General features: G+C 40.1%; 3 protein-coding genes and 1 long non-coding RNA gene across 13 annotated transcripts; 2 read left to right on the top strand and 2 right to left on the bottom strand.

Annotated features, from left to right (window-relative positions):
- Positions 1-9,563: 9,563 nt before the first annotated feature.
- mnat1 (MNAT1 component of CDK activating kinase) lies at positions 9,564-134,167 on the top strand. Of its 4 annotated transcripts, XM_069916282.1 has the most exons (9): positions 9,564-9,731; positions 39,265-39,417; positions 40,533-40,606; positions 42,773-42,876; positions 46,996-47,136; positions 49,049-49,174; positions 74,894-75,015; positions 86,676-86,819; positions 133,600-133,671. In XM_069916282.1, exons 1-8 carry the CDS (start codon positions 9,643-9,645, stop codon positions 86,785-86,787), a joined length of 921 nt encoding a protein of 306 aa, XP_069772383.1. In that variant the 5' UTR covers positions 9,564-9,642; the 3' UTR covers positions 86,788-86,819; positions 133,600-133,671. The 4 variants fall into 4 exon arrangements, with proteins under 4 accessions (XP_069772383.1, XP_069772382.1, XP_069772384.1 ...); XM_069916281.1 differs by lacking the exon at positions 86,676-86,819 and having other exon boundaries at positions 9,566-9,731; positions 133,600-134,167; XM_069916283.1 differs by lacking the exons at positions 74,894-75,015; positions 86,676-86,819 and having other exon boundaries at positions 9,566-9,731; positions 133,600-134,167.
- LOC138753371 (uncharacterized) lies at positions 113,540-117,301 on the bottom strand. The gene is made up of 2 exons (XR_011351140.1): positions 116,956-117,301; positions 113,540-115,666 (listed from the first exon to the last, which is right to left on the bottom strand). It is a non-coding gene; the product is annotated as an uncharacterized lncRNA (long non-coding RNA).
- Positions 134,168-141,114: 6,947 nt separating the features above from the next.
- trmt5 (tRNA methyltransferase 5) lies at positions 141,115-153,418 on the bottom strand. 2 transcript variants are annotated; one of them, XM_069916279.1, is made up of 5 exons: positions 153,330-153,418; positions 144,566-145,209; positions 144,117-144,241; positions 142,235-142,886; positions 141,115-141,278 (listed from the first exon to the last, which is right to left on the bottom strand). In XM_069916279.1, exons 1-5 carry the CDS (start codon positions 153,332-153,334, stop codon positions 141,208-141,210), a joined length of 1,497 nt encoding a protein of 498 aa, XP_069772380.1. In that variant the 5' UTR covers positions 153,335-153,418; the 3' UTR covers positions 141,115-141,207. The 2 variants fall into 2 exon arrangements, with proteins under 2 accessions (XP_069772380.1, XP_069772381.1); XM_069916280.1 differs by having other exon boundaries at positions 142,323-142,886.
- A 115-nt stretch (positions 153,419-153,533) lies between these two features.
- On the top strand, positions 153,534-233,066 carry slc38a6 (solute carrier family 38 member 6). 6 transcript variants are annotated; one of them, XM_069916273.1, is made up of 17 exons: positions 153,535-153,623; positions 177,633-177,763; positions 180,513-180,586; positions 180,875-180,927; positions 182,491-182,530; positions 209,298-209,376; positions 209,890-209,975; positions 213,428-213,486; positions 222,247-222,309; positions 223,363-223,413; positions 224,218-224,297; positions 225,658-225,758; positions 225,853-225,977; positions 227,183-227,327; positions 228,111-228,205; positions 229,371-229,475; positions 230,464-230,546. In XM_069916273.1, the coding sequence occupies exons 1-16, from the start codon at positions 153,570-153,572 to the stop codon at positions 229,431-229,433; spliced, it is 1,299 nt and encodes a 432-aa protein (XP_069772374.1). In that variant the 5' UTR covers positions 153,535-153,569; the 3' UTR covers positions 229,434-229,475; positions 230,464-230,546. The 6 variants fall into 6 exon arrangements, with proteins under 6 accessions (XP_069772375.1, XP_069772374.1, XP_069772373.1 ...); XM_069916272.1 differs by lacking the exon at positions 229,371-229,475 and having other exon boundaries at positions 230,464-233,066; XM_069916274.1 differs by lacking the exons at positions 177,633-177,763; positions 229,371-229,475 and having other exon boundaries at positions 153,534-153,623; positions 230,464-233,066.
- Positions 233,067-251,598: the final 18,532 nt, after the last annotated feature.

The following is a 251,598-nucleotide window of genomic DNA, read 5'->3' as shown; positions in this document are numbered from 1 at the left end:
TTCCATTCCCGTTTTTCCCATTTCTGCCATTTCTTCCATTTTCAGAACAACCACATTTTTCTTTAGGAGACAATGGTGGACTACGTCTTTGTCCTCTTATATCTGGCAATGAATCAGCAAAAATCATTGCTTCATGATCATTCTCAAAAAACTGAGATTGATAGTCTCCATAAAACACCTTCAACACTGCTGGATAGCGAAAAGTAGACTTATAACCTTTACTCCACAAAACTTCTTTAACTGAATTAAATCGACGTCGACGTTGAATGACCTCTTGACTCAAATCAGGATAAAAAAATCTCGGCTATTCTGAATCAATAACGGAGTTTGTTGTCGTCTCGCATTTTGCACTGCTAGTTGAAGTATTGCTTTTCTATCCAAATAATTCAAGCATCAAATTATTACAGGTCTCGATGGCTGACCAGGTAAAGGTGTTCTTCTTGAAGCTCTATGAGCTCTTTCCAATACCAAGTCTCCAGAAAAAAATTCTTGCCCTAGTACTTGTGGGATCCAGTCTTTAAAAAAACGAAGAGGATCTTGTCCTTCCATACCTTCTGGCAAACCAATGATTTTCACATTATTCCTTCTGCTTTGATTCTCCAAGTAGTCTATTTTCCTCCCTAACTCCTTCTCTCATTCTCGCAATTCTATAACTGATTTTTCAACCTTCAACACTTTTTCTGTGTTAGAAACCACTTGCTGTTTACATTCCAAAAAAGCAGACTGAAACTTTAAAAAATCTTCACAAGATGCTTCCATACATGTTTTAACTGTATTCAATTCTGAACTTATAGTAGCATTCATTTGGGCCATCTCATTCAGTAAGGGTTGAATGACAGCGTTTAACTGCATACATTGTAGCTCAGAAAAGCTCAGCTCTGCTTCTCTGACGTAGTGGCAGAACCAGGTAACTGCAGCTCCTGCTGCAACTCAACAAAAGGCATTTTAGCGATTTTACTGCGGGTTTGGACTCCCAGCGATGGCACCCCGACTTCCTCAGGGGGTTGCCGCTGTTCTCCCCCTGCAGCTCGTTGTTTTTTCGCAAAATCATGGAGGAAATTGAAATCTTCAGGTTGGAATGCTGCCTGAAGCATTTCAAACAATGGAGTTGTCTTCCTGCATGCTCCCTCCGTTAAAATCGAAAGGCTTCCAGAATCAGGATCCACTTCTTGGGAACATGCACCTTCTTCCAGAGAATGGGTAATTCCAGTGCCATCCTTCACTTGGTGAATAGTAGACATTTTTTTTCAGCTCCCACAGGCAGTCTTTGTAGTTTAGGAACTGAAGAAATTAAACCTGAGGCTGTAGCAAGTTGTTTAGGCTCCAAATCTTCAGTACATCGAAAATGTAACTTCTTCTGCACTTGAGGTTCAATCTTTATACCATTAATGGCCATAATAGTTCCTTAATACTTTCAACTAAAATTTAAGAAGTTTAAACTTGAAAACAAAGGGTTAAAAAACCGGTACTTAAAAGTCCGGCCAGAGAGGTCGAGATTACACGTCTAGACTCTACGCCATCTTGCCACGCCCCCTCCAAGGTCATGGTGACACAGGAAGTCCAGACCCAACAATACCGGAGCACAAAATTTACAAAATTTCCTCCCATTCAAATGACAGATGTACTACACAATGTTGTTGAATACTTGTGGAATGTGAATGAGATGCAAGGAATATGCAATAATTGGAAAGAATCATCTTTATGTTGTACTCTTGAACATTCCTTGAGTCGATGAAGCTTTCAGTAGAGTCGATGTCGATCAGACATTTAGTGGAATGTCCATTTACATTCACAGTCACTATGGAGTTGCTGAACTGGTGAGGTCTGTCTTGAACAAGAACCATCGACGCGAGGACCCTGGAGACTCCATACTCCTCACTCAAGTGGCCCCCACAGCCCTGGTTGCCATGCATGTGACCCCATGGCATGGCAAGATGGCTGCTCTCCTTCCTCGTCCTCTGATGATGATGCCATTTGAATTTGGCTCACGGCTAGATGGCTGCCGAGTCTTTTCACGTTCTTTCCTCACTGGAACTTCCACCCTCCATTGGCATGTAGTACAGCAAATGGGCTCAGGGTGAATTCAGGTTAGTGGCTTGGGGCTGGAATCGGATCTGGGAGCAGTGCATGCTGTGGACTTCCCTGGGCTTCCCCTTGTGTGGCAAACCCTCGCCCAATGCCATTTCTTGCCACAGCTGGAACACACTGAGTCCTGGACGTGAAATGGGATCGAGGATGCTGGATCTTGCTGCAAAAAAGTACTCCCTGGCACAAGAATCGGCAGCTGTTAGGCCTGGGGTAGCGGGAGCACTGGTTATTGGAAGGGGTCATCTTGGTGAGTGAGCTCACTGGCTTCAAGGTCATCGTTCTAGATCTTGGCCTGTTCCAACGATTTGGCCAGTTCAACGTGTCTAGCCAGGTCCTTTTTACCTGACTCGAGTAGTTACTGCCTCATGTACCTCAAGTGGACCCCCACAACTCGAGTGTCCAAAATCTGTTCTTCCTCACGAACATGGCCCGGAGCCACTATGAACCTGCATTTCTTGGCAAGCGTCCACAGATCCAGCAGGTAGTCATCAATGGTCTCTCCTGGCCATTGGCGATGTAGAGCAAGTCAGTGCCTCACTAGGACCTCGTTTTGTGACTTCAGGTACCTAGCCTTCAACTCCTCAATGGCAGCATCATACATAGTGCAGTCCCTGATGACTTCATACCCTTTCGTTCCTACCCTAAAAATGGGTCTGTGGACCTCCGGAGTTTATTAGTGTGGAAGACGTCTCTGGTCGCATTCAGGTAGACTTGAAAGCAGTCTAGCCAGCAATGTGAACTCCTCAGCCTCGTTGGGGGTCAGAGGGTCTATCAGCAGCATTGCAGGCTTGAGTAGCGCTTCGATTGTTTAAGGAATAAGCTACTTCAATATGAATTGCTCTCATAATTAAATAAGTAAAAATAGTTTCTTATCGCTTTTCAACTCTTCTTCCTCGTTTTACTTGCAAAGGACCAAAATAATAAACTCCTATGTATGTAAATGGTGGTTCATCAGGCAAAACTCTGTCTTGTGGTAAATCTGCCATTTTTTGCTGTCCAGGTTTAGCATAAGACAGAGTTTCACTTGTGACAGCTGAAAACATAGTTATGTTTTTGGGAGATAAATTTGGAAATTTTTGTTAGAGTAGGTCACATACAAACACTTTAAAACAGATCTTATTTGAAATTCTGGAGCTCTGCTAATGCGTGACATATCGGCCCCACAGCCTTTGCAAGAGCTTTGGATAGTGCTCAAGAGACTTCACAAATGGATTGTTGTTTACAAAAAGGCAACAGATGAAAGAGCTTGTTGGAACTGGCTTCTGTCTGGAAGAGAACTTGCTGTTCTAAGAGGGTCATGTGGTTTTTCAAGCAGAGAGAGACAGAGAGACACACACACAGAGATTACTTCTACAGTGTTACAGCCAGCAACAGCAACTGGGACTGGAATAGGACAAGCTGGCAAGCTTGTGGAAAGTCCCATTTGGAAGATGGGCTGTGAGTTCTTAATTCAGCCTGGTCAAAGCCCCTTTGGGTCATGCAAGAGGAGAGTACTGGCTGTCTAATGTTTCACTTGGAATAAGTGAAACAAGGAGGAACTCTGTGGTGACCTGAAAGAAATGGGTTATCATATGGAGAACCCTGAGGGGGCAAGTTTTGTCAGCAAGACACTGAAGTGGCTGATTAAAAAGGAACAACAAATCTCTCTCTGAAAACCGACAAGAACCTTCCTGAGCTGTAACCATTTACCTTCAAGCACCAAAGCCTGGTGAACTTTATAAATGTTCCATTCTGTGCACAGTACAAGAATTGCCTGCAACCCGTGTGTCACATTTGTGGCCCGAAATGTGAAGTTAATAAAACATTAAACACAAGTTTTATCAGGTAAACTTCTCAGTGGCTTTATTCTCCCGTTTCCTTTGTTCTCTTGCTTGTGCTCTTATCTCTCTCTCATACCACGTGACTTCCGGTATATCTCATACATATTCATTATCATGACATCCCTCCTTTAATCAGAAATAAACTTTACCTTCACTTACCAATATCTCTCGGAAACATACAAACATCGTAACTAATGGTAATACTATAACTCAACTACATAAAGTTTACTTCCTACAGCACTCATACATGCACTTTATGATATAAGATTAAAATACTGTCCCAAAGTTCTTATTAAAACTATGGCACAAAGTCTTCGTATCGTTTGGGCACTTTCCAGTTTCGTTTCGGCCTGCCTGCGATATTGTCGTCGCTTCTCGGTTGTTCACTCTCAGCGTCGGAAATACTGCTCGCCACGGCTTTGGGTGTTTCTGGCGCTCTAGTCACTTCATCAGGAGTGCTGGTAACTGCCTCTGGAACATCATCAGGTCTCTCAGTTTCAGCATCTCGTATTGGCCTTTCAACCTCTTCGCTCGATGTATCTCTGTACTGGTACCTTTTTACACCTGATACATTTCTCTTATACAGGACTCCAGTCGGAGACTTGACTGTCACCATACTGCCACTTCTGGATACGACAATATAGGGTTGATGGTAATAAGGTGTGTCTAGCTTACCACCAGTTTCATGCCTCACTAGAACATTATCTCCTGGCATGATGTCTGAATACTTGGCTCCACATTTCGAATCTGTGTACAGCTTTGCTGCACCTTTCTTTTCAGCATCGTGGTCCCTCATCTCCTGGTCATCTCGGATTTCCTTTATTTCTGGCATTTTTGTGCGGATTTTTCTCCCAAAAAATGCTTCTGCAGGACTTTTTCCAGTGGTTGCATGAGGCGTTGCTCGATAGACAGCCACATAAGACAGCAATGCTTCTTGCCAATTTTGTCTTTCTGCGTGTGCAATCCTCAATCGTTTTTCAATGGACTGATTTTGTCTCTCTACTTCTCCGTTGGCTTGCGGCCATTTCGGAGTTACTTTATGATGGTGGATACCTGTGGTTCTCATGTATTCCGCAAATGTCTCTGAAATGAATTGTGGACCATTGTCAGAGTATAATGTAACAGGTAATCCATATCTTGCGAATATCTCTGCTAATACTTGTATTGTTTTTTCAGTGGTTGTGGACTTCAACACCACGTACTCATAGTATCTGCTGTAGTAATCTATCACTACCATAATTGATTCACCCGTCGGTAAATGTCCAAGAAAATCAACAGCTACATTGATCCATGGTCCTGTCGGGAGTTGCGTACTCCGGATCGGTTCTGGCGGATTACTCCTACTTGTGATTTGACATCCGTGACAAGTTTTAACAAATTTCTCTGCGTCCTTATCATAACTTGGCCACCATACCTTGGTCCTGAGGTTTTGCTTGGTACTAACAATACCTAGGTGTCCTTCATGCGCTAAGGATACGATCTTCGGTCTCAATGTTTGCGGAATCACCAACCTGCAACCTCTCAATACACACTGTCCGATGCAACAAAGTTCGTCTCTAATGGGAATGTAAGCCTTGTGAGTACACTTGTCCCATTGTCCACTCTGTATGCATTCTCTTACTTCCTTGAGTTCTGGATCACGTTCGGATTCTCTCTCGACTTCCTTCGTAGTCACAGCTTTCAGTGTCTCCTGAATAGCTACGAAGCGTACAAAGCTCTCTGTTTCTGTTCCCAATTCTGACTTGGATTGTGGACCACCATCCTTCACCAATCTGGACAGCGGATCAGCAATGTTTGCTTTCCCTGCAACGTGGATTACTTTATATTTGTAGGGTTGTAGTCTGAGTACCCATCTCTCTATTCTGGCACATGGTTTGGATCTAGGTGCATAGATCACCTCTAATGGCTTATGATCTGTGATGAGTTCAAATTCAATGCCGTATAAATATGCATGGAACCTCTCACAGGCCCATACAAGTCCGAGTGCTTCTTTCTCTGTCTGAGAGTATCTTCTTTCCACATCTGATAACGATCTGCTGGCATAGGCAATGATTCTTGGTCCTCCATCATGCATCTGGACCAACACAGCTCCTAAACCAACCGGGCTGGCATCCGCTATGACTTTGGTTGATGCCAGCGGATCGTAATATCCAAGAGTTTTTTCATCTGTCAGGCTTTGCTTCAGCGCTGTGAACGCTTTCTTCTGCTCAGATCCAAAATGAAATGGTACACCTTTCCTGGTTAGTTTCCTTAGTGGTTCTGCCACTGTAGCGAAATTAGGAATGAACTTTGCACAAAAATTGACCAATCCCAGGAAACTCCTCACCTCTGTTGCGTTCTGAGGTGCATGTGCCTCTGCAATAGCTTTCACCTTGGCCTCTGCAGGGTTTAGTCCTTTCTGTGTAAATCTGTGTCCCATGAAGTCCATTTCTGACACACCGAACTGGCACTTGTTTCCATTTACGGTAAGGCCTGCCTCCTGTAGTCTAGATAGTACACGCCTCAACCGTTTGTCATGCTCTTCCTTCGTTGGTGCATGGACTATGATGTCGTCAGAAATGTTGGCAACTCCAGGAATGCCTTGAATCACTCGATGGATTTCATACTGGTAGATCTCCGAAGCTGCATTAATTCCAAATGATAGTCTCTTGTAACGATACAATCCACAGTGAGTCACAAATGTTGTCACATCTCGGGAACCTGGATCCAGCTCTAATTGATGATAGCCCCATTTCAGATCAATTTTTGAGAATACCTTGCTGGTAGTTAGTTCTTGAAGTATTTCCTCCACTGTTGGTATAGGGTGTCGTTCTCTAATCATAGCTTCATTGGCCATTCTCATGTCAACACATAGTCTTATGTCACCCTTTGGTTTGGGCACAATCACTACTTGGCTGACCCATTGTGTTGAATGTTCCACCGGTTCAATAATGTCTTGTTCGATCAATTCTTTAATTTTGGCTTCGACTTTCCCACGAAGTCCAAATGGAGTTCGGCGCATTGGTTGTGCCTTGGGTTTGACCGTTTCATCTACCGCTAGCTTCAATTGTCGACCTTTCAGCTTTCCTACTCCTTGGAAGACTGCGGGGAATTCTTGCTTCATATCCTCGTATGACTGAATTGAATTGACACAGGCTCCAATATGAAGTATTGCCAGGTCTTGCGCTGTGCTTCTACTCAGCAATGGTTCTCCCCTCTCTTCTATGACCATAAACTCTGCTTCGGTGTACTTATCTCCAGCTTCAACAGTTGCAGTAAAACATCCAATGGTCTGCAATGGCTTTGTTGCTGTGTATGGATACAGTTTCTTGGAACACATCTTTGAGGTACAGATGATCATTTTCCTTTTCAACTTCTCCCATAAATGTCGAACAATCACATTACTGTCACTGCCTGAGTCTACAATGACCTGAACTGTCACTCCACCAATGATCACTGGGACCTTCTCATGACGTACTTCATTCAACGTAAGTTGGTAACAACTCTGTTCCTCCTGGGTATCATCATCGTCACCGTCTATCTGGCGAATGATATCTTTCTTTCCAGGATACTTTCCTTTCCCCCAGGCTTTGCCTTTGGAAGTTGTACTCTTCCTCTTCTGGTCTGCATTGGACTTGCTTTTGCACTTCTTTGCAAAGTGGTCCTTGCCTCCACACTTTCTGCAAACTTTGCCTTTGGACGGGCAATATGGGTCTTTTCCAAAGTGACCTCGGTTTCCACATCGATAACACTCCACGTCCTGTGTCGGCGTATATCTTGGCTGGTTATGGCGATGTGAGAGCCTCTTAATTTGCTGGCTTGAGTTGTCTTTCAGGGTCATGGTATGAAATTGCCCTTCAACAGCCTCTAATGCAGCAGCAATGGTTAAAGCATCGGTGAGTTCCAACTCACTCCCTCTTTCCAGTAGACGTCTTCTGAGTTTATCTGATCTGCAGTGCTGTATGACTTGATCCAATAATTGGTTGTCCAAATCAGCTGGCATGTAATTGCATCAAACAGCTAGCTGGCGTAGTCTCGTCACGTACTGAGCAATTGTCTGGCCATCTTCTTGTCTCGTTCTCCGAAACAAATGGCGTTGAAATGTAGCATTCGGTGTCACTACATAGTGTGCATTTAATGCATTAACCGCTTTCCGGTACTCATCCTTTCTTCCAGTATTCAAAAGTGTCCTAAATGTTTCCTGAACTGCAGGTCCAGCCGTGAAAAGAAGTAACGCCCTCCTCTGCGGTTTTTGTTCAACTGTACCGGTATCTAGAAATAGGCCACGACTGTCGGCGTAGGATTCAAATTCTTCCAGCCATGCCTTCCACTTCACACTTACAGTGCTTGCATCACCCGTTGGGTCAAAATGAGCAATTCCACTATGTGTTAGAAAGTCACTGTCTGCACCAGCCATGACAAAATATTCCAGCCCCAAAAGTACTAAGTCAAAGAGAAAATTCTTATCACCTTGAAGTTGTCTGTAATCCTCTGTAATCTTGTTTAGTCTTTAATTTTCTTCAAGCTTCTTTCATCCTCATCGCCAATGTCACATTTGTGGCCCGAAATGTGAAGTTAATAAAACATTAAACACAAGTTTTATCAGGTAAACTTCTCAGTGGCTTTATTCTCCCGTTTCCTTTGTTCTCCTGCTTGTGCTCTTATCTCGCTCTCTCATACCACGTGACTTCCGGTATATCTCATACATATTCATTATCATGACATCGTGAACTTGGAGGAATGAGAAGTGAGACTGGACTATGAACCAAATAACTTTTCTGAACTTACACACATACATTACATTCACGTGTGCTTAGAATTAGAAGGGGGTTAATTTAGGTTAGTTAAGTCAGTAGTGATAAGTTAAAGTGTGATTCTGTTTTCATGTTTAAAGATAATTAAAAGCAACTTTTGTTTAAGTAACCATTTGTCTTGGTGAATGTCTATTGCTGCTGGGTTTGTAGGTCCTCTGGGCTCATAACACACCTGATGACTGGAGGGAGAACAAACACTTTTATTAGCTTATAACTACGGGTAGGGTTTCACAGTAGTCTTCAGAAGGGTTCTAGTTCGGGCCGGACGGGAACCAGGGTTATATGTGAGCAGATGGGGGCCAGCCAGCCCCAACCCTGCACTGACCATTTTTATGCAGGAACGCAACTTGACCAGCGGAGCCCCTCCACTTTCTCTTTGTTTACTGGGGGTGCATCAGATGCAAACAAGCAATAGATGGAAATAAACATTAAAAAAATGTGGATACCTGGATGACAATATACGACCTATTGAAGCAAAATCAACGTTTGTTCCAATGGACCTGCCAATCTTTCCATTTCGATCAATTGGACAGCTGCACCAAATGTTAGAATATAGATTTTAATTAAAGCATTCAAAGCACATCAAGACTGCATAAACATTTTGCGAGCAAATACAGATGCATAAGATTTTTGTATTTGTTCAGGTGGTGGTGACTAAAGCTGAATAAACAGCAAGGAAACAATCCGATTTAAATTTAATTGAGGGAAAAGATAAATACAAAACTGGCATGCCTTAATTTCAATCTAAACGGCGCTCGGTCAACACCTGAGCCCGGGAACGGTGACAGCAGTCCCTCCCTCCAGGTCGCGTCACTCGCTTTCCTTGGGGGGGCGGTCCTTCTGCTTAACCTTCCGCCTGTTGCCGGACTGTTTGCGCCGTCCTGAGAGTTGCCGTCGGAGGGGTTTGGCCGCTGCACCGCATCTCAGGGACTTGGCCGAGGATGGATGACCAGAGCTGTCCTCGGTGCAAAACCACCAAGTATCGCAACCCTTCACTCAAGTTGATGGTGAACGTGTGCGGACACACGCTGTGAGTGAACTCCGATGTTTCTGCTGCCCGACCTGCTGAGTTTCTGCTGCACCGACTATTGTTGGTGCAGAGAGGATGTGGAACGGGGGGGGGGACACGGGTCTTCGTGGGCTTTTTATCTCTCTCGAGCCGACGTGCCAATGTCGGTGAAAATGCCTGACTTTGATTTCTTCAGGCAGGTTCTGCTTCGTCTGAAGACCCATTCGAGATGGATGAACAAATCCAAAACCTGACCTACTTAAATGCTTTCAGCACTTTCTGGGGTTGTTTTTTTTGGTTCGGATTTCCACTTGCCACAAGCTTTGATGACCATTATTGTCATTTATTTTAAAATGCAGGGAATTCATCAAGCGGTTTGGTTGAGTGGGAATTCAGCCACTCTGTGGACCAGGAACCAACGTTCTGCCAATGCCATTTTTATGAGCGTTCCATGCTCAATTACTTGCCCTACTGACCTGAACGATTAATTACTTCTATCCTAGTTACTGGATCAGATTTGGTGTGGGCAACCGTGACAGAAAAAAAGCCAGACAAGCTTGAAGAAAAGTGTCAGTGCCACCTCTTTTGAAAACCAAATCAAAAACATTATTATGTCACAGAGAGACTGAATTTGTGCCCGTTTCTAGAAGATCAATCGTGCTATTCCCAATCTACTGTTCTCTGACTTTAGCTCTGCAAATTATGTTCTCTGAACTAGTACAATTCTTCAATTTCCTTTTCAAGTCACTGATCATATTTTCACCATCCTGTCTTCAGTGAAATTATAGCTGCTGTTGTTTTCTCTAAAATGTGTTTTTCTTCACGTCCACCCTGTTTTAATTTTGCCTAAAATTAAATGGTCTTTTCACCATTCATTGATTGGAACAACTTCCCTCTTGCCACCTTATTTGACTCAGTTATGATCGAAGATGTCTCAATCAAATTTCCTTTCAACAAAAACCTACCCAGTTTCTCCAGTGCAACCCTATAGCTGAAATGTACCATCCTTGGAAACATTGAAGACGCACTTGGAGAAAGTTTCATCCCTTCTTAAAGATAAGCAAGCAGATCAACTACAATGCAAGTGTGTTTAATACAGATTAAATGAAATTTAACAGGTTTTGTATTTTTTTAACACTCTTTGCCTCATTTGCTGCTTTCAGAACTCTGCATTTATACAAATCCTGTTGTACAATTCTGGTCTTTATTCAATTCCTGTTTTTAAATCTTCAGTCTTTATACACTTTTTAACATTGGATGTTTTATTATAATAGATTAATATCTTTAAACTGATCACTCTTCCTATTGAGATTGTTTCTCGATGGAATAATATGTCATTTGTAGAATTATTTCTTGAAATGTTTAGACCGTAAGATGTAGGAACAGAAGTAGACCATCTGGCCCAGTGCATTTGCTCCACTATTCCATCATGAGCTGATCCATTCTCCCACTCTGCCTCAGCCTTCTCTCCATAACCCTTGATATCCTGACAGTTTGGATACCCATCATTTTCTGCCTTAAATGCACCCAACAACTTGGTCTCCTCAGCCACAAGTGGTTGCATCCAGAGGTTCACCATTCTCTGGCTAAAGAAATTCCTCTGTATCTCGGTTTTAAATGGGCGCCCTTCAATCTTGAAGTTGTGCTCTCTTGTCCTAGACCCCTACCATGGGAAACAACTTTGCCACATCTACTCTGCCCAGGCCTTTCAACATTTGAAATGTGTCCATGAGGTTCACCCTAATTTTTCTGAACTCCAAGGAGTACAGTCCAAGAGCTGTCAAACACTCACCATATGCTAGTCCCTTCATTCTAGGAATCATTCTTGTAATCTTCTCTAAATCCTCTCCAATGCCAGCATGTCCTTTCCAAAATAAGGAGCCCAAAACTATACCCTGTACTCCAAGTGAGGCCTCATCAGTGCCTTATAAAGCTCAAAATCACATCCTGGTCTTGTATCATATTCCTCTAGATATGAATGCCAGCATTGCAATTGCCTTCTTCAGCACCAACTCACCCTGGAGGTTAACCTTTTGGGTATCCTGTACAAGGACCACCCCCCCCCCCCCCCACCCAAGTCTTTGGAACTCCAAATTTTGAATTTTCTCCCCATCCAAATAATAGTCTGTTCTTTTATTCCTTCTACCAAAGTGCATGCCATTTCTTTGCCCATTTTCCTTATCGAAGGCTCTCTGTTGCCCCTCTATTTCCTCAAACTACCTGTTCCTCAAACTACCTGTTCCTCCACCTCTCTTTGTATCATCTGTAAACTTAGCCACAGAGCAACAATACATATCAGTAACATCCAACATAAAAAGAAGTGACCCCATTCTAGTATCTTTCCTGTAATTCGATGGGCTGTCACCTTGTTGAGCAGCCTTATGTGTGGCACCTTGTCAAAGGCCTTTTGAAAATCCAAATATGCAACATTCGCTGAATCTTCTTTGACTAGACTGCTTGTAGTTTTCTCAAAAATTGCAGAAGGTTTGCCAGGCAAGATTTGCCCTTGAGGAAACCATGCTGACTTTGGCCTATCTTGTCATGTACCTCCAGGCACTTTGTTACCCCCATCCTTGTAGTAGGGGCAGCACAGTTAGCGTAGCAGTTAGCACAATGCTGTTACCGCGTCAGAGATCGGGACTGGGGTTTGAATCCCGCGCTGTCTGTAAGGAGTTTGTGCATTCTCCCTGTCTTCGAGGGTTGTCTGCGTGGATTTCCTCCGGGTGCTCTAGTTTCCTCTCACTGTTCAAAGCCTATCGAAGGTTGTTGGCCAATTGGGTATAATTGGGCAGCATGGGCTCGTGGGACAAAAGGGCTTCTACCATGCTGGATGTCTAAATTAAAACAAAAAAAAGTAAAAATTATGCATTTAAAATTTAAAACTTTCCAATCACTGATGTTAGGCTAACAGATCTATAATTTTCTTTCTGTTATCTCCCTCCCTTGTTAAATGGCGGAGAGACCTTTGCAATTTTCCAGTCTCTCAAAACCATGCCAGAATCTATAAGACATAGGAGTGGAAATAGGCCATTCAGCCCATTGAGCCTGCTGTGCCATTTAATCATGAGTTGATCTATTTTCCCACTCAGTCCTGCTGCACGGCCTTCTCTCCCCATAACCTCTGATGCCCTGGCTGATCAAGAACCTATCAATCTTTGCCTTAAATACACCCAATGACCGGGCCTCTAAAACCACCTGTGGCAACAAATTCCACAGATTTACCACCCTCTGGCTGAATAAATTCCTCTGCATTTCAGTTCTAAGGAGACGCCCTTTAATCATGAAATTGTGCCCTTTTGTCCTCGACTCTCCTACCATGGGAAACCACCTTTTTACATCAACTTTGCCAACGCCTCTCAACATTTGAAATGTTTCATTGAGATACCCCTCATCTCCTAAATTCCATTGAGTACAGGCCAAGAGCTATCAAATGCTCTTCAAATAATTTTTGTTCTTGGAACCTCTTCTGAACCCTCTCCAGCATCAGCACATCCTTTCTTAAACGAGGAGCCTAAAGGTGCTCACGATACTCCCAAGTGATGTCTCACCATTGCCTTGATGACCCTCAATTTCACATCCCTACTCTTACATTCCATTCCTTTTGAAATGAATGAATGTCAGTATTGCATTTGTCTTCTTTATCACTGACTCAACATGCAAGTTTACCTTTAGGCTATCCTGAAAAAAGTGTGCCCATTTATCTTTTTTCTACCAAAGTGAATGACCATACACTTTTCAACCTTGTATTTCATTTGAAACTTCTCTGCTCATTCTCCTAATCTGTCTACGTACTTCTGCAGACACCCTGTTTCCTCAATGCTACTTACTCCTCCACCTACCTTCATATCTTTTGCAGACTTGGTCACAAAGCCATTCATTTCATAATCCAAATCATGAATCTACAACATAACAAGAAGTAGACCCAACACCTACACTTGTGAAACACCACTAGAAACTGGCAGCCAATGAGAATACCATCACTATATTACTTCTTGCCTATCAGCTAATGCTCTATCTATGTTGGTATGTTTCCTGTCATACCATGGGCTCTTGTTAAGTAGCTTCATGTGCAGCACTTTATTAAAGGCTTTCAGAAAATCTAAATACATAACATCCACTGCATCTCCTTCATGCCGCTTCTTGTCACTTCAAACAATTCCAATATGTTTGATAAGCAAGGTTTTAATTGAAGGAAACCATGCTGGCTTTTGCCTATCTTGTTATCCTTCACAATTGACTCTAATATCTTCCCAACCATTGACGTCAGGCTAACTGGTCTATAATTTTCTTTCTGATTCCTAAAAGATCATTACCAATGCCTCCACAATCTCTACTGCTTCTTCTTTCAGAACCCGAGGGTGCAATCCATCTGGTCTGAGAGATATATCCACCCTTAGACCATTCAGGTTTCTGAGCACATTCTCCCTTGAAATAGTAACTGCACTCACTTCCCTGATATCCTTTGACATCTGGCATTCTGCTCATGTCTTCCACAGTGAAAGATGTCTCCCATTATTATTTGTCCAGCATCATTTCCTAATGATCCTATATTTACTCTCTCCTCTCTATTACTCACACACTTGAAGAAACATTTTGTATCCTATTTGATATTGATTGCCTGCCTACTTTCTTATTATTTTATGAGAATTTTAGTTACCTTCTGCATGTTTTTAAATATTTCCCCATACTTTCTTCTCACTAATTTTTGCATCCTTGTATGCCCTCTATTTTGCTTTTATGTTGACTTTGACTTCCCTTGCCAGCCACTTGTGACATTTTTCCATTCTAATATTTCCTCTGTTTGTATTTATCCTGCACATTCCTCATTTCCTGCAGAAGATCCGTCCATTGCTGCTCTGCTGTCTTCCCTACTGGTGCCCCCTTCTAATCTACTTTGGCCATTTACATTCTCTTTGTTTACATCCCATTTCTGCTTCCTCACCACCACCTTTCCCCTTTTCCCCATTTCCATTTCTCCGTTTTCTTTTTTTGAATGCACTGTATGACAACACTTCTAAAACATAAAATATTTCCACCATTCCCACATCTAAAATTCCCTTAACCCCAAATGTCCCCGTCTCCCCCCCCCCCTCCCCCCTGCTCTGAGTTGCCCTTTGTCGGGCAACCACAACTCCCCTCTCCATTTTGATTGCGAACCTGCTCGCAAGCGTCAACTGATTTCGCAGTGACTGTTATTCTCTCCCACCCAACCCCCTCCAGAAAAGACTTTTATCTTTACATATAACAAAGCTCACCCTCTTTTTTTCCCTCCCTTACTTCCATACTTCTCTTTTCTTTCCCTCCTTTAGTTCTTACTTGTACATTATTTTTTCTTCTTTATATGTAGTTTTTTGTCATTCTTTGTTCTTGTTTCATCTCTTCATCTCTCTTTCTGTCTTGCAGGCTTTCTGCAAATTCTCGTGCTTTCTCCGGATCCGAGAACTGTCTGTTTTGCTGCCCCGGGATAACTATTTTAAGTACCGCTGGATATCTTAACATAAATTTATAGCCTTTCGAATTTGCTGCGATAAACTCCTTCCTCTTCTTCAGGAGCTCAAAACTTATGTCTGGGTAGAAATTTTTTTTTGACCTTTGTATTCCAGTGGTTTTTTGTCTTCTCTCATTTTTTTCATTGCCTTCTCCAATATATTTTCTCTTGTCATATATCTCAGGAATTTTACTAAAACGGATCTTGGTTTTGTTGTGATTGTGGTTTCTGGGCTAATGTTCTGTGTGCCCTTTCTATTTCCATTCCTTCCTGTATTTCTGTCATTCCCAGGATCTTTAGGATCCATTCTTTTATAAATTCTTTCATATCTTTGCCTTCTTCATCTTTCTTAAGGCCCACTATCTTTATATTGTTTCGCCTACTATAGTCTTCCATTATATCCATCTTCTGAGCTAACAACTCCTGTGTTACTTTAACTTTTTTATCACTTTCTTCCAAATTTCATTTTAAGTCGTTCACTTCCATTTCTACCGCCATTACACGTTCTTCCACATTTTCTAATCTTTTCCCTACATCTGTTATGACCAGCTCTATTCTACTCACTTTTTCTTAGGTACTTTTCATTTTTCTTGTTATTTCACTAAATTCTAGTATCAGCCATTCTCTTAATGCTTTCATATGTTCTTGAGAAATTATTTTATCTATGTACTGTCCATTCATTTTACCTCCTATTCCTCTGTGCAGAGCTTGGTGTTCTCCTTCTTCTTCCTCTGTCCGCTCTTGGGTTTGTGTCTTCTATTTCTCTTCCTTGTATCTGTGTCTCTTTTGACTTTTGTTGAGCTGCTTTTCTCAGTTTGTTGGGTATTTTTTTTCCATGGTGTCTTGATGTTGGTCCTCTTCTTCTGGGTTGGTTATCTGTTGTGTCTCTAGTTTCCTTTTTGTTTCATTCTCACCTGTCCTGTTCCTGTTATTTTCTTTATCTTCCATCTGGGAGCCCTGTTGTCGGGTCTCTCTCAGCTGATCGTGCTGTGGAGTTTCACTCCACAGCTGATCCCCCCTCCTGTCAGTGTTGTCTTTGTCATGCGCGGTTGTGCACCTCTGTTTGGCTCCGTGAGCCATCTTTGCAGTCCTGCGTTCGATGGATTGCGATGCTGCGGGGTTTCCACTGGCCTCAGGGAGTGGGCTTCTCTTTCCATGGCGGGTCCCTGCTTCTTTGTACAGGTAAGGCCTTCACCTTTCTCTTCTGGCATATTTCTTTCTTCTTTTCTTCCCTTTGTTTTTGGCTTTTCTTTCTTAGGTGCCATTTTCTCCACACCTTTATTTTTTATTTGTTGTGATTTGTGTGTCTGGGGCTTTGTTTTTTTTTTCCTCCTTTTCTGGAATGGGCTGGTATTCTACTACCGGCCACTACTCCATCGAGTAACTCCTCCCGGCCACTGTAATTCTCTACTCCACTGAAATACTGACAGATTTGACTTTAGTTTCTCCTTGTTAAATATCAAATTGATCTCGATTGTATTGTGATCACTGTCTCCTAATGGTTTCTTTAAGCTCTCTAATCACCTCTGGTGCATTACACAGTACCCAGTCCAGTGGGATCATCAACAAGCTGCTTTAAAAAGCCATCTCGTAGCCATTCTACAAATGATCTTTAAGGAAATCCAGTCCAAACTTGATTTTTGCAATCTACTATCAAGTTAAAATCCCCCTTAGCTCTTCTGACATCCCTTTTCTATTTGCTGTTGTAATTTGTTATCCACATCCCAGTTACTGTTTGGAGGTCTGTATATTACTGCCAATTGTCCTTTAACCCTTGCAATTTCTTAACTCGACTCACAATTATTCTCTATCTTCTCTTCCAGTATCACCTCTTTCTAATAATTTGAATTTGTTCCTTACCATGACACGCCCTTTTGATTGCTTTATTGAAAACTGCTTTCTTAATTAATACTCTGTCCATTGGTTTTACCATTTTTAATAGATGTGTAAGCGACTCCCACTGGTGTGTTTTTATTCCTTCAACTTTTGTCTCCATCAATATTGATTCTGCCTACTGATGATTTGCGTTAAGGTCCTTTCTTCCCACTTTTTATTCAATTTATTTTGAGAACCTGGTGTTTGGATCACTGTTAGTTAGTTTGTTCTTAATATTAGTCAAAATATAACTATGTCTGTCAGAAGTAAAACACGAAAGTCTGCAGATACTGTGGTTGAAGTAAAAACACAATGCTGGAGAAAGTCAGAAGGTCAAATGGTTTACTTTTTATAGCAAAGATAAAGATATATAATCAACGTTTTGAGCTTGAGCCCTGCACGAAAGGCTCAAGCCCGAAACGTCAGTTATGTATCTTTATCTTTGCAATATTAAGCACATAGCTGGAGAAACTCAGCAGGTCAAACATTGTATTTTTACTATGTCTGTCAACTCATTTATATCTATTTGTATAATTAATTTATCTATTTGAAATATTTTGTGTATTCATATAAATTTAATTTTAACGTTTTATCATTATTCATTTTTCAACATTATCAATGACTGTTCATGTACCACTCGATGAAATAGCGTTTCTCTGGACAACTGTATACACACAATACACAGTATGTAATACACAGTATATAATACACAACATATAATGTGTGTGTATGTGTACACATATATATATATTTCAGTAATTTATGGGATTTTGGAAAATAGCGTTTAAAATACCTGCTTGTTTTCTGAATGCTTGTTCGATTCAACTGCAAATTACATCTATAGCAGAGTTATTTTTGGATATTTATTTCGACTAAATACCTAAATGGAGTTAGCAAGGACACCGCAGGCTCATATTTAACTCTCCTTGACCAGAAGGGTCTGGTGCCAGCATCAAGACCGTAAACAAAGATGGGGGAAAGTGTGGAGGCCTGTGTGCTAGGATAAGATTATCTAGCATCTTTCTCGCTAATGTTCAGCCTTTGATGAACAAGCTGGATAAATTTAACGATTTGTGCCCTCACGCAAAGAAGGGTTATGGATTGCAATGCTATGTTTTTAATGGAGCCATGGCTAAACAGTGATGTACCTAACAACATGGTGGAACTGGAAGGGTGCACAGTCAACAGGGCTGACATAGTGGCAGTAGTGATGGGTAAAATTAGAGGGGGTGGATTATGCATCAATGTGAAGCAATCATGTGACGGTACACTGTCAAATATATTTGGAATTATGGACACTTTTGAATTTGTATGTGCCTAACATTAATGATGAGAAGCATTTCTTAATTTACCAGAAGCACATGAGAATTTTTTAATAGGAGGAGATTTTAATTTTTGTTTGGATCATTTTTAGAAAGATCTACTTGAGGAGTGACAAGAGCTAAAGCACCAAAAACTACATTGGTATTAAGGAGAGATTTGAACTTAGTAGATGTGTGGAGGAGAATTCATCCTAGAAAAAAGGATTACTCTTTTTATTCAAGGAGACATGACTTACTCTAGAATTGATTATTTTAAAATTTCAGCGCAGATACAAGGTAGAATTTTAGAAGCAGAGAAAAAGCAAGAATTTTGTCTGATCATTCGCCTTTATACATGACAATTGCAACTTATAAAGAGAAATTGGTTTATACATTGTTAATTAAAAAAAATGGATTTTTGTGATTTTTATAAGACATATTCACCTATTTTGATACAAACTTGAACTCTGTGAATGATAAGTTTGAAATATGGGATGCTCTGAAAGCATATTTGAGAGGCAAATTATGTTTTACTTCTAAAATTAAAAAGGAGTATATGAAAGAGATTAATTAGACAAGAGAAATAATGGCCTTGGAAAAGAATCTTTAAAAGGGAAGTTCTGACGATAAACATAGGACAACTAATTAACAAAAAAACTTCATTAAAATACGTTACAAATGTACAGAACAGAAAAAGCAATGACAAGATCTAAACAGATATTCTTTTTTTTTGGCTTGGCTTCACAGACGAAGATTTATGGAGGGGGTAAAAGTCCACGTCAGCTGCAGGCTTGATTGTGGCTGACAAGTCCGATCCGGGACAGGCAGACACGGTTGCAGGGGAAAATTGGTTGGTTGGGGTTGGGTGTTGGGTTTTTCCTCCTTTGTCTTTTGTCAGTGAGGTGGGCTCTCCGGTCTTCTTCAAAGGAGGTTGCTGCCCGCCGAACTGTGAGGCGCCAAGATGCACGGTTTGAGGCGATATCAGCCCACTGGCGGTGGTCAATGTGGCAGGCACCAAGAGATTTCTTTAGGTAGTCCTTGTACCTCTTCTTTGGTGCACCTCTGTCACGGTGGCCAGTGGAGAGCTCACCATATAACACGATCTTGGGAAGGCGATGGTCCTCCATTCTGGAGATGTGACCCACCCAGCGCAGCTGGATCTTCAGCAGCATGGACTTGATGCTGTCGGCCTCTGCCATCTCGCGTACTTCAATGTTAGGGATGAAGTCGCTCCAATGAATGTTGAGGATGGAGTGGAGACAACGCTGGTGGAAGCGTTCTAGGAGCCGTAGGTGATGCCGGTAGAGGACCCATGATTCGGAGCCGAACAGGAGTGTGGGTATGACAACGGCTCTGTATACGCTTATCTTTGTGAGGTTTTTCAGTTGGTTGTTTTTCCAGACTCTTGTGTAGTCTTCCAAAGGCACTATTTGCCTTGGTGAGTCTGTTGTCTATCTCGTTGTCGATCCTTGCATCTGATGAAATGGTGCAGCCGAGATAGGTAAACTGGTTGACCGTTTTGAGTTTTGTGTGCCCGATGGAGATGTGGGGGGGCTGGTAGTCATGGTGGGGAGCTGGCTGATGGAGGACCTTCGTTTTCTTCAGGCTGACTTCCAGGCCAAACATTTTGGCAGTTTCCGCAAAACAGGACGTCAAGCGCTGAAGAGCTGGCTCTGAATGGGCAACTAAAGCGGCATCGTCTGCAAAGAGTAGTTCACGGACAAGTTTCTCTTGTGTCTTGGTGTGAGCTTGCAGGCGCCTCAGATTGAAGAGACTGCCATCCTTGCGGTACCAGATGTAAACAGCGTCTTCATTGTTGAGGTCTTTCATGGCTTGGTTCAGCATCATGCTGAAGAAGATTGAAAAGAGGGTTGGTGCGAGAACTTGGGACAAAAGTGAAATTATGCCCCTTACACAAGGAGATTGAAATCATTGTCAAAGAAATAGTCAATTTAAGTAATCAAAAGATGGGATTAAATATTTAGGGATACATGGAGATAATAACTATTTGCCATTACTTAAAAAGGTTGGAAGATATGAAAAAATGGGTGATTTTACCAGAGATGGGAGTTGGATTTAAATATTACAATTGATGGGCAAAGATGGTCAGATCTCTCTCGAGATTGCATGACAAATTCAATTAATGTATGGTATAAATTAGTTCAATATAATTTTTTTTTACACAAACAATACCTAAGACCACAAAAATTGAACAGAATGAAATCAGATTTTTTTACATCAATGTTTTAGGTGTGGTGAGGAGATCGGAACTTTCTTGCATTCAACTTGGTCATATCCCAAGTAAGACCTTTTTGGGTGGACTTAGGGAATTTTTTAGAACATGTTACAGGCAATGTATTTCACAAAACCCAGATTTGTTTATATTTGGGGAATATAGAAGGAACAAGACTCAAGTTGAAATGATCAATACACCAAACAAAATTTGGTAAATCCCCACCCCACCACACTTTCCCCCCTCCCCTCTCAACCTCCCTGGTACATTTACAATTTAATCTTTAATCACAATTCATACATAAAGAATTTTCAAAAACCAACAAAAAAATGAATAAGCATTATTCTGAATAATTCAGTCCTGCAAAATTGTCAAAAAGATTTAGTCCGCATTGGACACAGTAGCAACAACTGTTTTTCTAATTCTTCATTCCACCTGCACTTGTGGATGATCTTGCACAAACTCTTTTGCTTGTACAAAACTCGAAAATAACTTGTTTTGACCTCCAGGCAAGAAAATCTTCAAGGTTGCAGGATGATACAACACAAATTAATATCCTTTTTCCTCAGAGTCTTCTCAACTGGATTAAATTTTCTTGTTTTTAATAAATCTGCACTTGTATCAGGGTAAAACAAAACTTTACACCCTTCATACTCAAGCGGGTCTTTCCATGCTCTTACCCCTTCTGCCACAAGTGTTAAGATCTCTCTATCTTGATATCAAAGGTATTTAATTAGCACAGAACATGGTTTCTGATTTGCAAGTGGTTTTCCTCAAAGGGCTCTGTGAGCTCTTTCATTCTCAATAGGGTGTTCAAAATTCTCTGCTCCCAACACTTCAGGAATTCATTTTTTAAAGAAGCCAGTTGGATCTTGCTCCTCCACTCTTTCTTTGACCCACTATTTTAATATTTCTTCTTCTGAAATTTTTCAGTATATCTACTTTCGGCTGAAGCTTTTGATTTTCCATAGTTAATACAATAAGTAATGTCTTCCACTGTTGTCACTCTATCATCAACATGCTGCATTTCTTCATTTTCCCATCTAACTTATCTAATTTTCTCTTCATTTCATTCCCTGCATCCAAGTTTCTGTTTATTTCCCCTTTCATTTCCCCTTTCATTCCTTTTAAAAATCTTAACTTCTTTCAGTACCTCCTCTTCATGTTGCTAGTCTTCCTCTTCTTCATCATCTTCTTCATTGCTAATCCTTTGCGAGCTTGACTTTTCTTCCTCTGATGGTGTCACTAAAGGCCCCAGCTTTTCGTGCATGTGCAATTCACTTCTGGGTTCTTCCCCGACACCATCCCTCTGTCGCTGTGGGAGAGCGACGTTGGCACATGTACCTTCCACAGCTTCACTCATCCAGGGAGCACCTCAAGCGCTAGCTCCCTGATTCAAGCTTGCTCTAGGCCTCAGATCTCTTCTGGTCTTCTCTTCGTATCAGGCTCCGGGTAGAGCTGCAGCAGTTTTTTTCTTTCTTTGGAGGCATTTTCAAAATGTTATTACAGTGTTTAAATGTACTTCAAGGTTCAATTAGTTTAAAGCATTACTTATTTAGTACTTTTTTTATTAGTTTATCAGGAGGGTGAGGTTCCTATGTCCTAACCTTATGGCATCACGTGATGTTCCCTGGGTCTGTGATGATTGGTGCTGCTCTCCAACGGCAACATTCCCTGTAGATGCACTCAATAGTGGGGAGGGTTTTCCCTGTGATGTCCTGGGCTGTGTCCACTATCTTTTGGAGGGCTTTGCGGTCAGGTGTTCCCATACCAAACCATGATGCAGCCGGTCAGCACACTTTCCACCACACTTCTGTAGAAATTTGCCAGGGTAGGGAGTATAATTATTGGGGGTGGAGTGGAAATTTGAAAAATATATTTTAAAAAATTAAATAGAAAGGCCAGCTTTTTTTTTATTGTCATTTAACTGTTTGCCCAAAATAACACTGCCTTGGGTGTTATTTTGGGTAAACAATTGTATGAGGGCACAATGTTTATGAAGTTAACATTTCTTCTCAGAGATGCTGTTCATCACTGGGGCTAGTGGTCTTGTGCAGCAATATTTTTGCAGGGCTGTTTTATTGTATGATGATCCTGCCCACTAATGCAAAGGATGTGAGATTGTAGCTCTGTGATGCTACAAGAGTAGAGTTTTACTGAGTGGTCAGTCCGAATGTTTTCAGCCCTCTGTCAATTCATCTTTCACCTGGACTTAAGGCAACTGACAGCAATTAATTCCATGATTCTTGATTTTCAGATTGTCTGTTTTCCCTCATTATGAAAAGCAAGTGACACCATTTAGAAAGCAGAAGAAACAATTTTGGATTGTGGACTTCAGTTAGTGTGATGACTGTGTCATCATTTTGGTTGTATGGAAGATTGAAGGAGATTCAAACTAGAGGACATGGTTTAAGATTGAAGGGGGAAAATTATAAGGGGAACATGAGGGGAAATTTATTTATGCAGAGGGTGGTGGGGATGTGGAATGAGCTTCCGGCAGACATGGTCGAGGCGGGATCATTGGTTACATTTAATGAAAGACTGGATCGTTACATGGATAGGTGGGGACTAGAGGGGTATGGACCGGGTGCTGGTCAGTGGGACTAGGAGAGTGGGGATTTGCTACAGCATGGACTAGTAGGGCTGAACTGGCCTGTTCTGTGCTGTAAGTGGTTATATGGAAGATAGAACGAAGGTGGTTGAAGTCAAACTTTTCTTTTGGTTTTAACAATTTCACATTAGAATACAGCAAGTCTACAATATTTCACATTTCTACTGTTAAACAATGCTTTACTGCCCTCTAAAATGTTCTCCCATCTCTTGTCTGGCTACTTTTCTGCCTTTCTCTTTGAACATAGTTCAATTTCATTTTAGACCTTTGTTTTAAACCCTAAATTGTAATAAAATTAGAAACCTGTGATTTGAATCTTATCATTGAACTTCAGTTGAATATCTTTGAATTTTAATGGTTTATTCACTCTCAAGTTAGTGAACTAATTATTTCCTGTTGTTTGAATGCATTATAATATTTTGTAACCCCACAGCCTTTGCACCAGCTATTAGGTGCAATTTGGTTGCATGATGGAATACCCTTCACGTAATAGAAAGGTGAAACTACAACAACATGCATGAAATTTGAAACCATCAGGGAAAAGCTTTATATTGATTGGCAACCTGAACATTCTTTCCCTCCATAGACTTTGGCTTCAATAGGTTGCCATCTACCAAATAAATTGCACTTACTTATCTAGTCTACTTAAACAGCACTTTGCAAACCCATGACCTCAAATGATGACGTTAAAAAGACAAGGGCAGCCAGACTTACAGAAACACTGCCACCTGCAGGCTACCTTCTATTTGGATTTGGAAATTAATAATATTTTTAATTTGTTGCTGGTTATAAATTATGGAATTCCCTTGGCTTTAGCATTATGGAATTACCATCACTTGAAAAACTGCAGTAATTTAGGGAGATAGTTTATCCCCACCTTCTCAAGAGCAATTGACCATCATCAAGAATGGGTTTAGCCGTGCCAACATGTTAAGTACAAAACAAACGAACATGAGGATAAACCTTGATACTTATCTTTGCCAGATGCAACAGTCCATGATGGCATTGTTGGAAGTGAACATTTTGTAATCTTTGTGGAGGTAAGATGCTACCTATAATGAACTGTAATTGTACAAATGTCATACAGGCAGAACCAGCATCATAACAGGGCATATGAGATAAAATAGAACCTGAGCAGCAGCAAAAAAGTTCACTGTCCTAAACTTTAACCTCATGAATGGCCTCAATGTGCTGTTCATAACAATCAAGCCAGTGGATCACCCTTGATTCATTGAGGACATGCTAGGAGCAACATCTAAAAATGCCAAACTGGCAAAGTGCAATGTGGGATGACCTTTCTAGTTGTCTCGAGGGATCAAGGATGATTTACCTCCACTTTGGTTTTATAGATTCTAAGGTGACTGAATAGGTTAATAAAGCAACTGCAGATTCTTTTACAAATAGGACAGGAGGTGATTGAAAGGAAGTGTATACTTTGTTTATGCAGGCCAGTATACATATGATGCATGAATACAAGGTTCTCAATACTACCTTGAATTTTCCTTCTCTGCTGAGCTCTCATGGACCAACTTCTAAGGGTCAGTGGAGATATTGCCATTTTCCAAGAGGGGTTTTGGTCATATTCTTGAACTTTTAATTCTTCTTCTCTGGAATTTTCTTCCTGTGGCAAAGCTCAGAATAACATTGAAAATACTGTTTAGCAGCATGTTTAGCATAGCCGATGGGACAATGTTTTATTGGATGGAATCATAACTTGTAAGAGGGATGTGGTTGTTGGAAATTAGTCCAGGGGAGAGACATTGCTGAAGGATTTCAGGGACAACCATCTTCATCTGCTTTGTTATTGAGCTTCCTTCTATCATAAATTCAACAGTGAGATGTTGGTGGAAGATTGTAAAATGTTAAATTCCATATGCAACACATTGCAACCAAGACAGATAAGGACAGCAGTAACATAAAAAAGCACCATGTTTCCTTCCAAGTTGCATACTATCTTGTCTTGGAAATATATTACCATTGCTTGTCACTGATCTTAATGCTTGAATATAGTAGCTGAAAACTTTGTGGATGCATTCTCATTGGATGGAGTTCAAGAAGGCCACTCACCATAAGAGAGTTGTATAGCACAAGAAGTGGCCTTTAGTCTACTGAGCCCATGCAAACCATCAAGCAATGATATTTTCAAAAGTAAAACCTGAAAATATGCAGACAATTTTCTATACCTTGATGAAGGGCTCAGATCCAAAATGTCGGTCATTTATTTTTATCTTTGCTATCTATATAAAGGACACTGTTTGACCTGCTAAGCATCTCCAGCTTTGTATTTTTACAAGGACATATTTGCATTCACCAGCAACAATGATAAGTCACATTACAGAGAAGAGGTGGAAAATCTTGTGAAATGGTCTGAGAGTAACAACCTGTGTTTCAACATGGACAAGATGAAGGAGATGATCGTGGACGTAAGGAGGACCAGGAACAACCACCTTCACTACACATCAACAATGCTAGTGGAGAACATAAAGATTCTTGGAGTTCACTTAACTAGTGACCTATCATGGGCACACAACATCTCTCCCTTTTCAGGAAGGCGCAACAGTGACTGCACTTCCTGAGAAGACCAAATCGGGCAAGGCTACCAGTCACCATGACATCAACCTTCTCTAAGAGCTCTAACGAGAGCGTCCGGGCTGGCTGCATCACAGTGTGGTACAGTTGCTGCAGGGAAAAGCAATCCACAGGACCATAACAGTGGCAAAGCGGATCACTGGAGTCTTGCACCCCCCCGCCCCACCCCAAACATCGATGTGATATACCAGGATTGTTGTCTGAAGAGGGCATGCAAAATCATTGAGGACCCCCTTCTACCTTGCACATAGCATCTTTCAGCTGCACTTGTCAGGGAAGAGATACAGGAGGATCAGAGCCAGCACCACCAGGCTGAGGAACAACTTCTTCCCACGGGCAGTGAGAATGCTGAACATCCAAAGGAACTGCTCATACTAAACATCAGAGAGTCTCATTTGCACAAAACTATTTTTATTTATTTTTATAGATATAATACTTAGATATGTATTATTTGTCTGTATGTGCATTATATCTGGTTGTGTGTCTGCATGTTTTGCACTGAGGACTGGAGAATGCTGTTTCATTGGTTGTACTTGTACAATCAGATGACAATAAACTTGACTAGGGGCAATTTACAGTGCCCAATTAGTTTACTAATCCTCATTGGGATGAGGGAAGAAAATTGAGCACACAAGGGAAAGCCACACAGTCGCAGGGAATATGTACAAAATCCACGGAGACAGCCCTAGAGGTTGAGGTTGAACTAAGGTTACTGGATCTGTGAGTTAGCAGGTTCACAAGGTTGTGCTACTGTGCTGTATCACCACCACTACAAGGGTATTTAGAAATGGGTAATAAATGCTAATTTTGATAACATCCAAAAATTGAATTAAATACATTTTACAGTCCTAATGCATGTTCCTAGGACACCGAGGACTTGATTTAAAAAAAAAAACAAAATTCAGTTCAATTTAGGAATGTATTTTTAGTGTGCATCTGCATGGAAACTACTTCATCAAAAACATTTTCTTTCAGGTAGTTACAATCACGTTGTATTTTACCCTGATTATGAGAATGCTCCTTACTCTTCCAGCTCTTTTCACGATCGTCACAATACTGACCAGATTATTCTGCCAATGAATTAAAGTTTAAAGTTCAGATTTATTGTCAGAGTATGTGCGTGCCATCACATACAGCCCTGAGATTCTTTTTTTCATGTGGGTCAAGCTGAATTTCTGCTCATCATTAGTGCAAAAAAACTATACTCAAGAAAAGAGCTTAATATAAAAGAAAGAAATGTAAACAAACAACAATACTGAAAATAAATATTCAATGATAAATGATGTGCAAAAAAAGTCCTTAAATGAGTCTCTGAGTTTATAGTTGAGTAGTCTGATGGTGGAGGGGTAGTAACTGTTTCTGAACCTTGTAGTATGAGTCTCATGGCACCTATACATCTTTCCTGATGGCAACAGTGAGAACAGAGCATGTCCTGGGTAGTGTGAATCCTTGATGATTGCTGCTGCTTTCCGATGGCAGCATTTCATGTAGGTTTTCTTGATGATGGGGAGAGTTTTGCCTGTGATTTGCTGGGCTGTGTCTACTACCTTTTTCAGGGTTTTCTGCTCAGAGGTATTGGTGCTCCTATACCAGGGTGTGAAGCGGCCAGTCAGCACACTTTACCACTCTACGGCTATAGAAATTTGTCAGGGTTTTCAATGTCATATCAAACCTCCTCACACTCCAAGCATTGTCATGTGTTCTTCATGATGACATTTGTGTGTTTGGTCCAGAATAGGTGTAGATGACATGTTCCAGCTTCTAATATTTCACAATCTCAAAACATCATCTTCCAAGCGAAGTAAGCCTCGATATTCCGAATTGTATCTTATTCATCCAAATAGATCAAACTTCATAATTGCAGCTGTAAATAGCTTTAATTTTTTCATTGATAAAAGCGAATAAACATTTTCATAGCTTCGCACTTCATAACGATGAGTAAAACAAAGCATATTGTAAATGATAACAACTTCAAACAAATATAAATGAATTAAAATGATAATAAATGATTAATGATGAATAATAATGATAAACTCAAAAAGTTTCTCGAGTGATCTTACTCTCCTTCCATGGTTCTTCCAAGAATGAGGTCATCTACTTGGATATTTATTATAACATATGCTGTCATGGTAACTCTACAAAAACAATTAATCCTTAAAGGGAAAGTCATAGAACAACCATAAATCATAAACACAAGGTTTTAACCTCTACAATAGGTCCTCTGAGATGGTGACTGCCAGGAATTTAAATTTGCTTAAATATCTCTGATCTCTTAATGATCACTACATCGTACACGTCTGGTTTTCCCCTTCTAAAATCCCCAATCAGCTCCTTGATTTTGGTGATATTGAGTTGTGGTTAGTCTACCATTTAGCCAAGTTTTCAATCTTCCTCCTGCATGCTGACTCCTCTCTCCTTTTTATACAACCCATGACCATGATATTATCAGCAAATTTGTAGATGGTGTTATTATTGTACCAAGCCCACAGTCATAGGTGTACAGCGAGTGAAACAAGGGGCTAAGAATGCAGCCTCGTCGTGCTCGGCTACTGAAGAAGATTGTGGAGGAGATGTTCTTACCAATCCTCCATAAGAGCATTTTGAAAGCTATCATTAAAGCAATTTAAAAGAAAAAAAATTCTACATGGTTAAAATTTGTTGTCAGCACAGAGATTTATTGGTTTAAGATAAAACAATTTTGGGGATTTTATAAATTGATCTAAAGCTGAAAAGATTCAATCCCATCAACTTGATTTTGAGCTTGAAGCTGATATAAACTCTAGAAAATCCATTCGTTGAAACCTAATTATGAAATATTTTATTTCAACTGTGGCAGTGAGCTCTATTTTGTCGTGACTTGCACCAAACCGTTTGAGAGAGAGTTCCTGAATTATCCTGTTAGAAAGACTTTTTTTGTTTTTAACATTCCCAAGAATTGCATTTAATTTCAGTTTGACAAGTTAATGTGCCAGCTGCTCCATTAACTGAGAAAATACCCCGGTATTAAGTTGCAGAAACATCAACTAGTTTTGGATGGTAATTTAGCTGTTTCTAGAAACTGGTTCTAGCAAGCTGAGGACCTCCAGCACCATGGTGTCACATGACTCAGTGTATTTATATAGGTGGTGGAATACAATACAGGTGTGTTTAATCCTTTGACTGTTGGCAAACAGAGGGAGAGTTTGTAGATAATTAGCAATGACTTGTGTGGGTTATTCTGACTAATTCTGTTCTACTGCAAATAGGATCTCGGCAGAAAAACTCCATGAGTTCAGCATTCTTTAATTTTAAGTTTGCCCAGAAACTTTATTTGAGATCAATTTGTATTGATTGATGTGTTGAAGTTGTATTCTTTTTCTAATTTGGTTTAAGACTTTATATTTTAATATTTATGCAAGAAAAATGTATATTATAATTCAGTTTTTGCTGACTGCTGGAGTGTTTTTATTCTTTTCAAAATTGAAAATTGTCATTCCCTATTTATAAATCTTACTTAGATTCAGATTGATCTTGTAACTTGCCAGACATCTAAAGATATGGCCTTACTTACTGCAAACCTCGTTCTGCCCTAATTTGTTCAACAATGATGTATCAAAGTGTTTTAATTACTTGACTTGTCTTAACCATTTACAGAGCGGAAACAGGCCATGTTGGCCTTTCGAGTCCGGAATTTAGTTAAATCAGAAATGAAAAGGTAGAATCAATAATGTTGACAAGAAATTAGTAGTGAGATGGATTATCTATCTGGCTCATTAATATCGTTCAGTGAAGGAGATCTTCATTCTTACCCATTCTCCTCTAAATTTGGTTTCAAACCTTCAAGTTTGAATGACCCATACTACCCTCTGAAGTTGCTTGGTAAGCCACTCAATTTATGGACAATTAGGGATTGTTATGAGCCCAAAGGACCCCAAAACCCAGCAGCAATAGATATTCACCAAGACAAATGGTTACTTAAACAAAAGTTGCTTTTAATTATCTTTAAAGATGAAAACAGAATCACACTTTAACTTATCACTATTGACTTATCTAACCTAACCTTCTAATTTTAAGCACACGTATATGTAATGTGTGTAAGTTCAGAAAAGTTATTTGGTTCACAGTCCAATCTCACTTCTCATTCCTCCAAGTTCACTGGTTGCAGGCAATTCTTATACTGTGCACAGAATGAAACATTTATAAAGTTCACCAGGCTTTGGTGCTTGAAAGGTAAATGGTTACTGCTCAGGAAGGTTCTTGTTGATTTTCAGAGAGAGATTTGTTGTACACTGGACACCCAGCCACTTCAGTGTCTCTCGGGGTTCTCCATATGATCACCTCTTTCTTTCAGGTCACCACAGAGTTCCTTTTTGTTTCCCTTATTTCAAGTGAAACATTCGACAGCCAGTCCTCTCCTCTTGCATGAACCACAAGGGCTGAACTAAGAACTCACAACCCATCTTCTCTCTCTCTCTCTCTCTCTCTCTCTCTCTCTCTCTTTCTCTCTCTCTCTCTCTCTCTCTCTCTCTCTCAGAGAAAGCATGTGATTCTGTCTGCTTGGAAAACCACATAACCCTCCTAGAACAGTGAGCTCCCTTCAGACCATCTGCAGCTCTGATAATCTCTTTAATCTGTTGCCTTTTTGTGAACAACAATCCATTAGTGAAGTCTCTTGAGCACTCTCCAAAGCTCTTGCAAAGGCTGTGGGGCCGATAACGTTAGCAGACCTCCAGTATTTCAATAAGATCTGTTTTAAAGTGTTTGTATGTGACCTACACTAACAAACCTTTTCCAATTTATCTCCCCAAGACATATCTATATACTCTGTCACAGGGATGAACAATACATTCTTGGCCTTGGCAGTGATGTTTGTATCTTGTAAATTTTGTTAAACTTGAGGTTTTGTTTCATGGATACCAAGAAAGCTTTATTTGCAGTTGATTGTTGGTTCTCCAGAGGAATTTTGTTAAAACCTTACAGCATCAAGTGATAATAGCTTGATTTAGTTATTATTACTGAACAATAGAGGGACTTTTTTTAAAAAAAAGCATTGTTCAGTTTTATACTTTTGTCTAATATCAGTTGTCACCACTGTACTTTGATGAATAAAATTAAATCTTTCCAAACTTTCATAAATTGTTATTGGTAAAGGACTATTTTAGCCTAAATTTCACTATTCTTTTGAATATTAATGCTTATTTAATGTGTGGTTTGAGGAATATATTCTGGAATTGTACAAGCAGTACTAACCTGGATTTTTTTTTTTGTTGTTATATCTTTTGAAATTTCACTTCATATCATACCAAATCAATTCTATTGTAATTTAGCACTGCAAAAGAGTGGAAATCCAACCCCTCCAGACAATTTAATATGCTACTTACTAGTGTATTTTGACTTAAGTCACTAATGGGTAGTGAATTGATATATCTGTAACTTTGCAATAAGTCGCACAGTTATAAATGAATTACAAAGCAGTAGTTTAACAAAAAATATATTGAACATTATATTTTTGTATATGAAGGCATTTGCCTTTTGATTGAACTGTAGCCTGTTTATGAATGTTTAGCCCTTTTTACACTTGCATCCCTGTGAATCGGCTGTTCACTGTTCCGGTTAGGAATGGGGTTTTTGCTGTTCACACTTGGCCACTCTTAACTGGGACACTGCATGCTTTCATACTCACCATGAGCCATCCCTGGGGAAAGGAAAAGGGGCTGTATGCATGGCTGCATGCAGGGAGCACTTGTGGAGAGATTTCTCTGCTGCACGGAATTCTGGAAAGGCAGGTCCACCATTGCTTTTTCCCCCAACTTTCCCACGGAGTTTATAAATTGTGCACTATTGCTATTTATTCCCAGCACTTTCTCTTTCTACCACTGCGACATTCCCACGGCAAAGTTTATACCTTCATTTTAATTTTTTCTTTCCTACATGTTTCTATACTCAGGCAAAAGCATGCATCGTTCCTGTCCTAGAATGCAATTCTCATTTCGTACTAGGCTAATCAGCACGCCGGCATTGGGAGATGCTGGGGATTGCAGTAGGTGTTGAGGCCGTCTATCCCTGGCGTGAAATGATGCCATTTTATGCTGGCGTTCAGACGATTTTGTTTTCACAGTTGTCTCTTAACCAGTCAATTGGTCAATTCCTGGGACAAGGTGTAAGTTTGAAAGGGGCTTATATTAAAGAAATATCCATTTTTGAAACTACTTTGTCTTGCTGACTTCAGCATAATAATTTAATTTACAAGATCTGGATAATTTCATGAACTACAATTGGACACGACTAGTACCCATTACAAAATCAGCAGCTTGTTCTGAAATTAACATGAAAACATCCTTGGGACTTTCTGTTACTAATATTTGATGTTGATCTTTGCATTGCTAGGAAATTTAATAAATCATGTGTGCAGCTTATATGTTACAAAATAAAAAAACAAATTTTTACACACCCAAAAATTCTTAAGACTGTATTGGGTAGTGTTGGGACCATCACCTGGCTGGGACACTAGAAGGAGAGGGATGCCTCATAATGAAGGGTTAACGTTAGAACTAAAATGTAAATTTCTATATGCAGTTGAATTTTTGGCATTCTCTCCTTTTTCAGGCATTGATTGCATTTAAAAATCTCAATTGGAAAAATTACAAATGCTGGCAATATGAAATAAAAGTGGAACATTCTGGAAATCTTCAGGTCAGGCAGAGTTAACATTTCAGGACTGAAGATCCTTTCTCAGATACAAAAAGATAGATAAAACAAGATGGTTTAAACAAGATAGGAAGAAGAGAATACCTATATCTCTAATCTTTCTTTGGCTTGGCTTCGCGGACGAAGATTTATGGAGGGGGTAAAAAGTCCACGTCAGCTGCAGGCTCGTTTGTGGCTGACCAGTCCGATGCGGGACAGGCAGACACGATTGCAGCGGTTGCAAGGGAAAATTGGTTGGTTGGGGTTGGGTGTTGGGTTTTTCCTCCTTTGCCTTTTGTCAGTGAGGTGGGCTCTGCGGTCTTCTTCAAAGGAGGCTGCTGCCCGCCAAACTGTGAGGCGCCAAGATGCACGGTTTGAGGCGTTATCAGCCCACTGGCGGTGGTCAATGTGGCAGGCACCAAGAGATTTCTTTAGGCAGTCCTTGTACCTTTTCTTTGGTGCACCTCTGTCACGGTGGCCAGTGGAGAGCTCGCCATATAATACGATCTTGGGAAGGCGATGGTCCTCCATTCTGGAGACGTGACCCATCCAGCGCAGCTGGATCTTCAGCAGCGTGGACTCGATGCTGTCGACCTCTGCCATCTCGAGTACCTCGACGTTAGGGGTGTGAGCGCTCCAATGGATGTTGAGGATGGAGCGGAGACAACGCTGGTGGAAGCGTTCTAGGAGCCGTAGGTGGTGCCGGTAGAGGACCCATGATTCGGAGCCGAACAGGAGTGTGGGTATGACAACGGCTCTGTATACGCTTATCTTTGTGAGGTTTTTCAGTTGGTTGTTTTTCCAGACTCTTTTGTGTAGTCTTCCAAAGGCGCTATTTGCCTTGGCGAGTCTGTTGTCTATCTCATTGTCGATCCTTGCATCTGATGAAATGGTGCAGCCGAGATAGGTAAACTGGTTGACCGTTTTGAGTTTTGTGTGCCCGATGGAGATGTGGGGGGGCTGGTAGTCATGGTGGGGAGCTGGCTGATGGAGGACCTCAGTTTTCTTCAGGCTGACTTCCAGGCCAAACATTTTGGCAGTTTCCGCAAAGCAGGACGTCAAGCGCTGAAGAGCTGGCTCTGAATGGGCAACTAAAGCGGCATCATCTGCAAAGAGTAGTTCACGGACAAGTTTCTCTTGTGTCTTGGTGTGAGCTTGCAGGCGCCTCAGATTGAAGAGACTGCCATCCGTGCGGTACCGGATGTAAACAGCGTCTTCATTGTTGGGGTCTTTCATGGCTTGGTTCAGCATCATGCTGAAGAAGATTGAAAAGAGGGTTGGTGCGAGAACACAGCCTTGCTTCACGCCATTGTTAATGGAGAAGGGTTCAGAGAGCTCATTGCTGTATCTGACCCGACCTTGTTGGTTTTCGTGCAGTTGGATAATCATGTTGAGGAACTTTGGGGGACATCCGATGCGCTCTAGTATTTGCCAAAGCCCTTTCCTGCTCACGGTGTCGAAGGCTTTGGTGAGGTCAACAAAGGTGATGTAGAGTCCTTTGTTTTGTTCTCTGCACTTTTCTTGGAGCTGTCTGAGGGCAAAGACCATGTCAGTGGTTCCTCTGTTTGCGCGAAAGCCGCACTGTGATTCTGGGAGAATATTCTCGGCGACACTAGGTATTATTCTATTTAGTAGAATCCTAGCGAAGATTTTGCCTGCAATGGAGAGCAACGTGATTCCCCTGTAGTTTGAGCAGTCTGATTTCTCGCCTTTGTTTTTGTACAGGGTGATGATGGTGGCATCACGAAGATCCTGAGGCAGTTTACCTTGGTCCCAACAAAGCTTGAAAAACTCATGCAGTTTGGCATGCAGAGTTTTGCCGCCAGCCTTCCAGACTTCTGGGGGGATTCCATCCATACCTGCTGCTTTGCCACTTTTCAGTTGTTCGATTGCCTTATATGTCTCATCCAGGGTGGGAACCTCATCCAGCTCTAGCCTTAGGGGCTGTTGAGGGAGCTGGAGCAGGGCGGAATCTTGGACTGAGCGGTTGGTACTGAAAAGAGATTGGAAGTGTTCTGACCATCGGTTGAGGATGGAGATCTTGTCGCTGAGGAGGACTTTGCCGTCTGAGCTGCGCAGCGGGCTTTGGACTTGGGGTGAGGGGCCGTACACAGCCTTTAGAGCCTCGTAGAAACCCCTGAAGTCGCCAATGTCCGCGCTGAGCTGTGTTCGTTTGGCGAGGCTAGTCCACCACTCATTTTGGATCTCCCGGAGTTTGCGCTGAAGATGGCTGCATGCTTGTTTTTTCTCTGGACAGGACGGCTTTGTAAGGTGAGCCTGGTGGGCAGCTCGCTTCTTTGCCAGCAGCTCCTGGATTTCCTGGCTGTTTTCGTCAAACCAGTCCTTGTTTTTCCTGGAGGAGAAGCCCAGTACCTCTTCAGTGGATTGCAGTATGGTAGTCTTCAACTGATCCCAGAGGGTTTCAGGGGACGGGTCCGGGAGGCGGGTTGCAACGTCGAGCTTTGCTTTGAGGTTTGCCTGGAAGTTTCCTCTCGCTTCGTCTGACTGCAGTTTTCCTCCAACATTGAACCTCTTTCTGGGGGCTTTATTGTTCCTGGGCTTTGGCTTGAAGTGAAGGTTGAGCTTGCAGCGAACCAGCCGGTGGTCAGTGTGGCATTCCGCGCTAGGCATGACCCTGGTGTGGAGCACATCTATATCTCTAATAGGGTAGGCCTAAATTATGTTGGTCAAATAGGTTAAAGAAATCAGACATTTCCTTGTCTATATTTTGTCTTACTAATACAGTAAAACTGGTATGCCCATCAGCTTAGCTCTTTGGTGTCTGAAAGGCAATTTTTTTGTACTGTTGTTTGTTATTCCTATTAATGCCTTGGTACACTTTTAATTCATTTTTTTTTGTTTTAGCTGTTATAATAAAGGTTCCAGTAAACTTGTCCAGTTTAAAGGGAGTGCGTAAACTAGAAGCTTGGTGAATTTAAAGGGAGTGTGGAAAATGGCACCTGGTAAATCAGATGCCAAATTGTTAGGATTTATGAAGGATTAGATTGCAGATGATTGGAGCTATACTGTAGCATTGTTGTGGTTAGTGCCCAGCATGTCTGACAGCACTAATAGGAGAAAAAGACTGAGCCAATATCACAGATAGATGACTTTACATAGAATCAGCCAGTAATAATGTAGACAGAGAAAGTGCTTAATCTGATAGTGGAGAATTTTAATATGGAGCATGTAGGGCTGTAAATGTGCCCGGTTAAAAGATAAGGTGTTGTTCCACAAATGAGTTGGCCTCATAGTAATGGACCAGAAAGTCATGGACAGATAAGTTGGAGTGGGAAATGACTGGCAATAGGAAGCTAGGTCATTCTTGCAATCTGAATGTCGTGATATCTTGCGTTTGCTTCTCTGGAAAAAAAACAGGTTGATGATTATAACAAAGCCATGGACTCTAAGCATTTTGTCAAGAGAAAGACCTCATTCTTACTCCTTTCTTATTCATCATACACATTATTTTCCACCTTGAAATTGTAGCCCCACAGAAGGATCAGATAGTCTTCCATTGGGATGTGGACCAGGATATTTTCCAAAAGACGAGTAGATGTTCTCCTTGCCTTTGCCTGAAGCTTCATAGGCTGGGGCGTATATTCACTAATGATTGCAACAAGTTGGTTTTGTGTTACGCCCTAATAGTCTGAAGGATCTGATGCATCAACATTCAACATTTCCACAGGGTGAATTGCTGAAGCATCAGACCAGCTAATTCTTCATGGAGAAATCCAGTCCCACTATCACATACTTTCTTGTGAATTCTTTGCTGGGATGTCTAGACAAACAATAAAAACACTTTATGAGGTTATATTTAATCAATTAGTGCTCAAATTGGTATAATCACTATGACCCATTCAAGTAGGTTTTCTGATGAATCCCAAATTTATTGGATTATGGTGTGTTTGTTCCTGAATGTTATTCAAGGATTTTCAGGCTGCGATGAGTTATCAAATCTTTTATTTTTGTCATATACATTTAGCTATTGAGTTATTTCAATGTATTAAAATGGTTAGTACATGCCATTAGACATTTAAATAGAAAATTAGGACTCTATTTCTGCCATCAATTATCAGGAGTCACATGTGCTGATCCTAATGCTGTATTCCTTGCTCATGACTTTATTATCTTAATAAACTAGCAATTTCAGTTGATTGTGAAGGAACTGATAAATGCTTCAATCAACAGAGAGAAGCTGAGGGGGCTTAGATAGCATGGGTAATCAACATTTTGTGTCAAGACTCTTCCCCAAAACCAACCAGAAGAGGATGCCGGCCCAGAAAATTGACTGTCCATTTGTCTCCATAAATGCTGCCTAACCTGCGGACTCTCTCCAGCTTCTCCTTGGTCCAGAATCTATAGTTTCTTGTGTTCTTTTGCAGAGTGAAAGACATAATCTGATGATCACTGAGTCTGTGACAGTAGAGGGAGCAGATTTCATCTGCTAAATACTCCACAGCTTTAGATGGCCAATGAGCTGGAAGGCAATTCCCTGCTTGCTGTAAAAGCTGTTGTAGATTTTTAATTTTCTATAATGGACAGAAGGAAAGGATAAAAATATTTAAAAACTGCACAAAAGCACTTATTAAAGGCATTAATGAGAAAATCATTTAAAAATTTAGCTTGCAGTTGGACTTGGGAGAGCAGTGAACGTAGAGATAGCACTGTTTCACCGAGTTCAATTGTCCGATCCTCATGCTGGCATCTACGCACAGATTTTAAACAGCCTGTTATTAAAGGAGCCTATGGCGTATTAAATTAAAAACAAAAAAAAGTAATTGCAGGGTCTGTGCCCAAGATGTGGAGTCTATGCTCGGCAGTGGCCATGAAGGATTGCAGGCTTCGTGGGAGCAGTAGACTGTTGCAGGGCACCAGAAATGGAGAGAACACCCCCCCCCCCCACCTTGCTGGGAAGGAGAAGCAGTGGAGAGAACCTGACATGACAGTGACCATGGCAGCAGACCCACGAGGGGCTCAGCAACTGATGTTTCCCCCCTAAACTTTTCCACTTTCACCTTGAACCCATGTCCTCTGGTTTATATTTCACCTACCATCAGTGAAAAAAGCCTACCTATGTTTGCCAGTCTTTACCCCTTATGATTTTAAATACCTCTATCAAACCTCCCTTCATTCTTCTATGCTCCAGGGAATAAAGTCCTAACCTGTTTAATCTTTCCCTGTAACTCAGTTCCTGAAGTCCGACTACATCCTAGAAAATTTTCTCTACACTCTTTCAATCTTATTAATATCTTTCCTGTAGTCAGATGATTAAAACTTACACAATGCTTCAAATTTGGCCTCACCAATGTTTTATACAACTTTGCCTTAACATCCCAACTCCTATACTCAATACTTTGATTGATGAAGGCCAATATTCCAAAAGCTCTCTTTACAACCCTATCTACCTGTGATGCTACTTTCAGGGAATTATGTTTTTGTATTCCCAGATCACTCTGTTCTACCACCCTCTCAGTGCCCTACCATTTACCGTGTATGCCCTTTTTTGGTTTGTACTTCCAAAATGCAATGCCCCACGCTTGTCTGCATTAAATTCTATCTACCTTTTTTCAGCCCATTTTTTTCACTTGGTCCAGATCCCTCTGCAAGCTTTCAAAACCTTCCTGTCCAAAATACCTCCAACCTTTATGTCCTCTGCAAACTTACTGATCCAATTTACCACATTATTACCCAGATCATTGATATAGATGACAAACAACAATAGTCCCAGCACCAATCCCTAAGTCACACCACTAATCTCAGGCCTCCAGTCTGAGAAACAATCATCCACCACCCTTCTTTGGCTTCTCCCGATTAGCCATTATTGAATCCAGTTTACCACCTCACCATGAATACTGAATTTCTGAACCTTCCTGACTAATCTCATGTAGGACCTTGTCAAAGATCTTACTAAAGTCCATGAAGACAACATCCACTGCCTTTCCTCAATCAACTTTCCTGGTAACCTCCTTGAAAAACTATCAGGTTGGTTAAACACTGCGTACCACACACAAAGCCACGTTGGCTATCTCTAATCGGCCCCTGGCAATCCAAATACTTGTATATTTGATCTCTTAGAACAATTTCCAATAACCTATCTACTACTGATGTCAGACTCATCGGCAAATAATTTCCAGGGTTACTTTTGGAGCCTTTTTTTAAACAACGGAACAACATGAGCTACCCTCCAATCCTCTGTCACCATATGTGTAGCTCAGGATATTTTGAATATTTTTGCCCGAGCCCCTGCAATATCTACATAAGCCTCCCTCAATGCCTGAGGAAGTATCTTGTTAGGGTTAGGATTTGGAAATGCACTGAGCAACACCTTCTGACCTAGTATATACATATCATCTTGTCACAAAAAATGTTTCCTAATTGGGAATAAACCAATTTTGGTCTGTTTCAATTGTCGTTTGTGGCAAATGGATGATATTAGGGAAATGCAATGATCTAATGTCGAATACAGTGAAATATTTTTTTTCCTGTAAACCTGTGGAAAGCTGAATACTTGTGAAAGCCTTTGCGATTACAGCTTTGTAAGGAATGCCAATATTTTATCATTGGTGTACTGACTGTGCTATCATTTTTCTGGCAATGCTGAAATACCTTTCTGAATATAGCACTCAATCATGAAATATTTTAATGCAAATTGAGGTATTTGTACCTGTGAATGTTGTAATTAAAAAATTAGTAATGAATTAGACAAATGCTAAGTTATCGAGAATCATCGTTATTCTCACTTTTTGGAAAAAAAAAGGAACCTAAAAATTACAACTTTTTTTGACTAGATGTGAGAGCTGTGTAGAACTATTGTTTGTCAGAGGTTCTGGAAACTGTCAGGAGTGTGGCTCAGCACTACGAAAGAACAACTTCAGAGTGCAACTCTTTGAAGATCCGACAGTGGACAAGGAGGTAGAGATTCGTAAGAAAGTGTTAAAAATGTAAGGAAATTTTATTTGTGCTCTTGGGTAGTATTTGTGAACATGGTTTGCATCACTTTATTGTGACAAGCTGTTTGACCTACTGGTAAATATAGAAAATGCTGGAATGATTAAATACTGAATTGTTCTGATAACGGACCTTTTAATGAAAAATATTACAAATTTTGGATGTTATGCGAACATTTTTCAGTTGTTAATGATTTTAAACCAGCCTTTTTTTCCACTAGAGCCAAAACAAACATTTGGAGGAATTCAGTGATTCGAACAGCACCTTTTTGGAATGGGGTGACCTTGTTGATATTTTGAGTTGAGACCCTACATCAGGAATGAAAGTGGAGGGGAAAAGTGTTTGGAATAAAGAGAGCAGGAGGGGTGAAGGACAATGGCAGAAGGAGCCAGGTGTGGGGAGCGGAAGAGTGGAATTTGGAGACCGAGGATGGTGGGTGGAAGCGGACAAAGGAAAATAAGGCAGATGGAACCAGGTGGGAAAGGGGAGGGTAAAGGTGGAGACAGAGGCTGGATTGTGATAAGACCATAAAGGCTGGAAGTAAGGAAAGTGATAATGAGAACCATAAAGTGAGAGATGAAGGGCAGATGGAACCAGATGGGGGAGGGGATATGGTAGATTAAATGTGTGGGTAGAAAGTGGATGGAACTAGGAGGAGGTGGGGGACAAAATGGAGTGGGGATAAGAAAAATAAAACAAAAATTGGAGGGCCAGAGGGGGATTAGAAGGAGAGAAAGATTGGGGAGCACAGGAGGTAAGGGTCTCTTGAAATTGAAAATTCAGTGTTTATTCCATCAAGTGGTGTGGCTCCTCAGGCAGAAGATGAGACCTAGTTCCTCTCATTTACATTGGGCCTCACCTTGGACGTGGAGAAAGTTGAGAATTGAAAATGTGGGGGTGGAGATGGGAGTTAAAATAGCATAAAAATGGATTTCTGCATATCTCTGTATTTCTAAAATGATTATAATTAACCAGCAGTAAATTTCAGAAAACAGAATACTTTTAAATTTAAGTATTGTGTAATAGTTTATGTAATTCTCATAATTTTAATTCATGATATTTAATTATAAGTTTCTTCAATATCTGTTTACTCTTTTTTGATATGAAGATACAACAAAAGAGAAGAAGACTTCCATACTCTTAAGGAATACAATGACTTTCTTGAAGAGATTGAAGACATTGGTAAGTGTAAATGAATAAACTCCGATTGTTTATAATTGCTCACAAAATGAGGACGACCTATTAACATCAGGATAATATTGTTCATCTGATTTGCTCTGAACTGAGGAACCAGTAGAGAGTTAACCACAAAAGTGTTAAGAATAATATGAGATGAGTTTAAGATTCAGTGTGAATTGTGTTGACTTTTTTTTCTTTCTTTGGCTTGTCTTCGCGGACGAAGATTTATGGAGGGGTATGTCCATGTCTGCTGCAGGCTCGTTGGTGACTGACAAGTCCGATGCGGGACAGGCAGGCACGGTTGCAGCGGTTGCAAGGGAAAATTGGTTGGTTGGGGTGGGGTGTTGGGTTTTTCCTCCTTTGTCTTTTGTCAGCGAGGTGGGCTCTGCGGTCTTCTTCAAAGAAGGTTGCTGCCCGTGGAACTGTGAGGCGCCAAGATGCACGGTTGGAGGCGAAATCAGCCCAGGGGTCAATGGGGCAGGCACCAAGAGATTTCTTTAAGCAGTCCTTGTACCTCTTCTTGGGTGCACCTCTGTCACGGTGGCCAGTGGAGAGCTCGCCATAGAACACGATCTTGGGAAGGCGATGGTCCTCCATTCTGAAGACGTGACCCACCCAGCGCAGTTGGCTCAGTCCAAGAATCTGCTCCCTCAACAACCCTTGAGGCTAGAGCTGGATGAGGTCCTTACCCGGGAAGAGACATATAAGGCAATTGAACAACTGAAAAGTGGCAAAGCAGCAGGTATGGATGGAATCCCCCCCAGAGGTCTGGAAGGCTGGCGGCAAAGCTCTGCATACCAAACTGCGTGAGTTTTTCGTGTTGACTATATCAAGAGACATTATGACGTCAAGAGACTCAGGTGGTAGGGTAACATGTTGATAATTGAGGAAAATCATGATGGCAGGAAAATGGTGTATTTTTATTTAAATTGTGTGAGGTTGAAATGGGGTGATATTCAGAGAAATCGATGTCTTCGCACACAGATCATTGAAAGTTAGTGCACATGTTAATCGGAAAGCAAATAATATAATGGGCATTTATCGGATTTGAGCATAAAAGTAGTGATGTCTTCTCCAGTTATGTATATCCTGGTGAAACTGCATGTTGAGTACTGTGTATAGGTTTTGGCTCCCTGAAATAGAAAGGATATACTAGTACAAGTAATCAATTATTGGGATGGGAGATCTCAAGCAGTTTGGGCTTGAACCTCAAGGAAACACACTAAATTCTTATGGGCTTGGCAGGATGTGTCTAGAATTGAAAGCAACAATTCCAAAATGTGGTATCAGCCAGAGATTATCAGAAATTTATTTAGCAGAGGATAGCAAATCGTTGATGTGAATTTTTGGAATTCGCTGTTCAAGCAAGCGCAGGAGGCACTTTTCTGAGTATGTTGTAAGATTTATAGAAAAGATCATTGAAAACTATGTGATTAATGAGGTAAACTTGCATCATCCTTCCCTTTTGCAGTCGTGGCTCCTAGAGTGGCTCCCATGACATGATGATGCTCCCAGACGTATATAACCATTGCTTGACTCTTTGCTGTGCTGAGGTGCAAAAAGTCCTTGAAGATCCTGTGATAGTAGTTAACTCAGACTGCAGAATTAGTTAAGTCATTTGATTGACAACTGAGGACAATTCACCCATTATGGTAATGGATCTGATTCACGAGGAGAGGTTGAATGGGGGATTGATGACTAAGAAAGAAGGACTTTGACAAGGTAGTCACTAAGGGAGGGGGTCACAGTTAAAGAGACTGAGAGGAGGAAATGAGGAAGGATGATATTTGAGTGGTGCAAGGGACAAGGGCTGAGGAGGAGTGTGTAGGCAGGATCGTGTATGTATGTTTGTGTGTGCATGTGGTCATAATGCACTGTTATATGTATGCTGAGTTTGTGCAGCAGTGGCTAGTCTTTATTTGTCTTAGACACCTTTACTTTTCCGTCTCTTGTGTCTAGATTGCAGCTGTTGTGCAATGGCTATTTAAATGCATGGGTATCTTTCACTCCGGAAGCGGAACAGAAGAGGGTCATCTGGAAAGATCATTGCAATTGATTTCTCTTGAAAAATATTAATAGATAATTTAATTTGGGACGTTTAAGAAAGTGAACATTGAATCGTCCTGTGGATAGCTCATAATTAATCGGAAATTACATTTCTTTATGCAGTGAATAATCTGACCAACAATATGGATGTGGAAAGCACCAAAAGGAAAATGGAGCAATATCAGAATGATAATAAGGACATTATTTACAGAAACAAGTTAAAACTGGTCAGTTGGTTTGTATAAGATTCTTATCTAAGTGAACTAATCTTAAACATGTATGCAGTCTTGTAAGTAGATTTCTTAATGCTCAATTTCTATTTTTATAGCCATCATTCAGTGGTTTCTAAAATGTTTTCAACCTTTTGGTCTACTACCAATGTTTGGATCATTAAATACCTTTACTAATACTTTGTTTTAACTATTCTTAACTCCTGTTGTTAGCCACAGAATCTTTATTTTACAATGGAATGTGCCTTTCTTGAGAATTATTCGTGTCTGCTATTGATGATCAACTCTCTAACATTTTAAATATAGTTTTCCGAGTTTTGTCTTCATGCTTTCATAGTTGCCTTTAGTAATGTCTTGAGGCTTTTGCTCTCAAAGTAAATGTTAAATTGTGTACACATAGGAAATTGCAGCTGATGGAATCTGAAGCTAAACATGAAGCTAAAAATGGCATCCGCAGATAGAGTGACCTCCATAAGGTTTGGGAAAAAGACATTTTTTTTTCTTTATTTGCCCCTGAGATCTACAGTTTTAAATTTGTAATCAAACAATTCGCATGTGATTAAATTTCAAATCCCAGATTTTATTAAAGTTTATTTGTATACATTTTAGTATGACCATATAGATAGTACAGCATTTTTTTTTATACTCAGTTCCCCCATTTCAGGGCACCATAATATTTGGGACATTTGGCTTTACATGTGTTTGTGAGTACTCGGGTATGTTTAATTGCTTCATTTGTTCAGGTATAAGAGAGCTAGGCTTCCTTCTAAGCTCTTGATCACCTTTGGAGTCTGCAGTTGCCATTTTTCTACATGAGGTCCTGAGTTGTGCCAATGAAAGTCAAAGAAGCTGTTATGAGGCTGAAAAACGAGAATAAAACAGTAAGAGACGTCGGCCATACCTTTGGATTACCAAAATTAACTGTTTGGAACATCATTAAGAAGAAAGAATTGGTGAGCTCAGTAATTGTAAAGGGACTGGTATTCCAAGGAAGACCTCCACTGCTGTTGACAGAAGAATTCTCATTATAATGAAGAAAAATCCCCAAACGTGTCTGACAAATCAACACTCTTCAGGAGGCAGGTGTGGTTATGTCAATGACCACTGTCCTCAGAAGACTTCATGGACAGAAGTACAGAGGCTATACTACAAGATGCAAACCACTAGTTATCCTCAGAAGCAGAGTGGCCAGATTACAGTGTGCCAAGAAGTACTTAAAAGAGCTTTTAGATTCTGGAAGAAGGCCTTATGGATAGTTGAGACCAGGAGATCAGAGTGATGGCAAAAGTATGGTGGCATAAAGGAACTGGCCATGATCCAAAGCATACCACTTCATCTGAGAAACGTGGTGAGGTTGTTATAGCTTGGGCTTGTATGGCTGCCACAGGTACAGGCAGTAGCAAAATGAATTCTGAGGTGTATAGAAACATCTGCTCAAGTTTTTAGCAAATTCCTCCAAACTGATTGGACAGTGCTTCATTCTACAGCAAGACAATAATCCTAAACATTCTGTGAAAGCAGTAAATAAGTTTTAAAAAGTATTGTGATGGAATATTTGGAGATGTTTTTGGGAGATAAATTGGTAAAATTGGAGTAGATTACATACACACACTTTAAAACAGATTTTATTTAAAATATTGGAGAATTCATATCCAAAGTACTTTGAAGAGGAACTATGAGGTATGCTATGCATATTTCACAAGTAGATGCTAATTGAAATAATGTCATGAAATGAATGGACTATTGTCTTGAAGAACAGCCAGATCCAGGTTGTCTGTTTTGGACCTTTTTGCAAGGCTTTTGACCTCTCTGCAAAGTGCTCATTCAGAGGTCATTGAGAGGTTCTTGTTTACCTAAAACAACAGATTGACTAAAAGACTAACTCCTATTGTTTGCTGGAGAAGGAGGGGTTTTGCAAGTGAGAGAGAGAAGGATATGCTGCCTGGGAGTTTGAGTCTCAGAGAGAGAAGGGAGTGTTGGACTGTATGTAAACAGAAAGCTGTAACAAGCCAGGAGAAGCTTGTTGGAATTGAAACAGAAGCTCCCGAGTGGCGGATGGCTGGAAGGGCTATCTGTCTGATGTTTCTCTTGGAATAAGAGGAACAGAATGAAACTCTAGTAGCCTGAAAGAAAGAGGTTATCATCTGGAGTACGCTGATGGGGCAAGTTTCATCAGCAAGACATTGAGGTGACTAATGGTGGTACCTCAGTTGTGGAAATCCTGGAACTACACATCTCTCTCTGCAAACTTACAAAAACCTTCCTGAGCGGTAACCATTTACCTTTCGAGCACCAAAGCCTGGCATACTTTATACATGTTAAATTCTGTGCACAGTATAAGAACTGCCTGAAATCAATGAACTTGGAAGAATGAGAAGTGAGATTGAACTGTGAACCAAAGAACTTTTCTTAAATTTACACACACAGTACATACATGGGCGCTTAGAATTAGAAGGGGGTTAAATTAGGTTAGTTAAGTTAATAGTGATAAGTTAAAGTGTGATTCTGTTTTCATGTTTAAAGATAATTAAAAGGAACTTTTCTTTAAGTAACCATTTGTTGTGTTGAATATCTATTGCTGCTGGGTTTTGGAGTCCTTTGGGCTCCTAACAATATTAAAACTGGAAAATTCTTGAATGGCCAAGATAGTCACCTGATCAAAATCCAATTGAGCAGGCCTTCCATATGCTGAAGGGAAAACTTAAGTGGATAAGCCCCCAAAACAAGCTGGAGTTGAAGATGGCTGCAGTGGAAGCCTGGTAGAGCAGATGCTTAGCACCTGGTGATATCTAAGAATCACAGACTTCAAGCCTTCATTGCATGCAAGGGATATGCAACAAAGTACTAAACATGACTAATATACACGCCATTGCTATGTACCAAATATTATGGTGCCTTGAAATGAGGGGTCTGTGTATAAAAAGTGCTGTAATATCTACATGGTCAAAACAAAATGTACACAAATAACCTTTAGTAAAGCTAGACTGTGCACTGTAATCACGTGAATTATTTGATTACAAATTTAAAATGGTGGAACGCAAAGGAAAAAATATGTCTTAGTTCCAAACATTATGGAGGGCACTGTATGTCCTGATATGGGCTTCTTTCCTGAGTCAACCGTATTTTCTTTCCATACTGATGCAGCTTGACTTGCTGAGTTACTCCAATAGGTTGTGTGTGGCTTCAGTGACAGCACCTGTAATCTTTTGTGTGTCTTTAACAAAAATATTAGTCTGTTGTAACTTGGGATCTTGCTAATTTTATGTTTGAATGATGCATTTGACAATCTTCAGTTAAATCAAAGCTTGATGCTGCAGCAAATACTCCTCTGCATTGTGGGGAAAGGGCTCGTTTTTGGGTACAGCAGACAAGCGAGTCCGGACACAGTGCAGTGCAACAATACATGTGCTTTATTAAAACAATATACAGAAAAATGTGCTCTGGGGCAGTCCCAGTGCAAACACAGTTAATCTGCTACAACACCTACACACAGGTCAAGCTAAACAAGTTCAATACAAGCAGCTTCACACACCCACACAGACACACACACAAACACAGAGGTTAAGGTTACTGGCTTGCACCCAACCTTGGAATCCCGACCGATGGACGGGACTAAGCGACAAAGGAGTGTGCACGAATCCTCACCTAGCTTGGGAGTAATGACCTGCATGTGCAGGGTGTTCTGACTCCTGATGAGGTGCCCTAACTGGCTACCTACGGGGAAGAAACACCGCCTCTAACCCCAAGTAAACAGAGGACTGTGGCTTCAATGCCAGTATCTACTGGATTGCTGGTGATATCCTGGTCAGCCTAAGGGTTACTAGTCCTTTACCTGCATTTCCCTCCGGATGGCATTCACCGTGGCAACAATGACCTGGAACGAGTGCAGGACCTGACCACATGGCAAAGAGAATGGACAATGACGTGCTCAGGTTTAAATATCCCGCTCTGCTGAGCAGGGGCTGTGAAGTATGGGTTCAGTCAATGATAGTGCTTCTGCTGGTGGATGGGCACACACCTGAATGGCAGACTGGAGAGGCTGGACAGTACCTAAAGGATGATTGACAGTTCTGTATGGTTACCTTGCCAACGTAACAACCCTATTTTCTATTTCAGAGCCGGGAGCAAGAAGACTTGGAAGAGACTTTAGAGTTTGAACGGCAAGAGAATGATCGGAGACGAATGCTTTTGTTAAAGGAAGAGCAAATGCAGCAGTTAGCGAAAAAGAAAAATAGACAAGCCCTCATTGATGATCTGGTAAATTTGGATTTAAACTTGGAAGATAATTCTGCACTACAATAATAATTGTTAAATACATAAATATTTGCTGCTGGGAATTCCCTTTACATGCATTTCGAGATTATTTTTAGTGTTATCCATCTAAACTCACTGATTTGTGAATATCTTTGAATGTGGTGAGATCGGTTAGATATCAGCCTTTTACCTCAGGGTCTTGATTTTGATTGTTTAAGTAGGATTTTTCTCTAACTTTAAGCCATCTTCATATATTTACCTATTCCTGATTTATCACCTAGCTGATAAAATTGCACAAATGCTTCTTTCAGATATTATTCTCAAGAATAAGTTTTGAAATTGTGGTTCAAATGGTGGTTTAAAACATATTTTGATGAGGTCTGACAAGAATGAGAATAAATATGGATAACACCCATGGCTCAGCTATTAGTGCATCAAAGCTTTAGATATGAGTTCAATCCTGTCTGAGCAGAGTTTGGATGCATTCTTTATTATTGTGTGGGGTTTGCTTGGGTGCTCCACTTTCCTCTATGTCCTAAACATAGGTTAATTGGTTACTGTAAATTGGCCTTGGTGTAGATTAATGCCATAAGAAATCAAAAGGAAGTTGATAGGCTTTTATGAGAGTTTAAGTTGGAAGGATTCGGTGGGGGTGGGTTGGTGGGGGGGGATGGAAAATGGGTCAAATGGGATTGCTCCTGTGCAAGCCATCATGGGTTGAATGGATTTACAGATTTGTCATAAGTTGCAAGATATTGTTAAGAAGCACAGAATATGATTAAATTTATTAAGTGCAAAATCAGAAGTTATGACAGAACTATGAAAGGAGTAGAAGAATATGGTTTAAAAACTCTGAGACAAAGGGAAATTTAAAAAACAAAATCAACAAATATGAATTAAGTATCCCTTGGAAAACTACTGAAGTTGGATCTCTTTTGAATTACATTAACACACTAAGGAACTTAGAAACCTGTGCATTTAATCTCCTCATTATATGGTCATAAAGAAAATTATTAAAAGGTGTTTTTCAAGTCTAATGGAGAAAACACATAGAACAATGCGGCACTGAGCTAAAGGCATGTCATGTTCAATCCACGATCCAAGAAAAAATTCAAAAATTTCTGACGACTAGGCATGAGAGGAAACAAGAGGCAAAAAGACTAAGTTGTTCATTTGTAAGTTGCATTCATTATTTTTTTACCTGATTATTATAGCTAGAATACAAATCCTTGGCAAAATTAAAAAGTGGGGAAAATATGCGTGGGTGCAAAGGATTTGATTGTCAACTTTTAAGTTTATTAAAGGTAACATGTTTTTCTTTAATCATGCATTCTTATATTTTCTTAATTTTTCCATGTCCTAATTCGCACAGCTGGATATTGAACTCTGCCCTGGTGAGGATCTTTCATGAGTTTAACATAACTTATGAATTCTGTACTCGGTCTTTTATAGGAAATAAATTCCTGCTTCCTGTATTCTGTAATTGGAAACTATTACCAGGACTGGGCTGGAACTATTCATGATATATTCACTTGCTTTTTGCCAATCTCCTTTCAGAAAAGACTTTTTACTCTTGTAAAGAAATGGATGGTAAAGTTGAGAAGGTGTCTTCTTATTTTTTTTTGAGTTTCAAAGACAGAATTTTTTATTTAATTTCCTAAATGAAATGATTGAAGCTGCCTTGGTTTGCCACCCTCAAAACTCAGAACCCACTTTAGATAAATAATGATAGAAAAGTTGTGAAATAGAGTTAATTTAAATTGATTTTAATGTGAAAAGGAATTTTCATTCTGTACAAAAATATTGTTGATTAATTTGATATAATTGTAATTCTTTTGATGTGTACGTGGGGGAAAAAAATCCAGCTCCCATCTTATTGATGAAAATGTTAATCTTTCATTAATATTTGTGGTAGGAGAGTTCCCAGCTGCCTGCCAGTATGCTCTTGGCTCAGCATAAGGACCGGACTGTGCAATTGGAAACGCAATTAGAAACACAACGGAAAGTGAAACCTGTCACATTCTCAACTGGCATCAAAATGGTAAGAAATTAAATTCTTTAGATATGATGTATCTAAATACAATCAGAATAATGGCTTTTCAAAATGTTTTATAGGTCAGTATATGAATTCTAACTTGTCTCCATATTCTACTTTGAGGCAACATACATAATGCACAGCTGGATAAAATTAATATTAAACTTCAAAAGGAAAGAATTACATCAGTGGACATTTCATCTGTGTCCAGAATTTGAATTGGTTGAGTCAGGAGTGGGACATCACTTTTTTTCTGACTCTGCTCTGATTTGTACTTTCTCATGTGTAAAATGGTAATATTGGAGAATTGTGGATGGGATCCCATTTTGTTGTGGCAAATCCTTCAGTTATTTTTTTTGTTTGCATAGGTGTCACACTAAAAAAAATGTGTAAATATTATTTATTTGCTCATTTGTAGATGTAGACTTTATGCATAGCTGTATAATTTCCCTTCCCTGCTGCCTTTTTTGTCATTACTTGTCAAGCTCTTTCAGTATATTGAGGCTACTGAATAGGGAAGAAAAAGATTATTTGGTTGTTATTTTCCTTCTATGCAGGTAATTTTCACTATTTTCCTGCTTGATACCAATGGTGTGGTTATAATAGGGCTACAATAATTGTTTATCTTTTTCTTGGGGGAAAAAATATTATGCCACCATAGAGATTGTGAAGGTAGATTCTTGAAGTTCGTAATAAGTCCATTCATGTTAAATGTTTCTCATTGATGAAAATGTTATTTGGTGGATATATTCCTATTCTCTTGCAATTTAAGATAAAAATGTCCTTCATCATTCTGTTGTTTATTGACTACAGCTCAATATTTCATGGCATATGTCATCAAAATAAATAAGTAAACTCCGAGATCTGAGACTCTGCAACTAGATCCTCTTCATTTGCAAACCTCAATTGGTGCAGATCGATAACATCACCATCAACATGGGAACTTAAGGCTGTAATATTAATCCCTTGCTCTATTACTTGTGCACTCACGATTGTTCAGCAAAATTCAGCTCCAATGGAATCTATAAATTTGCTGAGGACACCACCATTGAGCGAACATGAACCTGTCCTAATTAATGGAACTGTGGTGGAGGTGGAGAGGGTTAGTACTTTCAAATTTCCCGGAGTCCACATATTGAATGACCTCTCCTGGAGGCAGCATATCAAGGCAACACAAACTCCTCTACTTTCTAATAAGTCTGAAGAGATTTGGCATGTTGTCAAATACTCAATGAAACTACAGGTGTGCTGTAGAAAGTATACTGACTGGCTGTATCATGGCCTGCTTTGGAAAGTAGGTTCCCAGGAATGCAGAGAGTGGCAAACATAGCCAAGTTCAGCATGGGCAGAAGGTACAGAAGCCTTAAATCTAGCATTTGCAGGCTCAATAACTGTTTTTATCCAACTGCTATCAGAGTATTGAATCTCCCCACACTTCTCTAACCCTAACCATAACACACAGAAATGCTGGAGAAACTCAGCAGGTCTTGGGAATGTCCACTGAGGTAAAGATGTATAACTGACATTTCTGACTTGACTCCTCCTTCAAGATATACCACCAAACAATCTGTTAGCACTAATTGCAACAATGAATATTTATATCTCATTTGATATTTATTATTTCTTTTTCTGTCTTGCATTTATAGTAAATTTATATTTTTAATTATAAAATAATTTTTATATATTTTGTTTTGTAATTAGATTGCTGAAATAAATGTGGCTTTGCCAGGACACTCCATATCCCAAACTTTTTTTTTTCTTAAAAAGAATCATGTTGTTGCAGTGTAAGTAATATAGGTAAATTGTGGGGAAGGGCAGAAATACAACTTAGCTTGTTAGAAATTTTGGTTTCTTTCTATTTCTGCAAAAGTATGAAGATTGCCAATTGGGGGGGGAGGGGAACATCACATGATGCCGTAGGATCAACACGTAGGCTTCTGACTCCCTTGGGAAATTAGCTTTAAAAAAAAGTTTTAAATAAGTACTGTTTGAAGTTAAAATATTTTAAAAGTCTATCTGAATTTCCTCACTCTATATCTATGATGCCTCCAAAAAAAGAAAAAGCCGTAACAACGACATCAGGAATCTGACAGGAAGACAAGAAAAAAAAAGAACTTGGGCTTGCCTTGATGATGAAGCAGGGCATTGGACTTCGTTCTTCCTCCCAACTTGGTTAGCTGCTGGAGGGACTCCTGTCGTCGCCTCCCCACCGCTAGTGTGGAGAGATGGCATTGGTGGAGAACCTATGAGTGAACTATGCATGCACAAGAACGCCTGCATGCATGGTGTGTCAAAACCCAAAGCAATTCTGGGAGTGCAGGAATCCCTTGGAGAAAAGTTGGGGGACTCTGCAAAGGAGGAAGAAGAATTGGGCTCAAGAGGAGGTTCTTCAGTTGAAGATGACAAAGAAGGGATGTAAGAAGAGGAGGTAGAGGAAATTAAATTTGGATCTTGTATTAAAAAGAGGACTTAATCCACAATGTTAATGGAACAATTTAAAGTTATGAAAGGGGAAATTAAGGAAGGATTAACAGAAGTTAAATATGAGATTAAAGCTCATATTTAAGGAAATATGAAATTAAGGAGATGAAAGAAAAAAAACTGATAAAATATTGGATGTGGTAAATAAAATGAATAAACTAGAGAAAATGGATGAAATAATTACTAAAGTGAAAGATGTACAACATGTTGAAGACAGAGTGACTAATGTGGAAGATGCAACTACTGGTTTAATTACAGTAAATGAAAAACTTTCTGATAAAGTGGATATTATAGAGAATTTTAGTAGAATAAATAATATTAAAATAGTGGGTTGGTGAGAAGGGAAAGAAGGCCCAGATGCAGCTTGTTTTTTTTTAAGATCGGATTCCTAAAATATTTGGAGAAGATAATTTTGAGAATAAGATTGAAATTGAGAGAGCTCATAGAGACTCTACATCTACCTAAACCCTTTCCGAATCAGAAACCATGTTCCATACTAATAAAGTTTCTGCATTATCAAGATAGAGAGAAGGTTTTGAGTTTGGCTGTGAGAAGAGTGAAGGAACAACAATGTCCTTTGTAATGGGAAGGGGGTAGGTTTTGCCCTGATTTGAGTGAGAGTTTGTTGAAGAGAAGGAAAGAATTTAATACTGCTAAGATGTTGTATGAAAAAGGTTGAAAGTTTGTTCTTTGATTCCCAGCTACTTTGAGGCAATAGAGTATAATTTTTACAATCTTTGCTCAAGTGGAAGGATATGTTCAGAGTCAACCCTTAATTACAACAGATCTGAATTAGTTCTTTTTTCTTTATTTTATTTTGATTTCATAAATGAGGTGGAAGAATATTGTAATTTATTTCTACATTTATATTGATCAATTGAATTAAGTGATTAAAGCTTACATATTGAAATACCAAGGGAATTGGAAGGTGTGGGAGGTGTTGGTTTCTCCGGGATTATATGTGTGTTTGTGACCTCTCTCTCTTTCTCTCTCTCCCTCTCTCCCCCTCCCTCTCTCGTGCCATCTTCCCCACTAGTGCTCCCTTCCAATCAACTTTGGCCAGTTCCTCTTATGCGAGTGTGATTTTAACTCCACTGAAATACTGACGCATCTGACTTTGGTTTCTCCTCCTTAAATCTCAAATTGAATGTGATCATCTTGTGATCATTGTCCCTAATGGTTTCATTACTCTAAGCTCTCTGACCATCTTTGGTGCATTACACAACACCCAATCCAGTACAGCTGATCCCTTCGTGATCTAAAAAGCTACAAATTCTCTCTTTTGACATCTCAAACCCAACCTGGTTTTCTCCAATCTACTTGCATGTTAAAATCCCCCATAACTACTATAACATTGCCCTTCTGACACGCCTTTTCTATTTGTTGTTGTAATTTATTGTCCATTTCCTGGCTACAGTTTGGAGGTCTGTATCTAACTGCCAACATTGCCTTTTTACCCTTGCCGTTTCTTATTTCAACTCACAATGATTTAATATCATCTGATCGTATGTCACCTATGATTTACTGTTCCTTGTGAACAGAGCCATGGGATCCCCTCTGTTTAACTGCCTTGCCTTTCAATATACTGTGTATCCTTAGACATTAAGCTCCCAAATGACATCCGTTCTTTAGCTATGACTCCGCAATGACCACGACATCACCCTGCTGTATTACAAGGTCATCCACTTTGTCTTGTGGTGTGTACATTTAAATACAAAACCTTGATCCCTTTATTTGTAACTTTTGACTCTGTCCCTGTTGTATTGCAAGTGATCCCACTGGCTGTTATGTTGCCATACCTGCCTGTCCTTTCACACAAACTCACTAGCAGCTGTCCATACTTATGAGCCAACTGCCTCTTCCTCTTCACTGTTTCCCATCCTCCTGTAAATCTGGTTTAATTACCCCCACCCCCACCCCAAATCATCTCTTCTGCCACACATTTGTCTGCATTATCTTTATTTTCTGACCTTCACTAGCTTGTGGCTCTGGGGGCAAAATCCAGAGATTACTACCTTGCAGGTTGTGCTCTTCAGCCTTTTTCCTAATTCCCTCAACTTACTTTGCAGGACCTCTACCCCACTCATTCCTATGTATCATGACCTCTGGCTGCTCACCCTCCTTCTCAAGAATATTCTGCACCTGCTCAGGGATATTCTGGACCTGAGCAATGGGGAGACAACACACTGCCCTGGAGTCTCTTCAGCGGCTGCAGAATCCCCAATCTGTTCCCCTGACTATCAAATTCTCTCTGACTATCATTCAACCCGAATTCATTCTTCTCTTTTAAGGCTCAGAGCTGACCACAGTGCTATTGGTCTGGCTGCTGCCTGGCCCGGATAGGTCAGCCCCCTCAGCAGTATCGAAAGGGGATACTGAGGGGAATAGCCACAGGGATACCCTGCGCTGCTGTCTATTCCATTTCCCTCTCCTGACTGTCACCAAGCTACCTTCCTCCTGCTTCTGAGGTGTGATTGCATCCCTGTAACTCCTGTCTATCACACTCCCCACCCCTCCAGGCTCTTGAATGATCTAGAGCTCATCCAACTCCAGCTCCAACTCCCTAACGGTCTGTAAAAAGTTGCATTGGGTGCACTTCATGCAGATGAAGTAATCAGGGAGACTGTTGGCTTCCCAGCCTATCCAATTCTGCAAGAGGAGAATGTCCCTACCCTAGCTGCCATTCCTATTGTCCACTAAGGAGGAAAGAGTTGGATTCCCAGGGGCTAGTGTAAATTTTGCAATTTTTTAAAAAGGGGCCTTGAGAAAACCCGCAAATCATTTCCTTTGTCCATCTAGTGATCTCTTGCCATGTCATAGCTCAGAACAGAGTGTTTGTTTTGAGAGGATGCTGATAGGCATGAAAGTGATCTGGCCTCTCTTTTGGAGCCAATTGGAAAAAAAAAATCTTATGTTCAATACAGGGCATGTTGGCCTGAAGTTGGTTTACTTATCCTGCTGGTGGATTTGGAGGGTTTTGTGGCAAATTGTTAATGGTATCCCTCCAGTGCTCTGCAGTCTCTGGTAGTCCATGACTTAGAGATGTAAAGTAGGGCAGGGATCATTGTTGCCACAGACTTTGTGCTCGTTTTTAAGTCTTGATCTTCAAACGTGCTCTTGTCCACAAATGGCTAAAGTCTATGATAACATACTGAAAGCAATGGTGAATTTTATTGTTCGTGGTTATCAAGAATTCCTGGTCTTTATGATCTTTATAAATGACTTGGATGTGGAAGAGGAGGAGTGGGTTAGTGAGTTTGCAGATGATTCACAGGTTGGAGGTGTTGTGGGTTGTATAGAGGGCTACAATGGGATAGGGACAGGATTCAGATTTGGATAGAAAAATGGTAGATGGAGTTCAATCTGGAAAAGTGTGAAGTGAGATATTTTGGAAGATCAAACCTGAAGGTGGAGTACAAGGTTGACAACCGGATTCTTAGTGTGGAGGAAAAGGGGGATCTTGGGTCAAAATCCAAAGATCCTTTAAAGTTGCTGCATAAATTGATAGGGTGGTTCAGAGGGTGTGTTGGCCTTCATTCATTAGGGGAATGAGTTTAAGAGCTGCAAGGTAATGTTGCATCTTTTTAAGCTCTGGTTTGATCACACCTTGAGTATTTTGTTCAGTTCTGGTCATCGCTTCATTAAAGAAAGGATGTGGAACCTCAGCGGGGAGATTTACCAGGATGCTGCCTCGATTAGAGAACATGACTTGTGAGGAAAGGTTGAGTGAACTAGAACTTTTTGCTTAGGAGCGAATGAGAATTATTATGGGCATTAATAGAGTGGACAGCCAGCACCTTTTTCCCAGAGTACCAGAGGACATCTATTTAAGGTGAATGGATAAAAATGCAAGGTAGATGTCAGGTCAGTTTTTTTTACACACAGATTGGTGGGTACTTGGAATGAATTGCTGGGGTAGTGGTTGAAGCTAGACAATAAGGACATTTTAAAAACAAAACCTCCTAGATATGGATATAAGAAAGGTTTGGGGGAGGGGGGGGTGTGCACTGTGTGGGATGCAAGGTTTAGATTGATCATGGATGAGGTTTATGTAGGTTGGCACAACATCCTGGGCTGAGGGGCCTGTATTGTGCTGTACAGTGCTATATTATGTGCTTAATTTATTGAGAAGTGGCATCTAGGCCTGGGAAGAGAAAGGATCTTGACATGAAATTGTTCATTTTAATTTGTACTTCAGAGATTCTACCTAACCAGCAATGTTATGGTGATTGTGAGTTGATTGATATTATTGCTTAGCAGTTTTTGTCCATGACAAACTGTGACAGTGTGAACTAACAACATAATTTTTTCAATGTAGCGGCCCGCGCATGGAGACGCGGACCGGCCCACAAAATGGCCAATGAACACGGCAACCGTGCGGACCTGGGGGTGACGCCGGCTGTTGTCCCAGGTGACCTCCTGCACTGTGGGAAGATAGTGACCTGTGGCGGGAATGTCGGCCAATCCCAGGCTGGTGCTCCGATGACGTGGTGTCCTGATATCAGCGCATATAAATGCGATGGCCAGTACAATAAACCAGTCTCGACTCCAAGGCTTTGTGTGTGCATGTTGTTTTTCTCCACACCCGTGTAGTGTGAACACTATACCAAGTCCATTGTTCCACAATATTCAGAGATGAGAATAAGCTTCAAAAATTAAGTGCAAATGTGAAATAATTTAATCTATCTTGGAAATGATAGTTGATGTAAAATTTTAAACAATAATTGTAAACATTGAATAAATGAGCTCAGTTTTTCTAATTTTATTTTCGCTTTTTACACGAAGGATGAATTGGTATTTACAGGTTTGTGCGCTGCTGAAGTGATGCATTATTTACTTTCCTTTGTACTGCTGAGTGGCCAGCAATTCAAACTAGGCTCTCTCCTGAGGAAGCCAGTAGATATTTAGGTTGAAATTGCTAATTTTGTACAGATTTTAAGGTCTTAATGTTGTATCTTAAAAATATGGGATGTGCTGTGGAATATGGATTTCTAGTGACTCACTTCGGTGCACTTGTTGGGAGGGGATGTTAAGAGTTGATAGGCCACATTTTTCTGGCAATTGATTGTCAAAATAGGGGATAGCAAACTATATATGAATTAGAAATCATAAAGAGTCAAATTATTCTAATTTTTTTTTCATTGCAAGTAAAATAGTTCTTATACAATTGAGGTCTTGCCATTGAAGTTTAAAATTTTTGTTTTAAATAGAGACGTGACTGCAAAATTAATTATAGCTTTTGAGCAATAACATAAAATGGTTACCTTTTTAGAATTAGAATTTACTCCAGGATCAAATCATATATTGGAAATATAACATTTAATGGCCTGGGGTGCATATTTTTAATTGGATGGTTAATGAGTTAATGATAATCATCCTAAGTTTGTTTGTGTACCTCAATCCTGTTTCAAGATTTCAAAGTGTATTTAAAAAAAAATTTAAAATGGTTTAAAAACCAAATAGTTAATTAGATGTTTCAAGCAATTTGTGTTGATTTACTAAATTGTTTCTTTTAATCTCTAAAATATATTCAGTTTATCATTTTTTTTATCGTGTGCTACATGTGCTCTGAAAATGTGGCCCCTTCTTGCCCTCCTCTGAGTAACTTTTATAGCTAGAGGGCTTTGTGCCAAACAGAACAGGTTTTACTTGTCCGTGAAGATTTATACCAGTGTGCGATGCATGACTGCTTCTGCGTAGGTCATTTCAGAGGTCAATGGAATGAATGTATTCGACAAGCCTTGATCTATTACTATCTTGTCTGTGAGGCAAAGAAGAAATTGGCTGATATCAGGATAAAGCATTACTATAAAATCTACTTCTATGTAGGTCATTGACTATATTATTTTTTAAAATTTGAATGATTACTGAAAAGGATCGAACTGATTTGAAAAAGATTGACTTGCTGGCAAGCAGCCAGTTTTGCGAAAGAAGGGACAGGGTGCAATGATTAATGGGGTTTTGCAAAATCTTGCAGCAAATGGCTGATTGGCATCAACATGTGTAATGGCAACTGGTGGAATACTAAGTAGATGTAAAAATACAGCTCCAACAAACCTCCTAGTATATAATTGTACATTTTATACATTTTTTCATAATAACAACTGTATTTAACCCATTCATCGTTCAAGCTGTTGCTCATCATCAGCCATTTGGCACCTCCATGAATGTCAAGGTCAAATCATTGCCGATGCTAAGCATTTATTAGAAGAGTGTAAACCGATTGAATTGAGCAGTTATTTCACTTTTAATATTGCACAAAATATTTAGGCTACTTAATTTTATGCACCCTACCATTATCTGAGGAGGAAATAGGTATAATTTCCAGGACAAATGATCTTGCTTTTAGCTCTTTGGTGTTTTCTTTGAGTTTTGCAATCCTTCTGGGATGTTGAGTGAGTGGGAAAAATGTTGTCAAAATTCATGAACATCTGTGGTAATGATGTTAAGTTAAACAGTGTGGTTTATTTTCTGGTTTGTCCATTGAGAGTACATTAAATAAATGTTAATTTTCAATTAATTATGTTATTTTTTTCAGTTCCCTGCTGGTTTATTCATTCACCATATGAGGTTGTGTTTTATAGTTGATGCATTGGTAGTTCTGCATAACCGGTAGTATCTTTTCTCTGACAGCCTGAGACGTAAAACTCTCCCAATAAGCATTTCATTTGCTATTTTGATAAGAATTCAGAGTGTAATATCTATTAGAATTTGTTCTTAAATTTGTCACAGAAAGTGTATTTATATTAGGATTTATTTTTAAGGAACAGCAAATTAACAACCTGTGCTGAATTTCATCATGAATGTTTGCCATCACTGAGAAGTGACTTGAGATATGCAAAGTAGTCCACAATTTCCATTACCTTGGCATGGAATTTTATTGTTTGGTGTGTTGAAGTTTAGAGTCTTGAGAGGCATGGCAGATGACATAAATTTCCAGTGTCAGATCTCTTGCAAATGCTTCAACAAAATCTTGGAGTTTAGTACTTGAGTTTGTATGTACCCGGTACAGTCTGCTGCAGCTCATTGACTATGGTGTTAGTTTTGAAGTGGAGCTTGGGTGGTAGGTCACTTTCCCTCCAATGAGAAGTGAGATGCAAAAGCTGTAGACCAGGTCAGTTATGGCTGAGCTGAAGGAGCACTGCTGCTGGCTGCGGCTTCTGTCAATCCCACCAGAGTGGTATGAAGTGCAGGTGCTGATCACAGAGAGTGAGGGTGACTGAGCTGGGACTCAGCAGCCAAAGCCCTCCACCAGGCTGCACTCACGACCAGTGGAGAATGTCTCATTGTGGAGGCCTTTCTTTAGTAGTTACAGTCTCATTTATTTCCTGGTATGAAGATGATTAGATTTTGGCATCTCTGAAGTTACTTTGCACGCCGCCTTCTCAGACGAGAAAGAGCACATTTTAGATGTTTCACTCCAGATTTAGAATTTCAGCAAGGATACCTAAGGTTTTGATATTTTCTATTTGCTATAATTCCCTTTTCAACTTGTTGATACAATTAGATCAAATAGCATTCGAAGGACATCCCAATTAATATTGGGGAAATTGAAGTCTCCCACTATGACAACCCTTTTGTATCTTCCCATAATCTGTCTTGTTAACAAGTCCTTCTGGCTCATGCGTCTGCTCCACCCAATTACACCCATGTGACCAAATAGCCTACAAAGCCCGAACGTCTTTGGAATTTGGTAGGAAACAGAAGCACCCGGAAGAAATCCATGTGAAAATGGAGGGAAAACCTACAAACTCCTTACAGCTGGATTTGAACCTAGGTGATTGTCACTGCAATAGTGTTGCGCTAACCACTATACTAACTGTGCCATCCTTCTTTAGATTTAAATTCCATCTGCCTTTCCTTGGCCCGATTTCTTCGAGAAGGAGCTCTTCAAAATGCTGATTGCCTGAATAGCTCTGATCTATTCTTGGCACTCAGTGGGGTGGCTTGTGAGTGTTAGGCCTTGGCTGGTCTTGAGAAGGTTGAAGAATGTACATACAAGTTAGTAATCAGTCAGTTGCTGCATAACTTTCATTCTTTCCATCCACTCTTTATTATTGAGGTTTGAAGTTGTTTTGTTGAACCTCTACCGCAAGGTTATTGTGATCTATTTCCCTTGAGATGTGGTGGAATTTCTAATTCTCTCATGCCTTTCGTTTGTGGTTAGTTATCTCCTGGATCATCTGATTCTCATCATATCAATCCTGATGTTTTCTGTGAGCGATGCCAAATAATCTCCACACAGGTGCTAATTGTGATGGACCTTGGGGCACTGCAGGCTCTGTGAATGTCTGCAGCTGCTGTTGGTTGGGATGTTGTTCGGCTGTCTGCGAGTGCTGACGACAGCGTTTTGAGATAGTTGATATTTGACTTTTTTGTGGCTGCTTGGTCTTGTGGCCTATCTGATGGAAATAACAGTGGACATGAGTTGTTGGTCCAGCAGACATCTGCACCTACGAGATCAAGGTTGTATGGAAATTCTTGCAGTGCCATACTTGCCTGAATCAATGTGGTCTTGTCCCTGTGGAGAAACCAGATGGTGACTCTGACAAGGTTGTATTTCAAGCATTTTAATAGGAGGAAGATTCCATTGTCAAATGTCAAGAAGTTTGTATCCTTTCCAATCCTGATCTTGATGTCAGATAGGAAGATCAATTAAGGCCCTTTTAGCACTTGGTTCTTGGAAACGGATTTATTATTCTTAGAATAGGATAACTACTTGGCCTACTCATAGTTTCCAGGGTTGAGGCTTCTACTTTGATTCCTGGGGCATGCTATTTTAATATTGGGGAGAGTCAGAAGTCGTGAAATGCTTGCTTCTCTCATCAAGAATTAATGAACTGTGAGTAGTTCAATATTCAAAAATGAAAAATTCAAGATTTAAATTATTATCATAGTAATAAAATAGTGCTGTATTACATGAAATTTCTTTTTGCCTGCTGCAAGGCAGTCAGATTCATCACTGGCAAGAATTGCCTAAGCACCTCTTACAGTACTTACAGTCAGAGAGAGAGATAAGTAAAAGACAATAACTCCCCCCCCCCCCCCCCCCCCCACCACACCAGAGTCACTGTGTCCACAGCAACACACAGTCTGGATCAAACCATTGGCACCCCGAGCTCCAGATCCGAACCTCCAACATGATCAGGAACTTTTCAGCCCCCTTGGCACTTCCTCGCATCCTGGTTCTGATATCTGGTACCTCTCCAGCCAGTTCGAGCCCATCTCCAGCAGTCCACTGTCAAGTCTCTTGACAGTGGTCTCCAGAAGCCCACTGCTTCCACGGGTTCCTCACCTTGAGTCTCCAGCAGCCCTTCACATGAACTGGTCACTCAGATGCACAGCCCCCTCACTGGTCTGCCGCTGTGGTCACTGTCCCTCTGCTTCTTCCTCAGATCTTCCCATCCTTTGGTGTCCTATTCCAGTTCTCCACTTCTCCGGAATCTGCAGCCCCTCATGGCTGCTGCCGATTTAATAGGTGCCGCCATCTTGAGCACAGACAGTGCTCACAGGATTTCAACTAAAACCACTGTCGACTCCCTCAACAGGCCTTCAAAGTTGACTGGGTGGCTCTACTCCACGGGAGCGCTGCATCTCAGCTCCCTTGCTCCCCGCGGGTCCACACCAGTGGGAGCGCTGCCGCTGCAGCAGCTCCGTCAGTGCCGCCATCTTGTTGCTTCTCAGACCAATTCATTAATGATGGCAAAAGACATCCTATAAAGATTATATTCCTCTTCCAGAACTTACGAAATTCAGGACCAGGAAAGTCAACATCCTTGATAATAACATCAGTGTTGACAGACCCAATTGTTATTCCATTTTTATACCTAGGCACACAGATGTTTTCTCATACAGTTCATATTTTCTGGAATCCAAGGTAGCAGACTCTTTTGTGCCCTAACAATACCAATTATTTTGAAATGAGGCAGTTACTTATTGTGTGTAGTATCAAACATTAGGGTTAAAGATTTATTTTTCGCTGTGTAAATAAAGGAGCCTGTTAGGAATCAGCTGAATTTATTCTGCAAAGCGATGTGGGAAATTCTCGGCATGTCAAGATAGATGTGGGGAGAGAGAAAAAAGTGTATAATTTTGATGACCTATCATCAGAACTCCGAAACATCCAGCATATTATGTTCATGTTTGTGATTTCCAACTTCTGCAACATTTTATCTTTGGATTGTAAGCATCTTTAAAAAGATCCAGTTTAAACATAAAAAGGTAAGAGAATTTTAATACACTTGATTACATGAGCTGCAAAATTTCTTAATTGAAGTCACTTTTGATTGGATTTATAGTTTTATTTTTCTGAAATTTGGTTGCAAACTCTTCTGAAGTAGAAAGTTTTGAAGTTTTTGTTCTTTCAGCTTAATCAAGGATGTGAGGGATTCATCCTAAAGCTTTGAGAAATGATCCAAGAGTTGGTCAAAACAAACTTGATGTTAAGTAGGAAAATTTCTGGAAAGCTAAAACTCACAGAACAAAAATAATCCAATGCAATACACAAACATGGTGGAGAAACTCGGTCATGCATTATCTACAAATTAGGGATGACCAACGTTTCAGGCTTGAGCCCTTTATCAAGTGTTATGAATAAAGAGCAGACGGGTGCCTAGAATTTGAAGTTCGGTTAGATCAGATGGACCAGTTACTTTTACCTTTCCCTTAACTTTTTAAAAACAAATTAAAAGTTACATCATAATAACATGCCCTTCTGTCCCATGAGTTCATGAGCTAAATACACAAAATTAACTTACAAACTCTGTTTTTGAAGGATGGGAGAAAATCAGAGCACCTGGAGGAAGCCCACACAGGTCATGCAGAGAATGTATAAATGCCTTACAGATAGTGTCAAATTTAAACCCGGGTTGCTGGCACTTTAATAGCATTCATTCTGGCCTAACTACATTATTTAATGAACTTGGTTAAGATAAAATAGAGAATGGAAAAACATCATCCATAAAGCAGCAATTTATTAGATAAATCAAGATAGTTATTACATTATGTAAACTAGACATTTATGCAACGTACATTTTAAATTAGAGTTTCTTTGGTGCTAAATCCTACTGACCAAGTGGAAGCTTGATTGAGTTGCTTAAATATGAGAAAGTTGTGGGAAATGCTGCAGTGTACATGCAAGGTGGCAGATCTGTGTCTAACTTTATTGACAAATGTTTGATAGTCAGAAAAAGTTAGAGTGTGTCAGGATTTTGACCAAATGATGAAAAATAAATGGTAATGAATGGGTAAATTGGATGGAGTATTATTCAGCGGAGACCTCAGCATTGGGGGCAATTCTTTGCACTGCCCTTGTCTGTCTCAATGATAGATGTTGTGGGCTTGAAAAATAGTGTTAAACAAGCTTGGGTGGATATGAGCGGTGTATTTTACAGATTGTCCATACTGCAGTAAAAATGAGTGAATATTTATGGTAGAGCATGGGAGCCTGTAAACCAAGACTATTTTTTTCCAAAATACTCCAATAACATTCAACAGACTCATTAGGGAGTATTTATTCAGGAAAATGGAGACTATTCTGGCATGCTCCTGATGTACCTTTTTGATACTAGAAAGACTGGAGAGTTGGGAGATGAGTCAGTGCTGCTGTTATAGCTGAAATGGTCTGAGTTTAATCTATCAAGATATTAAGTGCAAAAGCAAGATGAAAATCATGTATCTGGTTGCAGTGAAATGTCTGGTGCAGTTTTAGAAGATTAAAAAAGCACAAGATTTCTGAAAGATGCATATCATTCGATCTGAAGAAAATTGTAAAGTGTCAGTTGTGTTCAGGCTTTAATACAAATAAAACCTCTGGTATCCAAGCATCTGCAGGGATAGGTAGATGCTGGATATGTAAATTTTCCAGTTGCCAAGACTCTTAGACAAAGAGTGCAAAATACGAATAAAGTAATTTGAAAAAAAGTATTGTAGCCTTAATTATGTAAAGTTCGCTTTAATCAGGTAACTTCCGAAATTTAAATTTAAATTCGAACCCTGGTCGCTGGAGCTGTAACAGCGTGGCGCTAACCGTGTTGCCATTATAACTAAGCCCCCCTCCCCCAAGTTTACAGTTAAAGCCTTATTCAGAGAAAAGACTCTTACTTAGCAGGGATAAGGAGACACTTGAAGAGAGTCACCCCAGTGGCGACAAGCATTGACTGGCTCTTCATCCTGGATGATACCATTTTATACAAACACAACTTTATTCAAACAGCTGGTACGAGCAAAGCACAACTAAGCCACTCCGCTGGCTGAATATTTGCTCCCATCTTCACCAAAGCCTTGTGTGTTACTTCAGAGAACATTTATTTAAAAAATTTTAAACTTTAAATTTTTATTTATTTCAATTTATCCATTTATCTATCTATTTATTTCCTAAAAAAAATTTGTTACCGGCTGCTTAAATTCCGGATAACCAGGGGTTTTACTGTAATATGAACCTGCTAATAAGAATAGTATCCTTGACTGTATTGGCATTATTTCCAATATTTTTTAATAATCTCAGGGAATTATGAAGTACTGAATTGAGATTGAGGTAGCAATCAATTTGCAAAACTGGCAATGCAATCATGACCAATAATCTGTTTTGGTGATAAGATGAAAGTAAATAATATAGATCCTGATGCAGGATCTTGACCTGAAATGTCGATGATTCCTTTGACTCCACAGATACTGCTTGACCCACTGATTTTCTCCAATAGCTTGTTTCTTGTTCCTGTCTCTTGTGACTCCATCCACTTTGGTGACGCTAATATGCTGATTGAGAAAGAAATACACTAGAAGACCAAAAATCTGGATGGCAGAAATCCACCTGAGGATCCTGACTTTTGGAAAAGTCCCAAATTTTGATAAATTGAAGCATAGTGTACTTGCCAATGAATCTCTATTCCTCCCTTAAATTAGAATTTTTAAAAGTTCTGCCCAAAAATCCGGAAAATTCAAAATCCAGATCGACCCAATCCCTGAGTCCGGATTGTAAGACCATGATTGTATTAAGGTTCTGGTGTTAACTTACTGCTCATTTTGAAATAATGCCACAACGTTGTCCCCATCCATCTGAAAGGAAAGGTGGGGCAGCTATTATCTTGAAACCGCAGTCAGAATAGAGAAGAGACTGCTGTTGTCTGATTTGTGGCTTATGAGCTTAAACAATGCAATAACAGTTTACTGTCAGTGTACAAATTAATTTCTATATTATTCAAACATGAAAGAAATAATTTTGTGTAATTCTTGAGAAAGTTGAACTATTTCTTCAATTTCTAGCAACTATTCTGGTTTCCTTATTTGAATGTGACTCTTTTGTTTCTGAAAGCATTCAGCTGATCAACATTATTATTGCAGCTGTTGCACGTGTTTACTCTGTCAGCTGAAAGATATCTTTAAAAAAATTCTCCCTGCCCCCATCCATCTCGGTCCATTTCAGTGGGTATGATTTGCTTGAACACTGCAGACACACCTTTGTTTTGTCCAGGTTGCTAGCCATTTTAATTCCTCTCATCATTCCCACACAGACATGCCTGTCCTCACCCTCACCCATTGCCAAGGTGAAGCCAAGCATAAACCTGAGGAAAATCATCATATTCCTATTGGACAATCTCGAACCTCACAGCATGAACATTGAATTTTCCTGTCTAATTTTGCTGTTTCCATCTTTTACCTCATCCAATTTCACTTTTCTCTCAAACCCTTTCCTACTTTGGCCTTGATAAAGGGACCCAACCTTAAATGTTGTCTGACCATTTCTATCCATTGGTACAGCTTGACTTCCAGTTTCTCTTTGTTTTCTTTGGATGAAGATATTTTACTTGCCTAAACAAAGTAATATAGTGGGCTGTGATCGAGCACAGTGAAGAGACTGAAACAACAGGCTGTGAGCTCGAGTATAACAATTGGTTTATTTTGAATTCCATCTTGCAGCCTTTAAGCCCGTGCTCGTCCCGCCCTTAATGTCCCGGCGCTTGTGTCCTGATGACGCAAGCACATTCGCGACCTTCTGGTCTGGACCAGAAGAGGCGGACCCGCGACACCATCCTTGCCGCGGCTGACCCGCTGACCGTGCGTGACAAGCAGAGCCAGTTTGCCGTTGCACAACACCCCCCACTTAGAAATGGCACTAATGTTCTCAGAATACATCGAGAGTAAGGTGTGCTAATGAGGAGGTTTTTCAGAGCCATGTATTTACCTTGCTCTGGCAGTGCCTGAATAAGGTCATCGACTCTTGAGATGGCTTCCTGGTCGAGCGAAGTGGCGACATAGATGTATCTTGTCAAATCAGAGGTTATCTGTTGATCTGGAACTGGGCCTCTGCTTGGCCAAACCTGTTTGTCCATAAAGTTGGCAGCTTCAACGCAACGGCACCTTCAGCTGCTTGTTCCATTGTGTCGCGTCTTCGGGATGTAGAGACTCGTCAGGGTCACCAGTGCAGTGGGTTGTGAGCAAGCACAGCAAAGAGACTGAGACAACAGTCTTTGAGCTCGAGTATCACAACTGATTTATTTTGAATTCCGTGCTGCAGCCTTGAAGCCCGTCCTTGGTCCTGTCTATTTTTAAAAACATTTGTTAATTTTCTGTGAGAGTAGGGCAATTAGTAAATGTTAGGGGCATAAGTACCAGAGATGATGATAAACTAATTTAATTCACAAAATAGCTATCAACTTCACACATGAAATTAATGATCTGGTTCTGAGAAAATATCTGTCGCGGTCGCGTCAGTATATGGGTGATGGATCTCAGATGTAGGAGGAGAGTGAAAGTGTCAGGATTACCCGTGTGGCAGTAAGCCAATGAGAAGATCAGAGGAGTTTAGCTGGGTGGTGTTTGGGGAGTTGAAGAATGCAATGTTGAGTCTAGTGAATAATAAAAAGAAAGTCGACTTCATGGTGTGGCTGAAAGAAATGAGTGAGTTCTTTATTTGTTTGTAAACTGTAGTAAATCAGTGTTGTTATAAGTGTTGACCCCGATGTGATTTGAACACGCAGCCTTCTGATCTGCGGACTAAGACTAACTCTTGCATGTGGTCGAATTTTGATTTTGCGATTTTAAGACGATATTCTGGATGAAGAGGAGCACAAGTGCCACCTTATCTCATTGTTTCAGAGTCTTGATGAGTTTTGCATTGTGATCAATCCCAGTAAATGCACTTTTTGGGACATTGAGTTAAACCACATGGTAGTGCAAGAGAGTAGAGAATTTCCTACACGTGTTACGTTTGGCCAGTCAGACTGTGCATCACCTGTCGTACTATTGTACAAGGTTGGGCCGAACTGTCAGCCTCCAGACCATTACGTAGCGGGATAGTTCCAATTTGTCGCCTCCTTGCTTGGCTTGGGGGATTGGATGGGGGGGAGGGGGGTGCTGTTGTGGTCGTATCAGTATATGGGTGATGAATCTCAGATGCAGGAGGTGGAGAGTGAGAGTGTCACGATCACCCGTATGACAGTGAGCCACTGAGGAAGCCATAAGAGTTTAGCTGGGGTGGTGTTTGGGGAGTTGAAGAATGCATGACTGAAGGAAACAAGTGAGTGTATTCTTCATTTGTTTGTAAGCTGTGGTCAATCAGTGTCATTACATATCTATTCTTGTGGAGACCATGAATATATTTATCCAAAGTCAAATTTTATTCTCCTGCCTGCTTTTAAAATGCGGATGATAGTAAAATAATATTCAATGTTACTGCTCCTTAGAAACCTCTTGTTTAAATATATATTTTATTTAAAAGCTTAATTGTATTTGAACTGGCTTTCACACTCAAAATAATTCCTGTATCTTCATTTCATATTTTGAAAACTATATACAAGTCTTTGGTTGAAAAATGTTAACATTAATATTGAATTTTCACCAAATGAACAAAGAGACCGTGCGTGACAAGCGGATTCCCCATAGGATGTGCCTGAGAAATTAGCTTTGAACTAACCTTAAGATATAGATAAATTAGATCCTGTAACCCAGTGGTTCTCAACCTTTTTCTTTCCACTCATACCACTTTAAATAACCTCTATGCCATAAATGCTCTGTGATTAGTAAGGGATTGCTTAAAGTGGGATGTGAGTGGGAAGGGATGGTTGAGAATTACTGCTCTAGACCCAATTGTTACTGAAATATTTTGCTTGAGAAAAATTGTTATTGGCCCATTTCCTTTGGAGTTATGAAACCATGCACATAACGAGTCAATGAGGTAAGATTAAAACAGTGGTTTTCAACCTTTTTCTTTCCACCCACATACCATCTTAAGCAATTCCTTACTAATCACAGAGCACCTATGGCATAGGGATTACTTAAGGTGGTATGTGAGTGGAAAGAAAAAAGTTGAGAACCACCGCTGTAACCTTAAACAGGCATGCTGAAAAATATATGTCCACTTTTCGTGAAGTCGAGTGCACTACAAATTGCAATGCTTGAATGTGAGTCTATAAACAAGTTTCTTCAGGTTTGTTACTACAGGATATCTATTACTTTATGTTAAATACAGTTCTTTTGTCAAAGCTACCAGTATCAAATGAAGCTTGTGCCTTTCTAAACTGATTTTTCCAAAACATTATTTTGTGGCAGCATGCCACTAGGCAGGCGAACCGGCCCCGTTTGTAATCTACACGGTGGGGTAGCCAGCCAAAATGGTGCTGTCGGGGGTTTCCCCTTCTCAGCACCAGGCTCAGAAGCCTGCGTTGGGGACCACGTGACGCCCGAGTGACGTCGGTGCCCCCCAGCGCTGTTCTCAGCCAGGTTTGGGCTGGGAGTATGTCCAGCCCGACAGCCAGCAATAAACCAGTTTTTCTGCTCACTGAGCTCAACCCATGTGTTCTTTCAGTAGCAGTGTAGCTGCCACTACAGTTTATTGATTAAATTTGCATGAATTGACCTTTATTTTGTAAAATAGATATATTGACTATATACAAGAAGGTCTTTCATTCTTTGGCCTCCACCCTGTGAGTCCTTTGTTTCTGCCTTGAATAGAAAGGCAGCCAGTCCTTGTCTGTCATCACCTGTTGCTCTTCACCATAATTTAATTCTTACATTGACTATTTTGTTTTTGGACTCACTTCACATAAAAAAGATACGGCTGTGAAATCTACATGAAATGTAGGAATGCCTCACTTTAATGTGAAATTTGGAAAATTTGTTGTTCCATTCCACCTGTCATTAGCTCTCTCATCTTTTAATATTTTTATTGGTTTGTTTCCTGTTCACCAGCTGAACTGGTAAATTTAATTATCCCACTGACGGTTTCCACCTTTCTGTTCCCTTTCACATGATTCATCTATGGCAATTCTCTTCCCTCCTTTGACTTGTCTTTATTTCTGTGTATAAGCTATGTCAACAGCTTTCAACTTGCAATACTTTATTCCCCTTTACATTGAGGAAATCATTTGTAGGTTGGGTGACTGCTTCATGAATCATTAGACTACTTCTAGTCACCTAGAGCTTTAAATCCCTGCCTAACTTGCATTCTGCTCTCTTGGCCTCTTGGATTGAAATCTAATTTAAGGTTAAAGATCAGCAGGCATATCTTTTGATTAGGAACTTTATGATCTTGTGGACAGAATAGTGTATTCAAAATATTCCCATTTATACCATCTTTATAACGTAAACTCCACTGTCTGACGGTTCATAAATCTAAATACTTCAGCATTGGACTCTCCAGGTATTGTTTACCGTACTCCCTTCCATCTCACTGCTGCTACAGTGTTCATTCTTCCTTCCAAGTTGTTGGGACCATTGTTCCAGTGCTTCCTTTAGGCACATCAGCACCATGGGTCCCACACTCATTTTAAACTGCAGGATTTTGTTTTCACCCATCTCTTTAAGTTTATCAAGTTGACTGGAAAATTTATTATACACAAGATCATGAGAAAATAGGAGCAGGAGTAGGCCACCATGCTTCTCAAGTCTGCATCGCCATTCAATATGATCATGATTCATCTTCACTGGCCTCAACCCCTGTGCCAGTTTGTCCTCTGTCACCCTGCAGGTGTGGGATTAGGAACGAATTGGAGAATATTCAGGTTAATTACTCTCTGAGAGAAGAAATTTCTATGCACCTCTATTTTTAATGACCAACCCCTTATTTTGCCGCAATGCCCCCTTTGTGACTCTCCTCGTGGGATGAAACATTTCAACAACCATGTCAAGTTCCTTGGGATCTCTTGAGATTTGAATAAAGTTACCCTCATTCTTCTAAAATTCAAGGAAAACAGATACAGACTGTCAGCTCATTATCCTGGGAAGTAGTTGGCGAATTTCCTTTGGAGTACCTGTCCCGCATCCGACTTGTCAGCCACAAACGAGCCTGCAGCTGACGTGGACATTTACCCCTCCATAAATCTTCATCCGCGAAGCCAAGCCAAAGAGAAGAGAGACCTGCAGTGGTGCTGTCCTTTTAAGGATCAAGACCCTATACAGTGCCTCTGTACAACTGCACCAAATGATCCCTATTCTTAAACTCTAACCCCTAAGCAATAAAGGCCAGCATATGTTTTGCCTCTTAACTACTTGTTAGAACTTACTGCTAACTGTTTTATAATTCGTGCACGAGAACTCCTCGAGCCCTCTGACTTCACTCATTTGTAGTCTCTCACCATCTAAATAATCTGCCTTTTGATTCCCCTTGCATGACCTCACGTAACTACAATTTAAATTCAACCTTCCAAGTTTTTTGCCCAATCACTCAATCCGTTTATAGCTCATTGCCTCCATCACAATATGCTCTTTCATTGTATCATCAATAAATTATTTCAATAAATTTGTCAAACCACATAAGGAGGTTGCTTGCATTTAGCATTTCCAAATGATTAGTTATTTCCTCTTTGATTACTGACTCAAGCATCTTGCCAACAATAGAAGTCAAACGAACTGAACTATGGTTCCCTGCCTCAGCCTTTTTGAACAGGGGCATCACATTTAAAAAATTTTTTTTTAAAAGTTTTGCACTTTGAGTCATATCAATAACAACATCCACAAACGATCATCAACAATATATACATAGTGACATTTTTTCTTTTTCCCCACTTCCTCTCTTCCCTTCCCCACCCTCATCAAAAATCAATAAATGATAAAACACTTAAAACAAAGAAATAACCAAAAAAAATGGAAAAAAGTTGTATCAGCTACTTTCACATATTTAAATCTTATTGCGCTTATAATTGTGTTGTTTTACGAGATGGAGGTTTGTGGTCGCCATTCTCCGACATATTTTATGTCTGGTTCCCAAATTTGTTCAAATAATGTACACTTGTCTTTCAGATTGTGTGTAATTTTTTCTAATGGAACACACTTGTTTATTTCTGTATACTACTGTTGTATTTTAAGGTTTGTTTCCAATTTCCAGGTTGTCATTATGACGCTGTCATAATAAATTTTATTTGGGCTTTGTCTAATTTTAGTCCTAATTTTTTTGTCTTTTATATTTTTTAACAGAATTTTTTTTGGATCTTTTGGTATATAATTTTTTGTGATTTTGTTTAATATTAGGTTTAGATCTTCCCAGAAAATTTTTACTTTTGAGCATGTCCAAATTGCATGTAATCTCTTTTTTGCAACAAAAACATCTATCTGATGCTGTAGGGTACCATTTTAAAAAAAATTTTTTGAGGAGTAATATATAATCTGTGTAGCCAGTTGTATCTTTCTTTGGCTTGGCTTCGCGGACGAAGATTTATGGAGGGGTAATGTCCACGTCAGCAGCAGGCTTGTTTGTGGCTGACAAGACCGATGCGGGACAGGCAGACACTGTTGCAGCAGTTGCAAGGGAAAATTGGTGGGTTGGGGTTGGGTGTTGGGTTTTTCCTCCTTTGTCTTTTGTCAGTGAGATGGGCTCTGCGGTCTTCTTCAAAGGAGGTTGCTCCCCGCCGAACTGTGAGGCGCCAAGATGCTCGGTTTGAGGCGTTATCAGCCCACTGGCGGTGGTCAATGTGGCAGGCACCAAGAGATTTCTTTAGGAATTCCTTGTACCTCTTCTTTGGTGCACCTCTGTCTCGGTGGCCAGTGGAGAGCTCGCCATATAACACGATCTTGGGAAGGTGATCGTCCTCCATTCTGGAGACGTGACCTACCCAGTGCAGTTGGATCTTCAGCAGTGTGGATTCGATGCCAGTTATATAGAATCATACATAATCTACTATTTATCGTGTTCCTCATTGTTCCTGTACATAACTTCTCCCATGTTTTGTTCTTTATCTCTGTGTTTAAATCTTTTTCCCAACTTTGTTTTGGTTTATACTTAATTTCATCTTCTTCTTTATATTGTAGTTTGATGTACATGTTTGTAATAAATTTTTTAATTATTATTGTGTCTGTGATTAAATATTCATAGTTGCTACTTTCTGGTAATTTCAAGCTATTTCCCAATATATCTTTTAGATAAGTTTTCAATTGGCAATATGTAAATATTATACTTTGTGTTATTCCATATTTATCTTTTAATTGCTCAAATGTTAATAAATTATTTCCCAAAAAGCAATCTTCTATTTTCTTGATTCCTTTTCTATCCCATGCCATGAAAAATAAATTGTCTGTTGTAAAGGGGATTAATGGGTTTTGTGTTAATATCATTTTTGGTATTTGATAATTTATCTTTTTTTCTTCCAGGTGTATTTTTTTCCATAATTTAAGTATGTGATGTAGTACTGGTGAATTGTTATATTGCACATATTTTTCATCCCATTTATAAAGTATGTAAAATATATGTTCTCCCAATTTGTCTAATTCTATTTTAGTCCAGTCCAGTTTTTCTCCTTTCTGATAAAAATCTGATAAGTACCTTAATTGTGCTGCCCTGTAGTAATTTTTGAAGTTTGGTAGCTGTAACCCTCCTTGTTTGTAACTCCATGTTAATTTTTCTAGCGCTTTTTTTAAGAGACCAAGTCTCACTCTATTGAGTAGGTAGCGCTGCAGGTCTATCTGTGGACACCGTCAGTCTCGTTGGCACAGGGCTTTTTTCTGGCTTAAGCTGATTATTCGGCCCTCTTTATACAAGTTGGTGAGACCTGCAGCTGTCACCATATTGATGCCTAACTGAGTGAGGACACCCACTCAACACAGGCCGCAGCAGCCTAGAACTCCTGATCTCAAGCGATCCGACAGCCTCAGCCTCCAAGTAGCTGGTTTACAGGCATGCGCCACCGCTATTCTTGATTTCTTTCCTTTCCGTAAAAATTTCCTTACTATTTTCTTCAGTTTTGCAAAATATTTCTCTGTCAGGGGGATTGGTAACATTTGGAATAGATATTGCACTCGTGGGAACACATTCATCTTAATACAGTTTACTCTTCCTATTAAAGTTTACGGTAGTTCTTTCCAATTCTCTAGATCTTCCTATATTTTTTTAATTAATGGTTCATAATTTGTATCAATGTTTTAGGTTGTTATCTATTTTGATACCAAGGTAACGTATCACCTGTGATTGCCATTTGAAAAGGGTATTTTTAAAAAAATTCTGAATAATCAATTTTGTTCATTGGCATCACTTCACTTATATTGGTGTTAATCTTGTACCCTGATATCTCTCTGTATTCTTTCAGTTTCATATGTAGTTTTTTTTATTGACTTATCTGGTTCTGTTAAATATACTATGATGTCATCTGCAAATAGGCTGATTTTATATTCTTTCTCTTTTATTTTTATTCCTTTTATCATAGTTTCCTTCCTTATCAACTTGGCTAGTGGTTCAATACCGAAGCGAACAGTGAAGGGGATAATGGACATCCTGTCTTGTTGACCTGCTTAATTTAAAGTGATCTGATACATATTCATTTATTACTACCTTTGCAAATGGTCCATCATATAATGCTCTAATGTAGTTAATAAATTTTTCTGGTAGTTTAAATTTCTGTAACACTTTAAACAAATAGTTCCACTCTATCCTATCAAAGCCTTTCTCTGTGTCTAACGTAACAGCTACTGTTGACATTTTATTTATTTGTGCTGCATGTATTAAATTTATAAGTTTACAAACGTCATCAGCTGCTCGTCTTTTTTTAACAAATCCAGTTTGGTCTTGTCTTACTAGTTTCGGTACATAATCATTCAGTCTGTTTGCTAGTAATTTTGCTATTAATTTATAATCTGTATTCAATAATGATATCGGTCTGTATGAAGATGGCAATAGTGGGTCTTTTCCCTCTTTTGGGATTACTGTAATTTTTGCTGTTTTACATGATTCTGTTAAGTTTTGGGTCTCTTCTACTTGATATATTACTTCTAGGAGGGGAGGGATTAATAGATCCTTAAAAACTTTATAAAACTCTATAGGGAATCCATCTTCACCTGATGTTTTATTGTTTGGTAGTTTATTAATATATCTTGTATTTCTTCAGTCATAAAAAAGGTTCTGTCAGTTTATTTTGTTCTTCTATTTGTAGTTGTGGTAGTTCAATGTTAGATAAAAATTCATCAATTTTGTCATTTTTTTTCAGTTTGGTATAATTGTTTATAGAGTCTTTTAAAATTTTCATTAATCTCCAATGGATTATATGTGATCTGGTTATCATCTTTTCTTGTCACTAGAATGGTTCTTTTAGCATCACATTTGATGTATTCCAATCTTCTGTTACCATTCTAGAATCTTGAATGTAGAACTTTTTCAACCAATGGGTTCACTATCTCTTCAGCTACTTCCTTTAAAACCATTAGGTGTAGGTCATCAGGTCCTGGTGATTTGTGCTCCTTTAGCCCTGTGAATTTCTCTTAAGATTTTTTATCCTTTATGATTGGGATTGTTACTGATTCTTTCCTATTATTTGAAATGAGCCTACCTTGTGGAAATTTGCAATGTTATCCACAGTGAAGAATGAAGCTAAACATTAATTCAACATAACCACAATTTCTTTGTTTCCTGTTATTCATGTGATTTCAGATCCACTGAAGTAACTGATTCTTCATTACTTCAGTTCAGATAATCCAGAATAAACAATCAATGTTGATGTCTATAAACAAGTGAAAAAGTGGCTTGCAAATCCCGCTTTGGAAGTATATAGAATGGAAGTATAAATTTTCTGACAACCAATGCTTATGCTGGAAAATCTGGGCCATGAAATAAATGTCTTTAAAATGATTCTTGCACAGTATCTCTGACTACATCTGTAACTAATCTATATCCAGTTGTATTCTTTGATAGCTTTCTACGCTGTCCACACTTGCCATGTTCCATGAAGCAGTCAATAGCTTAACACCACTTATACTGGTGGTGTATTTGTTACAGATCCTTCATACATTTGAGAAATACTCCTAATGCACAATATATTTTGTAAACAGGGCCAGCAGATATCTTTGCAGCCAGTGCCAAAGATAGAAGAAGCCTTGTATTTGTACCAGCCATTGCAGATGGAGATATATGGACCTGAAGTTCCAGAGTATGAGCTGCTTAGAATACGAGGGTAAGGAATAAATTTATATTCACACAAAAATTGTCCTGCTTACAACTTTAAGATGTTGGGTAACCAATTAGTTATTTTTCAAAAGTACTAAATTATGTAATTTGCAATTCAATAGAATATAATGACACATTTCTTCTTTGGCTTGGCTTCGCAGACGAAGATTTATGGAGGGGTAAATGTCCATGTCAGGAGCATCTTTTGAGGGGGAGGATGTGGAGGGAGAGGACGTGGACCTGTCCTCGGGCCTGCGCAAAGGAGCTTTTAGGTGGAGTGCAGTGCGCGCAGTACTGGCCCCACCCTTTACACCCATGGTTCGTGTGCCCTGGCCAAGCAAGCTGGGACGTGGCAGTGAGGTCCTTGGGTCGTAGGTTTTATATCGAAGTGACCTTCTCCTATTATGACACATTTAACGTGGAACTATATAGCATAAGAAAGGGGAGTTTCAAGATCTTGAAAGCTTTTAGGAAAAATACTTTTTTCAGAATTAGAATCAGGATTTATTGTCATGAACAAGTCATGAAATCTGGTGTTTTGTGGCAGCATCTTAGTGTAAACATTCATAACCATTTTGCAACATTACTACATAAATGAAATAAAAATAATAACAATAATAGAGCGTGAAAAGTAAGGCAGTGTCTTTGGTTCATTGATTATTCAGGAATCTGATGGCAGCGGGGAAGAAGCTGTCCTTGTGCCGCTGAGTGCTCGTCTTTAAGCTCCTGTACTTTTTCCCTGATGGTAGCAGAGTGAAGAGGGCTTGGCCTTAATGGGGGGGAGGGGGTCTTTAAGGATAGAGGCTGCTTTTTTAAGACACCGTCTCATGTAGATGTCCTCGATGGAGTGGTCTAGTACTTGTGATATCGCAGGCCGACTTAACAACCCTCTGGAGTGTATTCTTGTCCTGAGAGTTGGCACCTCCATACCAGGCAGTGATGCAACCAACTAGGATGTTCTCCACGGTATACAAAGTCAATGAGAAAGTCTTGAACTTAGCAGTGCTGGACCTCTGGTGTCTGTACTTCTTGCCGAAGGTAACAGCAAGGAGAGGTTGTGACCAGATTGATGGGAGTTCCTTTATGATGTTAGCTGCCTTCTAGATGCAATGCCTCACATACATTAACATTGAACTAGTACTTCAATTATTCGACTCTCCTTATGGAACCAGTGATCCTTTCGAACCACGTATGTTCCTTTGGAACCAGCATGCTGAGCTTGTCCCTGCGAATACTCCACAAGTGGAAGCTTCAGATGATACCAAGGAAGTTCTCTGACCCTGAAAATATCTTGGTCAAAAGAAAGCAACTGGTCCTCCTGGATGACTTCTATGCCGAGATGGGAAAAAAGGCAATCCTCTGGAAAAACATCATCACCAAGGAAGAATAGAAAAGATGAACTCTAATGGGCCCTTCTCTCAGTAAAATATTTGCACATGTTTTTGCAGTAATGAACATAATCTTTTATCAGAGGAGCAAGATTGGAGGACCTTAGTTATGAGGAGATTGGATAAGCAGTGATTTTGTTTTTGTCTGGAGTGAAATAGGCTGAGAGATGACCTGGAAAAAATATACAAAATTATGAGAGGCAGAGATTTAAGTCTAGTCTCAATCGTTTGTTCCCAAAGTAGGAGATTCAAACATAAGAGACATAGAATTAAGAAAAGAAGAAATAATGGGAAGTGGTCAGATTTCCCGTCACATAATAAACATTTATTGAAAGATGGTGTGGGGCAGCAGGAGTGTGTTTGTTGAGGGTCACACAGATATTAAGAAGATCATCCTCTCATATCCTTCAGTACAAGTATCAATGATGTTTTGAAGCTTGGCCTCTGAGCATCTGAAAATGCAAGATACCAATAGAGTTTGGGTGACATTAGTTGGTGTCATGGCTTACATAGCATCATGCAGTAAATGCATAATTGGAGACAAATTTCTGTGAGTTGCAGAATTTAAGGAGAGGGTTTGTCATGACTGAAAGAGTCAAAGGCTTTGTGAGATCAAAGAGGATCATATTTGTTCCATTTTATCTTCAGTTAACACACAGTTGAGACCATCACTAAGGTTGATGGCAGGAGTGTGCTTCATGATGCAGTTGTGGTATAAGATATGATTGCCAGATCTAAGAGGAATTTTGAAAATGTAAGTTTTACTAAATCAAATTGTTAGAAACAATTGCCTCGAAGTCCAGAATTGTTTCTCTTAGGAAATATTGTGGATTTAAGACCTAAAATGAGGCTGTCTAAGTACCAATTAGAGTTTCTTAAAATTGCATTGGCAGTGGCCAGGAAATGTATTGAAGTCATCTGGAGGTCTGATTCTCTTTTGGAAATAGCCAATTGGAATAGTGAAATGCATAATTGTGTTCCCCTGGTGAAAATCACTTACAATTTAAGGAATAAGTACAACACATTGTTGCAGACATGGGAACCTTGCCTACAAAGTGTAGGGTTAAATACTTAATAAATAAGATATTTATTCTATATATCTTTCTTCGCTTTTGTTGAGATCTAGACAAAAATAATTGGGCCCCCTTTTTTTGTTGAATTGGATTCCAGACCTTGACAACTCCTTTCTTCTCTTTTCCTTTTTCTTTCACTTTCTTCTCTCTTCTTTTTTCTGTCCTTTTTTCCTTTCTTCTTTCTTCCATTTTCATTTATTTAGGGATTTGTGAGGGGGGGGAGGGGGGGCGGGGAATAGAGGCTATATTTAGAACATGTGTCAATTATTAATTCACATTTAATTATTTATCTGTGGTGGTAATTTTGGTACTGTTTGTTGATGAAATCAAAATGAAATATTCAAAACTAAAGAGACAGATCTATATAGGAATGGTGATACAGTCCTAATACAGGCAGATGGAATTAGTGTAGATGAGGGGAAAGATTGGCATGGTTGTAGTGAGTCAAAGCATCTTTTTTTTGTACAGTCAGGGTAAACATATCAAAGACGAATGGTCAGTTAACTTTCTCTGGAAAAAACTCTCTGAAGGCCACTAAAGTCATGACTGTGTATTGATGAGAGAACACTAGATTCCATCCCACAGCAATCTATTTGGGCTAGAATTTCAACATTCCTGACTGTCCAGAGGTGGAAGGCCATTTCTCAAAATAATAAGGCCATGGCAATTGGCTAAATGTCTTCTGAAATTCTAAAACTCGGCAATGAAAAGCTTCAGTCCACAATCTTATTGTCCACATTTAGGAAGGGGAAGATCTACCAGAGAATCTCAGGTGTCACATGTTCAAGAAACTGAGGTAATAACATTATCACTGGAACCTGATGAGCTGCTCTCTAGATCACAGTGTGGATTCCATTTATCCAGCAGGAGAGTGAACATGGTCTTAACTGTGTGTTAACTGAAGATAAAATGGAACAAATATGATCCTCTTTGATCTCACAAAGCCTTTGACTCTTTCAGTCATGACAAACCCTCTCCTTAAATTCTGCAACTCACAGAAATTTGTCTCCCATTATACATTTACTGCATGATGCTATGTAAGCCATGACACCAACTAATGTCACCCAAACTCTATTGGTATCTTGCATTTTCAGATGCTCAGAGGTCAAGCTTCAAAACATCATTGATACTTGTACTGAAGGATATGAGAGGATGATCTTCTTAATATCTGTGGACCCTCAACAAACACGCTCCTGCTGCCCCACACCATCTTTCAATAAATGTTTACTATGTGACGGGAAAACTGACCACTTCCCATATCTTGCAGTCGTGAAGATGAAATTTGCCACTATCTGCAATGTGCCCACACTGATTGATTTGGAACAAAGGTCTGTGAAGATCAAAACCTCAGATATTGTACAAAACTCCTAGTCTACAGGGCTGTAGATCCTTATCTTCCTATATGCTTCTGAGCAATGTTTACATCAATAACAAAGGCACTGTCACCACAAAATGCTCCACATTGAAAACTTGGTTGAATGGTGTACAAACAATAACCTCACACTCAATGTCACCACAACCAAGGAGCATATTGTGGATTTTAGGAAGGGAAAACCAGAGGTGTACAATCCAGTGATTGTTAGGGGATCAGAGGTGGAGGGTGAGCAAATTTAAAGTTCCTGAGAGTCATCATCTTGGTGGACCTTTCCTGGCTCTTTCTTTGGCTTGGCTTCGCGGACGAAGATTTATGGAGGGGGTAAATGTCCACATCAGCTGCAGGCTCGTTTGTGGCTGACAAGTCCGATGCGGGACAGGCAGACACGGTTGCAGCGGTTTCAGGGTAAAATTTGTTGGTTGGGGTTGGGTGTTGGGTTTTTCCTCCTTTGTCTTTTATCAGTGGTTTGGTATAACATCAAAAACCTTAGCAAATGTGTACAGATATGTAGTGGAAAATGTGCTGACTGTCTGCATCATGGGGACAACAATACATCTGAGCGGAAAGCCTTGCAAAAAGATTGAGGACACAGCCCAGTACATTACTGGCAAAACTCTCCTCACCATTGAGAATATCTACATTGAACTTTGCCGTTGGAGAGCAACAGCAATCTTCAAGGAAACACACCACCCAACACATGCTCTTTTCTCACTCCTGCCATCAGGAAAGAGGTATAGGTGCCACCAGGTTCAGGAATAGTTACTACCACTCCACTGTTAGACTTCCAAGCAACAAACTCAATCAGAAATTCATTTAAAGACTTTAACTTTGCACATTGTTTATTATTGAATATTTATTTTCTGTATTGCATAGTCAGTTTGATTACATTTCTTTCTTTGTTTACAGTTCTCTCTTTTGTATGTGTATCTTGAATATAATTTTTTGCACTACAGTTAAGTAAACATTCTTCCTGGCCCACAGGAAAAAGAATTTCAGGGTTGTATGTGATGTCATGTTTGTACTCTGACTATAAATCTGATCTTTGATATTCATTAGAAGGATAAGCTAACCAACATCAGGGTTCTCTTCAACGCCAACATCCCAGCATTGAGTTGTTAGTTACTTTGAGTTGGTTACATTGTCAGGCCATAATGTATACATGCCCAATATCAGTCTCTGTAAATGCTTTTGGGTGAGGAGGTTGCCAGGCAGACAGTAAAAAAAAAGTTTGAAGGATGTGCTCAAACCTTTCTTTAAATCATGCATTGTTTTACATTGATTTGTGGTAACCTCTGGCTCAAAAATTTGGGAGGACAATTTGAGATGATTTTGAGAATCTTGGGCCATACATCCGGAGCAGACAGAAACTGCCTCGCAACAGAAGGAGCAAACTATCCAGTTCCTGTCTCATCTGCTAATTTCTACCCTGTCTATGATTATGGTCTCCTAAGATTCTTCAGACTCCTGATAACTGGAATGGGAGAAAGCTGTCCTGATCCCGAGGGACTGCCGAAGGTGGTGATAATTTTGTTTTGCTTGATAAAATTTGCTGAAGATCCCCAAGAAGCTACAAAGAATAAAATGCTGCTTGGAGGAAATGAAATGATTTTCAGTGTTGTTTTTATCACCACTAGTGATTGTGAAGGAAGAAATATTGATCAACTTGCAGGATCTTGCGAAATTGAATGAAACTATGAAGAGGATTGAGTCAAATTTGGGGGGAAAAAAGGCCAGTTCAAAATCAGGAAGTCCATTTTTCAGCATTGTACAATATGCTTGAGAGAAATATAAAAAGAACTATTGTCCATTCAGTTTCAAGGTGTTGACAGCCCAGCACAGTTGGGAACCATTAATATATTTAGTAATTGATGTCATCTCTAGGTTGCAATTGCCCTTGTAACCTGGAGAGACAAAATTTTGACCTATAGAAACAAGATTTTTATTATATTTTGGCAAACTATCATCTTTAAAGATTGAAACAGATAAACTCTTAAGCAATGCAATGCAATCAAGCAGGCATTACCGTAATGCAAAACCTGTTTGATACTGACCAGAATCTCGGAGATGGGATGCCTCTTTAATTTCTCACACAAAGAAATAATCCTGAAATGCCACCAGCGTAATATTTTCAATGTCTCCCCTATGTTCTCTTGGTTCTTTCTCCATCTTCTATCCTATGCCTTGTCACCTCTTGACCGCTTCCTAGTTTCATTCTCCCTTCATATACATAATAGCATCCCCTTTTTATTCTGGTCTCAATAAAGACCTGAAATGATGACTGACCATTTCTATCAATGGATGCTGCCTGACCCACTAAGTTCCTCTTAATTTTCATTGCAACCCTTTTCTAATTATGAGATGCTCTGAAATATCTTACATGCTATGTTAAAGCATGCTTTTATAGAAGTGATAATTTCTACCTCAGCTTCAGATCCCCTGGAGGTGTGATTGACACAATAGCTGCTGTTAATTAAAACAACAGTATCATCAATTATGCAACTTTTAACAGCATTAAAATGACTGGTTGTTGACATAATTTGATTACACAAAGTGCTGAATATCAGTTGGCATGCTTTTTAAAATAATGAAATAAGATAACTTGTGTATTTGAATTGGGACAGTTGCTTGTCTATTTTTTACTGCAATTCAGAAGTGAGAAGAATCTACTGTTGTGAAGACAATTGAGAATGCTCATAGAAAGTTTATAACTATTAAATTATGATTTAGGTATTAATATATATTTTATCTCATATAGAAATATATTCATAATTTCTTTTCAGAATCATTTATTTTTTGCTAAAATATTGATGACCAATTATTTAAAACTCTTTATGATTATTAACATTAATGTTTAGCTAAATATTCATTTAAAAATATTTTAATTTTCATAGACTTGTAAAATTCAAACCATATAATCTTTTTAAACTTTCTTGTAACCTATAGTCTGTAATTATCCCCCCCCACTCCCCACCATTGTACAATTGAAAGTACAGTCAATAAAATTACATTGATATAATTAAATTACATTTAAAAAGCTTAAATATTCTTAACCAAAAATGTTTATCATTCATCACCTCCATCTTTTCTTACTTTCGATTCTACAACACCTGTAATCTCAATTTTATCCTAAATTTTTTTCCATTCCATGCACATTCTTTCCATTCCACTGATGATGCAGTAGCCTTGATCCTTCTCTCTGTTCTCACCCACCTGGAGAGCGACGCTTCGGGCTCTGATCATCGACCAACTTGATGTTTATATGTCATTCCCTAGAGGCTGATGGAGAAGCTGTCTTTCCTGGGACAGCACTATAGTGGTACACCACTGGCCTACTGCAGGGGACAACCTCTGTACCTGCAGGAGAGTAAGGGGACAGGACAACACCTGGCCGGCTGCCAATCAGTCGGCATAAATGGATCAAGCCCCACCCGGGGCTTGTAAATCACCCTCCGGGATATAGGCCTGTGCCGGCCTTCTGAGGCCTTACACTGAGTTGCTGCAGCCACAGCCAGCCTGGCTCTGTTGAGACTTTTGTGGATTAAAGCCTGTTGTTCAGTCTTTACTTTGTGTGTGACTGATTCTGTCTAACAGCACACCATAAGCACCCCTCTCTGTAACTGGATTCTGGACTTCCTAACAGAAAGACCACAGTCTGTCTGGGTTGGTAGCAGAATGTCAAGCACCGTCGTGCTGCACCTCTGGGCTCTGTGGTCAGCCTGCTGCTGTTCATGTTACTGACCTATGATTGCATTGCCAGATCCAGCTCCAACAGTGCCATCACGTTTGTAGATGACACAACAGTAGTTGGCCTTATCAGCAACATCGATGAGTCTCACTACAGTGAAGAGGTGGAAAATCTTGTGATAGATATGACAATAACAACCTGAGTCTCAACATGAACAAGATGACGTAGATGATTCTGGACTTCAGGAGGACCAGGAATGACCACACTCCACTACATATGGATAACTGCAGTGGAGTGAGTAGAAAGCACCAAGTTCCTCGGAATACACTTATCTAGTGATCTATTGTGGACACTCAACATCTCCTCATTTGTTAGAATGGCACAACAACGACTGCACTTTCTGAGAAGTCTGAAGAGGGCAAGGCTAAGGGCCACCATCAAGTCAACCTTCTGCAGGAGCTCTAGTGTGGAATGGTTGCTACTGATAAATGGATTGGAGGTCAGTCCAAAGGACCATAAAAGCAAAGGCAGATTAACTACCACTTGGGCCCTAGGCTGAGCTTTAGTCAGTCCCCCACCCCCCCCCCCCCCCTGCCGCCCCACAGCTCCCACCCTTTGTCTGACTCTGTGACTGTGGTAAAACACAGAAATGCTGGAGGAACTCAGCCAGTTTCATATCATCCACATGAGGTAAAGATACCTTGAAGGGCTCAGGCCTGAAACATCAATAATACATCTTTAACTCCTGCAGACACTGAGTCCTGCTGAGTTCCTTCAGCATCGTGATTTTCCAACTCAATTTACAAAAGCAAGTTCGGCTTCCCCCTTTCATTTTGCTGAGATTTCATCCGAAGCAATTTGTTCATTACACATTTTCTAAATCTCTCGCATGAATAATAACAGACCAAATATCCCTTCAGCAAAGGAATGAATTAGGCTTTCATTTATTAATTAAACTTGATTATGCAAAAACACAGTACAATGACAATTAAAAACGTAGACATATTAATACAACCTTCGGTTGTATTATTTGAAGAGAAATCACTGATTTAGTTTAATATACAAGTCTAACAATTAATTTAAAGTGCAACTTTTTTTGCTGAACCTGCCAATTTCAACGAAATGTTAAAATGGTGGGCCTATCCCCTGTCCAGCTAGGCAGAGAGAGGTCGCCGTCCCCGGCCCCTTCCCCCATCCCGCTGGGCGGGGAGAGGTCACCGTACCCTGTCCCATTGGACAGGGAGAAATCACCGTACCCTGTCCCACCAGGCAGGGAAAGGTCGCTGTCCCCTGGCCACGACCTGTTGGGCAGTGAGAGGTCGCCATTCCCTGTCCCGCTGGATAGGGAAAGGTCACCATACCCTGGCCGGCTGGGAAGTGAGCAGTCCCTGTCTACTATCCCTCTGGGAAGTGAGCGGTCCCTGTCCCCTATCCCCCTGGGTAGGGAGAGATCCCCTACTCACAGCCACATGGAAGCCTTTGAACAAGGGTCCCTGCCCTGTTGCCCCTCCACTCCCCAGAGACAGGATAACTGGCCCTAGAATGAAGGTAAGACAAAATGGAATTTTTAAAAAAATAACAAAATGAAATGCCTGTCAATTCTGAATAATACTATATGGTTTGTTTCAACTTTAATTTACATTTTCTTATCAATGAGGATCATAGGTATGTCTTAATTAAGCAGCATTAATTTTGGCAGCCAGGCATGCTCTCTCTGTTCTTTATCTTCACCAATCTTGAGTAATACTCCTGATTGTAAATTTATTATGCTTGCTGTTTGCTTTGAATTAGGCATAAAACAATGGCTTTGTCATGGGAAACAATTGGAAATGAGTAGGATGCTCCAGGTTTCACACATGAAGTTTTGTATCCCAGTAAATCCTGTCTCTCGAAAGGCAGTTACAATACTCAACTTCCTTCAACTTTGGTACTTTGTGTTTACTCCACGTTGTGCGTCCTGGCCTTTTTGAACTGTTACTATCCATTAAAGACACCATGCCTGGAAATGGACTGGGTTAAATTCTGCACAGAAGAGTTAAAGAATGCTTGGAGAAGTTGCAGTGTTCATTCGAGGCCCTCAGATCAGTGCAGTGTTCACTGTGGGTTCACATTCCTGCTGCCCTATTCACATCCTTGTCACCGATCGGTTATTCGAAAATCCGTAGAGCCAGCCTCAGATGGCAAGCGGGCCGCTTACCTTCCAGGCCCCCTAGGCTTCAGCTTACTCAAGCCACCGCTGCGTATGAGTGACAGAGAGGATCACAGGATTGTTGACTGAAGAGGATATGCAAATTTATTGAGATTTCTACCACTCCACACAGAGCACCTTTCAGCTACTCCCATCAGGAAAGAAATACAGGAGTATCAGAGCCAACATCACCAGCCTTAGAAACATCTTCCCATGGGCAGTGAGAATGCTGAACAACCAAAGCAATGACTCATGCAAACCATCTGAGACTCTCATGTTTATGAAACAATATTTATTTATTTGTTTTTATATATGAATACTTGTTCTGCATATGTATTGTTTGTCTGTATGTGTGTTATGTCTGATTGTGTGTCTGCATGTTTTGCACCGAGGACTGGAGAGCACTGTTTTTTCAGGTTGTTCTTGTGTAATTAGATGATAATAAATTTGACTTGATTAGACTTTGTGCATTTTCCTAAACCTCTGTCCTGCTGACTTAGAGGTGATTGGCATTACATTTAATTTGCACACTCTCATTTGTAACAAGTATCTTAGCTCCTGATTCCTTAATATTTTCACCATCTCTTTTTGTTCCTGGTTGGCAAGAGGTGTAACAATATTTAAGAAGAACATAAGAAGTGGGAGTAGGCTAGTCAGATCCTTTAACCTGTTCTTCCATTCAATCAGATCCTGGCTGATCTGATATAGGCTTCAGCACCACGTTCTCATACTCTCTTCATTCGACTAGATTTTCTTATAATTCAGTAAATTCAGTCTCTGCATTAAGTATATTCAACAGCTCTGTTTTGCTTCCACACCATTCTGGGATTAAGAATTCGAAAGTGTCATGACTTCTAAGATAACTCTTCACCTTTATCTTGAATGGATGACTATTGATTTGAAACTCCATCTCCTAATTTTGGATATCTTGCCTATCAATCCTGCTGAGAATTTTATTATCCTATCAATGGATTCCACCTGCCTTCATCCCAAGGAACTACCTTGCCAGTGTCTCTAGCACAGGTTAGTTTCTGTAACACTAAAACCAGGTGCAATCTCACTAACACTCTGTAAATTTCCTTTGTTACAAAGAATATGCACCATATGTTCTGCAATGACAACATTCCATGACCCTTCCTAATTACCCATTGTACCTGTATGCCAATCTTTTGATACATCCCAAATAAAGCAGTTGAAGGATTACGTTTAAAATTAACTTAAAAAAAAAATGCAGAGAAAGTTTGGAATACTTTGTTCCAATATTTTCAAGACTCTGACATGTCCAAAACATTTAGAGGGTAAATTTTTATCTTTTAATCAGATGTCCCGCATCGGACTTGTCAGCCACAAACGAGCCTGCAGCTGACGTGGACTTTTTACCCCCTCCATAAATCATCGTCCGCGAAGCCAAGCCAAAGAAAATAAAAATCAGATGAGGGAAGGTTTTGGTATTGATAAGAACTCTTCTTTATTATCAAATTCAATCTTTGGTAAGATGTATGTTTGGTAGAGATATTATTGGCGGAGAGCGGGAGGTTTGAACTAGTGGAGTTGTTCTAGTGAACCGGTGCAGACTCGAAAGGCCGACATGGCCTGTTTCTGCTCCGTAAATGGTTATATGGTTATGGTTATATCAGGATCCCAGATCACTTTGTTCCGCAACATTGTGTAGACTTGCTACATTTATCTGTATTTTTCTTTCTTGTGGAGTAGATATCTTTAGTTTTCCCCATATTTATGCCCATTCACTTAACCTGTCCATCTCACAACCCAATTATCTTTCTATCATCAGGCACATTTGACTTGTCTCATTATCTAGGAGAAAACAAAATATTTGAACATTTCGGCACCACACATATTACCAAGACTGTAATTGTATGACAATGCCAATTCTTTCAAGTTACCCTTAAAATTAAAATTATTAAAAGTATATTAAATGTTCTTTCACTTTTGCATAGTTCACATTTTGCGGCTCCTTACCTAATATCACATAGGATGTATTTTCACATTGACTGCATTTGTTCAAGAAGAATGAAGTCAAACACAAAAGTCTGCAGACATCGTGGTTGAAGTAAAAGCACTATTCAGGAGAATCTCAGCAGGTATATATACCTTGATGAAGGGCTCAAGCCCGAAACGTTGGCTATGTATCTTTTTCTTTGCTATATTTTGTTGAAGAAGAATGCTTAGCACCATCATCTCAAGGACAATTGATAATAAATAATGAATGCTGATCTCGTTAGCAAAGATCATACCCTGAACATTTTAAAAATGAAATATAAATATACAAATCATAATCTCTTGCATGTCTGAACTGCTTCTTTTAATCCTGTATAGATTTCCAAATACTCCAATCTCTTGATTGGCGATTTGTAAATTTATCTCCTTTCTCCTTTTGTCCTCTCCCCACTCCACCTCAACAACTGCTTTCTATCCATTGGGTCATGGGGTAGCAGAGTGGTCATCTGCTTTGCACCTATTCTTTAAGATTTTCTACCTTAGATGATGGGTGGAGTATTTGCATTTGGACCACTAAAAAGAAAGGTGGCAGGAAGTTAATGTAGTCTCGTTGGAACTAAGATAATTTCAGGATTTTGCACCTATTTTCATTCTGAATTTTTTCCTTTGCAATGATTTACAGCTTTCTTTGGAGAAATGAAATGGTTTTGCCACTGTAATTTTGAAAATTATTACATTTATTTAATTTTCTAAGAAATATTTTTAAGTATTCTGCAAAAGTAATTATTAAAAACTGGCAGAAGCAATGTGTGTTGACAGGTTTATGATGTTTAAAATTATAACCATTCATTATGTTAAACATTCTTTTCCAAGTAATATAAATCATTCTATGTAGGATATTGTTGATTTTTTTTAAAATTGTTGCTTGGGATATTATTTTTTAAAACTATTGAGTTAGGCCTGGAGTTTTAAATTGCAAATTAAACCAAGCAAATTTGTAGAAATGCAATGTAAAGCTGTGGATTCTTAATCTACTTTTGAGCAGTGAGTATAGAAAATAACCCTTCAGAATAGGCCACCCATAAAATGGAGGAACCAAATCCTGCATTCCATCTTGGCAGTCTCCAACCAGACAGTATCAGTAGTGATAACTCCAATTTCTGTTAACTTTTTTGGAGCACTTGAAAGACTAATATGTAATTATTCCCCAATCTCTCCTTTTTCCCATGATTGCTCTGTCTCCCATTCCTTCAACTCCTCACCCCTTCTCTTCCTTTTATCAGAGAGCTATCTTAGCCTTCTGCCCTCTGTCCTCTTCCCCCATCACTTCTCAGCTTCTTCCTGTCCAATGTGTATCCATCTATGACCTCCAACCTGTTGGTCTGTGTTCCTTCCCCTTTCTCCTCTTCTCCCACTTTTTTTTATTTGGGCATCTGCTTGATTTTCTGTACTCTTGAAGAAGGGCTCAGGCCCCCAAAAACCACATTTTGTGGATGCTGAGTTTCTCCTGCACTTTTCTGTACTGCAACGTCTGCACATTTTCTTATTTATTTTCAGAGTAGGTCATACTTCTGAGCTTAGCTTACAGTGTTACTGTAAAACTTCAAACTATGGTTTTGCTTGATAGATTTTTTAGCGATGTAATGGTAAATTTTGACAGTGTCAGGACAAAATAGAACATGATTAATGTTTTAATAAGTGGTGTTATATCTCTTTATGGTGTGGCTTCCTGCAGAGTATGAGAGTAACAAATAGAACATAGAGCAATACAGCACAGTACAGGCCTTTTGGCCCTTGATGTTGTTCTGACTCGTATATTCCTTGCAAAAAAAGGTTCTAAACCCTCCTTACTCCATAACTCTTTAATCCATGTATCCGTCTAAGAGTCTCTTAAATGGTCCCAATGTTTCAGCCTCCACCACCATCCCCGGCAAGCCATTCCAGACACCCACAACTCTGTGTTTATAAAAAAAAGACTTGCCCCTGACGTCTCCCCTAAATTTCCTTCCCTTAACTTTGTACATATATCCGCTGGTGTTTGCAGGTGCTGGCTGTCCACCCTATCTATGCCGCTTGTAATCTTGTCGACCTCCATCAAGTCTCCTCTGATCCTTCTTCGCTCCAAAGTGAAAAGTCCCAGCTCTGCTAACCTTGCCTCATAAAACTTGTTTCCCAGTCCGGGCAACATCCTGGTCAATCTCCCCTGGACCCTCTCCATACCTTCCACATCTTTGCTATAATGAAGTGACCAGAACTGAACACATTACTCTGTAGTCTTACCAAAGATCTGTAGAGTTGTAACATGACCTCTCTACTCCTGAATGTGCATATGTAATTTTTTGTAAGAAATAAAATTATGCTTTTCAAGATGGGTTCCTCAATCTTTCAGGTCTTAGCTATTTATATTTATAATAATTACATATTATTTTTTCAAGTGCTCCAAAGAAGTTAATAATAGACATGACAGTTTGTTGCATCGCAAAGAGCGACCAGTTTAGAGGAGGCCCATTTTAGTCACTAATCTATACCATCGTCATTAATATACCACTCATAAATCAGCACCTGAAAATTTCCACACTTGCTTTCTGCACTCACAGTTAATTCCTGCATTACCATTTAGACCTTTAATATTGTCTGCTTAGTGAGTAACGTGCTTTCTATTTTTAATAGACTTCATGATTTCTGACTGCCATTATACATCATGATGACAAAGAAGTGTTTCATTTAGTGGATTTCAGAACTTTGCAATTCCCTGCATTCTTGAAGTCCATTCATTCAAAATTACTTTTTCTCAGTTAAGGATTTTTTTTTGACAAAATGTAATAATGAAAGTTTTTCATTAAATATTCTTCACCACATTTTCTATGATTTAATCTATTTATTGAATGGCAACTAATAAACATTAAATTCTGTGTTTTACTGGAATCTATATATTTCAACTATTTGCATACAAATTTGTAATTATATGTAGGCTTGCATATGATCTATTGTATAATGATAAAATGTCTTGCATACTAATATATGGCTTCCATCTTTGCATAATTCTTGATTTTATTCTATAATTGAAAGTATGATCTTTTGTGTGGTAAGAGTCTAGTTTTCTGGCATTTTTCTGAAAATGGCAGCAGTTGCCCGATAGTTTCAGCATTTAAAGTGTATCTATGTAGTGCAAAATCTCGAGTCATTTAACCTATTTGATAGCAAATTTCAGATACTAGGCTGTTTAAACACCTGATCAAACAGGTAAAATAGACGGAATTTAAAAGAAAGAAAGGCTGGGTAGCTTCTGTGGGGATTTCAGTACTTTAGCTCAAAACAGCTGAAAACACTGCTTTCAGTGGTAGTGTACTTAAAATCAAAGGTGTATGATACTACTACTCCTTGAGCTCTAGTAACCTTCTTAGTTGCACAACCTCCTGTCTGTCCCAGCAGTGAACCTGAACCCCAGGCATCCAAGTCACCTTCCTCAGCTCCTTGATCTAAACTGAAACCATTAAAGCCCAAGGCACTTTTGGGAGCACTGTTTGCCATTAGCACCCTTACTAATCCTGTTTCCAATGCCTGGCTCTCAAGACCCAGTCTTCAAGAAGGTCTGAAATCAGTACCTGAAAGGGTGATGGATGCAGTAAATTTCATCAAATTAAAAGTCACTGTAAGTTCCAAGGTAACAGACTGGGATGTTTAAAACTATGTTTTGTAGGAACTTAACAGCAAAGATATTGTGGGTGCTTCAGATCTGCAAAATGGAATTTGAGATGTGGGCAAAATTAAATAAATCTGTGACTGAGGTTTGGAGACTCTCAGCAACACCCTCTAATTGCCCAAAGCATTGAGGTATTTCAGTTTCTGTTGAGTTGGTATAATCAAAATACTGGAAGAAATTTAATAAAATCATGATTAAATGGAGGATTTCATCCATGTTAAAAGCAAATAATAAAAAAAACATGCATACTACAAGAGTTTTGTTCTTGGCATAGGTTGACAGTGCCATTGTTGGAATGCATAAACTCATCTTTTGTTTGTTGTTCATCTAATTGTTATAAGGAAATATTGACAGTCCTTGTTTTTTAGTTCCACTTTCTTCTGCTCTTAATCTCCTTCATTGTGGATCTCTGTTAGGTATTGGAAGGGAACAATTGATTAGCCCTTGATCAAGGAACCTTTTGGTCTTGGCTGATGCAAAGGCACATTGCCAAGAATACGTGACTAATTGTAATAATCATATTTTACCTGTAGATAGCAATTTTAAAATGCAATCATGTTCATAGTTTGATTAAGTAGAATTATTCAGGAAACATTCTGACTAAACCATTCAAAGATTAGCATTTTGCTTGTTAACCAATGGTTAGAAATATTGCGCTGCTTTCAACTGTTCATGAGAAACTTTTAAATCAATATTTCTCCAGAAAACTATTCCAAATAATGCAAATAATTGAGGTTTGAAACTTTGCTACTATATCTAATTTCAAAACAAATTGAGAAAAGTAGGAATATTCTACTTCTAGAAATTAATGAGGGAAATTCATATTCTTAATCTCCTGGAGAGAAATGGGAGGAAGGGGGCAAGAACTCAAGTGATGTGACCTCACTTTGCCATCTTTGAAACAACTTGACAGCTTTATGGTTGAGAGAAGCTATGAAATTTGAGAAACAACTGCTTTGAAAGCTTGCTGGACTCCAGATTTATTGGTGTAGTATTTATGGTGTACATTTAAACTTACAATAAACACTGTTGCAATGGTGTGAAAGAAATTTGTGATGGCTAGTATACTCTCAAAGGCAGTTATTGGTTAAGTTAATGTAAACGGTTGGTCATCTAAATGTAGGTAATGAATTGTGTGATATTTAAAGTAGAACAATATACTTTTGCATTACTGTAGTAATTTTCATTTAACTTGTTTTTGAAATTCAAACAATACATATCTGTTCATCTACTTATGGCAAATCCAACAAGTGGTTAGTGAAATCTTTAATAAGGTGCTAAAGATTGCACTCAAAAATGTGGATGTTCAATCTGTAAAATTTTTACAGTAACTTTGAGCATAGAGGAAATAAAGTTAAGAGATCAACTTTACAGAAGCTTTATTATAAAATTCACTACTTTCAATGCACAATTTTTCCTTGCTTCCTTTTAGCCAATATTTAGGGTCTGGAAAATAAAATTGTGGACTTGAGAGCAATGTTGCTGTAGCAACAGGACTCGAGGGACTGCTGGATGCTCTTTTTCACTGTTACTTGGCCTACTCTCAACTTTTTGACTCAGCTCCTCAGATTTATTTATACACTGCATGAAGTGGACAGTGTCTTCTTTGTGGTTAACTTTGATGTTTGGACATGATGATTCTGTCCACAGCTGATCCCCTCACCTGGGAATACCTAGTGCTGAAGTGCTGACCCTTCTATATCTCAAAGAATTTCATTCCCATGGACCAGACAGATTTAAGCAAGCACTTGGGAAGCCACGTGCCATGATCAAAAAACGTGGTACGGCAGATCCCAGTGCCTCTCGATCATTGCTTTGGACTTCAATCAGGCTAGCTTAATGAAGGTACATCCACATTTCCACCAGCATATTTCATGCAAGTCCAGGGGTCTGAAACTCAACCACTGCTATACTTCCATTAAGAATGCCTACAGCTTCATTCTTCACCGACATTTTGGAAAGTTGGTCCACCTGATCATACTTTTTGCATACAGGCAGAAAGCTGAAGAGCACTCTACTGGTAGAGATGCCTATTGCCTCTGGAGTTAGTGGACTGGGACCATATTAAAGAACTCCCCTTCATCAGGGAATGTGTGGAGGAGTGTGTCCGTACCAAGACAATATATGGGGATATCATAACCTGAAGTCCTGGATAAATCAATAGATTTGAAACTAGGTTATTGGTGTTCAAAACAGGAGGTTCAGAGTCTTTTTCAGATCCAGGTATGACCTCAGGACAGCCATTACCAAAATGAAAAGATAATTCCAGCCGAAACTGGAGTCTCAGATGGATGCTCTGCATCTGTGGCTGGATATCATCGGTGGCTCCAATCCATTTGTTCTTGATGAGCTGAACACCTATGCAAGTTTTTAAGTGTAGTGCCCTCATGATCCCCAAAGCCACCAGAAATGTTGTGCTCTTACTCATATGAGGCCGATGGAAGAAGAGGGAGAACTCTTGTAAAGGGTCCAACCCAGATGGCAACTCATCGAGCCCTTAACCTGGGCAGGTCAGTTCACAGAAAGTTGTACAAAGTCCTTCTTTATTGTTCCAAGTCTTTCAATGAGTCTGACTTGATATGCAAGGAGGATTGAAGATATTTGCAGCAACATCAAACTATTTGTAATGGATTCCTGGATGGTGCTTCTACTGTTTTTTGTTGGGATGAGTGTTACTTATACTGTCCAGGACTTACTTTTTGTCAAAGATGCTTTCATAATATCTGGGAATATCTGTCACTTAAAATAGGGAGACAACATGAGCAGATTCTGGATCAGACTAAATTAGGTACTTTTCCTTCGAGACTAGGTTTTCCCACTTTTGAATTTACCAATTATGATGTGTTGAAAGGACTAATTTAAATTTTTTTTTTGTTGGGAATTATTTTGTTATTCTGCATACTCTCAAGGGGGAAACATATTTGCATTGAAATGAAGTAAAACATGAAAGTTTGCAGACACAGTGATTAAAGTAGAAGCACAACGCAGGAGAAACTCAGCAGGTCTTTATATATAGCAAAAATAAAGATACATGACTAATGTTTCAGCAGAATGTAGGCAGGTACCTGAATACATTGCTGTGGCGGGGAGGAGCACAGGCCCAAAGGAAAGAGGAAATAGGTGGAAAAGGGAGGGAGGGCATGAGAAAACAGGGAAGGGGAATTGCCCTGTGAATGAAGTGGGAAGGGGATGGAGAGCTGGAGGAAAGGAGACAGAGGGATAGGGGAGAGAGGGAGAACGGGGAGCGATCTAGCAGAAATCAGAGAAGTCGATGTTAATACCATCTGGTTGGACAATATCCACACAAAATATTAGGTGTTGTTCCTCCAATTTATGGGTGGCCTTAGTTTGGCAGTGCTTAAGGCCAGGGATAGACGTGCCGGTGAAGAAGTGGGGAAGCAGAATTGAAATAGTTGGCCACCTGGAGAGCCCTGTCATTGATGTAGACAGTAAATGCAAATATCAGTGCATCTAATAAGTAATTGGATTTTAACCAATTTACCACTTGAATTTTTTTTTTAAACATTTATCCCTTCTACAAACAGACTTGTATATTGTCTTTATCTCTGTTCTTTCAGATCCAATTTGTAATTACATAGGTACCTTTACTTTTTCAAAACTATTTCTCTTTATACATGCTGTAGAATATTGGGGATGGGATCCAGCAAGGAAGTACCCACAAATCAAAATATATTGTGGCAATTGTTTTTGTATACCATGTAAGACAAATCTTGCTTTGAGAGATTAAGTATAAATTAATTTTTTTATTGGTGTTAGAGAAACACAGAAACAACCTGCTGTTTTAAAAATAGATTTTGTACTAATGTCTTATCCAAGATAATCCAGCAGTGTAGAAATCCATATTGTATTTTAATTGATTTGGTAAAAATTCTGAAAGAAAATTACTATCATAATTTCTGAATTATAGTCTTTATTTCCCCCTGAAAAAATGAATATTTTACTTAATTTTGTTTGAACTAGTTCATATTTCTTCCATTTTGCTTTATTCACCTGTGAAGAAAGACAAATCTTGAGTCTTAAGAATAATTTCACTTTTGCTGAATAGTACTTCTACTTGTTTTGTGCTTCTTCCATTGTAACTTAAAATTTTGATTTATCATTGTCTTAAATAACGAGCTTCAAAACATGCAGGTCAAGCAAAAATGTAATAGAGTAGAAGCTTAATTTTGCACATAAGGACAATTAATATGAATGAAAACAATTTGTCTTCCAACATTTTTATACAGTTAGGCCTCAGCTGAAGTACTAAATATGATATTGTCCACCAGAAGGAAGTTGAAGCCACAACGAAGCTACATCGGTTACAATTATTATTCAAATAATCAGGAGAAGATTAGATAAACTTGATTGTTATCCATAGAGCAGAGAGATATAATAGAAATGCTCAAAAGATCAGAATACCTTATTATTTAAGTATAGTCAAACTATTTTACGTGGCAACTGAGAATGGCAAAGACAACTGAGAAGAAATTTCACCAGACAAAAGATCTAGAATGTACCCAAGAAAGGTTAGTAGTGTTACAAGATCAAACCAGTAACCACAAAGAAGGCATATCACACAGGGGTAAAGATGAACAATTACTTTAATTCACCTTCAAACTTTAATTCAAAAATCCCCCCTTTTATAATCAATGCCCACTGGTTACTATGCAAATCTCTGTAACAGTGTAAAACTAATAAATTCCCCAGCCTAAATATAACATATGTAATTAAAGTCTAAGTTATACTTCCAACCAGCCCACAGAAAAACTTAGACACAAAACAAACACAAAACACACAAGACTCACAAAACTTCGATCTCAACCGAAGCAAAGATCATAAACAAAATTCAGTTTGTTTGGTAAACTGAAGCCAAAAGATCTTTGAGAGAGAGAGAGCGCAAAATTCGAAGTTGTCTTGTATTGCTTGCAGAGAGAGGAACCACTGGCTTGGACCGGATCCTTCTGGCTGCCCTCGGAATGTTCATCCTTTTTGAAATCCCAACATTCTAAACTGTCCTCCAGACCATGCCTCATGCTCTGGGCCTCCTTCCACTCCACAGCACCACCCAGTGGTGGTTTATCGCCCAAGTTCAGAAATTTTCAGATCATTTTCTGCACATGCTCAGTCCATCTCCCACTCTCTCAGCAATCCACCTTCACCTTGGCTCTCTAAGGCAAACTGTCACTTTTTAACATAAAACCACACAACACATGGGCCAATACACAACCCAGAACAAATTAAAAATTTGGTCCACAAGAACAAATTTTTTACATTTAATGGAAATATTTTACATAAATAAAATAAAATAAACACTCAATTTTTTTTATGTGTGTGATTCGATTCATATCTACCCAGATTAACATCTTGATAAACAATCTGCTATTACATTATCCATCCCCTTTATGTGTGTAATAATTAAATCATACTCTTGTAAGCTCCAATTCTTTCTTTTCTTTGGCTTAGCCTCACGGGCGAAGATTTATGGAGGGGGTAAAATGTCCACGTCAGCTGCAGGCTCGTTTGTGGCTGACAAGTCCAATGCCGGACAGGCAGACACGGTTACAGCGGTTGCAGGGGAAAATTGTTTGTTTGGGGTTGGGTGTTGGGTTTTTCCTCCTTTGCCTTTTGTCAGTGAGGTGGGCTCTGCGGTCTTCTTCAAAGGAGGTTGCTGCCCGCCAAACTGTGAGGCGCCAAGATGCACGGTTTGAGGCGATATCAGCCCACTGGCGGTGGTCAATGTGGCAGGCACCAAGAGATTTCTTTAGGCAGTCCTTGTACCTCTTCTTTGATGCACCTCTGTCACGGTGGCCAGTGGAGAGCTCGCCATATAACACGATCTTGGGAAGGCGATGGTCCTCCATTCTGGAGACGCGACCCACCCAGCGCAGCTGGATCTTCAGTAGCGTGGACTCGATGCTGTCGACCTCTGCCATCTCGAGTACTTCGACGTTAGGGATGAAAGCGCTCCAATGAAGCTCCAATTCAATAACTTATTATTTTTCATTTTAGACAGAAAAACTAATGGATTATGATCAGTATATATTATTAATTGTTTTTGAGCAGTACAAATATACACATCAAAATGTTGCAACGCTAAAACAAGCCCTAATAACTCCTTCCCAATGGTCGAGTAATTTCGTTGATGGTCGTTAAACTTTTTTGAGAAGTACTATTCCATCACCATCCTTCTTCTGTAACAGCACAGCACCAACTGCTTTATTACTGGTGTCCATGGCTAAAAAGAATGGCTTTTCAAAGTTATGGGATAAAAGCACAGGCTGATGGCATAAAATGGCCTTTAACTTCAGAAACGCTTCCTGGCATGCATCTAACCAGATAAATTTTTCTTTCTTTCCAAGTAGTTTTGATAATGGGAGTGCAATTTCTGCAAAGTTTTTACAAAATCTACAATAGTAGCCATTCATACCTAGAAATCTCCGAAGAGCTTTCTTATCACCAGGGTAGGGAACACAGTGATAGCCAAAACTTTCGCTCCAACCGGTGCCACCTGTCCCTGTTCTACCACGTAACCCAGATAAATTAGTGGCATGTCCAAACTCACTCTTGTGCAAATTCACTATGAGGTGTGCTGCCACCAGTCTCTGAAATAACTGCTCTAATTCAAGCAAGTGTTCTTCCCATGTATCCATACTAATTACTAAATAATTGATATAGGCTCCTGTGTGTTCTAAACCCTGAATTACTGCATTAATTATTCTCTGAAATGTGCCAGGTGCATTTTTCATTCTGAAAGGCATAACATTATACTCATTCAATCCTGAAGGTGTAACAAATGCAGAAATCTCCCTGCCTTTCTCTGTCAAAGGAACACACCAGTATCCTTTTAAGAGATTAATCTTTGTAAGAAACTTAGCATTCCCCACCTTATCTATACAATAATCTATTTTGGGGATAGGGAACGCATCAGTCTTTGTCACCATGTTTACCTTTCGATAATCTGTACAAAACCCAATTGAGCTATCTGGTTTAGGCATCAGAACATAGGGTGAACTCCAGTTTGAACTTGATTTTCGGATGATGTCATTTTTGAGCATATAATCCACCTCTTGATCCAACAATCTGCTCTTTTTCTGATTAACTCGGTAAGGATGCTGCTTAGCATCACTGACCTCCACATCATGACAAGCCACAGTAATTCTTCTTGGAACATCTGGGAATATATTCTTAAATTTCATAAGTAATATCTTCATTTCTTCCCTTTGTGATGCAGTCAAATGCATTAACTTGGTGTCTTAAGTTTTGAAAAGCTATAGAATTTTCCAGCCTGGGGCTTATCACTTTCTGTGCTCCATGACCTTACACAAAACTTATCTCCTCCTTACTTTCCTCCATAACTAGTACCTTGGTTGGAATCCTAGTCTCCTCCTCAGTCATTTTCTCAAAGTAAGGTTTAAGCATGTTCATGTGATAGACCTGTGTCTCTCTTCGATGATCAGGTGTCTCAATAACTCAGGTGACCTGGTTAATTTTTGATTTCACCTTACATGATCCTGAAAACTGAGCTCTCAAAGGGTTTGACTGCATTGGAAACAAAACCAATACTTTGACACCAGGTTTAATGTCCCTAATTTTTGCTTTTTGATCATACCAAATTTTCATTTTTCCCTGAGCAGTTTTAAAATTTTTCCTTGCCATCTCACAAGCCTGATGTAATCTGTTTTTAAATTTGAAAACATAATCCAACAGATTTCATTGTATATCATTATGTATCCACTGTTCCTTCAACAATAGTAATGGACCCCTGACTTCATGACCAAACTCCAACTCAAATGGACTAAAGCCAAGAGACTCATGAGTTGCCTCTCTAACAGCAAACAATAACAAATGGATTCCTTCATCCCAATTCTTTTTATTTTCCACACAATAAGCCCTCATCATATTTTTCACAGTTAAATGGAACCTTTCCAAGGACGCTTGACTTTCAGGATGATAGGCTCCCAATTCATACACTACATGTTGAAATATTCCAGATATAAAATTACTCCTTTGGTCCAATTGAATTTCCCTTGGTAGGCCAAGCAGTGTGAAAAATTTTAGCATCGCCTTCACAATCGTCTTTGCTTTAATGTTTCTCAGGGGAATAGTCTCTGGAAACCTTGAAGCTGTGCACATGAGTGTTAACAAATATTCATTTCCTCCTTTGCTTTTTGGAATGGGCCAACACAATTCACTATCACTTTTGAGAAGGGCTTCCTGAAACCAGGGATGGGTTGCAAAGGTGCCACTAGTGGTCTATGATTAGGCTTGCCCACCAGTTGACAAGTGTGACAAGTTCTACAAAAATTCACAACATCCTTTCTTAATTTTGGCCAATAAAACTGTTTCCTTATCTTTTCTACCATCTTCTTCACTCCAATATGACCTCCCAAAGGTGTACTATCAACCAACTTTAATATTTCATTCCTGTAAATTTTGGGAATTACAACTTGCCTTACTACCACCCAGTTTTCACTGGCAGGGATCACTTGTGGTTTCCACTTTCTCATCAATATTCCATCTTGAACAAAATAACCTACTGGCACAGTTTCAATTTCCTGGTTAGACAGAAATCTTATCTCTTATCCCAGCAAGATCAGGATCATGCTTTTGTCTGGCTATTAATTCTTCTCTTGACAACGCAAAGCTGGATCCTTTGGTTTGTCCTCAATGCTTGCCTCCACTATAGGATCATCACAGACTTTTTCTACCTCTACCTTTTTTCTAGACATGGCTCTAGTAACAGGGTAGATTTCCAAATCCTTTTCAGACTCATAAACCAATGGCTTACTTGTGAGTTTCACCGCAGGTATGACTTTACCCTCTGCTAAATCATTTCCTAACAAAAGAGAAACTCCATCCACCGGCAAACTTCATCTTATCCCTATCTAGTTTGGCCGGGGGTTGGGGAACAGAGTGTGAGGGCAGAGTCAAGGGAGCATGGCCACCTAGATAAGAATAAAAACGATAACAAAGGTAGGATGGAGATTAGGGTAGAAGGTAGAAAAGAGAATGTATGTGAGGGTCATTCTCTGAATTGCATATATTTTAATGCAAGAAGCATAGTGAACAAGGTAGACGAGCTTAGAGCATGGACAGATACTTGGGGTCACGACATTGTGGCAGTTAGTGAGACCTGGCTACAAGAGGGGCAGGACTGGCAACTTAACGTTCCAGGATACATTTGTTTTAGATGTGATAGATCAGGGGGTAAAAAAGGGGGAGGAGTTGCTCTGCTTGTTAGGGAGGACATTACTGCCGTGAGGTGGCAAGATGGTCTGGAGGGATCATCCAGTGAGGCTGTTTGGGTGGAATTGAGGGGTGAAGAAGGCATGAGAGTGCTAATAGGGGTGTATTACAGACCACCAAATGGGTCAAGAAAACTAGAGGAACAAATGTGTAGAGAGATAACGTATATGTGTGAGAATCATAAGGTAGTGATCATGGGAGATTTTAACTTCCCTCACATTGATTGGGATACCCATACAGTTAGAGGGCTGGATGGGCTAGAGTTTGTTAAATGTGTTCAAGATTGTTTTCTGAATCATTTTAGTAGAAGAACCGACTCGGGACAGTGTAATACTGGATCTTCTGTTAGGGAACGAGCTAGGCCAGGTATCAGACATTAATGTTGGAGATCCAATTGGGTCTAGTGATCATAATTCTGTTAGTTTTAAGGTAGTTTTAGGGAAGAGCAAGGAGGGGCCTAAAGTTGAGGTTCTGGATTGGAGAAGAGCAAATTTCGAAGGAATAAGAAGGGATTTGGGGAGTATTGAGTGGGACAGGATATTTTCAAGTGAGGGTGTAAATGAAAAATGGAGGATATTCAAAAAAGAAATTTTGAGGGTACAGATATGTCCCAGGGAGGATCAAAGGAAAAGCTGGCAGTCATAGGGAGGCTTGGTTTTCGAGGAATATTGGAGATTTGGTTAGGAGAAAAAGGGAGGTGTACAAGAGGTATAAAGAACAGGGAGCTGACAATTTGAAGGAGGACTACAAGGAATGTAGAAGGAATCTTAAGAAAGAAATTAGAACAGCCAAAAAAAGGCACAAAGAGGCTTTGGCAGACAGAGTAAAAATAAATCCAAAGGGTTTCTATAAGTACATTAAAAGTAAAAGATTAGTGAGGGATAAAATTGGACCCCTTGTAGATAGTGAGGGTAGGCTGAGTGAGAAGTCAGAGGAAATGGGGGAAATTTTGAATGATTTCTTTGCCTCGGTATTCACTAGGGAAAAAAATATTGAACCAGTTGAGGTAAAGAAAAATAGTGGGGAGGTAATGAAGCATATAAGGATAACTGAGGAGGTAGTGATGGCTGTGTTGAAAAAGATAAAGGTGGATAAATCTCCGGGACCGGACAAAATATTCCCAAGGACACTCAGGGAGGCTAGTGGACAGATAGTGCGGCCATTAACAGAGATATTTAGGATGTCACTGGCCACGGGGGTAGTGCCAAAGGATTGGAGGGTGGCGCATGTGGTGCCATTAGGGTCTAAATGTAAACCTGGGAATTATAGGCCCGTGAGTCTGATGTCTTTGGTGGGCGTTGATGGAAAGTGTTCTGAGGGATGGTATTTACAGTTATTTGGAGGTACAGGGATTGCTCGGGAGTAATCAGCATGGTTTTGTCAGGGGTAGATCATGCTTGACAAACCTGATTGAGTGTTTTGAGGAGGGTTACAAAAATGGTTGATGAAGGGAAAGCTTTTGACAAAGTTCCCCACAGGAGGTTAGGAAAAAAAGTGGAGGCATTAGGTATAAATGAGGAGGTATTGAAATGGATTCAGCAATGGTTGGATGGGAGGTGTCAGAGAGTAGTGGTAGAAAATTGTTTGTCCAATTGGAGGCCAGTGACTAGTGGAGTTCCTCAGGGATCGGTCCTCAGTCCACTATTGTTTGTTATATATATTAACGATCTGGAAGTCGGGGTGGAGAATTGGATAAGCAAGTTTGCGGATGATACAAAGATTGGTGGTGTTGTGGACAGTGAGGAAGATTACCGTAATTAAAAGGTGATTTAGGAAGGCTGGAGGTGTGGGCTGAGAAATGGCTGATGGAATTTAATACAGATAAATGTGAGGTGTTAGATTTTGGAAAGGCAAATCTAAATAGGTCATATGCATTAAATGGTAGGCTATTGAGATGTGCAGAGCAACAAAGGGATATAGGAGTTGTGGTAAATAGTACCCTCAAGGGTGATACTCAGGTAGATGGTGTGGTGAAGAAGGCATTTGGAATGTTGGCCTTCATAAATCGGAGTATTGAATTCAAGAGTAGTGAGGTTATGATGAAATTGTACAAGGCATTGGTGAGGCCAAATTTGGAGTACTGTGTACAGTTTTGGTCATCAAATTATAGGAAAGATATAAACAAAATAGAGAGAGTGCAGAGAAGGTTCACGAGAATGTTGACAGGATTTCAAGGTTTGAGTTAGAGGGAAAGGTTGTGCAGACTGGGGCTTTTTTCTCTGGAACGTAGAAGATTGAGAGGGGACTTGATAGAGGTGTTTAAGATTTTAAAAGGGACAGACAGAGTAAACGTGGATAGGCTTTTTCAATTAAGAGTGGGGGAGATTTAAACTAGAGGGCATGGTTTAAGATTGAAGGGGGAAAATTATAAGGGGAACATGAGGGGAAATTTCTTTACGCAAAGGGTGGTGGGGATGCGGAATGAGCTTCCGACAGACGTGGTCAAGGCGGGATCATTGGTTACATTTAAGGAAAGTCTAGATAGTTGCATGGATAGGAGAGGACTGGAGGGGTATGGACCGGGTGCTGGTCAGTGGGACTAGGAGGGTGGGGATTTGTTATGGCATGGACTAGTAGGGCCGAACTGGCCTGTTCTGTGCTGTAAGTGGTTATATGGTTATATCGTAACCAGGCCATTAACTAAGTCTGATTTCATCACTATTCTATGCTTCACATCTCCAGTATTAGTCTCCTCACCAAAATTCAAAACATTACTTAATTCAAGTGATTTGGCTGCTCCAGTATCCCACAGGATTTTAACAGGCACTTGATTGGATCCTTTTTTAACCGAAATGAAACCTTCATCCATGAATGGTTTAAAAATATCCCTAACTTTCTCACTCTGAACTCAGGCAGTTGGTACCACCCCTTTCTCTTTCTTCCTTTTCAGTACAGGACAATTTGCTATTATGTGCCCTGGCTTCTTACAATAGGGGCAAATATCACTCGAAAAATTTTCCTTCACCCATTTCTCTTCCTCACTTCCTTTAACCTCACTTCTAGATTTTCTTTCTACTCTACTTGGATTACCAGCAGAATTGCTTTGAAAGGTTTTCCCTAGTGTCCACTTGACTCGTGGGCTAAAGCATGTTCCTCTGCGAATTTAGCCAATTCTTGCCAAGTTTTTATATTTTTCTCTGCCAAGTACACTTGAATATCGTCAGGAACACAATTTTTAATCTCCTCAATCAGAATGATTTCCCTCAATAAATCAAAGTGATTTTCTACTTTCATTGCGGCACACCACCGATCAAAACACACAACCTTCCTATAAGCAAAATCCAGGCAAGATTTTTTTAAACTCCTGAACTTTTGTCTGTAAGCCTCTGGGACTAGTTTATAAGATCGGAGTATAGCCTGCTTTACAAATTCATAATCAGCTGCTTGTTGAACCGTGAGACACGAATACACCTGTTGGGCTTTGTAGCAGGAGTGACCACTGGTCTGGTGGCCATTTTAAATTTACAGCTACTTTCTCAAAATGCTGAAAATAGCAATCTATTTCAGCTTCCTCAAATGGAGGAACTAACCTCACTTTTCTACTGACCAGAAACCTCTCCTCCTGACCAGCATGTGGGTTTTGGGCTTTTCCCTCTCTTTGCGTTAGGGTCAGCTTTAATTTAGCTAGTTCTAGCTCATGCTTCTGTTCTTTCTCTCTCTCCTCCCTTGCGGCTGCCCTTTCCTCCATTTCTGCCTGCCTGCATTCTTTTTTCCTTTATCTCTAGTTTTCTCAAAGCCAACTTTACTTCCTCTGAAGTTTTCTCCTTTGGAAACTGTTCTAATGCAGCATCTTGAAATGCGCCCTTTCCTCCATAGTGCTTAACAATCTTTCGGGCAATTTCCCTTTTTTTTCATCCCAGTTCTTACTATAAGAAGTTTTAACTTGCCAACTATAACCATCAGTTTTGACTTTTTAACCATTTTTAAATTAACCACTGAAGGGTTCGCTATGAACTGGTCAATATTCATAGTTGCTGGGTTTTCTTCTGGTGATTTATACACTCACCGTATATTTTTAATTTCAAGCTGGAGGTTGAGTCAAACTCAGACGTCTGATAACTAAGCACAAATCAATTGCTTCCAAATTGGTTTGATCCCGGACGATGTCCCCAAATTATGTTACAAGATCAAACCAACAACCACAAAGAAGGCATATCACACAGTGGTAAAGATGAACAATTACTTTATTAACAAAAATTCACCTTCAAACTCTAATTCAAAATCCCCCCTTTTATAACAATGCCTACTGGTTACTATGCAAATCTCTATAACAGTGTAAAACTAATAAATTCCCCAGCCTAAATATAACATATGTAAGTAAAGTCTAAGTTATACTTCCAACCAGCCCACAGAAAAACTTAGACACAAAACAAACACAAAACACACAAGACTCACAAAATTTCGATCTCAACTGAAGCAAAGATCATAAACAAAATTCAGTTTGTTTGGTAAACTGAAGCCAAAAGATCTTTGAGAGAGAGAGAGAGAGCAAGCACAAAATTCTAAGTTGTCTTGTGTTGCTTGCAGAGAGAGGGATAACTGGCTTGGACCGGATCCTTCTGGCTGCCTTCAGAATATTCATCCTTTTTGAAATCCCAACATTCTGAACTGTCCTCCAAACCATGACTCATGCTCTGGGCCTCCTTCCACTCCACAAATTTTCAGACCATTTTCTGCACATGCTCAGTCCGTCTCCTACTCTCTCAGCAGTCCACCTTCACCTTGGCTCTCTAAGGCAAACTCACTTTTTAACATAAAACCACACAACACATAGGCCAATACACAACACAACTCTGTAACATTAGAAATAGATTATTTCATAACTTGAAAAGACAATTGTACACAAGAGAAAACTAAGGAATGTTACTAAGGGTGGCATGTTTAGTGAAGCGGTTAGTGCAACGCTGTTACAATACTAGCATTTGGGACTGGGGTTCGAATCCTGCACAGTCTGCAAGGAGTTTATATGTTCTACCTGTGTCTGCATGTGCTTCCTTTGGGTGCTCTGGTTTCCTCCCACCGTTCAAAAAAAGTACCGGCGATTGCAGGTCAATTGGGTGTAATTGGGCGGCACGGCCTCATGGGTTGAAAAGGCCTGTTAGCGTTCTGTATGTTTTAAACAAAAGGTTAGACAGCTATTTTAAATTGCTGGCACAGACGCAACATGCTGAATCATTGCCCTGGGCCTCTGCTTTGATAAAAATTTTAAACTTACCTGTTCATGGAGCAGCCTTAAAAGTGTGCTCCAGAGCTGTTGTAGTGTAGAACAGTGCCTCGGTGCATTGTCCAGAGCTGCTGTAGGTGGAGTGACTGTTGCTGTGGTGCCGCCCATGATAAATACACGGCAGAGCAATGGTCATCTTCCTTACCCATAATCACTCTGCCGAGTATTAAGCCACTGGCGCTGACAAGCAGCCCCAGTGAGGTGCTGGAGTGGCCGGCGGGGCTGTCACTGCCTGCACCGGCTACCCTCGATGGCCATCGGCCTCCCTTGCCCTGACAGCCCCTGCTCTGAGGGGGTGAGTGAGATGGGTCGCGGGCTGATGATGTCACCACAAAGTCATCAGCCCACCCCTAGCCAGCTGCTTGCAGTGGCAGTACATTCATGTAGGCTGGTGGAGTGCAGTGCCTCACCACTGAGAGGGATTGCAGTCGGCGCCTTGGAGCCGGCCAGGGAGCATTCATGGAGGTAAGTCTCCCAATGTAAGGGTGGAGAATGTCCGCCTTTACACTCTGTTTTTTTCGACTGTATGAAAGGGCCTATTGATTCTAGATGATATTTTTATGAATTAGTTGGAAGCTTAATATTTCTCTTTTCCAAAGCAATGTATGTCTCAGGTGAAGATGGATCATTACGGAGACTGGTTCAAATATAATGTTATGACTTTATGTTGTGACCAACAGCTGCCCAGTTATGTGATATCTTCAGTTTGAAGAGTCAGGACTCTATTTTACTGCAATTTCATTGTACCTCTGATGCAGATGTATTTTTGTTCTGCAGCTGGCACTGAAATTACAATCATGCCACAATTGAAATAAGCTGAAATTAATATATTGTTCTCTTTATCATTTAGGATTTCGATGAATTTTGCAGAAGTTTTTTAATTCTATAATTGTGGAGTACTTCAATTAAGTATTTATTTCTTGGAAACTGGCTCTAAATCCCACTCAAGATAATTATCTGGTGTTATCCTGAGGGAGTGTTCTGTTTTATTCAATACAATTTGATTAAACACAAGTTGAGGTTACTTTTGTTGTTTAAGTGATTAATTCTCCTTTTACCAAAATAAGTCAAGCTACCAAAAGTGGGCCATTTAATATTTTGGTGCAGGCAGATCAGATGTCAGAATGTTGAATGAATTTCAATTTGAGTCAAGTTTATTGACATATGATTGTACAAGTACAACCTGACGAAACAGCGGCCTCTGGTCCTCGGTGCAAAACATGCCATCACACAAGCAGACTTGACACATACAGACAAACAATGCATACGCAGGACAAGTATTTTATCTCTACAAACAAACAAATAAATAAATATTGTTTTGTACTAGTGAGAATCTTGGAGGGTTAGTGTGAGCAGTAAATTTCGTCTTTCGATGTTCTCACTGCCCATGGGAAGTGGTAATTTGGTAATGTGTATAATAGTATTCAATATAAATTTGTTTGAGAGAATTGGCTTGAGGGTAATTGAACGGAGTTGTAAAATTAATTACCTTGCTCTTTTTGCAATCAAGCAAGGTGGTAAAAGGATCATACATTTTATGGCTCTTTTCTACTCAAGATCTAGTGTGACTTGCTTGAACTCCTCTTTTGTGGATTCTGAGATGGCTAATGAAACCACTGCTTATTCCACAGATGGAGCTGGTGGATGGATAGTTTGTGAGGTGGTCTGATCTGTTTGTCACTTACATTGAATCTCTGTGTTCCCCCATTGCAAAGCCTTGAGATTCTCAGTGCCATCCTGAATGCTCCTTGGCTACTTTGGCCTTAGGCAGAGATTACCAGGAATCCGTGGGGATGATGTTAATATTTCTTCAGAGGGTTGGAGCATTTTCTTCCGTCTTTTCCTCTGCTGCCTGATAATCTCTTTCCATAAGAGCCTGGCAATAGTGCACTTATTTTGGAGTTTGGTGTTTAGCAAACAGTGCTGCTTCCCCCATCTAATTGATTGAGTGGAACCAAGGGTTCAGCCCTGGGGATTTGGCCTGGAAGAGGATACTGACATTTGGAGAATTTTGTGGAGACAGCAATGGTGTTTTTTTTTCTCCAGTGCCTTTAGATGCCTGCTATAGGTAATCCAGGTCTCAAAAACATGTAGGAGGTCAAACCTCAAAACTTTTAAAATTGAAGTCCTGATTTCAAAAAAATCCTTTTCCTCACTGATCCAGTTATGTTGATACATTTATAATCGTGGTGAATTTCATGTTCAATGTCAGTCTTTGCTGAAATGTTTCTCCCAAGATGTGATCCACATTTTCCTGTGTCTTGCCCTGGACCTTTCTGCAATGTGTTGCAGAAGAGGCATATTGGTGGAGGATCATGTATCATGTGATGGTTGTTAACAAAGACAATTTCAATGACCTCAATAATGTTTGTAGTTCCAACAATTGTAATGAGAGTGTTAGGTCTGCTTTGTTCATGAATGAGTGAGACAAACACCAGACTGAGTCGAAATCAGGGTTCTTTGTTCTTTATTACCGGATTGTAACACTTGCGACTAACCATGTTAGTCGGAGAATGCATTCTGCCGTTATCAGCAAGTGGTGTTTTTTTATACCTCAGGATACGTACTTAGTAAATGATCATACCATTACATTGTCCAATGAATAAACTGTTGCTATCCTTCTCTGTTAGTCTGCTGCACATCATTCTTGTTAGTGCAAAGCTTATCTTGAGTGTACAAGGTCACATCTGCATTCTGTTACTCCTTAGTACTGGGTGACTCCTTCTCCGGTCCCATCTCATGATGTTTTTACCTTACAAGAGATAGAATGGCGATCACTTCTTAGTTTCTATGTAGAAGAGAGAGGTAGTGCCAAATACATGTGGATTCAAGTGCATGGTTAGGTTTTGCATACTTGGTTGACTTGAGATGTCTGCTGTCAGTATGCAAGTTCAGAAGCATAAAGGAGAGCAGAGAACACTTCTTCCCAATGGACCATGGGTAGACAGTAGTTCTGGGTATGTCAAAAAATTCTTTCCATTCTGTACCACCTTTTTGCTCATTCCCTTTCTCTTAATTATACAGGTTAAAAATTAGAATCTGTCTCATCGTTTGGGCAAATAATATTAAGTTTTGCTGCCTGGCACACAAATGAGGTAATCATTTGCTTTCATAATACAGCTGTGTTTTTTTCATGAAAATTACTTTGATTTGGAATTCAGCTGTGTGTGTATTTTTTAATTAAATTTTAAGCAACATTAAATGAAGTGCCCTCTTTTTTCTGTCTCTCACTTTGACCTTGGGTTGGGGGTAAAACAAAGGATTCTGTTGACACCGCGGTTAAGTGAAAAAACACGCAAATGCTGGAGAAACTCAGCCAGTCAAACAGTGCCTTTATGTAGCAAAGGTGAAGCCTTTGGCACCATTTCGGGCTTGATGAGCCATTCATCAAGGTGTGGGGGAAACATGAGAGATGTTTATCCCTCCCTCACTCAAACACATCAAATTTTATTAAATATGGGAAAATTGTGTCTGCTTGGAGCATGCCTTTGTCCTCATATATATCATTTCTTCAGAAATCAATTTTATTGATATTGCCTCATTTAAAGTTGTTCACATTATTGCCTTTGTTTTAAAGACATTTGAAAGAATAAAATACAAAAACCGTGGAAAAAATGAACATAACATATAAAGAGTCCTGCACGTTTATCTTCTACATTCAGTTGCTTTCAGAATCATAGCATTTTCCACTACCCTTATGAACAATGGCTTCCAGTTCATTTTAAGTTGCTGAGATTTTAAAAAACTTTTTTGCACCATCCCCATTTGTCCAGAATATTAACTTAGTTTATGTACTCTATCTGCTGAAAACAGATTTTCTTTGCTGCAGCTGAGTTTATCATTATCTTGTTCACTTCAATCAGATCTCCTTTGCTCCAAAGAGAGGAAAAAAAAAGTTTCTCCTATTTAACCTCATGGTTAAAAACCTCCCTTGGACCATTCTGTTAAATCTCCTGCGCATCCTCTCAAAGATCTTTACATCTTTCCTATTGAGATGTCCAATACCTTTTGTGCTTCGATAATTATGCTCTCAACCTAACATGCCTGTTTTAATAATGCATAAAACTTCTGGGTCCCTCTATTCCTGCACATTCTTTAAAATAGTGCTATTTGGTGAATTTTACCATTCTGTCACTTTTGCCAAGATGCATCACATTGTGTTTCTCTATATTAAATTCAATTTGCTATTTCTGTGAGGCTGTCCATGCCCAGTTGCAATCTGCTGGCTTCTTCGTCACGGCCACACCTCCATGTTTAGTATCATCACAGATTTTGAAATTTTACTTCATATTTTCAATATCCAGGTTACTTGTGTATCAAAACAATAGTGGTGGCCCAAAGCCTGGTTATTGGAAAACACTGCTGTCTTCCATTCTCCTTTCTGAGAAACATCTATTTATTTTTCTTTGACACAAAATGAGGCCATTTAACCCTTTGAAGTGACAGGAAGCCCAGGCACCCTTACAAATTGAATGAACATGTTATGCATTGTGGTCACCTAATCTGCATTTAAATTCTCCATTTTAGAGGTCCATATTAAGAGAAGTGAATACTGTACACTAAATTGGTAGAAATGCAAGCAAATTGCTTACTTCATCTGGAAGGACAGTTTGGTTGCTTATAAGGGACAAGGGAAATGGGCAGGTTTTCTGGGAAAAGTACAGTGTCCTCAGCAGGTCAAACAGCGCATTTTATATAGTAAAGCTAAAAATACATAATCAATGTTTTGGCTTGAGCCCTTCATCAAGGTATGAGCAAAATGTAGATAGGTTCCTGAATAAAATGCTGGGGAGGGGCAGGGGATAGAGCACAGGCCCACAGACAAGAGATAAACCAGGATGGCATTAACCTCGACTCTGGTTTCTGCTAGACCACTCCCTGCTCTCTCTCTCTCCCTCCGTCTCCTTTCCTCCAGCTATTTACCTCTTCCCTCTCCGTTTAGAGCCATCACTCCACCCCCTCACTTACTGTTGTGCTCTCCCTCCGTTATCCTCCTATTGCCTATGCTCCTCCCTCTGCCCTCCCCTCCACTATTTTATTCAGGTACCTGTCTACATTTTGCTCATGCCTTGATGAAGTGTTCAAGCCCTAAACGTTAATTTTGTATCTTTATCTTTACTGTATAAAGTTTGCTGCATGACCTGCTGTTTTCTCCAGCAATGTGTTTTTACTTCAGACTTTCATGTTTTACTCCTCTGTGAAAAATGGGTGTGGTGGTGGAGATGAGGCTCCCTGATCATTTCATATGTAGATCAAATAAGCTGCCATTGCTGGAAATCTGAAATAAGAACAGAAAATAGAAATAAAGTCAAGTGGTGAAGGACCATTTTGAAAGGACAATTTTATTTCTCTCCACTTTTGCTGACTAACTTACAAAGTGGTTACAGCATTTTCTGAATTTATTGGTTTTCAAAACTATTTGTGTAGTCATGTAAATTTAGTAAAAAAAAGTCAAATAATTCATAGAAGTTTATTTTTATGCAGAGAAGTAGTTCAAAGGATGGAAGTTTGCAAACGGTATGAATCTTGAATGCATTAAGCTAACAAGATGGCAAATGACTGTGAGAAGATGTAGACTAGACCCGTGAAATAGAGAGAAAAAAAAACGTGCAGAAAGTAAAATGATAGGAGAAAGAATAAAAGCTTATATGGTACAGAATCTTTTATCCGAAACCCTTGGGTCCAGACACTTTCAGGAATTCGAACATTTTCAGATAATGGAATATTAGTAATGGCGGTATGTTAAGTAATTGCGCTGATTTCAGATTCACATAAAAACAAAGACACACTGCAACTAGAAGTATCTCTGGAAAGTGGGGAGGTGAGGTGGTTGCGGCAGAGGTACTGGACGTGGGTGGTTGCAACGACGCTGGAAGGGGGATGTTTGCAGCGGCCATCTGACCTGATGCCCTAACAGCAGACCACATCTTGCAGTCCACCAACTGTAGTTCACGCCACCCTGGCTGCCTGCCTACTGGAGCTCCTGCACCCCTTCAGAGGATCCTCGCCCCAGCTGTCCACCCACCAGAGCTCCTGATGCCCCGGCAGCCTGCCCATCAGAGTTCCCAGTTACAGATCCTCGCTCTGGACGTCTGCCCATCTGGCCCCTGACATCCTGGCTGCCCACCTATCTGAACTCCTGATGCCCTGGCTGCCTGCCCACCCGAACACCTGAGTGAGCACCTAGGGTGCTTAAAGAGGTGGCTATGGAAATTGTGGAGGCACTGGTCGACATTTTCCAAAGTTCCATAGATTCCGGGGAGGTCCCTGAGGATTGGAGAGTGGCTGATGTGGTGCCGCTTTTTAAGAAAGGAGGGAGGGAGAAAACGGGAAATTATAGACCGGTTAGCCTGACATCAGTGGTGGGGAAGATATTGGAGTCCATCATAAAAGGAGAAATAGCAGAACACTTAGTCAGTAATAATAGTATAAGGGCTAGTCAGCATGGATTCCTTAAGGGTAAGTCATGCTTGACTAACCTTCTGGAATTTTTTGAGGATGTGACAAAGAGGGTGGACTCGGGAGAGCCAGTGGATGTGGTGTATTTGGACTTCCAGAAGGCCTTTGATAAGGTACCGCACGGGAGTCTAGTGGGCAAGATCAGGGAGCATGGTAGTGGAGGTAAGGTGCTGACATGGATAGGAAATTGGTTAAGAGATAGGAAACAAAGGGTTGGAGTAAATGGGTCTTTTTCAGAATGGCAGGATGTGACGAGTGGAGTGCCTCAGGGATCGGTGTTGGGTCCTCAGTTGTTTGTAATTTATGTTAATGATTTGGATGAGGGGATTATAAATAACATGAGCAAATTTGCAGATGACACTAAACTGGGTGGCGGTGTGAGGAGGATGTAAGGAAAATGCAGAGGGACTTGGACAGGCTGGAGGAGTGGGCGGCTAAATGGAAGATGAATTTCAATGTGAACAAATGTGAGGTTATTCATTTTGGGGGAAGTAATAGGAAAGCTGAGTATTATTTAAATGGAGACAAGCTAGGGAGTGGGGAAGTGCAAATGGATCTGCGTGTACTTGTTCACCGGTCACTGAAGGCTAGCATGCAGGTTCAGAAAGCTGTGAAGAAGGCAAATGGAATGTTGGCTTTCATAAAGAGGGGATTGGAGTATAGGAACAGAGACGCCCTTCTGCAGTTATACAGGGCCCTGGTGAGACGCCACCTGGAGTATTGCGTCCAGTTCTGGTCTCCAAACTTGAGGAAGGACATACTAGCTATAGAGGGTGTGCAGCGCAGATTTACAAGGTTAGTTCCAGGGATGGCAGGGTTGTCATATGCAGCAAGGCTAGAAAAACTGGACTTGTATCCATTGGAGTTTAGAAGGATGAGGGGGGACATGATTGAGGTATACAAAATCATCAGGGGGATAGACAAGGTGAAGTCTGATTACTTGTTCCCAATGATGGGGGAGACGAGGACTAGAGGGCATAGTTTAAGAATACAGGGTAGGCCCTTTAGGACGGAGATGAGAAAGCATTTTTTTACCCAGAGAAGTGTGAATCTGTGGAATGCTCTGCCACAGAGGGTGGTAGAGGCGGATTCGCTGACTATGTTCAAGAGAGAGTTAGGTAAGACTCTTGTGGGTAACGGAGTTAAGGGTTATGGGGATAAGGCTGGAAAGGGGTACTGATGGTAATGATCAGCCATGATCTAAAATGGCAGTGCTGGCCTGACGGGCCAAATGGCCTACTCCAGCTCCTATTGTCTATTGTCTATTGCTCCAACCTACCGCCCATCTGAGCTCCTGATTCGAATGCTGGACAGGGGTGGGGTGGGGGGGAGGGGGTTTGTTGCAGCGTTGGATGGGGGGAGGGTGTGAAATGAGGGTTGCGGCAACACTGGACAGGGGTATTCTAGTGTTGGGCCATCTACGACGAATTGGGCATCCATATTTCGCGAATCGGAAGTGCTGAACTCCGTTTTTCCACTGGCACCTATAAAGTAAGAATTCCCTAGGGTCCACTAATTGCCAATATGGGATATTCAAGCGTGAGTTGAATGTGGGTCACCTTGGGTTATGTTTGGCACCAAATGCAAACTTTGGTGTGTGGACGACATCCATGGAAAAAAGATTTGGTTTATGTAGGTTTTCAATTTTCAGAATTTTGGATAAAAGATTACATACTTGTATGAACTAAATGCTCCAGTTTTAAGTGTAAAAATTTGGAGATCTGAGGTGTAATTACTACAAAAGTTAAACACAAAAGTCTGTAGACACCATAGTTGAAGTAAATGCACAATGTTGGAGAAACTCATCAGGTCAAACAGTATACTTTCTAAAGCAAAGATAAAGATACATAACCAAAGCTTCAGGGATCAAGGTATGGACAAAATGTGGGCAGGCGCCCGAATCTAAGTGAGAACTGGTAATGGCATGAAGAACAAATAGCGTCTCATTTCAATAATTCCACATCAAATTCTTAAATGTATTTGAGCTACGAGTACTGAAATGGAGGAAGCAAATTTTTGTAAAATATGAAGAACATTGGATCTTGACATCTAAGGGATGTGAAAATTTTCAGTATTTGAGTCTACCAATTATTGTTTATTATGGATATCAAATAAAATAAAGCAAAAGCAGAGAAACATTTTTGAGGTACAGAACTATAGGATTAAAATGAAAATGGTGTAGTCGCACTAGACACGCAGTGAGAGAAAGAACCACACAGAGTTGAAAGTGAGTTGAACCAACTGACTTTAATAGGACTCTTGCATGTGTTTAAATTCTTTGGAATCTGATGATACTTGCAACGTCTGCGACCTTTATGACATCAGTGGCTAAGCTGTGGCCTTGCCCTGCACCCGGAGCCCTCACAGTCAGATCTGCCGCGGACATGCCCGAGACTCCATCAGCCAATTTGCCTCTTGCTTGGGCGAGCCATGACATGAAACCCCCCCCAACCCCCAACCCTGAACCGGCTTTAGGAGGTGTGGAGTCCATGGCCAATACCTCCTTAGTCCGTTTGGTGGCTGACTTTGTCAGCGTGGGGGTGGCACAGTCACATGGTGCTCCAGGTCTAGGTCTGCTGGTTTGAGGTAGTCAATGGTGAAGGTCTCTTCATGGCTGCTCACATCACAGATGCATGTGCTTCCATTCAGATACACTAGCATGTATGGGCCCTCGTGCGGATGCTGGAATGTGCCCCTGCAGACCTGGAGGTTCTTGGGGACAAAGGAAAGTGTTGGCCCATAGCATGAGTTTGGGTCAGGAGCTATTGTGAGCAATGCCGCTGGTGTCTCCTCTGTGCCCACTGGCCGCTAGCACTGTGCCCTGAACCATCAGTGGGTCACCTTGGCTAAGTCTTCTTTGGGAGCCGCACGCATACCAAGAAGCACCCATAGGAACTCGTCCACTTTCAGGTGCTGGTGGAAATGCTCTACCAGGCTGTTGAACTGTGGATGGTAGGCCGTGGTGTGGTGCATTTGGATCCCAAGTATCTGAGTCAGCGCTGACCATAGGCTGGATGTGAATTGTGACCACCCCTTGTCTGAGGTGATGTTGGCTCCATGGATGTGCCAGCGAGTAACACGGCTTCTGGCCATATGGTGAACATATCGACCATGTTGAACAGGTCCCTTGCCCCCTGGGGGAGCAGCAGTGGACCAATAATGTCCACATGGACATGCTCAAACTTCCTGTGTGTCGGCTGTAAGGGTTGAGGGGGGGCTTTCATGTGCCTTTGGACTTTGGAGGTCTGGCAATGTATGCATGTCCTGGCCTAGTGCTTGACCATGTAGTGCATCGAAAATGTGACGTCTTCAACCAGTTGGAATGATGGGCCGAGGTTGGCCAGTGGACACGTCAGAGAGCAACTGGATGCCTGTTGGGCTGATGGGGATATCCTCATGTTCCAGGCCCAAGACTGCGGTACGGTAGGCTGGGATTTCTTTATCCAGCTGCTGTGCCTCGGCGAGCACCGCATTGTCCAATTCTGGGGACAGGGAATGCACTGAGTGGATGGAGGTGCAAGACAGTGTGTCGGCCACGACTTTGTTTTTTCTGGAGACATGTTTGACGGTGGTGGTATATTCCGAGATGTCTGACAGGTGGCATTGCTGTCATGCCGACCATGGATCGGACACTTTGGCCAATGTGAAAGTGAGGGTCTTGTGGTCTGTGAAGACTGTGAACTCCCGCCCCTCCAAGAAATACCGAAGTGCCGGGTAGTGAGGTAGAGGGCTAGCAGCTCTGTGTTGAAGGCACTGTATTTCAGCTCCAGGGGTCAGAGGTGCCAGCTGAAGAATGCAAGTGGTTTCCACTGACCCTCAATTAGTTGTTCTAGCATGCCACCAACTGCTAAGTTGGAAATGTCAACTGTGAGAGCTGTGGGCACATCCACCCGCTGGTGTACTAGGAGGGTGGCATTTGGAAGGATGTCCTGCTGACTTGTGTCCCAGTTGATTTCCTTGGCCTTGCCAGACATCAGGCTGAACAGGGGTTGCTTGATTTGGGGGCTGACGGTAGAATCGGTGGTAAAAGTTGATCATGCCCTCAAACTCCTATAGGCCCTTGACTGTACTGGGCCTAGCAAACTGGTGTATAGCCTTGACTTTTGCCGGCAAAGAAACCGCTCCATGCCAGTGGATGCGGTGCCCAAGGAAATCTATCTTGAACTGGCACCGTGGGGTTGCTGGCCAGGCCGTATTCACTCAGGCGGCAGCAGAGTGGGCACAGGTGCGTTAAATGCTCAGTGCGAGCAGCTGGCTATCAGGATATGATCTAAGTAGATGAACATGAAATCCAATCCAAGGGAGTCAATGAGCCGCTGGTAGGTGTGTACTGGGTTCTTGAGTCCAAAAGGCATCTGCAGTAACTCAAATAAGGAAAATGGGGTGGTGAGGTCTGCCTTGCGGACATCACTGGGATGAATAGGAATCTGGTGATACCCACGGACCAGGTCGACCTTGGAGAAGAAGTGTGCCCCATGCAAATTGGCTGTAAAGTCCTAAATGTGGGGCACTGGGTACCGGTTGGCCATGGTAGTGTTATTGAGGTTGTCGCATGGACTCCATCCCCCAGTCAACTTGGTCACCATGTGCAGCGGAGAGGCCCATGGGCTTCTGAGCGCTGGACGATCCTCATCTCCTCCATTTTCCTGAACTCCTCCTTGGCAAGGTGGAGTTTGTTGGACAGGAGCCTGGGCATGTAACAGTGGTCCTCGAGTGGGAATGCGCTGCTGTACACATGCTTAGGGGCATCTATGGAGAACTGTGGCTTAATAATGGTTGGGAACTCCACTAGTACTCTGGCAAGTTTGTTACCTGACAAAGTCACAGAGTCCAGGTGTGGGGCAGGTAACTTAGCTTTGAAGCGAGAAGGTCTGGGCATTCATTAAGTGTCATCCCTTGAGGTCGACTAGCAAGCAGTGTGCCCAGAGGCAATCTGAGCCCAATAAAGGCTGCGACGCTGCTGTCAGTGTAAGCGACCAGATGAAACGGTTGGAACCGAATTGTAGTGGGATGGTTCGCGTGCCATATGTGCAAATACTGCTGTTGTTGGCAGTGGTGAGCACCAGTCCTGAATTCTGATGCAGGTATGGCTCGAGGTGGGGGGGTGAGGGGAAGCTAACCTCCACTGCTGTGTCTACAAGGAACTTTCGACTGAGTGTCAGTCCCATAAGTAAAGGTGGCTATCACAGTGGCCAGCCGCCGTAGCTATTAGCAACGGCCAGCCCTGGCTTTTCCCAGAAAATGGCAATGGTGGACTCCTGAACCCCACTTTTGGTGGTACAAACACCAACGGTCTGAAATGGGGTCGCTCCCTGCTGTGGGCATCATCGGCTTTGTTGGTGGTGTGGGGAAGGCCCGGGACTTAGGGCGTGACGCAGAAACTTGGTTGATGGAGACCCTGCCATGCTGCTTGGTGTGCCACAGGATATCTGCATGGGCCGCTACTTTGCATGGGTCATTGAAATCGTCGTTAGTGATATCAAACAGTAATTGTGGCTTATGGCCATCTGCTAGTGCCAGCATCTCATTCATTAAGGCAGATGGCATGCGGTCACCTAGGCCGTCCATGTGGAGCAACCGTGCTGAGCGCTGACAGTGGGAGAGGCCAAAAGTACGGATCAGGAGCACCTTGATTGTTTCATACCTGTCCACAACTGGTGGCTGGAGTAGGAAGTCGATGATGTGACCTGCTGTTTCCTTGTCGAGTGAAGTGACCACATACTAGTACTTTGTGGCATCTGAGACGATTTGCCTGACCTGGAATTGGGCCTCAGCCTGTTCAAACCAGACCTGTGGCTGTGAGGTCCAGGAAGTCAGCAGTTTCAGTGAAACTGCATTCTGCGTGCTTGGGTCGGTCATTGTTGGATCCAAATGCCAATTGGACTGTTGGGATCATCAATGTAGTCGCACTAGGCATGCAGGGAGTGACAAAAGCACACAGTCGAAAGTGAGTTGAAACAACTGACTAATAGAACACTCACAGGCATTTAAATCCCTCAAAACCCGATGATGCTTGCAACTCCCAGCACCTTTATGACATCATCTGCTAGGCTGTGGGTTTGCCCTGCACCCAGAGCTCTCACAGTCAGATCTGCCACAGACTTGCCCACATCTCTGTGAGCTGGTTCGCCTGTTGTATGGACGAGTCACCACAATGGGCAAGTTTGAGGGTCTTATGGCCTACTTTTTAAATTCAATTGAGTTTTCTGAGATTCGAAATATTATGCAGAGTATTTCTAAAGGAAGGTTCCTGATTTGCAACATGTCCTATTTTTAGTAATCATGTTTATAAAGAAAGAAGATTTAGCACAGTAGTCCAGCCAAGTTCATACCTGTGGACTTGTATTAGTGAAATAAGAGCCCTCAGGTGCAAATATTTCCTGTGAAGAATGGGCTTGTTACAGCTTGAGCAGTTCTGGTTTGCTTTGATTTTTCTCATGTTCTAGTAAGAACACTTCAGCCCCATTTCAATAAACAAGTTCATGTTTTTATAAACCACAATAGATCCAGATATGTCAGGTGAGGGTTGTCTTCACCATCTCTTAGTCATTGTAGACAGATCTCAGCTATAACACCAATTGTGATCTGTAAATTTGTATTTTGCTTATGTTGTGAAAAGTCATCATTATTGGTTTGGTATGCAGATTTTATAATTTATTCTGTATGACTCTACTAGAAAACTCAGATTGTTCCAGGAAATGGAAAGAGAGTCCTGTGAAATGGCACAGGTCTCTGAAAAAGGAATGCGGAATGAATAATTTAAAATTGAAATTATTAGTCAAAAAAGTCAATCTTCCTTCTTTTCAAGAGGTGTTAGGAAGAAGAAATTTATGTGGCTGGAGGTTTTCCAAGAATACATTATGTTGTAAGTTTTGGAAGTGTTACAAGCCCAGAAGACCCTAAAACCCAGCAGCAATAGATATTCACCAAGACAAATAGTTATTTAAACATAAATAAAATAATAACATAATTACAGCACGGAAACAGGCCATTAGGCCCTCCTAGTCCGCACCGAACCAAACACCCCTTTCTAGCCCCACCTCCCTGCACAATGCCCATAACCCTCCATCTTCTTCTCATCCATATACCTGTCCAACCTTTTCTTAAATAATACAATTGACTCCGCCGCCACTATTTCTCCCGGAAGATCATTCCACACGGCTACCACTCTCTGAGTAAAGAAGTTCCCCCTCATGTTACCTCTAAACCTCTGCCCCTTAATTCTTAACTCATGTCCTCTTGTTTTAATCTTTCCTCCTCTTAATGGAAATAGTCTATCCACATCCACTCTGTCTATCCCTTTCATAATCTTAAATACTTCTATCAAATCCCCTCTCAACCTTCTACGCTCCAAAGAATAAAGACCTAATCTGTCCAATCTCTCCCTATACTCTAGATGCTTAAACCCAGGTAACATTCTGATAAACCTTCTCTGCACTCTCTCCACTCTGTTTATATCCTTCCTATAATTAGGCGACCAGAACTTACTTTTAATTATCTTTAAACATGAAAATAGAATCAAACTTTAACTTAACCCCCTTCTAATTCTAAGCGCGCGTGTGTGTAATGTGTATTTAAGTTCAGAAAAGTTCTTTGGTTCGCAGTCCAATCTCACTTCTCATTCCTCCAAGATCACTGGTTGCAAGCAATTCTTTTACTGTGCACAGCATTTAACATTTATAATGTTCACCAGGCTTTGGTGCTTGAAAGGTAAATGGTTGCCGCTCAGGAAGGTTCTTGTCAGTTTTCAGAGAGAGATTTGTTGTACATTTACTTCCATCAGCCACTTCAGTGTCTTGCTGAAGAAACTTGCCCCTTCAGGGTTCTCCAGATGATAACCTCTTTCTTTCAGGTTACCACAGAGTGCTTTTTTTGTTTCTCTTATTCCAAGTGAGACATTAGACAGCCAGTCCTCTCCTCTTACATGAACCACAAGGGCTTTGACCAGGCCGTCTTCCAAATGGCTTTCCTCAAGCTTGCCAGCTTGTCCTGTTTCAGTCCCAGCTACATCTGCTGGCTGTAACACTGTGGAAGTGATCTGTGTGTGTGTGTGTCTCTCTCTGAGAGAAAGCCTTTTGACTCTCTCTGCTTGCAAAACCACATGACCCTCTTAGAACACCTCCAGACAGAAGGCGGCTCTGACAAGATCTTTCATCTGTTGCCTTTTGTAAACAACAATCCATTAGTGAAGTCTCTTGAGCATTCTTCAAGGCTCTTGCAAAAGCTGTGGAGCCGATATATCTAGCATGGGGCAGAGCTCCAGTATTTTAAATAAGATCTGTTTTCAAGTGTTTGTATGTAACCTACTCTAACAAACCTTTCCCAATTTATCTTCCAAAAACATTTCTATATACCCTGTCACAAGGTACACTTTGGGTTGTGGCATAATGTATTCTATCTTCCCAATGCTCTTCATAACTTTGCTGCTGGTAAAAAGAATACTATCTGATGCACTGATTCTGGCAAGCTTAACTGGGGTATTGTTTTTCCAGCCCTTTTTGTGATTCAGTGTTGCTTTGTGCTATAAGCAAATGTTAGCAATCACTATGAACCCTATGGCAGCCCACTACACTAAAATAAAGTTGATGCAAAGTAGCAATGAACCCCACTATGATTGTACCTTGCACCTATTTTGTATGAAGAAAGGGGTAAATATTCTCTAAAATTTTGCATTATATTGCCTTGAGGGTGCTTGCGAGAAAAGCCCTTGACGGGGTTTAATGAATAATGAGAGTTTATTGTCTTACAAGTACAATGTACTGATGCACCAAAATTCTTAACTGCTAATTTACTTGAAGACAAAACACATATTAGGGAAGATCTTGCTGAGCAGAATTTGATAATCCTATGCCAACTGAACACTTGACTGCATGCTTATTAATGGTGATCGTGATTTCACTATTTTTGCAAACATTTTTAAAGCTACTTGTATTAAACATCGTACAAAACATTGTACGTTTTGATTTGTTTTAAATTATTCATTCTGTATTCCTTTTTCAGAGACCTATGCCATTTCACAGGCCTCTCTTTGTATTTCCTGAAACAATCTGAGTTTTCAGGTAGAGTCATACAGAATAAATTATAGAATGAATTTTTGCAAAATTTAGGTACACAAGGATTGAGCATTTATTGATTGAAACAACTCAATTGAATAAAAGGTGAAACCTGTTCCTTAACAGAATGTTATTGACTTTGTTTTGGTAGTTTTGCCCCTGAAACAGAAGGTACCATGCCAGGGCATGGATGTACTCTGACAATAAATCTGAACTTTGAAATTTGTCTCTTGAATATAGTGAATTGATGAGACATCAAGTCAATATTAGGAAAAACGATGTTCCTTAAATTATTTTGAACCAGGAATCAAGTTTTTGGATTTGGTGCCAGATGTCTAAAGTTTGGATTTGATGTTCTGTTTTTTTTTGCTTTGAAAAAAAAAGCATTTCAATTGATGGGCCTGGGTATATTGTACAGCAGTAAACAAAATAATTATTGTTGATTTCAAGTAAACAACAATTCAAATGTAACCCTATTCCTGTGAGTGAGAGAAAACACCTACCCAATGTGGTTTTACCAAATTCAGATGGAAATTTGAGAGAAATTGTTTATAACATTCAACAGAGCATGAAAACCCTGCCGCAGACATGTTGGAACCAATTAATAGATTTCAGATATGAGACTCTTGTTGCCTGTTCTCCACCACTGCTGTACATGGGTAGCAAAAATGCATTTTATATTTTTAATTTTATTTATTTGTACTGTTAAACATCTATGCCTATAAAATACAAGAATCGACAATATGCTGAGATAAATATCTTTTTCAGAAAATGGAAGAGGATATTTAGCTGATTTACTGTATTTTTGACTGAATTAACTGATATTTTGTGAGAACTGTATAAAAAGTTATGTATGCAAAATCACTACCTGATATTATCCTTTATATACTGTGGCAATAAAGTTTATTTGATAATGTCCCTTTATATTCAATTTTGCTGATTATGGGGTGTCTTTCTTTTTAACACCTCAAGATATTGGCAATTATATTTGGGTCAAAGTTCTTTAATCAGTGCTGTAATTTTGCCCTCTAGTGTCCATTGATCTGTCAACAATGTCTAACACAAGAAAAGAGAAGCAGGAGCAGGTAGGCCTTCAGGCCCACCATTTAATATGATCATGACTCATCAATGCTGGGGCCTCAACTCCTTTTTCCTTCTGAGTAAAATAAATTTAAATTGCAGTAAACGTAATTGGTTGCATAAAACCACTTCACCAAACAGTTAATTTTGAGGAGAATGTGACTGGGCCTGCTAATAGAGAAAGCCAAATCTAGATTTTTTAAAAAATGCAGTCAGGATTACAATCTCACAATAGTACGGTGTCTCTACTATTATTAGTGGCCAAATTTTAAAAAAATGTATGGGAAGTTTCTGAAAATAAAAAGCAATTGAAAACCACTACCTAATTTCATGAAGTATTATGGCAGTTGTTAATTTTCTAACCATCCAAATGCATACAATCTTAACTATATTTAACCTTTCATTTGGTAGCTCTACAAATTGTCAAATATTTTGCATTTTTGCTGCATCATCTAATAATTTTTTTCTTCCCATTATTTCATCCTTTTCCTTATATTTTTTATTTCATAATTTTAAGAAATATAGTGGAGTGGCCTTTTTAATTTCATGTGAATATATATTTAATACAACAAATGTGTAAGTCAGGTGGGCTCATGAATATATCTGATGAATTCTTGTATATGATGAGAATTTCATAATTCAAATGTGATGTTTTCAAAGCAGCAGAAAAATAGTTATGTGATTGCTCTCATAACTGAGAGCAAGGGTTACTTTAATTAATTCAGTTTTTTTGTAATGAATGAATTTATTAATAACCAAGCGGCTGCAGCGGAAATATTTGTTCAGCTTGCAATTTTCTTCAGCATATAGTTGTAGGGATAATAGTTGTTAGAATTGTAGACAAGCATTATTATGGGCATCTAGGGAGGCAAAACAGTCGTAAAAATTCACTGATAATAGCTGAGTAACACAGCCTTTGACCTAATTATACTGTTGACACATTCTTGCATGTTGAGCAATATTTGATTAAGTGGAGGTGTGTGATTCTATAAAATATAAAGTATTCGTCAAATAAATCCACACTTTAGTGAATCACTTCATTGTTGAAACATTAAGTTAGGTGTTCCTTGGCAATAATTTAAGAAATTATGAGAGCTTTTAAATGATACTACAAAGACCGGCAACATTTCATGTAATGCTCTGATTTATATAAAACTTACATGAAACAGTACATTATTGCTGAAACAGTCTTGAACACAATGCATTCATGTTATAATAAGCAATAATTCGTGCTGTTGAGCTTCTGTGCTATAAAATTGATTCTATGACATAGGCTGGTAAAGTAGGCATTTGGCATTCTTGCCTTTATTGGTCAGGGCATCAAGTGTAAAAGTTGGGAAGCAATGTTGCAGCTATATAATACTTTGATTAGGCCACATTTGGAGTATCGAGTGCAGTTCTGGTTACAGTATTACAGGAAGGATATGGAGATTTTGGAGAGCGTGCAGATGAGGTTTGCCAAGACAAACTTGGATTGCTTTCCCTGGAATGTCAGAGACTGACATTAGGCCACCTGATAGAAGTTTATAAACTGATGAGAGGTGTAGATAGGGTAGACAGTCAGAATCCCTTCCCCAGGGTGAAAATGCTAACTAACTAGCATTTCTAAGATGAGAGGGGGAAATTTTAAAGGATATGTGCAAGGTAAGAGTTTTGAACACGGAACTCTTTTCCAGGGAGGCTGGTGAAGGAAGATACATTAATTTTTTTTTTTAATTTTTTTCTCACACCATAAATCACATTAGCCATGATATACACTTTTTCTTTTTCACACATATACAGTGACTTTTTCTCCCCCCCCTCCCTCCTCCCAAGCCACCCCCCCACCCCCCCCTCTCATCCATTTTAGGTATACAATCTAGGTTGCATTAAACCCGTCAGACAATGTTGTCATTCAACGAAAATACACCAGAAATTCTACTGAGTCCATTCTTTTCTTTCCTTCTCCTTCCATCAACTTAGGTAATGTTTGTCCCTGGTAGGTTTTCGCTATTGTATTTAATGTAAGGCTCCCATATTTGTTTGAATATTTCAATATTATTTCTTAAACTATATGTTATTTTTTCTAATGGAATACATTTATTCATTTCTATATACCATTGTTGTATTTTCAAATTATCTTCCTATTTCCAGGTTGACATAATACATTTTTTTGCTATGGCTAGGGCTATCTTAACAAATCTTTTTTTGTGCATCCAAGGAAGATACATTAATGAGGCACTTAAACAGACACGTGGATATACAGGGAATGGGTGGGTAGGGTGGCAGATGGGATTAGTATAATTTGGCAACATGGCGAGCATAGGGATTGTAGGCCAAAAGACCTATTCTGGTGCCAAAATGTCCATGTTTGAGTCTTTTGAAATATTGCCATTGTTGTAACAAAGACAATATTTCAAAAGTATTGTCTAAATTGTAAAGATTTCTGACTTTGTGATTTGTACTTTAGTGAAATTTGACGCGGTTGATTTTCTACTGTACATTGGAAGAGCTCCTTTATTTACTCATTCTGATCATCTACGTGTCCACCAAAAGACCACGTTAGGCATTTCCACCAAAAATGGCAAATGCAGCAGTGCAGAATTCCATCAGTCATTTTGGGCTTTGTGTTGAAGTCTCTTAAATGGAGCTGAATAGGTGTTCATTGATTAGCCTGTGGTCATACAGTGATTACCTGATTATAGATGAGCAAAATTGTCCACCATGTCAAGGAAATCTTTAACCTTGGGCATTGAAACAATTTTAGTTAAGAACTATAATTAATTGTACTTAAAAGATTTAAATCATTTATGCATTAAGCAGTCACCTGAACCTTGAAATCTAATTACAATATTAAGTAACCGCACATTGCCTGTTGTGTGTAAATGTATTATTCCATATATTTTACTTGCTCATCAACACAAATTAGCTGGGTCATTTAAACCTTTTCTTATTATAGGAGCTTTCTGTACTTCAATCAGCACTCTTGGCTACAAAACAATAATTCCACTTCAAAATCAATTTGTTGCTTGAACTGGTTTAGAAGAGTTGAGTGGTTTTAATATTATGGCTAGATTCAGTTTGAATGTACCTCTTATGTAATCTTAGTTTTTGTGCCCTACAGAGTTGATGAATAAATATAAAATTACAGAAAGTTTCATATTTGATTGTCCTGCAATATATTAAGCTGAAACATCCAGTTAAGTAACATTGAAATTCTTTTTCTGAAAAGTTATTCATTTTCTCTAATAACATATAAAATGAAATTGCTCATGCATATTGAAAGTTATGTGTACAGCAGCTGGAGAATCAATGTGACATTTTGGAATTAATACCTGCACATTGAAGATGCTAAAAGATTCTGAATGTGGATATCTAGATAAGCTCAAAAATGCTGCTTCCAAATGATCTGAGTCACAGTGATGACAGAATTGCTAAAAGATATTTCTGTATTCTCTCATTCCCTCTTTCTCCCCTTATTAGACCTGTTGATCGCAATAAAGCATAGAATTAACATGTAGACAACTCTACTCATGAAAAAATATTGTAAAATCTCATGAGGATAGCTAAGTGTGTGAACAAACATTCACTACTGCTACTGTTTTCAAATTTTCATGGTTAGGTCAATTAGTTGAAGAATGGACAATCTGTTTGATTTTGATAGTCAGCCAAAAGAGCGTTAGATGGGAAGTGCTGGCTTTGAACAGCATGGTTGGCAAGACCTGTTTCCTGTTGACATGTGCACCTTTGTAATAGAAGGCTGTTGTAGGAAGATGCCAGCATTATATTTTATACTGAAAAAGCTCTAAAGAACTTAGCATAACATCTGTTTCCATTATACGGCAAACCTAAAGATTTTAAGAAATATTCAAACATGGGTTCAAGAATTCTGACCTTGTATAGTATCAAAATGAATTAAATGTACACGATAGAATGTGTGAGGATTGAATTGCTTTCCCTATATCCATTCTTTCCAGCTGAATTCTTTTAAATTAGAATAATTATTAGCTTAAAAAATAGAATACGCCTTCAGGGGAAAATAACTGCAAAACTTTGTTAGGACCATTAACTATGAGGCCATCTAAAATGGAGTGACTGACATCCACTAAAAAATGTGAAAAGATCAACATTCAGTTTGATTTAACATTCTGCAATAGCAAGGACCTCCCAGTGGCCAATCATTTTAATTCCTCACACCACTGCCACACCGACATGTCTGTCCATGGTCTCATGCACTGCCAAATCTCACGTACTCTGAAGATCCCTATTTTTAAAAATCTGTCTAGTTGCTGTTTCCAATAGACAGGATGTGTAACCCTGTATTTTACAGACAGGATACATTGCAAAATCTGCATTGTTTTGTTCCAGTAATTGCTAGTTAATTATTTCCATGAAATAATCTCTTATCACATCTCTTTCTGCCCAGAACCTCAGTCCCGTGCAAGTTTAATCTATTTGAGGTAGATTTTCTATTTGGAGTGAGAGAGAATAGTTAGCATAGACAGATGTACCTCACAATAATACGAAGATACTATGTAGCTAAAGATGATAACATGGATCCTAGTTCTACAGACTAGGTGCTATAATTTTTCTTTTTAAAATATTTTTATTGAGTTTAACATATAAGTATACATAATAAATGACAATTACATAAAGAAGGGAGAAAAAATATGTATAACTACATTTATAGTTACTTATATTAACTCAATCTAGTAATAAACACAATGTATGCAACCATGTCAGACCAATTTATTAGACTGTTATATTAAAATAGAAAAAAAAAGCCTAAAAACTAATGGAATAAACTAAACTAATCTAATCCCCTCCCTCTAATCAAGGTTAACTTTTTTTTGCGAATAGAAAAAAAAATCAATAATGATGTGGAATAAGCGGTGACCCCCACCCCAGAGAACGGACAAAGAATTACTGGAACATATAATACTTTTTGACTCTTTCAATTATAAAACAAAATTCTAATAATGGGCCCCATAATTTCATAAATTGAAACTTTCTATCTTTAATATTAAATCTGATTTTCTCTAAACTTAAATAGGACATTACATCATCTTCTTTGGCTTGGCTTCGCGGACGAAGATTTATGGAGGGGGTAAAAAGTCCACGTCAGCTGCAGGCTCGTTTGTGGCTGACAAGTCCGATGCGGGACAGGCAGACACGGTTGCAGTGGTTGCAGGGGAAAATTGGTTGGTTGGGGTTGGGTGTTGGGTTTTTCCTCCTTTGCCTTTTGTCAGTGAGGTGGACTCTGCGGTCTTCTTCAAAGGAGGTTGCTGCCTGCCAAACTGTGAGGCGCCAAGATGCACGGTTTGAGGCGTTATCAGCCCACTGGCGGTGGTCAATGTGGCAGGCACCAAGAGATTTCTTTAGGCAGTCCTTGTACCTTTTCTTTGGTGCACCTCTGTCACGGTGGCCAGTGGAGAGCTCGCCATATAACATGATCTTGGCAAGGCGATGGTCCTCCATTCTGGAGACGTGACCCATCCAGCGCAGCTGGATCTTCAGCAGCGTGGACTCAATGCTGTCGACCTCTGCCATCTCGAGTACTTCGACGTTAGGGATGAAAGCGCTCCAATGGATGTTGAGGATGGAGCGGAGACAACGCTGGTGGAAGCGTTCTAGGAGCCGTAGGTGGTGCCGGTAGAGGACCCATGATTCGGAGCCGAACAGGAGTGTGGGTATGACAACGGCTCTGTATACGCTTATCTTTGTGAGGTTTTTCAGTTGGTTGTTTTTCCAGACTCTTTTGTGTAGTCTTCCAAAGGCGCTATTTGCCTTGGCGAGTCTGTTGTCTATCTCATTGTCGATCCTTGCATCTGATGAAATGGTGCAGCCGAGATAGGTAAACTGGTTGACCGTTTTGAGTTTTGTGTGCCCGATGGAGATGTGGGGGGGCTGGTAGTCATGGTGGGGAGCTGGCTGATGGAGGACCTCAGTTTTCTTCAGGCTGACTTCCAGGCCAAACATTTTGGCAGTTTCCGCAAAGCAGGACGTCAAGCGCTGAAGAGCTGGCTCTGAATGGGCAACTAAAGCGGCATCATCTGCAAAGAGTAGTTCACGGACAAGTTTCTCTTGTGTCTTGGTGTGAGCTTGCAGGCGCCTCAGATTGAAGAGACTGCCATCCGTGCGGTACCGGATGTAAACAGCGTCTTCATTGTTGGGGTCTTTCATGGCTTGGTTCAGCATCATGCTGAAGAAGATTGAAAAGAGGGTTGGTGCGAGAACACAGCCTTGCTTCACGCCATTGTTAATGGAGAAGGGTTCAGAGAGCTCATTGCTGTATCTGACCCGACCTTGTTGGTTTTCGTGCAGTTGGATAATCATGTTGAGGAACTTTGGGGGACATCCGATGCGCTCTAGTATTTGCCAAAGCCCTTTCCTGCTCACGGTGTCGACTTTTGAATTGACTCTTTCAATTATAAAACAAAATTCTAATAATGGGCCCCATAATTTCATAAATTGAAACTTTCTATCTTTAATATTAAATCTGATTTTCTCTAAACTTAAATAGGACATTACATCATATAACCACTGCATATGAGTAGGGGATGAATCTCCTTTCCATTTAAGTAAAATAGCTCATCTGGCTTTCAATGTAGTAAAAGCTAAGACTTTTTCCTGAGATGCCGAGAAAAACCAGAGCAATTAATAGACAGGATTCCAAGTCGATCTTGAAAATTGTTGATAGAGTTTGAAAATTCTTTTTCCAAATTCTCTTTAAATTTGGGCATTCCCAGAACCTAAACTAGGCACTATAATTTTGAAAGCATTTTTCCATTTTTATGGAAGACGATCTGAAGGGAATGAAATTTTATTTTCTATCTTGTGCTCCAAATATAATAAACAAGATAATTCTGCTCAGAGTATATTTAAAATTTGTGTTCAAGCTAGATGGGTCTAGGCAAAAGATTTTGGCCTTCATTTCTACCTTTTAAGTATATTTCAACTTTAAACTGGTATGTCTTTGACTGCATCATGTTGGATAGGGTGAAAGATACAAGGGTATTTGTAGACAATTGGGCTGCTGTGCTATCAATCACATCATACCTTGAACATGCTGTTTTTGCCTTTTTCCATTCAGATGAGTCTTCCTGCTTGGTCGATTGTAGAGAAATCATTCTCTCATCGTAATGTTTATTGGTTCAAACCTAACATTGCAATTGTAAGAAAATTAAAATATTTAATATTAAGCACTTTGACTGTCTCACCTTTATTCAAAATGGCTCTTTGAGTAGTATTTCATTTAGATTTAGATTTTCAATATGTAATGATACCTTTTTAAACTGAATTTACAGCACATTAAAATTATATAGTCCAAATTGCTAGTCAGCTATTGTTCAGTGTTTTGACCTCTTTAAGAAATGCTTTGTGGGCATTTTTCTGTATTAACAATGCTGGGAACAAATTAAACATTCATGTAAACTATTGTTAAGATGGGAGAAAATTGTTTTCCTAAAAGTAGTGGTTTTGTCATTTCTTAATCCACCATACATCATTTACATATATCATAAATATATAACCAACTGTTTAAAATATAAAACCTTTTCTCATTTTACAATACTTATTTAGGTTTTTAGATAATTTAAAAAAAAATCTTAGGCACACAGAATGCTAACAGGCCATTTTGGTACACGAGTCCGTGTTATCCAATTTACCCCCAGTTAACCTACACCCATAGTATGTTTGGAAGCGTGGGAGGAAACCGGAGCCCCTGGGGAAAACCCACGCAGACACAGGGAGAACGTACAAACTCCTTACAGACAGCGCGGGATTCAAAACTAGGTCCCAATCGCTGGGGCTCTAAAAGTGTTGTGCTAACCGCTCCGCCAACCTTAAAGCACATATTTAGACCATCAGCTTTAGCTAATTTTAAAACATCTTTTGAATTAATCTTATTTCCTTGCTTTTTGACCTGAAGGTTGCACTTTTCTAGCTGCTTCAAGTTTGATTCTAATTTTCTTTTGAAAGTGCTTCCACCATTGGTTCAGATCCTACGTTCCAAATTATAAACAGTCTCCAATAAAATGTTGAATCTTATCCTTTAGTTAGCAGCAAATATCATGACTATTTTTTATTTTTTATTCATTGCATCTACATTGCATCTGAGGCACCTGCAGTCTCACACCAAGACACAAGAACAACTTGTCCGTGAACTACTCTTTGCAGACGATGCCGCTTTAGTTGCCCATTCAGAGCCAGCTCTTCAGTGCTTGACGTCCTGTTTTGCAGAAACTGCCAAAATGTTTGGCCTGGAAGTCAGCCTGAAGAAAACTGAGGTCCTCCATCAGCCAGCTCACCACCATGACTACCAGCCCCCCCCACATCTCCATCGGGCACACAAAACTCAAAACGGTCAACCAGTTTACCTATCTCGGCTGCACCATTTCATCAGATGCAAGGATCGACAACGAGATAGACAACAGACTCGCCAAGGCAAATAGTGCCTTTGGAAGACTACACAAAAGAGTCTGGAAAAACAACCAACTGAAAAACCTCACAAAGATTAGCGTATACAAAGCCGTTGTCGTACCCACACTCCTGTTCGGCTCCGAATCATGGTTCCTCTACTGGCATCACCTACGGCTCCTAGAACGCTTCCACCAGCGTTGTTTCCGCTCCATCCTCAACATTCATTGGAGCGACTTCATCCCTAACATCGAAGTACTCGAGATGGCAGAGGCCGACAGCATCGAATCCATGCTGCTGAAGATCCAACTGCGCTGGGTAGGTCACGTCTCCAGAATGGAGGACCATCGCCTTCCCAAGATCGTGTTATATGGCGAGCTCTCCACTGGCCACCGAGACAGAGGTGCACCAAAGAAGAGGTACAAGGACTGCCTAAAGAAATCTCTTGGTGCCTGCCACATTGACCACCGCCAGTGGGGTGATCTCGCCTCAAACCGTGCATTTTGGCGCCTCACCGTTCGGCGGGCAACAACTTCCTTTGAAGAAGACCGCAGAGCCCACCTCACTCACAAAAGACAAAGGAGGAAAAACCCAACACCCAACCCCAACCCACCAATTTTCCCTTGCAACCGTGTCTGCCTGTCCCGCGTCGGACTTGTCAGCCACAAACGAGCCTGCAGCTGACGTGGACATTACCCCTCCATAAATCTTTGTCCGTGAAGCCAAGCCAAAGAATCCTATGCTCCTTGCTATTTCGACCTTCAACCTATTGAAAAGTATACCAAGGACACCTTTACAGTTTTCACGAGAGTAGATAGTGACTTTTTGTTCCAGTTTCTAAATAAAATCTGCTGGAAAGCTCAGCTGACTTTAAGAATTTAGACTGGTGCATAGCTGCAGTGTGATGAATGTGACATTTAAAAAGATATCAAGGTGCAGTGAAGGATCATCAGCTCAGAAATAAAAGGGCCACACCGGTTAGAGGGGAGAAAAAAAAACTATTTTGAATTCTGGAAATTTTGCCAACTCGAATAGTTTAACAAAGAACAAAGGTAATCTTTAATATCCAGTCCATTTGATTTGTAAATATTTTGGACAAATCTGAAACATGGCTTGTAAATGCTCCAAAGCAATTGGCACCAAACCATTTTGCATTTAGATCTCTCAAATTGCCTCTAATTATTGATCTCGGGTTCTCTCAATATATCGTTTCAGGAATAATGGTTGTTTACATCAAAAGAGATCGTAAAGTGGCTCTCTGCATTGAACACCATCATTTACCTTGGAGATCTTAAAAGTACAACACAGGAAATAATTCTACATCACCCAGGGCTTCCAGGAATCTTCCATTTCCTTCCTTAGATTGCATGACTTCTAACTTGGCATTGCAAGCAAATTTTAATCAACACTCATTCAGTCTATATACATATCCAGATAAAACTGTTCTGGAAAAACTTTATTTTGACTCTTTCTTCCTGTGGTCTCCGACACATCTCTTCAGCCATGCAGCTGCATTTTCCCAATAGAACAAAACAGGCCATTGGGCCATTCTAGTCTGTGCTCACCACCATTCCACTCGTCCTATTAACCTGCTCCCATTTCATAACCCTCCAGACCTCTCCCATCCATGTCCAATCTATTCCTAGAACTCAAGAGCGAACCCCCACATCAGATGGCAGCCCATTCCAAACTCCCACCGCTCTCTGAGTGAAGAACATTCCCTTTAAACTATGACCTCGTGTTTATCTCCCCCATTCTGTGGGGAAAAAAGCCTACTCGCATCCAATCTGTCTATACCTCTCATAATCTTGTAAACCTCTATAAAATCTCCCCTCATTCTTCTTTGATCCAAGGATAAAACCCTAACCTGTTTAATCTTTCCCTTTAACTCAATTCCTGAAGACCTGGCAACATTCTAGTAAATTTTCTCTGCACTCTTTCAATCTTATTGATATCCTTCCTGTAGTTAAGTGACCAGAACTGCACACAATACTCCAAATTTGGCCTAATCAATGTCTTAAACAACTTCAACATAACATTCCAACTCCTATAATTAATACTTTGATTTATAAAGGCTAAGATGCCAAAAGCTTTCTTTACAACCCTGTCCACGTGCGATGCCACTGTCAGGGATACTTTTTAATTTTAATTTATAGAAACAGCACATTAACAGGCAAACAATCAACCTACTAACCCATAAGTCTTTGAAATGTGGGTGGAAACGGTAGCACTCGGAGGGAACACACATTGCCACATGGAGAGCATTAACACTTCCTACAGCACAGATTTGAACTTAATTTGCTGGTGCTGTAATAGTGTTGCATTAACCACTACTCTCATTGTGATGCCCTAAGGAGACTTGTTAAGATACAATGTAGCAACCAATCCAGTGTCTTTGGAAATTTCATTTTAATATCCACCGCCTTTTTCAATCTGTTTTTACCTGCCTTTCACAGATTCATATTTCTTGTCTGAATAGCTCATGGTTTTGTAAGTGTTCATTCAATTCAGTCCATTATTGAGGACCTCAGCAGTTTGCTCGCAGGAAGTTACAATTGAGTACTTTCCTAGCATGTACATGAGTGCTGTGACTCCTTTTCCAAATACCTGTTGTTCTTGTTAAGAACAAGAATGTTGCATTCCTGCCTGCATAAATGATTACCAACCAATGCAATTCACATCCATAATGGGTTTTTTTGTTTTGGGAGGCTAGTGGTAAAGCATATCAGCTCACGTCTGAGCGGTGACATGGATCCACACCACCCAAGACATACTCTGATCTTACTGCTGTCCTCAGGAAAGAGGTATGAGTGCCATAAGACTCATATCACCCAGGTTCAGAAATATTTGCTACCCCTCCACTATCAGACTCCTGAACAACACTTAATCAGGGTCATTTAAGGATTCTTATTTTGTACATTATTTATTACAGAATATTTATATTTTCTGTATTTGCAGTCAGTTTGTTTACATTTCTTTCATTGTTTACATTTGTCTCTTTTGTAGACATATCTTTTTCTTGAGTAAAGTTTATACTACCAGTGGTTAGAAATTCTGCCTAGTCCGCAGGAAAAACAGTAATCTCGGGGTTGTATGTTATGTCATGCATGTACTCTGACAATAAATTTGAACTTCAAGGTATATTACATATTTTATATGAATTTGCATTGCATATATGCAGAAGATGATGTACATCTAGAATTCTTTACCCTGGAGGGTTGTGAAGGCAAGATCATTAGGGGTCCATAAAGAGGAAGTGGATCATTATATCGAAAGATATGGAAGTTGACAGTCATAGGGAACTGGCTCAGGAGGGAAGATGGGAGCATGGGGAAGAGTGGCCATGGTTAGAAAGAATAGCGGGGCAGGCTTGAGGTACTTACTGGCTCTTCTAATCCTATTTTCTTGTGTTATATTCAATATCTGTGTTATCGTTGTGGCTTCTTATTGCTGTTCCTGCTGTGAGTTGTACCTGTTCAGGGAATCTCTGACCATTTGTGACGGACGCTACATTAAAGTACAATTATTGCTAAGAAAACTTTTAACTGCTGGTGATTTTACGTCATGTGGAGTTGGTTGTACATCTTGGGTTTCTCTGTTATCAGTGTTTTAAAATTGGATATGGAGCTGTATTTATTTATAACTGATATTGTTTTGTAATTTGTATTGCTGTCCATCTAGTTAAAGGAATTTGTCTTTAGATTATAGCAACTTCTATTATCGTTCTTCCATTCATTTTATGTGTATTGTTTTTAAAGGTACCTGAACCATGTACGTACAGCTACACCCCAGGACCTTGCTGGAGGGTATACCTCTTCTCTTGCATGTTACCGTGCTCTACAAGATGCATTTAATGGTCTTTTCTGGCAGTCCAGCTAGTCTGATAGATGTGGAGCTTCAAAAGCCATTGGATTGGTACCAGGAATTTCAACAGCCAGACTTCCGTTAAAAGCTATCGGCCACACTACAGCTGAATGGAAAATTGACATGCAGCTAAATAAATTGAACTTAGACAGCTGTTTGGAGGAAGCAGGTGATAAATTTCAAAAGATTAGCATTTTCTATTTACAAGAGTATGCGGCAAGATCCATTTACAGGAAGGAGATGCAGGTTAAATGCAGCTGCTTACAGATGGGTAAGCACCATTTGACAGAGAATATATAAACTGATAACTAAAGATGATCAAGGAACTGTTAGTATTTCTGAAAATGTTTTTATTGGAGCTCAGGAAAGAAACCTGTTCTGTAAAAATGAATCAGTTTGTTCAGATACTATAATTGTGAAGGTTTTCATTTATTTTGAATAAAATTTATTGACACTTTTAAAGTTGTTTTCTTAACTATTAATGCATCAATAGACAAAAAGTGAATATATATTGTGGTAGCAACATAGGTTTGATCCAGTGCTGTGTGTAAGTTTAACCATATAACCATATACAGCACAGAACAGGCCAGTTTGGCCCTACTAGTCCATGCCGGAACAAATCCCCACCCTCCTAGTCCCACTGACCAGCACCTGGTCCATACCCCCCCAATCCTCTCCCCTCCATGTAATTATCCAGTCTTTCCTTAAATGTAAATAACATCCTTGCTTCAACCACCTCTGCCGGAAGCTTATTCCACATCCCAACCACCCTTTGCATGAAGAAATTTCCCTTCATGTTCCCCTTATAAGTTTCCCCCTGCATTCTCAAACCATGGCCTCTGTCCCTTTTAAAATCTTGAACACCTCCATCAAATCCCCCCTCAATCTTCTACGCTCCAGAGAAAAAAGCCCCAGGCTGCTCAACCTTTCTCTGTAACTCAAACCCTGGCATCCTCTCAACATTCTCGTGAACCTTCTCTATTTTGTTTATATCCTTCCTATAGTTTGGTGACCAAAACTGCACACAGTATTCCAAACTTGGCCTCACCACTGCTTTGTACAATTTCATAACATCCCAACTCTTGAATTCAAAATTCCGATTTATGAAGGCCAACATTCCAAATGCCCTTCTTCACCGCACCATCGACCTGAGTATCAACTTTGAGGGTACTATTTACCATCACTCCTAAATCCCTTTGTTGCTCTGCACTCCTCAATTGTCTACCATTCAATGTATATGACCTATTTAGATTTGCCTTTCCAAAATGCAAATGTATGTATGTTCTCGTTGTCTGCATGGCTTTCCTCTGGATGCTCTTTCCTCACACCCTCCAAAAAAATACAGGTTTGCAACACTGAATTTTGGACAGATCTATGTAGGTTGATTGGTGTATTTGGATGGCATAGGCCTGTGGGTCAGAAGGGCCTGTTTCTGTGCTATATTTCTAAAACGAAAAGAATGCTTGATTTATTATTGCCAAGGTATTTTTGTTGATGCATTCATTTTAAATACGTTAGAGATGAATGCATGTGGAAATCTAAACATACCTGCCTCTTTGTGCTGCAATTTGCGATGTTGTGTTGCGGCCCACCACCACGGAGATCGAGCTGGCACATCGTGCAGCGTGCGTAGTAATAAACAGCAGCGCAACACACTGTAACACAGCGAACCGGCGCGGTTGAAAGCTGGAGCGGTTCAAGACCAGCAGCCCTAAAATGGCACTGCCCAGCTAACAGATCAATAACAGGCTGGGGAAGAAGGGTTCCCACCCGCTATTGTTATTCATACGGCTGTTGTCAGCCAAAATGAAACAAATGGCGAGAACACCAACTGTATAAAAGGAGCCTTTCCAGCTTCAATAAATCTCAGAGCTTAACCTCCCACACTGCGAGTGTGTTTTTTTGTAGCAGTCGGCTACCGTTGCTATTTGATCTTTCATTGGGCAATATTCAGATAGAATTTCCTGAAATCTTGGATATCCAAGAATACAATAAGCATTATTTTGTTTAGATTTTTATCATCTCATTTATGTTTATATACTGATTATGATTGCATAAGGACACGATGTAGCTTAATCTTACATACCAGATGAAAATTAAACTCTCTTAAGTTTAATGACTTTCCCAAGCAAAGAACTGTCTGAAATCCAGTGTTGCAAACCTGCATCATTTATGCAGCCCTGTTTGTGACTGCTGCCTTGGTCAGTTGCAATATGGAAAAAAATGAGAGCAATCTCACACTTGAGACAACTATCTTTTAAATTTAGTTAAGGGAAAAAAAGCATCTTGTCTGCCACCTCCAACCTTAAGAGTATTCTCTTCAGCATTAAAGTGACATTTTCCATTTTTGATTTGGCCATTTGTAGGATGTTGCAATTGAAACTAGGAAAAAGGACAAGAAACATAGAATAATTAGGGCACAAACAGAAAACATTGTTATTATCAGTTCCTTGTAATAATCCATTTGGCTCTTTTCCATTTCTCTCCCCCTTGGTACTCAAGTACCTCTGAAGTTCTTTATGCATGAATGGCCACTTCCATCATCCTAAATGTCACAAGAACATTACAACTTTTACCTCTGAAGCTGAAATTCCTCACCCTATGAACTATTCTAAAAGCACTTTAAAAAAAAAGAATCCCATCTTGTGTTATACCTTTACAGCCTTCCCAGAGTCCTGAGCATCCTTATGACTACATTCTATTTCCTACTTACTGAAGATTAAAACTTGTCATTGGGAGGAAGGGAAATGGAGATGAGAAGCAGTGAAAAAGCTGGTGCGCTGCAGTGCTGCATGCAACGAATACAGCTGGATCAATGTGAAACAAACAAAAAGAATGGTGGTTAAGCAAAAGTGAATAGAGATGGTGCTGGTGGCCATGTTCAACCCCAAATCCCGCTCGGCAGAAAGATATCAATGAGTTCAACAGACTCATTCAGACATTGCAATATGATAAAATCTGTGACTAAACTGTATACACAAAACGTTTTTCATCTCATGGCGTTACCCGACTTGTATTCAGACTATTGTTTTTAATGATAGTCTCCGAACGATATTAATGTTTTTGCTGAGAATGCAAAGGATCATAAGAAACTTCTCTTGAGAACCATAGAAAAATTACAGCACAGAAACAGGCCCACATTGGTCCCTCGCCACCTTTTCTTGCCTAGTCCCACTGTCCTGCATTCAATCCATACCTCTCTCATCCATATCTGTCCAAATTTAAAAGAAATAAAAATCGTGTCCGCATCTACTTCAGCTGGAAGCTCGTTCCACACTCCCACCACACTGAGTGAAGAATTTCTCCATGTTCCCCCTAAACTTTTCCCTTTTACCCTTAACCCATATCCTCTTGTTTGAATCTCATTCATCCTCAGTGGAAAAAAGCCTATCTACATTTACTCTGTCTATTCTCCCCCCCCCCATTAATTTTAAATACCTCTATCAAATTACCCCTCATTCTTCTACAGTCCAGAGAATAAAGTCATAACTTGTTTAACCTTTCCCTGTAACTCAGTCCCTGAAGTTTGGGCAACATCCTAGTAAATCTTCTCTGCCCTCTCTCTTATTGATATCCTTCTTGTAGTTAGGTGACTAGAATGCTGGGAGGAGCATACCTTTATCAAATGAGCCAACCCCTCATTCAGTGTCCTGTCTTCAACGTGTTAATCACTACATCCTTCATATCATCATATTCTGTGCTAGGAGGGTAGATTCAATTTTAAATTGTCAAATTATGGAAATTTTCTAAGCCAGCACAACCCTGAAAGACTATTTTTACCTGCTTCCCTCATCCAGGCATAATAATATCTTTGATCTTGTACTTTAAATGGATGGGGGTGGGGGGGAGGAGGTAGGGAGGGTGGGATGGGAGGAGGGGGGGGGGGAGAGAAAATGACACTGTATATATCTGAAAAGGAAAATGTATGTATCATGGTCAATGTGGTTTATGGTGTGAAAAATAAAAAATTTAAAAAAAAATTAAAAAATCCAGGCACCATAAATTTTGTTAGGTTTCTACCTGGAAAGCCAGAGACATTATCCAGGATAATGCAGTTGTGTTCGTAGCTCTGGGAGAAAAGTGAAATGTTGGAAGTGGAGCCACTTGAAGTTAAAAAAAATTGGGAGGTGAAAGTAGAGCAACTTTGGGAAGGGGGGGGGGGGGTTGAAGAGATACGTAGGATCATTGGCTCTGAATTAAACTTCTATTTAATATTTTGCACAAGCCACAGCCAAAATTAGCATAAATAAAGTCTCTGCTATTGGCAGATGTGGTCATATTAGCTATAGGGAACATAACTGGCTGAAGAAAGGAATAGAATTTGGTGATGGGGGTTGGAGAGAAGGCATTATGGCCAAACACCACAATAATTTGATGCACAATTGAACCTGCAGCTAGAAAACAACTAATGAGTGGAGAGATGGTTAGCCATTAGTTACCATATTGTGGTGGAAGGAGGAAATGACAGATGTAGCTGAACTGGAACTACTTCAGCAGGGCCAATATAGGGTGACAAGTTGGTAGAGGTAGTAAATCTTCTTAATACAGCCATGTTGAGTGCAAGGTCAAGTTTATTAAAATCAATAAAGTTTAAAATTGGCAACTGTTTCAGGCTTTTGAATCATAACCAGGAGCATTTAAGAAAGGCCAATATACAACAGCAGGTAAGGAAAGTGAGTGGAACCCAAGGAGACGTTTGCAGGAGACATTTTAGGTGGAAAATCTGATAGAGTTGTCTTATTCACTGGCATGTATGGTAGTTTCATTGCTGTGGATCCTAAAAAAAACATTGAATAATGTCCTTATCAAGGCAGAGGGAATTGTTCTTCACTGTTAGCATCCCTTTATTAATTAATATAAAAATCACTTGTTGAGCATCTGATTCTACCATGGAAAACCAGAGAAGTTAAACGTAAGGCTACCACACAAACAACCAGACAATAAATCCCTAACCCTAAGGTTCTCAACCTTGTTTTCCCCATTTACATACTACCTTAAGTAAAGGATTACTTAAGGTGGTGTGTGAGTGGGGGAAACTCAGTGAGCCAGTCAGCATCTATGGAGGCACAGGAATGGTCAACATTTCAGGTCGAGATCATCCATTAGGGTTAAGCTCTTTTGCTATCAGGTAATGCGCACAAAAATGATTCATTACTGTTATCAAAAATTAAATTTCCTTCTATTATTAAATGTTGTGACTATAAGAAGTACAGGAAGAATGGTAATATTAAGTAATTATCCTAGAAATTATAATTTTAAAGCTGAAAAATACACTGAAAAATACCAACTGTGGGGAAAACAACATTTGATTTAAAAAAATCAATTATTTATTTCAAATTACGTGATGCAGTATTTTGAATTTTTTGTACAGGAGTAGATAATGTCGAGTCAGCATTACAATGTTGTGGGTTGTTGTGTCATGCTATTAAGTTCCAAATCCTGATTGCAATCAAAATGATTGCACACTTCTGGCTTGACTGATAACACTTTGGATACCTTGTCCTTTCACACATTATTTTATGTATTCTCACGTGGAGGTGAATAACTTATTTTTATTCTTGAGTTCTCAGGAAGCCAGTGATTATCTAGGATTGGTAACAAAAATAATAAGAATACTAATGTAATCTTCTCACTTTTCTCTAAGCCGCAGTGCTACATTGTCTCATAAGATCAACAACTTTATGACCTTCAAAGTTTTTAGTATTTAAGGTAAATCTTTAAGTGTTTAGAGTTCCTGTGGAGGTGAACAAGAGATTGCTATTGTTGCAAAAACATTAGCTGATCTTGTCCAGGCAATTTGGAAACTGCAAATGTCCTGATTCTATACTGGAAAATTCCTTCAAAAATATTTTCTGTACAGTGAAGCACATTACAGGCACAAGTGATGTCCACAAGAGTATCTATATTAGTGTTATTGAAACATTACATGTATATATTGTAGGCCTGGCAAAACAATGCATGCGGATTACATTCAATGTAGAAATAACTTAACATACCTGGTGATCCAATGGTATTTTTCAGTTATAATAGATACAAACACAAAATATCATTACCACTTAGTCATAAACAAAATATGGAACACTAAAAATGACAAATGTGTCTAATTAGCCATATTATAGTCACAACATTTAATAATAGAAGGAAATTTAATTTTTGATAACAGTAATGAATCATTTTTGTGCGCATTACCTGATAGCAAAAGAGCTTAACCCTAATGGATGATCTCGACCTGAAATGTTGACCATTTCTGTGCCTCCATAGATGCTGCCTGGCTCACTGAGTTTCCCCCACTCACACACCACCTTAAGTAATCCTTTACTTAAGGTAGTATGTAAATAAAAAGTATGGAAAAAAAGGTTGAGAACCTTAGGGTTAGGGATTTATTGTCTGGTTGTGTGGTACCCTTATGTTTAACTTCTCTGGTTTTCCATGGTAGTAAATGCTGGCGTATAAGACGGTGCTGAACATTAAAAATGTCACCCCAAAACAAGGGGTCCTCAGATATGCCAAGTATAAAATCTGTATCATTACAGTGAAATCTCATCGCTGCCCCACGGGCTCCATCTGCCCAATCTGACTGCCATAGGCTCTGTACAGGCTTTAAACAGTCTGTTAAAGGACAGTGGTTTATTTTAAAATATACTAATGAAATTTAAACCTTTACTGGGTAATTTGCTTTTAAAATATTGTGACAGCATCAATTCACTGATCAGTGGATTGTTGGTAAAGGACAATTGGAGCAGTAAGTCTCAGGGTATTCTTATACAGTGAGTATGTCAAAACCTACATTTTAGGTGGAAAATCTGAGAATGAGTTGTCTTATACACTGGCATGTATGGTATTTTCATTGCTGTGGATCCTAAAAAAAATTGAATAATATCCTTATCAAGGCAGAGGGAATTATACTTCACTGTTAACATCCCTTTATTAATTAATAATAAAAATCACTTGTTGAGCATCTAATTCTATTAATGAAATACAAATTGCACCACTACTGTAAATTGAAACCCTAATCTTTAGATATGACAGCTCCAGAAAATGTTATGATAAATGCAGTTTATTTTAGTGCACTTGGGCTGAAGCCATCTATTCTTAAACCTACTGAAATTTCCTCTGCTCTGTGAAATATATCTCAGGTTATTTAAACATTCTGAACATTTTCCAAGAATCAAGATGATTGATGTTTTCTGAATGCATTTTAAGTTTTATTTGCAGTTAGAATGGTGATGGTGGAGTTGAAATTTTCCATTGTATTCTATCATGTTAGTAAGTAACCAATATTCAGTGGAAAAACTATCCTGGTGAGCAAGTAAAGTGAGCCCCTGAGAGGACTTCAATCCCCATTATAACAAATCACTGGCTGTTTATAGAAGCAAGTCATAGAAGTAAAGAGTCCAGGAAATGATGCAAACATTCTGAGATTCCTTTTACTGACTGGCAATTACATTGCACTGTATTCAGTTTCTTAACAGCTCAAAATGAATTTGCTCATTTATCACAAGTCACTTTGGTCCATTGCAGGCAGGAATCTCATCAGGCCTGAGGCGTTTTGGCGCTGGTTCTTCAGTATTGTCTAGAAAGTTGAAAGGAAAATTGCACATTAATGACAGAACTTACAGCTGTTGCCAAACTTAAACTTAAAAGTTTTTTTTAAACCCTTAACTATAATCTCTCATGTTCATGTGCTGCATCTTAACATCCTTAAACTCAAAGCTGTTTGATGACCAGTCAGTATTTGCTGGCAATGAGTGCATTGGCTTGATAATAGAGGAATCAAGCCCAGCACTCTCAGTGTGGGAACACAAGAACTGCAGATACTTGAATAATGAGTGCTGCATTCATCCAACTTCACACTGTTTGCCTAGCATTTACATTGATACTTTTCAGCAGTAAAATTTAAAATGGTATATTTTATTTCATATTTTTACCTGCTTGAAAGATAATCACAGTAAGATTAGAAAATATGGGAGCATGTCATGTGTAAAATTCCATTCAACCAAGTTTCACTCATTGAAACCAAATATATAACACAATAAAAATAAAATATTTAAATTACTGGTGACTGCCATAGCACTTAAAATTAAGGAGTTAATATATATCACTGTTTTTACATTTAGAAAATAATGGTTATACTAATGTATTTAGGTTGGGATAGTATAAGGATGCCTGTAAATGCAAGTCCTTGGGCTGTTTATAGGAATAGTGACCAGCTGCCAAATGTGTAAAAGTTAACAGAGTACTTTTCTGTTTCTAATATATTTAAATTCAAACTTCGTCATAACCTATTGTACTACGATAAACCTGATCATACTGAATGTTGGAAACTATAAAAACTATTCTGATAACATCACATTAATCTGCTGGAATCTAGAACAAATAGCAAAATGGAGGAACTCAGTGGGTCAGGCTGCATCCATGGAGGAAAATGAAGAATAAATATTTTGGTTTGAATCCGTGCTCCAGATGTTGCCTAGTCTGCTGAGTTTCTTTAATTTTAATGCGAATAGGTACTGCCATGTAGGTGCTGACCTTCTGCCAGTAGATTTCTACATAGCACTTCAGCAGGGATCTTAAAACTTATACACATCATTTCCTTGTTGGGGGCCACATTACGAACCAAATGAATAGAACAACGTCCTTCTAAGGTGGTTCTTAGGAAATGTTCTGCTCTTCTCTGAATATCTTTGGCAGGTTCATCACACTTGGAAAAACTGTAGCAATGGACTGTGGGTAAAGCATCAATCTGGCCTTGTTCCTCCAACAGTTGTCTGAAGGCATCCAGGAACTCAATAGCCAAACCAGGCAAATTCATGATTATGTGAATGGAAGTTCTATTCTCCTTCAAAGAAAAGGCTTCAGCTTGTTTTGCTAAATCAACTTTAACTGGGCCCATAATAAAGTCCCTGCCATCCAGATTGAATGTTTGTATTTTTTTGTCTACTTTGTTCATCTTGCAGTTATGAATCAGCCATTTATAAGATTCAGGGTTAAGATCATTTGCCATGACTTTGCAGTTTTTCTTTGCTGCTGGAATAGCAAAAGGTCCAACACCAGCAAACACATCATACACGACATCTCCTGCTTTTAGAAGATCAACTATTCGACCACGTTCTGTGCTAAGTCGCGGATTCCAATAGACTTTGGTAAAATCAAATTCGTATGTTATGTTGTTTTCTTTCACCTGTCAAGACACAAATGATACAAATTCATACTTCAAAGGTAAATAAATTGTTCTAGTTAAACAGAACTTCCAAAATAAATCCTATAATTCTTTATAGAATGGAATATTCAGGATCAGAATTTATTGTCACGAATAAGCTGGTTTTGAAAATGCAATGTAATTGATTAAAAAGAAAAATTGCTTACTTCCTGTTTGAAAAATCACCATTGGTACTAAGTATTCCCCACTGGCTTAGCAATGCAGAGTACAGTACAAGTGCATGTCTAGGAGTGAATGGATATAGCAGGAGTCCACCATCTTAACTACTTTCCACCTAATGTTCTAAATTTATTATAGTAAATCTATCCCAGGTTTTACTTTCAAATGGGAAAATTGAAAAGCTTCATCTTCAGGTAAACAATCTGTCATGTCTTTAAAAAATTATCAACACTTCCTGGGCTAGACAGTAAGATAATTCTATCCAGCTAATGCTGTCTTTTTCAAACACTCAACCACTATCAGGTTCCTCTTTAAATTGTACACAATTTCATTCCAAATGAAATGCATTCAGAATAAAATGCAAAACTGGAAATCCTGTTTCTTTTAAGCCTTTATCTAAAAAGTTTACTTCAAGGTATAGATCAACTTCAACATAATGAGCCTTAGTATTTTGCTTTTTCTTGGACATACCACAGATATCATGTTATCGAAGATGGAAATTGAGTAAACTTTAATTTAAATGCAACAGTTAAAAAGTCATTCTCCAATACTCATGTTTTATCAAAGTTGAAATGTATACTCAGTCTGCCATATAGGTACTTGATATCACATAAAATATTAATTTATGAACTAGGAGATCTTGGTTTGTGTCAGATAGTAAAATACTGGTCATAGCCTCTTACATATATTAACATCTAACATACTTGGACATTGAAAAGATTTTTCCTTTCTTAGAAATATGCAATGCATTTTACTACAGCTTGATATCTAAAATAATGGTTAAAAAACAAAGAATATAATTTCTTGATTTAATTAGGCTTGGTATTATCTATACCTGTTTAAAAAAAAAATCAAAGCTACTTTTCGCACATGAGCATTACAATTTGCATTTTAGCCAGCAAGATTATTTGTGTCCATTCATAATTCCCATTGTAAAAAATTTGGAAATGATAAAATATTGTGTAATTTTAAATTAACAGAACTAACATCACTGGGAAACAAATAAAATGAAGTGCAATATTATATTCCTACCTTTGCTATCATATTGTCTTCCCCAGCTAGTATTTCCATTTGAAAATTACGGTAAGTGTTGTCAATTATATTAATTTTATTAACCACTGAAGTTATTCCAGGATTTTTATCCATTATAACTTGACCTAAGAAAACAAAATTGTTGACAATTTAGAGAAAACAGTACTTCAATCCATGTTTTCTTGGTAATCCAGTTTTAATAAAAATTAGTTTGCATATATTTTTAAATAAATGACAACAGTTCTGAACTAAAAGCCTCTTACTTACAAAACTATTAACAACAATAATTTACCAGTCTAAATATTTACAACAAAATACCAATGCATTATTTTCCATACAGGGGATTGATCAGTTGTAAATTATTAATTCAACAATGTTTGCTTTAAATATAACTGCTTTCTCTTAAAGACAATTTCTTTTTAGTTTAAATAATTATATTCAGACCCTACCAATCAGATGCTTGTATGGAAGCTGATGATCTCGAAGATTCATGTGAGCAATATGGCCAACTCTGCTAAATCCGGTGGTTACATCTTGTCCTGCAGGCAAAACTGCCTTCAGAATTTCTTCAGGTTTGAAATGTTCGTACGTCATTATGAAACTGTACATATGAATTTGACAATCAACATTATATTTCTTTAAAATAGCACTCTCCAAAGCCCCAAAAGACTCTGAGCACGATATTGTGTTTGGGTCCAACAAAAGGAATCTGTACATTTCATCTTCAGAATCTTCCACTACACGCTTTAGTCCATGTCTTTTTATTGCTACGTTTTTCAAAGGTTTCATGATTTTGTTTATCAAGTCCTTCCTCACCTTGAGAGCTGGAAGTGTAATATTTTTCTGAAACAATTCCTTGTTTAGCTGAGTTATGCCACGGACTGCTGCAGGAGGCAAGTAAAGATCAATTTCCTCTTCAGGGTTCTGGACTGACATTGTGTCTAATTCAGAGATATTATGCTTGGATACCCACTGTCCTGGGAAGTACCACGATTTGATTGGAGCAAAATAGTGTCGCTGCTTTTGTGCCAACTTTTTAGCCGATGTACCCAAAATAGCTCTTGGCCACGTCTTGGTGGAGAAAACAAGAAACCTAAGTTGGGGGTTAAAAAGGTTGAATGTCAAAATGTTAAAAATATTAAGTGTCAAACAGTGTAACTAATGCAATAATGATCCAGGCTCAAGCAACTTTGTTACTGACTGATGAAATTCTGTGAGATTCTGCTTTACTAGCTCAAGGAACAAACTTTTGCCAGGACCAAACACAAAGCAAACTAAATTTCCATGGCAGAATGTGATTATTTATGAAATAGGTTCTCAAATACAGGTTTTTATCCTTTTATCCTATATCCTTGGTACTGGACACTTCTTGGTATTTGGATTATTCCAGATTATGGAATTAAAATGGGAAGGCGGTACAGATTCGCACAAAACATAAACCCTTTTTTATGGAGCGACGCCGCATTGAAGACAGCTCAACAAACAATGACTGTCTTCATTACCCTTAATCCCTCGCGCAGCTGGAACCACTCTGGGAAATGGTGAGCGGTTACAGCTATATGGGGGTTTATGGGTAATGAAGACAGCCATTGATCCCTCATTAAAACAAAAAGAGGCTCCCACTGCTGGGTTCTGCCGTGCCCTTGTCTGCCTCCTTCCAGCCCAGCTTGGCTGCCACTGGGTTGCTTCCCATCATCTGGTCCTTCTGCACCAGCTTGGCTACTGTGGGGGGGCTTCCCATCACCTGCTTCTCCCTTGGGCTCAACTCTTGCTGCTACTCAGGCTTGGCCACTCCCTGGCGTACCCTCAGCTTCTCCCTTTGGCACCACCTTCTCTTTGGTGCCGGCTCACTTCTCCTTCCTCCCAAGCCGTGGAGCTCAGCACCCAGGTTCCTTCACCCTCTGGCCCCGGTGGCTCCAACTTCTTGTCCCTTCTGGGTCTCCATGCTCTTTGGGCTGCTTTCTCTCCTCACTCTCTCCCCACTTGCCCACCTGAGTTGCGCTGCTGAGCTCTCTCCGCTCGCCGCCCAAGCCTTGTTCTCTCCTCGCTCGCCACCCGAGCTGCGTTCTCTCCTCGCTCTCTCTAAAACACCTGAAAATAATGTTAGTTTTTGGAATCACGGATAAACGGATAAGGACCAGTACAGTAAAACCCCTGGTATCCGGCACCTATGGAGATTGATAGATAAGTGTGGCTGGTTGCTTGAGACTTGCTCTTACAATATCTAACATCTGTAAACAGTTTAAAAGACAAAAACCAAAATACTATACTGTACATACACTGAACAAACTTCATTTGCATAAATATATAAAGCTTAAAGCATTTTACTTTATTTTCAGTTCTACTTTGAAAATATTTATTTGTCGCTGCATCTGCAGGTTCCTCCCCCTCCACAGAGCCGCCCAAAAAATGAACAATAAATACCTCCCCCTTCCCTAAATTTATTGATAAAGCTTCTTACTGAGCAGGGATAAGGAGACACTTTAAGAGACTCACCCCCACAGTGAGTGGCATCAACCAGCTCTTCCTCTTGGGTGATGCCATTTTATTCAAACACAATTTTCCAGCGACTATGAGCAAGGCATGACTAATACACTCCGCTGGCTGAATGTATGCTCTCATCTTCACCAAAATTTTGCATTACTTCAGAGAACATTTACTTTCACAAATTTATACTTGTGTATATTTTTACCTATTATTTTATTTTCAGTTAAAAAAATTATTTTCTTCGATTTCTTTTGCCAGATGCTTGATGCTGCCAGTTGCCAGAGAGCAGGAACTTTATTGTAATAATTTGGAGTTCCATTGATCGTCAAAGATGTTGCAAATGATTTTACTTTGGGCATCTAGAGGATTCCTCACTGCCTCCCTTTTTGTAGAACAGATGGAATATTTTTTACTCCCAATTTTTCCTGCACGTCGATTTTCCTATCAGTATTGCTTTGAAACTGCTATCAATTTTATTTCCAGATTCTATTCATTTCTTCCTCCCTCCCCCCCCCCCAATCACATTTTCCAAATCTGACTTTTGTCATTTTTACCTCCGATTGGCTGTCAACTAGTATCAAATTTAAGATGAAAATCGAGAAACACAAAAGCTGCAGATGCTGGATTCAATGACCAACTTCTAGTGCAGCTGGCATCAGGCTGTGTGTGGAACCTAGGTACGAAGTCCCCAAGTGCCACAATGTGCTGAGGCAGGTACTTCTACCTGCTCCAGACGTTGTGCAGGATGGGCCTGCCCTCAATCCCATACAATGTCCCAACCAGCTGGATATTGCTACGCCACCTAATCTTTTGTGGAAAAGTTTTTTCAGGAAAACACTTTGACAAGTCAATCAGGGAGTTGTCAGCACAGAACATCCTGTAGACTAGGGACAAGGATTCGATGGATTCTGTGGGGTACTTTCTTCAGCAGATTCCAGAACATCTGGTAGAATGCCTCATCACAAACAAGCAAAACGTCCTAGTCTTCTGGTGGTAGTGTGACAGAATATAGAAATGTTCTTGGGAGATACATTGGGGCAGGTATTTTAGTGTAGGTCACATACAAACACGTTTGACTGCAGGTCACATTCAAACACTTTAAAACAGATTTTATTATTGGGGCCAACAACCTTTGCAAAAGCTTTGGAGAGGGCCCAAGAGACTTCCCTAACAGATGAAAGAGCTTGTCAGAGTTGCAGATTGTCTGGAGGGGAACTTGCTGTTCTAAGAGAGTCATGTGGTTTTGCAAGCAGAAAGAGTCACACAGGTTTTCTCTCTCTCAGAGAGAGAGAGAGACAGACAGAAAGTCAGCAGAAACAACTGGGACTAGAACAGGACAAGCTGGGAAGCTTGTGAAAAACCCCATTTGGAAGGCAGGTTGTGAGTGCTTAGTTCAGCTTGGTCAAAGCCCTTGCAGTTCATGCAAGAGGAGAGGACTGGCTATTTAATATTTCACTTGAAACAGGAGAAACAAAAAGGCACTCTGTGGTGACCTGAAAGAAAGGTTATCATCTGGAGAACCCTGAGGGGGCAGGTTTCGTCAGCAAGACACTGAAGTGGCTGATTAAAAAGGAATCAGTTTTGGGTGTTCTGGAACAACAAATCTCTCTCTGAAAACGAACAAGAACCTTCCTGTGTGGTAACCACTTACCTTTCAAGCACCAAAGCCTGGTGAACTTCATAAATGTTAAATTCTGTGCACAGTCTAAGAATTGCCTGCAACCAGTGAACTTGGAGGAATGAGAAGTGAGATTGGACTGTGAACCAAATAACTTTTCTGAACTTACACACACATATTACATATGCGCACCTTGAATTAGAAGGGGGTTAAGTAAGGTTAGTTAAGTCAATAGTGATAAGTTAGTTTGATTCTGTTTTCATGTTTAAAGATAATTAAAAGTAAATTTTGTTTAAGTAACCATTTGTCTTGGTGAATATCTATTGCTGCTGGGTTTTGGGGTCCTCTGGGCTTGTAACAGTAGAGTAATGAAGGACTAATTTACATTACTCCCAGAGATGCACGCAGAGACAAACATCCAGTGCTGCTGGAAGAACATCAACTCGGTCTGTCCGAAACATGTCAGTGTTCCAGCACAGTGAAATGTCAGTTAGGTAATGCTGCCAAATGGCAGATTCCAGGCTGTAGAAGCATATTTTTTAAAAAATTTTTTATTTTTCACACCATAAACCACATTGACCATGACACATACTTTTTCCTTTTCAAATATATACAGTGCCATTTTCTCCCCCCCACCCCCCTCCTCCCATCCCACCCTCCCTACCTCCCCCCCCCCATCCATTTAAAGTACAAAATCTAGGATACATTAAACCAGTCAAACAATGTTGTCATTCAATAAAAATAAACAAGAAATTCCACTGAGTCAATTCTTTTCATTTCCTCCTCCTTTCGTTAATTTAGGTAGTGAATGTCCCCAGTAGGTTTTCTCTATTGTGTTTCATGTAAGGCTCCCATATTTGTTCAAATATTTCATTATTATTTCTTAAACTATATGTTATTTTTTCTAATGGAATACATTTATTCATTTCTATATACCATTGTTGTATTTTCAAATTATCTTCCAATTTCCAGGTTGACATAATACATTTTTTTGCTACGGCTAGAGCTATCTTAACAAATCTTTTTTGTGCACCATCCAAATCAATTCCAAATTCTTTGTTTTTTTATGTTACTTAGGAGGAAGATCTCTGGATTTTTTGGTATATTGTTTTCTGTAATTTTATTTAATATTTGGTTTAGATCTTCCCAAAATTTTTCTACTTTCTCACATGTCCAGGTTGCATGAATTGTTGTTCCCATTTATTTTTTACATCGAAAACATCTGTCAGATACTGTTGGGTCCCATTTATTTAACTTTTGAGGTGTAATGTATAGCCTGTGTATCCAGTTATATTGTATCATACATAACCTCATATTTATTGTATTTCTCATCATTCCAGAACATAACTTCTCCCATGTTTCCTTTTTTATCTTTATATTTAAATCTTGTTCCCATTTTTGTTTAGTTTTACCATTTGTTTCCTCATTCTCCTTTTCTTGCAGTTTAATATACATATTTGTTATAAATCTTTTGATTATCATTGTATCTGTAATCACATATTCAAAGTTACTTCCCTCTGGTAACCTCAGACTGCTTCCTAATTTGTCCTTCAAGTAGGATCTCAATTGGTAATATGCCAGCACTGTATCTTGAGTTATATTGTATTTATCTTTCATTTGTTCAAAGGATAATAATCTATTTCCTGAAAAACAATTTTCTATTCTTTTGATCCCTTTTTTCTCCCATTCTCTAAAGGAAAGGTTATCTATTGTAAAAGGGAGTAACTGATTTTGCGTCAATATTAGTTTTGGTAATTGATAATTTATTTTATTCCTTTCCTGTAGAAGCATATTTGAGGGAAACATTGAGGCTTGGCACAGCCAATGCAAGAGCACTGTGGGGGAAGGACCACAGTCTATGATCCTTCTGTAAGCAGGCAGTGAGCGGCTGAGATTAGTGGGGAAGCCCCTCAAGCAACAGAATAGTAACACTGGAAGGGGTATTCAGTGAGGGGAGAGAAGAGAAATAAAGTGGTAACAGTAGTCAGGGGAATAGTCATTATTCTCTATGGAAGAATCAAGAGTGCCCAAGGCTGTCTTGCCTATCCAAAGATTGGATTTGGGGCATCTCATCTGATCCGCAGTGGAATTTGGAGTGGGAGGGGAAAGATGCAGTTGTCATGGTCCATGTGAGTACTCGTGACTTACTGAGAACTGAGAATAACAGAAGGCAAAAAAAACAATAGGGAAGAAAAAATGAAACATGAAAGTAAGCAAGCCAATAACAAAAGACATTTTTTTTTTCCAGATATAGAAAGAGTGGACATTGGACTGCTAGAAAATGATGATGGAGAAGTGGTAATAGAGAACTAGAAAACAATGAACTGCTGTGAATACCTGAGGCCCTGTTTCCCATCGGCACCTTTGAGCGAATCCTGGTCCTATTGCTGGTTCCTATGAGCCAGATCCCAGCAGCCCAGTACCACTCAGTGATGTGGTGTTCTCCTGCTCTAGTCTGCGCACCCTCAGAGTGTGCAGCCCTTTTGTAGGCTGGGCAGCGAAGTATGGACGCCATCTTCCTGGACACAGTCTTTTGTGGGTTTGCGATGGTAAGAATTAATACCACTGGCCTGATCTACAGGTATTTAAACCTGTACAGGGTTGTTGCTATTCTAACAACCTGGATGTAGGACCCTGTGAAGTAGTGCTGGTAGATGTATCTTTAGCCCCTTTCACACTTGCCAGTGATCCCAGGAATCAAATGCCAATCGGCCTTTAAAGTGGCAAACGTGAAAGCAAAATCTGCTCAACGCCAGCACACATGACATCATCCCATGCCAGGGATTGCTGGCCTCGATCCCTAGTACAATCCCGTGCCTGCAGACGGCGGCATTCAGATCAGGCCAGTGTGAAACGAGCAATTGCATTGGAGGTACTATCTTTTAAAGGTTGAACAGACTAAACGCAGGTGTGAAAGCATTCAGTGTCCCAGTTAGGAGTGGTCTAGTGTGAAAGGCCAATCCCCCATTTCTATCCTGGGACACTGAACGGCCGATTTTCTGGGATGCAAGTGTGAAAGAGGCTTCTGTCTCCTGTTCCTCCAGGATCTGCACCAGTTGCAGTGTTTTGACACCAAATTGTAACACTTTGGACTTGTCAGTGTTAGATTCTATTTGCTATTCCTTTACCCACTTTCTCAATTAATCTAGATTATGTTGTAATCTTAAATAACCTACCTCTAAATTGCCTAATATTGTGAGCAATGAGCTGCTGAGGGGTCACCACATCAGGGTAGAAATGGTCAATCAACATTTCGCACTGGGAGCCTTGATCAAGACCCAAAACCTTTTCTACCCATGGCAGTGGTCTGACCCACTGAATTCCTCCAGTAGCTCATGGCTTATTCAAGATTGCAACATCTTCAGTCTGCTTTTATCTGGATGTCGTTCTCCTTTCGCCCAGCAGCTTTTAACCCCCAACCCAGAATCGTCCCAGCAGCTTTTAACCCCCAACCCAGAATCGCCCCAGCACCTTTTAACCCCCAACCCAGAATGGCCCCAGCACCTTTTAACCCCAACCCAGAATCGTCCCAACACCTTTCAACCCCCAACCGAGAATCGTCCCAGCAGCTTTTAACCCTCAACCCAGAATCGTCCCAGCAGCTTTTAACCCCCAACCCTGAATCGTCCCAGCAGCTTTAAACCCCAACCCTGAATCGTCCCAGCAGCTTTTAACCCCCAACCCTGAATCGTCCCAGCAGCTTTTAACCCCCAACCCTGAATCGTCCCAGCAGCTTTTAACCCCAACCCTGAATCGTCCCAGCAGCTTTCAACCACTAACTCTGAATCATCCCGACAGCTTTTAACCCCCAACCCTGAATCGTCCCAGCAGCTTTTAACCCCCAACCCTGAATCATCCCAGCAGCTTTTAACCCCCAACCCTGAAATGTCCCAGCAGCTTTTTAACCCCCAACTCAGAATTGTCCCAGCAGCTTTTAATCCCCAACCCAGAATCGTCCCAGCAGCTTTTAACCCCCAACCCTGAATCGTCCCAGCTGCTTTTAACCCCCAACCCAGAATCGTACCAGCAGCTTTTAACCCCCAACCCAGAATCGTACCAGCAGCTTTTAACCCCCAACCCAGAATCGTCCCAGCAGCTTTTAACCCCCAACCCAGAATCGTCCCAGCAGCTTTTAACCCCCAACCCTGAATCGTCCCAGCAGCTTTTAACCCCCAACCCTGAATCGTCCCAGCAGCTTTTTAACCCCCAACCCTGAAGTCCCAGCAGCTTTTAACCCCAACCCTGAAGTCCCAGCAGCTTTTAACCCCAACCCTGAATCGTCCCAGCAGCTTTTAACCCCAACCCTGAATCGTCCCAGCAGCTTTTAACCCCAACCCTGAATCGTCCCAGCAGCTTTTAACCCCAACCCAGAATCGTCCCAGCAGCTTTTAACCCCAACCCAGAATCGTCCCAGCAGCTTTTAATCCCCAACCCTGAATCGTCCCAGCAGCTTTTAACCCCCAACCCTGAATCGTCCCAGCAGCTTTTTAACCCCCAACCCTGAAGTCCCAGCAGCTTTTAACCCCAACCCAGAATCGTCCCAGCAGCTTTTAACCCCAACCCTGAATCGTCCCAGCAGCTTTTAACCCCAACCCAGAATCGTCCCAGCAGCTTTTAACCCCCAACCCTGAATCGTCCCAGCAGCTTTTAACCCCAACCCTGAATCGTCCCAGCAGCTTTTAACCCCAACCCAGAATCGTCCCAGCAGCTTTTAACCCCAACCCAGAATCGTCCCAGCAGCTTTTAACCCCAACCCAGAATCGTCCCAGCAGCTTTTAACCCCAACCCAGAATCGTCCCAGCAGCTTTTAACCCCAACCCAGAATCGTCCCAGCAGCTTTTAACCCCAACCCAGAATCGTCCCAGCAGGTAGCTGAAAAAAGCCCCAGAGCAAAGACTCTTGTTCACTAGGGGTGGGCATTTATTGCCCACGTCGGATCCCCCACCAGAAGCGACACGCTTGACTGCCGCCAAGGCCTGTGTGCGATTAACGTCCCCGCGCGGGCTGCGCCCGGGTCCCTCCTGCGCCTCCATTCGGATGGTGGCCGGGCCACCCGGAGTCAGTGCGGGCAGGAAATCCCTCCCGGACGACACGAGCCACCGACTCACCTCATGCCGACCTGATGCGGCGGCGGCGGCGCTGGTCCTCGAGAGCGTCATCACCACGCGTGCGGTGACGTTTCTTCGTGAGGGGAGGGGCGGTCACGTGGGGGGAGAGGGGAGAGGTGGTCACGTGGGGGGAGAGGGGAGGGGTGGTCACGTGGGGGAAGAGGGGAGAGGTGGTCACGTGGGGGGAGAGGGGAGAGGTGGTCACGTGGGTGGCTGCGGCGCGGACGGTCGGGAGGTGCGATGGGCAGTGAGGTTTGTGACAGCGAGTTAGAGGGCGAGTTAATCTCGCGAAACGTGAGTGTGTTTAACATGAACCCCTGGGTTGGGGGGTGCGGGGGTAGGAGTGGTGGGGTTAGGGCTGGGGGGGGGGGGGCGGATTGTTGTGCAGAGACCTGTCCAGCTCCAGGTTTTACAGCTGACTCAGCACTTTGCAATGCAGTCTTTTCCTGACGCAAAAGTGAAATTTTGAACGAAATCTAATCTTTGTTGCATTATTGAGAGAAGTCTGTGATAACTATGGACTTACTGCAAGATAAAAGTTAGCGAGAGTCAGCGACCAGAGACGTGTCCTGACCATTTTTCTGCCAGAATGATATTTGACCTCCCATCCTCTCAACGTTAAAGTTTCTTTAGCTCCCCTTGCAGATTAAAATTTTAAAAAAAGCATCTCAAATCATTTCAGGTTGATCAGAACTGGCCAATTCTTCCTTAACATTGTCTTAAGTTTTCTGCCTCTGAAGCTGCTGCCAGACCCGCTGGTATCTCACAGCTTTCCCATCACTCCAACTGGTGATCCTGTGCTTGGTGAGTGTCAGACCCTGTGAAGGTCTTCAGTAAACTAAAACCCCCACTGAGGATTGGTAAGAATATCTCCACCATCAGTACCCGTGCACCACAGGGCTGCCTTCTTTCTCCCCTGCTTTACACCAGTGACTGGAGCTCATTACAGCACCGTCTACAAATTCGCTGACGATACCCTGGGAGCAAAAAAGAAAGGGGTAATGTGTCAGCATACAGGAGGGAGATTAAAAACTTGACTCGGGTGTCCACAACAGCCTCGCATACAATGTCACTAAAACCAAAGAGCTGATTGTTGACTTCAGGAAGGGAAAATCTGAGGTGTACGATCCAGTGATCATTGGGGGAATCAAAGAGGAGCAAATTTAAGTTCTTGTGTGTCACTATCTCGGAGGATCTTTCCCGGACGAAACTTCATGAAGAAAAGCACGTCAGTCGACTTCCTCAGGACTTTGGAGAGGTTTGATATGACATTGGAAACCCTGGTAAATTTCTACAGATGTGTGGAGGAAAGTGTTCTGACCAGCTGCATCACGGTCTGCTACAGGGATACCAATACCCCTGAGTGTAAAGATCTGTAAAAGGTAGTGGATGCAGTCCAGGAAATCACAGGCAAAACCCTCTCCACCATTGAGAACATCTATGGGGAACGCTGCCACCAGAGAGCAGCAGTAATAATCAAGAATCCACACCACCTAGCACATGCTCTGTTTTCACTGCTGCCATCAGGAAAGAAGTATAGGTGCCACAAGACTCGCACCACCAGGTTCTGGAAAATCTGCAACCCCTCCACCATCAGACTCCTCATCAATAAACTCAATCAGGGCCTCATTTAAGGACTCTTAGTTTTGCTCTCTGTATTGGTTACAGTTGGTTCACATGTGTATTTTTTTTTGCACTACCAATAAGTGGTTTATCTGCCTCGTCCACAGGAAAAAGAATCTTAAGCTTGTATATGATGTCATGTATGTAGTCTGACAATAAATCTGAAATGAGAATATTATTGAGAGAGCACCACCACCAGAGGTGCTTTCTTTCAGGTGTGGCATTTAACCAGAATTCTGTATTATTATTGCAAAATATGCAATACCCTGTACTGAAAAATACTCAGCAGGTCAGACAGCATCAATTGGGATATAAATGTAAATTGTTGTTTCAGATCTGTGACCTTTTATTACATTTAGGAAAAGTTAGAAAGGAATCAAGTTTTGGCTAGAGAGTGAAAGAGAACAGAGAGTGGTGTGGTGGAGAGCAAAAGAGAATGACATAAATGATATTGGTACTGGTTGTGATGTGGTGGTGAAGGCTGATTAACTGCAGCCGGAGAAGGTCTTATTAGGAGGAGATGAATAAAGGCAGATGGATACAGTACGTGGCAGTTGCTGGAAATCTGGAAAGAAAAAAAATGTTTGAAATACATAGCTGGTCAAGGAGCTACTGGAGGAAGAAATCCTGAGTTAACATCACAGGTTGATGATCTAGCATAAGACAAGGACAATAAAAACAGAAATTTTGGAAATGCTCAGTGAATTTGGCAGCATCTGTCAGTTTGGTGTTGCAGATGGATAGATCGGATTAAGGGAATATTTATGGTAGGATGCAGTCAATATTGGCTGGCCTGTCATCCAGTCATTTGGTTTAGTAGATAATCAGGAGGTGATTATGATAATTTTGTTTCCCTCGGTGCTCTGTATTGCTAATAATGACTATACCAGTAGATAAAGAACAATGGCGGAGCAGGCTCGAAGGGTCGAATGACCTACTCCTGCTGCTATCTTCTATGTTTAAACTGTTCCATGGGTTTTGCTGATTTGATAGAACTGAGGCTTTAGTTCAGCACAGACCCTGCATCAAGCACAAGTCTTCTTGACATCTTCTGCAGAAAGGGGGAGATTCTTTGCTCCAACAAAATGCACCAGCTGAGTTATTCCTGTGTGACAAAGTCCATTGTCAACATCAGCATGTGTGGAGGTAGTAAAGGCTGAACAAATGTATGCCTGACTAAATGCATCAGGGACCACATTCTCTTTCCCAGGATGGCACTTTATTATGTAACTAAATGCTCAAGTTCCAACCTCCATTTTTAATGCTGCAAGTTCCACCCTCCATTCTTGAATCTTTGCTTTCTTTACCTTTGTACATTGTCAAACATAAAGGCTGCTGACCTCTGATCAGTAACCAAGCTAAAGTGGCACTGTGCCAGTAGTGGCTACATTTGCCCTCTGCCTCAATGATGGCAGTCGCTTCTTTCTCCACAATGTGGTAGTGCAATTCATTTCCTTGCAGCATCTTTGACATGAATACAACAGGCCATCCTCCTTGGTTAAGGACATGAGAAATAGCCACATAAGATGCGTCACACTCTACCTCAGAGGGAAAGTTTTCATCCACCGAGTGCAGGGTGGCTCCCTCCAACTCTCTCTTTAAGTTATAGATGTTCAGGGCCTTTTCCTCCATTGGAAACTTCTCTGTATTTACCATTGGTTGAATCTTGTTAGAAAACCCATGAATCCATTTGGCATAATAAGCAAACATCCCGAGTACCCCTTTTAAGAAACACAAATTTACTGATGGAGAAAGTTCTTGTAGTGGGGGAAGTCGCTCAGGATCTGGCTTAATAATACCATTCCCCACACAGTATCGAAGCACATTCATGGAATTCATAGACTCCACAGTCTTTGAATCATTAAGTGTTCGGTGCCTCTGACTGATGGTCTTTAGGGATTTCTTTACATTTTGATCATGTCCCTCTTTTGTATGTCCAGCAATAGTGATATTTTCAAGGTAAGGGGAACGCTGCTGCCAGAGAGCAGCAGTAATAATCAAGAATCCACACCACCCAGCACATGCTCTGTTTTCACTGCTGCCATCAGTTTTTCTTCTTTACCTAACTTGTCCATAGCTCGTTGGAGGGCGGCTAACCATTTGTGACTCCAAATGGAATCCTACAAAATTAATATAAATGTCCATTGGCTTCAAAAGCTGTATACTTCTTATCTGACTTCTTCAGTGACACTTGGTGGTAGGCACTTTTCAGGTCAAAGGTAGAGAACACACTATATTTTGCAAGTTTGTTCATCTTTTTGTCAATTCTTGGCAAGGACTAAGAATTGTCTATGAATAATCCACACACATTTGCTTCTTGTGTTGGTGGGTAGGATCCTTCACCACTACCACTTGGGTTCGCTATGGTGATATGCACTTCTCAGTTATGCCTTCTGAAAGTAATTGATGAATATCCTCTGCAATGAAGTCCTGATCATCTTTGCTAAAGCATTTTGATTTAGCAGCAATTGGTTTACAGCTTGGTGATAAGTTTGGAAAACGGGATGGCTCATCTATTTTTGCTGCTATCAGTGAATAGGAATGGTCAGCGCCATTCACAGTTAGCTCAGACAAGGGTATTCAAATTTCACACTCAGATTCTTTCTTCTTTGGCTTGGCTTCGCGGACGAAGATTTATGGAGGGGGTAAATGTCCACGTCAGCTTCAGGCTCGTTTGTGGCTGACAAGTCCGATGTGGGACAGGCAGACACGGTTGCAGCGGCTGCAGGGGAAAATTGGTTGGTTGGGGTTGGGTGTTGGGTTTTTCCTCCTTTGCCTTTTGTCAGTGAGGTGGGCTCTGCGGTCTTCTTCAAAGGAGGTTGCTGCCCGCCAAACTGAGGCGCCAAGATGCACGGTTTGAGGCGATATCAGCCCACTGGCGGTGGTCAATGTGGCAGGCACCAAGAGATTTCTTTAGGCAGTCCTTGTACCTCTTCTTTGGTGCACCTCTGTCACGGTGGCCAGTGGAGAGCTCGCCATATAACACGATCTTGGGAAGGCGATCGTCCTCCATTCTGGAGACGTGACCCACCCAGCGCAGCTGGATCTTCAGCAGCGTGGACTCGATGCTGTTGACCTCTGCCATCTCGAGTACTTCGACGTTAGGGATGAAAGCGCTCCAATGAATGTTGAGGATGGAGCGGAGACAACGCTGGTGGAAGCGTTCTAGGAGCCGTAGGTGATGCCGGTAGAGGACCCATGATTCGGAGCCGAACAGGAGTGTGGGTATGACAACGGCTCTGTATACGCTTATCTTTGTGAGGTTTTTCAGTTGGTTGTTTTTCCAGACTCTTTTGTGTAGTCTTCCAAAGGCGCTATTTGCCTTGGCGAGTCTGTTGTTTATCTCGTTGTCGATCCTTGCATCTGATGAAATGGTGCAGCCGAGATAGGTAAACTGGTTGACCGTTTTGAGTTTTGTGTGCCCAATGGAGATGTGGGGGGGCTGGTAGTCATGGTGGGGAGCTGGCTGATGGAGGACCTCAGTTTTCTTCAGGCTGACTTCCAGGCCAAACATTTTGGCAGTTTCCGCAAAACAGGACGTCAAGCGCTGAAGAGCTGGCTCTGAATGGGCAACTAAAGCGGCATCGTCTGCAAAGAGTAGTTCACGGACAAGTTTCTCTTGTGTCTTGGTGTGAGCTTGCAGGCGCCTCAGATTGAAGAGACTGCCATCCGTGCGGTACCGGATGTAAACAGCGTCTTCATTGTTGAGGTCTTTCATGGCTTGTTTCAGCATCATGCTGAAGAAGATTGAAAAGAGGGTTGGTGCGAGAACACAGCCTTGCTTCATGCCATTGTTAATGGAGAAGGGTTCAGAGAGCTCATTGCTGTATCTGACCCGACCTTGTTGGTTTTCGTGCAGTTGGATAACCATGTTGAGGAACTTGGGGTGGCATCTGAGGCGCTCTAGTATTTGCCAAAGCCCTTTTCTGCTCACGGTGTCGAAGGCTTTGGTGAGGTCAACAAAGGTGATGTAGAGTCCTTTGTTTTGTTCTCTGCACTTTTCTTGGAGCTGTCTGAGGGCAAAGACCATGTCAGTAGTTCCTCTGTTTGCGCGAAAGCCGCACTGTGAGATACTGACGCTGGAAATCCTGGCCAGGTATTAAGTCAGAACTTGGGTCCTTCAATACACCAAGTTGTGTGGCAGCGTATGATTGGCTATTAAGACTAAGAGTTAGGTCAACAACAACATATTCTTGGGAACAAGGGTTTGAAGTTTTCTAAGCCATAGTAATGTTTTTACTGGATGGGAGAACCTTTAGTTTTAGTTCCCTCATGACTTTCTCACTAATGTAGCTATCAGTGCTGCATGAATCCAACAGAGCACCTAACCTTTTAACATTCACAGACACAAAGGTTGCGGCTTGAATGAGTCCTTGAGGCACATTGTTAAGTGTAGCCAGTACATGAGAGTCGACCACTGTGGCCACTGAGCTTGATGAGGCCTTGGATTTGCACACCCATGTTATCCCATGAATGGTAAGGGAAACCACAAAAGAAACATTTCTGTTTTGTATTATAAGTGGAAGCCACAGCTGGTTTCTCAAGAGCAACTGGAAGGTTATTAGGCAGCCCTGCTAGAGAATCCTCACATACCTGCAGTACCTGTGATGGTTCAGGGTTCATCACTGCATGTGTATGGGCCACCGGAGTAGCATATGCATCATTATTGCATTGAGCTATGTCTAACACAGTAGCTTGGTTATAAGCAGTCTGTAAGTCCAGCGTGTTCTAAGAGACTCTGGTGTATTGCAGGTGAGGCAATGCCAGTGATGAGTGCGTCGCGCATTACCTCGTTTCCACACTGCTCCGCACTATGATCTCGAAAATTACTGTTTCCCTTTAACTTTTCCAACTTACTGAAGAAATTATCTAATGATTTTCCTGGCTTCTGCCACCTGATAGCCAGTAAATGTCTGGCAAAAACCTCATTGGGAGTGTTAAACTGTTCAATTATTATTTTGATAATATTGATTCTAATATTTCATCTTGTATTTGGAATGGTAAGGGGGCCAGATTGAATAAGCTTCACTTACAGAAACCTAAGAAGGATGGTGGTATGGTCTGACCGAATTTGAGATTTTACTATTGGGCAGATAATATTCGCTATATGATTTATTTAGATTTATTACTTTGATAAATTTGATCATCCACTCTGAAATCTGTCCAGAATTGTTCCTTAGCCTCTTTTGTAGGACCAGCATTACCTGAATTATCTAATATCAGTAAGTATATTTCCAATCCAATTATTAAATATTCGTTTAATTAGAGGAATTAGGGGATATGGGGAGAAGGCAGGTAGGTGGAGTTAGGTCATAAATTAGATCAGCCATGATCATATTGAATGGCGGAGCAGGCTTGATGGGCCATTTTTGGCCTACTCCTGTTCCTACTTCCTATGTTCCTATGTTACGTATTTGGTTTGAATTTTGAAAGTATTTTGGACTAAAATCTTTTACCTTGGCTAAAATTATTTATCTTAATTTTTTTTTACACCATCTACTCTTAGCGCAGGCTTAGTGGAAAAGAACTCCTTTCCAAAAACTTTCAAAGGTAGATCCAAAAAGAAATTAATAAGCTGGCCAGTTTCTATATCTTCTGCTCTCCAAATCAGCCACTTTCGAAGCTAATTTGAAATTGTTGGCAGACAGTTCAGAACAAAAAACTTCTAATTTGTCGACATGATCATTAACTGTATTCAAGCCTTCACCACAGATCCCAGGCGCTCTCAACTGCTGATATCAACTGCAAAACCTTTTTGAGTGCAGATTTAATTTCCCGTTGACTCTTCTACCGTTTTTGTTATTTCCCGTGGTGTGTCTGTTCAGAAGGTCAGAAATGGAGTCTGCAGTCGGAGTGGCTGTCTCTTTTTGTGGTTTTTTGCAGCTTTAGCTCTCCTTGTAGCTGTTTTGAAATGATCAGCAATATCAATTAATAAAGGAGCAAAGTATAAAGCACTTTGATTGATAAGTTAAAGGTAAAAGAATGAAAAAAGTTTAAAAAAGAACAGAAGCACCTAACTATTGCTGCTATTCCATACAGTAGCTAGACGGAAGTCCCATTAAGTGATTTTTTTGTATTTTCTTGTCTTGCGGACAAAATCTACTTATGGATGTATGCCAAAGTGGATCCCATTTGTTACTTTTGGATGATATGTATATGAGAATGAAGTAAATAGAATTAATTTGATTTGGATCCCTGGATAGTGAGAAGGGAAGAGGCCTTAGTCTCTGTTCAATCACAGATACTCCTGTAGTTCTCTCCACCTCTCTGCAATTTCAAACATGATTGTTTTCTCATTTTGTCACTTCTGATGAAGGTTCATCAAGGTAAAATATTAATTCTATTTTGGTTTAACTTGCTGAGTTTCTCCAGTATTTTATATTTTTATTTCAGACTTCGAGCATTTGTTTTTTTTGCCTTGTAATAAAAAGATGAAATAGAAAGTAGGGTTGTTTGCTCTAGTTTTGGAAGCATTGTAGTGGATCTCATAATTTACCGTTATAATGATTTCCTTCTTTGGAGCAGTCATTTCTCTCTTTGATGGCACTGTTATTTTAGTGCCATCTGATTTTCACCTCTCCTCTCTTCTTCTGTAACTTAAAATGTGCTTGTTTTCTTATTTCTGAAGGGCCATTGATCTGAATTGTAAACCTTGTAGTTTTACATCACTAGCTACATGAGACATTTCAGAGACTATATGTTGCCCTGATAAAGAGTAAACCAGGGTGAGGAAACCAGGTGATTGTCTATTCCCTCACCACCCAGGCCATGCCATATTCACACTGCTACTGTCAGGAAGGAGGTACAGCAACCTGAAGACGAACACCCAGTGGTACAAAAACAGCTTCTTCCTCTCTGCCATCAGATTTCTGAGTGGACAATCAGCTACAAACACTTCCTCACTTTCTCTTCTTTTTGCACTAATTTATTGATTTAAAAAGTGTAATTTATAGCAATATTTATACCTGTGGAGGCTGTTGCAAAAGAACAAATTTCATGACATGTTCATGACAATAAATTCTGATTCACTGAGGAGGGAAGTGTTTTGATTACATCAGTAGCTCAGGGCAGCATAGTGACAGAGCTAGAAATCCTGTTGCTTCTGTGTCAAGAGACTTGGCGTCATTCCTGGTCTCAGGTGCTGTCTGTTACATGTTGTCTCTGTGATCACATGGGTTTCCTCCAGGTGTGCTGATTTCTTCTCACATCCCAAAGATGTGTGCACTGGTAGGTTAATTTTCAATTTACATTGCCCCCCTCGTGTCTGTAGATGTGTGGTAGAGGATAAAGAAGGGATGAATGGAGTCGATGGGTGGTTGATATTCTGCATGAAGTCAATGGCCTGAAAGCCCTGTGTCCATCTTGCATCCCTTGTCTCATTATAATCAGAATCAGAATTTATTGTCATGAAATTCAGTGTTTTGTGGCAGCCTCATAGTGCAAACATTCATATTATAACCATCTGACAACATTATGATTTAAATAATAGTGGACGAAAAGTAAGGTCAAGTCTATGGTTCATTGATTATTCTGGAATCTGATGGCAGCGGGGAAGAAGCTGTGCTTGTGCCACGTGCTCGTCTTTAGGTTCCTATACCTTTTTTCCAATAGTAGCCGAGTGAAGAGGGCAAGGGCTGGCTGGTGGAGGTCTTTAAGGACAGAGGCTTTTGTTCTTAAGGCACCACCTTATGTAGATGTTCTTGATGGAGTGAAGTCTGGTGCCTGTGATGTCGCAGGCCGAGTTACCAACCCTCTGCAGTTTATTCTTGTCCTGAGAGTTGGCGCCTTCATTCCAGGCAGTGATACAACCAGCCAGAATGGTCTCCATGGTACACTTGTAAAGGTTTACAAGAGTCTTTGGTGACATACCGAACCTTCTCAGACTCCTCACAAAGTATAGCCGCTGCTGAGCTTTCTTTTGTGATTGTATCGATTTGGAGGCTCCAGGACAGATCCTCGGAGATGTTTACACCCAGGTATTTCAAGTTCTTGACTCTCTGCTGAGCCCTTGATAAGGACTTGGTCGTGTTCCCCTGACTTACTTCTGAAGTCTGCAATCATCTCCTTGAGCGCATGCCATCTGTGATTCTGCCGACAACTGTGGTGTCATCAGCGAACTTGTAGATGGCATTGGAATAGAGTCTGGTCACACAGTCATGGGTGTATAATGAGTAGAGCAGTGGGCTAAGCACGCATCCTTGGGGTGCACCTGTGTTGATAATCAGTGAGGAGGAGGAGACATTGTTTCCAATTCATACTGACTGGTCTTCTGATGAGAAAGTCAAGGATCCAATTGTAGAGGGGATTCAGAGGCCTAGAGTTTGTAGCTTGTTGATCAGCACTGAGGGTATTGAAGGCTGAACTGTAGTTGATGAAGAGAAACCGTATGCATGAATTACTGTTTTCGAGGTAATCCAGAGCTGAGTGGAGAACCAATGATATTGAATCTGCTGTGGAGTGATTGTGATGATAGGCGAATTGCTGTGGATCCAGATCTTTGCTTAGGTGCTTGTTAATTCTGGCTATGTCCAGCCTCTCAAAGCACTTCATCACAATAAAAGTTAGTGCTACTGGGTGGTAGTCATTGAGGCACCTCACACTGCTCCCAGGATGATTGATGCCCTTTTGAAGCAGATGGGAACATCTGACTGCCACAATGAGAGGTTGAAAATGTCTATGAACATTCTGGCTAGTTGGTTGGCGTAGATTTTTAGTACCCTGCCAGGTATCCAGTCAGGGCCTGACCCCTTGCGAGGATTCACCCTCGAATGATATTCTGATATCACAGGGTCCTCAGTCTTTTCAGGGATTCTAGTAGGCACTGTTTGGTTCTTCTCAAAACGGGCATAGAAGGTGTTCAGCTCATCGGGTAGTGAAGCATCACAACCATCTATAGTGTTTGCCCTTGCATTGTAGCCTGTAATGCCCTGCACACCCTGCCATAGCTGGAATATATCTCTGTCTCTCACTTCCTCCGGAATTGCCTCTTTGCTTCAGAGAGGGCAAGTCATGCCTGGACTTCTTGTAAAGATCCCAATCTCCAGCCTTAAACACCCTTGTTCTCGCCCTCAGCAGGTTGCAAATTCACCTGGTATTTGCGCATGGGCGCACAAACATCCACGCAGGTCTTGATGAAGTTGTTGAAGTCTATACGTGAGTTCTTGAATATGTTCCAGTCCACTGATTCAAAGCAGTCCAGCAGATGCTCCTCTGCCTCCCTTGACCATACTTCCGCCGTCTTCACCACTGATGCTGTGGTCTTCAGTCTTTGTTTGTACATTGGGAGTAGAAGTACAACCAGGTGATCAAATTTGCTGAAGAGAGGTCGTGGTATGGCTAGGTATATGCTCTTCATGGTGGTGTAGCAGTGGTCGAGCTGTTTCAAGATCCCACGTTGTTATTGTTGTACTTGCCTGAGCTGTTTAAAGATCTTTCCCAACTGAGACTACTGATTCCAAGATCTGCCGGCAATCTTAATACATTGATGTTGTTGGGTGGGGGTTTTATGTTTCTTGTTTTTTATTTGATTATGCCCCTGTAAGGTGCCATCTTAGTGTTGTATCAGAATTACCAGTGGTATCTCTTAAAATTGTGCTAATAACCAATCTTCTTTGGCTTGGCTTCGCGGACGAAGATTTATGGAGGGGGTAAAAAGTCCACGTCAGCTGCAGGCTCGTTTGTGGCTGACAAGTCCGATGCGGGACAGGCAGACACGATTGCAGCGGTTGCAGGGGAAAATTGGTTGGTTGGGGTTGGGTGTTGGGTTTTTCCTCCTTTGACTTTTGTCAGTGAGGTGGGCTCTGCGGTCTTCTTCAAAGGAGGTTGCTGCCCGCCAAACTGTGAGGCGCCAAGATGCACGGTTTGAGGCGTTATCAGCCCACTGGCGGTGGTCAATGTGGCAGGCACCAAGAGATTTCTTTAGGCAGTCCTTGTACCTTTTCTTTGGTGCACCTCTGTCACGGTGGCCAGTGGAGAGCTCGCCATATAACACGATCTTGTTATATGCTAATAACTAATAATTGCTAATAACCAATAGTAATACAGAATCTACAATAATACAGTAATACAGACACTAAAGGCGGTGTACGGCCCCTCACCTCAAGTCCAAAGCCCTCTGCGCAGCTCAGATGGCGAAATCCTCCTCAGCGACAAGATCTCCATCCTCAATCGATGGTCAGAACACTTCCAATCCCTTTTCACTGCCAACCGCTCAGTCCAAGAATCCACCCTGCTCCAGCTCCCTCAACAACCCTTGATGAGTCTAGAGCTGGATGAGGTCCTTACCCGGGAAGAGACATATAAGGCAATTGAACAACTGAAAAATGGCAAAGCAGCAGGTATGGATGGAATCCCCCCCCCCCCCCCCCCCCCCCAGAGGTCTGGAAGGCTGGCGGCAAAGCTCTGCATACCAAACTATGAGTTTTTCATGCTTTGCTGGGACCAAGGAAAGCTGCCTCAGGACCTTCGTGATGCCATCATCATCACCCTGTACAAAAACAATGGCGAGAAATCGGACTGCTCAAACTACAGGGGAATCACGCTGCTCTCCATTGCAGGCAAAATCTTCGCTAGGATTCTCCTTAATAGACTAATACCTAGTGTCGTCGAAATTGTCCTCCCAGAATCACAGTGTGGCTTTCGCACAAACAGAGGAACTACTGACAGTGTCTTTGCCCTGAGACAGCTCCAAGAAAAGTGCAGAGAACAAAACAAAGGACTCTACATCACCTTTGTTGACCTCACCAAAGCCTTCGACACCGTGAGCAGAAAAGGGCTTTGGCAAATACTAGAGCGCCTCAGATGCCACCCCAAGTTCCTCAACATGGTTATCCAACTGCACGAAAACCAACAAGGTCGGGTCAGATACAGCAATGAGCTCTCTGAACCCTTCTCCATTGAAAACGGCATGAAGCAAGGCTGCGTCCTCGCACCAACTCTCTTTACTATCTTCTTCAGCATGATGCTGAAACAAACCATGAAAGACCTCAACAATGAAGACGCTGTTTACATCCGGTACTGCACGGATGGTAGTCTCTACAATCTGAGGCGCCTGCAAGCTCACACCAAGACACAAGAGCAACTTGTCTGTGAAGTACTCTTTGCACACGATGCCGCTTTAGTTGCCCATTCAGAGCCAGCTCTCCAGCGCTTGACGTCCTGTTTTGCGGAAACTGCCAAAATGTTTGGCCTGGAAGTCAGCCTGAAGAAAACTGAGGTCCTCCATCAGCCAGCTCCCCACCATGACTACCAGCCCCCCCCACATCTCCATCGGGCACACAGAACTCAAAACGATCAACCAGTTTACCTACCTCAGCTGCACCATTTCATCTGATGCAAGAATTGACAAAGAGATAGACAACAGACTCGCCAAGGCAAATAGCGCCTTTGGAAGACTACACAGAGTCTGGAAAATCAACCACCTGAAGAAACACACAAAGATCAGCGTGTACAGAGCCGATGTCATACCCACACTCCTGTTCGGCTCCGAATCATGGGTCCTCTACCGGCATCACCTACGGCTCCTAGAACGCTTCCATCAGCGCTGTCTCCGCTCCATCCTCAACATTCATTGGAATGACTTCATCACCAACATCGAAGTACTCGAGCTGGCAGAGTCCGCAAGCATCGAATCCATGCTGCTGAAGACCCAACTGTGCTGGGTGGGTCACATCTCCAGAATGGAGGACCATCGCCTTCCCAAGATCATGTTATATGGCGAGCTCTCCTCTGGCCACTGAGACAGAGGTGCAGCAAAGAAGAGGTACAAGGACTGCTTAAAGAAATCTCTTGGTGCCTGCCACATTGACCACTGCCAGTGGGCTGATATTGCCTCCAACTATGCATCTTGGCGCATCACAGTTTGGCGGGCAGCAACCTCCTTTGAAGAAGACCGCAGAGCCTAGCTCACTGACAAAAGACAAAGGAGGAAAAACCCAACACCCAACCCCAACCGACCAATTTTCCCTTGCAACCGCTGCAATCGTGCCTGCCTGTCCCACATCGGACTTGTCAGTCATCAACGAGCCTGCAGCAGATGTGGACATACCCCTCCGTAAAACTTCGTCCGCGAAGCCAAGCCAAAGAAGAAAGAGAATACAGAATCTTACAGATGCAGACTTAATTTAACTTTTAATAGGTGTAATTCCCTGAAATGTGTCTTTAAATAGTTGTCACCCAAAGTTCATTGATAATTTTATTTAAATCATTCCTTTGTTGCAAATGGTGCAGTCAGGCTCTAGTCTTGTCAATTCCAGCAATTTGAATTTCCTTGTCTCTTCATTTGTTGTTTGGACAAGATAGTGCAGCAGGTTTGGCCCCTCACCCTAACCCTCCCAGAAGGCATTCATTCTAAATACATCTTGACACAAACCTTTCTAAACCCTTTCTTGGGCACAAATTTGTTTAAATGTGGATTTTTATGCAGTCATAATAATTAGAGCTTGAGAAGGGAATTTTTCACCTCACACTATAAGGGAAGACAGCAGATTAGCAATGGCTGGAGTTACTGCAAAAAAAATGAGGCAAGTGCAGGACAAGTACATACCAAAAGGAAAGAAAATTGTGAATGGAAAAATGAGACAATTATGACTGATGAGGGAAGTTAAAGCCAAAGTAAAAGCAAAGGAGAGGATATACAAGGAAGCAAAAATTAGTGGGAAGATTGAGGACTGGGAAAATTTAAAAAACTTGGAGAAGGCAACTAAGAAGGTGATTAAGAAGGACAAGAGAAATTATGAAAGGAGGTTAGCAAATAATATCAAAGAGGATTCTAAAAGCTTTTTCAAGTGCCGGTATATAAAGAGCAAAAGTGAGGCAAGAATAGACATTGGGCCATTAGAAAACAATGCTGGAGCAATTGTAATGGGAGATGAGATGGCAGAGGAACTGAATGAATATTTTGGATCAGTCTTCACGGTAGAAGAAATTAGTAGCTTGCTGGACTTTTAAAGATCTGGGAAGTGAAGTGAGTGCTGTCAAGATCATGAAAGAGAAGGTACTTGGGGAAGCTAAACGTTTAAGGATAGATAAATCTCCCGGACTGGATGGAATGAACCATCTAGTTGTGAAGGAAGTTGCTGTAGAGCTTGTGGAGGCATTGTAATGATCTTCCAGGAATCAATGGATTCTGTGATGGTTTCAGAGGACAGGAGAATCACGAATGTCATTCTGTGATTTTAAAAAGGGAAGGATGCTGCAGAAAGGAAACTGTAGACCTAATAGTTTATGAGTAGGGGATGAATCATCTTTCCAGTTCAGTAAGATTGCTTGTCTGGCTATCAACGTGGTAAAAGGTAAATCTTTTTCCAGAGATGCAGACATAGGTTTATCTGGGTCACGAGTAAAACCAAACAGCAATTAACGGAAAAGGTTCTAAATTAATCTTAAGAATCGTTGATAAAGTTTGGAAAATGTCTTTCCAGAATCTCTCTAAATTTGGGCACTCCCAAAGCATGGATCAGAGAAACTTCAAAAATTTTAAATTTCTCATATAGTGGATCAATATCTGCATAAAAATGAGATAATTTAAGTTTGGACATTTGAGTTCTGTGTACCACCTTAAATTGTATAAGCAATGCCTTGCACAAAATGAAGAATCGTTAATCAAGCTGAGAGTACAGTAACAATATCTGAAAATGTTATGTTCAAATCTCGTTCCCAATCAATCTTGATTCCAGCCATGGAGATTGATTTTAAATCCAAAAAATTATTAGAAATACATGGTATCAATCCACCATGAAAATAAAACAGAAAGTTAAAAAATAGATAAGAATATTAGTATTTGAAATGGTTGAAATACCCAGTAGTTATATGATGTAATGTCCTATTTAAGTTTGGAGAAAATTAGATATAATATTAAAGAGAAAATTTCAGTTGTGGGGCCCATTCTTAGAATGTTATTGTAGTTGCAGAGCACACGATAATTCTTTACTCAGTTTCATCTATTTTTTGTGTGTTATGTGTTTTCTTTTCTAAAACTCTATAAGCTTCTATATGAAAGTCAATAAAAATATTTTAAAAAGAAAGAAAAGACCTATTAGTTTGATGTTGGTGGTTGAGAAGATGTTGGAATCATTTGTTAAAGATGAGGTTACAGAGTTACCAGAGGGACATTTTCCTTAAAGGAAAATCATGCCTGTCAAACCTACAACAATTTTTTTGAGGCCATAACAAGCAGAATAGAAAGGGGAGAGCCAGTGGATTTTGTGTTCTTGGACTTTCAAAAGACCTTCGACAAAGTGCCACATGTGAGGCTGCTGAACAAGATGAGAGCTCATGGAATTACAGGAAGGATAGATACTAGCATGGGCAGGGCATTGGTTAATAGGCAAGAAACAGAGAGTGGAATAAGGGGATCATATTCGGGCTGATTGCCTGTTATTAGTAGTGTTCTGCAGGGGTCAGTGTTGGGGGCACTTCTTTTTACATTGTATATAAATGATTTGGATGATGGAGTAGATAGCTTTGTGGCTAAATTTGCAGATTTCACCAAAATAGGTGGAAGAGTTAGTGGAGCTGAGGACATGGAAAGGCTGCAGAGACTTGGATAGAATGGGCAGTGAGATGGCAGATGAAATCCAATGTTGGGAATTGTATAATCATGCACTTTGATACAAGAAATAGACAGGCAGACTATTATTTAAATGGGGAGAAAATTCAAATATCAGAGGTGCAAATGGACCTGGGAGTCCTTGTGCAGGATTTCTTCTTTGGCTTGGCTTCGCGGACGAAGATTTATGGAGGGGTAAAAAGTCCACGTCAGCTGCAGGCTCGTTTGTGGCTGACAAGTCCGATGCGGGACAGGCAGACACGATTGCAGCGGTTGCAGGGAAAATTGGTTGGTTGGGATTGGGTGTTGGGTTTTTCCTCCTTTGCCTTTTGTCAGTGAGGTGGGCTCTGCGGTCTTCTTCAAAGGAGGTTGCTGCCCGCCAAACTGTGAGGCGCCAAGATGCACGGTTTGAGGCGTTATCAGCCCACTGGCGGTGGTCAATGTGGCAGGCACCAAGAGATTTCTTTAGGCAGTCCTTGTACCTTTTCTTTGGTGCACCTCTGTCACGGTGGCCAGTGGAGAGCTCGCCATATAACACGATCTTGGGAAGGCGATGGTCCTCCATTCTGGAGACGTGACCCATCCAGCGCAGCTGGATCTTCAGCAGCGTGGACTCGATGCTGTCGACCTCTGCCATCTCGAGTACTTCGACGTTAGGGGTGTAAGCGCTCCAATGGATGTTGAGGATGGAGCAGAGACAACGCTGGTGGAAGCGTTCTAGGAGCCGTAGGTGGTGCCGGTAGAGGACCCATGATTCGGAGCCGAACAGGAGTGTGGGTATGACAACGGCTCTGTATACGCTTATCTTTGTGAGGTTTTTCAGTTGGTTGTTTTTCCAGACTCTTTTGTGTAGTCTTCCAAAGGCGCTATTTGCCTTGGCGAGTCTGTTGTCTATCTCATTGTCGATCCTTGCATCTGATGAAATGGTGCAGCCGAGATAGGTAAACTGGTTGACCGTTTTGAGTTTTGTGTGCCCCCCAAAGGTTAACCTCCAACGTTCAGTTGGTAGTGAAGAAAGTGAATGTTGAGACTCTGTAGGGTGCTGGTGAGACTTCACTTGGAGTATTATGTACAGTTTCAGCTGCCTTATTTGAGAAAGGATGTGCTAGCATTGGACAGAGTTCAGAGAAGATTTATTAGAATGATACCAGGAATTAAAGGGTTAGCATATGAGGAACTTTTGTTGGCTCTTGGACTATACTCGTTGGGTACAGAAGGATAAGGAGGGAACCTCAGAGACATTTCGAATGCTGAAAGGCCTGGACAGAGTTGATGTGACAAAGTTGTTTCCCATCATAGGGGAGTATAGGACAAGAGGCTGCAATTTCAGGATAAAAGGCTGTCGACTTAAAAGAGAAATACAGAGAAACTTGCTTAGCCAGAGGATCGTGAGTCTATGGAATATGTTGCCACAGGCGACAGTGGAAACAAGATCGTTGGGTGTATTTAATTCAGAAATTGACAGGTATTTGATCAAGGGTTACGAGGAGATGGGGTGTGGGGCTGAGTGATAAGGATCAGCTCATAATTAAATAGCCGAGCAGACCTGATGGGCTAATTGGCCTACTTCTGATCTTGTGATAACTGTACTCGTGTTTGTCCTTCTGACATCTTGCCACCCAATACTTTTATATGTATCTTTTTCATATATTTGTTGTATCTTTTCAGATACTTAACATATTCAGAGATTTACCTTTTTAAAATTTGTGAAAAGAAATGTAATGCTCTTAATGACCCTGAAAGTTAATTCAGTGTTTTCGAAATGCAACGTTATTCTTGCTCATATTAGCCCAGCATAATCTTTAAGCATATAGTTCATGGATTGTAACACATTTTTTTTCTATGTCAGGTTGAGCTTTACGGTGGCCTTTTCCTCGTAGAGATCTTGCTATGGCAGCAGGCAATTTTGGCAACTCCTTAGCATCTGGTCATGGAGGTCAGGGCATGTCAGTTTGCCACATGTGATAACTAGTGCCATTGAATACAAGTGAATTTTGGATATACTAAAGGGAGTTTTTCACTGCATTGATAGATTTCAAGCAGCAGTTTGATGTGTGTTCTTGTCTGTCTGTGGGAACAGCTCATGCATCTCTGTTTCTGTCAGTTACATAGCAGATGGGATGAACTTTGGCAAATACCTCAACAACTCTTCTCAGGTGTAACTGACAAAGACATGTTCCCTAAGTGGATAGGCAGTAGTTTTATTTCCAGCCATTACAAAAGCTTGATATGTACACAGTAGACAGTATGCAGTTCATGCATGAAGCATCTGATGAAGAGGACATTGCCCAGGTGCTTGGTTGAAGGAAGTTTACTCCAGTAACTACCCTCCAGATCCACTGCCTCATTTTCCTATGGGTTTCTGATGTTATTTCATGTGACTAACTGATTTGTAATCCAATGTTTTCATTGGATAAACATTTGGCGACACAATTTGGATGTAACTCTACTCTGTACAATGTTCTGGTCTACCTTATTTGCGTATGGATAGAAGTGGATGACATGCGAAACAAACCTCACTGTACCTTGGTGCACATGATAGTAATTGTAAACTTGAAAGTAGTCTGAATGATGGATGGGTGTTGAACATGTGAACTGAAAGGGACATAATGGGTTGACTGAACATAAAACATTAAAACATTAAAGACTCTTCAGCACCCGATGTGCTGACCTTCTCAACAAACTAATCTGTCTGGTGACAGATCCAATCTCAACACTTGGTATTTGCATACCCAGGGTCCATGGACAGCATGAAGTAGCTACAAGAATGATTGCAATCAGAATGAAGCCACATTTGCTGGTTTTTCCCCCCCCTTATTTTTAAAAGGTTTTTGAAATGAGGTACTAGCATGTTCATAATTCCATATTAGTGGGACATCATAAATCTAGTCACGTTGAAGATGGGCTTGTAGGTTTATTTGGTGAAATCGAAATGATTCAGGACTGCTCACTCCAGGGTTCCCTTGTCCACTCATCCCTTCCCACTAATTTACCCCTTGTACCCCCAGTGACTGCAAGAAATGCTACACTTGCGCTCACACCTCAAGTCATCACCTTTATTTGTCGTTCATCCCAAGAATTGCATGGTAAAGGTGAAATAGCATTTCTCCTGGACCATGGAACAGATTTACATATGTTAAAATATTAAGACGTATGAAGTCCATGATACACTAGCCGCATATGTTCATCCCATTCATTGCATGGTAAAGGTGAAATAGCAGTTCTCCTGGTCCACGGAACATATTCACATATGTTAAAATATTAAGATGTATAAAGTCCATGGTACACTAGCCGCATATGTTCTGGGAATTCATGAATCTGATGGCTTGGGGGAAAATATTGTTGCCCAATCTCAATATTAGGGCTTGGGTGCTACGGTATCTCCAGATGGCAGAAGGGAGAAAAGTTTACGTGAGGTGTGTGTGAAGTTCTTCACAATGTTTATTGCTTTCTGCGTATACTGTTTGATGTAGATATCTTTCATGTACCAAGAGAGCCCCCAGTGATCTTTTCCGCTGACTTCACAATCCTCAGGGCCTTACGGTCTGAGGTGGTACAACTTCCAAACCAGGCGGTGATGCAATTGCTTAGAATACTCTCAATACATCCTCTGTAGTGAGGATGGAGGATGAGGGTGGGAGATGAACTTACGTCAGCCTTTGCTGGAAGCAGAGGCACTGTTGGGCTTTCTTGGCTATGGAGCTGGTTTTAGGGACCAGGTAAGATTCTCCACCAAGTGCACACCAAGGAACTCTTGACGACCTCAACAGTAGTGCTGTCTGTCAGTGGTCAGCAGAGAGTGATTTCCCCCCCCCCCCCCCAGGCCCTCCTGAAGTCAGCAACCATCTCCTTTGTTTTACTAACGTTCAGATACAGGTTGTTGGCTCTGCACCAGTCCGTTAGTAACTGCACCTCATCTCTGAATGCTGAATGCTAAGGCCCACCACAATCAGCGAACTTGATGATGTGGTTTGAGCTGTGTATTGCTGCACAGTCATGAGTCAGAAGTGTGAAAACAGGGGGCTCAGCTCACAGCTCCGGAGGGTGGGGGGGGATGGGGGGGGCTGTGCTCAGTTTTGGAACTGCTGTTTCTGATCTGGACTGCCTGAGGTTTCCCCAACAGGAAGCTAAGAGTCCAATTGCAGAGGGACATATTCAGACCCAGCAGGCTCAAGTTCCCTATCAGGTGCTGAGGAATATTTGTGTTGAAGACCAGACTGAAGTCAATAAATAGCATTCAATCATGCTTGCCTTATTTTCCAGGTGGGTGAGGGCTAGTTGGAGGATGGTTGGATCTATATGTGAACTGCATGGGGGTCCTGTGATGGGGCAGCAGGAGCTTGATGTGCCCCATGATGAGCCTCTTGAAGCACTTCATGTTGGTAGACTCCTCTCTCACTGCCATTCAGAGCCCCAAACAGTCGTTCCATCTGAAGTAATACTTCACTTGTGATTCTATAGGGACATCGACTGTATTCAGTGCTTCCTTTGTGGCCTCCTCCACATCAGAGAGTCTGGACACAGATTGAAAGATAGTTTCATTGAGCACCTTTGCTCTGTGCGCTGCAGTTACGGGGTCCTCCCAGTGACCAGCTATTTTAATTACACACACTGATAAAACTATCCAAGGCCATCCACAAATTGGAGGAACAACATCTAATATTCCGCCTGGGCACTCTCCGGTCAGAATGCATTAACATTGACTTGTCCAGTTGCCAGGAAACCTCTCCCCAAGTGCTTTTTCACTATCCCTGTCTCTTTACCTCCAGCTTCCTACTCTCTACCTCTTCCCCCTATCATTTCTCAGCTTTTTTTTCTCTTCTACCCACTCACCAATGTATACTGATGAAGTCTTGCCTGTCAGCGGGTGCTCCTTTCCATGCCCCTTCCTCCCTTTCCTCTTACTCCCACCTTTTCATTCAGACACCTGCCTCGTTTTTGCTCATACTTTGACAAAGGGCCCAGGCCCGAAATGTTGATGATCCTTTACTTCCTATAGATGATGCGTGACCTACTGATTTTCTCTAGTACTTTTGTATTTCACTTCAATCACAGGCTGTTGAATCTCCTGTACTACCCAAACCCTAAAGTAGTCTAGCACCATCAAAAGATCTGTTTAGCACTATTGAAATGTCACTCATTTTCTGGTATTAACTGCAACTGTGAATTCTTTTTATTCATCTATCCGTCTGTACATCCATCTATCCGTCTTTTTCTCTCTCTTAGCATATTGTGGTAATTTGATGTATGCTTTTATAGCTGGTGTATCCTGCAAACCTGTTTTAGCAAGAACTCTGCATTGCACTTAGTATGTGACAATAAACTCTTACTCCAAGAAGACTCAAATCATCTACCAACCATCACCAACTGAGACAAATTGGATAGAACCATCAATTCAACTTGGTGAAACAACCCTGGAAAATGTGGGCCACTTTCGGTATCTTGGAAGTCACCTTAATGACGAGATCCAACATCATCTTAAATGTGCTGGAACAGCTTTTGGACATCTCCAAATAAATGTCTTTTATGATCGTGACATTTGAACAGACACCAAAATGTTAGTGTACAAAGCAGTGGTAATCCCAATACTTCTGTACACATCATAAACCTGCGCAACATCTTGAAAAGTTCCATCAATGCTGTCTTCAAAACATCTTAAATATAAGCTGGGAGGATAAAAAGAACTAACATCAGTGTGCTAAATGAAGTAAAAACAACAAGCATTGAAGCCTACGTCATTAAGAACCAACTAAGATGGAGCGGTCATGTTGTTCAGATGGAAGACGAACATCTGCTGAAACAAATCTTCTACTCCCACCTTCAAGAAGGCAAGCATAAAAGAGGTAGCCAACAGAAGAGATTCAAAGACCTCTTAAAATCCAACATGAACAAATGTAACATTGCCATCAATAATTGGGAAACCAATGCCAAGGACAGGAAACTCTGGCAAACCATCATCCGAGAATGAACAGCTACTTTCGAAGCCAGCAGAAGTGCAGAACTAGAAGAAAAGTCCGATCTGCCATCTGGAACTACCTACCCTGAATGCGGAAGATCTTTCAAAGCCAAGATTGGACTCATAAGCCACTTGAGACCCCATAAATAGATCAACGGAATGAAGTCCATCATCCTCAACCTCGAGGGGAAACCATGACAATGGCGATTGCTCATTAGGTTCTCTCTTCAGCTTCAGTCTTGAAACTTCACTAAATTGGTGTTTTGGTTTGAGTGCCTTTTTGTTGGAGTGATTGCAGAATACCATTAAATCATGGGAAGAATTCATTTAAAATATTATCACTGCAAGTACAGCCTTTTAAAAATTAATTACTGTTAATAATTGAGGTTTGGTTTTATAAATTTAGTCCCTACTGATGGGACTTTTTAAGTCTCGAACCCAGCAGAAAGGAGTTCAGAGAGCAATGATTTGGAGTTGACGACTAACTCCGAGATTGTGTGTGTAACTTGGAGAGCTAGCAGGTGGTGGTATTTCCAAAGCTGGCTGCCTGTGTCTATAATGCTTTTTGAAAGTGGGTGGACATTCAAGATAGTCATGTAATAAAACAAAAAATGTGATTAACATGAAATTTCCTTTAGTCCACCTTAGGCCAAAGATTTGGTATCAGCAGAAATTGTCCAGTGCCCCTTCGAATCAGAGAAAGGGAAAAGAAAGTCCGCCCAGAGTCATTGAATGAGTCTCCGTAGAGTCTCCGTTGCCTTCAGTTCAAATCATTGCCAAATTGAGCTCCAGATACAAACCTCTGACATAACGTGGAAGCCTCTGGCACCTCTCCTACCCCAGTTCCGATATATATTACTCCCTTCAGTCAGTCTCCAGCAGTCCACAGCCTGGTGCGAGTTGCTTGACTGTAGTCTCCAGTAGCCCGCAGCCTTTGAGGATTCCTTGCCTTGAGTCACCAACAGCCCAACGTCCTTGTGTTCTTCAGCCTCAGAGCCCCTCGCAATCCTATGGGTTGTCTCTTCTGCTTATCCTTATCAAATGAGGGAGGGGGGAGGTGTGGTCTCCCCATTTTCTGGTGTCCTGAGTCAGCCCCTCGTGGCTGCTGCCGATCGTGGGCGACGCCATCTTGGGTCCAGACCGTGACAGCAGTTCTGGCAGCGCCGCTATTTAGGGTCCCTCATCCATGCACATTAAAGAATAATAATCCTAGCTCATCAAGCTGCTGTCTAGTGTTTGGGAGACATGGAAAGAGCTTGAGGTGACTGGAGCTGCATGGCAATGTCTCGGTCATTTGTAAGATTAAGGGAATAGGGTGAGGGGCAGGAACTTGAGTTCGAAATTAACTGAATGGTTCTGTCGCAAGAGAAATTTTGATTGTTGCAACTAAAACATTGCTGGCTTTCACTGGATCTAATGTATAAATCAAAAGGAATTGTATTTCCCTGCAGAAAAAGTTGTAAATCTCAAATTATTTTGTGTTAAGCCAATATTGAAATGTGATGCATTGTGAGACCATATTTGACATCCATGCATTCAAATAGTTTGTATTTAGGTTAGGCTGATAGTAACATGATAATCGACCAATTCTGAGTAAGGGCTTGAATGAGGGGTGTGGCTGAAATCCCCATGTATGCAGCAAAAGTGCCTAAACTACATAGACATCCTCACCCCTGTTAGGTCTGCTTTGTTCATGAATGAGTGAGACAAACACCAGACTGAGTCGAAATCAGGGTTCTTTGTTCTTTATTACCGGATTGTAACACTTGCGACTAACCATGTTAGTCGGAGAATGCATTCTGCCGTTATCAGCAAAATGGTGATTTTTTATACCCTTGGATACGTGCTTAGAACATCATCATATCATTACTTGTCCAATGACTAAAACTGTTGCTATCCTTTCCCTGCTAGCTTCCTGCCTCTCAATCCATCAATGTCTCTCTTATCTTGTAAGTACAAGGATGCATTCACATCTTGTTACAGCCCTGTACAGGGTAACTCCTTACACATTCCCATCTCATGATGTTTTACCTTACACCCCCCCAGCCAGCTTTGATGTAATCACCATGACAAAATATTTGTAACTACATTTTGGTGTAAGGTTGTTAATTCTCCTGACAGGGACAGTCTTCCTAAACTGGACTAATAAATCCATTCTACTGTAATATTTTGGCAGATACCTCCACGTCAGGGATCATCACGAGGTTCTTTTGCATTCTCTGTGTTTAATATAATGCACGCAATCATGGGAAGTGGCATTCTTGGTTTGGCTTTTGCAATGGCTAATACAGGTATTATTGGCTTCAGGTAAGAAAACAAAACAATGTATAAGAATGAGATTTTGTTTGCAAGGTGATCCAAAATTTTGTCTTCAGCTGAATGTGTGAATTTCCTGGTGAATTAGATTTCCGATTAATTACAAAGGCCGTGAGAGAAAAGGCTGGAATGGTTATGATAAAATTCTTTATTGACTGCTGTGGGGTGCAACACATAAAAAGGGAATAATAGTCAATTACTTGGCAAAGATGTCAGAAAAGGTGACATAGCCCCAAAAAGCTAACACTCAAAAGATGGCTTGAACCTGAAACAAAATACTGGGACTTGTAAGCTTGAGGCACATGGAATATTTCTTCCCTTGCTTGTTCAATACCCTGTTTAGCACTATCCACAAAGCACTTGATATCTGAAGGTGCACTTGATCCTGGAGTCCAAACACTCGCTGGTGTGTACTTTGTACTTTTTTTGTGTAGGGAACCTGGAATGAACCCTGTCCTCTTCTGCCACTCCTGTAGTAATAGCCCCCTTTTAAATTGCAGCACCTGGATAGCCCTCATCTATTGTGGCAAAGGTGCTGGAAGCACCTTTCAAATTGCAGGGGGATTGGCCCATTAAATCGCCAACCCAGCGATTTAGGGTGGATCCCGCCCCCGTAACGACGCATCACGCACTCACCGGAAGTTCTGCCGGATGTTCAAATGCTGGCTGCCCGTGACACACGCATGTAAGCACTGACGTCGCCGGAATAAGCGGGTTGGCCATTTTCCTCTTCAAATCGCCTGTGGACATGATCTAGGTAAGTTTAATGGGTTCCCTGACTACCTCTGAGGTAGGTCAGGGACCCGGTTGGATTCTGACAATGTTGACCGGGCTGGACCTTTTCTAACTGCCATGTAAGTGGGGCACTGACCGGACAAATTGCCTGGTTAACCCCATTTTATACAGCAGTTTGAAAAGGCCTAATGATGTCATATGATGCAGAGTGAACCTCTGTGATAATGTACAAAGCTGCCTGTGAGAACTGGCGTTGAGTTGGCTGCACTGAGCACTGGGACTACTTGACACTGAAATGTGGAGCTCGTGGCTGTACCCTGATTGGCATCAGACCATTAATGGGGACTAGCAATGGTTGCTTCATGTGTTGGCTGACTGCTTGAATGCTGTGGTCTCTGTCATCACCTCCTTTTAGATATGATGAAAGCTCTAGTTGCCATCTCTTTGAATGCACAGCTCTCCTTGCTAACAAGAGCTACAATCATTAACCTCTTGTAGACAATAAGAAAATTCTAGATGGCCTTGCCTTATGACTTATTCCACATTGAGGGGATGAGATTTTAACTGTTTTGTTGCTGTGGAGGTGCCAGTAGAAAGATGAGCTCTTGGCCAGAGTTGCAGCACACAGCAGTGGAAAAGGCAAGAGTTCACACCAGGTGCTGACACAGGTATCAGTAATGCTTCTTCCTATGAGGAGTCACAGAGCTATACAGCATGGAAACAGACCTTTCAACCAGCCAAGGGTCTGTGCTGGCTACGAAGCATAATTTTTACACTTACCATTACCCATTTTTATTCTCGCAACATTTCTGTCAACTCTCACCTTTGATTTTACCATTCATCTGCACACCAGGGGAATTTGCAGATGAATCCAGCTTTACACAGAGAGTGGTGGAAGTATGGAATGCGCTGCCAGCTGAAGTGGTGAATGCAGGGTCAATATTAACATGAAGAAGAACATGGACAGGTAAATGGATAGGAAAGCAATGGAGGGCTATGAACAGGGTACAGGTCATTGGGATTAGGCAAAAAAAAATGTTTTGGCGCAGACCAAAAGGGCTAAAGGGGCCTGTTTCTGTGCTATAATGTTCTATGGTTTTCAAGAGTTTGCTCAAGATTCTAGGATCTGTAGTTTTAGGTGTCTCTAGCTGACAGATTAATTAACCAATCTGCACCTTTCTGGGATGTGACAAGAAACCGGAGCACCTAGAAGCAATTCACATTGTCACAGGTGAAAATGTGATAACTTCACAATGTTCTCACTGAAGGTCAGGAGATTCTACCAGCACTTTCATTCCTGGGAAAGCACTGTGAGCACTAAGTGAAGTACTCGTGCATGTGTTTTTCTTTTTCCCCAATGAATACATGACAGAGCAAATGAGAAATATAAATATTGATGATGTGCAATGAATGAAAGAATTTGAGGCTTGAAATCCTTGAAACTGTAGAATTTTGCCTTGGAGATTAACGATAGTATGAACATTGAGACAACAATATTAGCAACCAGCATTGTTTCAAGGCAGAATTTAAGAAAGTACAGGCAGGATGATGTATCTTGTACTTGTATGATTTTATATTTTATCCTGCTGTCAAATTTGACATGGGATTGTCTATGGTTTTCAATTTGAACACTGCAAATTCCCAGAAACTGCAATGTTGTTGCTTGATGGATAACTATGAGGAAGAAACCTGCTGCTCTTTCAATGTAAGATATTTAAACTTGGCGTCTCGAAGTCTTTTTAAAATGGGATTTACAACTGAACTGACTGGGATGAGAATGGTACCAAATGAATCATAAAGTCCTGATTGAAGTTACACGTATGTCGACAGAATCCAGATTAATTGTTGGAATACTGATGATGTTCTCAAACTTTTTTGCATTAGACTGGATTAGCACCTTTGGTGTTGTGTGACTACAGAAAATATGGTAGCAAATTTTAAATTCAAGAACTTTAACTACCAGGGTTAGATTTATTACAGGTGTATTTAATGTTTTGTCTTGCAGTGTTCTCTTGCTGATGGTTGCTTATTTTGCTGCATACTCCATTCATTTGCTGTTGGAGTTGTGTCAACAGAGTGGTGAGTGGAAGACCAAACTGTTCTACCCTTCCTGTGGGTTATATGCATTCACTTTCTCTCAGAATGATCAATAGATGTTGGTGAAAGTGTTTTAATGCCTTCACTTTGGTCTCTAATTCGTTTTAGTAATAATACTCAATACTCCATTATTAGTTATGATTGGAACATTCCACATGCTATAACAGAACTGAAATGTTAAGAGTTATATTCTATTCATAAAAGTTTGAAACTGCATTCTAAAAAAATAAGTCCAGTTCCACTAACACAATCTACCTTTTATCTTTCTAGGACTGACATCCTATGAAGACCTTGGATTTTGTGCCTTTAAGAAAACTGGAAAGGTATTAAGTGTTGTCCTTGTTTTGCTGCATCCGAGTCAAGCCCTTTCTACCTATCTCCAGTAATATTCCATTAATTGAAAGGAAGCTATTTTTCAGCCCATTTCTATGGATTTAAGCCTGTGAACACTTCCATATAATCTTGCTGTACAAAACTGAAGCTAAGAATTGTTTCAACTAAATACAATAATATCCCCATTATCTGGCTCTCAATCAACCAGAAACTCAAACATCTGACAAAAAGGTTGAGGAAATAAATAAATTTAAATATAAATAAAGTTTAAAATTATAAAAGTAAAGGTTCTCTGAAGTAACAACCAACCCCATGGTGAAGACTGGAGCAAACATTCAGCTAGAGGAGCTCCCCACCCACAGCAGCTGTTTAAATAAAATTTCAATAAACTTGTTTTTGAATAAAATGGCGGGTCCCATGATGAAGAACTGGCTGTTGCCGCTCATCGCTGGGGCGACTCTCCCAAAGTGTCTCCGTATCCCTGCCTGGTAAGAGTATTTATTTTTATTAGCGTATTATTAAGTATGTAAGGCTTTATGTGTAAACAGGGTAGAGGGGGTTATGATGGCAGCATGGTTAGCATAGCAGCTAGCACAAGGCTCTTGCAGTGCCATTGGCCAGGGTTCAAATTTAAAGGAAGGTGCGCCAAGGGGCTGACCATCACACTGGTGTGGGGTTGCTCTGAGGACCTGACCGAGACACTTGCATGGAAGGGAGTCGGGTTGCCAGTGTGGGGAGGGGGTTAATTTTGACAGCGGCACAGTTAGCATAGCGGCTAGTGCAATGCTGTTACAGCGCCAGCGACCAGGGTTCAAATTTAAATTCTGTGAGTGACGGGAATTAGCCAATTAAAGTGAACTTTACATAATTAAAGACTATACTGAATTTTTTCATATTACTTCACATTTTGCACTGTCTTTTGTCTTTTGAGCAGTGTGTTCTTAATGCAGATGTCTTAGGTGTTGGAAGAGTGAATCTCAGTCAACCAGAAAATTTGCATAACTGATATCCGCCATCACCGTAGGTGCTGGATAATGGGGATTTTACTGTAAAATGTTTGCTTCCTTAGGATGTTTTTTTTTGTGTGTTGTGGGAGAAAAGGGTTAAAACTGTTTTACCAAAATAATCAGGAACATTTTGTACTCTGACACTGCAGAGAAGGTAGGATATTAAAAATTCACGACCACTAAACGCTTAATGTTCCTGCATTTGATTCAAAAGTTGTGGTTTCAACTCAGGTACAGAACTGGAGCACATAATTCAGGTAGATATTTCATTGTAGTTAAGGATTTGTTTGTTATAGTCAAATCTTCATTTGGATCTGAGATCCCATGGCCTCCAGGGTGTTTCAAATATTTTGGGCAAAAGGTTTTTGTTTCTCCACAAATGCTGAAAGCAGATAATTTAGCCATGTACCTCGCTATTGAGACTTTACTATCCAAAAAAATTGACGACACAAAATAACAATTTCTTCTCAGTTCATGATTGATAGATTGTATTATTTTTGGCCATAAATTATTTTCTAAATTGTGGTTTGTTCCATTATCTTGCAGGTTATGGTTATCGTTGCAATATTGATACAGAACATTGGAGGTAATCTTAACTTTCTAGAAATAGACTAGTCCATGTTGAATGACTGGATTTCATCCCTAAAACTCAATCAAAGCTGCAATGGAACTTTAAGAAGTTGCATTGTGTACAATTTTAATATCCTTATCCAGGACACTTGTAGGGGTTACAGCAACTGATTGTACTTAAACCATTGTTCATTCCACTGTTTACTGGGTTAAAAGATGATCAAGTAAAGATCAGTTCTTTGGAACAAGCCAACAGACAGTAATTATAAGGATGGGAAGTAATTTCATAAAAATTATAAAATAGTTTGGCATTTACTCTATTAAGCCAATTGTATGATTTCTTATTAAGTTGATTATCCAAAACTTTCCAGAGGGCTATGAAGACTCGGTTGGAGACCATATACAGGGTGAAGACTTCTGAACTCTTAGGGAAGTGAGGAATATGGTAATAGCTTAGGCTACCTGGTGGTACTGTGGACCTTAGCCAAAGTATTGAATGGGAAAACAGGATCAATAAACTAATCTTGCACTCATCTCTTTGATTTTAAATGTGTTATTCGAAAGAACGTATAAAAAAATTGGCTGAGAAAATAAGAAATGTAAGCATTTGAATTTGGAGGGATGAAATTAGCTATTATTGTACTGTCTTATGCATTATGTTCTGCCTTTTTATACTTCTGTAGTCTCTAAAAAGTAAATATCACTCTATTTTGAGGAATTAAAGTGAGCTTACAAGGAACAATGAGATTCTGAAAATCTCGTTAGGGTCCTTTCAGAAAAGCAATGAATGAGGCCAAGACTTAGATCATTGCACCACTGCACCAGGCTCTAGATCCTAATTTAGTAAAAGTTGGGCATATTCCTTGTATACTGAAGAAGAAGCCTTGATCTCATTGTGTCTTTCTGTTTGGGAGAGAGGTTGGGTATGAAAAATTTAAATGCAACTGTACAGGGTGTCAGCAAACTATTTTCAGGGTAGCTGCCTCTTAACCTCCTGCTAAGCTACTTTTGGAAGACTGTGAGCTTTTAAATTTAGACATACAGCATGGTAACAGGGCCTACCTGGCCACGAGCCCGTGCCGCCCAATTGGCCAACTCCTGTATGTTTTGAAAAGTGGAAGGAAACTGGAGGAAACACAAACAGACACTGGGAGAACATACAGCATTAGATCTGAAGCTGGGTTGCTGGTGCTGTAAGAATGTTGTGCTAATTGGTGCTATCATTAGGGAGATTATGAGATCTCCCTTTTGGGAAAGTGGCACGCACACGCACACACCCCCACACCACCACCCCCCCCCCCCAACTCACTGAGGGATACAGGGACATGTATACAGTCCTAACTGCATGTATGGGATATTGGCTGTTACTCATAGCCAGTGTTTAGAGCTGATCAATGTTTAGTGTTACAAAGACAAAACAAAATCTGCAGGTCAAGACAGTATCCAGGGGTAGAAATGGACAGTCAACATTTTGGGTCTTCACTAAGATAAAATAGGAAAATCACACATATTAAGGGGGAAATTAACTATGGAAAGAGTCCAGAGGTAATGGAGCAAAGGACAGAAGGTGTGGGAGGTGGAGAGGCAGATACAGGAGTATTGCAAGAAAAACATGCCCTGCCTATCCAGTCCTTTCCATAACTAAATTCCTCCAACTTAGCAAGATCCAGTGTAATTGCAACCTTCTTGCAGTGTGGCTACCAGAATTAGACTCAAGCATTGTCTAGCCAGTGTTTTGTGAAGTTAATGATGATGCATTTACTGTCGTGCACATTGTACAATGTACACGTGTACCAAAATTCTTAATTGCTGAAACCGAATAGGTAATAGTAAACTCAATGAATTAAATTTTAAAAATAAATAAATAAATACTTAGGATATAAATATTCACAGTAAGCCTGGTACAAAAAGTGTGACTTGCAGTAGTGCAAATAGTCCATTTGTAACGTTGGGGCAGTCTGTGATTAGTGTACCAAAGGGAGGTTCAGGAGCCTGATAGCTTTTGGAAAGAGACTGTTCGTGAACTTAGAGGTGCTGGTGTTTGGGCTTCTGTACCTTTTGCCTGAATATAGCTTGTGACCAGGCATGGCCTCACTTAGATGTCAGCAATGGGTAGGATGTTAATTGTGATGGACCTAGCTATTTTTATTACTTTCTGCAACATTCTACGTTTCTGGGCAGGAGAATTCCCAAACCAGGCTGTGATGCAATGTAAAGTCCCAAGTTTTATATTTTATATGCAACCAATGAGGTCAAGCATTCAGTTTGATTTTATTCACCATGCTTAGATTGCCTCTTCCACATTACTATAAACTTCAATGTAGTTCTATACTGACTTTGCTACCTGTCCTTGAGGAAATCTTTGCGACAGACACCTACCTATCCCAGCATGTCACCCAAAAGAATAAGAATATTATCTGTGGTTTATGAATGATAGATACCCCTGAGCCCCAATTCAATAAATTGTACATTGAACAGAGTACTCAATTTTCTTTGAATGATCTGCAAATATTTTCTTAAAAATGTTCAGGTGCTCATATTTGAAAATAAACATAGTTCCTATCCGGATGCTGTGGTTTACTTAAAATAGCAAATAATCCTATCTTGTTCAGCTATATGGATGAAAGTTCATAATTTTTTTTGTAATAAAAATGACTACATTATTCATCTTCATCACATACCCCAGCATAATCATAATTTGAGTTTAAAGCAATATCAGGTGGCCTTACACCTCCAACTTTCAGCTGTTTCTCTGAAAACATGAATTTCAAATGTATATGGGAACTAAACTAAGCTATTTAGTTTCATTTGTGCGACTGGTAAGAGAATTGAGATTTGAGTATTTTGTTTGAATGCAAATTTATAATTCTTGGCATCTGTTTGTAATAAAATTTGAATACTGTTTTAGGAAGCTAATTCTGTCCAGATTGTTTTGAGAGACAAGCAAATCTTTATCAAAGCAGTATATTAATTAATTTTAACCTTTGAGATACAAAACTATATGCCCAATTTAGTAGTAACATGTTAAAATTCCTTAATAATTGTTGAATTCTGCTGTAAATTACAAAATGCCTTTGGTAAATTTGGATTGGCCTCAACATAGAATTAGCATGTAGAACCCTCCGGTCACTACAGTGTGACCACAAATGTTTTTCTCCTTCATGGTACTGCGAGTTACTCCTGATCTTGCAGAACATCATTATTGATGTTAATATTGCAGATTTGCAGCACACTTAGGACATGTGCCTGTGGTATCACAGAGCTGTGCAAGTTATTTTGTCCTGGTTGTTGATGGAGAGAAGGGTGGGAGAACTGGGGGCTAAATGGAAATTTATTTTGAAAAAAGAAGTGTGAAATCTTGAGTAAATACTTCATCTACCTGAGCAAGATTATGAGAGCCAAAGACAGGGTAGGTAGCAAGTGTCTACCTCCCTTGATAGGGGTGTCGAAAACTCAAGGGTGCAGGTTTAAGGTGAGAAGCAGGAGGTTTAAAGGAGATGTGAGGGGTAAATTTTCTACACAGTAGTTGGTATTTGCAATAAGCTTCCAGGTAGGTAGCAGAAACAGGAGCAGTAACAACATTTGAGAGTCATCTGGAGTAAGGCAAAGAAGGGAATGGAGTTAGTGCAGGCAAGTGAGATTAATGTAGATAAGCATGATGGTCAACATTGATGCAGTGGGGTAGATGGACTGCTTCTATGTGGATTCTAAAATCCATTTGCATTGAAGGGTAGAAAAACACTGCAAATATTACATTTTCACAGAATGAAATCTGTTTGTTCTGTCGTATTGTTTTGGCTTTGGGTATGAAAATCCCTCTCCTTGTATCCCGACATCCCTTCTTTTCAGTTACTTAGCCAGCTCCCTTTTAAATAATTCAATTGTGTGTGGCTCAACTACTTTCATTTTTTAAATATGTCTCTATAGTCTCCTTACAACCTTCTCTATTTCCCAGAAGAATAACCCTAGTTTCTCTAATTTAATCACACATCAGTCGCTCTTTATCTCTGGAGTACTTTTGGTAAATCTCTCCATCACTCTCCAATGCCTTTTGCATCTTTTTGAAACATGATACCCAGAAAAGGATGCAAGACTCCATGTGTGCCAAAACCAAATTTTTTTATATACAGTACCTATACTGTAGGTGTATATTTATGTTTCCATACTGTAGGTTTCATCACTCTTGTACACTGTCACTATGTATAAAGGCTTATGTGCTCTTTTAAACCATTTTCTTAACCTCCCCTGCCACTTACAACAAATTATACACCTGTCCTTCAATACACTCTGCTCATGACCTTTCTTTAAGTATTGTCCTTTCTAGTTTGTACTTTTTATTCTTCCTACCAAAATATATGACTCTCCTTGGCATTCAATTTCATTTGCTGCCTTATAGCATATTCCACCAACTTGATTAATATTTCCTGGACAAAGAAGTAGAAGAATGGGTCAATATGTTTGTAGATATTATGATATGAAGGTTGGGGGTGTTGTGGATACTGTTGTAGGTTACAACAGGATATAGACAGGATGCAGATTGGAGCAGAAAAGTGGTAGATGGATTTCAGTATGGATAAGTGTGAGGTGTTGCAGTTTGGAAGGTCAAACGAAGTCAGAGTACATGGCTAATGGTGGGATACTAACAGTGTGGAGGAACAGCGGACCATGGGGTCCAAATCCATAGAGCTCTCAAAGTTGCCATGCAGGCCTTTGGTATGTTGGGTTTTATTTGTCAGGGGATTGAGTTTAGGAGTCGTGAGGAAATGTGGCAGCTCTATAAATCTCTGGTGAGACCACATTTAGAAAGTTGTGTTCATTTCTGGTCACCTCATTACAGGAAGGATATGGAAGCTATGGGGAGGGTGCAGAGGAAATTTACCAAGTTGTTGCCTGGAAGGGAAAATGTGCCTTATGAGGCAAAGGTAGTGGAGCTGGAACTTTTCCCCTTGGAGCAAAGAAGGATAGGAGGTGACTTAATACAGGCCTACAAGATGATGAGAGGCATAGAGAAGGTAAACAGCTAGCACCTATTTCCAAGGGTAGCAGTATCGAACATCAGAGGACATTTGCACAAAGTGAAGGGAGGAAAGTTTAGGGGAGACGTCAGGGGTAAGTTGTTTTACACAGAGTTGTGGGTGCCTGGAGTGAGTGATGGTGCAGGGTGGAACAATAGGGGCATTTATGTCCCTCTGAGGCATATAAATGAAAGAAAGGTAGAAGGTTATGTGGTAGGGAGGATTTTTTGGGGGGAGGTAGTATATGTGGATTGGCTCAACATCATGGGCTGAAGGGTTTGTTCAACGCTGTAATGTTCTAATATCTCCTCTAAATCTAGTATGATCCACTTCATGGTTTACATGCTTTCAAATTTTATGAAATCTGTAGATTTAGAGATTGTAACCTCTATGTCAAAAAGTGAAATGATTGTACATTTCCAAAATAACACCATGGTATTGAATGCTAGAGAACTCGGCTGTGCATATCCTACAAATCCTTCACCACTATTAGTGTCCTATTGCAAACTTTCTCTCCATTCTGCAACGTACCCAGTACCAGATTAACGTATTGTAGGGCCTGTAGCATTTATTTTTAAGGGGCCTTAAATAGTGCCTGCTGGCACATGCCACGGTGAGGGGGAAGTGTGACTGTGGCAACAACCGTGCCCCGCGCCCCCCCCCCCCACCCTGATGCTGACCCTGCATGACCTTTTTGGTAAGTTTGAAATAGTCTTAATTATCACTGATCTCAGATCACTAAATTTTCAGTGATTACCAGTGCCGTATCTCGGGAGCATAGCGCCTATTGGCAAGCACTGAAATTATGTCCCTCACTCCTCTATTAAAACTTACACATTTTGCACTAACACTGGAAATACGCTAACACTGAAATTACACTAATGGCGGCGGCTAGCTGGCAGCTGGCTCAATGCAGGATCAATGGCCGTCTTCGTTACCCATAATTCTCCACGCAGCTGGAACTGCTCTGTGTTTCCCATTGCTATCTGCAGCATGTAGCTCCCCCGACATGTAAATGAATGAAACCAGCCAGCTGACTGAAGGGCTGAGGTAAGGATTATTTTTTGTTCCATTAAGGAATGTTTCCGTTTACCTTTCCACTGTCATCTTTGTGCAGCGGCTATGAAATACCGATTAAAGGTGATAATTGGCCAAAATCATTAACCTTAAATTTAAGGTTAGTGATTTTAACCTATTATCAACTTTAATCAAAGTTATGAACATAGCATATCAGTGTGGTATCTCATATCCGCTACACAAAGATGAAAACGAAATGGTTTGTCATAATTCATAGTACATTAACGCAGGAGCACTTGAAGATACTTTTACTACTATGTTAATTTGGTCCTGAACACCCCAATTTATTCTAGGCTTTGCTATTTTGATACCAAGCTATTAAATCTTCCCTTATCAAATGCCATTAGAAGTCTATACCATTAAACAATTGTATATTTAATAGTTAGTGTTTAATATTAATGTTTGGAAGAATGCTGGACTAAAAACTACCTCAAAAGTTATTGTACTCTAACTCACAATCTCTTCTTAATGAGACTGCTCTACTCTCCACTTTTGGGTTTTTTTTAAACTTTATTTAAGATTTTATAACATGAATAACATATAGGATTACATTAAAAAAAAATTAAGAATAAAATAATAAAATTACAATACAGTATCAGTAATCTAAATAAACTATACCCTCCCCAATAATTATTACACTTTAATAACCCAACTCAAATTAGTCCAACCCCCCCTTTCACCCCCAAAATAAAGAATGAAGAATTAATAAAGTTAATAATATATGTGAGAAAAAAAACCCACTTACAAAAAAAAACAACCGATTAAAATACTAACAAAAAGAAAAGTAATTAATACTAAGATATCAGACTTAAAAAACATATTTAAATCAAACTTAAATGCATATATTTAACAAACGGAGTTAAGATGAAACATATATTTAACTCAAACTTAATTTAAAAAATTAGTAAAGTTAGTAAAATTATCTATCAAAAATTCTTAAACACTAATCAATTCTTAAAAAAAAATTGTAGCATGAAAAAAAGATGAAAAAAAAACTTTCTCTATAGAGATAAACCTTCACCAAATATCAACTAACTTCACATCTATCATCATATTAGTCACATAAACCACCATCTTAAAACAAAATTCAAACCTCATTAAGCATTGTACAATTCAATTTTAGTACTCTTCCACCATTTTTCCCTTTTACTCTTGAATAGTTATCCAATAAAAGCTCCAATACCACATTTAAATATCCCCAAATCATTACGTTAAAATTCAGATATCCAAATAATAAAAACACATCTACAACGAAATCTATATCTTCAACAAATGGAGCATAAACCACAAACAAAATTCAAGCCTCATTAAGAATTGTACAATTCAATTTATAACTTTCACCATTATTCCCTTCGTTCAATAACTAAAATAGCAAAATAATATACACCAGAATTACCACTCCTTCACCTTAAAGTTAAAGAAAAAATACAAAAAAAACTTATCCATCCTATTCACATTTAAATTTCAGATATTCCTTATCTACTGAATAAACTTTACAAAAAAAACCACATCAATTTTTAGTTTTTTAAACAATCAAATACTTTCTTACGCTTTTTTTATATTTAAACAAAAAAAAACCCCTTCACTCTTTAATCTAATAATACAAAAAAAAGGAAAAAAAATGGGTAGGAGGTTAAAAATACCCCCTCCCGTCTAAACCACGCAATGCGGTAACTCCCAAAATAAAATGGGTGTGAGATAACTCACACGTAGCAGATGACTTTCAGGAAATAGTGCCTATCTAGTTCTCTCCCCCAACTCTCACTTCATCTTAAACTAACATCATCAATATTTAATATCCCTTTTTTTTAAAAAAAACATTAAAAAAAAGGACAACTCTTTTAATCAGCTCCAACTGCCGAGTCACCATTACAACCATTCTTTCTTGGAGCATGGCTCTTTTCTTCCATCTCTTGTCTCCTTAGAGATCGCGGCGGACTATGTCTCTGTTGAAACTGAGTAATTGGCAGCTCTTGAGCAAATGCTATAGCTTCCTTTGGAGAATCAAAGAACTTTGGTTGGCAACCATCTTGGAAAACCTTCAAAACAGCTGGATATCTAAAGGTTGCCTTGTAACCTTTCTTCCACAACAACTCTTTTGCAGGATTGAATTCCCGTCGTTGGAACATAACTTCTTGACTCAAATCCGCATAGAAGAAAACTCGATTATTTTGAATCATCAAGGGTGATTTTCTCTGTTGTGCATTTCTAATAACCACTCGTAAAATTATTTCTCTGTTGTAATAATTCAAGCAACGAACCAAAACAGGTCTTGGACTTTGACCTGAAATAGGTCTTCTACGCAAGGCTCTGTGAGCACGTACCAGTATTATACCTTCCGGGAAATGTTCTTGACCCAGCACCTGTGGAATCCATTCAGTAAAAAATTTTCTTGGGTCTGGTCCCTCCATACCTTCCGGCAAACCAATAATCTTTATATTGTTCCGTCTGGATTGGTTTTCCAAATAATCAATCTTTTTCACCAAATTTTTATTTTGAGTTTGTAAGTCTTCGACCATTCTGGTCACATCAAAAACTTGATCCCGTATTTCGTCTATATCTTCTTCACACAAATTAAATTTATCTCTCACTTCAAGCTTAAAAGCTCCAAACTCAGCCATCTGTTGAGAATGTATTTTCACCAGAGTATTAAACCTAGTACCAAGTTCAGCCATAATCTTGGATAATCCCTGCATTGTATAAGATAATTTAGATTCAAGATTCACAAAAACTTTTTCAATTGGAAGAGATTTTGGCTCAACAGATTCCTGCTTCTTCTGCATAACCAAAGGATCTTCTGTTCCTTCCTTCATTCTGGTTGCCTTCCTTGTAGTATGACTGCGTGTGGAAATCCCAGCCACAGCCTCTCCAGCAATGACTGGAGGACGCTGGCCGGGGTTTTCCCCAGTCCATAATGTATTAAGTTCTCCCAGTACATCAAGTTGTATAGGTTTTTCTATCTCAAGAGATGCAGTTTGCAGCGCCACCTCTACAGTTGACAAATGCCTTTGAGTAACTCTTTGTTCTAAAGGCTGTTTGGCGCCCTCTTTAGGGGGCTCTACCGATGTAACATAGAGCTCTACATCCGAACACTGTATCTCTCTCCTGGGATCCATTTCACGCTGAGTCCCGGTGTCTTTCCTGTAGGTAGGCTCCAAAACTTGAACTTTTGGAAAATATAGTTTTTTGATGATCTGTTGTCGTTTTTTTTGCTCTTTTCCACCAATTGTACCGTCATAAGTTAAATTAACAGCTCTGAAATTATCTAAACTTTTAAAGAATTTTAATGGGCATTTCTAGACAAAACAATAAGATAGAGTCAGGAGAGAACTGGAAGGCATGTCTGATCCTTATGCCATCTTTCCACGCCCCCTCCACTTTTGGTTAATTATGTCTTGGTTCCCCTCTGACCATTCTACTTGCTACCTTTCCTCTATCAATTCAATTCCAAGAACTCTGCCTCTAGACAAGCAGCAAGGATAGGACTTCCTTGCCCTCACCTACCAGCCTCCATATCCAACATATTCTCTGCAATTTCTGGCACTTGCAACATGATCCCACCCCCAGACATGTCTTTCCCTCTCCGCCTTCCACAGGGGCTGCTCCATCCATGACTCCCTCGTCCACTCATCCCTTCCCACAAATCTCCCCTTTTGGCACCTACCCCTGTGACCGCAGTAAGTGCTGCATTTGCGCTCACAGCTCCTCACTCACCATGACTTGGGGCCACAAACAGTCCTTCCAAGTTAAGCATCACTTCACTTGTGAATCTGTTGAGATCATTTACTGCATTCATTGTTCCAGTTGTGGCTTTCTCTATATCTGAGAGACTGGACACAGACTCAGAGATCGTTTCGCTGAGCACCTTCATTCTGACTGCAGCAATGGTGGTGATCTCCCAGTGTCCAACCATGTCAATTCCACAGCAAACTCCAGTGCTGACATGTCTGTCCGTGGCCTTGTGCACTGCCAGACCAAGGCTACCAGTAAATTGGAAGAGCAGCACTTTGGAGGGCACTCTCCAAATGGACGACGTTAATATCAAGTTCATGGGGTTCAGCCAGGACCTCCCCTGTTTCCCTCTTCTATATCCCTGTGAGTTCTTTCCTCCAGCTCTTCACCCCGTTCCTTCTTCATTCAGAGAGCTATGCCCTCCCCCATTACTTCTCAGCTTTTTTCTCTTGTGCCCTCCTATGAATAGCCACCTGTGACTTCTTGCTTGCTCTCCCCCCACCATTTTACTTCAGGCACCTACCTGCTTTTTCTACATACTTTGATGAAGGGCTCAGGTCTGAATCTTTGATTATGTATCTTTATCTTTGCTTCATGAAAAATGCTGCATGCCTCCAACATTTTTGTGTGAACAACATTCAACATTCTTTCCAGCTCTTACCTCTTCTAATTCAGATTTCAGTTTATTGTCAAAGTACATACATTTTTTTTAAACTCTATTTATTCGTTCAAAATACAAATAGTAAATAACATATACAACAATTAACCATAAACATGAATGTTATATTTTATAGAAAAAAAAGAAAAGAAAAGAACCCCCCCCCCCCTTCAGCCAACTCTCCTAAGGAGAGCCATAAAGAAAGAAAAAAAAATTAAGGAAAAATTAAACATACATATTGAAATCTAATCTATGTAAATCAAAATGTAAATATTCTGAATATAACAACCACTTATTAATAAAAAACTCACGCAAAATATATGTAATTTTTTCCATTATTAAACAATATTTCATCTCATTATGCCATCTATTAATATCAATCATATTTGTATCTTTCCATGTACTAGCAATAAATTTTTTCCCTCAGATAATGCTAAATATACATAAGCAAATTGAAATTTATCTAATCCCAAACCTTTCAGAGGTTGCAAACTGCCCAATAAAAATACTGTCGGATCTAAAGGTATTTTAATCTTATACAGGTATTCTAAAAACAATTGAATTTTCTTCCAAAAAGATTGTATATGTATACATGACCAGACAGCGTGAAAAAAAGTTCCAACATAGTTACCACATCCAAAACACAAATCTGATTCATGAAAACCATACTTTTTTAGTTTTTCAGGTGTTAAGTATAATTGATGTAAAAGATTATAATTAATCACTGCATAGCATGCATTTATCAGTTTAGTTACACTATATCTAACCAATCATCCTCGGAAAAAATAAAACCGATATCCACTTCCCATTTACTCTTGGATTTATCCCAACTCTTTTTATCCATACCGTCCTGTAATATTTGATACATAGATGAAATATAACCCTTCTCTGGTATCTTCATAAGAAAAGTCTCAAATTTAGTCATTTCAGGTAAAATCATATCTCTACCAAACACATGTTTTACCAAAGATCGAATTTGATAATGAAGAAACAAAGAGTTCTTATCAATACCATAACTGTCCCTCATCTGATTAAAAGATAAAAATTTACCTTCTTTAAAACAATCTCCCAAATTTTCCACACCTTTAAATCTCCAATGTAATAAACTTCGATTGTGTATTGAAAAAGAAATAAGTTGATTATTATACAACGGAGTCAAAGCCGATAATTCTCCCCTAGAACTTATCATTTTCTTTTTCTTTATCCATAACTTCATTAAATGTTTTTAATATAGGCACATTATGTTGTTGTAACAAATTTATATTCCATCTAAACAAAAGTTGATGTATTTCAAATTCAGAAATATTTTCCATCTCAATTTTGGCCCAACTAGGGGGCCGTTCCAAATCCATCAATGAACTAATAAATTTAAGTTGGGCTGCTTCATAATAATTTCAAAAATGTAGTAAATGTAATCCCCTAACTCCTATTTCCAAGTTAATTTATTCAAGGCTACTCTTGAAAATTTACCTCTCCATAAAAACTCCCTAACCATTTTATTCAAATCTTGAAAAAAAATATTATCAAGTAAATATGGAATAGATTGAAACAGATATTGCATACGTGGAAAAATATTTATCTTAATTGTATTTATCCTACCCAATAAATTAATAGGTAAACCTTTCCATTTAACCAAATCAGTTTTAATTTTTTTTATTAACGGAACATAATTTAATTTATATAAAGATTGATAATTAACATTCAAAATTATACCCAAATACTTAATTCAATCAGTCCATTTCTAATTAATATTGTTCTTATAAACTGAATAATCTCCTTCACTTACCGGTAATATTTCACATTTTTCCCAATTAACTTTATATCCAGAAAGACATCCATATTGTATCAGACACTCCTTCAAATGCAAAAGTGATTGAGCTGGATTTGTTAAATACACCAATACATCATCGGCAAATAAATTAATTTTATATTCCTCATCTAAAACTTTCATGCCCTGTATCTGTGTATTTTGTCTTATCAGCTGGTGATAAAGGACAACCTTGACGATTTGAACGAGTCAATTTAAACGGTTCCAAAATCAAGACATTCGTCAATACTCTAGCTACCAGTTTACTATATAAAGCCTTAATCCAACCAATAAAGATAGGACCAAACTTAAATTTCTCCAGAACTTTAAACAAAAAATTCCACTCAACTCTATCAAATGCTTTTTCTGCATCTAAAGATATCATCATCGGGTGATCTAAAGATTGTCAAAATCTATTAATCAAACTAATCACACGCAAAATATCTGAGGCATATCTATTCTCTATAAAACCTGTCCTTTTTTTTTGAAGAATAATAAGGTCTATTTTTTTTAAGCCCTTTCTCCTTTTTTCTTCCCCTTCTTAATTTTAAACCGGTTGCCTTCCCTATAAAACCTGTCTGATCCATATGAATCAACTTAGGTAAAAGTTTAGCCAATCTATTCACTAAAATTTTAGCTATTATTTTATAATCTGCATTTAACAACGAAATTGGTCTATATGAAGATACTTTCAAAGGTTCCCTATCTTTTTTTGGGATTACTGTAATTAAAGCACTAGAACAAGACTCAGGTAATTCATAGTGTTCTCCAACTTGACATAATACATCTCCAAACACTGTAGAAAAATCATCATAAAAAATTTTATAAAATTCAACCGAAAATCCATCGTCACTAGGCGATTTACCATTCGGCATTTCCATCATAGCCATTTTAATTTCCGAATCAGTAAATGATGCTTCCAACTCCTGTATATCTGCATCCTCTAATGTCGGTAAATTCAACTTTGATAAAAAAAGATTCATCGATCCATTTTCTTGTTTTCCTTCAGATGTATATAACTTTTTATAAAATGAACAAAATTCATCATTAATCTCATGAGGTTTATAAGTGATAAGAGAATTCCATCTAACAGCATTAATAGTCCTCGAAACCTGTTCTTTCTTTAATTGCCATCCGTTGTTTAGTCCTATTAATCATACATTCAAATTGATAAGATTGCAAAGTATTATATTCCAGTTTTAACCTAGACAATTCCATTTTCTGATCTTCTGTAGCATCTTTCTGAAATTCCTTTTCTAATTCATCAATCTGTTTCTCTAATTCAAGACTCTGATTTAATCGATTCTTTTTATTTTTGAAGTATAACTAATTATTTGTCCTCTCAAATAAGCTTTCATAGCATCCCATAATACAAACTTACTTTGAACAGAATTAGAATTTTCTTAAAAAAAATTAATTTGTTTTTTTCAAAAAATCAATAAATTCTGTATTTTTAATAACATTATATTAAACCTCCAACGATACGCCACTTGAATTTTCTCAGAAGTTGCATATGTAAAGTATAACAAAGAATGATCTGAAATCACCCTACTTTTGTATTCCGGTTGTTGTATTTTCCCTTGTAAATATGCCGATACTTAAAAAAAAAGTCAATCCTTGAAAACAATTCATGTCTAGATGAATAAAAGGAGAAATCTTTCTCTGTCGGATTCAGACGTCTCCAAATATGTACTAAATTAAGATCTTTCATCAATGCTTGAACCTGAACTGCCATTTTAGATTTCTTAACTTTCTTCGGAGATTTATCAAATAAAGATTCCAAAACACAATTAAGATCACCATCAACTAAAACATTATCATTAGCCTGTCCCAGATATAAAAATGCATCTGAAATAAATATTTCATCATCTACATTTGGGCCATAAATATTAAGTAAAGTCCAAAATTCACTAAAAATCTTACAATTCAATTTAAGAATACATAGGAACATAGGAAGTAGGAACAGGAGTAGGCCAAAAATGGCCCATCAACCCTGCTCCCCCATTCAATATAATCATGGCTGATCTAATTCATGACCTAACTCCACCTACCTGCCTTCTCCTCATATCCCTTAATTCCTCTATCATGTAAAAATTTATCTAACCGAATTTTAAATATGTTTAATGAGGCAGCCTCAACCACTTCCCTGGTTAGAGAATTCCAAACATTCACTACTCTCTGGGAAAATCTATTTTTCCATATCTCTGTCCTAAATCTACTCCCCCGAATCTTGAGACTGTGTCCTCTTGTTTTAGTTTCCCCGGCCAGCTCAAAAAACATTCCTACATCTATCCTATCCATACCCTTCATAATCCTATATGTTTCTATAAGATCTCCTTTCATTCTTCTGAACTCGAGCGAATACAATCCTAGACGATTTAATCTTTCATCATGTCAACCCCTTCATCCCAAGGATCAACCTAGTAAACCTCCTCTGGACCGTCTCCAAAGCCAGTATATCCTTCCTCAAATATGGAGACCAGAACTGGACACAGTACTCCAGGTGCGATCTCACCAGTACCTTATACAGTTGCAACAATACCTCCCTACTCCTGAATTCAATTCCTCTAGCGATGAAGGCCAACATTCCATTTGCCTTCTTAATAACCTGCTGCACCTGCAACCTAACTTTTTGCGATTCATGCACAAGTCCCTCTGCACAACAGCATGCTGTAGTTTTTCACCCTTTAAATAATATTCAGCTCTTTTATTTTTCTTGCCAAAGTGGATAACCTCACACTTACTAACATTGTACTCCATCTGCCAGACCTTTGCCCATTCATTCAGCTTAACTATATCCCTCTGCAGACTCTCCACATCCTCATTACAATTTGCTCTTCCACTCAATTTGGTGTCATCCGCAAACTTGGCTACACCACATTTTGTCCCCTCCTCCAAGTCATCAATGTAAATGATGAACAGTTGTGGGCCTAACACTGACCCCTGCGGCACCCCACTTACCACTCTCTGCCGATCTGAAAAACTCCCATTTATCCTGACTTTCTGCCTCCTGTCAGACAACCAATTTTCAATCCAGGCCAATATACTTCCCCGGACTCCACTTTCCTGTAACTTACTGATAAGTCTCTTGTGCGGCACCTTATCAAACGCTTTCTGGAAATCCAAATATACAACATCAAACTGTTCCCCTCTATCCACTGCACCCATTATATCCTCAAAGAATCCTAACAAGTTTGTCAAACAAGACAAACTATTCCTCCATTGATTGTAATTCAAAAGATAATTTTTTATGTATCAAAATTTCTACACCTTTGGCCCTGGAATTAAATGAAGAAGAATATACATGCCCTACCCAGTCTCTCTTCAATTTCATACTTTCTTTGACATTCAAATGTGTTTCTTGTAAAAAAAGCAACATCAATTTTCATTTTCTTAATGTATGTCAAAATTCGCTTACTTGGACTGTTTAAACCTTGAACATTAAAAGTAGCAAACCTCAACTTTGACATATCTACTAATATTACTAAAGACCAATAATATCTCAAAAACTCAAATCAATGTATATAGGCCCTCCAATAGGAGAAAAAAAAATTACAAATTAAAAGCTAGATAAAATGAAAATTTAAAAAAAAATTAAACCCCCCCCCCCAAAAAAAACCTACCAAAAGGTAGTAATCCCTAAACAAAAATTGGGTGTGGGTCACCCACCAGTGGCTGATGACTAATAGAACTTAGAGCAAATCTCTCCCTCCCCAGCTGAACAAAGAATAACATCAAAATATCATAATAACATAAAAAGTAAAATAAGAATAAGAAAATTCTTCTATTCATCCAAGGGATTCCAAACTCGGAGGTGGCATTTCAAAAGAAATTGTACTCTTTCCATTCCCGTTTTTCCCATTTCTGCCATTTCTTCCGTTTCCAAAACAACCAGATTTTTCTTTAGGAGACAATGGTGGACTATGTTGTTGTCCTCTTATATCTGGCAATGACTCAGCAAAAATCATTGCTTCACGATCATTCTCAAAAAACCGAGATTGATAGTCTCCATAAAACACCTTCAACATTGCTGGATAGCGAAAAGTAGACTTATAACCTTTACGCCACAAAGCTTCTTTAACTGGATTAAATCGACGTCAACGTTGAATGACCTTTCGACTCAAATCAGGATTAAAAAACTGCTATTCTGAATCAATAACGGAGTTTGTCTTTGTCTCGCATTTTGCACTGCCAGTCGAAGTATTGCTTCTCTGTCCAAATAATTCAAACATCGAATTATTACAGGTCTCGGTGTTTGACCAGGTAAAGGTGTTTTTCTTAAAACTCTATGAGCTCTTTCCAGTACCAAGCCTCCAAAAAAAAATTCTTGCCCTAGTACTTGTGAGATCCAGTCTTTAAAAAAACAAAGAGGATCTTGTCCTTCCATACCTTCTGGCAAACCAACAATTTTCACATTATTCCTTCTACTTTGATTCTCCAAGTAGTCTATTTTCTTCTCTAACTCCTCACGTTCTCACAATTCTATAACAGGTTTTTCAACCTTCAACACTTTTTCTATATTAGAAGCCACCTGCTGTTTACATTCCAAAAAAGCAGACTGAAATTTTTTAAAATCTTCACAAGATGCTTTGACTGTATTCAATTCTGAACTTATACTGACATTCATTTGAGCCAGCTCATTCATTATAGGCTGGATGACAGCATTTAACTGCTTACATTGTAGTTCAGAAAAGCTCAGCCCTGCTTTCTCTGACGTAGTGGCCGAACCAGGTAACTGTAGCCCCTGCTGCAACTCAACAAAAGGCATTTTAACGGTTTTACTGCGGGTCTGGACTCCCACCGACGGCACCCTGACTTCCTCAGGGGGTCGACACTGGTGTCCTCCCGCAGCTCGTTGTTTTTCCACAAAATCATGGAGAAAATCAATATCTTCAGGTTGGAATGCTACCTGAAGCATTTCAGACAATGGAGTCATCTTCCTGCGTGCTCCCTCAGTTAAAATCGAAAGGCTTCCAGAATCAGGATCCACTTCTTGGGTACACGCACCTTCCTCCAGAGAACGGGTAATTCCAACGCCATCCTTCACTTGGTGAGTAGTAGACATTTTTTGTTCAGCTCCCACAGGCAGTCTTTGTGGTTTAGGCACTAAGGAAGTTGAACCTGAGGCTGTAGCAAGTTGTTTAGGTTTAAAAAAAAATTTTTTATAGAACCATGGAAAACTACAGCACAGAAAACAGGCCATTTGGCCCTTCTAGTCTGTGACAAAATATCATTCCTCTAGTCCCTCTGACCTGCACTCATTCAATAACCCTCCAGACCACTCCCATCCATGTATCTATTCAATTTATTCTTAAAATTTAAGAGTGAGCCTGCATTTACCATGTCAGATGGTAGCTTGTTCCACATTCCCACCACTCTCTGAGTGAAGAAGTCCCCCTGATGTTACTCTTAAACTTTTCACCTTTCACCCTAAAGCCATGTCCTCTTATCTCTCAGTGGAAAGAGCCTACTCTGTCTATTCCCCTCATAATTGTGTAAACTGCTCTCAAATCTCCCCACATTCTTCTACGCTCTAAGGAATAAAGTCCCAACCTTTTCAATCTCTCCTTGTAACTCAACTCCTGAAGACCCGGCAACATCCTTGTAAATATTCTCTGCACTTTTTTATGAATATTTTAGTTTTGATTTTACAAGACTCACTCAACTCCAAAACAACAATACAATCTTTCTCAACAATGAGCCTCCCCCCCCCCCCAACACTGCCCACCCCTCTCCCTTCCCTCCCATACCCTAATACCTCAAGGAAATTATTATCTAAATTGAACAAACATAACAAAATCAAAGATCTATAGAGTCACAGACCCCTAAAGGAACCAAATATAAACCCAAAGTAACATAAAGTAATATGAAAAAGACACAAAAACAAGAGCATGTCATCTGCGCCACAACCCACCTCAGTTATCTCAATTGTTCCATTTTTACCTTCCTTTTATTTAGAAGGGATATAACTATATCTGTGTACCTATGTTGCAGATAAGGCTGCCATACCCTAACGAATGGGTCATATTTTCTCCTTATTCTGAATCAATAACATGATTTTCTCCAGGGGAATACAAATCTGCATCTCTGTATTCCATTGTGTAATATTTAATTGGGAGTCAGACTTCCATGTAACCTCTATACACTTCCTGGCTTCCGCCAAGGTGACCTTCGCAAACTGAATTTGATACTTGGACAGTTTAAAACATCCATAATGTTTCCCAGAAAGTACAATTCTGGATCTTGTGGAAAATCCACATTTATAGATTTTTTCCAGTATGTCCCCCAGGTCCTCCCAGAAGTATCTCACCTTTGTAGACAGCCAGGTTGAATGGATAAAGATCCTAAAGCACATTTCTGAAATTTCTGGTTTGAATTTATGTAATTTTTGTGGTGTGAGGTACAGTTGATGCAAGAAATTATATTGCACCAACCTGTACCTGACATTAATAACTGCTGTCATGCTGTTCTCTGCACTCTTTCAATCTTACTGATATCCTTTCTATAGTGTGGTGACCAGGACTGCACACAATACTCTAAATTTGGCCTCACCACTGTCTTACACAACCTCACCATAACACCCCAACTCCGTACTCAATACGTTGATTTATGAAGACCGAGATGCCAAAAGCTTTCTTTACAACCCTGTCTACATATAATGCACTTTCAGGGAATTATGTATCTGTATTCTCAGATCCCTTTGTTCCTCCACAATTCTCAGTGCCTGACTATTTACTATGTATGTCCTACCTGAGTTAGCCCTTCCAAAACACAACACCTCCCACTTGTGTGCATTAAACTCCATCTGCCATTTTCTGTCCCATTTTTCCAGTTGATCCAGATCCCTCTGCAAGCTGTGAAAGCCTTCGTCGCTATCCACAATGCCTCCAATCTTAGTGTCCTCAGCAAACTTACTGATCCAATTTCTCATAATATCATATAGACAACAAACAACAATAGAGGCCCACCACTAATCACAGGCCTCTAGTCTGAGAAGCAATCATCCACTACCACTCTGTCTCCTCCCATTTAGTCAATTTCAAATCCATTTTACAACCTCTCCATGGATAGTGTCTGAACCTTCTGAACTAACCTTCCATGTGGGACCTTGTCAAAGGCCTTGCTAAAGTCCATGTAGACAACATCCACAGCCTTTTCTTCATCTACTTTCTTGTTCTTTTCTTTGGCTTAGCTTTGCGGACGAAGATTAATGGAGGGGTAATGTCCACATCAGCTGCAGGCTCGTTTGTTGCTGACAAGTCCGATGTGGGACAGGCAGACACGGTTGCAGCGGTTGCAAGGGAAAATTGGTTGGTTGGGGTTGGGTGTTGGATTTTTCCTCCTTTGTCTTTTGTCAGTGAGGTGGGCTCTGCAGTCTTCTTCAAAGGAGGTTGCTGCCCGCCAGTTTTCTTCAGGCTGACTTCCAGGCGAAACATTTTGGCAGTTTCTGCAAAACAGGACTTTCTTGTTAACCTCCTCAAAAAACTATACATTTCATTAAACATGACCTACAAAGCCATGTTAAATATTCTTAATCAGCCCTTGGCTGTCCAAATACTTATGTATCTGATCTCTCAGAACATCATCAAATAATTTACCCACTACTGTTGTCATGCTCACCAGCCTATAATTTCCTGGTTTACTTTTGGAGCCTTTTTTAAACAACGGAACAACATGAGCTACTCTCCAATCCTCCAGCACCTGACCTTGTGGGTAAGGATATTTTAAATATTTCTTCCTCGTTTCTCTCAAGGTCTGAGGGAATATCTTGTCAGGCCCGTCAGATATATCTACCTTTATTTGCTGTAAGGTGGCAACCTCCTCCTCTTTAATCTCTATATATTCCAGAACCTCGGGGCATTGAGCTGCCAGTCCTACCCCTCCTGCAACCGTCTCAAATTGTCATAATCCCACATTCCAATCCATGCCCTAAGCTCATCTGCCTTTCCGACAATACTCCTTGCATTGACCTGAAAATATTTCTATCACATACAAACCTTTGATTTCTGTCTATACATGCAGTCATCACATGACCTTAATTCTCCTCCACCTCACTATCTACTTTAACACTCTAGTTCTCATCCCCCTACCAATCTATTTTAAACCCCTCTGAGCAGCACTAGCAAATCTATCCACAAGAATGTTAGTCCCCCTCCAGTTCAGGTGCAAACCGTCCCATCAGAACAGGTCCCACCTTCCCTAGAACAGAGCCCAATTGCCCAGAAACATGCATCCCTCCCTCCTGCACCAACACTTTAGCCACGTATTTAGCTGCATTATCTTCCCATTTCTAGCCTCATTAGCACATGGCATGGATAGCACTCCTGAGATCACAACCCTGAAAGTCCTCTCCTTCAACTTTGCACCTAACTCCCTAAACTTTCTTTGCAGGACCTCCTCATCCTTCCTACCCATGTCCTTGTTCCCTACATGGTCCATGACATCTGGCTGCTTACCCTCCCTCCTGAGAATACTGAGAACTTGATCTGAGATATCGCAGTCTCTGGCACCAGGGAGGCAACAGACCATCTGGGATTCTCGATCTCTCCCACAGACCCTCTTATCTGTCCTCCTAACTATCACGACTGCTCTCCTCTTCCCTTCTTCTCTTCTTCTCTTCTGATCTGAGGATCCAGTCTCAGTGCCAGAGATGTGACCACTACAACTTGTTCCTGTTAGGTCATCTCCACCAACAGTATCCAAAACGGTGAACATTGTTTATGGGAATGGCCACAGGGGTGCTCTGCTCTCTCCATCTATTCCCCTTCCCCCTCCTAACAGGCACTCAGCGACCTGTCTCCTGACTTTTTGGAGATGACTGTCTCTCTGAAACTCGTCTCTATCACCCTCTCTGCCTCCAAACTGTTCTGGAATTCATCCAGCTACAGTTCCCTAATATGGTTTGTCAAGAGCTGCAGATGGATGCACCTTTTGCAGGTGTAGTCTTCAGTGCTGTGCCAGATTTCCCACATTCTGCAATTGGAGCAATCCACTGCCCTAGCTGACTCCATTTACCTACTCCTAATATAGATCCAAGATATTGATCCAAAGGCTGCACCGCTGAAGCTTCCTTCATTCACCACCGATGGCCACCCCACCGAAGTCTCACTCATCACCGACCCGCCGAAGGCCATTCCACCAAAGCCTCACTCACCGCCGACCCGCCGAAGGCCGCTCCACCCAAGCCTCACTCACCACCAATCTGCCAAGGGCCACTCCATCCAAGCCTTACTCACCACCGTCCTGCCGAAGGCCACTCCAACTGCTCAGCAGCTCATGCCTGCTCAGGAGCCCCTTTAATTGATGGAGCCTTCAGCCTGATTAGACAACCCTGTCAATTCATAACTCCACTTTGCGCAAAGTATTCTTCCACGGAATTTTAGTTAATGTAATTGTAATAACCTTTTGTCAGTTTCCATAGCTACCTGGATTCAGATGTGTTGACAGACCTTAATAGTGAGTGCTTAATGTATACTGTATATTGCTGTAGGTTGCATTTAGAATGCTGGATGTGATTCAGTCTTTTTTTTTAAGGTATTTTTTCCTAAGTCAAATTGACTACAATTTAATTTTTATCTATCGTAGAAGCACATTTTGGCAGAAACTGGTAAAATTTCTGGATGTGTTCAAGACAAAAGTGCACTTTATTTTCTGCTCATTTGCTGATTTTTAAAATTTGTGCAGGGAAGCATAGTGGCTCAAATCCAGCTACAATTTAGAACTATTATCTGATTTTAGGCTAATCTTATGCATCAATTTTAGCTGATGTAGCAACATTTAATTTTTAATGTCATTTTGTGTGGCTTGGATTTTACTGATGTTAAAGACATGCCTCTATTGGAAAAGTACTAGTCACAAGCTAAAGTAACATTATGAAATTCCCAGGGGAGTACAGCAAATTTTTTTTTTGAGGATGCTTATTGTTTTTAACAATAATTAAATTCCTGTATTTGATCATTACAAAATAGAATAAACATAATATTGTGGAAAGTTATTTTGAAAGAATAGATGCCTTAAACTTGCCATCCTTATTTTGGAGTGTTAATTACTTAATTCTTCACACTTCCGTTGAAAAGTATTATTTTCAATTTCCAATCAATGTAAATGCAACGTACAAGAAATTTCAACTTGACAGTAAATGAGGTCTCTCTTGGGTGTCCCTGTATTTGATATGTACCACACACCACCAGCTGATTTTGGAGCCAACACCTTTTTTTAAATCAAATATCGAACATTTTGTATTAAAGCAAAGCAGTTTGCAGATTGACTATTTTTATTGATCCTTCACTTGAGACTTTATAGTGCAAATGCAACACATTTATTGTACCATACAGTGTTCAGACAGGAAGCTGAGTGGAAGTAATTATGATGTTTCGGTGGCTTCCAGACTGTGCCAGATCACATTTCTTAAGTCCAAAGGTCAGAAGAGATTTAATTAATGCAACTTTCAATAAGTGCACCGAATGTTGAATTAAACTGTAGACGATGGATTTTTAGATAGATTTGGGTGAACGCGGATGCTTTTTTTTCCTTTCTCTCTCCCGACAAGCACATATAAATGTGCCTTGTGTCCAATTATCCTGTTTATTTGAAGTTTTTTTCCCCCCTCTAAACTTATTTAAATACAAAGGGAAATATTGTGGAGTGAAAGAAGGATGAATAAACTTGCTGTTGAATCACACCATTCAGTGGGATCAACTTGCAGGGAAAGTGCGATAATTTCTCCAATTCAGGAGAAGTGCTGTCAATTTGTAGACTGCGAGGTCTATAAATCATTTTGATCAGTTAATCTTTTTCTGATGGTGTGATTGAGACATTTCATGGCAAGATGCTCCAGTGATGAGTATTAGCCAGAGATCAAAGTGATTTTGTTCCACGCAATAGAGCAGCCATCAAGATTGCATCTTAAATTGCATTTGAACAGATTAGCTTGTTGGAAATTTAGTGTAGGAATTCTCTACAAAGGGGAAAAGAGGTGTTGCCATATTATAAATGAAGAAAATAATAACAATGGGCTGCTTTACTGGTTTATTAAGTGTTATCCTGGGTGAATGATTAGATTTGTAATGCAAAAAACAACTACTGGAGGAACTCAGCAGGTCAGGCAGCATCCATAGAAGGAAATGAACAATTGAAGTTTTGGATTGTAATCCTGTTCTGGTTAAAAACAACAACCATAGGACACAGCACCACAGAAATGGGCCCTTCAGGCCATCTAGTCTGAGCCAAACTGTTATTCTGCTTCAACCCATTGACCTGCACCTGAACCTTAGCCCTCCATACCCATCCATGTACCTACTGTTACGAGGCAAGAGGACCCCAAAACCCAGCAGCAATAGATATTCACCAAGACAAATGGTTACTTAAACAAAAGTTGCTTTTAATTATCTTTAAACATAAAAACAGAATCACACTTTAACAACACTATTGACTTAACTAACCTAACTTAACCTTCCTCTAATTCTAAGCACACGTGTATGTAATGTGTGTTTAAGTTCAGAAAAGTTCTTTGATTCACAGTCCAATCTCACTTCTCATTCCTCCAAGTTCACTGGTTGCAGGCAATTCTTAGACTGTGCACAGAATGTAACATTTATAAAGTTCACCAGGCTTTGGTGCTTGAAAGGTAAATGGTTACTGCTCAGGAAGGTTCTTGTCAGTTTTCAGAGAGAGATTCGTTGTTCGCTGACACCCACAACTGATTCCTTTTTTAATCAGCCACTTCTGTGTATTGCCGAAGAAACTTGTCCCCTCAGGGTTCTCCAGATGATAACCTCTTTCTTTCAGGTCACCACATAGTTCCTTTTTGTTTCTTTTATTTCTCCTTTTACATGAACCACGAGGGCTTTGACCAGGCTGAACTAAGCACTCACAACCCGTCTTCCAAATGTGGTTTTCCACAAGCTTGCCAGCTTGACCTGTTCCAGTCCCAGTTGCTGCTATTGACTGTCAAACTGATCTCTCTCTCATGACCCTCCTAGAACAGCAAGTTCCACTCCAGACAGAATCCGGCTCCGACAAGTTCTTTCATCTGTTGCCTTTTTGTAAACAACAATCCATTAGTGGAGTCTCTTGGACACTCTCCAAAGCTTCGGCAAAGATTATGGGGCCGATCTGTCTAGCATTAGCAGAGCTCCAGTATTTTAAATAAGATCTGTTTTAAAGTATTTGTATGTGACCTACACTAAAAACCCTGCCTCAATTTATCTCCCAGAAACATATCTATATACTGTCCCACTACCCACATTTTTCTTAAGGTCAAAATCGAGCTCCTGTTCACCATTTCAGCTGGCAGCTTTTTCCACACTCTTACCATTCTCTGCTTGAAGAGCTTCCCCCCACCCCTCAATGTTCCCTTTAAATATCTCACCTCTCACCCTTAACCCATATACTCTAGTTCTAGTCTCACATTACAGGCTTTCTCAGTCCTGTTGAATGCATATCCTATGTCACGTGAGAAATGTTTCTTGCACTCTGAATAGCCCTGTGTGCAGAAAAGAACTTTATTTGTTGGCTCTCATCGCTTCAGAGAATCCACAGGGCTGTGTGTTAACATGGCACATTTCAGAAGATGATCACCTCCACAATATTAGCAAATTCTGCCTTGTACTAAAAGTTTTATTGCAATATGTTGGACTTTATTCCAAGGGATTTAAAGCACAAGGGGTGACATGGTGCTACTGCTAGTGTAGTTGCCTCACAGCTCCAGTGATGTGATTCTAATCCTGACCTCCGGTGCTGTCAATCTGATGATTGCTTGCTCTCCCATGATTGTATGTTTTCCCATGTGTTTGCTTTCTTTTCTCGAGTACTCGAGTACTCGAGATGGCGGAGGTCGACAGCATCGAGTCCACGCTGCTGAAGATCCAGCTGCGCTGGGTGGGTCACGTCTCCAGAATGGAGGACCATCGCCTTCCCAAGATCGTGTTATATGGCGAGCTCTCCACTGGCCACCGTGACAGAGGTGCACCAAAGAAAAGGTACAAGGACTGCCTAAAGAAATCTCTTGGTGCCTGCCACATTGACCACCGCCAGTGGGCTGATATCGCCTCAAACCGTGCATCTTGGCGCCTCACAGTTTGGCGGGCAGCAACCTCCTTTGAAGAAGACCACAGAGCCCACCTCACTGACAAAAGGCAAAGGAGGAAAAACCCAACACCCAACCCCAACCAACCAATTTTCCCCTGCAGCCACTGCAACCGTGTCTGCCTGTCCCGCATCGGACTTGTCAGCCACAAACGAGCCTGCAGCTGACGTGGACTTTTACCCCCTCCATAAATCTTCGTCCGCGAAGCCAAGCCAAAGAAAAATGTTTTCTTTTATATTGCAAAAAAATTGCTGTCAATGTCCTCTGGTGTATAAATTAATAGTAGAATCTGGAGGTGTTGAATGGAATGTGAAGAGAATAAAATGATTGCCGGAGGGTTAATTGTGAAATGGTCAGCATGGACTTTGTAGGTTGAAAGGCATTTCTCTCCATGCCTTATGACAAATCAAAAGTGGATGAATGATCACTATGTAAATCAGGAAGAGTATAGGAGTCACTTAAGTCCATTTCCTATGCTGGAGAAGTTGATTGGACCCTGAGGTATTACAGCCAGAGTTAAATTATGGATAACTCCACAAAATGAAGGTTGGGGCAGAAATGATAGAAATATATTGGGGTGAATAGTTGGAGACATGGTTCAATTGTCATCAATAACCTTGGATGATAGAATGATGAGGAATTTGAGGCAGAATCATGCATATGAATATGTAGCTAAGGTGGATGGGCAATGGGACAAGTCCAGGGGAGATAGTACATGTACAAGCTCAATGAGTTGCATCCTAACTAGTGGGGAGATTTCCTTGTGGTATTGGGTTAGGAGGTATATGAGTATTTCCCAGCAATTTTATCCAAATTGAATGTGGAATATTAGATATAATTAATGAAGAAACAATGTGACATTAACAGAAATTGAGCTTGAAGATACACAGGAATGGAAGCAACACTTCCCTGTTACCAAGTTTCCTCATGAGACAGAGGGTAGATTGAAATTTTGACTTTTTCCTCAAACTGATCGCTATTCTAAAACCTCCCACCTCCCCACTGATGCTGCCTTGAGGGATTTGGTGTCAGGTTTTGACGATGCTTCAGTGGAATACTATTTTGAAGAAACCATAAGTTGTTGATATCTCAAAGGTTAATTTATGTTTGCGTGGTGTATAACTTGAAATCTGATAGTTTTACATGTTCAGATGGTGAAGCTGAGATAAAATTGTAATAAACTGTTTATGATATTGCTTTTATAGTTCAGTGAAAATTGCAAATTATTAGAATGTTTTCATGTTTTTTTTGCCTCATGACACTTGTTTGGTCTGTACCAAGTTAGCATAATCATTTTACTTACTGATTCATCAATAGAGATCAATAGTATGATTCTTGATAAAATAAGAGGGAAAATAAGACAAATATATCCTGATACCTTCACTCTTGCTACTTCTTTGCCATCAGCAATGTCATCTTATCTGTTCATCATAAAATCTGAATTGCCTGCTGCTATCGCTGGTTTTCTACACAACACCCAGAGTGGGTAAGTGTTGTCAGTATAAGTAGTTTTTATGTGTAAATTAATTAATACAGTTGAAGTACATAAGAAATTTATTCATCAGTGAGCACATTTGAAATTGATCTGACTGCATTGTACACACTGTTACCTAGTTAGGAACTATCTGTAAATTGATTATTAGAGCAAAACCAAAAAAATAATTGTTGAGATACATACCATCATTTTAATGTTGCAGGTTAAATAATTTCAAGTTTTACATATCTGCTGGGAATGGCAAGAAGTATTTTCAGATATATTACCAAGCTTCCTGCAACATAATTGATTTCCTGTGAACTATTCCAGAAGTTTTTAATTTTACTAAATGCATATAGTATAAATTTTTCTCTCTGAAATGATTTGTAACAGCTCAGAATAATTCCAACTATGCAGTTTACACTTGCGGCAAATTGGGATAGCTAGCTTGTACGTTCTTACTCTTGTCACTGTATGTATTCTACTTTACTGGTATTTCATCTGCATACTTTATTGTTACCATAGGACACCTTGGTATCTTAATGGACAAATCCTCCTCATCATTTCCGTTATCTGTATCATTCTACCTCTTGCTCTTATTCACAAAATAGGTAACTATTTTTAACTCTTATTCACTGTTCATGGAGGGCACACAAAGAATTTTTTTTTTTAACTGCAATTCCATTTCCCAAGATAACATAACTCAAGAAGATATGTTAAAGCTGTGCAATAGTAATTCAATTGAATACTCTAAATGGAATAGGAGAAGCTTTTGTGCTAATTTTGAAATTCTTCAACCAGGTTATTCATTGTTACATTATCTAAGTATTTCCTGTTTTGATAATGAAATCTCTTTTGTCTTAGTGGAGCAGCCATTACTGTGAGTAAGTGTTGAATTTCATTTTGCATTTTCTTTCCAGTATGAAATGAATGGAAGATCAATAACAGCTCGTTCATTTATCTTGTCCATTTATCCTATTGCAAGCTGCATTAGAATTTGCCAAATAGCAGTAATCTTTTGAATTAAAATATTGAATTGATGTCCAGCCACTTAAACTTTTTGAGTGTTTCTGAAATATTACGGTACTGAATTAATACATTAACATTTTGCTACAGTGTTATTATGGCAACTGCATGTGTGCAAGCCCTAAACTAACACTCCTGCGAAAGTGCTGACTTTTGTCAAACTTACAAATGATGTGCTCTGCAGTACAGCAAATGCTAAAAATTTGAATTAAATACCGGTAATACTCAACAGCTCACCTTGTAGTTGTTGAAAGAAAATCACTTGATCTTTTGAGTCATTGATCTTTTGTGAGAACTGATGAAAGGTCATCAACCTGAAATGCTAACTCTGCTTGAGACATGTCATCTTGCCCAATAAGATTTTTGTGACAATTGGTTGGAAAATATAAACAGCAATTTAGGGTGCATTGTGCTTGGAAGATGTATTTCGTGTTTGCTATTATTTTGTTATTAGCACGTGGAACATAAGAAGAGGTCAAGAAGAGCGCCATTGGTTAAGATCTTGCGGAAGATTAAGATTGGAGCAAATAGATTGTTGTATTTTAATAGATTGCGCTTGATTCAGCGCATCTACATGGTGGTTTTGTTGTGGTTGTACTTGATTTTTGTGACTTCATTGAATTGATTGGCCTGGATCTCTGTATCTCTCGAGGAAGAGAGCCACCTTTTCATGGTTCATTGACAACCATTTTAATTGATAGATTGAAGCAGTTCAATCAATTTAAATATTTAAGAACATATAAAATGACTTGGTTCTTTAAGCTGCTGGAAGTAAAGAAAAATAGACAACTTGCCTTTAATCACAACCCTTTTCAAATGAAGGGCCCCTACGTGTCACCCCCTACACAGCCTTTTTCTGTCAGTGCCAGTCCCAGTCATCACATTATTGCCACTGTTCCTAACTCTCTAGGAATTCTGAGTCTCATTAAACCATACATCAAATTCTCTACTTGAGATTTTTTCATTGTTTCCTCATTATCCATATTCATTGAGCCATCCTGTCCACATAGTTCCTTGTCCATTAGCCCCCCCCCCCCCCAACTACTCTGCCATCCTGCCTGCCATTCTTCCACGATCCCATTTTGCAGATTGTCTTGTTACCTTCTAATTTTTTTTCTCAGGCTTCAATTCTCCAGAGATTCAATCATAGTCTTGTCTCATATTTTGTGGACACCTTTCCATCCACATTCTCCTTCTCTCCCTCTGACACTCACTTCGCCCATCAAGCTCCATCAGTTACTTGTAGGTGACCTATGAGTGTAAAATTTAAATTGCTGGTCAAAGGGAATGGTCAAGATTGGAAGTCATTCATGGACCATTCCAGGAGAATTGGAAACTCTAGTCTAGGAGCAGGTAAATGTGGAAAAAGATTGGCACTCTCAACTCTCCATCAGTACTATGAACTTTTTTTAAAAAACATTGAAGCTGAACTATGATTTCAGTAATGCATGTCAAATTTCCTTGATTAAATGCAACTTGTTTGCAATCTCATTTGTGTCAGAAGCACGCTCTACATGAAATTGTTTGTGTGGAACAGTATTAATGAATTATCATTTGTGATGAGCAACATAGGGACTCCAGATTTTTTTTGTTGTTGCCTTGAATGGTTTTTTGAAATTGCTGAGCTTTTCATTCTTCATAGACTCCCAGCTGTACATCACATTGTCGTGGGACAGGGGAAGGAGGCTGGACAATTACAATATGAATGATGCATCCTTTGTGTCTGTTCTTTGCAGTACATTTCTAGTGCTGTTCTATTTTTAAAAAATTGATATTGCAAACTTTTAAAACCTCTCATTTACTTTGCAGTTAGGTTACTTGATACTAAAGTAGACTGTCCTAAAATGCTAGTTTTTCATTTAGGTTATTAAAAATAATTTTTAAGAGTAATTCCTAGCTTCAAATATTTGGTACAGAATTACAAATGATAGTTTTGTGAAAATTGAATGAAAGATGTGGGTGAAAATTTTAGAAGTAAATGAAATTTAAATATAAACTTCAAAAGATTTAAAAGATGCAAAAATGCAGGATAGAAAGAGCTATTTGTCTCGTGTCAGTGCTGGCTTTCCTATTAGTCTCCAATCTCAGCCTTTTCCATTGGTACTTCAGAGATTTTCATATTACCAAGTCAAGAATTTACCAGGAAAATAGCTAGCCATAAAATACCCAGTTTTACTCTTATCCTACCCTCACCCATTCCCCCCCCGTTGCCCTTCAAATTCCATCTCATCTACTCATAAAGGGCAATTTATAGTGACTAATTGGCCAATTACTCACCGTGTGGGATATGGAAGCAAATCAGACCATTTGGAGGAAATCCGCGTGGTCACAAGGAGACTGTGCAAAATCCAGTCAGACAGCCCCACTTGAGTCAGGATTGACCCCTGATCACTGGAGGTATGAGAAAGGAGCTTGAACTCTGAAGTATTTTGCTTCCACTGGTCCTTCACGTAATAAATACAGTTCATTATAATAATAGAAACATTTCTTTGCATTGCTTCTTCCTCATTGACACACCATTACCAAAATAAATTATTTTACATCATGTAAAACTTGTGTCTTCTGCTTACAGATTTTCCTGCCATTGGGGGAAATTTTGGATTTATTCTTTTTTTAAAAAAAACGAGCTATTGATTTTTTCACTCCAAGTAGCACCTTCCAACTTTCTGTAATCTGAATCGTAACTCAACACTACTTCTTGGTTGAAATAACGTAACTCATCTGAACCCAGGTTGTGTTCTCACCCAATTAGTTTTGGAACGTGAATGGTATCAGAAGCATGTAAACTTTGTTTATAGTCCTTTGGTGCCATTCCTGCTAATGACTTCTGGTGCTGTTTAGTTCTTGTGAAGTGCTAGTAGATGTTTACTGTCAGTGTTTTTGCTGTGCTTTTTCAGAGGTGGAAGACTTGAACACTATTTTTATTCTCATAGCTTTAATTGTAGTGATTTTAAAAATATATATTTTCATGTATATATTTATTCTTTTACCTTGCAGTTTTAATTTGAGCTTTTGTCATATTGAATTGTTTTTGTAGAGTTTCTTGGTTACACGAGTGGCTTGTCCATATTGTTCATGGTGTATTTTACTACAGTGGTGAGTTTTGTTTCGTATCTTCTTTATTTTAAAATGGTTGATCAGAAACAGACTTAACCTGAAACACGTTCCAGAGTTCCTGAAGACACCAGTGCTTCACTTCATAATAAAAGTGGTAAATGTTGGAACAAGTCTTTGGTGTACATTTGAAGTGTGAGTGGGACAAAGCCAACCCCGACTGTTGTAAAAACACAATGCTGAAACTCAGCTGGTCAAACAGTGCATTTTATAGAGCAAAGATATAGATACCGTACATAATCGTAACTTGAGTCATCACCTCTGCACCCTCAATTTTTGTCTTTGCAAGTTCTGGAAGGCTACTTCATTGCATTAATTTTAAAGCCCCTCACTGTAAACATTTAATATCTCTTAATTTGAAGTCGTCCAACACTCATCCGTATTCACACTCACGCCAGTTCCCATTCACCCATCTCCATTGTGCTTGTGGACTTGAATTGATTTCCAATTGAGTGATATTTTGAAAAAAACTCATCCTTAATCTTAAATACCCAGCAATATATTCTCCTTAAGTGTGAATTCATTATTTTATTGACTCAATTATTTGGGGTCTGCAGGCTCCACAGTAAAAACCTTGGAACTCTGAAATTTCTCAAAATTTCCTAAAAATCTGCTCTGATCAGTTTTGATGGTTTGATTATGCTCTTGTGGTTGTGCCTGGGGTGTTTCACTATGTTAAAGGTGTTTTTTTTTTAAAATAGATATTGATTATTTCTGTCAAGTCTCTTCTAAGTTTTACTACACTGCCATATGATACAAACTCTTCCACAGTTCTCACATGGTCCTTTAGTTGTCTAATTTTCTTTAAAAATAGCAGAATTGGCACTTGGATAATGACTAAAATGTATTTTTAGGCAATTTTCAGTCACATTAGCTGATCTTGAGAGTAGGTCACTTATGCAATTAAAGAAATAGGTATTGTAATCTAGCAAAAAAAAATTAAATCTATGTCCTTGATTTATCTTTTCCCCAGTCAATCACTAATATATTTCAAAATGTTTTTGACTAGGATGGATGCTTTTTGTCCAACAAAAATTTGAAGGGCTGAATGAAGGAGCAAACATGGATCTTGAGCCCATATACCATACTATAGAAATTGCATTAGAACACCAACAGGCTGCCACAAATCTGCCTTGGCCTATTGGTCCACCACCTATAACAATCTGTCAATGGCTGAGAAACATAATAATGAAAGTCTACTTCTAACAGTAAATGTGTCGAAGATACAGAAAGTTTATGACAACTGTCATTATTCTTGAATATGTTTATTTGAGTTGCAGTGAACAGCTGCTAGCTATTTGACAATTCATATTTTACCCTGGTATAATGAAACATTAGTATGAAATACGAACCATGACGATACTTAACCTAAGACAGATTCACAGTCCAGATACGCAGACAATCCTTTGGCACCACAGTACAATACAATTATGAAAGCTATAGAGTTAGAGAACAGTTCTTAAACTTGCATCTTTTGAAAACTTATTTTTGTTTTTAAGAAAGCAATTATGTATATTAGTTAACAGATTAAGCCATTTAGCTTTTCTAACATTTGTTTTGACTGGTATTGTTTCAAATTGTGAGTTAAAGAATATACTTTTGAATACAAGACTCTACTCATTCTTCATTATCTTGGCTATTTTATTCAATAAAGAACATTAGAACACAAATAAGAGCAGGAATAATGTGCTCTGCCATTCATGGTTGATCTCACAGTGGATTTGGCAAAGCTTACCTCCCTGTTCCTCTGAATTCCCTTATGTTATATGGAGTCCAGAGGACCCCAAAAACCAGCAATAGGTATGCACCACAATACAGGGTTACTTAAACAAAAGTAGTTTTTAATTATATTTGAATAAGAAAACAGAATTGAACTTTAACTTACTACTTAACCTACCTAACTACTTAATTTCTCCCCCCCCCCCCCCCCCCCCAATACTAAGCGCAGGTGTGTGTAATGTATGTTTAAGATTAGAAAAGTTCTTTAGATCACAATCCAATCTCACTGGTTGCAGGCAATTCTTGGACTGTGCACAGAAGTTAGCATTAACAAAATTCACTAGGCTTTGGTTCTTAACAGGCAAATGGTTACCACTCAGGAGGGTTCTTGCTGGTTTTCAGAGAGAGATTCCTTTTCCAGGACATCTGCAACTGATTCCTTCTCAATCAGTCTTGCTGATGAAACTTGCCCCCTTCAGGGTTATCCAGATGATCCTCTTTCTTTCAGGTCACCTTTCACACCGCCAGTCTTCTCCTTTCACCAGGCAGACTTCCAAAGTTTGCCAGCTTGTCCTTCTGGAACTCATTTCTGTGTCCTCTCTCTCTCTTTCTGTTTCACACTCTCCCTCTCTGAGATCAAAACTCTTCTCCTCTGCCTCCAAAGATCACATGCCTTCCCAGGCAAGCTGCTGTTGATATTTTGTTGCCACCTGTAAAAAGCATTCTGCAAAAGTCCTGCAAATATTCTGTGTTCTAAAATGTGTGTGAGCAAGCTGCTCTAACAATTCCTCCCAAACCACCTCTAAATACTCTGTCACACTTACTATTCAAAATCTGTCTCTCTGTGTCTTAAATACATTTAATGAGGCTGTGTCAATTCTTCATCGGGCAGGAAATTCCACAGATTTACCATTTTCTGGGCGAAGCAGTTCCTTTTCATCTGACTTAGTTGTACTTCTCCTGAATCTTGACGCTATGTTCTCCATTTTTAGTCTAATTTCGTAGTGGAAACTTCCTCCTTGCCTCTATCATATCTATTTCATAATTTTATGTGTCTCTTAAGATCTTCCCTTCATCTTTCCAAACCAAGCTACTCAATCTCTCTTCATAAACTGACTGCCTCATCTGTGGAGTCAACCCCCTCTGCACTGTGTCCAAGCCAGTATATTATTTCTCATGTCAGTCGTCAAGAATTGCGCACATTACGGTAGGTGCTACCTCACCAGTACCCTGCACAGTTGCAGCAGAATCTCCCTGCTCCAAGTTCAATTTCTCTCACAGGGAAGACCAACATACCATTTTATTACTTGATTACATGCTGCACCTCCAGGGAATTAGGGGTTACGGGTTATGGAGAGAAGGCAGGGACGGGGTACTGAACTTTAAGATCAGCCATGATCTCATTGAATGGCGGAGCAGGCTCGAAGGGCCGAATGACCTACTCCTGCTCCTATCTTCTATGTTTCTATGAACCTGTTGCTATTCATATTCAAGCACTCCCAGGTCACTCTGCAAAGCAACATGCTCTAGTCTTTCATCACTTGAATAATAGTTTGATTTATTATATTTCCTTCCAAGGTTGATAACCTCACATGTACCAACATAATAATCCCTATGCCAGACTCACTTAACCAATCTAGATGTCTCGGTGGGCTCTCTCTGTCCTCAACATAATTTCCTTTTCCACTCAATTTAGTATCATCAAACTTAAATTTCCTACACTTCATACTCTTCTTGAAATTATTAATGCATATTGTAGACAGTTATGCCCTTGGCCCAGTGCAGCTCTCTCTGGAATTCCCACTAATCACTAATTGCTAACCAGCAAAATACTCATTTATCCCGATCTCTCCCTCTATCAATGCTAATGCATTACCCCCAACTCAGGGCTTATTTATCTTGTACAAAAGTCTTTTGTGCGGTACCTTGTTGAATGCCTTTGGGAAATATAAGAGTATGATGTCCACCTGATCCTCTCCATCACTGAGATTGTTATATACTCAAAGAACTCCAGGAAATTAGTTAAACATAACTTGCTCTTCCTAATTCCATGCAGTGTTTGGCCTGATGAAACAATTTATATCCAAATGTCTTGCTATTTTTTTTTCCTTAAGGCATTCAGGTATTTTCTTAACTCTGGCTGTTAAGCTAACTGGCCTGTATTTTTCCTGCCTTTTGTCTGCATTGTTTGTTTAAACAGTGGAGTTATATTTGCTGTATTCCAGTAGGCCTAATAGAGAAATTTGTTAAATTGCCACAAATACATCTGCTATAACTTCTACCATTTCTTTATCTACTTTGGATGCATCCCATGAAGAGCAGGGGACTTTAGGCCCACTAATTTGTCTAGCACTACCTCTTCAGTAATAGCAATTGTATTGGTCTTCACTTCCTATTGCCCCAACACCTCTCTTTGACTGGTCACCTATATCTTCTCTGAAGGCTGTTTGATCTTCTAACAGACTTGCTTCCATTCAGCAAGTTGGAAAGATACCTTTTTAAAATTGCTAAATAGCATGTTTTTGATCTGTCATGTATGAAGATTCCTCTATGATATCCAAAGCATTTACTTTGACTGGTGGTGGTTCGTGTGATTTTTTTTAAAAAAATGTTCTTGTATTCTCTTTAGAAGAAATCCTGAAATGGTTTGTTTCAACCACATTTATTATTTCCATTTATGTGATCATTTCTTCTTACGATCAATAAAATGTGAAACAACATAAAAGAAGATCAATCAACATACCTTTGCCAGACTTGCTACTTCCACTTCTGTCTATCTGAATTCCATTTCCCTCTTGTTCTTTTAATGATTTTACTTTTGAAATATTTATTTGGTTCTTTCTTCACATGATACAGTCTCTCACAGTAGTTACTCCACAGGAAAGCATTCATATTTTAATGATTTTCTGAAAAACAGCCGTTTGTTCTACTGCAGTGAATTCTTGATCCGGATGTCATGGTACACATGATATGAATAGCAACAGGTTCATAGAAACATAGAAGATAGGAGCAGGAGTAGGTCATTCGACCCTTCGAGCCTGCTCCGCCATTCAATGAGATCGTGGCTGATCTTAAAGTTCAGTACCCCGTCCCCGCCTTCTCTCCATAACCCATAACCCCTAATTCCCTGGAGGTGCAGCATGTAATCAAGTCATAAAATGGTATGTTGGTCTTCCCTGTGAGAGAGAAATTGAACTTGGAGCAGGGAGATTCTGCTGCAACTGTGCAGGGTACTGGTGAGGTAGCACCTACCGTAATGTGCGCAATTCTTGACGACTGACAAGATATCTTCCATATCATATCCGGATGTCTTCCATATCATGGTTTCAAACAAGACATCGATCATGCTGTTGCCCAAGAAGAGTATAGTAGCCTGCCAATCACTATCAGCCAGTCGCACTTAGATCAGCAGAGATTGTGTTCTGAAAGGCTGGTTTTGAAGCATATCAGCCCCTGTCTGCAATGGATATTCAGTTAGACTATCATAGCAACAGGTTTATGTTGGATGCCATCTCAATGGCTCTCCAGAAAGCTCTGGAACACCTGAACACATTCATCAGGATGCTCTTTATTGATTACAGTTCGGCATTTAACACCATCATATCTCAAAACTGATCAGTTTTGCCTGAGACTCAACACCCCAGTGTGTAATGGGATCATGGATTTCCTCACCTCTAGACCACAATCAGAGAGGATTGGTAAGAACATCTCCTCCACAATCTCCATCAGTACTGGTGTACCTCAGGGTTCTTAGCAGCCCCCTGCTCTACTCACTTTACACCACGACTGTGTGGCTCAGTACGACAATAACACCATCTACAAATTTGCCGATGGTTCCACAGTAGTGGGTTAAAGACGATGAGTCAGCATGCAGGACAGAGATTGAAAACTTGGATGAATGGTGCACCAACAAAGACCTTGCTCTCTAAGGAGCTGATTGTTAACTTCAGGAAGGGAAAGCCAGAGGTATTCAATCCACTGATCATTGGGGGATTGGCGGTGGAGAGGGTGAGCAAATTTAAGTTTTTGAAAGTCACAATCATGGAGGATCTTTCCTGGACCCAACACACTAATGGCATCATGTAGAATGCATGTCATCATCTCTACTTCCTCAGGGGCTTGTGGAGCTTTGGTATGACATCAGAAATACTGGCTACAGGTGTGTGCTGGCCGGGCTGCACCATAGACTGGTATGGGGACTCCAATACCCCTGAGCATAAATCCCTCCAAAAGGGAGTGGACACAGCCCAGGACATCACAGGATAAACTCTCCGCACTTTTGAGAACATCTACAGGAAATGCTGCTGTCGGAAAGCAGCAGCAATCATCAAGGATCCATACCACCCAGCTCATGCTCTGTCCTCATTGATACCATCTGGAAAGAGGTATTGGTGCCACAAGGCTCGCACCACCAGGTTCGTGAACATTTACAACCTCTCCACTATCAGACTTCTCCACAAGTTCAATCAGGGACTCAGTTAAGGACTCTTATTCGTGCACTTTATTGATTTTTTTTTAAATTCTCTCTGCATTGCACAGTTTACATTAATTATCTTTACAGTTCTTTGTTTACATGAATACACTGTGTACAATTTTTGCACTACCAATAAGTGGTAATTCTGCTTTGCCCGCAGAAAAAGAATGTCAGGGTTGTATATGGTGTCATGTACCATATATACTCTGACATTAAATCTGAAATCTAAATCTAGATCACTATCACCATTTCTCAATCAAGAATTAGAAAAAAATTATAACTTTAACTTGTTTTAGATGGTGAAATATTATTTCTTTAAACTTTTTATACAAATTAAAAGAACCATCTGACTTTAACAATATATATTTTCATTATTAACTTGCATTTAGATTTTCATCAAGTTATCTGTGTGTCACTCAGAAAAATTCATCTTTCTTTCTACATGACTGACATTTGTATTCAAATTCCTCTCTTTGGGCATATTAAATGTTGATGATCAGTCAAGTCAGTTGGCTTTGTTCAATATGTTGAGAAGTTTGTTTCTGACAGGACAGTGGTTCTTTTAGTCAATTGTATGCAATTCCATTCAGTGGTAAGAAAGATTTTGAACTTGAGATGCAACAATAGAGATACCAAGTTTACTAAGAGTTTCCCACGGAGTGGAAGTCAGAAGCCACAGCAAATTCGTTCTCCAGCTGCTTTGCACACACCATTTAAACAAATTGCTGTCACAAGTGGAGAGTTGGGAAGTTGCATAATGCGGGAGAGAAGGGAAAATGATCTAGCTTTTAGTTCTGCAGATGTAAATTATAATAAATTTGATTTTAAAACTTTGGGTTAAAAAAAATAAGATTATTTTCACTCATGATCTTTTTTTAAAAATTTATTAGGGTGGAAATGAAGCCTTTAGATTTATAAACAATAATTTATATTTTAAAAAGTCCCAAAGAATTTTATCAAATGAACATTTGTAGTGAATCACAAAAAAATATATTGGGGGTTGGTGACGAAAAGCTCTTTCAAAATAGAAAGGTTTAAGGGGAATAATAAAGCAAGAGAGAGGTGAAGAGTTTCAGTGAGAAGTGTTCCAGAAGCTTGAGTCTTCGCAATTGAACTGAAGGCCACGATGGTAGAGCAGTTAAATTCAGGTGATCAAGAGGCTATATTTGAAGGAATGCCAACATGAGGGTTGGTGTGGTACAGAGGGCACAAGGTTTGGAGGCACTTGAAAACGACAGTGACAACTTGTTTGGGAATCGATGAAAGTTCGGCAACACGAAAGTGGTAGGTGAATGGGATGATGTGAACTAGGAGAGTTTCAGAACTTTTTTTTTCATGGAGAACTGTGGAGTTCTCAGTTTGGGGATTCTTAATAAAATGGTGAATAATCAGTCAGCTACTCTTCGATATGCAGTTTGCACTTTAATTTTTAGAGTGACTAACTTTTGCGAATGTAAAATGGGTAAGAGAAGATCTTCGGCCCTGTACACCCTACCCACTTTTTCTTTGCTATTAAGAGTCGGACAGTCAGATACAACATATTTGTGTCAGTCATATTTGTATCAGTCAGATACAAACACCTTTTTGATGATGAAACTTGATGTCAATTTAGTTGAAAGTAGAGCCCAATATTTCTACAAACGGTTCTTGAAATCTGTTATAAGTTTAAGAACTGATTTATTTTTCAATGAAGTTAAAATGTTATAAGCTGCATTTCTGGGCTTTTTTTTAAAAAAAAGTTGCCTTTAGGAATGCTTAGATCAGCATTAGACCTGCCAAAACTTTTAGTCGAATTTGCTTAAAATAACAGCATTCAAATCAGATCCTGAAAAATTGATTCTAACGTAAAAGTATCTCAATAAAACATAATATTACTGAGAGCAGAATTGATTGGTTTTCATTATATTTGAGTACAAGAACTAAATCAGCATGCAAAAATAATAAATTTTGCTGCTGTTTTCAATTATAAACATCGTAAGCTCGTGCATTGGTAACAGAGGCCCCAATGTACTCTGTAAAATTCCAAGTTGGCAACAGGAAAGATGGTAACTCTATCATTTAGTATCACAGTTTAATTTTTCTAAAATGGGATAAACAGAAGGCTATTTTTGCTGATAAAATTAAAATTTGTCTATTGTATCTTTATATTAGGTTATATTTTTATTCCTTTTGGCCTCCATAATGTTTCTTTTTGTTTTCCCTGAGTTGGTGGAAGTATTTGCACTAAAATAATTAAAGCAGTTGATTCGAACTTCTTCTGATAGTTCAGCGTCACTGAAATGTTATGCCAGAAAAGTTCTGCATGTCATTTAGTAACTGGGTTCAGATTGTGGGGCAGTGCATGAGAATAACAGCAAGAATTCAACCAATGACTAGTATTTAAAGATCCATGTTGGAAATGCACATTGTTGTATTGGATTTAAGCTCAACAGTGACCCCTATCATTGAAAAAAAACACTGTTCATTCCATCTTTGAAGGTCTTGTCAGTTCTGGCTCTGCAAGCAAATATAAGTTTTTCAGCAAATACGCTTTCTGGTTTCTTTTGCAGGTCGTAGTTAAAAAGTGGTTTATTCCTTGCCCACTGTTTAATGGTACTGTAGATCATGTTCAGGTAAGAGACTTCTGATAATATTGTTTGTATATTCTGATACAAATATGAGGTAGTGTAAATTGTTTTATACTCTGCCCCAACAATGTAATAACCTTGGCCAGACTGACCTTGTTTGTATACCAGAAGTCAACCAACCTACTGGCCTTCAAAAATTAGCAGCTAATAGCTCTCATCCTCATAGTATTGGGTTGGAATTGTTCACATTTACAAGAGCCCTCATGGTTATACGCAATGAAGGCTTTGTGCCCCATCAGCACTCAAACCAAGGTTCCAAAAGCTTGGCTTATACATGCATAATGCAATGTTTTAACTACTTTCCATAAGTTTAAATTGAATGGTAGAGCAATGTCCAGAGATAATTAATTTAATAGTATTATTTACTTTAACAAAGTTTCAGATGTGGTCCAATTTGACATTCTTGCATCTGGCAAGGGTTTTTTTTAAACTTTGCACTTTATAGAATGTCGAGGCATGTAAATATATTCCATACTTTACAATGACCAATAACTAACTCTATCATTGGGTAAGGAGGATTAGTATCAGTCTGCACTGGATCTGCAGTTTAATGATTCTTCATGGGAAATGTATAAACATTAAAATCGGACTTGGCTGATTGTCATCAATCAGGTTTCTACTAGGTAACTCATAATATCCAACTAAAGCAAAACCCCTGATATTCAGCACCTGTGAGGTTTGGTAGATGCAGGAAAAGTGAATTTTTTGTTGCTCAAGGTTCCGTTATGCATGGATTGGCAAACTAACGGCGAGGCACGCCAATTTTAAACTTATTTATATTTTATCGATTTATTTCTGCAATTTTTTTGCCATTTGCTTGAGGATACTGGTTGCTTGAATCCCGAATAACAGGGGTTTTATTGCATTAATTAATGCATATATGTGGTCACGATAATGAAAGGTGAGGACTTTTTTCATGTGTAAATATTGGTGTAATAAGCAAATTGATTAACATTGACTATTCATAGTTAAACAGCTAAATTGACAAGTGATATGGGATCTTGGCTGAATACAAAATAACTTTTGTTTCTTATTTAGAATTTCAGTTCTGATGTGTGTAAACCAAAGTTTTTGCAAATATCATATAAGGTTTGTACTCTTCTCGCAGTATGCACAGAGGAAATGCAATTGTGGAGCTGCTCATTTGATATAAATTTTGTTGATCAGTGCAGTTTATCTCCCAGGAAAGTTCATATTTTTTTCAATATCTAACAGTTTTTTGATCACTTCAAACCAGTTATGGCACCTCTGAAAGAAGAAATGTCTTAATTATGTCTGATGTATAATTTGAAAAAGATGTAAAAGTATTTTCAAACACCTAGAGCTATTGATTTAACTTGAAATGAGATGAACAGTGGCCAGTTGGTATTAATGAACTGATCTAACTCTAATCCAGTTTGAGTGATGTATGCATGCTCAATGACAAAAGTGATCCAAGTAGAATGTTTGAAAGTCAAATGACTGAAATTAATCTAGAATGGAAGTATGGTCTCCATCAATGTTTAAAATTTCTTTTAAAAGGTATTTTTAATTGAATAGTTGGTAATTGTACAAAGTGTTAAATAATTATGCATTTAAGGCTCCTACTTGATGTGTGATGTTCACTCTGGTTCTGGGATTTACTGATGTCCATATTGAATATCGCTGCAAGAAATAATTAGCAGAACGCTGATGTAAGATTAACATAATAAATTAGCTTAATAAATGAAAGCTGAGGTACAAATCTTGCACTTTGTGGCTCACTCTTCCAAAGAAAATGACCTATTGGTTCATGGATCTGATTGATCTCAAGACTCAAACAAAAACCATATTCCTTAATGAATAAATACTATAAATGTTATATGTTCTATCCCATGGGATTTTTAAACCCTTCTGTCTTTTTTTGCGTCACAGAGTGCTTATGCAATTCCAACCATGGCATTTTCATTTCTGTGTCACACTTCTCTGTTGCCCATTTACTGTGAACTCCAAAGGTAAGTGGAGGACAGGGCCTGCTAAATTCAAATTGAGTATTGTGCTGTTTTATCTTGTACATATTGACTGACAGAAAATCAGTCTTTATTGAATGTATTTTTGATAGTTTATGGAAATCAGTTCACATGAATTCCAAGTTTTGCTTTCTCCAAAATATTTCACTGTTGTCCCATTGCCATTTCAATAGCTTACTTTTCCTCGAATAATGTAATTACTTATTCCTCTTTATTGGTTACTTTTCAATGGCATATTTGTTGCCCAGCTTACATCACACTTGGTGATTCACTAGCATGCCTTTAGTATTATTGTGGTAATCAAGCATAAAATTACTATGCACTAGTTAAAATATTCACACACAGTGAATATGATTTTATACTTTCAATTATTTCCATAATTTACAAAATATGTTTTCCACACTCAATTCTCCACTAATCATTTAAACGTACAAGTAAAATTCCTGTATCCGAAACACTTGGGACGAGACTTTATTTTCTGGGAGGTTTTTTTTCTGGTTTTCGGAACAATGGAACTAAGCAGCACAGTTGCATCAACAGAATACACCTGTATCAGTGGTAAAACAACAACAACAAACAATGGCAGGCTTTTTGAGTGCGGACATGATGCCACAAGTGGAAAATTCCCATGAAATAATGTTTAGTACTTACCAAAAAAAAACTTGATATTTGCTTACAAAACAAGATAAATGCAGCACCAAACGCTAGAAATTCTCCTCGATGGCTTTTTTTCAAATGTCTCATTAACAATGGTTTTGTCTTTTTCCACCACTGGTCCCCGACACCTCCCCACAACTGCCACCGGTTCCGACACCTCCCTGCTGCCGCCACCATTCCTGATACCTCCCCACTGCTACTGCCGGTCCCCAACGACAGGCATGCCTGTGAGCCCGAGGTCCCTTTTCCTGCCCGGGAACCCAAGGTGACTTCTTTGATGCAGATAGCATTGAAACCAATGTTGAGTATGCAGTTGCCATCACCGACTCCGGTTGCAGCCAAAGCTGAAGGTTTGGACCCAGTTCCATTTGGCATCTTCCCTGCCAGAAGCAAAGATTTCGATTTTTTTTTTTTTACTGTTATTGTAATCAAACTGATGCCAACAGAGCGTCAGAGCCCCACAGAGCAAGTCAAATGTTGAATTTTTTTTCACTTGTGACGTCATGTAGACACTAAAAAAAAAAGTTTTTTTTTGGAACTTAAGATACGGGGTACTCGGCCTGTACTTAAAGAGTACGTCTTTTAATATACCATTGAAAATTTTGATCCTTGTTGACTGTGGTGGCTGCTGGACCAGTAACTAAGTCCATACAAAAATTTATATCTATAGATTTCTTTTTTTTTCTAGGCCTTCAAAAAGCAAGATGCAAAAAGTAGCTAACATTGGAATAGTTCTGAGTTTTTCAGTCTACATGGTCTCAGCCTTGTTTGGTTACCTCACATTTTATGGTGTGTTAAGTATTCAATCCCATTACGAAATCTTTTGATAAACCTTCCAAATTATTTAATGATTTTTTTTGTTGAACTTTGCTTTTTATTTCAGAGAAAGTAGACTCTCAGTTGCTGCATACGTATAGTCGGTATTTGCCGCATGATGCTATCATCATGTCTGTTAGATTATGTCTGCTCTTCTCTGTACTTCTGACAGTACCTCTAATCCATTTTCCGGTGAGTTAGTCATGAGTTTATTACTATATACATTGTACAATGTACATGTGCACCAAAATTCTTACTTTCTTCAGCCAAACAATTATTTAATTTTTTTAAAAGTTCACACACAGTAATTTTAAAAAGAGATAATGAATACAAAGGATAAATATTCATAATTGCCATTTTACATGAAAAAGTGATGATACAATACCACAGGCAATCCTTTTTTTGTGGTGTTAGAGCAGTTTATGGTTAGTATAAAAGAAATTATGATTTTGTGTCCTTCAGTGCCATTTCTGTTTTTCTTGATATTTGAAACAACCTCTTTCAAAACTGCGCTGGAATTAAAAATTTGTATGCTTTTCAATAGTCTTTGCCATTTAAGATTTTTGTTTAGATCCCTGCCCTTCATCCCAGAACCATTTTGCTTTACTTCAATATTACCTCATTGACTTTCAATAGGTAACAGTACCCTTCTAAGACTTACTCCAGTCCTTTTATTGCTTTTTGTATTCTTTCCCTTCTCAATCCACATCTTTGTACCTGTTCATTGTTTCATGGTTCATATGTACATTTTGTGCTACTAGATTTAATGTTATGGATGTTATTTCTTGTGGTCTGCGGAAGTACTGATGTTTTGTCCCATCTTGAGAGACAGAGTTTTGGTTGGATTGTGCATATTAACAAATGACTACCTATTTGGAGAGCTGGTTATTGCAGACTCAGAAGGAAAGTTCATTGGTACCTGCTGAAAACAATTTCAGTAAGATCTTAAATTCTGCAACAAAAGTGAAAATAGGGGGAAAAAAATCACAATAAATACAAAAGAATATGTAATAATTAGAAGTTAATGACTTTTAAATTACATAGTCACCCCAAATTACAATGCAAAGGTGGGGGGAGGCGGGGGGCGGAGGAGAACAAAAAGTACAAACATGCTCTGGTGTTAAAAAGATGTTGAACATTTAGTACAGTGGCATGCAACCCTGCACTTTCCAAAATTCAATTAACTATATTTAAGAATGGTTTATATTCTAATGTTGTAATTGATTTCAGAAAAATTTGATATTTGTAAATGTTATAGTTGTTTCTTTAATTGAGGGCAAAATATAAAGCTCCCCTTTTTGGGGGAAAAAAAATCTGTCCCATTTACTATTGAACTGCAGGCAGTAGCATTCTAATGTTTATTTATTTATTTATCTATGATATCAATTTATTTCCAGGCAAGGAAATCCTTAATGCTGTTGTGTTTTTCAAACCTCCCCTTTTCGTGGTTCCATCATGTCATTGTCACACTTGCAATTCAGATATTGATTGTACTTTTGGCAATGTATGTGCCAAATCTACAAAATATCTTTGGTGTAGTTGGTAAGTTAATTCATTATTTGATAATCAAGATAAAAATGAAGTGTCACTGTTTCATGCTGGATACAATTGGGGAACCATGCAAACTTAGCGAGTTTTCAACGTGTTGGATTGAGGTCTCTAGCATCAATAATCTATTTATCATCTGCACTTTTAATGAAATGTAACACAGCAAGCATTTTGGTGAATGGCTTTGTTGGGGCACCTGTGATTTTAAGTGTGTGAATGATAAGTACCAGGGACAATGTGGAGCATGAAGAAATGTTTTTAGAGAGGCAGTGGTCTGCACCATGCTCATATCTCACCCCAGTTGTGAAGAACTGCTGAAAGATTTGCCGTCAAGCTAACGGCCATAAAAGGTAAAGACTGCAATTTCCTGGTTTCATGAATGCTACGTCCTACTGAAACTACCATATTTAAAATAAAGCTGGCAGCAGGAGCTTTGAGGAATCACCATGTTTATAAAATGCATAATTTGGCCTGCATTAAATAAATGATTGGGAATTTCTTGCTCTTGTATCTTACACATCGATGGGTTGTAGCAATTCAAACGAACACGAGGAAGAAATGAGACACATGGTGTGAGGATTAGATTCAGCTGTGTGAGGAAGAATTTGTGTATAATATGGACGTGAAACAGACTAAATGCCGTACATAAAAATGCAGCTTGCACATACTGTTAAAAGTTCTTTTGGCCTTTTGATAACTTTTTAGATTTCATGATGTAGGCGCATTTTTTGTGTGAACTACAACTTATTAAAATCTGAAATCCTTTCATTTCTTCAGGTTCTACTACTTCATCTACTTTATTATTTATCTACCCTGGACTCTTTTACTTAAAAATAAGCAGAGAGCCTTTAAAATCCTTGAATAAGCTTGGGGTAAGTTTTGTAGTAAAGCTACAGCTGGCTTTCTGTTACGTTGGCTGTCATTAATCTTAACAGTTTAATAACTTAGTTGTAAATCATTCTTCCTCCATCGTTAGAATGGGGTGAGGATAATTTGTCAAAGTGCTGTCTGTATCCTCTAATGTCACTTCATTCATTTAAAAATGTTTTAGATCTTTAACCATGCCATAGGACGGTTCTCTCTGTCATAGCCACTTGTTTCCTTTCAGAATAAATGGACATGGTCAGAATCAACCAGATTATCTCACTTAGTTGATTGCCATGTTTGCCTACATAGCCATGTTCCCTAAGTACCAAAACATGAACAACAGATTGAAACCAGCATCGCCATGTGGAATGTTTTAAAGACACTTGCCCTTTTAATCTCTTACTTCATTCTCCTTCCCATTATTTCCACCACTTTAACTGAATAACAGTCACTGTGTGAGAGAAGTGATATTAAACAGTACCATCTCTCTCTTGTCTACAGTACGTATAAAAGCAGAGGTACATCTCCAGAAGTAGAGGATGTCAATTTTCTCTAAAATTTAAAGTGACACTGTACAGTCATGTCTCCAATTTCAAACGAAACTGGGTATATAAACAAATTTGATTACCGATGAAACCCTGCCGGTTTGGGCCAGATGACTGTTGCAATATGGTGTAACATGAATTTTAAATGCATTCATTTGAAACTCCTCCCTACACATTGTCAAGATGTCAACCAAAGGGTTAACCCCACTTAAAATGGCAGATTGTGATGGGCTGACACTTGCAGAACCCAGTCTGTTCTTCAGGCTTGCCACATGCCCAGAATTACTACCTCCAGAAGTAGACAGCTGAGTAAGCTGGCCCTGGGCATCTGACAGCTGGAGTTAGCTCCAAGTGGTGAGTAAGCCATGGATATCAAATCCATCGTGCTTGCCTAGGAGTGCCATGGCAACCTTTGACTGCTCACTTGCTGCCAAAGACTTCCACTTCATCTTAAATTTCTCTGGATAGAGACATTTAGAAGTCAAATAAAATTGAGAAAAATGTTAAGAAAATTATTATTCGATGTTAACAAATATTTTAAAACAATAGTAAAGCTATTTGTGTTTTTTCCATTTGCATAAATGAAGTAATTGTTTAAAATCCAACTCATATTCTTATAAAACAGAATTTTGAAGGTCATCCATCTGCCTTGTCGAAAACATCACTGATTTGCTACTGCACTGGGTAGTGACATTGGGAAATGTAGATATTCTGATGAAAAGGCTAAGATGTGAGTAGCTGATAACTGGCACTTCCCTTTAGCACCACCATCTATCAGGGAGAATGACTTGGCCAAATAAATTAAAACTAATACTTGGTGGTGGTGCTCTGGTTCAGATGGAAAGCAGAGAATAAAGAGATTTTAGAACACAAGACATGGGAGTGGAATTAGGCCATTCAGCCCATCAAGTCCACTCCAAAATGACTGATTTACTAGCCTTTTTAACCTCATTCTGCTGCTTTCTTCCTGTAACACATCAAGAAATTTCTTCCTGTAACACATCAAGAAATTGCCTTTCTCTGCTTTAAATATACCCAATGATTTGGCCTGTCTGCGGCAACAAATTCTATGGATGCAGCACCCTCTGAGTAAAGAAATTCTTTCTCATCTTTGTTCTGAAGGGACGTTTTTGTATTCTGAGATTATGCCTTCTGGTCCCAGATTCCCCCACCATAGGAATCAATCAATCCATGACTTTTCAGTCTTCAATATGTTTAAATGAAATCTCTCCTCATTCCTCATTGTTCTAAACTCCAGCGGGTATGTGGTGGTACACCACCGGCCTACTGCAGGGGGGCAACCTCTGTACCTGCAGGAGTGTAAGGGGACAGGATAACATCTGGCCGGCTGTCAATCAGTCGGCCTGAAGGGATCAAGCCCCACCCGGTCTGGTGTCAATCACCCTCCGGGATATAAGCCTGCACCAGTCTCCCGAAGCTCACTCAGAGTTACTGCAGCTACAGCCAGCCTGGCTCTGTGGAAGTCTTTGTGGTTTAAAGCCTGTGGTACAGTCTTTACCTTGTGTGTGTCTGAATCTGGCTAACAGCGCACCACAGGGTACAGTTCCAAAGCCATCAAACGCTCCTTGTGTGATAACACTTGCATTCCAAGGACAATTCGAGTGAACTTCCTTTGCACCCTCACTGAACAGAAACCTATTTTATGTTTGGATTATGTTATATTTTGATGGTTTCACTGTATGTTTTTGTCTTGACAGGCTCTAGGATTACTTATTCTGGGCTTTTTGATGGGTACCATTGGTTTGACCCTCATCATTTTAGACTGGCTTCATGGAACTGCAACTTAGTGTAATCAGCAGAAGCTCCCCAAACTCTTGCGGAATCATCAGCTAAGCAATGAAGTTGTGATCTCAGGAGCTACGTACTAGTTCTAGGTCCACTAGAGGCACTCTCAGACCAATAAAAAATGGTGGAAACTGGACCTCAGGGGAGATTAAGAGACCTATTACCTCAGTTAAAGCTATAATAACATGGAGTAATTTCTATCAAAGAAAATTCTTTGGTATTACAACTGAGCAGAGCATTTTGGAAGATTTTTGTGATGAGTAAAATGCTTTGGAATCTGTATTTCATTGCATTAGAAGGGGATTTAGGGTAACAAGTTTATCACTGGTGCTTTATTTTCAATTTTTTGTCTATTATGGCTCATTTTAAATAAGCTTATTCAGGTAATTTTCAATGTGCATGAATTAAAACTTTATAACTTGTGTGAACATGGGCAGAAATTAAGAAAACTATTAGACACTGGGAATCAAATGTTAGTCAATTTTAATATATTTTTATTGTGTCTTGTGCAATGCCTATTTTGTATCTGTTATGATTCAAATTTCAACTCCTTTTCAATCTTTGAATAGTAAACATGGATTAAAGGACATTTTGTTTTGAACTCCTCCAATTTGTGGAGATACTGAAAATGTTGAATAACTAAATAGTGTACCAACAAAGGATTATTCTTGCTTATATTCAATATTATAAACTATTTTTGTATCAATAGCTTTATTGAATATTATGCAGTAATATAAAGCTCATTTAAAGAGCTGAGTTATTTTTTTAATTTGATTATGTTACATAATTTGGATTATTTGTATATACAGGGTTTAATTCGTTCCATTTTTTAAAAAAAACTATACAGTCTATATTTAGATGTTCACATGGGTGAAAGTAGGTGATTAATGCCAGATGGTGTTTATTTGTTTCCTTCATAACTCCCTTTATTAAAATGCCTTTGAAGTTATTCTGGTTTGACAGTTAAAAGTATCTGATATTTTGAATGATAAAAATTCCTTAATACAGATAGGTATTGTTTATTCATTCTAACAGATCCAGTTATGCAAGTAAAACTTGGTTGCACAGCTTAACCTATTCCATTTATATACTAGCTCAGAAGGAAATTTCTCATCTTCTAAAGCAATTGTGCTTATTGCAAAAGTTTGCACTGATGCTCTCTTTTCAATTTACATTTTTTTTCAAGTGTTCATGTATTTATTTTTCTTTGTATTTACTGCAATTAAATGTGGTCATGTATACTTTTAAAGGGATTACCAAAAAGTATTTTATTCCTGTTGATCTAAATTTCCAAAATTTGCATGACTCCAAAGTTTGTTCTGAATTTATCTGAAAGGTTGACATTTTGAAACTCAGTCAGAGTACTGATATCCCAATACCATGGTCTAAAGCTTGATCTAAACCATTCTCCCAGATGAGGTACATACTTCTTCCAACCTCATCTGTTGCATTCACTGTTCCTGATGTGGTCTCCTCTTGGTGAAACAAAGCATTTGTGCTCTGTCCATAATGGTCATCCTGAACTCCTGATTGCATGATGTTTCAACTCCCCTTCCTATTCCCACACTAACCTGTCTGTCCTTGGCCTTCTCCATAGCCAAAGTGAGGCCCATATGTAAACTAGAGGAACAACATCTGTTATTCTTCTTGGACAGTCTACAGGTTGATGGTGTGAACAGAATTTTCCAGACCCATCTCCTCTTGTGAACTACCCTTTTTCCCTCCTTCCCATTTTTTGTTCCCTGTCCCACCTAGCCCCGCCACTCATTGTATCCCTCCATTTCTCGTTCCATCCTCTTCCACCCGCATTTGTCCTATGGGATTCATATCACCCCCCCCCCCCCTCAACCCCCACTTCTGTTCCACCTGATGCCATTGGTTCTTCACAGTCCCTTAACAGCTCATTATACCATTATTGTCATCCCTTCATATCGGTTTCCAGCACTGGTAGCCTTGTATGACTCTCACCTGACCATTTTTTTGGCCTCCCTCTGCCTTTGGAACCTGCAGTCGACTGTCTCTGCATAATCCTCCACCCCTCCCACTCTGTCTTCATTATAATGGCTATTTCCTCTCTGTAGGCTGTCTTGATCTTCTTTGGTTTGGCTTCGCGGACGAAGATTTATGGAGGGGGTAAAAGTCCACGTCAGCTGCAGGCTCGTTTGTGGCTGACAAGTCCGATGCGGGACAGGGAAAGGGTGAAATATTGACCATTCTCCCCCACTGATGCTACTCAACCTGCTGAGTTCCTCCAGCAGATTTTTTTGTTGTTGCTGAAACCTAAGAATTCAGATCATGGTACTTTTGTGATGCTCTGACAAGTAACTATATAATCTGTCAGCTGTTCTTTATAGAGCTGCAGCTTGCTTTTGTAAAAAAAATAGACAATTTTTGAATCTTTTTTTAAAAAGGGACACCTCCAAGTATGAGAAAGTTTACATGTTTTCATGATTTTTGCAATGTAGTTCTTGAGCAACGAAATTATTCTAACAATAAATTTGCCTGCAATTCTCTAGCCTCAGTTGTGCTGTGATGTTTGTGTCATTGGTAATTCTCATAGGGATCAGATTGATCGGAGGTCCCATTTTTAAAAAAAACTCAATCTTTTCCTTTGGCTTATCCCAGTTGATTTTATTTGCCATTTACTGCACCTAAAATATTGTGAACAATACTGACTATCCCATTACAGGACGAATGTAAAGGCTTTAGAAAGGGCGCAGAAGAGATGATGCCAGGATTAGAGGGCATGAGATATAAGAAATTGAATGATCTTCGGTTGTTTTCTCTGGAAATTTGAAGGCTGAGGGTGATCGATAGAAATTTATAAAATGATGATAGGGTAGATGATCAGAATCTTTTTCCCGGGTTAATCATTAGGCCGCATGGTTAGTGTGACGCTGTAACAGCCCCTACGATCAGGACTGGGGTTTGAATCCCAAAGAAGTTTCTGTGTTCTCGCCATGTCTACGAGGGTTTCCTGTGGGGTCTCTGGTTTCTCCCATCATTCAAAACATACTGGAGATTGTAGGTTAATTGCACGTAATTGAGGGGCACGGGCTCGAGGGCCGAAAGGACCTGTTACCAAGCTGTACGTCTAAATTTTAAAAATTAAATAGAGGTAATAGAGGATAAGCATTTAAGATAAGTTGGGGGATGGGAGAGTGGAATTTAAATTTAAATGAAATGTGTGGGGCAGCTTCTTTTAAACGAGAATGATAGGTGCTTGGAATGGGCTGCCAGGTGCAGTGGTAGAAGCAGATATAGTATATTATAGAGGTTTTTAGATGCACATGAATTTTCGGAGAATAATGGGACATATCATGTACAAGCAGCAAAGTTTTAGGTTAATTGAGCATCATGTTTTGTGCAGATATGTGGACTGAAAGACCTGTTCCATAATAACTTCATATTTGTAATTTCAGAAATTCAAAGTTTTTTGGACAGCTGGAAAGCTTTTACCAGTTGTCAAAGTAATTCTGGTGACAGCGTTTACTATTTATGGCACAATGCCCTCACACATTTGGGCCACACTGATCATGAACCAGAATTGGGACCACATTTCTGATATGTGCATGTACTGGGCAGAGAACTTGTTACTCATGTAGCCAGTATGCACTCAGCCATTCTGCCAACCTGATGTGAAAATGGGCCATATACACCTGTGGCTGGTGTAACTTGAAGTCTTTAAGATCCATTTATATCTGTTCTTTGCAAAGTACTTCAATTAGTTTTTAATAATACTAATTAGGTATATAGGTATTTCCTTAATGATATCTAATTTGTTTGTTCATGTGCTATGTCTGACAGATTGCCTTCACTTCAATTAAACTATGCAGTTTAACTTTTTATTTGCTCAAAATTTATGAGCATTTTTTTGGCTGATGTTTGTCCATCCCTAACAGACTCAGTGGATTGCAAGGCCATTTCAGAGGGGATTTAGCAGTCGGACACATTGCTGTTAGGGGGGAATTAACAAATATGTTAGACTGGTGAAGAATGTAGATTTCATTCCACACAAAAAATTGTGAATGATCCTTGTTTTTCGCAATATCTGGTGATTATGTTTGCATTTACTGTACTTCCATTTGAAATTAATATTTGCATAAAGTTTTTTTAAACTCCTGCTTGACATGCCAGGTCTGCAATATGATCAACTGTTGCGAGACCTGCATTCATCCAATGAAAAGAAGTTGCATTTATACATTGCCTTTCACAGCCTTTGAGTATGAACACAGAAGCCCATTTGCACTGCCAATTAGTCACAACTGGCAACTGAATGACCAGATTTCAGGTTATTTTCAAGTCTGATGATTAAATGTGAGCATTGAACATGGGAGTTGAAAAACGACACTACTGCTGTGGAATTGTACAGACTTGAATGGAATGATTGGAACTCTTTCTACATTAGAACCTTTTGGCTCAAGCCAATGGATGCCATTCTCCTCATAACAATAAATAGGAATCTATCAATATTGCATGCAGATATTTATTCTGCATTAAAATATGATTGCCCCCATCCCCCACATCCATAGTGGAAATAAACTTTTTCCCACATTTCTTCCTGGATGGAATTCCCCTCATCCTTTCTTCCACCCCATGACGCTCCCTATTCAATGGATTATCTTTTGCAATTTCTGCCGGTTCCAAATACCACCAGATGGGTATTCCCTTCCTATCCTTTCTCAGCATTTTGGAGATATTTCTCCATTTGTAAAGTATTGGTCCACTCTTATGACTTGTTTACTGCTTCCTATCATATGGCACTTTCCCAAACAACTGAAGACGTGCATACTTCTGCCTTCCCAATATGTAGGAACCCAAGCAGTCCTTCTTCAGATGTAATGAATTAAGTGTTTACAATATGGCTTCCTCAGCATTGGAAAAACCAAATACAGAATGAATGATTGCTTTGACAATACAGTATCAAGTCTGAAAGCTCAAATATGAGCTTTCTGTTGCCTGCCATTCTACCATCCAACTCTGGTTTATCTGTGTGTGCACTAGCATTTTAACCAATACCCACCACATACTCAAGGAGCAAAGCTCATTTTCTGTCTGGGCGTGTTGAAGCCTGTAGAATTCTAATTTGAAGTCTCCAACTTTAGAAAGTTTACTCTTTTTTTCCTATTTTAGAATTGGCCATTTTTCTCTGCCAAAATGGCTTTTTTAAAATTTGTATATCCTGGACTACTGTGCATGTTGTCCCACAACCTTGTGACTAACAACACATTATACACACAAAGAATCTTGATCTGATTGAAATTGCCAGATTTGAACATTGTGTCTCATCTTGTCTGAGAATTTCTCCTTATTCCAACCCTTTTCCCTCTATATTGCCACCAACACCTACTTGTTTCTTTTCCAGTTAGACAACACAGTACAGGCTCTTTGGCCCTCGATGTTGAGCTGAAATATATAATTCTCCACATTAATCTAACCCTTTTCTCCCTCACAACCCATACATCCATCTGCCTGACTAAAATTTTTAAAAATGTCTATATTGTATCAGTCTCCACCACCATCCCTGGGAATGCATTTCAGGCATCAACCACTCTCTCATGTAAAAACCTACCTCAGATGCCTCCCCTAAACTTTCATTCATTCATCTTAAGCAGATGTCCTCTGGCATTGGCTATTGTCACACTTGGAAAAAGGTCTGACTGTCCACTCTATCAAATGCCTCTCATAATCTTGCACCTTTATTAAGTTGCCTCTCATCCTCCGTTTATTCAAAGAAGCGCTAGCTCGCTCAACATTTTTTCATGAAATGTTCTCCAATCTGGGCAGCAACCTGAAATCTCCTTGGTATTCTATCCACAGCTTGCACATCCTTCACATAATGAGGTCTCCAAAATCGAACAAAATGCTCTTAAATGTGCAACATTACCTCATGTCTCGAACTTACGCCATTGATGAATGAAGGCCAGCGCATCGTGAACATTCTTAACCACCCTTTCAATGGGTTGCAACTTTGAGGGTTCCAGGAATCTGGACTCTTAAGGTTCCTCTGTTCCTCCATGCTACTAAGAATCCTAACCATATGCTCCAACCTCATGTTCGATCTTCCACCACACATTTCTGGATTGAACACCATCTCCCACTTTTCTGCCCAAGTTTGCATCCTGTCCATATCCCGTTATAGTGAAACTTATCTACCCTCCACTTCTTCATCAGTTTATTCTGATGAAGGGTCATGGACTTGAAATGTTGGCTACTTCTTTCCACTGGACCTGCTGAGCTTTTCCATCATTTTTTGATTTGTTTCAAATTTCCAGCAGTTGTATGTTTTTAAATTATTATTAATAATTTTGTCAGCTGCACAAAAAACATTGCCACATATTCTTCTAGTGTTTAAAAGCTGGACAGATACAGTGTTTTGATTGAGCTAATTTCTGACCTAATTTATTGAAGTCTATTTGTGTGGCTGATTGACAGTTGCCCTTAAGTATATTTTTTCCCCCTTTCTCCCTCTCTCTCCCCCCCCCCTCCCCTCATGATTTGTAATTTCATGCGAATGTTATACTTCCAGCTGAAAATTTTACCTCTGGTTGGACTTGTATATAATTTCTTCAAAACCAATCTTGAGTCGAGTACCGATTTCTCATGGTTTCATGTGTAAAACTAGCACTGCTTCCATGCCTAATCTAACTGGGGTGGGGGGGAATCCAAATTATTCCCTTTCCAGATTTGGTCATTTGGAGTGCCTATTGAATCTAAAGACATGGGAGTTAACAGAGAATAGTCCAGTTCTTTTGCTTTGATGTATAATGGCATCAGCTGTGCCAGCATTACCTCAGGGTTCTGGCTGTGTGTGGCATCTTTGTACATTTCCACTTGGTGCTTTTTAGCACTCTGTCCATGAATCTGTAGATGAATGGCAGCCACATGACGCCAGCAAACTATCTGCACCTGGTTTAAATTTAAAGGTTGTTTTACGTAATGTCAGAATACTATTGTCAGCACCCTAAAGGTCAAGGCAAATTTCATTGTAAGAAAAGCTTGTCATTTCTAGAATTCTTCATACTTTATTGTTGGGGATGGGGGCTATAAACCCATACATTATGATTTATAGTTTTAGCACTTCATTCCTGTGATATTGTATAATCTTTTAAAAACAAGTTTTGAAACCTCTGCCTAGATGACAGCCTTTTTCATTTTTAACCTATTATATTTGACGCATCTTTCTCCAGTTATCTTTAAAGCTATGATTTATTCTATTTAATATTTAACAGGAATGGTTCAAATGTTCTGAATCAGTTGGTAAAGGCTGCAGGAATATATTCAATTAGTGAATCAGAATGAAGCTCACAGATCGCAGCAGCACTTGGCTGCTAAACTCATCGATTACATGGTTACTTGGCATCCTTGAACCAATGGTATGGGTTTCTTTTTCGTTAACTTGTATGTTTTTTTTGAAATGACGATGAGATAATGCTACTTCAACCTTGCATTCTATCTCAAATAAAGCTCCACTCACTGATCATCTTGTGAATGATGGCCTTGCAGTGCTGACTGGAAAGGATAGGTGGGGAAAGGATTCCAATGTAATGAATCGTTTTAGTGCTCCCATGGACTGATATAAAGTCTGTAGCTTACTCTATTTCATAGTATTTAAAAGTTGAAGATGAAGTACTCAAGATGATTAAGCTGAAAGAGGTCTCAAGTACCCTGTGGATGGATGGCTGATGGTAGCTGATGCTTCAGTGCAGGATGGCGCCCAATGCTTCAAATAAGTATGACTTATTTTGTAATTTTGTGCAAATATGTTGATACACACAAAGGTATATATAATAATAAATTTTTCATGTGTTTCCTATGCATTTGTCCATAGGTAGAGTGTGACAGTTGAATTACATCCTAATGCAATGTTTTAGGTGTTATTTTGATCAGATAGTTTCTAAAATGTTTAATTGTAAACTGCTGTAACCAGACGACCTCCCCCGGCACAGTTTGACCACATGTGAAACCTGAAACTGTGACATATACCCCTGGGAACAGTGAACTTGGTAAGTAAGAGGAATGTAGAGAACTGCTATAAAACATTTCACCCTATAGAGGATATTATCTGAACCAACCTTTAACAGTTTATAAGACAGGAATGCTATAAAATATTTATGCAGAAGCCTTAAAAAATGTCTGGGCTAGAACTTCCCATAAAGGTTTATAGTGGAGAATCTAGACACATCTTTGTGAAGTGCAAAAGCAGACACTACTCCAAAACCAAAATATATATTCTTTGAACTAGAATGAAAAGAGTAGGTACTTATTTTTAAAAGCTGTCAGCACTGTGTTTTACTTGACCAGTTCAATATAAATGACATGAAAGCTCTGCTGTTATTGACTTCCTCCTGGATTGGCTGAACAGAACAGTAAGTTTGCATGGAATGATCATTCATATTGTTAGGTCTGCTTTGTTCGAGAATGAGGGAGTCAGACACCAGACTGAGTCGAAATCAAGGTTCTTTATTACCGGATTGTAACACTTGAAACTAACAGTGTTAGTTGGAGAAGGCGCATTCTCCCGATATCAGCAAGTGGTGTTTTTTTTATACCTCAGGACACGCACTTAGTAAATTATCATACCATTACATTGTCCAATGAATAAGCTGTTGCTACCCTTCTCTGTTAGTCTGCTGCACATCATCTTGTTATTGCCACACTTATCTTGAGCGTACAAGGTCACACCTGCATCCTGTTACTCCTTAGTACTGGGTGACTCCTTCTCCGGTCCCAACTCATGATGTTTTTACCTTACAATATTTTAATTTACATCAGTGATTTGAATACACTAAACATACTTAAACATCCTCACGCCTGAATTAGTGACTAGTGTATTGCTTGCCCTCAGCTCAATGTAGAACAAACATATGAGATTAATGTTTGCACACGCCTCCCTTTCGAACAGTTTTGGTGAGAAGAACAGGATGATGCTGAAGAAACCTTTGTGTCCTCCAGGTGACCGGGCCCCTTGCATAGCTAAGGAAGGGAGAATCCTATCCAAGATGAACCCACATGAGGCTGCCAGACCAGACAATATACCTGGATGTGTACTGAAGGATGCGCAGACAAATTGATGGAGGACTTCATGGATATTTTCAACCCATCACTGCAGCAATCTATCATTCCCACAGGGTTCAAGACAAACACCATAATCCCAGTACCCAAGAGGGTAACAATGACTACTGCTCTGTGGCACTGACCTCCACCGTTATAAAATGCTTCAAGCATCTGGTGATGGAATGAATCAAATCACACCTCCCAGAGACATTGGACCCATTTCAATTTGCCTATAGAAGAAACTGTTCCAAAGACAATGCTATAGCCTTGTCCCTTCACTCCATCCTGAGCCACCTGGAGAACCATGCACCAGGCTGCTGTCCATTAACTTCAGCTTGGCACTTAATATGGTCATTCCTCAAAGGCTGGTGGAGAGCTTGTCCTTGTCCTTGCTGGAACTCAGCACCCTACTCTGCAACTGTATCCTGGGTTTCCTAACAGAAAGCACAGACTGTCCGGGATAGTAGCAGAATGTAGAACACATTACAGTGAGCACTGGCGCACCTCAGGGCTGTGTGCTGAGCTCACACCTGTTCATGGAACTGACTGCATCACCAGATCTAGCTCCAACAGAGTCATCAAGTTTGCAGATAACAATAGTTGGTCTCATCAGCAACAACAATGAATCACTCTACAGAGAAGTGGAAGATCTCATGAAATGGTGCGAGAGAAATAACCTGAGTCTCAATGTGGACAATACAACCACCCTCCACTACTCGCCAACAACTATGTAGTGGAGAGCACCAAGTTCCTTGGAGTTCAGTAATCTAGTGACTTTTTGTGGACCCTGTGATAGTACAGATTCTATCACCAATGTGTATATGTACAGATTGTAGTGTAGGATGACTGTGATTGACTGAGAGCATAGCCACACCTACTGCAGGCCTTAAAGGATTGCTCCTAGCCCGACCAGGTCATTCTGGACTGGTCGACCTACTTGTGATATGCTCCAGTCTTTTAGTTAATAAAAGCCTTGGTTTGGATCAACAAGTCTTTGGTTCTTTCGACGCGCATTACAAATTTTATTAACTAAAATAAATTTTGAAGGGTTGGAGCGTATGCTATGGTTGGAACGCCTCGACATCAACCCACAGTCAGCTACAGCCTCGAATGACTTTAAGCACTGGGTGAGATGCTTTGAAACATACTTACAGCTCTCTGGCCCTGCTGTGATAGAGGACAGCCGTCGACTACTAATATTGATGACTATGGTGTCCCTGAGAGTCTACCAGAGTGTCCAGGATGCGACCACTTACGCCACAGCCATGAAGGTGCTGAAAGGGCTCTAAGAGCGACCAGTGAACAGGGTCTATGCTCGGTAAAATTTGCTACAAGGAGGCAACATCCCGGTGAGTCCTGTAGAGCTTATATTCAGGCACTAATGGCGATGGGCAGGGGCTGCCTGCACAGACAGAACTGCTGCAGAGACCACAGACAGTTTCATTCGGGATGCCTATGTGGCTGGGGTTTGATCGAATGAGGAGAGGCAGCACCTGCTAGAGCACGGGGAGAAAACCTAGAGGACATGATCCGGATCGCAGAGATGACGGAGGCTGCGGTCTTAAGTATGGACATGTACTCTCGGGGCTGGACCCCACACTCTGATGCGAATAGGATGCCCTCCCTCTACCCTACTACTGTCGCTAAGCTGCCCGATGCAACCCCAAAGTGTTATTTCTGCAGGAGGAACAAGCACAGCAGGTCCCAGTGCCCGGCGAGAAAAGCCAGGTACTTTAAAAACGGCCACTTTGCTGTAGTCTGTCACTCCAAAATGGCCACCGTCAAACACAGTGCCTCATGTGAAGCCCAATCGCCACTCTCCATTTCAAACACTTCTTCCTCAGAGCTCTCGTCCAATGAGAGTAAGGACTCCACCGTGCGACAGCGCCTGACGTCACGGAGCAGATGCCGAGCGCGGAAGGTACAACCCACCCTCGCCACAATGACATTCACCCTACCTCAAGAAGCAACGTCTGACCAGGCACCAGTCCCGACCTCAATGGCTGCCGCCACTGCCGACCAGGGACCTGCCGCTGCTGCCAACCATGGACCCACTGCCGCTGCCGACCAGGGACCCGCCACTGCCACTGCTGACCGAGGACCCGCCGCCACTGCCGACCAGGGACCTACTGCCACTACTGTCTGGGGACCCGCCACCACCGCCACTGCCGACTGGGGACCTGCCACCACCGAGGCAGCTGACCAGGTACCCGCCGCCGCTGCCGACCGGGGATCCACTGCTGCCACTGCCGACCGGGGACCCGCCGCTGCGACCAACACTGCCGACCCGGTACCCACCGATGCTGCCGACCGGGGAGCCAACGCTGCCGACCAGGGACCCACCACCGCTGTCCGCCCCACCGCTGATGGCTAGCAGCGACCCCCAACACTTACTGTTGGTTGGCCAATGCCCCCAGCAGGCTGCAGGCAACTCCACTGTCCCCATTACAAGTCTCTACATCAATAACCCACGACCAGGACTTCCCCAACCCCTCACAAAAGCAATGGAACTGATTAAAGTGAATAGACACTATACCAATTGCTTATTTGACTCGGGGGTCAACTGACAGTTTGATCCGCCCAGATCTAGCCCACCATTGTGGACTGGTTATTCTCCCCACTGCCCAGAGAATTACATTGGCGACCAGATCGCACTTGACTGGGGTAAAGGGATACTGCGTGGTGACCCTGAAGGTCCAGGGCATCACGTTCACAGACTTCAAACTATTAGTCCTTCCCCAATTGTGCGCCCCTGCACTGCTGGGACTGGATTTTCAGAGCCAGTTTCAAACTGTTTCCCTGCACTTTGGGGGGCCTCACGCTCCACTCTCTGTCTGTAACCACTCCACCCCAGAAACCTCCTGCCAGTGGCAGCCTGAACCATCTTCCCCCACGCCCCGGGGCCTCTCCTGTAGTCTCTCCACCCTCCAAGTTGCTCCGCCAGCGCTTTTCACAAATCTCACCTCTGGTTGGAAGCCTATGGCCACCAAAAGCCGGAAATATAGTTATGAACACTGGAAATTTATCACAAGTGAGCTGCGCAGACTGCTGGACGAGGGCATTATCGAACCTAGCTCGAGTCTATTGAGGGCCCAGGTGGTGGTTGTTAAAAACGGGGAGAAGCCACGCATGGTGGTTGACTACAGTCAGACAGTCAACCGCTTCACGCTTCTGGATGCGTACCCCCTTCCATGGATCACGGATGTGGTGAATAAGATCACCCAATACCGTTATTTTCCACCATTGACTTATGTTCGGCCTATCATCAGCTCCCGATCCGCCGAGAAGACCGGCCTTTCACGGCCTTCGAAGCAAATGGGCAGCTATATCAATTCCTCAGGGTACCCTTTGGGGGTCACAAATGGCGTTGCGATCTTCCAGTGGGAAATGAACCAGATGGTGGACCAGAACGGGCTGACTGCTACTTTTCCGTATCTGGACAATGTCACCATCTGAGGCCATGACGTGGAGGATCATGATGCCAATCTTGAGAAATTTTTTCAGACTGCAACTTGGCTGCACTTGACCTACAATTTTGACAAGTGTGTCTTCCGGACCACTCAGCTCACAATTCTGGGTTGTGTGGTGGAGAACGGGGTTGTCATGCCGGACCCTGACCGCATGCGTCCCCTCACGGACTTGCCCACCCCCACACACCCGGAAGGCACTCAGACACTGCCTGAGCTTTTTCTCTTACTATGCCCAATGGGTTCCTCACTATGCTGACAAAGCAAGGCCACTCATCAAGACCACTTCCTTCCCCCTGTCAACCAAAGCCAGAGCGGCCTTTGACTGCATCAAATCTGACACCGCTGCTGCAACGCTGCACGCCATTGATGAGTCCATTCCGTTCCAAGTCGAGAGCGATGCGTCCGACTTTGCACTGGCAGCCACTTTGAAACAGGCCGGCCAGCCAGTAGCCTTCTTCTCCAGAACCCTCCAGGGTCCTGAGAGCCGACACTCCTCTGTCGAGAAGGAAACCCAGGCCATAATCGAAGCAGTACGTCATTGGAGATACTTCCTCACTGGCAGGCGCTTTACGCTGCTGAACCACCAACACGTGGTCTCCTTCATGTTTAGCAATACCCAGCGAAGTAACATCAAGAATGACAAAATCGCCAGGTGGAGAATCGAGGTCTCCACCTTTAATTATGACAAACTGTATCAGCCAGGTAAACTCAACAACCCACCAGATGCGCTCTCCAGGGGGACGCGCCAATATACAACTGGATAGGCTGCAGAAACTCCATGAGGAGCTCTGTCATCCAGGGGTCACTAGGTTTGTGCATTTTGTCAAAGCTCACAACCTGCCCAAGGAGATTCGCTCCATGACCTGAGCCTGCCCAGTGTGCGCTGAGTGCAAGCCCCACTTCTTCCATCCGGAGAACACCCACGTCATCAAAGCCACCCGCCCCTTTGAGCGTCTCAGCGTAGACTTCGACCAACCGAAACACCTACATCCTTACGGCCATCGATGAGTACTCCCGCTTCCCATTCGCTGTGCCCTGCTCGGACACGACTGCCTCCTCAGTTATAGAGGCCCTGCACAGCATCTTCGCCATCTTCGGGTATCCCAATGTAGAGCTCGTCGAAAGAATCAAAGACTTGTTGATCCAAACCAAGGCTTTTATTAGCAAAAGACCGGAGCTCTTCACAGGTGGCCGACCAGTCCGGAATGATCCGACCTGGCTAGGGACACAACCCTTTAAGGCCCAGACAATAGGCGTGGCTTAACTCTCAGCCAATCGCTGTAAGCACAGTCTAGATACTGTAACTATATACACTATATACATTGGTGATAGATCAGTACTATCACATCCAGTTACATCCACAGTGACAGGGGGTCCTCGTTTATGAGCGCAGAGCTGCGGCAGTACCTTCTGGAGCATGGTATTGCTTCAAGCAGGGCCACCAGCTATAACCCACGTGATAATGGGCAAGTCGAAAGAGAGAATGCCACAATCTCGAAAGCGGTTATGCTTGCCCTCCGGTCCAAAGGTCTCCCCACCTCTCACTGGCAGGACGTGCTCACTAGAGCCCTACACTCCATCCGCTCCCTCCTATGCACTGCGACCAATCCCACCACCCCCCCCCCCCCATGAAAGGATGTTCTCTTTCCCGAGGAAATCCGAGTCGGTTCACGGTCTGGTCCTCTTACGATGCCACGTCCGGTACTCAAAGAATGACCCCTTGGTTGACCGAGTGAGTCTGCTCCATGCAAACCTGCATTATGCCTATGTTGAGTACCCGGACGGGCAGGAGGACACAGTCTCGGTAAGGGACCTAGCCCAAACCGGATCAGGCGCAGCAGTGCCTTTAACCCAACCTCCCCCTATTCCTTCTCCCCAGGTCATGTGCTTGAACAGAGGGACCAGCACCACCCCACCAGCTCAGGCCAGACTGTCTACAACGCTGTTGGGGAATTGAGCAAAGCAGTGGCCGCACCCTACAGGCCTGCCAGTGACACAACTCCAGCGACCCCAATCCCCGCACCAAGGTGGTCACCCCGGATGGTCAGGCCCCCTGACCGGTACAGCCACTAACCTCCATCCACCCTGACTCTCAAAGAAGGGGTGAATGTGATAGTACAGATTCTATCACCAATGTGTATATGTACAGATGGTAGTGTGGATGACTGCGATTGGCTGAAAGTGTAGCCACACCTACTGGCAGGTAGGCCAGACCAGGTCATTCTGGACCAGTCGACCTACTTGTAATATGCTCCAGCTTTATAGTTAATAAAAACCTTGGTTTGGATCAACAAGTCCTCGGTTCTTTCGACGCGCTCTACAGGCCCTCCACATCTTCTCACTTGTCAGGAAGGCACAACAGTGACTGTATTTCCTTAGCGGGCAAGGCTACCAGCCACCATTATGTCAACCTTCTATCAGAGCTCTATTGAGAGCGTCTTGGCCAGCTGCATCACCATGCAGTGCAGTTGCTGCCGATAAATGGATCAGAGGTCAATCCACAAGACCAGAAGATTGGCAGAGAGGATCACTGGAGTCTCCCTCCCCTCCATCGACATGATCTACTATGATTGTTGACTGAAGAAGGAGTGCAAAATTGTTGAGGATCCCTTCCACCCTGTCAAACAACGTCATCAAGTTTGTAGATAACACAACAGCAGTTGGCCTCATCAGCAACAATGATGTGTCACTCTACAGAGAGGTGGAAATGGAAACATCTTTCAGCTACTCCTATCGGGAAAGAGATGCAGGAGTATCAGAACCAGCACCACCAGGCTGAGGAACAGATTCTTCCCATGGCAGTGAGAATGCTGAATGACCGATGGAACTGCTCACGCTAACTGAAACTCCTATTATTTCTCTAGATAAAATACTGGTCCTGCATTTGTATTATATGGTTGAATGTGTGTTATGTCTGGTTGTATATCTGTGCGTTTTGCACCAAGGACTGGAGAATGCTATTTTGTTGGGTTGTACTTGCACAATCAGCTGACAATAACTTGACTTAACGATGTAGTCTGTAAAGGATGTATGTTTGTCTCTACAACAGTGCCCCAGAGGCCCTTTGCCAGTTTATTGGGCTGTATCCTAGCTCCAATTATTCAATGGTGTTTTGCACCATCCCTTCAATTTAAATATAAGGCAACAAAAAATTAAATTATGGCATTTTCATGATTTTATTAGTACTATTACATTTATAGGCATTTTGCTGATTTGTGCTACATTAAAACCCCGGTAACCAGCAGCTACGGGGATTGGTTGATGCCAGATAAGTGTATTTTCCAGTTGCTTTAGGGTCACTCTTACAATGCCTCACTAATACACCTGCATTAAGAATAAACAATTTAAAAGAGAAAAATACTACACTGTATTTACACTGAACTAACTTCACCTGTATAAATATACTGTACAAACCTTAAAGCATTTTACTTTTTCAATCACATTCTTTGGAAACATTTAAACATTGCTGCATCTCTAGGTTCCTCCCCCTCTACAGAGCCACCTGAAAGATGAACAATGATATTATAGATAATTAAACACCCTCCCTTCCCCAAGTTCACAGATAAAATCAGGGTGGCTCTTACAAAGCAGGGATAAGGAGATATTTTAGGACAGACACCCCAAACAACAAGTGGGGCCAACCAGCATTTAATCCTGGACGTATTTATTCAAACAGCTGTAACGAGCAAAGTTTCACCAAAGATTTGGGTGTTACTTCATTGAACATTTACAATTTCAAATTTACGTGTGTTTTACCTATTATTCCTATTTATATTAATTTTAAAAATTTATTTGCAACTTTTTTCCCTGGTTGCTTCAGACTACTGTTTGCTTGAATTCTGGAGGCCTGGGGTTTAACTGTATATCAAAATGTGTTAAAATTTTGGCGGGAAAGTTGTTTAATCTGGAAATGTGCCCTGAAGAATGTGTTTGCTTGATCTATAAAAGGTTAAACACAGGTGTGATTATATTACCTTTTGGTAGCACAGTGAGCATTGTGCACTTTTCTGGATAAGAAAGACTACCTACTTGTCTAAAAATACCTTCAGAGACCTGATAAAGTTGAGCTATGATAATCACACCGGACAATTTCTTTTAAAAGGTTTGATTCCTGAAAACAAGTTAGGGATTATGATAGACAACTTCGAGTGGAACATAAAGATAATTTCAGATTTGCTGTATCACCTAGGAAGTTGGAGAAACATTAAATGTTATTGAATTTTGCATGTCTTAATTGCATAATGATGCTGACACATTGCATTAGGTTCAAATGACCTGAACATGTTTTGCCACTCTTTTTCGTTTGTGCTCAGCATCTGATGTCTCTCATGTCTTTTTTTTATTTCAGGTGGGGCCAGGGAACCGTGAGGGGGAGGGGACCGGGGAAGGGAACCTGCTCAGGTGAGGGAGTTTGGGTCGGGGTCGCGTTAGGGTGAGAGGTGGTCGGGAATGTCTCTCATGTCAATGTCCACCAATAGTCGGCCAGCATTGATGGATTCCAGTTGCCCTGATATTGCTTTTCCATGGTCGCAATGTCCTAGTGAATTCTTTCACCACGTTTGTCACTGACAGGACCAATATCAGCAGGGAAGATGTCCAAGTGTGACTGCAGAAAATGAATTTTCAATGACATGTTGCATTTCACGGTTTTGTCTGCTTAAAGTTGACTTAAAATAAGACAGGAAATTGCCAAATAGGTTATATCTAAAAAATGGAACGTGACAGGAGAAAATTATGTTTCTCATGATTAATCGCTCAAAATCCATAAAATACATCTAAAAGTGGCCAGGAAGCAAAATCTTCATTGTCCAGTGCAATCAATCACAGAAGGACTCCTCCAATGAAGGTTGAGCAAGTTTAGCCAGCCAGATTTTGAGCCACACTGACCTGAAATGTCCCAAGTTCGATTGCTCATCTGTACTTAGTTACATAATTAGAACCAGGAGAGCAGCAAGAATGGTACAACTGCCTGCAAAAAGTCTTGGATTAAGGAAGTTAAAATTGGCTGCAGTTCTTCCTGATTATTGACCAGTCACTCTGGCTGGAAATGCATGTGCAACAACACTGTAATGATGTCAGGATTAGGGCTTGACTGTGATTAGCCTTCCAGCCTCTTTGCTACTTGCTGTTGATATGCGCATGAACTAATAGACAATTGTGTGAGGCACCAGGAGGTGATGCAACTGTGGATTTAAAAACTTGCAGGGTGTCAACATTCTCAGCACAGGAACTGAGAAGAGAAAATTGGCAAATAGAATAAAAACAGAAAATTCTGAGCTGAGGTTTGGCAGCACTTACGCAGGGAAATGCAGTTAATGTGACTATTTTGATGACCTATCAGTCCAGCAATTTTTTCCATCATTTGCTTTCGATAGCCAATTAAAATCAAGCCCAGAACAGAAAATGATCTTGTAAAAAGTTATCAATAAACCAGAGTCTTTATCCAGGATAAGGAAATCTAAAATTATAGGACATGAATTTAAAATGACCCGAGGCCCACCTTTTCCACACAGAGGATGGTGGGTAGGTGGAACGAGTTGCCAGAGGAAATGGAGGAGGCATCGAGGCAGGTAAAATAGTTATTTTAAATGTATTCATAGAGCACGGTAACAGGGCCTTCCCCTTGCCCACATTCCCCAATTAACCTACAACCCCTCTACATTTTGAAGGGTGGGAGGAAACCAGAGCACCTGGAGGAAACCCGCAGGCACAGGGAGAACGCACAAACTCCTTATAGACAGAGCCAGGTTCGAACTCTGGTCGCTGGCGCTGTAATATTGTTGTGCTAACTCCTACGCTAACCATGCCGCCCTGTTTGAAATGCACTGGAACAGGTACAGGAAAGGTTAGGAGGGATATGGGTCAAATACAGGCAACTGGGGTGGATAACTTGGTTTGCTTGGAGAAGTTACACCAAAGGGCCTTATTCCATGCTATAAAACTCTACATCATTTACTCTAACAACAATAAATATTGTGCTTTCCCAATATTATCAAGGAGTTGGTTTTGCTATGTTCTTTGGTTGGATTTGAGTAGTTTGGCACATGATTGAGACTGACATCCCCATGCAGAGTGATCAATGTTCATGCCATTGTGATGTGATGTTAAACCAAGCTCCCTCGGGTGGGGGCACGCAACAGTCTTGTATCATTGAGCAAAAAAACAAAATCACTGGAGGAACTCAACAGTTCAGACAGCACCTATGGGTAGTCAACTTTCTGCTGTGAACTCTTTATTAAGACTAAGATAGAATAGATGAAATAGAATGAAGGTGGGGAGCAGGGACCCAGGGGTAATGGAATATAATGCAGAAGGTGAGAGAGGTTGAGAGACAAGTAGAGGGAGCAATCATTTGGCAGAGAGTTGGGTTAAGAAAGGTTAGAAGAAAAAATAAGTAGAGCAGCAATTGGCAAAAGGTACATACTTAAGATCTTGGTGAGGGCCAAACTGGAAAGCCTTGGAAGTGGAGCTGGAAACCACGTGGAATGAAATGTTGAAGAAGACAGGTCAACCAGAGCAAAATATGGCCGTGGTAGCAAGCCTTGATGAGAATGTGATCCTTGAGCTGGAGGGCAGTTGGTGAGTCGTATGAGAGCTTCCAAAAACTTCCTTCAGAGAGAGGAAGAAAATGGTAAGAGTTAAATATTTTATTAGACCAGGAAAAGAGTGAATCCAAACATGCCCAAAAAGAAACTGTACACATGGAGGCAACAAAACTAAATGATTACATTAATCTTCATATTAGAAGATTCTGCTAGTAAAGGAAAATAAAAGAACATTTTGAATGGGGTAAAAATTAATAAAAATAGGCAGGAAAGGTTGGTAGCGTTTACAGTGATACATCATCAGATCCAGCTGGGATTCATCCTGGGTTGCTGAGAAAAGTGAGGAGGAAATTGCAGAGGGGCCAAGTATAATCTTCCAAAGATCTATACATTTGGGGATGGTGCCCAAGGAGAAGTCCATTGTAAGGGTTTTTTTTTTAAAAAGTGTATAATAATTCCAACCCGGTTAACCTTGATGGTAGAGTAGAATAAGCTCTACCATAAAGGCAAAGGCAAGTGGTATCTAACTAAGCTGATCATTTATTTTTGAAGAAGTAATGGAGAGAGTCAATGAAGAAAATGAAGTTAGCATGGTGTGATAGTACAGATTCTATCACCAATGTGTATATGTACAGATGGTAGTATAGGATGAATGTGATTGGCTGAGAGTGTAGCCACACCTACTGGCAGGTCTTAGAGGATTGGTCCTAGCCAGACCAGGTCATTCTGGACTGATCGACCTACTTGTGATATGCTCCAGTCTTTTAGTTAATAAAAGCCTTGGTTTGGATCAACAAGTCTTTGGTTCTTTGAACGTGCATTACACATGGCAAATAATTAATTTCCAAAACAACTTTGATAAAGTGTCATCAATATTGAAGTCCATGGGATAAATGGTAGACTCTTAACTAAGTAATGGAAAGCAAAAAAAAAAGTTTTTAAATAATTTTTTTAGAGTGAAGGTAAGTGTGCACAGTAATTCAATGGGAGTCAAACTCAGATCACTACTTTTTAAAAATATATTAATGGTTATGATTTAGGTTTAAGGATACTTTCCCCAAATTGGCAGGTCACATAAAATGTGGAAAAGTGGTGAACTGTGGGGAAGATAATAATAAAATCCAAGAAGGTACAAACAAACTGATGGAATTGGCAGATGGGAAGGAGATGAAGTATAATGCAGAGAAATGCAAGGAGTGGCATTTTGATCGGAAGAATGAGAATATAAATTGAAGGGTCTTGATGTAGCCATAATCTTCCTGTTTTATTCCTACTTATCAGATAACACAATTAATGCAATAATTTGGTGTTGTTGTCCCTTGCTACTGGCTTCCTGTGCTATGCACACGTACCAGTACCTTGAGCGAGATTCCATTCCATTCTAATGCTCAGTCAAAAAAATACTAAAAATCATCCATTAGGCTTAATTCAAGCTTGCCTAAAATATGCTAAGACAGAGAGGAATGTTCTTTATGTATCCTGAAGAAAAATTACTCCTCGTTGCCAAATTATAATATCTTGTATGTTAAGACATATATTCAAAGCAATAGAAAGATGCAAGGCGGATTGACTGATAACATTGTAAAACAAGAACATCCCAATTCTCCAGCCAACACATTATAAAAGGCTGCTAAAAAGGTTCTGCTTCTGAAAATCTTGTTGAATATTGTTTATTAAAAGGCAATTTTAACAAGCCAGTTAATTTGACTTGTCAAAAGTAATTGACGTTGAATGATTAATTAAAGAAATCAATGGTTAATTGTAACCATAAAATAATTATGTGCTAATTACTTAACTAAAACTCTCACGATTCTTTTGAACACCAGAATGCTGTATGGATTAATGTCTGTGTATGTATGTTTGAAGAGATTTTTGTTGCTGAGGTCAAGAATGTGGCAGCAAATTGCAATGTTCTGGGATTAGGGAGTTGCTGTCAAGTCCATGACAGTTTAGACCCCTGGGGTAAATTTATATT

This window comes from Narcine bancroftii, chromosome 2, assembly GCF_036971445.1.
Source record: "Narcine bancroftii isolate sNarBan1 chromosome 2, sNarBan1.hap1, whole genome shotgun sequence".
NCBI classification, from domain to species: domain Eukaryota; kingdom Metazoa; phylum Chordata; class Chondrichthyes; order Torpediniformes; family Narcinidae; genus Narcine; species Narcine bancroftii.
The sequence above is the reverse complement of the archived record's forward strand: the minus strand, read 5'-3'. Positions and strand labels throughout refer to the sequence as shown.

Coding starts and splice junctions, on each gene's coding strand:
- mnat1 (XM_069916281.1), top strand. CDS start 9,643: ATGGATGACCAGAGCTGTCCTCGGTGCAAAACCACCAAGTATCGCAAC. Junction 47,137..49,048: donor AAGCCCTCATTGATGATCTG/GTAAATTTGGAT, acceptor TATTTGTGGTAG/GAGAGTTCCCAGCTGCCTGC. Junction 75,016..133,599: donor GAGCTGCTTAGAATACGAGG/GTAAGGAATAAA, acceptor TTGTTTTTAAAG/GTACCTGAACCATGTACGTA.
- trmt5 (XM_069916279.1), bottom strand. Junction 142,887..144,116: donor AAGACAATATGATAGCAAAG/GTAGGAATATAA, acceptor GTGTCTTGACAG/GTGAAAGAAAACAACATAAC. Junction 141,279..142,234: donor TAGAAATCTACTGGCAGAAG/GTCAGCACCTAC, acceptor TCAACTTTCTAG/ACAATACTGAAGAACCAGCG.
- slc38a6 (XM_069916272.1), top strand. CDS start 153,570: ATGGGCAGTGAGGTTTGTGACAGCGAGTTAGAGGGCGAGTTAATCTCG. Junction 180,587..180,874: donor GGAGTTGTGTCAACAGAGTG/GTGAGTGGAAGA, acceptor TTATCTTTCTAG/GACTGACATCCTATGAAGAC. Junction 209,377..209,889: donor CTACACAACACCCAGAGTGG/GTAAGTGTTGTC, acceptor TTGTTACCATAG/GACACCTTGGTATCTTAATG.